Below are 232,952 nucleotides of genomic sequence, written 5' to 3'. Positions count from 1 at the left end.
TTTGAAAATGCAGAATTAATTTTTATACTTTTGCTGTGTAATTTCCTTACCAATTTGAACATTTTTCCTCTATCTAAATCTATCTGACTGCTCAGCACTGAACCAAACAAAAAATGTCCGGCTTTTCATGCACCATTTTTTGGGGTAAATGTCTTGTGTTTCACTCAGTCTGAAAAGTGAATTGAAATAGTCTGCTTAGTTTCCTTGAAAATTGTGTGATCAGTTTAACTACTGGGCTGATCGCAGGAGAGAACCAGATTTGAGGATGGAGGCACAGCCAGAGAGCTGGAAGTTCCTGGGACTTAGAGACTGCCTGTGGCTTTCTGTGACGTTCACCTCTGCTACCAGGAGGCCAGTCTCCCCTACTTTTCCCTTTTAATCTCTGATCTGGCAGGGATGTAAGAATTTTGATAGTTAATTAGTATGGAATAACTAGCACTCCAGAAGCCTAGATGGGGCTGAGTCATGCCATATTTGCTCCAAGTCAGCAAATATTGCTAAATGCCCACTATACATAAGGCACTTACTAAGTCCTATAGAGAAGGGGATCGAAAGATGAACAAGACACATTGCAGGTCTTGGAGGAGGGAAGGCAGACACTTACCTAAACAACCTGCCTCCACACCCACTCACAGCTGACCTTGGGCAGCAGAACTAACTCTCTAAAGCTCAGTTCCCCTATGTATATACAATGGAGGCGACAACTTTGTAACAATTCAGGGCCGAGGTAAATCTACTGTGGGGACCCTCCTAACTGAACACACACCAGGAAGGAGGCCTTTCTCCTCACTAAAGAAGACCACGTGAAACTGTTACAGAGCTGCCAGGAGCTGGGAGACCACGTGTGGCTCCATCAGCAGACATGTGCATTTCAGCAGGAATCTCTTGCCTGAACTCGCAGTTAAGAACCCAACAGATGACCCTGTAAAGTCTTGTTACCCAGCTGGGTGTTTAAATCTCTACAGGTCACGATCATCTGGCAACACCAGGGTGAAGCCTCCCACCAGATTTTTTAAGACCAGCTGGTTCATCTTGAAACTAAAGGCTGCTAGGGCCCCATGTGTTGCTTGGAGGTCAGTTTTTTCCAAACTGTGATATTTCTACTACTCCTCACATTTCACAAATATTATTGGTTAGGGTGAATAAAAGTTTTTTTAAAGTGATATGACTTTAAAGAAAAATATTAAGAGAAGAGCGACAGGTGGTCTATAGCATGGCAACATTTTTAATGTCAAATTTGGTAACCACTGGGGCTGGCCTTGCGCCCTAGTGGTTAAGCACACTCCGTTTCAGTGGCCTGGGTTCAGATCCTGGGCACACACCTGCACCACTCATTGGTGGCCATGCTGTGGCAGTGACCCACATACAAATAGGGGAAGACTAGCAACAGATATTAGCTCAGGGCAAATCTTCCTCGGCAAAAAAAAAAAAAAAAAAAAATTGGTAACCACTGGGTCCATTAATGAAGGGACTTACAGGGGAGGGAACATAACTGGAAACCTCCAGTTACCTCCAACCCCACTTTCAGCTCTCATTTCTCCTCTCTCAGAATCTTCCTAGATGCCTGGGATCACTTCTTCCTCTCTTTCCAAAGTCCTTTGTGCATGTGTCCACAGTGGCCCTTATTCCATTTTATCCCAGTGGTTGGCCTCCCAGTTTGCTTTCTTTCCTAGCTGTGAGCTTTCCTGGGAAATCACCTTTGTATTCCCTACAGTGCTTGGCACAAAAAGGTAAACTCAAAGAAAGAGAGACTAACTGGGAGAATGAAAGCACTGTCTCCACCTGTTTCCTGATGATTAGAAAGCTGTGAGGCAAGGGAAGGGAAGAAAACTCCAGCCCCAGCACTATTCAGAAAGCCAGTTTAATTATTCTGGCAGAAGCAATCTGAATATAAGGACAAAGATAGGTCTGTGACTTTCCAGAATACTCGATTTCTACTCACAAGAACTCTGACTGAGCATCTTTATCCACGGGAAACAGGTGCCGACAGAAGACTGAGAAGATTCCCTGTTTCTTTTGCATTTCCTGCTCAGCTGATCCTGAGTGGATGTGGAAGTCAGCATTTGTCTTTGGCATATTCCCATCCCTCTCAAATTTCTCCGCTCCTCCATTTGGATTTCCATTCTTGCTCTTAGCTAGCAAGACTCCCTACTTACCCACTGATATTTAATGGACGACTCCTCATTGAACCAAATCCATTTTTCAAAAGGACTTCCAGCTGTTAATGCAGTTAATTGAAAGGAATGAAGCTACAGTGGTGGAATTATGGACTGGAATGGAAAATCCCCTTAAGTCTCAATCATTTAGCCAACTGCCTGTTTTGCCTTCTTACAATACAATTTAAGTTCACTTTGGCAGCCAAACAGAATAATTGCAACCAAGTTCTGCTGGCCAGCCTGAGCTCGCCAGAAATTAAGTGCATAGACTCTGAGTCAGACTGCTAGGTTCAAATCCCAGGTCTTCTATTTTTTAGTTGTATGACCTTAAGCAAGTTACAAAACCCCTCCTAACCTGCTGACTTCATCTATAAAATGGGGCTATGTTCTCTACCTCATCCAGATGTTGTGTTCGATGAAATAATCCACATAAATCACTTAGCGCAAATCTGGCACGGAGCTGATGTCCAGTAAGTCTAGCCATCATCACTCCATTCTTGCATTGGAATGTCCTAATTTCCTTATAGAGGCACGGATACTTGAAGTACAACCATTTAATTTTGTAGGCAGGATGCACTACCGTGCAGCAGAGAGAGAAGTAGATAAGCTTCCGTTTGCTGAATAACCATACAGAACCCACTTACTCTCTTTGGGTCTGTTTCCCACCTGTAAAATGAGGTGGGACAGGCAGGGATTTCCCAGGGTTGCAAACTCAAATGTCTACAGAGGCCCAATAGATAAAATCACTGGTGATGTGGGCTGGGTACAAGACAGTAGAGAGCAGTGGGGATTACGGTTAACTGTAGAGCTTTGCTACTCAAAGTTGGTCCACTGAACAGCAGGACTGACAGAACATTTGCATTTGTTAGAAACAGCAGAATCTCACCACCCACCTTCGATCTGGTGAAACCGAACATACATTTTAACAAGATTCCCAGGTGATCTGTGTGCACGTGAAAGTTTGAGAAGGCTGCTATGGAGCATGAGCCATCGAAAGGCATTCAACATTTTTTTTTTTTATGTCAGCCAAATAAACTTTGGGCTGCATTAGGCCTTAGGCTGCCAGCAAGTAGAAAGTGACCATTGTAGTTGGTGAGCTCTGAGTGGTGCCAGCTCCAGGAGTCTCTCTCTGAGAGAGACCCTTTCCTTATAAGTTAGGGGTCTGGACACATGGGTATGTAGCCAAGACCAAGTCCGGGTTGCTTAGAGCAATAATTCCTGGAGCAGAAGAGGCCTAAGAAGTCATCTGCTCAGCTCCCTGGCTTCTGACAGGTAAACTGTTATTGCCCCCACTTTGCAGACAAGATAAGTGAGGCCCAGGGAGACACACTGACCCAGATCCAGACACTCGGAAGTGGTAGTGGTGGGAATTCCCCATTAGGAAACTAGACTATCCTGTACTGTTAGAATCAATGACCATTCTGGTTTCCAAGGCCTGGAAGGTCTATTAATTTCTTTATATTCTCCAGCGCTTAATAATCATTCTCCGTTTCTCTTGGCACCTCCCTGCCACTTCCTGGCAGCCCCGGGGACAGAAGGTTTCCTCCTTTTGCACAGAGAAGGCCCAGAGTGGGCTTCTGAAAGGATATCCGGCCCGCAGGATGCAGAGGAGGCAAAGGCCTCATTGTTCCTTGGGGCCAACCGGCCCCTCCCCCAGCCCAGGGGACACTCCTCGCAGACCCCGGGCGACCCGAGGGCCCATTTCCCAGGAGTAGGGCCTTCAGAAGAAGCAAGGAAACGAGGCCGAGTGCAGATCTGGAGTCTGATGTTCTGAGCATACAGTGGAAAGGCGCTAAGAGCCCCAAGATAAGTAAGCCCGGAATGTGAAAACGCATTTCCAACACCGGCTCAGCGCTGTTACTCATTAACGCTCCCCACAGCCGGCTCGCGCGATTCCGTCTGCGTTTTTACTAATTCGAATGAGTTTGGTTGTAAGGAGCCTCCTTGATTTGCGGGCCCCGCGTGCTGGGAAGCAGTTTATTTGCAGAACGAGCCGCTTCCCACGCCCGGATTCCCCGAGGCCAGGCGAGGCGGGCCCAGGCGGTCCGGGGCGCCGTCCTCATGGACTCGCCGCCGCGCCCCCACGCCGCGGCCGCCGGGGGGCGCTCGAGCTGCGTGGCCACCGACGAGGCAGCCAGCGCCGGGTTGCCGCCGACTCGCAGAGCCCTTCGCGCCTTCGGAGGAAACAAAGTACACCTTTGTCGGCGACGGGAGCGTGTGCGGGGTACGGCGCACAGGAGCCGGCCAACGCGTGCGGGGCTCGTCTTGCCTCTGGGCTGCAGCCCCCGCGTGGGCCCGGAGTGGCCGGGGAAAGCGGGGTGTGGCGCGCGCCCCGCGCGGGCTGACCTTCTTCCCACCCTGAGCACACCCCAGGGGGCCAGGACCCGCACCGCCGCCGCCGTGGCCTGTGGACTTTGCTTTCCGGGCTCTCGGCAGGGCGGGAAGCAGGCTAGCCGGAGCCTGGGGCGTGGGCGTGCGAGTCTGGGCCCGGGGACTGGGGGCTCCGGCTTGGCCGGGCTGCTTTTAATTCGCTCGTCGCTCTTCGCAGCCCCGCGCCCCTCGTCGTTCAGGAGTGCACCCGCCTTCACCCTCCGCGCGGGTCCCGGGGCGGGTCTCGGACTCCACCAGCCCCGCGACAGCGCGGCGCGCCGGGAGGACTACAAGTCCCAGCAGGCCCCGCGCCGCGAGCGCCGAGGCAGGAGGCGCGGCCTGGCCTGGCGCCTGCGCAGTGCAGCCGCCCGAGCCTGCTAGTACCACACCCCCGGGAGGGACGGAGGGGAGGCAGAAGCATCCGAGGCATTAAAGCATCCGAGGAAGCCGGAGGGGAGGAGAATGGAGTGACAGAGAAACGCGGAGGGTGGGGGGTGGGGGGGAGACTGTTGAGGGAGGGGGGGGAGGGGGGACACAGAGGGAGGAAGAAGCGGCGGCGACGGCTCCTCTTTGCAGAGGGGGAAAACTCCGAGGGATAAGAGCAGGAATAATGCGGTAGGCAAGGCGGGCTGCTCGCTCCCGGCTCCGGCAGCAGCGGCGGCAGCCCGAGCAGCGGCAGCAGCAGCGGCAGCACCCCCAGGCGCTGACAGCCCCACCGGCCGGCTTCCTCGCTGACCGCCGACTGTCAATGGAGCTGGAAAACATCGTGGCCAACACGGTCTTGCTGAAAGCCAGGGAAGGTAAGAGGCTGGGCTGGTGCGTGCCTGGCGCATTCGCCGCGGGCCGGGGTGCGGGTGTCGGGCGGCATGTGGGCTGGGGCTCTGCGTGTGCAGGATGCCCGCAGTGAGTTGGTCGCGAGCAGGACACCTCGTAGAGCTGCTCTGCAAACGCTTCAGGGTTCCTGCCCTTGGGCTCAGAGAATCTGGACTTGGGTAGAGAAGGAGAAACGTCGAGGTTGCAGAGGTTAGCATGCTAAACTATCCTCTAGTTTCCAGCTCTAACCTTACTGAGCGTGCCATCTCGGCAGTTGTTGAAAGGTCAGTTGGAAAAGCATTCATTCAGGAAGAGATGGGCAAATATGCAAATAAAATAGCTTTTCGAGTCGGCCCAGGATGGTTCTGTGACTGTGAATTGGTGTGTGTGCGTGTGGCGGGGTGGAATTAGCAAAAGCCAAGTCTTTGCTTGCGCAGGCTGAGTTCATATAGGCTATTGCTGGAAACCATCCGCTGGGACTGTTTCTTAGGGAAATCCCGTTGTGTGGAAGGAAGCCTTTTAAAGGCAAAGTAAGATGTTGAGGAATTAGCCTGTTCATAGAATAACGAGAGGCTGGCTGTACAAATCACCTAGAAAATAATTCAGGATTTCAGAGGTGGGTTTTTTCCCTTTGGGGAAGGGCGGCGGTGGGGGCGGGGGAGATAACTGAATTGTTTAATTTTGGCTCAGTTAGGCAAAGAAAGGTGCGTCTGTGCTTAGAAGCGTTTTAGGTGCGTATCATTAGATTTCCTGCATTTAGCTGGCAGGAAGTATCACCTAAGTGGAGTGGGTAAGATCTTAAGTCAGAGGTATAAACACACACGTTTTGACCCTTCCTTGAGATGAAAGGAAAAAAAAAAAAAAGTGGCCCAGAAACTTAGATGCTTCCTAAAATGATTGTGTGCATGTCAACATACACTTTTAGGAACACCTGGAATTTATGTAACATCTGTTTTGCCAAGATTTGAGCTCTGGCGTGCAGACTTTTTATAAAAAGGGAAGTGGTTTTCCCTCTCATGGGAGGAGGCTTTGACACCCAAGGTAGAAGGCAGCCTAAGTAAGGTCTTGACTTCAGAAGGAGATTCGGGGAGCAGCCCACGAAAATGCCATACCTCCTTAATATTTTCATTCACCCACTTTGATGAATGAAAGGAGAATTTCTGGCCAGCAATAAAACGATTCATGTTTATCCAGCCGGTTCCATCACCCTGTAGCTCTGTACACGCTGTGCGGGTGGGTGATGCACAGCCCAGCAACTCCCCCCAGCGTTCACGTCGTAATTTCGTCGTCTCTTGTCGCTTTAAAGCAGCCGCCTAGAGGGTTTGCTTTGAAAACCCTAGCAGAATTGAAAATATGCAGGTCTGTCCCCCCATTGCTCAGCTTTGGTGTGAACAGATTTGTAGGAGACGCTGTCACTTGGCGACTTCAGGTTCTAAGGCCTGAGTTTTTTTCTTTTTTCCTAACCTGAAGTTTTAGCGAACTGGATCATGGTGGGGGCTGGTGGGCTTTCCCGTCTACTGGGCAGTGCGTCCTGGAGGGGAAGAAGTGGAGAAAACAGCCCACCCCCCCGACCCCGCTCGCAGGCTTTGCCGCCGCCACCTAGTGGTGGGACATGGTTGTACATCTTAGGGCTGGGGGCTAGGAAAGTTTTTCACCCTCTCTCCATTCTGAACTTTTTTCCGGGGAAATCACTGGATATGATGGTGCTGGTGGCTTTGCAACTTACACTGGTTTCTCCTGCTGCCCGAGGAGTTCTGTTTTCTAGATCTACTGCTGTACACGTTCGTTTTTCTGGGGCATGCTTTCTTCTTCCCGCAGCCTTTCGTTGCTTCTTTGAAAATGTTTTGCTTGGAGTAGGCAAGGTGTTATCAATTTTACCCCACAAAGTGGTCTCCCCAGTTTTTTTCACCGAAACGAACTCACCGCCTGATATTTTTCTTCGTCAGGTTAACAAATTGGTTTTTTTCGAGAGAGCAGCCGGCTGCAGGCTTGCATGGAATGACCGAATTACAGTGATTAAAAGTGCTCAAGAATGTGCCTTTCACTTCCTTTTCCTTTTAAAGTCTTTTCAATTTCTCTTTGAGAGCTTGGTAGTCATCTCATGGTGAGAAAATAGCTCTTGACGATGCCTTTGAAATGGAGAGGGCCTTGCCTGTAAGGAAACGGAGAGACTGACACACGAATGAGAAAAATTAATCACTTACGTGGAAACTTCGTTTTTAAATTTGATTTCTCCCCCTCTTTCTCTCTTATATCTAAAGAGAATCCACGATTTTAAGTGCTTCCACTTTCTTCTTGCTGTGGCCTTTTAAAGATTTGAGGACATGTATTCTAATTAGTGTGGAAGCTTTTAGAAGTAAAAGGAATTTATTTTTCTCTTCTCAGTTCTCGTATACTTGAAGTCATTCTTTTAAATTAAGTAATTCTTAATTCAAATAAGCATATTATCCAAATATTCAGAAATGAAAGTTCCAGTTAGTGAAATATCTAACATAAAATTTACAGTATCTTAAAGAATCTGAATTGTCTAGAATGTTTAAAAACACTTCTTACTTGAAAATTCTTGTGAATGGTTACAGATGAGAAATAAAATTGGTGAATGTGAAATTTAATTTGGTTCACTTAACAAAATACATTGTAAACCATTTAAAATGTGGCTTTCAAGTAAAAGTCACATTTATCCCGAACAATAGAGAAACAGGCCTTGAAGAAAGACAAACACACTTTGCAGATGCTGTGAAGGAATTTGTAGTTGTCCGTGCTAGTGGGTAATTTGGGCCTATCTTTTGTTATTGTTATACATTCTTAAAGGCAGATGGCTTCTAAATTTACTGTAAATTCAAATTCTTACCGTAATAAAACATATATAAAATGGAAAACACGAATATAGCAATAATAATAGAAAATCTGTAAGTGGATTAGAGTAAAAATGATTCATCGTTAGTAATTAGAAAACATAGCAAGCCAATTGCACCTTTGTGACAGTTGTTTTGAAATAAGAAAAGATAGAGATCGAGGTTCAAAAATTCAAACCACCCAAATGTCTTTTGTGAGCTATTTATTTGTCCTGGTCTTATGAGAAAACATCGACTTGATCACTCTTAGGCACTTTAGATTGCTCTCCTAAAAACTGGTTAAGGAAAAAGAGAAAGAAGTTGAGACTGAATTCATGCCAATTTATGGAAATGAGCTAAGTGATTAAGCGTTTAATGAAAAGAGAGCCAGACTAACTCCATCCATCCATTTACATTTCAGAATCTCAGAAAATTGGCAAGCAAGCTAGTGTTGAAATAATAGTAGTGAGAAAGAGTGTTTGCAGAGTGCCTTTTGTGTGTTTCTTTTTGGCTTTATTGTTGCAGGAAAGGTTTTTGTGTTTTTCTCATGTTCTGGATCAGTTGCCTCACTCTTGAGTGAACAGTGGTGAGAGAAATTTTGCAAGGGCCCCTCTTTCCTTTCTTCACAGGCCAGCGGTAGCCATATCTGATCAATAAAGAGGACAGAGGGAGTACTGATCACATTTTCCCCAAGCATGATAGTAGCAGGCACTGAGTACAGGAACTGAGAGGTCAGAAACGTAATCACTTTGCTGTTGGTCTCAATCCCTGAAAACCAGAATATGTGAAAATCCTTTTCTTAGATAACTCTGTGACTTGTTGGCCTAAATCTTCCTGATGATCAAGATTAGGGACCTGGGAAAAGGTGAAGCTCTGGTGAGCAGAGGCTAGGGAGGCCAGGAGGAGGGAGGGAACCCATATCCAGCCCACCAGTGAGGGGCAGGTGCTGCCTGGACAGACTCAGCATTCCACAGCAGGGCTGAAACCTGTGCCCTGTTTCCTTTTTCCCTCGCACCCTAGTTTGTGATGATGAAACTGAAACATCAGGGTATTTTGTTAGTAGAACATTCGAGTGTCTCTGAACCTCGCAGCCCTCTTACTGCTATGGCGGGCAGACTTATTCCACCCTATGCTTCTCCCCTCAGTCTTACCAAACAGAAAGGGAACAGCTTTCATCCTGGTGCAGGCAGCTCGGTGTGTAAAAGCTGTCTGGCCCGGTGAGTACAATGCTGTTAAATGAAGCTGCCTTTTATTTTTTCCAAGTTTCTTTTCAATACTAACAACTTGGAGGTGGAGAAACCAAAAGCAATGTTTTCAGAAGGCCTTGCTCTCTTACAGAAAGATTTCAAGTGATGATTTTAATTAATCCAGCTGCCGGTTTTTAAAACCATCAGATAAATGCCCATAAGACTCTCATCTTTCAGTAGCTTAGCTGCTTCTTGTCAGATTCTGAACTCCAAAAAGCTTGATTCTTCCAGTGCCCAAAGTAATCCTTGTTTAAATTATGTCTTCAGAAGCCGTAACTCTTGCAGTGGCTTGCTAAATAATACCCTTTGTGTCTGGACTGAAGATGTCAATAATGTCCAAGTGAATTTCAGGAAAGAACCCAATATATGATCATATTCACCTTTACCAAGAACTGTTCAACCCATACCTGGGAATTTTCAGTGTTCTTAGGAAACCATCCAGGACACAGGCAATATTTAAAGTCAATGTATTGCCAATATATTTGTGGCTCAAGGTGAATCATTATAATACCTTGTTTTTTTTTTTTTTTTTTAAAGATTGGCCCTGAGCTAACATCTGCTGCCAATCTTTTTTTTTTCTTCTTCTTCTCCCCAAAGTCCCCCAGTACAAAGTTGTACATTCTAGTTGTTGGTCCTTCTAGTTCTGCTATGTGGGACGCCACCTCAGCTTGGCCTGATGAGCAGTGCTAGGTCTGTGCCCAGGATCTGAACCGGCAAGACCCCGGGCTGCCTAAGCCGAGCGAGCGTGCGAACTTAACCACTCGGCCACAGGGCTGGCCCCTTGACATTTTTGAGATAAAAAAATCTCATGGTTACAAAAAGATATCACTGAATTAGATCATGCAACTCAGAGGTGAAACTTGAGAAAACAATAGAAGGTGACTACAAAGAGGTGACACAGAGAAAAGGAAATCAGAAATTTCTTCAATCTTAGCTCTTCCCAGCCCCCACACCTCACATGAAAATAGCATAGTGAAGACGAAGGGTTTTAAGATGTGATTTCAAATGATTAAAATGGATTATGTGGGCTTAAAAGGAGTGATTTCTGCTTTCAAACACATCCTGGTATATTTCAATGAAAAATTTTGTTTAAAAATATCCCTAAATATTGAAGAGACTTTAATCAATAAATCAAACTTCTTAAATTTTTTTCTTTTTGAGGTAAAGACAATGTTGTTCCATTTAGTACCATCCAAACACTGGAGGAAGCACTCCATTTTGTATAAATCGTGCTGCTTTTTAAAGAGAAAGTATTTACCAGACCATGCCTCCTGCCTCCCCACCCCCACAGTTTCTCATTTTGAGAAAACCATTCTTAAATTGCCATCTTACAAGGGTAAAATCATTCATTCATTCATTCAACATTTGATAGTTGAAGGACCCTGCGGGAGGTGACATCCTAAATGTTAGAGAGATGCAGCTAGAGGTGGGTGAAGACTGGGATTGGGCATCATCAGTATCTTCTTAGGCTTTTAAACTGGTAAATCAGATATTAGTAGAACCAGATTTTTTCCCCCCAAAGAGCTGAACTGACTGTGGTGTGACCTGCTTGGCTGGGTCCACTGTACCAGTTCTGCTGTGCCTAGAACTTGGGCAATCGCTGGAGGAACCAAAATATGATTTAAGGATAATTCAAAGGTCCTACTTGAGGGATAGGCCCAAATCTGGAAGGCAACTGCTAATTTTATGAGACATTGTGTTTTGATGAAGGTCAGTTCCTGCAAATGAAAACCACTCGAAACAATGACAAGAGGACCCTTTGGTTGAGGAATGACAAGATCCCAGAGGAAAACTGGTGTGCAGCGGTGGTTTCCAGGTGGAACTTCCGTGGTCTTTCTAGGGCAGCGGCTTGAGTGGGGTTGATGGGCCACAGTTCTGGAGCAGAGATGGTGGAGGCCACCTTCCTTTCTGGCTTTTTGTTAGAAGTGGTTTGAACATGTCCTCTGATAGAGCCTGTGACCTAGAATGACCTGAAAGGGTCAAGGTGTCTAGTCCTCTAAAGGTCTGCTGTCCCACATGGTAGCTACTAGCTGCATGTGGCTATTTAACATTTAAATTAATTAAAATTAAAAATTCAGTTCCTTAAGCGTGCTAACCACATTTCAAGTGCTCAGCAGTCACATGTGGCTGGCTAGTGGCTACCACACTGGATTGTGCAGATATAGAACATTCCAGCATTGCTGAAAATTCATTTGGGTGGAGCCCCTGTAGAGTTCTATACATTGAATTGAATAAGAGTGTGATAACGCTATAATTCTGACATGACGATTGGGGGACAGTAAAGGAGAGGGGGAGGGGAAGAGACAGAGGAAGCCACGGGGGAACTGGAGTTGGGGGGTGAGGCTTAGGACTGAGTTACTTCAGAGAAAAATTCAGTTCAGGGAGGATCATAGATAGTGGTGGTGGTAAACCACCCATATTTCCCTTTTTTTCATATCTTATTGGGAAATTTGCTTAGATTGAGCAACTGACTTTCCTAATTCAAACTACATGCATATTATTGATACACACAGAGCCCCATGTTCCTTCTCAAAACTCTTGATGTAACGATATTTTAAAACAATCATTTTATTAAGAAAAAAATAAATTGTGTGTTACAGTAAATCCACAGAAGGAAGGAAAAAAACGCCTCTTTCTACAGACCTCAAAAAGGTGCTCTAAAATGAGAGAGAAAATAGATGTAACAAATTTGAGGGTTTCCATTTCTTCTGAGCAGGACAGATTGAAATAAGATCATGAAGAAAGCTGTCAAAAACACACTGTTCTCGTACAGCATGGTGACTATAGTTAATAATACCGTATTGTATACTTGAAATTTGTGAAGAGAGTAGATCTTAAGCGTTCTTACTGCAATAAAAGAAAAAAGGTAACTATGTGAGGTGATGGATGTGTTAATTAACCTGATTGTGGTAATCATTTCACATGGAGTACGTCTATCAGCTCATCATGTTGTACACTTTAAATATATGCAATTTTATTTGTCCATTATACCTCAATAAATCTGGGGGGAGGGGGTGCAGGGAACCAGAGTCTGCCTGTCCAGCCTCTCTGTTGACTTTTCCTGATGAAATTTTATATCATGTTCAGAGTTCTAAAAAAGAACTCCACAGAGAGTTTGAACGTAGTCATATTAAAATTATAGCATTCTTTAAAACAAAAACCAAAAAACAAAGAAACACACTGCTCCTGTCTCCACTTTACAATGATTTCTCCTTAAAGAACAGATTAGTGGTTACCATAGGAAAAGGGGCTGAGGGGAGGGTGAAAGGGGTAAAGGGACACATGTGTATGGTGACGGATAAAAACTAGCCTATTGGTAGTGAGCTTGATGCAGACTACGCAGAAACTGATATCTAATCCTGCACACCTGAAATTTACACAGTGTTAAAAGCCAATATGACTTCAATTTAAAAAAATGATTTCTCCTTAAAGACTGTTTCCTGCGAGATTTGAAACATTTTAACGATAACCCCGTTAGAACACACTTAGGAAGCAACGTAAGCGTTTGAAACAACAAAACAGTTAGTTGCTGTTCTTTTGTGTCTGAAGCAAGCAACTCTACTTGAAGTTGTGCCAAAGAGTCAATTGGTAACATCCTCCTGACAGAAGTCACTAATAAATCAGGGTAATTTCGATAGGGCCTGCCTTGTCTCTAGGACTTTGTAATCTGGGCACTATCAATATTTTTTTAAAAGGCAACGATGAAATGAACCTCAAAGGACAACTTCCGGGGCCTGTGCAGAAAGCAAAAGAAACTGAGATAACCAGATAAGAACATTCCTGGGTCGTGAGGTGGCTGGGGCAGCAGAAGCCTGAAGGGCGGCCAGCGCTGTGGCTGCCCCAAGCCTTCCCAGTGAGTCTGCCCATCTCTTCTCCACCTTCCAGAATAGAGGTTACCCCTGGTTTACAGATGGGGAAACCGAGACAAAAGAAAGGGTGTCAGTTGTTCAAGGTCACTTGAACTGTGGACTCTTCTGGAGCATCCCTCCAAAGTCCTTTAATATTCCGAAATAAAACTTTCCTCTCTCCTATAATAATGTAAGCCGAAAAACCAAACCCATTTCTCAGGGCATTATGGTTTCTAAATGTAAATGTTTGTGAGGTTGCGATTGTGGAAGAGAAAGATGGTCTCCGTCAGATTTCCTGGGGAAAGGGGCAAAGTGGGAGTATAATTGCTCTTCCAGACCCTCATTTCAGCTGAGTGCCAATTTGAGAGCTGTTGGATAAAGTAATTCCTACTAAGTTGTGAATGACTACTGATAGGTGAATCCTCACAGTAGGCATTTCCATTTTAAAAGCAGAACTGCTTATCGACTGAAATGAATCTGTGACCGTGGAGGGAAGATCCACACACACTGTGCATACTGTGCCTGCATGTGTGCGCACACACACGGCTGGGTCCTTTCTGGAGCCTAGTACCTGTATCCTTCTCCCTGCATCCCCCTCCCCCACCCCAATACTGACACATGAAAAAAGCAAGGTCAGCCTCCTGGCCCTCTTCTTCCTCCTGGCAGGGCTTGGAGAGAATCTGAAGTAGCCAAAAAGTTGCCCCCAAGGGACAGGGCGTTAAACCAGATGGGTGGTGCTGGGGACATGTCCTTGGCAGCAGTGTGACTTCCTTTCCTAGGCAGAGCCAAGACAGGGCACCGGGCAGGCCAGTTCCTGCTGGCGTTGGCTTACCACATGTGGGTCACATCCACCCATGCCCCCTTCCTTGGAGGCTTGCTAGCCCTTGGGAGATCCTTGCCCTCAGGCACCTCTGTCTGATAGTGGCACCTCAGGTGTATGTTCCTGCCTCTGCAGTTTTCTTTCTTTTTTCTTTTTAATATTTTATTTTTCCTTTTCCTTCCCAAAGCGCCCCCCCCCATACATAGTTGTGTATTTTTAGTTGTGGGTCCTTCTAGTTGTGGCATGTGGGACGTCGCCTCAGCATGGCCTGACAAGTGGTGCCATGTCCGTGCCCAGGATTCGAACCAGCCAATCCCTGGGCCGCTGAAGCGGAGCACATGAACTTAACCACTCGGCCACAGGCCGGCCCCTCTGCAGTTTTCTTAATAAAAATGTTGGGGGCGAGGATGAGAGAGGTGGGGGAAACCCCCCAGATGATTCCTCTGCCGGGTTGCGGGCCATCCATCCCCTCTCCCTCCCAAAGAGAATGTGTGAAGTGGTCTTTTTCCCCAGAAAAGCTCTCTCGGGGTTCACCCTTTCCATTTTTCTGTGGTAACATTGCCGATGTTTGCATTTGGATACCATATCAACCCATGCGCGTGTGCATGTTTTACATTAATTTAGCAATTTTACTTTTCAAGAACTTTGTGAGCTGAGAAGACTCAGCATCTGTAAACTTGAGATGCTGGAGGGGAGGCAGCATGATGTCACTGCCTGGTAACGAGGGGACAGGAAGTCAAGCCTTTGATCTGCTCCTGCCGAGAAGGTGAAGCTCTGAACTTAACCATTTCAGGAGGGGAAGGGGAGCGAAGGATAGAATTACCCAACACGGGACAGAGGGAGCCCGCCAGTGTAATTGGTCTGCATATCTGATAAAAGGGCTTGTGAAACCTCATTTGAAAATGGAATTCCGTCTCGGCATGGGTCATAGCACCACTTGTGAAATGGAAACAGGCTGGAGGAGGGTCAACGAATAGCCCAGGAAAAACGGCTTTATAGTGGTTGATGCAGAAACGAGCTCTGCTTCCTCTTCATGTTGTCTGCGAGTGCGCCCAGGAAGAGCTTGTTGGGGTGTTCAGATAACATCCTGTGAGAAGGAATGCCAAACTCTAGGAAGATTAGTGGGGGAGAGGTGGGGACAAAGAATTGGGCTGCGGATGGCAAAGGATGTCTCAAGATCCAACTTTTCTCCAGCTGAGTCCTGTTGTGGGTTGATGCCACCAGCCCTAAGTCTCAGATTAGGGAGGGTGTCTGTCAGATGAGTGTGTGCCTGGAGCATGGTAGGTGTTGAACAAATGATTCCAGAAGCTATGACTGATCCGATGTCTAAGTTACATGGAGGAGAGGGGGAGAGCAGAGAGAGTAAGATCCTCAAAAAATGGCCTTGATGTCACAGTAGACAGCAAATTAGGAAATGATTCAACACAGTTAAGAAAGATTAACTGGGGGTATAGGGCAAATTGGAAAATGTTTTCCAAATGTTTGTCTTAACTGTGAAAAATGTCTTGCAAACTCCCCCACCCCCATCCCCAATTTGGAAGTGGTTTGTTTTAGTTGTTTTGGAAGAAATAAATATTTGCATTAGACCAAACATTTGGGGCAAACAGTCCCCCCCAGTTCTGAGGCTCTGTGTGGGTTGGAGGAGATGTGCATGCTGATAACATTCATACCTTTTTTGGCGAAATCGAAGGTAGCTTAGGATACAATCTTTGTCTGCTTTTTGCGTCACTACTAGAACGAGGCTGAGCAAATGGAAGGAGAAGAGGAAGCCGGACAATGATCCTTCCAGACCCAGGAATGGCTGATGACCTGGCATTTGAAAGATGTAATCGTTATAGAAAAATTGCCAGTCTGCTCATGGGCAAAGAGACTGGATCCAATTAAGACAAGGAAAAACGTATGTTAACGCAGAGAAAAAATTTCCAAACAGTCAATTCTGTAATCCTCTCTGAAGAGGAGGAGGCCAACATGATGGGGCTTTCTAGATGAGGCCAAACCCTGTGATATATAATAATTAGTAACCACTGGTTAGTTCGCCACACACTCATTCTCCAAACCACTAACCATTGCTCGGGACGGAATGCCCCGGGCCTAGATATTTGCCCCAGATGTCTTCCCATCAGTAGTATCCAATTAGAGGGATTTTTAAAATTGAAGCTTAATTCTCTATAACATAGAGCAGAATGTAAATGAAAGAAAGACCGACCTGATCTCCTCGATGGTTCAGCGTGTTACCAGGTGAGGGCTGGTCTTTGGAGACAAGTCAAGGACACTTCTCAGTTTACATTTTGTAACTATTGGGTGGCTAATGATTTTATATCATGGTGCCTGGTATTCTCGCTGGTCCTTTTGGCAGCTTAAAACATTTTAGGAATGACTGTGAGGGGGTTGAAGATTTGAGAGGCCCATTCAGAGTCAAGTTCTTCCTGGGCAAGCACTTAGAAGCGAACCTGTGTCTGCTTATAATTTCATTTACCCAGGGTGGGCCTTTCACTCTACATATCTGCCTGAAATATGAGAGCTTGGGGGGTTCCATGGAAGCCAAATTCTGATGGGAATAGCTCTGGATTGGCTTCTGCATCTTCCCCAGTGTCATAAACCCAGTATTTAGTTAGTACCTACTGTGTACTTGGCACCATGCTGGGCTCTGATGGGAGAATAGGGTGAGGAATGGAGGCTCCCATCTTTTTTCTAAAAGAATCCTTTAAAAATTACAAAGTCCTCTGTGTCCATTGTTTTATTTGATCTTTACAATTCTGTGAGGTATAGTTATTTTTCCCCATTCTGATCGATGAAGAGTCGGAGGCTCAGAGAGGCACCCTGCTAGTTCCAGAGCCTGAACCCAGCGCCAAGCCCAGTCTCCACGTCTGATATTCCCTCTGTTCCATCACAGCTGCTGCCCTCAATAATCTTACCAGCTCTCGCGAACCTCAGTACTAACCTAGGAGACATTTGAAAAAGAATCAAGTGTGCAGCTGTGACTCCCAATTAAATAGGAGTCATCCTATCTAATTTTTAAGATTTTAAAAAATTTGCACAGGCAATGCTTGCTTGCTAAAGAATTCAAACAACAATGCCAAGCATCAAGAAGAAAGTCAAAATCTCCCTTCTCCCGTGTGCCCCTTCTGCCCGTTCCGTCCCTCAGAGATAATTACTGGCAGCGTTGAGGGGGCTGTTTTTCCAGTTCTCTCTCTCTTTGCGTGTGTGAACACACAGCTACATTTTACACAGATAGGGTCCCAGCGTACACTCTGTTCTGCAGCTGTTTTCATTCAACAATATGTTGTAGAGCCTCCCCGTATCTGTGTTTATAGTTTCCCATGGAATGGATCGGTGTTAGGAAAAATTGTGAAAGACTTTGGAAGCGGAGTGCCGTTTCCATGCAATGCTGGGTGTTTTCTAGCTGAGGCTTAGGGGCAATCCGGTTCTAAAGGGGTCTGTGTCCTTGACTGTCTTGAGATAGTTTAGTTTAGTAACATATTTAACCAAGCCCCTATAGTGGGCCCTTTAAGTTTTCCAATTTTTAAATATATTGTAAACAGTGTAGGAATGTCCTCCCCATTGTACAACATCTTTATACACTTCTTTGAAGACTCAGTTTTTATTTCCCTGTGGTGGTATCTGCCTAATAGTACTATCCCTCTCTTTTTCCCCCCTACCCCCCACTTGGGAAGAATAGTAATAATTTCTGAAATGGAGGTAAGTGACCCTAGGGATGTACAAAGCACATTTTATTATGAGAAAGGAGCATGATACACATGAAGACATGTGATGTAACATTCTTGAAACCTTTGGGATTTAACACCCCCCACCTCTGAGGGTTCTGTCATCTTTTTGATGGTATTCAAAGCTTGGATTAGGGAAATCAAATTCAGTTAGAGACTTGGCAATGACTTTCTTTGTAATTGCCCCTGGGTTTTGCATGTGTAAATCTGTCAGGGAACACAGGCTCAGATAACAAGCCCACGGCTTTGCAAGGGGGCCCCATATTTCACTCCTTTGATCATCACCACAACCCAGACCTGGCAGCTCTTATTATTATTCCAATTTGAGAAAGAAAGAAATCAAGCTCAGAGAGGTGAAGTGATTTTCCAAGCTCACACAGCAAGGACCCATTCCTCCCTCTGGCACTAACCCATTGCATCTTTTCCCATCTCTAAGGACCTTCACGTTTGGCAGTACATTGCGCAACTCTAGGGAGGCGTCGTTCACCTCACTGAGGTGGGAGATTTGTAAATGTATCTTGGGGAAGGGGGCGCCTTTACTAATTCTCTCAAAGGCGCTGCATGTGCTGGTGTTGGTTCCATGTAACGTCTTTCAGTCCTGTCTTTTATCTGGTACAACATTCTCTGGAATTCTGTGGGTTCTTCCATTGGTGACTCTTTGTCTGGAGGTTTGCATGCGATTTACCTAAGTGAGTCCCGCCGTGAGAACTGAAAGGACAAATAAAAGTGGTACAATACAAAACAAGTCCCCGGCCCCACCTCTCCCTCCAGAGAAGCTGGGTGTGAGGGCGTAGTCCAAAGTCTGGGGTCTTCAATATGTTCGTGACTGTTGGAGGAGAGAGTGGTGTTTTCTTCCTGGAAGCATTGGTAGGTGTGTAGGCTCAAAATCCGGTGGCTCATGGCTGCCTGGAAGCAGCACAGTGACCAGAAGGAGAAAGGCTGCCCGGTCACTGGATGAGGAGTCTGGACACGGCTGTGGGCGCCCTGCCATCTCAGAGGGCAGGAAGGAGCTGCGCACACCGAAGCCAGCTCCTGTCTTCCCCAGAGGAGGGGTCTGAGGACCAAAGGAAGCACATTGGGTGGCAGAAGGCAGTGCCCGAGCAGAAGCAGGCCAAGATTTTCCTGCGAGGCGGTTCAGCAGCTCCAGTGGTGCCGATCCCCAGGCTGCATTAGTTCCCTAGGTACAAAGCACCACAAAATGGGCAGCTTAGAGCCACAGAAATTTATTGTCCTACGGTTTTGGAGGCCAGAAGTCTGAAATCAGGTTGTGGGCAGGCCACGCTCCCTCCGGAGGTGCTGGGGGAGGATCTGTTCCAGGCCTCCAGCTTCTGGTGGCCTCAGGCCTTCCTGGGCTTGTGGATGGCTGTCCTCGCCCCATATTGCTTCACATGGTCTTCCCTCTGTCTCTGTGTCTAAATTTTCCCTTTTTCTAAGGATACCCATTATATTGGGTTAGGGCCCATCCTAATGACCTCATTTTAACTTAATCACCTGTGTAATGACCTATTTCCAAATAAGGTCACATCTGGGGGACACAACTCAACCCGTAACACAAAGCCTTGCCTGTGATGTTCTGAATCAGAAGCTCATGGGCGGCACCTGGGCATCTGTATTTTAAAAACTCCCCAGGATTGGCCGGGCCTGGGAAATCCTGCCCTGAAGACTTCCTGACTCTGTTCTGAGATGATCTTGGAGACTCTGCTCCAACCTGTCTCCCCACATAGGACTCTCTGCAGCTTCCCTGGCAGTTGGTTTCTGCTTTTGGCTCAAATCTTTCTGGTGCTGGAGAACATACACCTTCTCTCAAGCAGCCCATCCCATTTTAAACTGCTGGATTAAGAAAAAATTTAAAAAAATTATTAGATAGGGTTCTTACTTTACCCACTAAATAGCAAACTCCCTGAGGGCTGGGGCTAGGGTTTTTTCTTTCCTTGTCTCTCCCTGGGCCTCACCAAATGCTGATGGTAAACCTGAGTCTGCAGGTCAAACTCAGATCTGCCTGGTGTGGTAGTAACCCATTACATCTTGGTTTTGCACTTATTTTTTTGGTGAGGAAGACTGGCCCTGAGCTAACATCTATTGCCAATCTCTCTTTTTTGCTTGAGGAAGATTGTTGCTGAGCTAACATCTGTGGCAATCTTCCTCTTTTTTTTTTTCTTGTATGTGGGACGCTGCCACAGCATGGCTTGATGAGCAGTGCATAGGTCTGTGCCCAGGATCCAAACTTGTGAACCCCGGGCCATCAAAGCAGAGTACACGAACTTAACCACTACAAACCTGGGCCGGCCCCCTGGATCTGCTCTTTGGAGGCATCCAGAATGAACACGTCATCCTTTGCTGAGGGCGAACTTCTAATATTAGAAGACAACTGTGATGCCCACTGTCGAATTGAGAACACACCCTGGGCTCTAGATTCCCAGGTTGGCATTTTCATTGCACATCGTGTTTGAGTAACAGACACATTCAACCTAGGTTCAGAGTCTATTAGCAGATGGGATTGTGGTGTTGCTAACATCTGGCAAAGCTCAAGAACATAGCTGTTTAATTACTCACCAGAGGTGGGGTCAAGACACCCACTTTTTTTCTTTTTCTTTTCTTTGCAAGGTAATATGGTATATTTTCTTGCTGTTAAGTGTACCAAGCTAAGATGTTTCAGTTCCCATTGAAATCTCTATTAATGCCTCCAGTGAAAAGGTGGAGGGGAAGGGAGAATGTGCCACTAACATGCTCTGTGAGCTTAGCTACAGTGCTTGACCTCTCTGAGCTAAACTTTTCTCAGCCATGTGAATGTGCGCCTTGGCCCAGGTGATTTCTGGAGCTCTTTTCACCCTTCAGATCTTGAGAATTTGCTGGTGTATTTTCCACTGATAGTAATTGTGGGTACTTCATAATAAGATTAGATGTTAATTTGAAGAGCAGGCATTGCACATTAAAGTGAAAAGTACCCCAAGGAAAGAGTTAGAGTTGGGAGGGGTTACACGTGTGATAGAAATAAACAGGAAAAAAAACCTGCTGCTGCTAATTTAACCAATGCCTGCAATCTAAGAAAGGCAAATGCGTGATTCTAATATTTTTTTTTAGTGGATTATAGAAAGGAAAATTAAATCAAAAGTCAAAAATAAACAGCTTGATTGTTCTGTGCTGTATTATCTTAATAAACAGCCTTCCTGGAAAGTTTAAAAATACACAGTGTTCTGTCTGGCCAAAGAAAACAATAAGTAAATACTGTTGAGAAAATGTAAGAATTTTCCATGTAGGGATGAGTGATGGAAACACTGTCATGTGGACGTGGAGAAATCCCATAAGGAGTTAGAGACTGAAAAGCATTACCTACTTTTCAAGGCTTGAGGTTGGGGACACTGTTGTCACCCACCGGGTAAGAGGTTAGAGATGGGAATGGGCATTACCAGGCATTCTTGTGGGCTCCTGGCAAATCCTGACCCACTTCTTCATTGGCTTGCAACGTTTGGTCTAGACGCCCGCCTTATCTCTACTGGTGACACAGATTTCATGGTCTAGGGTGACACTGAGGATTGGTGGCTCTCTTCTGCTTAAGTTTTCTATAGCTGGAAGTGGCAAAAGGTGGAGACTGGCAATTCGGGTTCTGACCTTCCTTTGTTGCTAATTTGTCTGAGGTCACAAAGCTAGTAACTTAGCCTCTCTGTCTGTCTTTATCATCACATCAGGATAATGCCCTAATGATTACAGAGACCAAATAAAGAATATAAACAAAATAGAAAGTCCAGATACAGACCCAAGTGTTTATAAAAATTTAGTATATAATAAAGGAAGTGTTTCAAATTAGTGGGAAAAGAATGGCTTACTCAGGAAATGGTGTTGAGATAACTAAGTAATCATTGGGGAAGACAAAATGTTAGATTCCTACCTTATACTAACCAAAATCAATTATAGATGCATTGAAGATTTAGATTTTTGGTGGGGAGGGGGTGAGGAAGATTGGCTTTGAGCCATGATCTGTGCCAATCTTCCTCTATTTTTTATATGTGGGAGGCCGCCACAGCATGGCTTAATGAGTAGTGTGTAGGTCTGCACCAGGATCCAAACGTGTGAGCCTATAAACTCCGGGTTGCCAAAGCAGAGCATGTGAACTTAACCACTACACCACTGGGCTGGCTCCTGAAGATTTAGATTTAAAAAAATTGAAACTATAAACATTCTAGAATAAAATGTAAGTGAATAGTTCTCATAGTTTTGGGATGCAGTCATAAGAAAAAAGATTGACATATTTGACAGTGCAAAATAAAAAAAGTTCTCTGACAAAAGAGATCATAACAAAAGTTAAGTTAAAAGTCAAGTGACAAGCTGGGAAAATAGCCTTAATATATAAGATATTGTCATAAAAATCAATCAGAAAGAGGAAACATCCAGGAGAGAAATGAGCAAAGAAAATGACAAGGTAATTTGCAAAAGAAGGAACAGCTGGTAAAGAAGACACATTAATTAGGCAGGAGTCTTGGTTGCAAGCAACAGAAATTCAATCTGAACTAGTACAGACAAATGAGAACTCATCTGGGGAGATAATGGGGTATCTTGCATGTTAAAGGGAGGGTGGGAAGTGTGGGGAGCAGAATGGCCTCAGAACCCCTGTAACCTGGAACTGGAATATTACCAGCTCTCTTCATCTCTCTCTCATCTGCTTCTCTACCTACCAGCTTCCTTTTTTCTTACTACTTTCTCCATATGTTGGGGAAACATGTTATGGTTTTACATCTTACAACTTCCACCAGTGGAGAGAGACTGGTATTTTCCTTCCCAATTCTGATTTGAAAAATCCTAGGGGATGACTCTGCTTGGCCTGTCTTGTATCAGTGGATCACTCTGGAACAATTAATGTAGACTGCAGGCATCAATTCTTAGATCCTTAGATTGCAGGCCATAGGGGTGACATCATAAGAACATGGTGGCTCTGGTTACATACAGCCAGAGAGGATGGGGGTAGTAAGTGGAGAGGTAGTTGCTAGGGGAAAAAAGAGGGTACTGCTCAGACAGATACTATATAAGGGTCCAGTACATATGAAAAGGTGCTCAATCACACAAGCAAGCAGAATCTTATGTACATGCAGAATCTTAGATTGGCAAAAATTTGCAAGATTGATAATGCCTTATTAAGGAAGTGTGGGTAGCTAAGTTCTTTCAAACATTACACTCCCATTACTTATAGGAGCACAAATTGATAAGTCTTTCCTCAAGGACAATTTGATAATATATACGTCAAAAGGCTTAAAATTGTGTAACCTTTGGTCTTGAAGTTCCAATTCTAAGATTTTTATCTTAAGGAAAAAAATCAGTGCACAAATGATATGCAGGAGGTTGTTCAGAGAGGGTGTTTATAATAGAAATTGGCAACAATTTCAATGACCTTCACTAGGGGATTGATAAAATGAATTTTGGCATATTCAAATAAGAGACTCATATGCAGCCATGAAGAATTATGGAGATCTGTTCTTATTGACACAGAGAGATGATCATAACATAGTGAACGGGGGTGAGGAAAACCTGGGTTTTGTACAGTGAGTGTGCATTACACTTATAACTAGAAAAACAAAGATATTTCCATTTTGAGAGGGAGGATGACCATTACTGCCTTGTAAACGGAAGCCCACTAGATGGGACCATAAAGAAATAAAATGCGTAAAAAAAATTAAAATCCAGGCCCTCTGGATCTCACCGAGGGTTGTCCTCCGTAGCATTTCCCCATGAAAATCGTAAGATTATTCTAACCCTCTTGCTCAAATCATTCTTGAAATTTTTCCTTGGACCCATTTGTTGACTGACTAGCTTGATTGAATCTATGTAATAAATGGCATCATGGATCTGACGCACTTTTTTGATTCTGCTAGATGATGCCACTCTTTGTCTTTCAAGTTGTGGATTTGATTTTTGGTTAAAGCCTACCCTTCTTTATTGTCAGGTTTGGTGCATTACACAGGCAGGCCCTCTGGGTGGCAGTTTTGGAGGTGGAGTCGGGGGCAAGAACAGAGAATAGGACCCTTCCTAGAGCTCTGGAGTAGGGCTATGGGTTTGTCTAAAACCCCCAGGGCACCGGCTTTGTCAGGCTGGGTTCTTCTGGGTGTACAGGCACGTGTCTTTGCTTTAACAGTAACACAATCATTTGCTTATTTTATCCTCATGTGACAGTTGGTGGGAGGTGAGCATTTTGATTCTTGTGTGAGAAGCTGGGCAGCTGATGAAGAGAGAGACACTGTGATTGGAATCCTGTCACCAGGGATGTGCCCAGAGGGGACTGGACTCCTGTCAGCTCTATCTAGTGAACTCATGACCAACCAATGAGCAGGGATACTGTGGGATCACAAAATGAGAAATCAGAGTCAATGTCACCGACATGATTCAAGCACCTCCCGGGGGGCATGTAACACAGGGTGAGGTGCTTTAGGAACGTAAGGCTGAAAGACACGGCTCCTCCCTTTTAGGAAGTTCCAGTCTGGTGGGGGAGGAACAGGTCCATGGCCAACTGTAGTCTAAGGTGGAACAGAAGTACAAAGGCAGTCCTGATGGGGGCTTCACAGAGAGGTGGCATTGGGGCTGAGCCTTGAAGGCTGGTGGCTGATAGTGTGAAGGCACCATTAACAGAGCCCCTACAGGGCGCCAAGCTCTGTAAAGGGGGTTTTATAGAGATGTATTTTTCATTACAGTGTGATGAGCTAGGTGTCATTGTCATGTGCACATGACAAATGCGACAGAGAGGCTAAGTACTTGTCTGAGGTCACGCAGCATGTAAGCGTTGGAGTTTGGATTTGACCCTAAAGCCAGTGTTGTAGGGAGAATTCCACCTAAGGAAGCTACGGGGCTGAGATAGGTTCCCGGTAGTGGGGAGGGCAGAGCCAGATGGTGGTGACTGGGGGTGACAGAGTGTCAGGTGGTGTTTGCCTGGAGCGTGGAGTAGCTGGAGGGAAATGGGGAGGGAGCAGGAAGGCTGGAGAAGTGGCCCACCGTACCGAGAGGTCTCCAAATGCCAGGCTATGTTGGAAGTTAAATTTTTAGGCAAAATGGAGCCACTGAGAGTTTTTGAGCAGAGGAGGCTGATACTGGCTGAACTGGAAGACACTGGATCTGGTAGCAGAGGTGGTGAGGCCAGCTGGGCAGTAGTGCTGAGAAATATGTGGGGGCCGACTAGGGTTCCGCAAAAGAGGGGATGGGATGGATGGGAGGGGTTTCGGGGAGGCTGAATCTATGGAACCTGATGGGACGTGGAGGTGTTTGGAAGGACAAAACGATTGACTTTGAACCCAGGCGACGCTGCTGGGCGGCTGGGTGATGCTGCTGGCTCTGGGAAAAAATGCAGGAGTGGTTTGGGCTTTGAAGGGAGGAATGGCCAGCACAGAGCCTTGGAGGCTGTAGAGAACTTCCAGCCCAGAGGCGAGGATTCAGGAGGTGCCAGCTGGAGCAGCAGCTTTGAAGGACGTGGGAGCAGATGGCTCTGTTGTTTTTCCCGGCCCACTCCTTCTTCTTCTGGTGACAGCACCTCCATTTTCCTTGGGGCACCGCTCCTCCCCCGTGTTCAGTCCGCGAGGTTGGGTGGGGATGACTTCTCATTGGCTCCACCGGTGAGCATGTGAGCCAGCCCTGGCCAATCAGAGCTTCTCTCTTTGACCTCAGGGACAGGTTCATGGATGAGGATGTGATTCATGGTCCAGAAAAGGACTGCTCCTCTGCTGCTAGGGTTGCCAAGCTGGTGGCAGGGAAGCGTGGAGCGGCTGGTGGCCATTGCCACAGCCTGCCTCAGAAAAAAGGCACGTGAGGGAGAGAGATTGATTCCTCATCTCATTGTTTGATTGTTGGTCTCTCGCCATCCAGGGAGCCAGATGTTCCCCCTTGGGCTTCCTGTTTGGGTGGACCGATGACTTGACACTTACAGTCAAAGGGTGCTGACTCACTCTGGGTTAGATGCCATGTCTTTGGCGGATACCTGCCTTAAAGGGCCCGACAGGGCAGGCCCGGAGAGGTGGGGTGTGGAACAGGAGGAGCTGCCCTGAGTCAAGGAAGGCTGGGTGAACTTTCGTCCCAGACTTTGCCTGGGCGTAGGGGCAGGTGCATTTGATGTCTGCCACAAACAGTCCAATCCCCAACCTGGCTGCTCTTGTGGGACTCCAGTTGTAGGAAAAAAAAAAAAATCAGGAAACAAGTAAACAAACATGCTGGTCACCATGGAAATGTGAACCCAAGGTGTTAGGAATAATAGCAGTGTGTGAGTGCGGAAGTGGATGCTGTCTACACAGACATTGGTTTGATCCCAAATGTTTCCTCGTGGGAGCCTGGACATGTCCATAGAGAGGGGAATACCTCTGATAAGCCGTGGTTTCATCATCATTAAAATAGCTATAAACTTAATTCGGTGCTTATGCGTGCCAGGGCCCTACTCACAACCTGACTTTGAGGTAGATACTATTTTTATCCCAGTTCCATAGATGAGAAAATGGAGGGTCAGGGTGATTCCTTAACTTGCCCAGTGTTACAGTTATTGATGGAAAAGTCAAGATGAACCCAGGCCCCAGAATCCGTGCCCTTTCAACCATGTTCCGCTATGTCGCACTGGTGTTGAAAAAAATATTAGTAAAAGTAGCTAATACTGACTGTACGTGTCTTATCTCATTGAGTCCCTACCACAAACCTGTGAGGTACGTACCACTGGTTAATCTCATTTTATAAATGAGGAAACTGAGGCACACAGGATTTAGGAATCCTCGCCAAGTTCCACGGTCAGTACGAGGCAGAAATATATTTTGAGGTTATTTTTTTCAGATGGATTTGGAAATGCTAATGTGCCTTAAATTTAATTTGGAAGCCCAGGATGGGTGATAAGCGTAATTTCTAAATCTGGCTCGCATCGATTGTGATGTTCTTCATGTGTAGATTTCTGTTAAAGAAACAAATCAGGAGAGTGAACATTGTGGACAGAGAATAACGGCAACTCGATTTGTCTATTATCTTTGGAAAACCATATCTTGGAATCACTAACGTACATAATTGGAAAATGTTGAAGCAAAGAGTAAGGTTTAAAAACAAAATCACACCGTTAAGTCTATGTAAATTAGTTCCTCGGTGAACTACTGTTTGTGGGCTGGCTGGACGTGTTACAAATACTGTGGAGTGGGAGTATGTGACTTTTTTTTTTTCATTGAGGGCCCATTACAAGACACACTCAGGCTGCTTAAACTCCCCCAAACTTGTGAATTGGTTCCATAACAAAAGGCATGAATCATTTTAATAGGAAGGTGCAGGGACATCTGCTTGAGTAATTTCTGATGCTTCTTTTTTCTTTTTGAAAATGAGTTATATTTAGGATTTATTGTTAGAAATAAAAGTGGAGTTGGGGACTGGTGGCCTATAAGCTTCAGGAGAACAGAGTCTGTGCCTATTTATTGCTCTTTCTTGTGTGTCTGTATATAGTGGGTGCTCAGCGAATACTTTTTGAATGAATGATGAGCCCAGGAGCACCTGGATTCTGCCCCATGCCAGGCCCACTTCTCTCTAGGAGGTACCTGAGGCTGGCAGATGGCCAAAGGCTAATGGGAGCTTAACAGCAAAGCTGGTTTGGGGGCCCAAGGTGGAGCTCTGGGCAGCTAGACTGAGTGGCCCAGTCTGGGAACCCAAGAACCCCCCTCCTTCTCAGGCTCACCCCCATCCCTGCCAGAAAGGCTGAAAGTCCCTCTCCACTAGGACAGGAGGAGATGGAGCCAGGGAAATGCAGGCAGAAGATTCAGGAGGCCTCAGGGCCTAGCTTGGAGCTGGCTTATGCTGCAGCCAGACAGTGGCCCTGGGCCTGGCTGCTCCCACAGGGTATGACGTTGGGCATTGTGGTGATCTGCCTGGGGAAACCCTGCTTCCACCCTCTGGGATCTCCAGGTCACCTCTGGGGGAGGCTGTCTTAATTGAGCTTTTTTTTTTTTTTCTTTAAAGATTTTATTTTTCCTTTTTCTCCCCAAAGCCCCCCGGTACATAGCTGTATATTCTTTGTTGTGGGTCCTTCTAGTTGTGGCATGTGGGATGCTGCCTCAGCGTGGTTTGATGAGCAGTGCCATGTCCGCGCCCAGGATTCGAACCAACGAAGCACTGGGCCGCCTGCAGCGGAGCGCGGGAACTTAACCACTCTGCCACGGGGCAGCCCCCCACGAGCTAACTATTTATTAGTTACTTAAGTGTGCTGTACGCTGTACTAAGTACTAAATACATCCTCAGTGGTTTTTTCCTTTTGGACTTCTATTTCACTTTTTCCCTTTCCGTTACATGAAAAGCGATACTACCTCTACTCCCATTCTACAGCTTGGAATGCTTTGTTTCTTAGTCCTTATAGGGATCCTATTAGGATTGTGCTAGGCTTATCCCATTTCACAGGTGAGGAAATTGAGGCTTAAAGAGGATAAGTAACTTGTCCAGCATTGCGTGTCTTCTCAGCTGTTTAAACCCAGCAAGGGAATGTGACTCTTAAACTTGCTCCTCTTCTCCTCTGGGTCTAGGGCCCACACCTCTGCCATGAGTTTGGGAAAGAAGGTACAGGTCTTTGTTTTGTAGGATTATTTATTTGAGTGACAGGTTTTTGCTCAGTTACAGGGGCCTGTGAGCTAGTTAAGGGCTTTATGCTCAGTGTATATTTTTATTGGGAAAAGGCCACCACCCATCATATCTCTTATAGATCTGTTTCAGCAAAACTGTGTGTAAAATGAATTTTTGTAAAGTGAATTCGAGTAAAGTGAATCCTATTTCCAGATTGCTTCTGTCCTAAAAGATAAGATCCTTCCTCGAAAGTGTCCTAGAAGGCACGGCCTGCAGGGGAGCTGGGCTTTGAGGAGTGTAGGTCTGGGCTCTGCCTTGGCCACATGCCCATCCCCATGCCTGGCTCTCCCCCACCCCCTCGGCCGTGGGTGCTGCTGGGGCTGTGTTCTTTTGTGCAGATAGTAACAGTGCCCAGTACTGGGGTCCTGGTTGTGGCGGGGGCTATTTATCATCTTGTCGGGGGGTTGCAAACTGTTTGGCCTGCACAATATTTTAAAAATTAGAAAATTTCACATAACCTTCCTGATTTAAGACTTTTCATAGAAAATTGGAAGTTCTGGCTGTATTAGGTAAGAGTTTTTACATAGTGACATTTGTCTAAAATTGAATATTGCTTGGCTGTTTTGGGGCAAGGTTCCAGGCTCTACATTTCACCACAGACCCCCCCCCCCCCCAATTCCCTCTTGCCTCACACCAAGTTCCTTTTACTCAATTATGTCACCAGACTAACCCTTGGGTTTGGGACCCCTGGCCTTTTCCATAGAGTATTTGCCTTGCAAACTTTGTTATGTCGTGAAAACAAGTTCTCCTTTAAAAAAAAAAGTTTTGCAGAAGAGGGTTTACTTAAAAGGCAATTTCAGCAGACACTGATTTTGCTCATTGAATGCCGAGAACTAGCAAGAACCCTATATGAATGCTTAGCAGTAGGAAAATGTTGGAACGAAGGAGATGGCAGGCATCGCCTAAGTGGAAGGGCTTCCTTCAAAGGAATGAAAAGTAGCACACAAAGCTGGGTGACGGAAGCACTGTTCAAGAGGAAGACCCTTAAACTTCAGGGAGACTGAAGGAGGAGGGAGCTGGGGAGAGTAGGATGGGGGTACAGAGTGAGGGGAGAACCCCCTCCCCCTCCCCCACTCCCTATGGGAACATTCCACCGCAAAGGAAATGGAAGTAAGTGAGCTGGGAAGTACCCAAGTTTAAGCTGGAATGATGCTGTTTACAAGTTCTTACAGGAAAGACTATTATGGGTGAGCTCCTAATGAGTTGTCTGTCTGTCAAGAGTAGAGAGGCTGGGGTGGGGGAGGGGCTGGAGTTGAGTTGGAAATGGCTCTACACTTTGCTTCTTGCATTTCCTGTCCTTCCATTTACAATCTGCTTGGGGATTAAAAGGCTTGGGGGGAGGGTGCTGAATTAGGGAGAAAGGAGATCTCTGTGTGTGTGCGTGTGTGTGTGTGTGTGTGTGTGTGTGTGTGTGTGTGTTTCTGTTTCACGTTCTGAATATTTTCTGGGCCCAGAGAGGGTTTCCTGGTCTGCAGAGAAGATACCCCTTACAGTGGATGGAGACTGATGGGCGGGCCGGCTCGACCTCATTGGTTTCCTGGGTGGAGGGTGGACTGGAAGGAGGGGTGCCTGGCCCTGAAGATCTCAATTAAACTTTGGACTGGCTCACCCAGGGAGGTGGCACACGATTTCCTCTGGAGGTTTAAAATAAAGAGCAGAGAGAGATTGATTCCTCTAGAATGATGGGTGTGGCCCTGCCTGGCAGGTGGGATGGACCCACTGATCTCCCCAGCCTTCTTTGTTCTGAGACTGACGCTCCACCCCTTACCCGCCTGAGAAATTTCTGGGACGAGAAAGGTTTAGTCTCAGCACATTAGAATTACTGCTAGAAAATAAAGATCCTTAAAGCCGGATCCTTTGGCTTCTTGGGCAAGCAGAAAAACACTCACTTTCTGTTAGGCACAGGGAGTTTGCACCAGTGACATGAGCTCCGGTGTCAGAGAGTGGAGCAAGGAGAATCTTACCCTTATTTACAAGTGGACAGCTGTTGACTCTTTCAAGGCCTGACATTGATGTGCCCTAATTCAATTTACTATCTGGAAATGGTTCGACACGTTCTTCCGGGCTCCACTGGAGATATGGTGACCCCCCCCCACCCCCAACCAAGAAGGGTGATCATATGGCTGGTGTCAGGATTAATAGTGTCCCCTTTCTTAAAAGCATCCCTGTTCGGACAATAAATTACATAGTCAGTCTACCGTGAAAGAGCAGAAAACCTCAGCAGAAAACTTTGTTTTGGAGGGGGCATTCAAACCAAGGCATTTGAAAAATGTGATTTTCCGTTTAAATATGTATGTTTTTTCTTTGTTGTAATCTAAATGACGTGACAGCCTTCAGAGCCTACTTCTTGCTGGAAAGAGAGGAAGGAAGTTTTGTTATTGAGAAACTCATTAAAAAAGCCAAGTAGAATGAAATGAAGGAATCAGGAGCTTCCCAGTGGGGGGCCCTAATGGCTGGGGCTGAGGGGCTGAGGGAGGTCTCAGAGCTGACTCTGTCAGCATGGGGCAGGCCCCTAAGGAGCCTGATTTTCAAAGGAAGGAGGGTGCAGAGGTCCATGACTTGATGCTGCACATCTGGAACACCCAGGAATGCAGATGCCCAGGCCAAAGGACGCTGAGATGGGAGGGAGCAGGATGGTATCAGGGCTCTCAGTCCTTTGCTGGGGCCACTTGGTCCATCCTTAACCCCAGTTGCCTGCAAGAGTGCGGATTAAGGATTGAAAAAAATCTGGGCTCTAATCACTTCTATAATAAACTGAGGCATATTAAAAATTCTCAGTTTATTTAAGCAAAATCCGTTCAAATCGGGTGGTGATAAACCGGAAGTGGTAGGAGCGCTCCAGGTTAGGAGCCAGGGAAAAGACTTCTCCAGAGAAAGAGCGGAAGCAAAGAAAGGAAGTTATTTGATTGGCTGTGGCTTAAAGCCCAGCTGGCTGTTTGTGATTGGTTGTCCTTAGCGTTTTAATTTCCTAACCTTGAGGCATTTATGGGCTTAGATTTTGGTTTGCTTATGTAGGCGGCCACGGCATTAGAGCCACCTTGGTCTAATGGCCTCCTTGTTTAATTAATTTAACACTTCCTAGGTGGAGTGACCCATGGCAAATAGTTATCCTCTTTCAACCTCAGTTTTCTAATCTGTAAAATGGGGATGATACCATCACCTGTCTCCAGGGCTTCTGTAAAAACCAAATGGAGGAAAGCAGAGGAAGTCAGTAAGCTGGGATGGAGCCTGCCAACGTGAGGGCTTGGCTTTGTGACTCCTGTATGGTCACAGGGACTGCTGTTTCCTATGGGCAAAAGGGAGTAGTAACCCATGAGCACCTTCGTGACAGGGACACCTGACAGATGGCCTTTAGTGCTCTCTCTTCCCAGCCCTGTCAGCAACTGACAGAGTCAATGAGGCTTTGCCAGAATGTTCAAGTAGCTTTTCCTAACACAGGTCCTTCTTCAAATTCTGTCCCACAGTGCTAACCACAGACTTCTTTGGGAACATTTCTTTTGCCAAAATGAATCTGGCATAGCTGTAGAAGGAGGTAGTGTTATATATGATTGCGAAAAATGGCATAGTGGCTGGCACATAGGGTATATTCATTCATTGATTCGTTCATTCACCCACCCCACACACGAGTACTCAGGCCCTCTCTGGTCCCAGGCACTAGGGCGATTAGGGTGGCTGGGGAGACATGGTATGTGGCTTGATCTGGAACTTGCCTTGTTGAGGGAAAGCCTGCAAATAAGACAAGTAACTTACAATCTGTTAAAGAAAAAATAAAGACTAAGAGGCCAAAGATTGACCACTAAGTGGAAAAGTTTTACTGCCAAGTGGGGAGCCCGGCACACAGAGTCTTGGCTGTGAGGGATGAGGTCTAGGCGGGGGAGGAATGGTATAGGGCTTTCACAGCTAAGTGCCCACGAGCTGTGTCTCATTGACTCTGGGAAGGTAGTCTCGCTGAGCAGTGGTGCCTGGCTGGTGATACCTGGGCTTGTTGGTTAGGTGGGCACCTGGCTGGCTGGAGGTGGTCTCCTGTGTGACAAGGGCTGCCCATGGCATCATAGCACCCGCCCTGTTGTGTCTGCTGCACGAAACATTTGCCTAGTCAGGGTTATGGCACCCTGTGAGGTCTGTACTGGTGTCAGTGGGCTGGGTGGCCAGGTGGGGGTTTGACCCATCTCATGGGTTATCTACCCATTGAAGATGAAAATTAAGGTAATGTAGAAACATGAAAAATAATATATGAACTCTTACATGCAAAGAGTAGAACATGAAAAGATCACAACTGTACTACTTAGAAAGCCTTTGGTAGCAAGTGACAGAAATGCAAATCCAACCAGCTTAAACAAAAATGAGAATTTATGGCCTCATGTGCCTAGCAATCGAGGGGTATTCCTGGATTTTTGGATCTAAGGATTCCAACAGTGTCCCTGGGGTTCCTTCTGTCCCCATCTCATAGCTCTGCTGGTCTCTCCTCTACTTAATTCTTGGCTGGTCAGGGGGTCCCATAGCAGCTCTTTTAGCAACCCCAGTGCAAAGAGAGCATCTTTTCTGAAAACCAGCAGGAAAGTCCTGGAAAAGATTCTTTTTGGCAACACGATATCACTTGATGTTCTGTGGCCAGAGTTGGAGGGAGGGAAGGATGGTGGGAGTCATGTGGAATGGCTGTTAGAGAAGGGGAGGAAGGCAGGAATGCCACGTAAGTGAAAACTGCAACTGTCCACCCAACCATGTAAGAATAAGGCACCTCCTAGTAGGACCAGAGACTCATCAGTACCTTAAATGCCTGAATGGTAGGAGCTTGGATTTTAAAGCTGCTTCCAGTGACAAAAATCGCAGTATTTGAAAGAGAAGAATCTGACCTGGGATTCTCCTTCCTGTCCCATTATGTTTGGGGCCAAAACAGACATATACTTCTAAGCCTTGATCCTATATACCGGGGTTTAGCAAACTTTCTGTAACGAGCAGATAGTAAATATTTTAGGCTTGTGGGCCATGTGGTCTCTGTTGCAACTACTAATTCTATCATTGTAGCTTGAGAGCAGCCATAGCCTAGGCCTAAACAAATGGACAAGGCAGTGTGTCAATAAAACTTTATTTTTAACAGGCTTTGGGCCAGATTTGGCCCTCAGGCGTTATCTTGCTGACCCCTGATATAGATATCTGAAAATTTTATATTCTACAGGCCATAGACACTGCTCTAAAGTAGACTGTCTATTTGCAAACCACATATCTGATAAGGGATTAATATCCAAAATGTAGAAGAAACTCCTACAACTCAGTAGCAAAAATCCAAATAACCCAATTGAAAAACAGGCAAAGGACTTGAATTGACCTTTCTCCGAAGAAGACGTACAAATGGCCAACAGTATGAAAAGATGTTCAACATCACCCGTCATCAGGGAAATGGAAATCAAAACCACCACGAGGTATCACTCCACACCTGTTAGGATGGACATTATCAAAAACCAAAAAATGACAAGTGTTGGCAAGAATGTGCAGAAATTAGAACCCTTGTACACTGTTGGTAGAAATGTAAAATGATGTGGCCGCTATGGAAAACAGAATGGAGGTTCCTCAAAAAAATTAAAAATAGAACTACCATATGGTCTAGCAATCTCACTTCTAGCTATATAGCTAAAAGAATTGAAATCGGAGTTTCGAAGAGGTATCTGTACTCTCATGTTCTTTGCAGCATTATTCACAATAGACAAGAGATAGTAACAGCCTAAATCTTCTTTGTTGGATGAGTAGATTAAGAAAATGTGTTATCCATACAATAGAATATTATTCAGCCTTAAAAAAGAAGGAAATCTTGCCATATGTGACAATATGGGTGCATCTTGAAGGCATTGCGCCAGATGAAATAAGCCAGTCACAGAAGGACAAACACTGTATGATTACACTTCTATGAGGTATCTAAAGTAGTCACATTCGTAGAAACAAAGTAGAATGGTGGTTACCAGGGGTTGGGAGGAGGAGGGAAATGAGGAGTTGCTGTTCGATGGGTATAAAGTTTCAGGGATGCAAGATGAAAAAATTCTAGAGATCTGCTGTGCAACATGTGCATGTAGTTAACAGTGCTGGATCATACACTTAAAAATGTGTTGAGGGTAGATCTCATGTTATTTTTTAACCACTATGTATAAAGTAAATTATATAACAGTTTAATTTCTGTTCCTAAAGTGATGGGGAATATTTAGAAAACATAAAATTGGTCCTATTGCAAAAGTGAAGAATTAGGCTTGCCCTGTCCAAAGGGTTGTAAGTAACGTCCCATCAGAAGTTTATCAACTGAGGGTGTCAGTCATGGTCCCATGGAAGAGATGGCATCTGGAGCCACAACAAGATAGATGGCTTGGTTTGAACACTGGCTTGGACAGCTTTGTTTTGCCAGTTTGGGCAGTGGATACAATTATATCATGAATTTGGCATTAGCGTGGCATGCCTAGGTGACGTTTGAAGTCCCCTCCTGGACCCTCCAAATGAGGTGTTGCTTGGGATTGAGAACAGTCATTGTTTGGTCAACAGAAGGCCCCATGGCTCTGATCGGAATGTTACCCAAGAGGGACCCGTCTGCTCACAGATTTGAATGTCAGCACCTTCAGACTTGGCTTCAACCAGCTCCTGTTTTAATTGGCACAGAGGGACTGGCTGAGGGCCCCACTGGGGTCTGCTCCAGATCTGAGAATGAGTCTGGGGTCCTGGGGTCAGAGATGGGATTTGGGACCCTCTTATTTTTCTGCAGTTGTGATTACATGGCGCTCGGAGGCAGCCTGCAGTGCAGGGTCTGTGTGACCGTGCTGGGACATCCACTCCAAGCCTCTCTTACGCACGCCAATGAAAGGCAGAAACTCTGAGAACATTCCATTCGAATAAGATGCGTTTAATAAGAGGAATGGAAAATGGTAAACCTGGCTTGGGGAAAGGGAATGTGCTCTTTCATGTAAAACAAACAAACAAAAAATGTGACTGTGGGAAGCATCCAAAAAATAAGATGACCTGGAGGCTGGATTTAAAAATTGGCACTGAGGGAAATCTCATTTCCCCAGTCGAAGACTCCCCCTTCAGCTGTGCTCATGCCAGTGGAGCAAACCAAAATAACTTCATAAATTAAAGTTTATGCAGGCAAGAGAGCTATGCCTGGAATATCACACACCAGATGAAAACCTTGAAGGCTTTGTTTACAACTGACATCCTTGGTTTGAAGGTTAATGGTGGCTAGAGAAGGTTAGCTTATGCACTATGTGATTAAAAAAAGTCACTGTTGATAGTCAAAGAGAGACATAGCTGTGTTTACTTACTATAGTTTATGTCACCTTTGTTTGCTTGTTTGTTTTTCCCTCTGGAAAGAATGTCTTTGTCTTGCTGTAATTAATTGTAACCAGCTTTTGTTTAGATCGGGGTACATGGAAACTACTCGGAGAGCTCAAAGTATGTTGGCAAGGGATGTTTTGTAACTAGGACCTCAATTTTTTTTCCCCTTTATTACACAAGTAATACCAGGATGCATTTGGGATGTAAAAGGTTCAAACCATACAGCAGCATACATGCCCAGGAAAACTCGAGACTTCCCCTCACTGCTCCCGCCCCACTGCTCTCCCTGCCACTAAAGCTTCCTGTTCTTTCTAGATCTTTTCCTTGTGTGCACTGTTTATGCGTCCATGAACAAGTGTGTACATTCGTATATGTACACGTACATAATTAGTTTTATTTTTAATACATAAATAGGGTCATGACACATGGATTCATACACTACTTGCTTTTTCATGTAACATTCCCAGAGCTGCTTCTGGTGGGTCCACGTGTGTATGACTTTTTAATGCTGCAAAGCATCCCATACGGTGAATGCGTAATTTATTGAACCATTTCCCTACTCTTTCGTTTTGCTGTTAAATGAAATAATGATACCATGAGGTCGTGAATGTGCCTTCTGGAGCTAGACTGCCCGGCTTTGAAATGGGACTTCACTGACTGAGTGAATGACCAACGGCAGGGCTTGGCAAACTACGGCCCGTGGGCCAAATGCACCCTCCTCACATTTTTTGTATGGCGCGCAAGCCAAGAATGGTTTTCTTACTTTTACATGGTTGGGAAAAAAGTCAAAAGATAAATAATATTTCCTGATATATGGAACTTATATTAAATTCAAAATCCAGTGTCCATAAATAAAGTTTGGTTGGAACACAGCCATGTTCATTTGTTTACCTATTGTCTGGGGCTGTTTTCGTGCACCAGCAGCAGAATTGAGTAGTTGTGACAGAGACCATCTGGACTACCTAAAATATTTACCATCTGGCCTTTTACAGAAAACATTTGCTGACCCCTGACCTAGGCCAAGTTACTAATCTCTCCAACTAATCTCAACTTTCGTTTCTGTAAAATGGCGATAATTATAATACCTACTTTGTAGGATTAAGTTACGTAATACATATATGAAATAAATATCACGTATAGAATATGCCAGAGGTATCATGTATCAAACATACGTGTATAAATTACGTGTGAGACATTTAGAACTTTGAAAAGGCTCAATAAAGGTGAGGTACTATTATTGCACCATTGTTATTATTATATAACTCTTTGTGCACATGTGCAAGGAAATCACAGAAGCTCGGAAGTGGACTTGATGGTGAAGGAGATGTGATAAGTGCTACCAAATTGCCTTCTGGAAGGGCTTCACCAAGTTTTGCTGCCACCAGTGGAGTCTCTGTTTTTCCACATTTTTGACCACGTGGGATCGGTACTCATGGAGTAGATGAGAAAATCCAATCCGAGAAGAGTTGAGTCCTGATGGACCCCATATAGGCTCTTCCGAGGCAGAATTGCCCCTCAGAGCGCTGTGCCCAGACTTCTGGGTCGCCTCTCCCTGGAAAGCTTTCTCCTCGAATCAGCACATGCTCACCATTTGTTCTCTACCAAGCCCTTGACTCGTAAATTCTCATTTTCAGTTTTCACAACCAGCTCTATTTTACAAATGAGGAAGCTGATGGGCTCAGAGAAATTAAATAACTTGCTCAAGGACCCAAAGCTAATAATACAGAAGTAGAGTTTGAATCCAGTTGTGGGGGACTCCACAATGCTTTCTCTTCCATTCCTCTACTTCCAGGAAGGAATAAGGAGACATCAGACACACTCACCCTCTATCCTCGCTTTTCCCAGTCAGCATCTCCATAACTAGGTAAGAGCTACAGGAAAAATTTGAAGTGAACTTTGAAGGGAGTGGCTTAATCATGGCTGACTCTCTCTTCTCCTTCCAAGTACAGAGAATTTGTAATAGTGTCTGTTACTATATTTTTCATGCTCCAGTGTCATTGCCTGTGCTGCTCAGTCATGCTGAGAATGATGCAGTTCTAATAAATAACCCTCCTTTGGGTGAAATGGCTATTTTTAGGCCTCTCCCTCTCCTCCTGTCAAGGGCCTTTGCAATAGCATTGCTCGTGTTCCCTTAGCGCACATGCAAACGTGAAGCAAATTTACCCAGATATTCTTGACCTTGTGCATAAGAGGAAAAATGTTTCTGTTTTTGTGTGTGTTTTCAGTGACAAATATTTGCATTCTCTCCTCCCCTTACTTTTTTTTCTTACATTGACATTAAGAAACAACAACGAAACGCTACTTGCTCCAAAATTTAAAAATTAGGATCTTAACTTGCATAGACAGTAGTGAAACATTTGACAGAATTTCCTGAAGGAACCAAGAGCTGTGATCCCTTGATTAAAACTGTGTAAAAACAAAAAGAAGTCTATATCTGAAAGACGTTGTAAGAGTGCTTCTTAATTGAATTAAAAAGACAGCCCACGTCAGATGTTTATGGCATCACCAAGGCCTTTCTGTGATGCTTAAACTCTTTAAGAACATTCTGAGAACTTTGTCTTAAGCCTGTCTTTACTATGGATTATTTTCCTGAAGGTTGGCCTTCCTTTCTGCAACCCAGTTACTAATAGTCATTGTAACTGATGAAAAGCTGAAGCTTCCTTTCTGATAGGCTGTGAACATTTATTTGAAGTTGTAATTGTCATATTCCCCTGTTATTTTCTTGCTGTCTTATGGAGTCATTGTGCAAGGGGTCTAGAGGAAAGAAAATAAAAGAAAAAAACCTTTTTCTAGAAGGTGTGTACCTAAAGCAGGGTTTGTTGGCTTTGACACTATTGACGTTTGGGTCCAGATAATCCTTTGTGGTGGGGTTGTTCTCTGCATTGGAGGACGTTTAGCAGCATCCCTGGCCTCTATCCCTTAGATGCCGCTAGGACCCCTGTAGTTATGACAACCAGAAATGTTTCTTCACATTGCCAAATGTCCTCTGGGGGCAGTGTCACCCTGGTTGAGAACCACTGCCGTAGATCTTGGTGGCCTTGAACTGTCTCCCGGCTCCTTTGCCCAGTGTGCGTCTCATCCTCAGCTCTCCCATGAGTGGGAGCTTTGTTTTCTTTTTTCCATCCCACCCTCACTGCCTCGGGATGTTGCTACATCTGGACAGGTGTGCCAAGCGCCACTGGGGCCCAGATACCTGGAATAAGGCATGTTAGTTGGAGAGCAGCAAGCACTCTCCCTGGGGCGGGGCGGGGGGGGGGAGGTCCCTGTTGCTGTTGATCTGCACGACGTGCTGGTGCTGCTAGGAGCAAGTAGGCGAGTAGCAAGACTGTCCTGGAGACAGGTGTGTGGAAGAGAAACCATCGGGTCTGTGTGGGGTAGACCCTGACAGCCCCAGCCTCTGGACCTGGTGGCATGGGCAGCTGATGGATCACCGTGCTCTGACCCCTGGGCAGCCCAGGCCTGTGATACGCAGAGAGCTGCCCTGTTGTTTCCCTCTGGTCAGGTGAGGGCAAAGATGATGAAGGGAGAGGCTCTCCTGGATCCCGGGGAGCAGGAAGGAGCGCAGCCCTTTCCCAGGGCCAGGGAGTTGGTGGCTCTAGGATCATCTCTCTCTGGCACTCATGGCTCCACCAGCCCCCAGAGCACGGAGACCCAGTGCAGAGGGCTAACTGGGGAGGCCGGGGAAGGGTGCTGGACCGGCAATCTTGAGGGCCAGGTATAGTGTCAGTTCTACCCCAGGTAGCAGTGACCTTGGGCAAATGTTACCCTCCTTCTGCTCCTCGTGTTTCCCATAGAGCTGCCTTCCAATTAGAGCATTCTACATTTCTATTTTTTTCCTGACTTACAGGCAAAGGTGGTGCTGCTAAGAGATGGATTATAGCCTTCCCAAATTTACTTTTAGTTGTGAGTTCCTCATTGGGGAGTGGGGTCAGTGAGAGGCTTGGGGTCGTTCAGTAGTTTTTGCCTTATGTTTATGCGGTCTTAGAGGAGACCCTGATAAATAGCCTTCCTCTTCCTTGAACAGATTGAGAAAAGAGGCCATGGTTGAAGATTGGAACTTTGGAACTTGCCCAGACTTATTTATTTATCCAGTCATCCTCCTCCCCTGGGGCCAGTAAATCAAGTGTCCTAAAGGCCAGGAGTTCTTAGGGAAAGTGACAGACACTGGAAGGCCAGGGTCATGGTCACTGTGGATTGCAAGGCCCTGGCCCACACCAGATAGGGGCTGTTAGCCTGGCTTTCCTTGACACTTTCCCTCATTGCTTTGGGCCGGTTTCAGACCCTGGCTGTCCTAACCAGCTGGTGTGGGGGTACTGCACCATGTCCTTCGACAGCCTGGGGGTGATGCCGTGGTGTCCGCACCATCCAGTGCCCCTCTGCACTCAGCTCTGGGGGACTATTCAGATTACAGTGGCCCTTGATGGAGTTCCCAAATTCCAAAGAGAAGCATGGGGGATTGGAGAGCCATGAGCTATCTCAGGCTCAGCATTGCATCAGAAAACAAGTCACACCAGGTTGCTGATGTTTACTTCTCCCAGCTCAGTGGTCTCCACAGCCCCTGGACCCTGCCTGTGGGAGGCGTGTGGAGAAGAGGGACAAGCTTGTGTGCACTCCCCCTGCTCTTTTAACCAGAAGCTTGGAGTCCTCCATGCAGCTGCTCTATTTTATGTGCCCAGTTGACTGAGTCCAAGCCCTGCATGGGCCTGTTCCCCAGTGTGCATGGACGGCCTGGCCTCTCCAAGTCTCGACCAGCATCCTGGGCTTGGTCCCCTGCGCACACCCAGCCTCTCTGGGAGGTCATACCTCGCCATAAAAGTGGTGTGAGTGGCCAGTTCTTTCTTCACTGTGGCTCTGGGCAGCCCAACCCAGCTCTCGGGTGGATGCGAGGCCTGAGATTGAATTTCTTTGTGAATGATGACACAATTCTGGAAAAATGCAGCATCTCCCGGATGCAGCTTCTGGAACTTTGCCGGGGGAGGGGGGCCTGGAGGGTGTTTGGTGTTTGGGCTCTTGGCGGTTCTTTGCCCCAGGGGTGTGTGCATGATGTGTGCGTGCGTGCATGTATGCTTTTTTGCAAGGCACACTTATTTTTGAGTGCTCATGTGGATCGTTTTTGGGAGTCCCTGGGGGAAAAGGAGAAAGTACAGAATGCTGTGACACCTGATGGAAAATATGCTTCATTTGACAAAGCTGGTGTGTCTCCTCTAACTCTTGCCTTTAGACCAAAACAAACCCCAACTGGGGAGGATCAGCCACACACGGGGCCTGCTGGGCTGGTGACCGGCCCTCCTGAAATGGCGCTGTCTTAATTCTAAATGCCTTTCAAAAATGCTTTCAAAATCATACAGTGTTTGAGTTCCTCTAACTCAAGGCCTGAAAGGTCATCTTGGCCAAACAGCCCATTTTAAAGGAAGAGGAAACTGAAGGCCAGAGAAGACGCATGACCTGCCCAGTGTTGCGCAGCTAGAACTTGAATCCTGTCTCTTGGTGCCCAGAACAGGGTTTTGTCTATTCTTGTCCTACTTTAGTCTTCAGACAGTATGTTGTGGCAAATTTTAGACATTTTTTTTCCCCGCTCTGATCTTATTCATTCAACAACTCTGACTGTCACACACTATTCCAGGTGCTGGGGATATAGTGGTGAGCAGACCTGGTCCTTGTGCTCAGGGGGCTCACAGTCTAATGGGGAAAATCGCCGTGAATGAGAAACTCTGTGTGGGATGCAAGCAGAAGTGGCCTGGCTGCAGGCATCACTGGTTGGTCGTTACCCCCTCAACCCAACCCCCCATCCTCCATCCTCCTGGTCCTCTCTGCTCTTTGTCCTTGGGGTTCAGAGAATTTAGGAAACTTGCCCAGGGTTGGCATGGTTGGGTCGAGGCCTGCGTGGGGGAGCCTGCACTGGGCCACGGCACGCCCACCCCTCCGCACTCCTGCTCCCACCCCTTCCCGCACCGTCTGAGCTGCTTTCCTTCACCTCTGAGGTGGTGGCTGTGTCTGGGTAATGAGTGTTTTGCCTTTGAGCCCTTTCTTTTCTTTCCTTTTTTTTTTTAAAAAAAAAAGAGGTATAATTCACATACCATAAAATTCACCATTTTCAAGTGTACATTTCAGTGATTTTTAGTACAGTCATGATATTGTACAACCATCATCACTATCTAATTCCAAAACGCTTTCATCACCCCAAAAAGAAACCCTGTACTTGGGATCAGTCACTCCTCATTTGCCCCTCCTGCAGCTCCTGACCTGTGTTCTCGCTGTGGATTTGCCATGCTGGACATTTCACATAAATGGATCATACAGTCTGTGCCCTTTTGTGTCTGGCTTCTTTCATTTAACATAACATTTTCAAAGTTCATCCATGTTGTAACTTGTGTCAGTACTGCATTCCTTTTTGTGGCCAAAGAATATTCTGTTGTGTGGATGTACCACATTTTCTTTATCCATTCATCTGCTGATGCCCTTTCATTTGAACTCCAGTCACAGCCCCCTGATGTCTCCTTGGGTTCTCCAGTGAGTGTTTGGAAGTTGTTTCTAATTTCTCTAGTGGAAACTTTGGTCAGTGTTCTCCCCTGGTAGTCTGGCTATATGGGACATATTTCCAGGTGGCCTAAGGAGAAGATAAAGCAGTGATTCTGAAATCGGAAGGAGAATGTCCTCCCCCTCAGTTCCCCAAATCTGATTTAACTCCCCTGGCGGCACTGTTACAGGTGGGAGTATGTCATTTCTCAAGAGCATTGGGGCAAAGTGACTGAGCCCACTGATAAAAGGATGCTGTCAATGGGATGGGCTCCTTGAGCGGCTTGGGTGCGAGTCTGTTTACAGCCATGCTTGGGCCGTGGTGGAGATGGGCTATGGCACAGCTATCCAAGAGCATGTGTGGGGTCCTAGCTCAGAGTGTTGCCTTCATTGACTTTTCTTTTCCCCATTTATTTCACTAAGATATAATTTATATACTGTAAAATTCACCTTTTTAAAGTGCACGGTTCTGCACATTTTAGCAAATATATACAGTCATGTAACTACTCCCACCATCAACATTTTCATCACTCCTCAAAATTTCCCCAGACTCCTTTGCAGTCACCTCTTCCCCCTCCCCCCAGCCCCCGGCAACCACTGGTTTGCTTTCTGTCCCTATGTCTTGTCTTTATGAGAATGTCCTGTACATGGAATCGCACAGAATGTAGCCTTTTGTGTCTTTTTTCACTTAGCGTAGTGCATTTGGATTCATCCGTCTTGCTGTGTGCATCAGTTTCCTTTTATTTCTGAGTAGTATTCCATTGTTTGTTTATTCCCTAGTTGAAGGACATTTGGGTTGTTTCCAATTTTTGGTGATTATGAATAAAGCCACTATAAACATTCATGAGCAGCTTTTTGTGTGAACGTAAATTTTCATTTCCCCTGGTTAAATATCTAGGAGTAGGATTGCTGGGTCATATGGTAAGTGTATGTTTAACTTTATAAGAAACTTCCAAGCTGTTTCCCAAAGAGCTGTAGCATTTTGCATTCCTACCACTGATGTTTGAGCGTTCCTTATCTTTTGTTATGTTTTAGTCCCCAAAATTGATCACAGTCAACATATGCTTGGCTTTTTTAGTTGCAAGGAGCTAAGACTCACTCAGTTTACCTTACCTGTTTTAGTTCCCCCCATAAGTAGATTCCGAGACAGTGATTTGAGTATAAGTGGTTTATTTTGGGGGGTGGTCCCAGAAAACACCAGCAGGGGAGTGGAGAAGTGAGAGGAAAAGGAAGGAAGCCAAGAGAGGACATGCCGTCAAGCAAGTTACCATTTGGGGCAACTCCTCCTCTATCCCACTGGGAACTCTGAGAAACAGTGCAGAACACACGCTGAGTTCTCCCCACCTGAGGGTCCAGGGGCTGAATTCTATAAACTGTCTCCTGGCAGTCATTGGCTGAGGGCTGCTGCCGGGGTCTCGTTCATTCCCTGGCACTTCCAGCCACCCTGTGTGCGAGGGGAGCTGGTCTGGGCAGATGGTGGCGGATGAAGGCATTTGGAAGTCAGGCCGATGTGTGACAGTGAAGGTGCACTCTCCTCAGGTGGCAGCGTTTCCTTCCAGTTGCTCTCCATGTTCCCTCTTTCATCATGGCTCTATCCACTCATGGCCTCCTTGTCTGCTTCATAATTTCACCTATTGTGTCTCTACTTATGTTCCCACCACCCACTAACTGACTCTGTTGAGTTCAGACTCCCAAAAGAGAGAAATTGGTTGGTGAGTTAGTCACTGCCTTTCTATTGGGTAAATCCCTCAATTTAGGTCATTGTGTAGACACACTAGTTGTCCATTGGCTGCCCTTGGGTCAGGTGGCCTGGCCTGGGCCAATCAGGTGTGACCAAGGAGGTGAGTCAGAGAGTTTGGAGCAGCGCTGTCCACTTGAACCTTCTGCGGTGATGGAAACGTTCTCTGTCTCTCCACTGCCCAGCAGAAGCTGTGATGATGGAAACGTTCTCTGTATCTCTACTGTCCAATAGCACCTTCCACGATGATGGAAACGTTCTCTGTATCTCTACTGTCCAGTAGAAACTTCCACGATGATGGAAACGTTCTCTGTATCTCTACTGCCCAGTAGAAGCTGTGATGATGGAAACGTTCTGTGTATCTCTACTGTCCAATAGCACCTTCCACGATGATGGAAACGTTCTCTGTATCTCTACTGTCCAGTAGAAACTTCCACGATGATGGAAACGTTCTCTGTATCTCTACTGCCCAGTAGAAGCTGTGATGATGGAAACGTTCTGTGTATCTCTACTGTCCAATAGAACCTTCCACGATGATGGAAACGTTCTATATCCATACTGTCCACTTCAGCAGCTGCTAGCTGCATTTGGCTGTTGAGCACTTGAAAGGTGGCTGGTACTACTGAGGAACTGAATTTTTAATTTGGTCTAATTTTAATTAATTAAAATTTAAATTCATATAGTGGCTAGTGGCTACTGTACTGGACAGCACGGCTCTAGAACATGGGCCGAGAAGAGGTCTTGGCCTCTTCTCTCTAGCATACAATGTGATGTAACACTCTCTTGAGATCATTTCTTTAAAAAGCCAATTAATACCCGATTCAGAATCTTTGTGATCTGATTCTGAGTCTTTTAAACTCTTTTTTCCCATCTGCTTTGAAAACTGGAAATACCATCATTTTAGGCAATGAAGTTAAAATCGACCCAATGATCTGTTGGTATGGTTCTGTTATGAAGCTGCCTTTGCGGTATTTACATTTTATTCTCGGAAGCTCACTTTAATTCTGTAACTCACTCTGACATTTATGCTACGCCTATTTTGTGTTGTCAAATGTACGTGTGTGAGTTACCAATTTCCCCCCTCACACTTGGAGATACTTGGCAGCTGGTCAGGCTCACCAGGAATTAGGGCTGAAGTTGTCTCTTGGAATTCAGAAGCACAAGTGGTGTTCCTGACAGTAGCTTAAGTGTGAATTTCTGCAATCAGAGCCAAATTAGGTTCTCTATTGCCTGAAGATTATATACGAATGTCTTAAACTTTCCTTTTAATATTGCTTTGCCTTGGCTTCAGGAAATGACCAAGAGACATCTGATTAAAAATATTTTGGAGTCATTATAATGAGATGGCGCTTCAAGGAGCATTGAATGGAGACTCAAGGAACCAGGGTTCTTACTCAAGCTGTGCACTGATCCGCTTGCTCTGTGACCTTTAGCCAGTAACTGCTTTTCTGAGCATTGCTTTCTTCATCTGTAAATATAGGGTTTTGGTTAGATGTTCATTTTACAAATGTTCCAGGGAACACCACTGCAGGAAATGTTAATAGATATATCTGAGAAAAAATGTTCTGTGGTCAAGTATGTTGGGAAATATTACTTACTATGTCTCCTTCTTGGGTATTCCCAGTGCGCCTTGTTATAGTAAAGGTTCTGAGAAGTCCTGCAGAGGAATAAAATATATCTTTTTTCACTGTATTAAGCAGGTTTCCCAAAATTATTAGAGCATGGAATCCCACCTTTTTTTTTGTGGACCATCTCCTGGCATCTCGTAGAATACTGTTCTATAGACTCATCAGTTTGGGAAACAGGGATAGGTGAGTCTTAAACGTTTTTAGCTTAGAAGTCTGAGTCTTTGGCTAAGGAGGAAGTTAAGTCTCTTTTCCATTATTCTCTTAGCTTTTCCTTTCCTCTCTTTCCCCTCCCTCCCCCAAGTACTAAAACCTGGTTGATTACTAACTGTGGGTTTTTCTTTGTATATAACACACAGTCTGAGAGAGATGGCAGAAAGCAAGCTGCAGAGAGACTCACTGCCTTGCTTTTCTCAAAGGTGATGTGTCCCAAGAGGCTCTCTGTTTGTTAACGTGTTGAGCTGCTTGCGTGCTGCCTCAGGTGTGCTCCATTGGCATTTTCAACTTGTTTCTGTGTCATCTTGCAGCCTGCGTCTTCTGAATTTCAGCAAGGTGGCTGTGATTAGGTACGTCTCTTTCCATCGTGATTGACGGAAACTCAACTCGAACTGCCTTAAGCAAAACAAACAAACAACAAACCAAACCCAGGGAATTTGTTGGCACATGCACCTGGCATGTGTAGTCCTGGGTGGGGCTCAAGTTGTGTCACCTGGTGATTGTCCTTTTCTGTTTCCTGTCTCCCGGCTTCCAAAGCTCCTGGCTCTGCTTCTCTCTGAGTGGTGGCTTGTTTCTTTCCTACCACAGCTCATCTCTTTCCCCATCGTGGGAATGGATGGCCAGCTGCTAAAGTCCTTAAGATTTGCCATCCTCACAAAAGACAGACCCCAAGCCCCAGCACCCATATGTGAAATGTCATTAAAGCATGCTGATCAGCCTAGCTTGGGTTTTGTGTCACACCTGGAATTGGTCACTATGAACAGTGGTTTGGGTTCTACAGGTCATATTGCAGGTGGCAGGGTGCTGATTGGCAGCATAGTATAGTAAGTGGCCTCGTGGCCAAGGGTTCCCTGGGCAGTCATGGTGTGAAGTGCCTCTTTGATCTTCAGTTTTTACAGTTGGGCTTTGGAATTTAAAACCTGGTCAGACTTTAGGTTTGAGTCCATAACTTCAACAGAGGCCCCTGGAGTGAGAGGCCAGAGCTCGACCACCTGTATAGCTGTGAGGCCACTGGTGTGTTGGAGAACATTTAACAACCAGCTCTCTGGAAAGAAAAATGTCCTGATTTGTAGTATTTTCCAATTTTCATGGTGTAAATATTCCCTCTGTGGCCTATTTCAAGTTACCAACCTGACTTCTCTCAACAGAAAGATGGGAAAAGATGTTTGCGGTTGGCATGTGCTGGTGTAAGCCAGCTCCAGCACAACACGGTGTGAGGTCCCTGAGAAGACTGGAAGTCCAGGAGAGATAATCAGGTTGGGCCATTGAGGGGAAAGATAGAGCAGGACCAAAAGAAGCTGAAGCAGAAGAACCATGTGCATTCAGCAGATGGTGGAGTGGAAGCCAAGAGTGGAAGTTGGGGTCCTCTTTGGATTCAGATGACCTGGGTTTGAATTTCCATCCACCACTTAATAGCTCTCTAACCTTGAGTCATTCCCTTAGCCACTCTGTGCTCAGTTTGCTCGTCTGCAAAATGGGGAGAATATTGAGGCCCCCCCCCCCGCCATTGAGATGATGCATGTGTTGCATTTGGCATAGGGCCTAGCCCCTACCGAGCAATTAAATATTAGAGAGGCAAGACCTTTCTCTTTCTGCTGAGGACACAGCGAGAAGATGACGTGTGCAAGCCAGGAAGGGAACTAAATCTGTTGGCACCGTGATCTTGGACTTCCCAGCCTCCAAAACTGTGAGAAGTAAATTCCCGTCATTTAAGCCGCTCAGTCTATGGTACTTTTTATGGCAGCCGAGGCTGACTAAGAGATTTGGGGTTCTCAGCCTCCATCAGAGTGCCTGGGCTCCACTGTGACGGAAGTGGGGAGGCCTTCTCCACAAGGGCATGTGTGTGTTTCCAGGCATTCTGGATCCTCCAGGAAAACCCTGAGCTCTGCAGTTCCTAGTCTAGGGCCACTGGCTGGTGCCCTCTGAGCTGCACTCAGAGCACTGAGCTCCTGCGAGGAGGCCTCTGAGGCTGCTCAGGCCAGGTTCCTGTCTCGGGCTGAAGTCTAGGCCCCTGGATGGAGCCACCTTGGTTCCCTCTCTAGGCCCCAGAAGTGGAGAGTTCTCTGAGGACCCCACCCCCCAGCTGAGCCCAGGACCACCTGGAGACAGAGGGCATCCCTGGCTCCTCGTAGGAGGATGTCCTGAGGAGAAATAGTTGTGCCCATTGGCTCCAGAAAGTTTATTTGAGGCTGCTGTGGGCCTGAGCTGTCTGAGTTCTTAACCTACTTTTAGAGACAATGCTGGTTGTTTTTACCTAGGAGAGCCCTTCCCAAATGCTCAGCCACCATTCAATGGGATTCTCCTTTCCTTTCATAACTTGTATGCTTTCAAAGGTAGGGAAGTTTAAATAGTAAAGCCATAGGGTCAGCCAAGGGGACACATTATCTAACCCTTGTGGCTGGGATGGGAAGCAGGGAAGGATTCTACATGGAGCCAAAGAGGCCTAGCTGCTTTTTCTTATTGGTTAGCAGGTTGAGAAATCAGAGGACCTTTTCTGCTGCTTTCCATGAGGCCTGGATTTGGCCAGTTTTGGGGGTGGGGTAGGGCTGGAAAGATGTGTTTCGTTATCTGCTCCTGGTGTAGATGGCCCCTCCTGCTAGCTCACGAGTCTGGGGGCTGGGTCATGATTCCTAAGTAGGTTGGGCATCGGGCTGCAGGCTTTCTTACCTTGGCCAGACAAGGGATTCCCACCCTGGGCTGGGCAACCCTTCCCACAGGCTGGCAAGGGCCTGGAGGCTGAGCTGACTGTGCCCTGATTTAGGGATTGAAGATGGTGGTAAGTTGAGAGGTGAAGTCTTAGACACGGTCATCTAAGAGTGACCTTTGTGCCCACTCTTTGCAGTCATGGTGAAAGAGTGAGGCTGTTCAGGGGGAGTACCTGGTGGGAAAGAAGGAGGCAAGGAGGCCAGAGACTCAAGCCAGGGCCTGGGTGCCCCCATAAAGAGGTAGGGCTTTAGCACTAGGGAGCCAGAGAAGGGTTTTTGTTTTTGTTTTTGCTAAGAAGACTCACCCTGAGCTAACATCCATTGCCAATCTTCCTGTTTTTTTTCTTTTTCATGTGAGCTGCCACCACAGCATGGCTGCTAACAGACGAGTGGTGTGGGTCCACACCCAGGAACTGAACCTGGGCTACTGAAGCGGAGCACGCTGAACTTAACCGCTAGGCCACAAGGGCTGGCCCCAGAGAAGGTTTTAATGAAGGAACAACTGGTGGTTTAAGAAGCTGACCCTGTGGCCCCAGGTAGCCTTATGAGCTGCAAGGGTTGAACCCACACCTTGCAAACCATGAGACAGCCTTTTTCTTTCTTTTTGTGGCGTACTGCTCTGATTTCAGCATTTCTCAAACTTTTCATCCCCTCTCTAGTCCAGGTCTAGGGACGGCCTAAGTGCTCCAGACCCTCTTGTTGGCAGTTACCCCAGAGGCTGTGCTTGGAATGTGACTCATCTGTGAGGACTGTGCGCGTTCTTTTCAACTGGCCGCTCTGTGCTGCTCGCCTCGTTGAACTCACCCATGGGTTTTTATGCACCAATGTGGCTTAAGTGACTTCCAGTTTGACTGGTTTGGCTTCAAGGAGGGAAATCCCATGAGCGCTAACTCCCATGAAGGGGGGTTTATTGCACAGATACAACACGCATCTCAAGGTATAGCCCATGAGGACTTGAAATGGACCAGAAAATAAGGAATGAAGGTTATTCTTTCCATATTTCAGGGGCTGCTTGCTGACTTAGCACCTGACCCAACATGGCAGGCTTGTCCCCCAGACTGTGTGATCCTGTGGTTCTCATGCCCCCCAGCTGAGTGCCCCGAGCTCTCAGGGTCCCTGGGACAGAGAGCTCATTTGTCCTCTTCAGGCTCCAGGAACCAGCCAGCCAAGGGATGGGAGTCTCTTGGGTCAGGCGTCCATCCCTGTCCAAGCAAGTACATGGTTGGCACTTCTAACTGACAATCAAGATGGGCAGGAGTGAGGCCGGCCCCATGACCGAGTGGTTAAGTTCACGCACTCCGCTTCAGTGGCCCAGGGTTCACCGGTTCAGATCCTGGGTGTGGACCTATGCACTACTCATCAAGCCACACTGTGGCAGCATCCTACATAGAAGAACTAGAATGACCTACAACTAGGATATACAACTGTGTGCTGGGGCATTGGGGAGAAAAAAAAAAAGAAGATTGGCAACAGATGTTAGCTCAGAGCCAATCTTTCTCACCACAAAAAAAAAAAAAAAAAAAAAGATGGGCAGGAATGGAGGTGAGGGTAAGGGGGATGTCTTGGGCCATCCCCTGCCCAGGACAAGCTGCTCATTGTCTTTCTGCTGCTGTTTGGCAGAACCAATGCAAATTCATCTTGCTGCTCTTAGAAGGTGCCTTTGCAGCGTAGGGAAAGAAAGCACTTGACTAGTCTTGGGTTCTACAGCAAGTAGGTCCAGCAACCACCTGTGGGTGCCTGAGTTTTGTCCTCCGTGAAATGAAGAGGTCAGATTAGATGGCCTCTGGGAATGTCTTCAAAGCTGTGGTTTTGATTGAGAGCTTCGCCCTGGCTCAGCCAACAAATGGTGCCATGGGACTAGGGAGGCTGCTTGAGCAATGGGTCCTCCCTGCCCCTCTGCCCAGCCAGGTCCCAAACCCTAGATGCTGCCTCACAGGAAACGGGCTCCCTTGAGGCTATGAATAATAACCAACTGAATTTCTGCAGACACAAGGAAGAGGAGAACAAGGTGCCCTAGTTTGTGCTGATCCCCAAGTGAGTGTCCTTTCTGAAGCCTGCCCAGGTTTGGGACCCGCAGGGTCTGTCACCAGGTGGCAAAGGACAAAGTAGAGATGACTGGTGTCAACTCAGGCCCTCTTCTGCACCTTGGCTTTGCCCACACCCCCTGTGTGCTCCCAGATGGAGAAATTCTCTGTTTATTGTTTCTCTCTCACCTACTTCTGAAGCAGCAGATGGGAAAATTAAATTAGCAAAGTCAACTTTCAAACAGCCTTTGTGTTAATCAGGTAGAAATAATTAGATTATTTAGAAACAAAACCCAACGCGGTGTTTTTCTGGTTTTGGGTACAGTGTATTTCTGTGCAAAGAAGTCAGTTCACCATTGGGGAAGTCCAATTTAGCTTCCCTCCGCCTCTCAGCAGACCCCTGTGTGGGTTTCAGCAGATGGTCCTGATGTCTGAGGACCTGCCTCAATTGGTGCAGCCCCATCAGTGAGCTAGACCCCCCTGTGCTGCTGTCATTGCACAGGAGGGGGTGTGATTTTGTGGTTGGAAGGCCGAGCGGCCTGGGCTTGAATCCTAGCTCTTCTACCAATTAGACTGTGACCTCGGGCAATTTATTTAATTTCTCCGAGCCTCTGTGTTTTCCTCTGTAAAATGGGGATAATAATTGGGTTGTTGAAATTTAAACCATTAACCCACAGCGTGTGATAAATGATAAATGCTAACTAAGCGTGTGCCTTTGTCATCATTGTCATCATCATCATTGTCATCATCTCAGGACGTGGAGGAGAGACCGGGAATGGAGGGGTTGCACTGTCTCTTTAGTCCCTATGGAGTGCTGTCCTGGCCCTTCTCTAGGGCTAGACCTGAAGGTGGCACTCATCAATCGTCCGCAGAGGCCTGGGCCCAGCTGGCCCCTTCCTGGGGTGATTTAGGAGTGGATAATAAAGGCAGTGCCCTCAGCTGGCAGCCAAGTCTCTGCGGACCCTCCAGAGGGGGAGGGGGTCCTGGTCCTTCCTCAGGGTAAAACTGAGCCCTTGGTCATGGATGGATCATAACTTTACCTCATTTCACGTTCTTCCGGGCAAGTTTCTGTTTGTTCTCTAATGAAAACACAGAAATGAGCCGGCATCATTTCTCAACAAAGAGGGACTTTTCACAGGAAGTTTGTAGACCTGACACCTTCTCCTTGCTTGCTGTGGCGCGTGGCCTCTTCTCTGACAATTGGTGTGGCTTGCTTGAGAACAATAGACAATAGTCGTGGCCGGCTTCCTGTGAGCAGGAAGAATGGGCACAGGTGGGTGTCCGGAGGCCCCAGTCCCCGAGGAAGGATTTCCTGAGAGCGTCCTGTAGCCTCTGACCGTGTGCTCGGGGATTCCTCACGGTCTCCACAGCCGTGCGTTTGGCCCTGTAATGAGGGCAGTCAGGGCTCCCCTCATTGGGGGTCCCCGTGGGCAGGCTCTGTTCTGAGACTTTGCATGCTTTAAGTCGTTAGTCCTGAGGAGGTGATCAGGACTGAGTGAGCTGCCAAATTCTGCTTTCCAGACCTCTTCCTGGGAACCATCTAGAAGAGGCTCACCAGCCTCAGACCTGGGATGTTGACCTTTGGGAGGGAGGGGGCCCTGCTTGCCCTGCCCCTGCGCACTCTGCCAGCTGCACTTCGCGCCAGTTTCCCTGCCTCTCTTACCCCTGCCATTTGGCCTCCTTTTAGTTCCTTGAACGGGCCTTCCCATGTGCTGGTCCCACTGCCCGGAACCCCTCTGAGCTCTCCTCTGCCCTCACCCATTCCCTTCCTCACTGACCTTCGGGTTCAGCATAAACGTCACCTTCTCAGGGAGGCCTTCATTTGCTGTCCTAATAGCTGGGCTCCTTTACAGACCATTGCCAGCCCCATTCTTCTTCCTTTTTTTTTTTTTGAGGAAGATTAGCCCTGAGCTAACATCTGCCACCAATCCTCCGCTTTTTGCTGAGGAAAACTGGCCCTGAGCTAACATCTGTGCCCATCTTCCTCTACTTTATATGTGGGACGCCTACCACAGCATGGCTTGCCAAGCTGTGCCATGTCCGCACCCGGGATATGAACCGGCAAACCCTGGGCCGCCAAAGTGGAACGTGGGAACTTAACCCCTGTGCCACCCAGCCGGCCCCCAGCCCCATTCTTCTTAATCACAGCCCTCTATTCATTTCTTTCTTTCTTGGTGCTCACTAAAATTTGTAATTGTACATTCGTTGGTGTGCTTGTGTGTTGTCCACCTCCCAACTGGACTGTAAGCTGCCTGGTGCGGGCCCGGCCCCTGCTGCCCACTGCTGCATTCTCAGCACCAGCCCGGCTGGAAGACCTTCGGATGCTTGGTGAATGCGTGGAATAGTCAGTAGGGGCGTGTCTCTAGGAGATTTTTGGAGGTTTCTTCTGAGAGGTGTAAAGTTGAGAGTTAAGTATGATTTTTGTAAGTCAAACAAAGTCAAACAAAGGCATTTTCCAGCTCAGACTGCAGTGTGCCTGGCCCACTAGTTCAAAGAAAAAAATCACTTCCTTCTTAAGAAAGCTCTGGAAATTTCATTTGCGTTTGGACGAATTGGCATGCTGGGCCTCTGGAGCAATACAAATGTGGAATTTGAACTCTACCCTACCTTAGAGAGCAAGGCTGAAGTGATAGGACAAAATGCATTTAAATGTCATGAGTGTTATTATTAGTTGTAATCTTATCTTTGTTAATAATAATAACAGGACCCGCCTAGAAGTTGCTGGATAGCAGACAGGCGCTTTCCTAAGCTCACGGTCAGACAGGACTGTGGACCCTGGGGAGGCTCCGACTGACTTGTTGACACCCCTGTGAGGGATGGAGTGCTGGCTGGAAGCCCCACCCTGCTCACGCGTGTTCGGCCACATCCTCCATGCCCTTTGGGGCACTGGTCATTCAGAGAGGCGCCATGGAGGCCGGTGGCCTCGCAGGCACTGGCCTCACCTCTTTACAGGCTCTGTCACCCCCTCCCCCTACAGCTGCTAGCACAAGCAGAGGGTCACAGGTTTGGGAACTGCTAGGCCGTTTCTCTTTACAGAGATCTTTCTGGCCTTTCCCTCCTATTGTTTGCTGTCCCAGTGACTTGCTGAAACAATGTGTTTCCTACAGATTTTGTTTGCCTCCATTGACTTCTTTGTTTTGCTCTAGTAAACAGACATTTAGCATGTACAGATCTGTGCACTTGACAAAGAGAAATCGGATCCCTGGACCGGGCGGCTGCACTGAGTCACCAGCTCCTGGAGCCTGAAGACCTTGGATGGTCCAGAACTCGTCAGTGACTCACACCATCAGTGCTGGCCCGTGTGTGCGGAGGTTCAGGTGCCAGCCACGGAGATGGAGGGGAATGTTGGGCCTCCGACTAGTCAGGGGGAAACCCATGTTTGAGAACTAGGTTAGTGGAGATGGAATCCTGGCCCCAGCACTTCTCTGAGCTCTGTGGCTTGATACGGCTGTGTTTCCTCATCTGGGAAAACAGTACCTACCTCATAGAGTTGTTGGGAGGCTTAAAGAAGCTAGTATTTGAAAATCATCTAGTACAGAGCCTGGTGCTAATATGTGCTAGCTGCTTTTCCTATTTGTCTATTGGGCCCTGTTTTGTGACCACTCTCAGAAGTCCTATTGGGAAAGGCTTTTGGTGGACCCTCTTGACCTAGAAGTAGAATGGAGGAGTTCATCCCTGTAGGCTGATGTGATCCTCCTGGATGTAGTGCTCATGGTCTGTTCATCAGAAATGGTTCAGAGTGTTCTGAACTTCTACCTTGTATGGGATGCATGGATGCTGAATGGGACAGACCTGAGTTTGTACCCTGGCTCCTGCTCTTAACAACTGTGTGAAATTGAACATGCTACTTGTCTTCTCTGAGCATTTCTCATCTGTGAAATTGAGCATGCCAAATCCCTGTTTCGCAGGGGGGCCGTGAGCATCAAGTATGCCTATGTTTGTAAGGTGCTTAGGTGGGCCTGGCACAGAGCCCCACACAGTGGATGTGGGGTGGGGTTTGCCCTGACCGATGAGCTACACCTGAAAAGGCCAGTGTTCAGTAGCCTTAGAAAGGGCATTGGAAGTACAACAGAATCTTGAAGAAACCGGAGTGGTGGGTTGGGGAGCAGAGGAGATGATCAGTCTTTAAAACTCCTCAAGGCCTGACCCTATTAGGTATTCAGGATTGTCTGTGTCATTGTGGTCCAGCTCATAGCACTGGAGTGACAGGAGGCAAGACCATTCTGGAGAGACCTGAGCTGCCCTGGAGAGAGTGGATTTCTGTTCCAAGAGGGCTTCAAGCAGAGTCTGGATGGCCCCTGGGAAGGATAGGGATGTGGCAGTTCATCTTAATAGCCTTCAAAGTCTTTTCTAGTCTGGACATTCTAGGATTCTTGTATAGAACCAGAGATAATCCTCCCCTTCAACACCATGCATGAACCAATCCCCATGCCTTGGAATATGAATGCAACTAAACTGGGGGTCACTTTAACTAGATTTAAAGGCCCAGTCAGAGAGGAGGTTACACAGGGTCATGGGTAGGCTGAATGTGAGTTTCAGGAACGGGGCCTTGATGGCTCCACCCTAAGCTCAAAGGAGGCGATTATGAGATGCATCCACGGGTTCTTGTTCTGAGGCAGGTGGTGTTGGGTTCCATGGTGGACATCTGTGGCCTGAAAGGGACTTTGATGTGTTCTCTTCCCGATGGAGCTCCATTATGGAATTCTGCTGCCTACTTATCAGGAGTTGATGACCTCAAGAGCATGCAGACTACACATGACCATTTAAAAAGAATTTTAAGTAAATTCATCCATAAGCAATCCATGTGGCCTTTAATGGATGTTGGGGGCTGGGGGCCAGCCTCAACACTCCAGCCCCAGGCTTTCTCAATCCTGCCCAGGGTGCCCGAGGTGTTGGCACCTCAGAACACAGGTACAAGTGGACCACTACTCTGACTTGCATGGTGGGACTTCTTTCCATAGGCTTTGTCCCCATTGACTACCTAGTTTTTGACTCTGGTTTTGGGATTTGTTTGATGGTGGCAAAGTGACTGAGCCATATACTTAGGTTTTTTATTTTAAGACAATTTTTTTGGAGCAGTTTTAGGTTCATAACAAAAGTGAAAGGAAGCCACAGAGTCCTTTTGTACCCCCGTCCCCAAAAGTGCATAGCCTTCCCCACTGTCAGGATCCCCCACGAGAGTGGTACATTGGTTACAACTGAAGATTCTATCTGACATATCATAATTATTCAAAGTCCATAGGGTTCACTCTTGGTGTTGTACGTTCTATGGGTTTGAACAAATGTATAGTGACATGTATCTATCGTTATAATATCATACAGACTAGTTTCACTGCCCTAAAAATCCTCTGTGCTCTGTCTTTTCATCTATCCCTCCCTCCGTCCCCTGGCAACTACTGATTTTTTTTTTTTTTACTCTCTCCATTGTTTTGCTTTTCCAGGATGTTATATAGTTGGAATCATATAGCCTGTAGCCTTTTCAGATTGGCTTCTTTACTTAGTAATATGCATTTAAGTTTCCTCCATGTCTTTTTGTGGCTTGATAGCTCATTTTTTTCAGTGCTGACTAATACTCCATTTTCTGGATGTACCATAGTTTGTCTATCCATTGTCCATTATCCATTTATCCATTGTCTGTTATCCATCATGCATTATCCTTTATCGATTAACCTACTAAAGGACATCTTGGTTGCTTCCAAGTTTTGGCAATTATGAATAAAGCTTCTAGGAAAATCCACATTTAGATTTTTGTGTCGACATAAATTTTCAACTTCTTTGAGTAAATACCAAGAAGTGCAATTGCTGGATCATATAGTAAGAGTGTGTTTAGTTTTATAAGAAACCACTAAACTGTCTTCCAAAAGTGGCTGTACCATTTTGCATTCCCACCAGCAATGAGTGAGAGTTCCTCTTGCTCTGCACTCTCATCAGCCTTTGGTGTTGTCAGTGTTCTGGATTTTGGCCATTCTAATAGGTGTGTAGTGATATCTCACTGTTGTTTTAATTTGCATTTCCCTGTTGACATATGACGTGGAGCATCTTTCATATGCTTATTTCCTTGGTTTCTTCCTTGGTGAGGTTTCTGTTAAAAGTCTTTGGCCCATTTTCTAATTGAGTTGTTTGTTTTCTTATTGTTGAGTTTTAAGAGTTCTTCGTATATTTTGGATAGCAGTCCTTTATCCAGATGTGTCTTTTGCAAATATTTTCTCCAAGTCTGTGGCTTGTCTTTCACAGAGCAGAAGTTTTTAGTTTTAATGAGGTCCAGCTTAGCAATGATTTCTTTCATGGATCATGTCTTTTATGTTATGTCTAAAAAGTCAACGCCAAACCTGGAGTCATCTAGATTTTCTCCTATGTTATCTTCTAATACCTAGGGCTTTTCAATGGTGTCACCGTCATCTCTCGTTGAGATTTTTGGGGAGCCTTTTCTCAATCCTGTGTGTTGTGTTTCTCTCTAGCTAGTTAGAGTGGGGTGTATGTCTTAAGTGAGAGAGCCCTGAGGTGCTCTTGGTTGGAAGCGAAGCTTGGTTAGCCTTTGGCGTCTGATCAGGGACTGGCTCCAACCCAGCCATACCGCTGAGGAACAGGACCCAGGCGCTGGCCGATGCCCAGATTATAACACTGACCTGGCGACAGGGGAGGCCAGTGGTTTCCCCTGGGGCTCAGGAACACAAACACACTTATCTTTGCCCTGTCTGACCCTGACCGGGCTGGAAAATACGAGCCGGCAAGGGGTAAGCGTTCCAGGTGGGGCTGCACATCGCTACGGAAGGGGAGGCACAGGAGCAGGAGGCGAGCAGGGAGATCCCGAGCGTGCTGTTCGTGGTGTGGCTTCGTTAGGCACTGAGCCGCGGTGCTTCCTTCGGAAGGTCATTCGCCCATTGGTTCTGCGAGTCACCCTGGCATTGGAAAGGGGTGTCTGGTTTGTCGGAAACCTAGGAGACTCAGGGACAGGTCTCTTTAGGTGGCTGTTCTTGGCGGTTCTGTTTCAAAGGTGACACCATTGTGCCTCCTGAAGTGCAGGCTGGATATTTTTCTCTCTAGCCTGTTGCCTATACCTGGGGCAGAATTTTTGCCTGTTAAAAGAAGTTACCATTTTAGGTTTCTCTGTTGTCGCCTTGGCTGCTGACGAGGTCTTGCATCCACATCCTTTAACACAGCTGGCATCCTCTGGATGGGCCCTGAGGACTGGGCTGCAGCCCCAAGAACACTGGCAGGCGAATCAGCACCCAAAGGTTCCCTCCCCGGTTCCAGCTCTCGCTAGGTGGCCTTGGGCAAATCTCCTGGCTTCTGTGGGCTGCAGGTTCCTTCTATTACAAGGAGGTTGCTGTGGAATTGCAAAGACCCTTTTGATTTACAATTCTCGGAGAGAGCAATATTGCGAAGTGGTTAAGAACCTGGGATGGAATTTGCTTCAGCCACATGCTAGCTTCCTAAGGCTCTCGGTTTCCTTGCCTGTAAAGTGGGCTAATGATGGTCCCTGCCTTGCTGGGATTGGGGAAGATGAAGCAAGATAGATACTGGAGCATAGTTACTGCCACCGTGGTAAGACGCAGTAGGTGGCAGCTCTTCCCGTTATCATCGTCCCAGGTGACTATCACATGGAGTGGGGAGCAGGGTTCCTGACTGTTGCTGAGGTTACAAAACCTGCCCAGATAAGCACCCAGAGCAAAGTGACGAGGGCACACAGTTGATCAGCATCTTTGGTTTCTCTTCTCCACGCAGTGACCTGGCCAGGTGTGTGAACGTGCCCTCGTAGACACAGGTCAGGGCAACCTGGGAGAGGTTCCTTTACAATGGGCAGGATTGGATCTGTGACCGCTGATCGCGTTACCACTTCCTGGAGACAACCAGTCCTTTCAATTTTGTGTTCGTTCATTTCTTTAAACTTTCCTGTGAAGGAGACTTGATACCGAGGAAGGAAAACATGCATACGGTGAGCCCTTTATTTCCTGTGATAAACGATGAGCTTTGGAACTGGGGTCAAGTCTGAATTCTCCAAGGCAGAAATTTTTTTGCTGCCATGATTTTAAAGTCACCACATGCTGTGGTTTTGGCTGCTGCCCTTTCTCTCTGATGATCCCAATGAGATGCCAAGAAGTTTGATGGCTGCCTTTGGAAGCCATTCAGAAATTACTTATTGGAATAAAAATGCAACATTTATTGGGGGAGAGGGCTGAGCATGTGTAAAAATGGGTATTATGCGCCTAGTGTCAGCATCAGACTGGAAGAGAAGGCTGGGCGATACTAAAGATGCAGACAGGCGTGCACCTGTCCACAGCGGTCCCAGCGCCCACTGGTTTTGAGAATCCCCCTGGTTGGGGTGTGAAGTAAGGCTTGGTGTCCTTCCTTCTCCTCAGGTTAGCTCTTAAACATATGTTTAACCCCAGAGATGGGATGTGCTGAGGTTTTGCTAGAAAGGTGTGCGGCTCAGATCCTGTTGTACAAGATGAGTTTTTAAAGTGAAATCAAAGGGTTTTTGGTGTTCTTGAAGTTGCCTTTGACATTTTCTCAACACAGCCAGCAAAGCCTGATACAAGACTCCATCAGGATGTGAGATGAGTCCCAGACTGTCAAAAAATCAAAGCGGGGAGGGACTCTTGGGACGATGAAGTCCTCCTTTTACGTATCAAACAACCAAGGCCCAGAGAGGGTGAGTGGAAGGCATAAGAGCACACAGCTAGTTAGCACTAAGTTGAGACCTGAACCCAAGTCTTAACTTCTAACCTAGGACTCTTCCATGAATGGCCTATAGCTTGTTGCAGGTCACAAGCTTTAGCCAACGATCAATTATTAATGTATTCATCATTTCTGTATCAATTTATATTGGGAAAATGAAGTTTATACCATGTGATGTGTTCTTTTTCTTATTTAAGTGACAATCATATTACAGAAAATTTTCTACTAAGAGTAAAATCCACCAACCATCAGCATTTTGGCTCTTGTTTCTTTGCTGTCTTCATTTGTGCTTGAGTATGTGAGTGAGAAGAGAAAGAAAAGGAGAGCCCCACAAAGTAAATATACAAGCAGATATAATTGTAATAATGTCAGGCCTATCATTTACCCTGAACTTAGTGTTTTTTAGAAACTGAGTTGGAGTCCCCAGATGGCCATATTTCCATCCCTTATCTTTGTGACTTGGGAAAATGTATGATTCCTTGGCCAAACCTCTGGATCATGTGACCAAGTTTTAGCCTCATCTGGTGAACATTTTTAACGTAAATGTTCTCAAGTGAAGAATTAGGTGGTGATGGGCCCAGAAGGTGGCTTGGTTGGGATCCTCTTGCTGGACACTGTCCATGGGTTACTGACACCTGGGTCAGTTCATCCAGACCCGTGAGAAAGCTCACAGACCACCACACCAGGATGTAGAAACCAAACGACTGGCTGACTATGGGAACTTCTCGCTTCCCAGTGGTTCTCCAAATTAGTTCCGGAAGACGTAAAGGGGTTGCCAGATGTCAAAGTGAAAATCATGACGTTCGCACGCTTTCTTTCCCAGGAGGGATAATTGACGGTGTTGAGACATGATACCCATGTATATTCTGTAAATGGACAGAAGTGGCAAGTGGGAGGCGGTAGCCTGGGGTCTCCGTGGCTCATCCTCATCACTCTGCTCCAGGGTGTCAGGAAGACCCGCACCCACTCCTTTTCTCTCCTCTGTAACACCCCCACCCAACTGGCCTTCCCTCTCCAGCCTGGCACCCAGGAATCTGTATTCTTTTAAAACCACTTTATTGAGGTATAATTTACAGACAGTAAACTATACATATTTATAATATATGATTTCAGAAGTTTGGCACATATCCTTACACCTGTGAAACCATCACCACAAACAAGTTGGTGAACATGTCCATCACCCGTAAAAGTTTCCAGACGCCCCTTTATAATCCTCCCCTCTCACCCCTCCCTGCCCTACTCCGGACCCCAAGTAACCACTCATCTTGCTTTCTGTTACTATGGATGAGTTGAGATTTTCTAGAGGTTTCTATAAGTGGAATCATACAGTAAGTACTCTTTTTTGTCTGGCTTCTTTCACTCAGCAGAGGTATTTTGAGATTCATCCATCTTGTTGTGTGTATCAATAGTTCACTCCTTTTCATTGTCGAGTTGTATTCCACTGTATGGACATACCACAGTTAGTTTATCCAATCACCTGTTTGGACATTTGGGTTGTTTCCAGTTTTTTTTGCTATTACAAGTAAAGGTGCTGGGAACATTGTATACACGTCTTTGTATGGACATATATTTCCTTTTGGGCAAATATCTAGGATGGCATGGCTGGATCATATGGAAGGTATAGGTTTAACTTTTCCAGAAATTGGCAAACTGTCTTCTAAAGTGATTATACCACCGTACAAGGAATCTGTTGTTTTTGTGTGTGATGAAGATTGGCCTTGAGCTAACATCTGTTGCCAATCTCCCTCTTTTTGTTGAGGAAGATTGTTGCTGAGCTAGCATCTCTGCCAATCTTCCTCTATTTTATGTGGGACGCCGCCACAGCGTGTCTTGATGAGTGGTGCTAGGTCTGCACTCAGGGTCTGAATCTGCAGACCCCAGGCCACCAAAGTGGAGAGAGTGATCTTAACCAGGATACCACCTGGCCAGCCCCAAGGATTCTGTTTTTAAATAAGCTTCCCCAGGGCTTCTCCTATAACCTTTTCCTTCCTGAGACCATCTAATGTCCCTGTGGTTGGCCCTGAGTGACAGGTCTTGTGAGCCAGTCTCCTCTGCCTGTTCTCTCAGAGCTAGCTTGGCCCTGGCCCCTCCCTGCAGCTGCCCCTGTGCTGGAGAAACAGAGGGGGCAGCTCAGACTCTTGCTGTCTATGCACACCTTCAACCCACCCAAGCCCTGGCAGATGAATTGACTTTCTATCGGGTTGACAAGCCATGTGGCTGGGGACTGCCTTATCCAGTGCCACAGTGTCCCACACAGAAGTCTTAAAGACGTGGACAACTATGGCCTCCTTGTGAAGGTTTGGATGCCTTGGAGGTCATTTCTCGGCTGACTGCTGGATTCACGTGAACCTGCTGAAGGGACAGTCAGGTGTCTGACGTTCCTGAAGAGGTGGGTCGGAGCCCCTCTCCCTGCCTCCTCTCAGCGCTTCTACCCATCAACCAGCATTTTTTGGCTCCCTTAGGTGCCAAACTCTGAGCTAGGTGCTCATGGTAGAAAGATGAACAGGGTGGTTCTGTGCCTGTGGAGCTTAGCATCTGGGGGAGAAAGGGCAGGAGGAGCAGAGTTTCTGATGAGAGCAGGCCCAGAAGGGGGCAGACTCGGTGCTTCTGGGGACAGTGGGGGTGGGATGGTTAAGCCAGACTGGACTGGGTGGCAGCAGCAAAGGCTCTTCACCCCTGTCCATGCACACTCTTTTTTTGTTTTTTTTCTGTTTTATCTCCCCCAACCCCCCGGTACATAGTTGTATATCTTAGTTGCACATCCTTCTAGTTGTGGCATGTGGGACGCCGCCTCAACATGGCCTGACGAGCAGAGCCATGTGCGTGCCCAGGATCCGAACCAGTGAAACCCTGGGCCGCTGCAGCGGAGCGCGCGAACTTAACCACTGGGCCGTGGGGCTGGCCCCCATGCACACTCTTTGTGGCATGACATGGCTCTTGAGGGGTGGTGGCCTGCCCTCCCCTGGCATTCTACGGCTAAGACCAGCTCGAGCCCTGGAGGGTAAGGATTGTGTTCCAGGCCGTGTGCCAGCTCCAACACGCCCATCCATTGCTGCTTGGTTTTTTCAGCAAGTACTCTCAGTCGAGAAGCTTGCACTATTTTCTGGGGGGGGGCAGTGAAGTGGAAGGGAAGCATATGAAAGAGCAGCCTCGGGAAGGTGTGAAGTCTCTGTTGTGTTACTGGAGAAGCTGTGGGCTGGTTTGCACACACCTTGTGCTTATGGTAGTGGAAGGGGCTATGAGTCCCACCACCTGGCTGCGCTGGCTCTTTTGATCCTATGGCCTCCCTTTTCTCTTGGATTCCTGCTGTCCTGAACCCTACAAACCTGGGGCCTGAGAATTACACCAGGGCCAGAATGGGCAAAGACCTGAATGCAGGAGCTGGTGGTGTTGGGGCTTTACCTGTAGGCAGTGGGCAGTCCCTGAACTGTCCCCAGGGAGCTGGGGGCATTAGAACCTTCATCTCCTGGGGCTTGTCCCTGTCCATGCAGAGCAACTGTTCCCAAGGTGAAAAGGGACTTCATGTTGGTGTGGGGACAAGTTATGTTTGTAATGAGTTATCCCAAGCATGCTTTGTCTGAGTGTTAGCAGGCAATGATGATAGCCGGTTAGTGCCGGGACATACACACAGTCAGTTCTCGGAGCCTGTGGGCTGGCACGTTTGATGCCCCCAGCTCACAAGTGGGCTGTTTCTTGTTGGCTTTGCTACCTGCAGGGACATGAATGTCAGCTTTCCATGGCCAAGAGGTGCCCACCCATCCATCCCTCTGTCATCGTTCACAAGTGGTTCTGACAGCTCTGGTCCGCTGTCGTCTGCTCTCCAGGTCCTCTGTCTTTGTAGGTTGGTACCCGTTTTATTCTCTCCCTGTTATCTAGGGGTCAGGACGGAGTGGAAATAAATGTGTTGTTCTCAGCTCCGCCGTGCTTGCCTGGAAGTGCACCAGCTCCCTCCAGGTGTTGGACGGTGGCTCCTCTTGATGTCCTGGTCAGGGCACCTGCTATGGCGGCCCATTCACAGCCTAGTGAGGAGAGTGCTCCTGGAATGGTTTTCTTCTTTGGTCTTTTGTGTGTGTGTGTGTGTGTTAAAATATACATAACATAGAATTTACCATTTTAAACGCTTTTAGGTGTACAATTCAGTGGCATTAATTACATTCATGATGTTTTGCAACCATCACCATTATCCATTTCCAGAACTTTTTCTTCATCCCAAACAGAAACTCTGTACCCGTTAAACAATAACTCCCCATTCCCTCCTCCCCTTAGCCCCTGGTAAGCTCTGTTCTACTCTCTGCTTCTGTGAATTTGCCTATTCTGGGTACCTCACATAAATGGAATCGTACAATATTTGTCCTTTTGTGTCTGGCTTATTTCACCTAGCATAATGTTTCCCAGGTTCATCCATATTGTAACCTGTATCAGTATCTCATTCCTTTTTATAGCTGAATAATATTCCATTGTATGGTTATACTATATTCTGTTTATCCATTCATCTATCAGTGGACACTTGGGTTGTTTCCGCCTTTCAGCTGTTGTGAATAACGCTGCTATGAGCATCAATATACAAATATCTGTTCGAGTCCCTGTTTTCAATTCTTTGGGGTATATACCTAGACATGGAGTTTCTGGATGATATAGAAATTGTATGTTTAATTTTTTGAGGAACTGCTGAACTGTTTTCTTCACAGAATGCTTTGGGGGCAGTGATCTCCCACTGCCTGTGGGATGACTCCCCTGTGCCTGACCCTTGAATTCAGGGCTTTTCTCATTCTGGCTCCGCGACAAGGATCTGCTCCAACCACACTGATTGGCCACCAAGTCCTGCCTGCCTCTCTTCACCTCTCTCCCGGACCTAGTGCAAATCCTGCCTACACCAGCTCCTTTGGAAAAAATTGCCCCTCCCTGCTGTTCCCCAGGCAGTTCTTGCGGGATGGACTCAGTGATCTGCGGTCCTAATTTACCAATTAGCTTGGGTTAGTAATCTCTGCCCTGCAATACTCTTCTGCCCTCTCTTCTTGCTCCTTAGCTCCCGTTAGGTTTCAAGCACCCAGCCCGTGACTGCCAGCCTGTGTACAAGCCGCTGCTCTGCAATCGTCTTCCCCATGTGGCATCCTCTTCACAAGGAGGGATCTGGCTGGCCCCTGGCCTGAGTGCACTGAGCTGAGCCTTCCATGCTGGCAGGCAGCCCTGGGTTCCCGGGTGATGATTCGCTGCCTCCCCTCTTGGGCCCTTGCCCATTTGGAAGTGTGCCCTCCAGCGCTGCCATCCCTAAACCAGGCCATCAGGTCGTCTGATCCCCTGTGGTGGCCGAGAAGCCTGGCTGAACACTCCTCCTGTGAACTGGTGACGGAGAAGCAGGCAGCCACTTGCTGAGCTTCACGAGAGGATGCGGTAGACACCGAGCCTCTTATTTCTGAGGGTTGTCTCATTGCACAGAAAACAGCCAGAGTAGCCTGCCACCCAAGCCAGAAACCCAGCATCATCTCTCAAGTGTGTCCTACTTCTCATTAACACTGGTGATTCTCCCTCTGAAATATCTGTCCGTGTCTCTTTCTTAAATAATTGATGTGGCTTCCCACGTGGTCCCTGCACATCTGGTTTGCCCCCTCCGATCGGCCTGTTTACACAGCACAGTCTTCCTAGAGTTGACATCCAAGCTGTACACTGCGAACCGTTGACTCACTCAGAGCTCCTCCCCGTGCAGATTTTGGGCTCTGAACTCCTTCAGTTCTGAGTGTGCACCCGGCTCGCCTTCTCACTCTCTTGTTTCGCATGTGCCGTTTCCTGGGCCTGGAACATTCTCCCAGCTCTTTAGCAGGCCCATTCCCACTTATGCCTCAGGCTTCAGCTTAGATGCCACTCTCCAGAAGACGCTTCTCTGACCCCTGTTCTGTCATCCCCACAACTTGTACACCCGCTTCCCCTTGCAGCCCATACTCACCAGACTATCTTATAATGGTCTGTTCTCCTTGTCTGTCTCCATCTCCAGCCAGCCATGTCTTGTACCACTGTGTCCCCAGCTCCTAGGCCACGGCCTGGGCAGGGCAGGGCTGGAGAAATGTGTGCTGTGAGGTTGGATGGACTGATGGGCAGATGGACTTACAGACAGATAGACCAAAGGGTGGATGGACTGATGGGTGGATGGACTGATGGGTGGATGGACCGAGGCCCTCTGTAGGTCCAGGCCCTCACCTGGAGCATGAAGGGTGGCCCCAGGGGGTCTGTGACAGGCTGTGCACAGCTTACTAGGGTACAGTCAAGTGCCCTCGGAGTTGTCAGTGGGGTCCGGGATTGGCAGAAGCCCTGGAGGCTTTTAGGAGGCTTTCTAGAAGCATTTGAGCTGCTATTGCTTGGCAAATAAGATTGAGTGTCTAATCTTAAAGACAGTTCTTGAAGAAGACAGGTCTATGGGAGGGCGGGAGGAGCCAGCATTGGCGTGGTCTGGTGAGCCAGGCCGCTGACCTGGTCCAGGCCTACTGCAAAAGGGGGTGCCTCTCGGGGCCTCTTGAACGGGGCAAGAGGCCCGGCCTGTTTTCGATCTTTGGTTTTGTTCTGCGGCTCCCAGTTCATTAAAAAATTAAAAAATTTCACAAGAAGTTTACAAACTTTATGGTATTTAAAACTACTTACCCTTATTAAAATGGTGCTTTTAAAACAAAGACTGCATAGCAACTCTACTTACAGCATAATGGCAGGATTTATAAGAAATACTGATTCATATAGTGCACTCCAAACAGGGTGGAGCTCTGATGGGACGGAAGTGTCCCTTATCCCTGTGGCCGAGCTGAGTCACATTTGGAAATGCTATCAAGGATTTGACCTTGATACTTCTGTGAAAGTGAGGCCAAGTCCCCGCTTCTATCCCCATCTCCTTCTTCCCACCCCCACCTCTGGGCCCTGCAAGTTCTTGTCTCAGGCTGGGAAATGAGGACATGGGGCGGGGCTGGGGGGACAGAGCAAGTCACACACATTCCAGGGGCTGGGAGTTGCCAGGTTTCAGGAATCTCCTGGGGCCTGGGGTGCAAAAGCTAGTACCTGGAGAGGCTTGTCCTTGGGATGGAGCGAGCTCTGATGCCTGCCCTCTGGGACCGGCGCCTGCTCTGCTGTGGCCTGTCTGAGCTGATGGTTTCCATGAGCTCTCAGAGTCGTAAGCATCTGTCTGAGCTGAGCATCCCACCCCTCACTCTCAGACGGGACCATGAGCCCCCCTCCCGACAACGTGGCTTGCTCAAGGTTGCACAGTTAGTAGCAAAGCTCAGATGTGAACCTGGTTCTTCAAGGCTTGAGTCGGCGGTGCCTCCGGCAGGAGAATGTTTCTGGATCATCTTTGTTTTCCCCAGGGCTTAGCACGAAGCCTGACTTGTCATAGGGAGATCAGTAAATCATTGTTGAGTGAATAATGGCAGCCAACATTTATTGAGTGCCAGGAGCTGCGGTAACTGCAAATCTGTGTGGTTTCATTGAATCCTCCCCCAGCTCTGGGCTAGTAGATACTTTTATCTCCTGTGTGCAGATTGGGAAAGAAACCTGCACGACATCAAACAGCTAGTAGATGGAGCTGAGGTTCAGACCCAAGTAGTGGATCAAAGCCACCGCCTAACCCAGTGCTGTCCAGTAGAAAAATCATGGGAGCCCCCCGTGAAACTGAATAGTTTCTCATCCCATTAAAAAAGAAGGAAAAGAGAAACAACTGAAACTCCTTTAATAATGTATCTTATTTAGTCCATCTATGCAAAATATTATTGTTTTAACATGTCTATATAAAAATGAATAAGATATTTGACAGTCCTTTGTTCATGCTGAGTGTTCAAAATCCAGCGTGTAGGGGCTGGCCCCGTGGCTGAGTGGTTGAGTTCACGCGCTCTGCTGCAGGCGGCCAAGTGTTTCGCTGGTTCGAATCCTGGGCACGGACATGGCACTGCTCATCAAGCCACGCTGAGGCAGCGTCCCACATGCCACAACTGGAAGGACCCACAACGAAGAATATACAACTATGTACCAGGGGGCTTTGGGGAGAAAAAGGAAAAAAATAAAATCTTTAAAAAAAAAGCAAAAAAAAAAATCCAGCGTGTATTGTAACTTACAGCACATCTCAGGTTGGACTAGCTGCATTTTGGGTGCTCAGTAGCTACCTGTGTCCAGTGGCTTCTGTGTTGGGTGGTGCAGCTCTGGACCACTCTGCTAGTCAATGAATGAACATTGGGAGTTGTTGCCCTTTGGAGCTGAGGGAGCATGAGGAAGTGGTAAGAGGGAGTAACAGATAGAGATGGGAGGGCAGGCCTGAGCATGTGTGTTGGTTCCTGAGAGCACTCGCTGGGTCTCTCCCAGGTGTGGGTGCTGGCTGAAGTTGCCACCTCCGATGTCCCACCAGGGGCTGCCCCTGATGATGGAGCACCCCGCCCGCCCTCTGGGAGCGCCTGCACAGGGCTGTACAGAGAGCAGACACCCCGAGCGTCCAGCCCGTCAGCTGCGGGGAGGCCTTGCTGGTCTGCGTGGGGATCTGGCTCTGAGCCATGTTGCTTTTGGCCATAGGCGGTTGCAAAACTCCCAGAGCACAGAACAGGTACGATGTGTTCTTCGGAAAAGGTTATGAGGTTTCAGACATAACAGAGGTTCTGAGTCTACAAATAGAGGAGTCTTGGGGCCCGTGTCAGGGGTGAAGTCATCAGACCCATACATCATGGGGTCGACGCTGGCTGACGCATTTCAGGCACCTCGGGCTTGGAGGCGGCCTGTAGCTGGGGAGACTAGAAATTACAGACCCTGGGAGGATATGGAGGGGGGCAGTAAAGAAATAGTGTGTTCTCTCAAATGGGTCTCAAATGAAGAGGGGTAAGGCTGTCGCTGAAAACATTTCCTGGATGGGCCCTAAGGTGCCGTGGGGGGAGGGTGGGTGGTGAGGAGGAAGCTTCCTGGGCCTGGCTCCCCAAGGCTTGATTCCTGGCTTAATTCCTGGTTGGAGGCAGAGATTGGGGGAGTCTGTGGCCAGTCTCCTCGCAGATGAGGTTTCTGAAAAGGTGAGTCGGGACTGAAACAGTTAAGGCTGGCCAGGGGAAGCGTTCTGCTATGACTTGATTTATGGCACTGGAAACATTTCACACCGAGGACCATCCACTGGCCAAACAAGTCTTTGGGCAAAAGATCCAGCAGGATAGATGGATGCTGGGCCAAGAGGCCCTGGTGAGCAACTGAAGAGGCAGGCCAGCATGGCTTATGGGGGCCATGGCAGAGTGTGGGTGGTGGCAGGCAAAATATTTTAGCACTAAAGAGAAACCCCAACGATTTGATCAAAGCCACATCCCCCCGAGGCAGGAGCGGAGGAGCAGAGAGCTGCTTTATGCCAGGCTGGGCCAGAGCGGGGAGGATGAAGTCCACATAGTGGGCCCTGTGGCCCAGTTCAAGTCCTCACTACATAGCTTCCTGCTGGAAAGTCCTTGGGTGAGCCTGAGCCTCAGCTTCCCCATCTGCAAAATGGAGCTGATAACCCCTACTTTCCTTAAAGGTTCAGATTAGATGCTGCACATGTGGAAGCGCTTTATAGTGCAAAACAAACCACCCCACAAATCCAGAGGCTATTCTTTTATTAATCCCACTGTGCATACTTTATTTGCTCTGTAGCCTTAAGGTTTCATGGTATTGTTTTGTCCAGATTTTTAAAACTTTCCACTTTGACAGGTGTCAGCTGTCCTCAGGGATGGAGAAGATGGTGTAAGGGAGCCCCACTACCCTTCAGTCCTCTTGAGCGATTCTTAGTATTTCATCAGGGCCATTTTGAGCTCACCTAATAATAATCCCTTTAATTGAGTTCCCAAAGTGCTTTAAGTCCTCTGAAATAAACCCTCAGTGGACAAATTACTGAAAAATCTGCCCCCTTGCTTGGAAAAAAGTGTTTTTGTATGTTAGGTTGTTTGCACTAACATGCTCACTGTCATCGGCTTTTCAGCAACAACTAATTGTTCAGGGAACAATGTGGAACCACACTTGGGGCCCGGAGGACACTCCTCGACTTTCGTTAAACAGTAAGGGCAAGGTCAATTCTCCTGGGAGTTTGGGGGCCTCTGTTGACTACGCTTTTCAACTTGCTGTAATTTGAAGGGAAAGGATTGTCCTGGAGTCTAAATGATTATTTACAGGAGAAACTTGGGAGTGGCTGGCAGGAGTAATGAGGGAGCTGGGATGTCTGTTGTCTCTGTTAGCCTGTCTCCGCTCATTTCAGCCCGCCATGCAGGCGCCCCCCTGGAAGTGGCCACTTTGGGGGACAGTCACCCATTCCCTTGCCTGGGTGTAGAGGTTTTGGTGGGGAAGGTGGGGATGGTAGGGAGGTGGGGGAGGTGGGGAGGTGGGGAAAGTGGGGGAGGTGGGGAAAGTGGGGGAGGTGGGGAGGTGGGGGAGGTGGGGAGGTGGGGAGGTGGGGAGGTGGGGATGGTAGGGAGGTGGGGATGGTAGGGAGGTGGGGGAGGTGGGGAGGTGGGGAAAGTGGGGGAGGTGGGGAGGTGGGGGAGGTGGGGAGGTGGGGAAAGTGGGGGAGGTGGGGAGGTGGGGGAGGTGGGGAAGGTGGGGAGGTGGGGAAAGTGGGGGAGGTGGGGAGGTGGGGGAGGTGGGGAGGTGGGGAAAGTGGGGGAGGTGGGGAGGTGGGGAAGGTGGGGAGGTGGGGAAGGTGGGGAGGTAGGGAGGCAGGGAAACTAAAGAGGTGGGGAACGTGAGGAGGTGGGGTGAGGGCTGATTGGGCTTGTTTCCATCTGTTCTGGCTCCAGACACCTGTGTGTAATTCAGGCTTCTTGACTTACTGGGCCAAACTTACTCGGGGTGGTTGTGAGGGTCACCTGGAAGCTCCATGAGACGTCATGTCTGTGTGGTTCACTCCTCTGTCCCCTGTGCCTAGAACTGCATCTGGCACTTAGTAAGTGCTCAATAAATTTATGTTGCAGACTAGGAGGGAGGGGAGGGAAGGGAAGAAGGAGAGAAGGAAAAGCTACAGGGAAATGTCATTCGAAGGCCCCCAAGAAAAAAAGGCCTGTTTCCTCTGGGCTTGGAGTGCCTTCTCTACTTTTTCTTCTTGTAGAAATTGTATTCCTATCTTGGGCTTAGCTCAGAGGACATTTTATCTTTTAAGATGTTTTGGACTTTCTCTGGCAAAATCCGTGGCCCCACCCCTGTGCTCCACACTGCTGTTCACACCTCTGTAAATTCTAGAAGGGAGAATGGTCATTGCTGTGCTTTGTCAAGTGCCAGGGGCAAGCTGATCACCGGACATGCACCTACGAGGTAGGCATTATCATCTCCGTGTTACTCTAGGGGACACTGAGCTTCAGAGAGATGAAGCGACTCACCCAGGTAGACCCAGCTAGTGAGTGGTGGGGCTTAGATCCCAGCGGAGCCTTGTCTGACTCCAAAGCCCTGCTCAGAGCCCTACTTCTCCCTGCTGCCCCTCCTCCCCCGCCACCCGGTGCATCCAAATCTTTTGCTTTTGGTTTCTTCTCTCTGTGCTGGGTGGTCCTCTCAGGGAGGAGCATAGCCTGTGCCTGTGCCCCCTGCTCCCACGGTTAGCATAATCGAATGGGCGCACATCTCTACGGCTGGCCACACAGCACCCGTGTTATGGACAGCTTTGTGGGGTCTGTTGCCCTCCCCATCCTGACTGCCTGCAGAGTCCCCAGGATTTGTGAGCCCTGGGGAGCAGGGACAGGCCTTACTCCAGCCCTTGTGCAACAGAGAGGGGCACACAGCAGTACCCAATGTGACTGGCAGAAGATCTATCCGGGTGGGGAAGGGGGAAGGAGGGGGTGGAGGGGCTCTGAGCACCCGCATGTAAACTGCATGCGGACTGGGGCCTGTCTGTCTTGCTGCTTGTAGTCATGCGCCTGTTGCAGGGTCCCGCACATAGTGGATTTTTAATGAATATGTAAGGAATGTGTGAATGACCTCGGAGCCCAGCTTCCCACCTTCCCTAGAGCTGGCTTTGTTGCAGGTTTCTAGTTACTGCTGAGAGGCGGTGGGCCAGGCCGAGGGACCACCCTGTGTGACCCCATCCCCTGAGTGGATAGCAGCTCTACTGTCCCTCACTGCTCCTGCCTGACTGCAGCGTGTCTCCACGGCGTGGCTGGGTGGGATGAGCATCCTCGGTAGGGATGGGCTGTGGGGGCCTCGTTTGTTTCCCAGGGCAGCTGGGCTGGCTGCTCTGTTCTCCTTCCCCTCCTCACCCGCCCGGCCTGTGTCTCGTCTCCTGGACACTTGTGTCCCGAGTGGCCAGCAGGCTGGTCATCTGGAGAGGGGGACACAGTGTCCGAGCTACTAATCTTGGCCTCAGGCGTGCCCTTGAACCGACCCCCAGCAGCACTTCAGGTCACATTCCCAGAGAGCCTGCAGATCAGGGCTGAGTCTGTTTATTTTCCGAGATTTCAAAAAACATGCCTTTTTTTTTCCCCTCTGACCTTAAACAAAACTTTTTTTCCTGCAACACTTGTATTTTTAACTTCATGAGAAAATATGGTAAGGGAGCATATTTTCTTTTCAGAACTGTTGTTTTAGAAGATTTTTTTAATTAAAATAAAACGATTTGGGAGATTGGGAGAGTAAGATATTTTTTTTTGGTGCCATTGGGGGCTACTTGGAGCTGATTTTTCTGCCCAGAGCTACATGTATGTGGCCCTCGCTTGAAGATTCGAGAAGTTTCTGCAAATTGAGGCTGCAAGCTGTTTTGGTCATTGTTGAGATCAAGGATTTCTGGGCACCTTTTCCTCTCCTTCTGAGGACCCAGGACTGGACCAGCTGAGGGCTGGAAGCAAGCTTTTCCCTTCTGCGGCAGGAAATGCTTAATATCTTTGCTTTTGGGAGCTGGTATTCTGGGTAGAGTTTGGAGCAGGGTGGAAGGCAGCACCTGCTCTGCTTATGGCTGTCCTCCCAGTGTGGGGTCAAGGATGGCAGCAGCCTGTGGGCTTATTTGCAGCCCCTGAATTCTCACCAGGAGGATGTAGGATCTGAGGCCCAGAGAGGGTCAGTGACTTGACTATAGTCACACAGCCACCCAGGTAGCCATGAGCAGAGGCCTGGAGGGGAGCGGTTTCCCTACATCCTTAGTCTTTGTGCCTGATGCCCCCTGGTCCTCCTGAGTCTCCCCAGGGCCCAGCAGCAGTGGTCGACTTCCTGGAGGTGGTTTCCTTTAAGCATCAGCTGAGCTCCCTCTGGCCTGACTGGGATAGCCTGGTGTGATTCTCTTGTTTTGGATTTGTACAACTGTGTTCTTTGTTCAGCCCCTATTGGGGTCAGGGAAGTCAAACACTTACATTTCAGGGATCCTTCTAGAATTTACAACCTGTAGTTCAACAAGTACTTTTCAACTGGAAGGCTGTTCTGTGCTCAAGAAAAGTAGAAAAGCTGATTGCTGCCTGCAAGGAGCACTTGCTTATCAGGGAAGGTTGAATCATGAGAACCCCCAAGTGCTGAACAGTTTCTGGAAGGATGTCTCTGTCCTCTTCCCATCGCCTCCATCCTCTTCTCTACCTCTACTGCCACTACCTGGTTCAGAGTCTCCTTCCTTCTCTCGCCTGGACTGGTACAGTAGCCCCTGAAATGCCTCCTGGTATTGCCAACGTCATGTTGATTCTAAAACTTGCATCTGACCATGCCTCCCCTCCACACACTGGCTCCGACGTCTACCCCGGCCTCCTGCCCCTGTCCAGCAGCCCACTGCAGCCCCTCTGCCTGGAATGCCCTCCCACCCTCCTCTGCTTTGGGGACACCTACTTGTCCCTCCAGGTCAGGATGAGACATCCCTCCCCTGGGGAGCCTTCTTGATTCCTTGAGCTTGGTTTTCCAATTCTGTGCTTCCACGGCCTTCTGTTCACGCGGCTCCCGTAGCCTCTCTGTTGGGCATATCATCTGCTTCCTCGTCTGTCTTGTCTTCTGGATGGGACTCCCCTGAGGAGGAGGGTTTCATCCTGGTTTTCCCGGCAGCAAGCCCAGTGCAGTACATGTCAAAGATGGGAGTGTGTGTATTCAGTAAATGCACCCAGCGTAGAGTGTGAAGGATTATGAGAGAAAGCAAGAGGGATGGGGAACGGGGTCCCTGGTGCCATTAGTAGGAGAGGCTTTGCAGAGGGCTGAGTTTGGGTTGGCCTTTGAAGGGTGATCAGACATTAATAGGTGAGTGGATCTGGGCCAGGAGAGCGGGGGTCTCAGGGAACAGCGTGATGGAGCCCCCGGAGCCGGCTGTGGGCAGGTGAGCAACGCTGGGGAGTGGCATGATGGGGAGTTTTTCTCCATGATCTTCAAGTTTCTTGTGAATTGATCTCTTCCACTTTCTGCAGGCTGGCATCAGAGGCAAAGGAGGGTTCCTTGGGTTTTTCAAAGTGACACAGTTCAGCAGGAAGCTCAGTGAAATCCGTGCTGCCTTTTCAGCCACACGCCAGGGTTAGGGGCTCAGCCTGGCATCCTTGGAAAACAGGCTTCTGGCTGCAGGCTCCTTTCGGGTCATTTGTTCAGGTCCTGGCTAGGTAAGTGGCTGTGACCTGAATGAAGGGTGCCGCCAGCAGCGTCGGATGCAACGGTGTGACCACAGCTACCGTGGGCCCAGTGGGCACAGAGCTGCTTCCCGGAGCCAGGAAGGAACTGCCTCCGGAGACCTCCTTCTCGGCCTTCACAATTGCCTGGAGCCTTCGCTGCGTGCTCATCCGCTCATTGTTTGGGGTTGCTGCCTTGGGCCGGTAGCTATTTTGGAGGTCTTTCAGAGAGTTCTAAAAAATAAGCCCCAAACTAGGTTCTTATTCTCAGGGGTTAAGTACATTGGAAGTCGTGCAGAAACTTAAGGAGGCCGTTCGCCAGTGGGGGCAGGGTGGGGCTCTCAATTATATTGGCTTTATGGTTTACGAAGCGCTTTTACTAACTCGATTCTGGGGAACAGTGAGCACCAGCTCTGAGCCAGGCACGGCAGTATGTGCTTTGGGGGTCTCATCTCGTGTCCTCTTTTGGGCAGCCTTATGGGCAAGAACTGCCTTATTTTATAGATAAAGAAATGAAGGCCCAGAGAAGTCCTGTGTCACCTGTTGTTGGAGGTCCTGCGGCTAGGAAGGAGCTGAAGTGTGAGCCTCACTTACACTCCTCTTTGGATCTGACAGCAATTTTGTGAAACAGGTCAGGAGAGGGTGTATTTTTATCTCCCATTTAACAGATGAGAAAATCGAGGCCCACAAAGTCATACAGGGGCGCCTCCATCCTGAACCGGCTCCTGGCTTGTGATGCAGGGCGCTTTCCTCTGGCCATGCTGCCTGTCTTATCAGCACACTGATGTTCCTCTGGCATGGGGTGGTTGTAAAACCTCCAATGCAGGGTTTGCGTCCAGCGGAAGAGCAGCACTGGGTGCACAGCAGGTGCTCCCTCTGTGTAGTAAGTGATTGTTGTCCCTGACCACCCCTTGCCCTCCTGGAGCACGGCCCATGGGGCTGTCGCTCTGGTGACCCTTGACGATGGGCAGCAGCAGATTAGTATATGTCAAACTGCCCGGTGCCAGGCACGAGGCGGCAGCAAATCGGCTTCTTTCTGGTGAGAGGGGTCAGTATGCTTCCCTCTCCTCACCTCCCACGGCGGAGACCTTGTGCCAGCTCCTGGCCACCCCTGGTGGTGCCCAGAAGCCCTGGCAGCAGTCAGTGCAGGAGGGCGTGGTGCAGGTGCTGCCCTGTCCCTCACTGCAGCAGCTCTGCAGTATGGTACCCAAGGCAAGAGTGGGAACAATACTCTATTGTTATATTAAACCTGAAATAGACACCGTTGGTTGCAGGGCGTGATATGTATCTATTATGGGCTAGTAATGACAGGAGCTGTGTCTTTTCAGATGCTTGACAGCCACCTGCTAATCCCCTGGGGTCTGACAGCAGCAGCGGTTTCACCCCTCTCCCCTTTGTGCCCCGAGACCCTGGAGCAGCCGAAGGGGGGCCTGGGGCTTCATGGTTTGAGAACAGGCATTTGTACTTGCCCCTGGCCCTGCCTCGGGGAGGAAGGGGCACCTGGGTCTGGGCAAGAAGCCTGTGTGGTGGTGAGAGGACATTGCACAGACCCAAGTTCTCATCCCAGCTAACATTTATTGAGTACTTACTGCATGCACGTGCCCTGCTTAGCACCGTATGTGTGAGGTCTTGTTTGATGCTCACACTGCCGCTTCGTGAGGTCAGTACTGTTTGCTCGTTTGTCCACTCACTCATTCGTCAAGATTATTGAGCACCTCCTGTGTACCAGGCACCATTCCAGGTGCTGAATGATGAGGCAGACAAACTGCTTCCTCCGGGCGCTGTGCCCTGGCGGGAGTTCTCCAGGGCGGCAGAAAGCAGCAGTGTGGGGATTCTTCCCCAGGTCACAGTCCTGACGAGCAGACGGGCCTAGTCCAGGCCTGTGCTCCCAAACACGCTGTTCCTTGTCCCACTCTGACCACATCTCTCTCCGAATGCCTCTGTCCCCTCTGGAGGTCCCAGGTGCAACCAACTTAGTGTTTCCAATGGGCCTTGTTGTGGGTTTTGTTCTCTCCAAACGGTTCTGCACTCAGCCTCCACAAATGGCCTCTGGGCCTGTCCAGACTCCCTCTTGTCCTCAAATCCTGTTACCAAGAACGGTCAGATCAGCTTCTGCAGTGTGCCGCCAGGACCCCATCGCCCTGCCCTGGCTGTGCTTCACCCCTGCACCTTTTCAAGCTCTGGCATGTTCAGTCACTGTGCCTTTGCACATGTTGTTCCTGTTGCCAGGAACACTGTTTACGCCCAGCCACACTCCCTGCTTCTGGCAAACTCCAGTCTTTGCTCAAACAGCCCCTCCCCACCATTGGAGCCTTCCCCAACTGTCCTGGCAGACTCATGTGCACCTTTCCAGAACTTCCTGTTGTCTGCACGTTCCACCTCCTCGAGTCTGCCTCCCAGCACCCTGGGCACTCCTAGGGCCCAGAGACCAGGCTGTGTCTCCTTGTCCATCTTCAGTGCCCAGAATGGCGGGTGTTTATTGACCAGAGGGGAGAATGGATGCATATTGGAGTAGGTTTCTGACAGAGGCCGAGATGCTGATCCTTGGGTTATCTTTCATGCTGTGATTGACAGAATCCTGTTCTCCTTTAAGGAGCCTTAAGCCCATCTAATTCTGTAGTTTCCAAACTGTTTAAATATCTTAGAAACCCATTATTCAAACAAAATTGCCCCACTTTTATGGTTCCTGAGGGGGTCCCTGGGGCATCCTGCTGTGTCCTAGTGAAACAATTTGAAAACCACTGGTCCAGCCAAGCTCTTGTTTTATCAGTGAGGATTGGAGAAGGGAAGGAGTGAGCTGATGGTGCCTCCAATCTCATGGTGACATAGTGACAGAGCCCTTTTCACTGTGCCAGTGTGTCCCCCATTAAATTGGCGTTTGGTTTATTTGAAGACGAATGCGTTACCTTCCATAGGACTAACCACCCGGTCCAGCCTTCAGTGTGGGGTCAGCACTGCCAGCGGTTGCTAGCAAAGCACAGTGAACCTCAACAAGAGGCAGAAGCCAATGTGGAGCTGACGAAGGGAAGAGGTTGTCCCTGATGTCACCTGTACAGTGGTGCAGCTTGGAAACTCATCGTCCTGGAAAGAGGACAAGCTTCCCTCCACTTCCGCCAAGTCGTAGGATGGCCTCACCTGCCTTTCATTTCTAGGAGAGCCAAAGCACTTGTGTTTTAGGACACTCACTCTTATGTTCATATATTGACCAAGAGGGTCACAAAAGACTTCCAGACAATTTTGAGGAGGAGTAGTGTCTGTGTAGGAAAGCATGGAAACCATAACGTACTGCTGGATGTGTTTCCACAAAGTGTACGCTTCGTGGAACCCCCCCGCACCCCCGCAGCTCCATCTGCCCCGAGGTAGTGCTAATACCAGGGCTTAGTTTTGCTGCCCTTTGACCTGCAGGTGAGTGGAATCATCCAATGTTGGCTCTGTGGCACCCAGCTGCTTTTCTCACCACTGTGTGTTCGACGTTCAGCCATGTGGTTGCAGTCGGTTCGTTCTCGCTGCTGCGTAGGAGTCTGCCGCCTTCCACACACCTGTGATGTTCACGGCGACCCCGTGAGGTGCACGGGGTGGGGATTGGTCCTCTAGTCTTATAGAGAAGGAAGCCCAGTCTTGGGGAGGTGAAGCAGCCTGCTGGGTCACGCGGTTCAGCAGAGGTGGGCTGGGGCCCCCCAGGTAGATCTCCCCCAGATAGATCTCCCCCAGATCTCTACACCCCAGACCCTGAGACACTGTGCCGAGAGCCGCCTCCTCCTATTCAGTGAATGTGCTCTGGCACTTTCCCCTCCAGCCTCATGCAAACCTGTGCCGCAGCAGAAGTAATCTCTGCATATTCTTCTGTCTGTAGAAATGGAGACTCTCTCCTTCGCTCCTCTGGAAAATATCTCGCATTCCCTGGAAGTCACGCTTGGACGGCCGACTGAGGGATGCCGGCCTCCTTGACCTCACCCTCCTTCCAACCCTGTAATTATCTGGGTTGCTTGCCTCTAAGCCCTTCCCTATTTAGCTGTGATTCTCAAACTGTGAACCCAGCTAGAACCCTCCAGCGGGGTTGGCTGTGCTGGGAGGTTGCCTCAGGCAGTCATGTGGGGAGCCTTTGCCTCAGTGGAGGTGGAAGCATACAGGAGAGGGGCCCACTTTGTCTAGAACAATGCTGAAGGCAGGCCTGTCCCTTCTCTTGCTATAAATCCCGCTTCTGCTCTGCCCTGACTAATAGAAGCCTACCGGGAACATTCTGTGCTCCAGCTGCCCTTTTCCCTTGTTTTCAAATGGGGCGTCTGTCATCAGGGAGACCCACTCAACCCCCACCTCTCCACTGCTCTAAAGGTTGAACACCCTTCCACCTCCTGGAGAAGTCTGGAACTGTGTCTCTCTGAGGAGCTGGGAATGAATCTTGGGTTGAGTGATGGCTCAGATGCGGGGTGGCTCTGGGACCTGTCCTATCCAACAGCTGCTGACGAAGTGACGTGGTCTTTCTGGGAGTAATTTGTCCCTTTGCCCTAAAAATTGCCAGTGGCTCTCTCTTTGGTTCTCCGAAAGACCCTGGCTCTCCTTCTGAGTTACTTTGACCATGTTTCCTTACCAAGTGAATCCTGGGTTTTCTGAATTCCCACTGCTGGTTTTGCTTTTTAGCTAAGCCCTAAATGGCAAACATGTAGCATGCATGGCATATTCCCTCTGCCTGTGCCAGTGGCAGACATTGCTAATCAATTAGGGCCCTCCTGTCCACTGAGCCTGAACCGTCTCGAGTCCTGGAACTCCAGGCAGTTGCTGCCATCTGTTTGGAGCTCACAGGCCTAACGAAAGCTTTTTGCAGCTCCAAGTGGTGCAAACACAATCCTGTTTTCTAAAGCTGAGGAAACTTGATTTCCTATGAAAGGGCCCGGAAATGAAGGAAAGAGGCCTTTTTGAAGCATTTATTAGTTGCCTGGACTTTTTCCCTTTGCTGGTGGGGGTGGCAGGGATGGGGGATGGGCATATCTTGCCCAGTGGGTATTTTTTTTTTTTTAAGTCACTCTGCTTTTTATTCTCATTACGCCAGTGGGTATTTTGAATTCAGGGATCCACATTCCTTTAGGATGTCGTTGGCTACTTCCGGAATCACACTTTCAAGGAGACTTGAAGATAGTAAAATAAGTAACTGGGCTCACTCCCAGCCTCCTGAGGTCTCACCATCATGGATTGTTAGTAGAGCCCTTAGAATACATCCAACAGGGTAAAACGGGACTTGGTACAGGTCCTGTTTGGAATAGGCTTACGTCCTGCTTCCAGGGGGAGACCCCAGCTGGCAGGAGGGAGGCCCTTCCTGGGTTGAGGGCAGCCCGAGGGCTCCAGTCACTCTCCTCGCGGCCAGCTGTGGTCAGGTGTCCCTTGCTTCTCGCCCCGATTTGATTTCCAAGGCAGAACTGCGGGGCTCACGTGGAACTCCAGCGGTTGCTCCCTGCGTCCCACCTTTGCTGCCTGCCCCTCCAGTGCACTTTGTTCTTACGGCTGGACTGGCTGTGGTGCGGCGGCCTCAGGCCAGCCTACCTGGTGGTTTAAAACCAGACTTAATCAAAATGTAAATACTTCTTGGGGCCAGAAAGCAGGTCCGTCCAGGTGTTTGAGGAGAGGCTGCAGAACAGGGAGCCAGTGAGAGGGCAGGGCCTGCAGGCTCCTTCCACACAGAGGTCTGGGGTTTCCTGGGGCCTCTGCCAGGGCCTGTAAAGGAGCCACCGGGTGGGTCGCCTGGGTGACTAATGCCCTGCCTGCCCCGCGCTGCTGGGGACGCTGTCACTGGGGTAAAGGTTGTTCTGGTGGCAACAGCATCTGCTCCCTTCCTCCTTCCTTGGTCCCCCCTCCCCATCCACTCACACCCCCTCAGAGTCAGTGACAGGAGGTGACATTTCACACGGGGGAACTCAAGGCTCAGAGGGGGTCTGTGACCCTCCCAAGATGCCTCAGTGTAGGAGGATGGTCACATGCATTCACGGAGGGCTAACCGTGTGCCCTACATTGTTCTGGACTCCAAGGATGAGAAGTGACCAAGGCAGATGTCGTCCCTGCCCTTGGGTGGGGGTGGTGGACCGGCAGTAAACCAGGAAGCAAGCAAGATCTTGTCACGTAGAAAGAGTCTATAAATATGTAAGCAGTAATAATTCCTGATGGTGATGAATACTGTGGAGTCAATGAGATAAAGCAGGAGTAGATGAGAGAATGAGACAGACTCTGCAGGTGGGTGTTACTTTAGAGGGGGGCCCAGGGAGCCTCCATGGTGGGGAGCCAGCCTGGGATGATCAGGCAGGGGCACAGCTGGAGCAAAGGCCTGGAGGTGGGAAGCAGCTGGAAGTGTACATGGGAACTGGGGGAGGTCAGGAGGTCTGGAGTGGAGTGTGGACCTGGGGCGTGGCAGGGGCTGAGATGAGAGGCAGGCAGGGGCAAGTCGGGCGAGGCCTTTGGACGTTATGCTTCGTTATATTGGGAGGGCATCGGAGGACGTTAAGTGAGGGAAGTCCCGTGATTTGATTTGGGTGTGGATAACTGGCTGCTGGGTGGAGACGGTTTGAAGGGGGTGGGAACGGAGGTGGGGGAGCAAGGAGGAGGCTGGTCCAGTCAAATGGCAAGAGAAGACGTTGGCCTGATCCAGGGTGGCAGCCGAGTTGTTGGACGGATGGGACAGGTGTTTGTTTTGCTGGATACCCACAGACTTGGAGATGGGCCCGGTATGGAACGTAAGATAGGAAGGGCAAAGATCCAGGATGTCTCCTGGGTTTGGGGTTTGACGAGGTATCATGTTCCCTGGAGTCGGGGGAAATTGGAAAACTCAGAGTTTCGGGATAGGTCTGGACTGTGTTTAGTGCCTGAGAGGCAGCCCTGGCTGATGGGCCCGGGGAGCAAGGTGTGGCGAGTGGAGGAATGAACGTGGAGAGGAGAAGCACAGGGCTGGTTGGTCGCCGGTGACGGTGACAGCAACAATGGGACAATAGTGAGAGCTGCTGTTGATTGAGCGCCCTCCATGCACTAAGCTAAGAGCCGTGCATGTGTTTTCTGTTATTCCTGACAGCCCTGAGCAGCTAAGTGAATCTAATTATTCCCGTTTCACAGATGCAGAGACGGGGCTCAAAGGGCATTTGCCCCAAGGTCACGCAGCTAGTGCCTGGCTGATTTTACCAACAAGCCCCTGATTCTAGGACTTAAGTCCTTGTCCAGCACCCAACACCGTTGCCAGTGTACCACGCTGTCCCCTTGCCGGCTGCACACCGAGGGCCTGCCCTGTGCCCCATCCCTGTCTAGGGGTGGGGCCTGAGAACTGACATTCCCTCCCAAGGTGCTTGCTCTGTGCATGCAGATGAGGACCGCAGGGAATTTGCAGAAAGGGCAGTTGTGCCCCAGGCCTGCTGGGAGCTATAGGGAGAGGTGACATTTGAACTTACTCGGGCAGGGGCTTGCAGCTCCCTCGGCCACCACAGCTCCCTCTGCCCTGCCTGCCTCACCCCAGCACCTGCAGGGGCCCCCCTTAACCAGCTTCCACCTGATCTGCCGCCAGCACGTGGGGAGCAAAGCTCCTCCATCAGGTTTGGATGAACTCGGAGGACTCCCTTAGGGTCCGAGGGTGAAAATCATACCAGGAGGTCATAGTGCCAATTTTTCCTTAGCAGGGAGGGCGGTGATTGGGATTCTGAATCCCAAGAGAAGAGGGTGTGATGTGCCTACATTTTCCAAACCTCAGTCCCAGCGCCCTGGCCTTATGGGGACAGAACGTGGGACTCTGGGACTGAGCCAGTGGAGTTTGGTTTCCCTTTCTGCCGCCCTCTCCACATCCCTCCCTGCCCCTCAAAGAAGGAATTGCTTCTGCCTTGTTCAAATTGTATGCCCACCCCTAACATCCTGCCTGGCCCACTGCAAGTTCACAGGAAATACTGGCTGCTAGGTTGAGTGAACGAAGGAGTGGATTGCCCTTGGTCTTCCATGCTTCTCTGTTGCTCGAGACCTGTGCTGTCCAAGTGAGTAACCACTCACCACGAGTGGCCGTGGAGCCCATGACACGTGGCCAGTCTGAACTGAGATGTCCTTTAAGTGGACAGTCATGTGCTGCAGAATCACATTTCGGCCAGTGACAGACCGCATATATGACGGTGGTCCCCTAAGATTAGTGCTGTGTAGCCTGTGTGTGTAGTGGGCTGTGTCATCTAGGTTCCTGAAAGTGTACTCTAGGATGTTCACAGCGTGACGAAATTGCCTAACAAAGCATTTCTCAGGACGTATCCCCGTTGTTAAGCAACGCATGACTGTGTGGTGTATACTGGATTTCAAAGACTTAGTATGAAAAAAATGTAAAATGTCTCATTAATAATTTTTTATACTGATTACATATTGCAATGATGATATTTTGGATATGTTGGGTTAAATAAAATGTTATTAAAATTCATTTTCGTTGTGTCTTTTTCTTCTTTCTAATGTGGCTACCAGCCAGTCTAAAATGGCCTTTGTGGCTCACATTATGTTCCTGTGGGACAGTGCTGGCCTTGACTGAGGTGTTTGTCTTTGAAAGGCTGAGAGACCTGGGTTGGAATCCTGACTCTCCCATCCTGACCGTGTTACCAAAGGCAGGGCTCAGAGCCTCAGTTTCCTCCCTTCTGAAATGGGCGTGGAGAGTCAGATCTCACGGGCTAGTGTCAGAATTAACAGGAGGAAACAGGAAGTGCCTCGCGCGCGCGTGTGTGTGTGTGTGTGTGTGTGTGTGTGTGTGTACGCACAGGCACATGTGCGTGCCCAGGCTGTTCAGCTCCCTCCACCTCTCAAAGAGGCAGGCTCTGATCTCTGGGGGTCTTGGCCAGGCCACGACTGAGCCCTGCTCCTGGGACGCAGAATACAGGCTGTAATGATGAGCTGGAGGAGAGTGAAGCAAAAAGAAAAATCAAATCACTGTGCCCCAAGGGAGCAGATCCGTCAGAAGGACTGAGCGCATGAAGACAGACAGGCTTCCTTCCTCGAGCCCCCAGGGCGGGGAGCACAGGAAGCAGCCTGAGGCTGTGACCGAGCCCCACCCTGGGCCCCTGGGGCTTTCCCCTCCCCCAGGCAGTCACAGCCTGCGCCCTCTGTGGTGCTGGGGCTGGTGCACGAGTGCCCTCCAGCAGCTCTGCGTGAGTGTAAGTGTGTGTGTGGAGGGTGGGGTTACTGCTTTCACCCCCATCCCCAGGGCTCGGCCTCCTTGCCCTTGGAGGGGATGGGGCAGGCTCAGGGCTGGGATGGAGTTCGAGTCCCCCTACCCCCACCCCCTTGCCCTTGGCGGCAGCTTGGGAAACTCCCAGGATCCATGCAGGCTGAATGGGTTCCCATCCATTTCCTCTGTTGGTCCTCCCAATCCAGCAAATATTAGCCCATTTCACGGAGAAGAAAATGGAGACCAGGAAGGGAAGCAACTCGCCAAAGCCACACAGCTAAAAAGGGGTGGGTGGCCAGGACCTGCACCTGGGTCTGTGTTGGGTGCCTGGAGGGTCGACCTCTGACACCGCACCCGACAGTTCCTCAGCAGGAGGAGCCAGGATGGCCTGGTGGGGAGACTTGTTGCTGCTTGTCTTCTTAGAATATCATCATTGACCATGTCTTGGTCTGTCCATGTGTGTCTGTCTGTCCCTGTGTCTTCAGCCTGCTTCACTGACTGCGCCCTAAGCCTGCCTGGTTAAGGCCCCTGGGACCTTCCAAAGCAGGAAAGAATGGCTCACCATTCCTCAGTTTCCTCACCTGTCAGAGCGGGACCTTCCTCGTTGGGCTGAGGGGAGATCGGCTTATAAAGAGCATCGCTCAGTAACAGCAGCTAACAGGTGTTATTGTCATTATTGCCTTGGCTGCTCCCCAGGTTTCCGTACCCAGCGCATTCTCTTGAAGCTTTGGAAACAGAGACCCTCAGTGACTGGGAGCGAGTGAAGGCACGTTGCCCGGCCCTGCTCCTTGGCCTGACCCCAAGGCTGGGTGTGGTTAGCAGAGGGGCTGGTCCCTTCCAGCCATACAGGGATGCCAGGGGTGAGGTGCAGCCCCTGGCCCAGCTCTTGGAGTTCCTAGAGCAGCTGCTCCTCACAGCCCGGTGTGGCCGTGGGGGCTGTGCTCCCGAAGCCTGTGTGTGCAGTGGGACCAGCCGTCTGGCTGTGGGGAGCCCCGGGAAAGCCCAGAGGCAGGTCTCCTGAACGTCACCTCGTGCTCAGCACGGAGGGCCTGGCCTAGCGCCTCTGACCTTCCAGCCCCCAGGGCCCTCTGCTTCAGGGCTCAGGGCTCTCAGAAGCTGCGCGAAGCCAAGGTCCTCTCCCAAGGGAACCCTGCCCCTTCCGCCTGCAAGGAGCAGGCGGAAGATGTGCCTGTTCATCTGTCAGAGTCCTGGATGGAAAGCAGCACAGCATGGCCTGCTTTCCGGGTGACACCTCCACTCACCCATTTACAGACACTTACTGAGGTCTACTGTGTGCCAGGCAAGCGCTGTCCTGGTCACTGGCCACTAGGCAAGAGGAGCAAAAGGGACTCAGTCTCTGTCCTCTTGGATGGGAACTCAGTAAAGACACAAATAATGAAATGTGCTTTGACAGAAAGACTGGAGAGCGGGGGGAGAGAAACGTGGAGACATGACTTTTGGATTGATGAGGAGGGGCATCCAGGGAAAGATGTGATGCTGAGTGAGACCTGAAGACTTGGTGATGTGTGTCAGAGTGCTCAGGGCAGCATTATTTGTGATGGTAAAAATCTGGAAATAATAAGCTATGTGTTTCTCAACAGTTAGTGGATGAATGGCTATTTTTTTTCACAAAACCTGTGGGTATATGTGTTTTTTAAAATTTTTATTCTTTTTAAGCTTGAAATATTTCAGTAAAAAAAAAAAATCTGCAAGTGCATATCTGGCAGAGGGAATGGCATGTGCAAAGGCCCTGAGGCAGGAAATAACTTTCCCAATGAGGAAGCAAGTGAAGGCCTGGCTTTTGCCCTGGAGGTCACCCACTTTGGGCATCTCTCAGCTGCCCCTAAGACTGTGGGGAAGGCCCTTTATTGAGCCTTCCTGGGGGGGATCAGCTGGAGGACAATATGAAGGGGGAAGTTGAACCATTGGGGGCAGTGCTTGCCTAGGCCAGATTTGTGGGAAAGGAAGGCCTTTGGGGTGAGTCAGCCATCTTTGGTTGGAAGCAACAGAGCCTAGTTGAGCCTCTGCCAAGGACCGTGGTGATTCCTCTCTTCTTTTGCGGAAGAATTTGCCTGCTAAACAGGCCATCTGTGTGAGGTGAATCACTGTCTTCCCCATTTTGTTAATCACAGACACTTCTGGGCAGGTCTGTTCAGGCTGAACTGCACACACTGATGAACTTCAATGCCCAGCCCAGCAAGCTGAGCATGTGCTTCAGCATTGTGTCCATGTGCGGCTCTTCTAGAACTCTCTGAAACTTGGTCAGGGGCTCCTGGACCCTGGAAGCATGGATTTCAGATTGAGGGCCACTGATCTGGTGCAGGAGTCGCTTTTCTGATGTGGAAACAGAGGCCCAGAGGGAGAAGCGTCCACTCTGAGGTCACACAGCGAGGGAAGGATGCCAGGGGCCCGGCTGACGTTTGCAGCCCAGAGTTCTCTCTCTTGGCCCTGAACGTGGGTCTTGATGTCCCCACCAAGGTTAGTCCTCAGTCCTGCTGACCTCTCCTGGGGAAAGCCGAGTTGTGTCTCACTGGCCCTTGAGCCGGGTGGGTGGGGTGGGAACCTCGGGGGTGAGATTCTGGCTGGGGCCGCTGTACCTGCAGGTGCTTCCTGCAGACGTTCTGCTTGGGAGCACTTCCCTCCCCCGCTGTGTGACTCGCTGGCTGCAGCATCTTCCAGCATGTGCTGGGTGCAGGGCAGTGTGCAGGGCGCTGGGGGGGCCACGGCCTCCACCCTGGTGGACCTTCCTGTGGGCTGGTCTGTGTCAGGGGGTGGTTACAGGGTACCGGGGCGGGGTGCCTGAGAAAGTGCTGTGTGACCTGTGTGACTCACTTCTCCTCTCTGGGCCTCTGCCTCCCGACTCGATCAGTGAGGGGCAGGGCTGGGTGATCACCAAGGTCCCTCCCAGCTCTGACATCCATTAGTTCTGAGTCTGGTGGCGAGGAGGGAATAATGACAGCCCTCTTTCTCTGAGCTTTCTACTGTGCTAAATGCTTTACGTCCATGAGCTCATGATTCCTTTGTCTGCGAGGCTACAAAGGAGTCAGTTGAAGCACAGAGAAGTTGAATAATGCGCCCAGAGTGACACAGCTAGTAAATGACACAGCTGGGATTTGAACCTAGGCAGTCTGACTCTGGAACATGTGGTCAGGCTGAATAATGGCCCCCCAAAGATGTCAACCTCTGAATTCCTGCATCTTGTGAATATGTTACCTACATTGTAAAAGAGACTTTTCAGATATGATTAAGTTTAAGCTCTTGAGATGGGGAGGTTATCCTGGATTATGTAGGTGGGCCCACTGTAATCACAAGGGTCCTTATAAGAGGGAGGAAGAGGGAGATTTGGTTGCAGAAAAGGAGGTCAGAGAAAGCTTGAGAAATGCAGCTTGAGAAAGACTTGACCAGCGATTGCTGGTTCTGAAGATGGAAGAAGGGAGCACAAGCCAAGGAGTACAGGGAGGCCTCTAGAAGCTGGAAAAGGCAAGAAAACAGGTTCTCCCCTGGAGCCTCCAGAAGGAGCCAGCCCTGCGCAGACCTTGATTTTAGCCCAGGGAGACTGATTTCAGACTTCTGAACTCCAGAATTTTAAGAGAATAAATTCATGTTATTTTAAGCCACTAATTGTGTGGTAATTTGTTAATAGCATCAATAGAAACGAAGACACCCAGGTCCTACTCGCTCTCTCCTTGTGGCCAGCTCTCCTTTCTGTGTTCATATTTGATTCTGAATTCCTAGGGGTAGAAATCTGATCTGCCAAAAAGAGCCCTCCTTGACCATCCTACAATGAAAGAAGCATTTTAGATGAAGACTTTGTAAGGCCACGGCTGTGCCCCTGTTTACTCTGCTGTGTAATGGGAGTTAGGAGGGGGAGGTACAGAGGGAAAAGGGCCACGGGGGACCTGGGACCCCAGCATAGACCCTGCCTCTGTAAGTCCCCAGCTCTACCTCCCCAGCCACTGCCTTTGGTCTGCTGTGCGTGATCACCTACGGTGGGGTCTGCACCCTATGTCTGGCACATCTTTGTGGGCCAAGCAAGCACGGTCAGGGCCAAGGTCTGAGGCAGCAGGTGGTGCTGTGTTCCAGGTCCTTGCAGGGAACACAGGCGCCCTGGTTCATCCTCAGGTACCAGAGCTGTGCTCATGCTAGAAGTAGCCCACGGGTTTTACTGGGTCAGGAATTTAAACAGCTCTTAAAGAAAGCAGTGCTTTGCGTAGAGATGCCATCTTGAGCTGATTTTTAAGGACAAAGTGCCAGCTCTGTAGAACCCAAGGTGAGGCCCTCTGGTCCCATCCCCAGACTATGGCTTGACTGCCCTCAGGTCCATCACAAGGACCCCTGGGACCTAAGATCTCATCAGCCCAGCTCCTCATCTGGGGAAACTGAGGCCCAGAGAGGGGAAGAGACTCCCTAGGGTCACATGGGAAATTAGTTAATGGTTTCCTTGATGGGAATTCCAAGCTCTGAGATGATAAGGGATTTTTCTGGGCTCACATTAAGAAAGGGGATTCATTCATTCATCCATTTAACAACGTTTTATTGCGTACCTACTTGGTGCCAGCTTTCAGGGAGTAACCTTCTAAGGGATGAGAAGGGGTGGATGACAATCGTGGCTGACAATATCTTATCAAGTTTAAAAGATAAATGAATAAAGTAATTTCAGGTCATTATAGTTTATAAAGGGAATAAACAAGACCTGTTGCTGGGGAGTGTCCAGGAGACAGGGTAATCAGGGAAGGCCTCTCTGAGGAGGTGACTTCTCAACTGGAAACCAAAGGAAGAGTCATGGGGAGAGTGTTTCAGGCAGAAGAAACAGCCAGCACACAGGCTCAGAGTCAGAGAGAACTGGTGTATTTGAGGAACAAAAGGCAGCCCAGTGCGGCTGGTGCAGGGTGAACCAGGAGATGAGGCCAGGGAGGGAGGCAGGCAGGCTTCAGCCTGCAAGGCCTTGTAGGTCATGGCGAAGAGTTCAGGTTTTGTCCCAAGGGCCGTGGGGAGCCGTTGGAGAGGCTAGAAGTGGGTTCCTTTTATAGAATGACCCAGGCTGCAGCATGGACAGTGGGTTGGACAAGGACCAGATGGAGGCAGGGAGGCCAGCCAGGAGGCTGCTGTGGTCATCCTGTGAGAAGTGATGGTGGCCTGGACCAGGGCAGTGGCCATGGAGGGGAAGGGAGATGGTAGAGTCAATGTGTCATTTGGAAATGGAGTCCATAGGACTTGGTGGATGGTCGTAGGTGGAAGACTGTGTGAGTTAGCTGTTGCTGTGTAACAAATTGCTAAAAACTTAGCAGGTTAGGACAGTAATTAACATTTGTTATCTCATGGCTTCTGTGGATCAGGAATTGGAGAGTTGCCTAGCTGGGTGGTTCCGGCTCAGGGTCTCTCATGAGGTTGCCGTCATCTGAAGGCTTGACTGGGGCTGGAGGACTCGCTCCCAAGGTGGCTCACTCACAAGGCTGGAAAATTAATGCTGGCTGTTGGCAGGAGGTCTCAGCTCATCCCCACATGGGCCTCTCCACAGGGCTGCTTGAGCGTCCTCACACCATGACAGCTGGCTTCCCTCAGAGCGAGTGAGCCAGGAGAGCAGGGCAGGGGGCACAGCGACTTTCATGACCTAGCCTTGCAGTCATACTCCATCATTGCCACCACATCCCATTGGTTATTGGTTACCCAGGTTCAGTGTGGGAGGGGACTACACAGACATTGAATACAGGAAGCAAGAATCACTGGGGCCATTTTGAAGGCTGTTTACCAGAGGCCATGGGGACGGTGGAATTGGGGTGACACCTCGGTCCTTTGGCCTAAGTGGCTGGGTGAATGGCAGTGCCGTTTACTGAGAGTCAGAGGTACATGTTTTGGGTGAAGGCAGGTAGGAATCAAGAACTCTCTTCTGGACCCCCATTTGAGAGCCTTCACCTCTGCATTAGGTGCCTCTGTGCTGCACTGGTTTGGGACTGCTGTGGCCTCAGACTTTGGGGGAACTTTCTCAGGGCCCAGTTCTCATCCATCCCTTGAACTAACTCCATATCAGCCTCGTGGACTGGGAGTTAAAAACCAAGTGTTCTTAGGTTCAACTCCCAGCTTAGCTACTTAGGGGCTGTGTGACCCTGGACCAGATACTTGGCCTCTCTGGGCTTGTTTCCTCACCTGCAAAATAAATCCACTTTGCTATGATGTAATGAGACTCAGAGATAATGGAACTGAAGCTCTCAGGCCAGGGCCTGGCTCACCATGACCTCTGTACCTCGGACCTCCCAGCCCTTCTGTGTGCACTGTCACATCGACATCACAACGTACCCAGGTCGCTGGGTGGATTTTGATTGGGAAGGATTTCTTGAGTCTGTTCAGCTTCTTTTAAGTAGATGATGCAAAAATTCTGGGGACAGCAGAAATAGTTATTACTCACCGGGAAATGCAAATATTTTAATGAATATCCTGTGAAAAATTGGGACATTTTTTCATGAGCAAATAGTCCTGTTTATTTCTCTAACAAAACAGCCACAGTTGTGCTGCAGAGGCCAACTTACAACTGCCAGTGGCTTTGCTCAGGGGTCAGCTCGCCTCCCTCTCTGCCCGCTTTCTCTTCTTCTCCAGCCCAGAGAAAACATGGTGGAGACAAAAGTGACCGCGTTAGGGCTTTGCTGAGAGAAGGGGATTACTTCTGCAGTGAAAAGGTAATTTTTGTGGCCAAAGTCTCTCAACTATGAAAACCGGTGTGGGCAAAAGCATAGTAAACCCCAAAATAAGTTTGAAAAATGTCCTTTCCAAGGAAAATCATTTTTCAGAAGACCATTAGTGTTTGCAAGAGGACGGTGGGGGAGGGGGACCTGCCTTCTCTTGGAGGAAATGTTCTCTCAACTCCTAAAGAGACAGAGGAATAGAGGAAAAGGGAGGAAGCCACAGGAAGGGGAGGCTTGGGGAGCAAGAGGGCTTCAACTCATCTTGGTGCCCAGCTGGTGCTGACTAAGCACACACTCCATCCAACCCTTACAAAGGCCATTTGGTTATTATACCAGTTAGAAACTGTGACTCAGAGAGGTTGGGGAGGTGGCTGTTGTCACTCAGCTCGTGGACAGAGCAATCAGAAGTCCAGCCCTGCCTGTCTGATGAGAATCCCCACTCTTTCCACACTGCCCGAGGAGGAGGGGCTCTTGGTTCAAGGTCAGGATAACCGAACAGGGAGATGGGAGGAGACACACGCAAGGAGGGGGGCAGGGGAGGCTGTGCGTGCCCTGCCTCTCCCAGGGAAGGTGGTTGTGTTCCCATTTTCAGGGAGGAAAACGAAGGCTCAGAAAAGACTGTGGTGCGTGATGTGGGTTTTCTGTTTTGAAGTCCATTTGGAAACCATCTCTTCCCTCTGGTCGTGCCTCTCCATCTGTTCATCAACGATTTAGAGAGCATTTACTGTGTGCCAAGCACTGTTCTGGGTGCTTAGGAGACAGCAGGGGAGATGGAAATGTTCTGGAACTAGCTAGAGGTGGCGGTAGTATGACATTGTGAATGTTCTAAATGCCATTGAATTGTTCACTTTAAATGGTTAATTTTATGGTCTATGAATTTCACTTCAATAAATTATTCATTGGAAAGAAAAGTCGTCAGGGTCAACTGCATGGAGAAAGTGAGATCTGTGCAAAAACCTGGAGGAGGAGAAGGTGTTCACCCTGAGGATGTTTTCTCCTAGGGAGAAGGAAGGTTCCAGGCAAAGGGAACAGCAAGAGCAGATAGACTGGGGCAAACTAAGACCCCGGGGCCAAATCCAGCCTGCTGCCTGCGTTTGCAGTAAAGTTTTATTGGAATACAGCTGTGCCCATTTGTTTACGTATTGTGTGTGACCCAGAGACTCTGTCTGGCTCTTCTTAGAAAAAGTTTACCAACTCCTGAGCTAGATCAAAGGCCCTCAGGTGGGAACATGCCCGGGGTGTTTGAGGAACAGTGAGGAGGAGAGTGTGGCTGGAGTGGAGTGAGTATGGGAGTAGTAGCAGGTCAGAGAGGTAACAGGGGCCAAATCATGTAGCCTCCTGCACGACTTCCCTGTGGTACCCTCTGACAAACATCAGATGCCGACATCATGCTGATGGGGAAGGGGTGTGTGTGTGTGTGTGTGTGTGTGTGTGTGTGTGTGTGTGTGTGTGTGTTGGGAGGCAGTAGTGGTTGGATGGAAAGATGGCTGAACTTGGAGACAGAAGCCCTGGGCTTGAAACCTGCTGTCTGTCCCTTGTTAGGTCTGTGTCCTTAGTTCTCTCATCTACAAAAGTCGTGATGGTGGTGGTAGTGGCAGCAGTGATGGTGGTGATGATGGTGGCAGTGGTGATGGTGGTGGTGTGATGATGGTGATGTTGACAGTGGTACTGGTGAAGGCAGTGAGGAGGATGGTGGTGATGATGATGGAGATGATGGCGACGTGGGGGTGCGGGTGGTGATGATGATGGTAGGGGGCGTGATTGGGGAATGGTGGTGGCATCGTTGGTGGGGATGGTGATGATGGTGATGTTGATAGTGGTAGTAATGGTGGTCATGATGGTGGTAGTGGGGATGGTGATGGTGGGGATAGTGCTAGTGATGATAATGGCTACATTTAGTGAGTCCCTACTCTGTGCTAGGAACTTTGCACATTTGGCTCTAATCCTTAACCCAGCAATACAGATTGGGTAACAGCATCCTACTTTGCAAGAGAAAACACGGAGTGTCCTAAGCAAGGCCACACAGCTGGTGTGTGGCAGGGCTCAGATAACATGCAATGATACCCACTTATCATGTTGTGATGAAGAGGCCTCCAGGCGGTGGGTGTATGAGTTCCTGGTAAACAGCCCAGCTGTCACTCAAGGGCGGCAGCCTTTGGTTGAGGTGGCCCAGTCATAGCACTGCCCTTGGCAGCAAAGGTCTCCTGGGAGGGACTGTCCCTCAGACTTCACACCCCCTAAAGCCACACGAGGAGCCTCCTCTGTCTCAGGTTCAGTGTGCTGGGGAGGGCCATGTCTCCCCGTGCCCAGGGCAACCAGTTACCGTTCCTAGTATTGGTTTGGGTTTTCTTAATTTGAGGTTGTGGGATCCTTCTGGTTGTGGCTGAGGTTTTTCTGTTCTGGAATCCCAGCTGTGGTGTGGCCGTGAGGAGGGGCCCGGAGGTGCTGGGACCTGCCCGCAGGCCCCACATGCCCCGTGCCACACCCCACGCCTCACACCGCTTCAGCACTGCACTTCCTCTTGAGAACGTACTGGAGGTTTTAGGTTCTTGTAGCTGACAGCTGAGGCACCACAAAATGTTCTGGAGTCAGGACAACTATGTGTCTGCCTCCCTACATCCCGTCCCTCAGGGCAGAGCTGGCTTCGAGGCCTGGAGTGTGCTAATGTCCTGCTCCCCTCTGCCCACCCTCCTGGTAGGGTCCCCTTGAACAGCGGGAGCCCCGGCTGAGCAGCTGAGCTCAGCTCCCGGAGGCATTAACAGGGCCTGGAAAGGCCTCCAGTCCCTCTCTACCTCCCGCTCCTCCTCTTCCTGGCTTCACTGAGTTGGGCAGGTTGCTCCTGGGCCTGGCTGCGCCCGCACCAGAGGACCAGCCTTCTGGACAGAGCCTGGGGCTTGATCCTGTATTCTGGGCCCATCCCTTAGGTCTCTGACATGGTACGATGGGTCAGTGCTCACTGTGCGGTGAAGGTGGTGGTGGTGTCAGGCCGTGGAAAGCAGCCTGGGGTGGGGAGAGCTTCTGTGCCCCCTAGACCTGCCTTCTCCACTCTCCTGCCTACCCCTGGGGTCCTGTGCTCAGCAAGGATGGCGCTGGACACACTGGAGGACAGCAGGGCTACCTGATGCTTCCTGCCTAGAGGAACCGTGGCCTCGGGCTGCCTGGCATAAACGGGACAGCTCCCCTCTCAGAAGATTCTGGGCCAAGGAGCCTTTGGCAGCCTCTCGTGTTGTGTTTTCTTCTAAACATTTCGATCAGCGAGTAGTTATGGGGGCATCTCCACCTGGTGCCCCCAGATCCAGACCTCTCAGCTCAAGTACTTTGGGACAGCTTGGTGACAGAGGAGCCCAGGGCAGGAGCAGATGGAAGCAGGAGTCACCTGGATTCAGGGGGCATCCAGGAAACTTCACAGAGGTGGGTGCCCTGCAAGTGCTGGGTATTTCCAGAAAGTGAGACTCACAAAGACAGAATGAGGCCCCAGTGTTTGCAAGCTCTGCCCCCCACCCCCACCCCCCGATCAGCTTCCTTATTATCTGTCTTACCTACAAGGAACTTAAAGAAAAGCTCTTATGAAAAAAGGTTCTGATGCCCTGTCCTGGCACCCCCACCCCCCACCCCCAGGTCCCAGATGAGTAAACTGAGGCCAGGGGGTGGTGCCTTCTCCTGCACCCCTACCGGCCTGTCTGCCTTTTGCAGCGATTGCCAAGTACCTTGGGTTGGAGAAAGTCCCCTGCAGACTGAGGTCACGGCAAGTACACTTGGCTGGAGTCAAGTCCCTTTTGAAAAGGCTTGAGTCACTCGGTGACGCAGCCCCAGATTGGGTCCTATAATTGGGATCTCGCCTTGTTTGGGGCTGGATGAAAAGAGACTTTGAATCAGTGAGATGCCACACACTCACCTCATCAGCTTCAGCTGGGGGTGCCACTCTGGCGGTGGCAAAGGTAATGGAGCCCAGGTGGTTGAGACAGAAATATTGGTGGCGAGGAGGCCAGGGCGGGGAGGCAACAGACATGGGAAAACTACCTCATCAGAAAAACCGGCCTCCTCCACTGTGCCCGTGGCCTCGGACAACACCCACGGCCTCCCCATGGTGGTATTTTCTGGAAAACCAGCCCTGCTGGCAGCGCCGTAGAAACCGAGTCCTGACAGCTCACCTGGGTGGAAAGGAATTGAACAGATTCTTTAGCCCCACAGACGTCACAGGCAAAACTATAACACGCCTTCCACTTGACCAGCGGAGAGGGGATGAGTCATCGGCCGCTTGCGGCTGGGAACACAGAGAGCCTTCCGACAGACAGTCACTAGGCTGCTCAGAACCTCCCAGACCTGGACCAAAATATGTTCAGAGCAGCCCCTCCAATTTTCCTGGTCTCCCCTCTCCAAACGAGACCCACTTTGCAACGTAATTTGGATTTCTAACAAATTTGGTCCCTCGCATTAGACTGAAACTGACCTCTCCAAACCTCATGGCCCCTTGCAACCCACAGGCCGTTCCATGGGAGGAGCTGTGAGATGGCAGGAGGAAGGGGCCCTGGCTGGGAATCCTGGGGCAGTGGCAGCCTTTGCAGCTCTTCACGCCCTGTCCTTGTGCTTTTAACTAACCAGCAGTGCTCCAAACTGTTCTGGAAGTGAGGATGTTGTCTCTGTGGTCTCTCTCATACTTCCTCTGTTTATGCCTGGCGCCACTCTGGGGGCTTCCGCTCTGAGCTTGCAGCCCTGGGGAGACCCACTGCTCCCTCGGCCCCTCTGTCTTGCCCCATTGACCAGGACCAGAACTGATGGGCTGTTTCAGAATCTGGGCTGGCCCACGACATGCGGCTTGGAGACAAAAGATGTGTTGGCTAATCAGATTTGCTCCTTGGGACTTTAGGGTCAGGATTCCGGCAGACGGGCAGTGAACTGGGCTGCAGGGTCCTGAGGACTTGGGGGCTTGACACAGCTCTGATACTAGCTCCCTGGAGCAAGCGCAGACTCTACAGGTGAGAGTGAGGGCCCACAAGACTGCCCTCCCTTCAGACTCCAGCTGCAAGTTTAGGGGTCCCCAGGCCACATGCACTTCTGACCAACTGGCTACAAATTCCAGGATGCCCCCCACCCCCTCGGGTTTGACAGTTCACTAGAATGACTCACAGAACTCAGGAATGCACAATACTTAGAATTACAATTTTATTAGAGAAAAAGGACACAAATCCAAACCAGCAAAAGGGAGCAATTCTCATGGCAAAGTCTGCAAGGGACGCATCGCTGTCCCGGCACACTGACATGCAGTCACCAACCAGGAAGCTCACCCAAGCCCGGAGCCCAGAGTTTTTGTTGGGGTTTCATTACTTGGTCGTGAGCGATTGGATCATTGCCCACGTGGTTGAACTCAATCTCTAGCCTCCTTCCCCTCCCCAGATGTCAGGTTATTGTCACCTGGGTCAAAACCCCAACCTCCTAACCACATGGTTGGTCATTGTGCCATGGCCAGCCCCACCTTGAGTCATCTTGTTAGCATAAACTCAGGTATGGTTCTCGGGGCTGGCCCACTCCTATCCCTCGGTGAATTCCAAGGACTTAGAGGTTACCTCGCAGGAACCAGGGACAAAGGCAACTTCTTCCTTGTACACCCACAGTCAGTGAGGGCCTGTGCAGAGGGGATGAGCCTGGCCTGGCCTCAGAGGGGCACGTGGCAGAGCCAGGTGCAGAGACACCTCAGCCCCAGGTTTTCCGTGTCTCCGGGCCTTCCTATTCCCGCAAATCCAGCTACTCTTGGCTGCCTCTCTTTGGATTCTTAGAGGCCCCCATGATCCTGGCAATAATCCCCTTCTTTGTGGGTCAACTTGAATGAGTCTCTCTTCCTGCTGACCTTGGCTGAGACTGCATCCCCATCACGGTTTTCCGATTTGGGTAGAAAGTCTGTCCAGAGAAACATGGTCTGTGGGAAAACAGCACCCCGACCCTCCTCAGGGTCCCCAAAACTCATCAGGTCCTCTGCAGATACCAGCAAGCCCATCTCCAGAAGTGATTCTCTCCTCTCTGGGATCCACAAAACAATAAAAGTCCAAAGGCCCCCGGAAGGCAAAGGGGCACCCAGTAGATGTGCACTGATGGTAAGGGCAGGGTTTGAGCGGAGTCCTGTCCAGCTTATTAGGGAGCCAGACCAGGGCCTGGGGTGATAGACCGACGGATCTGTGAGGCTGTCTCTCCAACCTGGACCCAGAAAGGTCGTTGCTGACTGTGCTCTCCAGCATCTCCCTTGGACTTTCTGGAAACAGGAGGGTCCTCTTACAGTTTGCCCTCTTGCCCCGGCTCATGCGTGGCCCAGTAAGTGGTGTCGGGGCTGCCAAGTGTCTTTGCGAGAAGAATGCTTGACTCATGTCAGGCAGGGGACAGGGACCTGGGTTCTTGGTAGAGCCCAGGCTCACTAAATTTTGGAGCTGGGAGGAGTATGTTCAGTCAATTTATCCAAACCCTTGTGTGTTTCTTCAGACTGTTTTTGGAAGTAGACAGGGCAGAAATAACAAATCACAGAGAGAGCAATTCCCAGAAAGAGTGGTCCTGTTGTCCCATTTCCCACGTGATGTTCAAGGACTTCCTCTTGATTTAGGGCAGTGGTTCTCAAACTTGAGTGTGATCACCTGGAAGGCTCGTTAACCCCCAGATTGCTGGCCACCACTCCCAGAGTTTCCTGTTCAGGAGGTCTAGGGTGGAGCCCAAGAATTTGCATTTGTGACAAGTTCCCTGGTGACGTGGAGGCTGCTAGTCCAAGGATCACTCAGGAACCTCTGATTCAAGGGTGTGAAGGAAGGTCTTTCTAACAAATGCGAGAGGCGTCCTCAGCTTCTCCCAAGGACCCTTTCTCTCATCAGTCGCTCATTTGTCACCAGCGAGGAAAAGAACGTTAGACTAGGAGTCAAAACACCTGGGTCCTGGTTCAGGGTGTGACACAAACTGCTTGAGTGATTTGAGACTCTGTGTCCTCATCTGTCACATGGTTTCAGTAAGAGGCCCTACTTCATGGCGGTTGGTGTGAGGATTAAACGAGATGATGCCTTCAAATTGCTCTCTGACCCTGGAAGTACAAGAAATGCCACAGTTCTTTAATTTCCAGATCAAACAGGCCATACTGTAAGATTAATGAGAAGTCCAAAGTCAATGGCTTTGTCCCCCTGCTTCCAAGGTTGGAATGAGAAGTCCAGGGGCTCAAAGGACTCCAGCAAATGAGACCTCAGACTTTTGGGGTCACCACTGCTATTGATTTTGTCCCTGTCCTTCAGAGGAGGGGCCCCTGCTGGCAGCTCCACTCCACTGTGCCAGGCTGGTCCTGGGTCCCAGGGAGGCTGGAGGCTCCTCACAGCTCAGAGTCGCTCATCATGGGACCTCCCCCCATCCTCCAACCTCCTACCTGCACTGGGGTCCAGCTGCCACAGGGGCAATGCCTTCCAGAAGCTCAGGCCCCCTCACACTCTCCCCCTGGAGTACGACATGGGTCCACCTTGCTCTTCTCCCTCGTTCTCAGTGCCAGCTCATTTCAGTCCTCTGCCTACAAAGCTCAAACACCTCCCACGAAAACAGTACAAGCAACAAGAATAACAGTAAGCCGACTTCTTCCCCCACAATGACAGTTTTCTCTTGGCAGTTTTTTTGGAGTGATCTTTTTATTTCTCCCGGGGGGCATCCGCAGGAGCAAAAGAAAAGCCACTTAGGTTCTCAGTCACTCACCCTGTTATGAGTGCTTGGCCATCCTTAAGAAAGGGTAGTGACTTATTACTTTGCTTTTTTCCCCTAGTCCCTCACTCCAGCCCCTGCTAGGACTCGCCACCTGCCAGAGGAGTCCCCAGCCCTCTCTGTTGGCTGCTCTCCCTCCTCCTGCCCTGCCACCCCCTTATCACACTTCCCCTAGGCCCCCCTGGGGAGCACCTGCACGAGGCCATTGCTGGCAGCCAAGGGGGACCCTGGGGACTGGAGAAAGCAGAAGTGATTTGATGAGCAATTTCCTTCCTGGAGGCTGCCCCCTCCTAGGGGCTCAAGGCCCTGAGTCGGGGGAGCGCTGCATCCTCCTGTTGCCCACCTCTCTCCAGGTTTTGCCTTAGACTCCTTCCCACACCAGGAGAGAGACCTGCCCCCTTGGTCTTTGGTGCCTTCCCCCAGAGCTGTGAGCCGGCGGAGTTTAGCCCATGTCCCCGGGCCCAACATCTTGGCTTCTTCCCACCTCTGGCAGGAGCCCTCCCACCTGGCTCCAGGCCTGTGTTGCTGCCACCCCCTTCCTGGCTGGAGCCACCCCTCCTCCATGCAGCCCCCCACCTGCCAGGCCACATTCCCAGCCATCTTGCTTATCTCTGCTCTTTGAAGCACGGAACAAGCTGGACGTCCATGCAGGCAGGGACTGCATCCTCTCCGCTGACTCGTTTCCGGCACATGGAAGGTACACCATGAGCAGCAGGGGGTTGGCTGGTAAAGCAAATAAAGCCCAAAACTGCTCGAGACAGGAAATGACTGCGATGGGGGAAGATATGTGCTCCTGGTTGGGTGTGCGGTTCATTCACTGGCCCTGTTAATTCCTCTCCCTGAGCCTCAGGTTTCTCCTCTGTGAAATGGGGCTAGTACCACCTTAATGAGATAGAAAGGTATAGCACCTGGTTCAGTGCTAAGCCCAGGGGCTGGGAGTCAGGGTGGGCAAGTTGTCATTTATTTCTGCAAACAATCGTTTACCTAGTCGGTCAACATAACTTCATGAAGCTCGCAATTAACCGGGCACTGTGTTTGCTGCCCCACCCTCTGGAAGGACACTGAGCAGGTCTGGGCTGAGCTGGGACAGGGCTGTGGGCCAGACGAAGGGGTCTGCCTCTCAAGGGCAGCTCTGGAAGGGGCATCAGAGCTGGGGCTTGAAGGAGCAGGGCTTCAGCAGGCAGAGGGATCAGGAGCTGCTTCTGTGAGGTCACAAGGGGAGAGGAGGATGCACACAGGGGTCAGAGGTGACACTTGCATCCACTTGGCAAACACTGTTTGAGCATCGACACTGGGCCAAGGAGAGAATAACGGAGAGCAAAGCAACTCAGGTCCCTGCCCCCACAGTCTGCTGTCAGAGCAGGGAGATGGTGGATGGGCAAGTAAACCACCAAATAGGAAGATGTTAGGAAGTGAGAAGAGCTGGGGCTGGTGCCGGGAATCTGGTAGTGACCTCATGCGTAAAGGCTGGACACGTCAGTGCAAATGTGCTGAATGTTGGGAGAATGGACAAGCGAATCTGTCCACTGATGAGTGTGTGCGAGAGGGAGACAGACTGCCCGACCAGGCAGGGCCTCCCAAGCACTGTTTAATGGCAGGTGGCAAAGGCAAAGAATGGGGCCTGCTTCAGCTACTGAGGTCAGAGAAGGCCCTGCAGGATGACCACCCAGTGCACAGGACAGCCTTGAAGCTGGGTGCATTCCTAAGACTTGAAGCATGGATGAGAAACATTCAGAAAAGTAGGAAGAGATGCTCCTGACAGAGGGGACAGCAAGTGCAAAGGCCCTGGGAGCAACAGCAGGGAGGGAAATAAAGTTGGGGAGATGATGACCAGATGGCAAAGGGCTTTGAACCTGACCAAGGAGAATTGGCTGACCTGTGGGTGATGGGCAGGCCTGGAAACTGGCCATCTCAGCTTCTGGGGCCTGACTTGGCCCTGAGTAGGAGGAGGTGGTGGCCCTAGCCCTTTGTAGGCCTGACACCCCTCCCCGGCGGGGCCATAGGACCAGGACGTGAAAGGAATTTCTGCAGCAGCCTGGTGGGCCTGGCCACCTCAGGATACTGAGAAACAATCAAATCCGACTGAAATAATAAACAGTACAACACTTCAGTCATGAAATATGCAGTCCGGTAACCCAACAGCACCCTGAAGAGCCGGCTCTTTGTCTGGAACGTGACCACTTTGAGGCAGGTTTTGTCTGTTAAGACATGGAACCTCACCCGAGCCTGTCTGAGTTATGGAGGAGCTACATTTATTACACAGGAGTTTTTGAGGAACTGGAGGTCACGTGTGAGTGGGGAGGCCATTGAGGACCCCTGTGGCCGTTTACGGGACACCCTGCTGAGAGTGTCCCTGTGTTTATTTCCTGTTGCCACTGTGACAAATGACCACAAACCCGGTAGATTGAAATGACACAGATGTTTTATCTTACAGCTCAGGAGGTCAGAAGTCGGACATGGGTCTCCCTGGGTTGAAACTAGGGTGTTCGGAGGGCTCCGTTCTTTTTGGGCTCTTGGGGAGAATCTGTTTTCTTGCCTTGTCCAGTTTCTAGAAGCTCCCTGCATTCCTCTGCTTGTGGCCCCCTTCCATCTTCAAAGCCAGCAACGGCCGGTCTAGCCTTTCTCACACTGCATCACTCTGAACTGACTCTCCTGCCCCATTCTTCCACATTCAAGGACTCTTACAGTTACACTGAGCCCACCGAGATCATCCAGGATGATGTCCCTGTCATTATCCTAATTGTCTGCAATCGTAATTCCCCTTTACCATGTAACCTAACGTACTCACAGGTGCCAGGGACTAGGACATGGACACTTTTGGGGAGCATTATTCTGCCTACCGTAGTCACTGTCCTGTTCTGTGGGCTGAGGGGGTAAGGAGTAGGAGGAGAGAAGCCCCAGGTGGGCCAGGAAGTCTGCGTCCTTGGCCTGGGGGCAGCCCCCATGTGACTGTGTGGCACCCACCCTCCCTTGGTAACTCCAGCCTCCGCCTCACACCCTCCAGGTGACCTTGGCTTACCTTTCCCACCTCCCCCACGACCACCACTGTTGTCCCGTTACTAACAAGTCACCCCCAAACCCTGCACTTCTCCTGAGTGTGGGTCAAAACGGTCATTAAATAAAGCAGCGTTTCTCCACCTCGGCACTGTCGACATTTTGGATCATTCTCTGCTGTGGGGAGCTGTCCTTTGCATTGTATGATGTTTAAGCACGTTCCTGGCCTCTGCCTACTAGATGCCAGTAACACCCCACCCAATGTGACAACTAAAAATATCTCTAGACGTTGCCAAATGTCCTCTGGAGGACAAATCACCAGGGGTCAAGAACCACTGAAAAAAAGCCTTTGCTGTCTGTCTGCCTTACTAAATCGGGCACCTCAAGACAGTGACACCCTGTCTCTTGCCCATCCCCAGGTCCCCAGCACCTGCATAGTGAAAGAATGAATGAATTGAATAATTAATGAATCTGTGTTAATTTCCTTAATAGATAAATCTATAAAAAGTATGCAAACTTTTGTGTATGTGTGTAAAATCAACTCCTGCTTTCTGTAGACTGGCTATCTGAGAGTCACCTGGAGAGTCTTCTAAGTCATATCCCAACGGAGAGTTGGGGTGCAGCCTGGGAGTCTTTATTGTCAAGAACGCTTCATCAGTTCCTCAAAAAGCTGGAATTACCATATGATCCAGCAATTCCGCCCCCAGGTATATACCCAAAAGGATTGAAAGCAGGGACTCAGATGTCCACCGTGGCATTAGTCACAATAGCTAAAAGGTGGAAACAACCCAAATGTCCACCAAGTGTAGTCTATACACGAAAGGGAATATTATTCAGCTTTAAAAATGGAATGAAATCTGATGCACACTACAACATGAATGAACCCTTGGGGACATTATGCTGAGTGAAATAAGCGAGTCCCCAAAGGACACATATAGTATGATTTCACTTATATGAGGTACCCAGAGTAGTCAAATTCATTTCTTTCTAGAGACAGGAAGTAGAATGGGGGTTCCCAGGGTCTGGAGGGAGTGGGGAGTTATTTAAGGGGTACTGAGTTTCAGTTTGGATGATGAAAAGTTCTAGAGATGGATAGTGGTGATGGTTGCACAGCATTGTACCACTAGAATGAATGCCTAAAAATGTTAGAATGGAAAGTTTTATGTTGTGTATATTTTATGACACACACACACAAGTACTTCGTCCTAGCCAGATCTGGGAATGACTTTTCAGTAGTGGGAATCGGGGGGTAGAAAGGGATACGGACTAGATGACTTCTAATGGCCCTTTGAGGCCTCGCAGCCTGAGAATGGCTGAGGTGGGAGCACCTGACTTGGCCACCTCAAGTTCTAGGCTGATGGCAGCCCTTCTCCGGGGGTGCACGTAGTAACCCCTCTGGAGGCCAGGCAGGCCGCCTGAATGCAGGCCACATGGCCTGTCCACGAGGGCAGCTGCTGCCCAGCTCCTACTGATTCTTGCCATGTGGGATGTCTGGTTATGGGAGAGAAGTCCTGAATCTGGATTCGTATGTGAAATCTCCTAATGTTTAAATCTTGACAGCTGGTTCAGTGAAGGGGCAAACAAGCGAGCAACTCTGCAGCCTCGGGTCTGGGTTGGCGTCTTTTCTTGGGGCTCGCAGGCTTGGGCCCCACCTAGAAAGATCCCCATTCTGGCTCCTCTTAGTGTTGCTGTCTCACCCCTGAGGTCTGATGCCAGCTTTCTCTTTGATCCCTGAGAACTTCCCTTGCTTTCAGTGCCGAAAGGCAGGTTTACAGACAGAAGGGCGAGGGTGAGGGCCTTGGTCTGGATTCCGCTCCGTCTGGGTCTTGGCTCTGCTATTTATGAGCTGTGGGGCTGTAGGTGACTTGCTTTTTTTCTTCCCTATGCCTCGGTTTCCTTATTTGTCAAGTGGGAACAGTAAGAGTTCTGCCTTGTAGAGTTAGAATGGGGGCTCCAGGAGAGGGCACGTGCCGGGCTTGGCCAGTGGAAGGGATCTGCAGTGTGTGCATGCGTGTGCACGTGTGTTGGCCCCGGGCTGGAGGAAAGAGGAGTGTGGAGTCGGACAGGCCATCAGCTGGTGAGTTACACAACCCCGGATGTCTGTTTCTTCATCTGGGACGGGGGCCCAGTGATTTCTTCCTCAAAGAGTCATTCTGAGGATTAAACAAGATAATGTTCAAATGGTGCCTGACCACTGTACGTGCCTGATACACATTCATTCTGCTCCTCGGAGTCTGAGGCCTTTGCCCTCTGCGGAGACTTGAGAGGAGGTAGCTGGGGCTGGTTGGCCAGGTTGAAAACAGGAGGGACAGAGAGCAGAAAAATGGTCCTGGTGTCCTGCCCCTCCTCCATCGGCTCCCTCTCCTACTTCCCAGCCCACAGGGTGAGGGTGCTGCTCCCGCCCTCAGAATCCCATCCAATCACTGATCAGGAACATGGCCTTGGCTTCCAGAGCAGCTTAGATAAGTCAGGCTGTCCCATTCACTGAGACCACTCTGTGCCTGCCCTCAAACATGCTGGGCTGGGGGTGGGTGCAGAGCCGAGCTCCTCCGGGGTCCCTGAGTTTACTGGTTGGAGAGAGGGGCCTTGCTCTGCCCAGACCCTTTCTGAGGGTTCAAGACTGGAGGGGCTGCATGCCCACCCAGAGCAGGGTGCCAGCCCAGAGTGCAAAGGCCCTGCCCAATACCCTACGTCTCTTTAACTGAGCTCCAGTCTTCACAGGTGCTTGGGGTGTGGATTGCATGAAGAAGGGTGAAAGGCCCTTAAAATCCTGAGACAATGAGGGGCCTAAAGGGCTATGTGACCTTTGGTGAGTCACTGACAGATGGTATCTAAGGGCCACCCTGGGGTGAGGTGGGTGACAGTATCTCAGTCCTTGGGGTTCCTGGCCACATGACACAGAGGTGCATCCTGGTCCAAGGTCTAAGGCCCACACGTTGCTGGGCTCAGGGACACCTAGGCCAGAGTCAGCGGGCCTTGCTGTTCGCACACCTGCACGTTCTGACGTCTGTCCACTGTCACACAGATAAGGAGTGGTGGTGTTGATGGGAACGCCCTGTGTGTGCACCTTACTCAGCTCTGTGTGTTCATTGCATATTTGTCTTCATTACATGTGCATATTCATTATGTGTTCATATTCATTGTGTGTGTTCATTAAATGTGTGTCCATTGTGTGTCTGTTGTGTGTGTGTCCACTGTGTGCGACCCTAGTGTGAGTGTGTCCATCATGTGTGCACCCTGCAGAGGATGTGAGGTGCGACAGGGCCCTTCAGGAGTCCTTCCAGCCTTGAGAAATGCGTCCTCTGACCCCTGGGGTTTGTGAGGAGGGAGAAGAAGGGAGTACCCAAGACAAGTGGAAACTGAAGTCCTCGTCCCCAACATCTGGCCTCCAGTTGGGGAAGGGGACTCTCCACAGGGGACAAGAGGACAAACTGAGGCAGTGAGGGAGCCACAGTGCCCTCACTGTGGGTCTATTCCACAAGGATTTCCAAAGTCTGAAGGGATTATTAAGTCCAACAGGCCTGGCCCCTGCCGTTGGAAGGTTATGGTCTAGTCTGGGGCCGGATACTGGGGCCCTGTGGGGCTGAACAGCGGTGGGAGATACCAAGGAAGAACAGGGCTTCTGGTGTGGGCGCAGGCATGGATGACTGGAGGGGCTAGCCGCTGCTGCTGGTGGGGAGCCCAGGCCCAAGCATGTAAGAGGAGCACGCAGGCCTGATGCTGGCCAGGGGGAGTGTGTGTGCCTGGTGGGGTTTGGAGTGTGTCACGGGCTTGACCTTGAGCCCCCCAGCTCTAGCTGTCTCCCAGCCCCTGAAACTGGTAGACAGGCTCACTGGGATGGGATGCAGCTCTGGAGCCTTGGACAAGACCAGCATCAGCCCAACATGTTTTTCCCCCATCTCTGCAGGGGGCGGAGGAAAACGCAAAGGGAAGAGCAAGAAGTGGAAGGAAATCCTGAAGTTCCCTCACATTAGCCAGTGTGAAGACCTCCGAAGGACCATAGGTAAGCCGTCCAGCCTCCAGGGGGCGTGGGGACGGGCTGCGGGGGGAGCGAGGAGCCTGTTAATTGCCAAAAGGTGAGTCAAATACAAATAGGTTGGAGCTCCAGGCTGACATTTTTGCTAATTGACATAATGATGCAACCAACATTTATTGAGTATTTGGTGTGTAGTGGGCAGAATTACCTCTCGATTACCCTTTGAGGCAGGTGTTATTATTTTATTCCACCTTTTAGGTGGGAACCCGAGGCACAGAGTGATTCTGTAACTGGCCCAAAGTCACACAGCTTGTGGGAGGGTGATGGAAATGGGCCAGGCCTTCTACTGAGCCCCCCCTCGTAGCTTCCCACCCTTCCTTCCTGCAGCCGGTGGGTCCTGTCGGGAGCAGCCCCAGCTTTGGGAGCCGAGGGTGGGGTGAGCATCCAGGCTCCCTTTCCTCTTGCCAGGGATGTTGATGCTCACTGAGGAGCCACCCTGCTCAGTGGCACAGCCCAGTCCTCCTTATCCAGCACTCACAAGGTCAGGTGCCTCCAACAGCTGAGGGGGCTTGTCTCCAGAGGGGCCGGCACAGCCAAACAGGCCGAGTGAGGTCCATCCCTGGCCCCACTCAGGATGTGCTGTGGTGAGGAGACCCGGGTGCCTGGCAAGGGCCCCCAGGGGGTGGGGGTGATGAGATGGTCATACTGATGGGGGCCCTGGCCCTTCTCCCCCGTGTGCTCTGGGGTAGGGCACCCCCCTACCCTTGCCCCCCACTGCATGAAGGCTCCTTACCTGCTCCTGACTGTTGGAGGACACAGGGAGTGCTGGATGTAGGATGGCTCTGGTACCCAGAGTTCTGCAGGCCCAGCTGCTCTTGCGACTCCTGCATGGAGCTTTGGATGAACTGCCCTGTGCCCGCCATGGAAGGTGAGGCCACTCATGGATATTTAGCTTTTCTGAATGGCTTCTCCATGTGGCCTGGCCTCCACCAGTTTGCCTGGCCAACTGGGACTTACATGGCATCCAAGGCCTGCTCAGTTCTGGCCCTGGGGCCCACCCTTCAGATTTTTTGGCTCCACTGTGACAGCAGGTAACAACTGTTTGTTCTGTGCACCCCACATGCCCAGCGTGGAGTTGGAGCTTGCTTAATTTGCATTTATGAAATGAAAGGAAGCTACCTGCACCCACAAAGGCAGATGTGAGCAGGTGAAGAAGGTAGGGTGCTAAAGGATGGAGAAATATCCTCCAGACCCACCTTCCATCCTTAAAACCTCAGGTCAGAATCCCCATGGTGTTCTCGGGGCTGAGAGTGGAGTTGACCTAAGGGATCAGGGCCTCTGAGTCCAGACAGACTTGGGGTCAAACCCCACCCTCTCTACCAGCCACCTGACAAGTTACGTAGTCGTGCTGAGCCTGTTTTCTCAGCTGGACACAGTGATCGTGAACCCAATCAAATGAAACCATGTGTGAAAAGGGCATCGCTGGAGCTCTCCTCAGGAGTCCAGGACCCACTCCGCTCAGCACTCCAGCTTTCTTCCTAGAATGCCCCACAGCGCCCACCCTACTGGGCCCCTCCTGTGTTGGGGTCTTGGGTACCCATGGCAGGATGGGAGAGAAGATAGCCTCTTCTCCTGGGGCTGGGAGAGTGTAGGGGAGGGTTTTGCCACTGATAACTTACAGGTGGCCTTCAGAGAGGGGAGGGGAGGGAGAGCCCCCCCTGGAGTCTGGCCATTACCTCCCCGGGAGCATTTTGTTCTTCATGCTAATTTAGGCTTGAATAGGGCCTAAGGGTGTGGATGGGGTGGGGACCTTGGTTGCCACAGTCTTTGCACACCCTGGGGAGCCAAGCCCTGTTCTGTGTCCTCTTCGACCAGAGTGATCAAGTTTGCTGACTACCAGAATGCCTTTCGGTGGATGCTGAGCCTCGCCTTTCCTCAGCAGACCCCAGGGAATGGCTCCCACTCATCCTCAGAGCCAAAGGCTGATCCAGGAGAGATTTCTGAGGTGTGGATTTGGAGGAGAGAGCTTGAAATCGGAGGAAAGGACCCTCCGAAGGGGGGATCTGTGCAGAGAGGCAGGGTAACTGCATGAGGCCAGGCCCCCCTGGGAGGGCTCTTGGGAAGCCATTGCTTCTCTGCCTTTGGGTAAACTGCCCGCAGGTGGTGGTGCCAGGAATGCCCTGTGTGGCCCAGCCAGGGCCGAAGGCCACTGACTCACAGAAGCCTCCTATGATCCCTGAATTTAAATTAGCTCCTAGCTGAGGTCTTCCAGAGCATCCTGTCCCCTTCTGTTGGAGCCCCCTCCTCGGCTATTGTTTGACATCTGTTTACCCCTCAAGTCTGAAAGGCTCTTTGGGGAGGATCTTTTAAATCCACCACTGTGTACCTGGAGATTCACAGCGGACATTGGTTGCATGAATGAGCGAAAGAGAGAATGAAGATGTGTGTGTAAGTGAACCCTAAGCTTATACAGTGTTTCAAATAAATGGATGAGTGTTGCAAGGGATATGAAGAGCATTCACATATCTGCCATCCAGATAAAGGAAATCTTAGTATTTTGCTATATTTGATTCATGTGTTTCTTAAAAATATAAAACATAAAAATATGAAATGTAGGACTTGTGGTTCCAGACAGGATGGAGTAGATGCATTGTTCTCTATCCTTCCCACGAAGGACAGTCAAAAGCTCTGAACAGTATACTATAAGGCAAACCTAGGAGGATTCTGAAAGGTGGCGAGAAGGCAGACTGGTTGGGGCCCTCGGGATGTGAGGAATGACATACCAGGATGCTCCTGGGTTTTCTTTTCTGCCTCCCTTAAGCCCAGGGACTAGATGCTGGAGAAACTCAACCTGGAAATGCCAATGGGTGCAGACAAAAAAGGATTCCCGTTCCCCCAAAAAAGCCTGTTCTCTCTTGCCAAAGGCTGGGGAAAGGGGCAGCTGGCCGAGCTGGGAAGTGGTTGGTACAGCTGGACACTCCAGAACTGTCACAGTGCTATTGCCCTTCACACCAGCTACGTGGGTGCTTCCTGGATGCCTTCTTACTTGACCTGGTTCTAGGTTCAAAGACACTGTGCATCCTTCCTCTCCAGGCCTTGCCTCTCTGATACACAGAAGCTGATCCTTTGAGGTGAACAAGCCCTGCTGAGGCGTGATGCCCCCAGACTCCCAGTACCCCTCACTCTAGCCCTGCGCCCTATGAGGCTTCCAGGCGTTGCCCCAGAAGTACCACAGATGCCCCTCACCTTCTAGTTGGCCTGGCCTCACCCTCTTCACTTCCGGTTTGGGAGACTCAGGAGCATAGGATTCGCCTCCGAGCTTTTCTCTGTCCAAGGACCCCACCCCAAGGGCCCCATCCCCATCTGTCCCTCTGTGTCTGTAAACAGATCTCTTGGCAGGGCCCACCCCCCTGGGAGGGTGTGAGAAACGTGCGTGCTGGCGTGTGAAAATGAATTCTTCTGTTCTCCTGGAGGGCATTGAAAAGACTCTGTGTGTGCGAGGGCAGTGTGAAGAGAGGCCCGGGGAAAACAGGAAGGCCGCCATAAACCAGGGGGCTGCCGCTCGGGCGACAGCCCAGGGCTCGGGCCCTCCCGCCTGTTTACAGTCCGTCGCCCGGTGTTTGCCCGGCCGCTGCTGGGGTCCTGCTGGAAGGCTTTCTAAAATAAAAACCTCATTTCTTTTCTAGACCAATACACAAACCAAACAGTGGCGAATGCTGCATTTATTTTTCTTGTGGACACATGAGCTCACTTTCTGAAGCTCTTGGGGAAGATGTCCCGGGGCAGGCTTCAGGCCAAGGTGACAGGGTCCCTTTGGGCCCAGAGGGCAGCGTGGTGGGTGCAGTGGGAAGGATGGAGCCCACCAGGCCCCGGGGCGCTGCCCCCTCTGGATTGCCCAGAACAGTAGTCAGTTGAAGCCTCGCCCTCTGTTGCCCTCAGCACTGCCCTGTACAACCACAGGCCATTTCCTCCCAGCAGCCAGGGGACTTTGAAAAATGAAAACTGTGCCCTGTGAATCCCCTGCGAAACCACTGCAATGGTTCTCCATCCTGCCTGGAATAAAACCCAAACTCCTTACCATGGCTCACGAACACTTGGGCCATTAGGTGAAGCCCAGGGACGCCCTCTCAGAATAATGCTTTACACATATAAAATAAAATACCTAGGGTTACAAAGGAAACCAATTCTTTTCAGATACAGTTATTACATACTTAAAAAATGTATGAGATAGGGCCGGCCCCGTGGCTGAGTGGTTAAGTTCACGCGCTCCGCTGCAGGCGGCCCAGTTTTTCATCGGTTTGAATCCTGGGCGCGGACATGGCACTGCTCATCCAGCCACGCTGAGGCGGCGTCCCACATGCCACAACTAGAAGGACCCACAACTAATAATATACAACTATGTACTGGGGGGCTTTAGGGGAAAAAAAAAGGAAAAAATAAAATCTTTAAAAAAAATGTATGAGATACGACATATATGTGCTTCTTTGTTAATACTTTAAATAATAAGGTCTGGCAGCTAGTCTAATAGTTACTGTAATTTTGAATTTGCAATGAGCATACATGATATTTCCAGATATCTGCCACAGCGGTGATATGAATGGCTCTGTGATCTCTGTCATTGATGAGTCCCAGCCTCTGCTAACATTTCTGTGGGTTGTTCTCCGCATTTGTGGCTTCAGGAAGTGCTCATTTTCAGTTAGAGGTTGGTGAAAAGCGAGACTACACTTTTCTCCATCCGAGTCCATGGACCCCCACATCCTATCCAGGGCAATGCCCTTCCTACTCTGCCCTACGTGAGTCGACCCTCACCTTTGTCTCAGATCAGCTCCCTCCTCCTCCATTCACAAGCTGCACTGGTCACTTTTTTGTCCTTCGAATACCCCAAGCTTGTCTCCAGCCCTGGAGCCTTTGCACCTGCTGTTCCCTCTACCTGGAACGCTCTTCCCCACATTTTTTCCAGGGGGCCTTTAAGTCTCAGCTCAGATACTTCCTCCATAGAGAAGCCTTCCCAGCCAGTCTCAGGAAAGAAACCATGCTCTCCCTCTAATTGCGTCTTTCACATAGTGCTGTTTATTAACCTTCTTTGGCCGTAACTCCATCTGAAGTCATCCTTTGTTTAGTTGTTGGCGTGTGTATTTTCTGTCTTCCCCACTGGACTGGATGTCCTGTGATAATAGTGACTGTGTCTTGTCTGGTTCACCACTAGAACAGTACACAGTAGAGGCTCATTAAATACTGCGTGAATAAAGGAGGTGAAATTGGAAATTAGAGCTCTTTCAAAAAATTTGACATGTGCTTGCCATACCCAAATGTAATCTTAGCCAGTGGTTTAAACTTAAAGTCGTAAAAGTTTAGACTTAGGAGGCACCTTTGAAAGCATCTGCTTTAACACCCTTTCCCCACTTCTTGCTAGATACATGAGGAAGCTTAGCACAATTACAGGACTAGGGCTACAGTCTCGCATCTACTAAGTGGGGAAGGCAACTTGGTGGCTCCTGGCCGAGGCCGGTTTCCCCCAAGGCTGCAGTTTGACTAATTCTCACAGTGATGTCGGGTTTCCACGAATCCACAATTCAAGGAACTGGAGAGCATCTTGTCCAACCACCCATTTCAGACCTGAGTAAACAGGCTCCAAGAGAAGTGACTTGCCCAGGACAGTCTAGCTCCCTGGTCATGAGCTACAGCTTTCTACTCCCCAGCATCATATTGACTCACAAACATTTTGGGCATCAGCCCCCAGCCACGACTCAAAGCAGAGAGACTCATTAGGTACTCAAAAGGATAGATGTTCCTGTCTGTCTCTCTCTATTTTATTTCATATGCATGGGTCGCACGTTCATTGAGCACTGGTTATGTACCACCCACTGGGGAGATGGACCTGATTCATGCTCCCCCAGAGCTTACTCATAGCTTTGTTCAGGAGACTGCTGAAAATAAAGAGGTGATAACAAATTGAGAAAGTTCCATGATAGAGAAACAGTTTGCATCAGGGACTTCCCTGGAGGAAGTGGCATCACTCTAAACCTCTGGGGCATCTCTTTGCGTGAGCTCCCTGAGGGCCTAGACCATGCCCTTTCCATCTTGGAGTCTCCATTGCTGGCACAGTGAGTGGATGGATGAATGGATGGATGGCTGGATGGAAGGATGAATGGATGGAGGGGTGGATTGGTGGATGGATGGATGGATGGATGGATGGGTAGATGGATGGATGGGTGGATGGGTGGATGAATAGAATGGCTGAATGGATGTTGCCCTCCCTCCTCCCTAGCCTGGAAACCATAGCTGTGATTGGCAGTGATGAATATTAAGACAGAGATTCCTTGCCACACATATCTACTTCCAGTGTGAGCGCCAGACATGAGTAACTTATTTTAGACAGTCTTGGCTGAGAGCAGACAGACCGCAAGAGGGGGAAGGGGTTCTCTAAGTCTGCTTGACGAAACATCAAATAATGACATTATTAGTTAATAAGCTAATTGTTCATGTAAGATAATTAGAGGGCCCAAGTCAAAGAAGTTCTCAGAATGCCCAAAACTTGGAAGGCAGAAACGTCATTGTGAAGATAAAAGATTGTTGAGGTCTGCAAATATTTCTCAGTGACGCAGAAAGTTCTGTTGGGCAAAAGTGTGGCATTTTTATTTATTTAGCTCAGGCTCATTGCGTACTTTATTCTTTCATTAAAAAAAATAGTATGAGGGGGCTTGAGTGAAAGACTTGATTATTCCACTGTTTGGCAATATTTCTGTAGGAACTGTCCAAAAGCTATATAATAAATCAAGGCCCCCCCCCCCCCCCATCCCTGGCGGGACTGACGTTTATGAGGAGGCTGTTCACAGAGTGGCTGCTGCGCTGCCCCATGCCCTCGCGGACAGACGGGCCAGGGGAGATCTCGTATGCCTTATGGGAGAGCCTCTTGCCAAAGCCTTAACTCTTTCCAGGAGCAGAAGCTCTAAGCTGTGGCAGATTCCTAGAAGAAAATGTAGTATCTTAACATTAAAGAACAAACCCCAAACTGTAATAATGTGAAGACTGCCTCGAATTAGCCAACTACTTGATTCTTCATTCAGCATTGCTCATGATCTTTAAACAAGAAATCAGCCTACCAATATTAGTTGAGTCCCTACTATGTGCTAGGCATTGTTGCAGGCACAAGAGCTGTACCACTGGCCCAGTAGCAGTGCAGTCTTATGGAAGGACCTCAGTCATTGGCACTAATGTCAAAGGGTAGCTCTGCTTACTCCCGGCTGTGTGACGTTAGGCAAGTTTCTTAATTTCTCTGGGCTGCAGTTTCCTTGTCTATAAAAGGAAGACACTAATCTCAACCTGGTAGAACTGTTGGGAGGGCCAGCAGAGTGCCAAGCACACTCCATCGTTGTCATCATCATCATGGTGCTGGTGGTATGAGGGCAAAGGTTGAGGATGCTTTGGGAGGGCTTCAGTTTCCCATAGAAGCTGAATTGGCTGCAAAGGATGAATGAGGCTAGCTGTGTTGGTGTTCACATCACGTGGGTCCAATGTACCAGGGACCCCTGACTTGAGGTCATCTGAATCCTACCTTTCCTTGAGCCTTCAGCCTCCCCTTCCTAGAGGCCCACCCTGATTCCTGCAGCCCTCAGCCCTCCTTCCTCCCCTTGTCCCCACAGCACACCTCAGGAAGCCCATGATGTCGCATTCTACCCAGACCCCTGGCCTGATGGGTTTCTTTGCAAGGACATATGGATGTTCTGGAAGGTTTCACCCCAGAGTCCTAACAATTGTTACCCCTGGGGAAGGTATGCAGGTCAGAGGGGACATTAGCTTTGTCTGCAAGCTGGTTTTTTAAAAAGAGAATGAATTGGCGTGTTATTTGTATAATTAAAAGTTGAATGAATACAGTCGGATCCGCTACCTGCTTCCACAGTGGGGCAGTAGGGATAACGACACCATTTTCCTCTTTCTTGTTGACTTTGTGTCCCCTGATGAGCCTGTGGGCTCCAACAGGATGGATGGCAGGGGTTTGGAGGGAAGCCCAGGCCTGAGTCAGCTCAGTGTGACCCTGGACCCTGTCCCTGGTGTCTTCAGCCTCTTCCTAGGCTGCTCAGCTCTGCTCTCTGACCAGCAGTGGCTCCGTAATCCATCCCCCAGTGGTCTCCTGCCTGCACACCGTCAGTGCTCAGTGAGTGGAATGGGGTGCCTTGGGTCCTCCCCGGAAATGTGGTAGGTTTGTGATGCAAACAGCCTCCCTGTCTGCTCACCCCTCCTCAAGGACCACTGGTCCCCTGACATTGCCAGGCACAGATCAGGATCTGGAAAGGAATTTGGGCTCCTGGGCTAAGTCCCACCCCACCTGAGGTCCTGCATGACCCAGGCTGGCATGCAAGCTCTTGATTTCATTGTCAGAGAAACCAAGTCTTTCTTCAGACGTCATTCCCGTCCTTGGGGTGATAAGGGCGCGTCACGTCTGTCGTTCTGCCACTTGCCATGATCCGATAAGGCACAGCATCTGCTTGTCCTTGGAGGGTGAGATAAATTTAGACGTGTCGGATTTAGAGCATCAGGTGACCTGTTTGCAGCTGTAGCTCTCAGGAGGGAGAGGGCGGCCTGGCTTGTCTGTCCACTATTTTCTGGGCATTAGTCTCACCTCTCCACCATCAGGAGCCACTTGAAGGCAAGGGGCCGGTCCCTGGTGCCTGGCATAAGCTTGAGTGCGTGCGAGCTGCTCAGTGATGCTAGGCAGTGGGTTTCGAGTCTGGAGCTTCTTAGGATGGGGCACTGATGGGGACTTTATAAGACAATCTAGAATTGTGGTTTTCAAAGGCAGCTCTGCAGGGAGCACGAGAGAGCCAGAGCAGGCTACCTGGTCAGGGTTTCTTTAACATTTTGTATTTGAGCTTCTGTGTGAGATTTTATTCCAGGGTTAAAACGAGGTTTGAAACCCTCTGCTCTAGTCCAGGTCTCCCCTTTTCTAGGTAAGTAAATTGAGTCCCAGAGAACAAGTGGCTTGCCAAGGTCTCCCTGTGACCTGACTTCCAGGCAGCCTTTCCCCCACTGTCGTAGTCTCCTCGGGCTACCTTAACGAAGGGCCACAGGCTGGGTGGCCTGAACAACAGAAATTTGTCATCTCAGAGTTCTGGAGGCTGGAAGTCCAAGATCAAGGTGTCGGCAGGGTTGGTTCCTTCTGAGGGCTGTGACGGAGCATCCATTCCATGCCTCTCTCCTGGCTTCCGGTGGATTGCTTCCACTCTTTAGCATTTCTTGGCTTGTAGAAGCATTCCCTTCGGTCTCTCTCTTCATCTTCACGTGGGCTTCTCCCAGCGTGTGTGTGTCTGTGTCCAAATGCCCCGTTTTCATAAGGACACCCATCATATTGGATCAGGGTCCACCCCAATGACCTCATTTTACCTCAGTTACCTCTGTACAAACCCTATTTCCAAATAAGATCACATTCTGAGCTACTAGGGGTTAGGACTTCATCAGATCTGTTTTGGGGGACACAGTTCAACCCCCAATACCCACCTTCTCACATGGTCTGTGGAGGTCAAGTTCGAGGGCCAGAGGTTGCTGGTTCCCACCAGGTCTGGGGGTGGCCCTTTCCCTCCCTCCTGAACCTGACTCAGGGTTCACCCTGCAGGCCCCGGCTGCCTGCTCCCCACAGGCCATGGGAATGTCTACGGGAGGATTGACTGCTTTCCAAACCATGTTGCATGGTGCTTCTTCATCCCCTCTTTTCGTTGTTGTTGTTATTGTTCAAGTCATCATCATCATAATTGGTAAATTATTTTGCTAGAAAACATAGAGAAAATTTTAACGAAAAGCCATCCATAGTTTTACCCCTCAGCTGTAGCCACAGTTCAAAGCTTTCATGTGATTCCTTCTAAGCTTTTCCCCTGTGCACATGCCTAGGGTTTTGTTTCTTAACTTTTTACTTAATATAATTTCAAAAATATTTTCCCACGTCATTGAAATTCTCCGTAAACATGATTTATGTGTTTCCATTTGATGCGTATGTACGAGCGTCAGGCACTAGGGAGACACCAGCGGACAAAACACGGAAATTCCTGCTCTCATGGGCTACCCTTCTCTGGGTGAGTGAGAAGACGTATGGATGATGGGGAACTAGCCTGTTGCCCTCCACCCAGCATTGGTCTAGGCCCCCAAGCTATCCCCACCTATGGCTTATTTGCTTCCTTTAGGCAGATTCTTCCTTTAAACTATCTTGAAATTAAACCCTTACCCATGAGCCCAGCATGAACCTGATTTTTTTTTTCTTTTTTCTTTTGGTGAGGAGGATTTACCCCTGACCTAACATCTGTTGCCAATCTTCTTCTTCTTCTCTTTTTCTCTTGAGGAAGATTAGCCTTGAGCTAGGATCTGTGCCATTCTTCCTCTATTTTGTATATGGTATGTCTCCACAGCATGGCTGATGAGTAGAGTAGGTCCATGCCTGAGATTCAAACCCACGAACCCAGGCCGCCAAAGCAGAGCATGTGGAACTTTAACCACATGGCCACAGGGTCAGCCCCTGAGCCTGATTTTTAAAGGCTTCATCTCTATCATGTGTATATATTGTACTGGTTTTTTTTCCCTAGTTTTTGTCATTACATTTAGCCGACAAACATCTTTGTATTTCATTGTGGCATTGTGATCTCTGGCTCAGAGGTGAAAAGCCCACAGTCTTTTTGAAGGCCACACTCATTTAGCTAAACCTGACAGCGTGTGCAGTGGCTTCCTCTGGAATGTTCTGTTTCCAGCTCGCGTTTGCGTCTGCAGACGCCATTAACCTGAAATGTGCGGCTGATGGACAAAGCAAGCGAGGTTTGGTGAGCGCCTCTGCCCTGCTTGCCAGCCCTGATTCACTGCCGTCGCAGGCATGAGAAGGGCTTTTCTGTCTGTTTCAAGGCCTGTCGCCGAAAACAGGGGAAAAACAAGCTGGTTTATGCAGCAACGGGGACCTCAAACCAGCACAAGAGGCCAGCCGACCCGCAGCAGCCTGAGCATGACAGAGTTCTGCCCCATAAAGAGACGCTAGGACAACACTTTTAATGGTCTCTGCCCAGACTCTACGGAATTTATTTCCCGGGCTTCGTCTGCTCAGCAACACCTTGGCGGCATCTCTCCCAGTGTCTGCCTCAGTACATTAAACACCCCTTGTTCTGAGTACCTGGAGCAAGCACCCAAGAGAGAGTAAGAAGAAAAAATGTGAGTGGAGGATATTTGGGGCCAATGTAAACTTTTCAAATTAAAACAACAAAAAAACCAACCAAAGAACAACAAAAAATTTATCCCCTAAAGAGCTCCTGTTGACTTCTAGCCGTGGCACTTTCCAGTGTTAGAAAGGAAAATGCAAAATCAGGAAACATTTTGAATGCTGTTCTTTGTTTGTTTTTTCTGTTTCACGGTTGTGCTGTCCTTGCATCGTCTTTAAAAATTACTTTTTCTTGGTCAGGGAGCCACTCACCGAGCACAGCTGTGTGGTGCCAGCTCAGCGTCTGATCCCGAGCTCACGGCCCCTCAGCCACTTGCCCGAGAGGATGCCAGCAGTGGTCTTGCTCTCACTCCTTTTGGTTGAACAAGCAGCGGCCCTGGGAGAGCATCAGCTCTGCTGTATCCTGGATGCTATCCTGTTTTTGTGTGGTTTTGTCCTCATCCTGCTCTACTGTCGACTGAAGAGCCAGGTGCTGAAGGCAGCCATAGCCCCCGATGAGAAATCAGATGACATTTACACGGGCTTGAGTACCCTGAACCAGGAGACTTATGGGACCCTGCAGCATGAGAAACCGCCACAGTATCTTTAGAACAGACGCCCTTGGTCACATCCTCCTTCTGCTCCTCGTTCTCCTCCCAGCCCTCATGGTTGACATCACATATGTCTCTGAGCCGTTAATGGCAGCTGACTCTCTCCCTGTAATGACACTTGCCCCCCATTAATGGACATCAGTGTTCCTCCTCCCCGTCAAAGACTTATGCTCAGATGCTACTCATTAATGTTTATATTCCAGTCAGCCCCGCACCCCGCCTTCTCCTCTTCCCCATCCCTGACTCGCAGTAAACAGTGGAAAGGGAGGACCCCCAATAAAGCCACCACAGACTGGGGGGAAAAGTTACTTTTTAAATTATATTTTAGTTCTTTCTTTCTTTATAAAAATAATATACATTCATTGATGAAATTTTCAAAGTATAATCTAAAAAGAGGAAAATAAAAATGGCCAATGAGTTAACCACCGTTAACATTTCGGTCTGTGGCCCTTTCATCGTTTGTTCTGCTTCTAGAGAGCGGATTGCACCACCTGTCGTTTGCCACCCTGCCCAGAAGTCAGATGTCATTTTAAATGGAAATACGTGCTTGCAGAATCCGCACCGGACTGGGAGGCGGAAGACTTCAGTTCTCGTGCCCCCCCTTGATTTTGTGGCCTTTGGAAAGTCACTTAACCTCGATTTGCTCATCTTTAAAATGGGGATCCAGTCATCCCTACCTTAGTGGATGACCCAGTGGCCAAAGGAGTCACTGGCGGAAAGTGCTTTGTGAAGTACTCTGCAAGTAGTTGCTGGCCATTTTCCATGTGGTCATGTGACTCTTCTTTTGGACAAATGGCTGAAGCCATTTTCCTGTCTTCCTGGTGAGCTCTGACCCTTCCTTCTAAAGCCAGCCCTGTGTCTGGTCTTAGTGAAAATCACCATCCTCCCTCTGGCTGTGAGAGGCCTGGGAGCCCCCTTGCCCTCTGCCCCGCCACCCCACCCCCTGCTCTTTCCCTCTGCCCAGCGCTCAGAGCCAATCCCTCTCCAAGTCCAGGCAACTTGGCCTCCATAATATGTCTTGAGGGGACCCCTCTGTCCCCATCCCCACCGTTCCCCTCATCCGGCTACCACCCTCTGCTGCCTGAACTCCTGTGTCGCTCTAGACTCCCTCCGAGCTCATCTGTTTCCAGCCAAGCTCCATGCAGCAGCAGGAGGCCCTTTGTAAAATGTCCATCTGATCATGCCACCCCCGGCTTCAGGAGCTTTCCATTGCAGTCAAGATGGAGCCAGAGGTCTTAGCAAAGCTAACCAGGCCCTGCCTGACCTGTCATTGTTTACTGCTCCAGCTTCACCTCCTCCTGCCCGTCCCGACTCAGCCCTTCCTTCATATTTCCTCACTTCTCCAGGCTTTGCTGGGCCCACTTCCCTAACTCTGCCTGGTAATCGACTCAACCTCGGGCCCCTGCCTTGCAGGTCGCTTCCTCCAGGAAGCCTCTCCTGGTGACCTCACCTGGTCGGGTTTGGTCCTCACCCTGTGGCAGTCTGAGGAATGGCGTCCGTCCTCTGCTTGACAACAGGTAGAGCCTGGGTCTGCCGGGCACTGCTTCCCCAGCACCCAACACAGGTGTCTACGCTGCACCAGCCCTTTCTGAATCTTGATTTTCTTTCCTTGCTCAGATATTTTTGTCTTAATCTTCCCAGATCCTGGAATGATTGCTGATGTGTCTTATTTTTCTCTGTGAGTTCTTTTAAAAGGCCCTGAAAGTGTGTATGGAGAACAGTCTTTGCTTTGTCAATTCTGAAGTAGCTGCTTTTATCAGAAATGGTTCAGGGCAGAGATATCCAGTTATACCCCCTCAGGACAGTGACCTCCTTTTCTGTCCCCTTCTGGGTCCCCAATTGACTCAAGGGGCGGCGAGGGAAGGGTGCATGCTGCCAACACAACAGTCACACTGGCCCTTCTGGCTATTAGAGCTTGACTGGTGGGCAGAGATGGGCACAGAGGTGATGCTGCTCCAAGCCTTTGGCTGAGCCCAGCTTGGGGCAGAGCAAGGTGTGAGAATAGCTTTGCCAAAAGACTCCATCATCAGGCTTAGATGTCAGCAACCCTGGGAGTGCCCGGCAACTGTAGGCACTGTGCTTATGCCTCAGGCAGGTCCCCTGGGACAAAGCTCTTGAGGTGCTAACCCAGCTCAGCCAGTCTGGGATGGAGACCACAGTGATGAGCATGAATTCTGGTATTAGATGGACCTGGGTTTGAGCTAGGCTCTGTTCCTTCCTGACGATGACTTTGGGCAACTCATTTAACCTGTCTAATCCTCAGTCTCAGTCTCTGCAAAATGAGAACAGGAGGGTCACAAGGATGAAATGAAGGAATGAGTGGGGGAGGGTCTGTGCAGGGCCTGGCCCACAGTGAATGCTCACGGGCAGCTGCCTCATTGTCACTTTCCTCTGCACCGTCACTTTGTCAACAGTCCCCGTCGGCTCAGAGCTTTGTTTCTTGATTCCCCCAGGTGGTTGCCAGGTCCTGCTGGTTTTAAGTTTATCTGTTCATTCATTCATTCATTCATCTGTTAAGCCCTTACTCTGTGCCAGGGCTCCGGGGAGCTGCCAGGTGGTGGGGAGCTGCTTTCAGGAGTGGCTCTTGGCAACATAGGCTGGGCCACATTTATTTCCTTTATGTAACGTGAATATAAGCCTTTTCTCTTAGCCCCACTCCCATCCCTCACATCTCTGTTTACTAACTGCCAGCAGATTTCGAGTTCTGGATGGTACCCCCTTGCCCCCTTAAAGGGCATCTCATCCATCCCTCTGCCTCCAGGCAGGAGGGGCCTCCACCATGTCAGACACACAGAGCCAGTCCCATCCACGAAGCCCTGTTCAGCTTTCACTCTGGGCAAGGCCCTGCAGAGGGTCCCAAGGGGGTATGGGAGACCAGCTCCATCCCTTAGGGAGCTGTTCCTAGTTGGGAGAGAGGGCAGAAAACACACACGTGACACTGGGTAACAGCCATGTGAAAGTGGGCAGCTGTCAAATGTCCATCCTCAGTCCTAAGTGCCCAGAGGTGGGGTGGGAAGAGGGCAGAGACATCCATGTGGGATGGGAAGGTTCCAGTTGAGTAGGTGGGAGAAAGAAAGGATTTTTGGGGTCAGCAGCAGGTTCAGCATCATCAGCATCCTCCAACCAGCAAGCATTTCCTGGGCACTTCTGTCGCCAGGCATTGGGCTACTTGCTTTACAAACACATGCTCGTTGGATTGTTACAGAACCCTATGAGCCAGATGCCATTTCTCTAACCCCTGTTTTATGGAGGGAGATGCAAAGGTTCAGAGAAATTAGTAAATTGCTCCAGGTTACAGATCTCTGGAAGAAGCAGAGCCTGGATTCAAACCTGGGCCTGAGTCAAGGCCGTGCTGGCTGTGGATTTCCACTGTGTTGGCCATGACACCATCCATGCCATCAGCCTGAAAGGTTAGGTCTTTATCCTGCAGGTAGTAGGGAGCCACTGCATGTTCATCTCTGATAGCCCCTCTAGCTGTCCTCAGGGTGACAAGAGAGCGAAGAGAGGCCGTGGACAGAGCAGGCTTGGCCTCCCAGGCGATATGAGATTCCTTCACTTTTTCTCCAGATATTTATCATTTACCTACTGTGTGCCAGGGAGAAATGACACAGTGTTTCTCAGGTACCCAGCTCAGGACCTGGAATGTACCATAAATGGCCTCTACTTCTGAGGATGCTACACCGTGGCTCAGGCAGGAGGCAGGGGCGGCTGGAGCTTCTCTCACCTGCAGCACCAGGCTGCGGGCAGGTTTCTCTCTGTGATGCTGGTCACAGGATGCCTTTCACATCACCTGTGAGGTCTCCAAGCTGGCAGCTTTTCCCACTGCCTGCCTGTCTCTTCCCGCCTCTTTTTGGGGGTAGTTTCTTGCTCCCCTGCTGCCTGTCCTCTCTCCCTCCTGGCTGCAGGGCATTTTGGGAGGTGGCAGATGGGCATTAATGTCACACTGGCCATCTCTTTGCCTATGCTGTGCCCGGAGCCCGGCCGAGAGATAATCTGAGGCATGTGGCAGGTGGGGCTTGCAGACTCGAGCTGACTCGGGGGTCAGAATGTGGGTATGATGTGCAGAAGGAGCTCCCTACCCCTAATGGTCCCTTGGCTGCCTCCTCTGGCCAGCCAGCCCTGAGACTCATTCTCTTGGGGCTTTTGCCACCCTGTCCCCATTTGGCTTTAACCCCAAAGGAATCATTCTCAGCTGAGCTTGCCTGCTGCTGTGTTGACTTTCCACCCACCCCCAGCTTGCACGCTCCCAGAATCCCATTTCCTGCAGTGGCTTTATCAGCCTCACCAGGTAGAAACCTCCTGTCCGCAATTAGTGGATCTGCTCCCTCTTCTCCATCCTACTGCCTTGACACTTATCACCCTGCTTGGACTGGTGCAGTAGCCTCTTTATTGATCCTGTTTCTGGCTGGTTTCTTTTTCCTTCCTGCCCATCCAATCTGGCCTTTCTGTTTGCTGTTTGTAGCACTCAGAAGCTTCTTAACTTTTCTGAAGACATCAAAGTTAAAAGTCCTAGCAGGTGTGACTGGCCCATCCACTGCCCATGGGACAGAGTCCAAACCACCTAACCCACGGGCAGGGCCTCTGACCCGGCCTGATCTCTGCCCGACTAAACTTGGTCTCTGACTTGCTATATGAAGCTACCCAGAGAGGGCCTCTCCCCATAACTCACCACCCTGGACGCCTTCAGGCTTCTCATGCCCTGGGGTAAACCTCTACCAGCTTGGCGGTTAACAGCGTGGCCCTTCAAGTCACAGCGTCAATTCCTTGCCCTGCTACTAGGAACTGTGTGACTCTGGGCATTTAGCTTAACTTCTCTGAGTTGTAGATACAGAACAAAAATGATAATGATACTGGTATGTTTGATCAGGTTTTTACTAGGTGCCAGACACCGCAGCCAGCACTTTGCATTACCTCTTTACATCCACCCCATAGCCCTAAGAGGGAGGTGCTCTTTTTAGGCTCATTTGGCAAATAAGGCAATCGGGGTTTGTAGCAGTGAGGCCCCTTGCCCAAGGTCACACACTCTAAGAAGCAGAGTTAGCCTCAGGGCCTGTCCGAGCGCCAGTCCTCTGCCTGTAGCTATGGGGATCACATCACCCGCTTTCAGACTGGGAGGTTTAAATGTTTGGAAGCCGCTGCCCAGTGCTGAGCATCCAGGCAAGCTCAGTAAGTAGGTTCTTCCTGCTTCTAGTCCTTTGGTCACACTGAAGCTGCTGTCCTCCTCTCCACCTGGCCAGGTCCTGCCTCCAGTGTCAATGGACCCCTGCCCAAAATAACACCCTCACCCCCACCCCACGGGGAACAGAACTAGCCTCCAGATGTCTGTTGTCCTAGAAGGTGTGTGATGCCCTCACCACCTTTGTACGCCTGGCCCCTCCTCCAGTGCCTGCGCCTCTGTGGGAGCTGAGAAGGTATCCACAAAACCAATGAGCCAGCCAGGGAATCAGTGACGGAGGGAAGCAGGGGAGTGAATGACGAGAGGGCATCACCTGGAGGGACCTGAAGAGAGGTCTTCTGGAGCACACCTGCACAGCCGTGGGCAGCTCTTCCCTGGATCCCATGTAGCTCACCCCCAGCCTGGCAGCCCCATCATCACACCTCCACATTTGCTCAGTTGTTTCCTGACCGTGACCTCCTGGGTCACATTTATCATTTCCTGGGACAGAAAGGAAAAAGCCCGATGGAGCTGGGTCTATGGGAGGCGAACACTCCTGTTGGAGCTGGCTTCCCACATGTGGGCGTTGTAATCAAGCCTTGGGCCTGTCCGTGGAGCCTGACAGCTCTGGCTGCTCTGCTCCGGGAGTGGCCTGAGGTTTCTGAGACACGTGGGCTGGGCTGTAAGGCTGGGGCACCTCCACCAGCTGACATGCCACCTGGCTGACCGTCAGAATGCCATCAGAGGGCTGGCTGGCTCCTGGGCCCTGCTGGGAAGACCTCACAGGGAGTAGGGGTCCTCCCTGCTCACCTGACCCCCAGGCCCTGGCAGAGGCCACTGGAGAAACCAGTTCACCAGAAAGCCGGATAGAATGAGCTGTTCTCTCTTGTTTTCTCCCAACAACAGTGCCTTGGAGGACGGAGCTGGCCAGCCTCCTCTCAGGCTTGAATAGGGGTGTTGGCTAGAATCTTCCTCCCAGGACTGGAAGGAGGGCAGTCTTGCAGAGACTGGACTGATTTGCTGTGCTGTCTGTTGGATTCATTCGCCCCACCTCAGAATCAAGACGTGGTTAAGATTTCTGGGAACTGTTTCATTTTGGTTGACTGCTCAGTCCTGAGGGCTGAGGTACAGCCGGCCTCTGGCTCATCTGAGGGAGACCAGGTTTGTCTGCCTTGTCTCCCTCCGGCCTTCCGGAACAGTCCGCAGGGATTCCCTGTTGTTGATGGGACACAGATTGTCCTCCTCAGCCTAGCATTTGTGACCCATTGTTGTATTATGTGCGTGCGTGTGTGTGTGTGTGTGTGTGTGTGTGTGTGTGTGTGTGCTTCCCCATTATCACACGAAGAACCCTGAAGGCAGGCTGCTGGCTGTCTTCTCTCTCTCCCACCTCAGTAGATCTCAGGGGAAGCGACTCTGACCTGGAGACAAAACTCCAGGGGAAGGCAGTGGAGGGTGGTGGAGAGTGTCCCAGGCCAGGGGCTGGATGTTCCTGTTCCACACGGCCCCTCGTTCCCAGCCACATGCCTTAAGCCACTCAACTCTACCTCTCTAAGCCTCAGTTTTGGTTTTCTTTTGTTTTCAATGAAAAGACTTTATTTTTAGAGCAGTTCTAGGCTTGTGGGGAAAATGAGCAGGAAGAAATGAGAGTTCCCATATATCCCCTCCCAAAGCGTCAGTTTACTCACCTGTGCAGTGGGGACAGAGGCCCTCCTTGTTCTTACTGCACTGGCGAGTTGTACAGAAACCCTCACCTCCATTTTGTGATGACACAGCTGAGGCTCAGAGAGAAGGGACTGGCTTGGGGCCGAAGTACGAAAGCCCAACCCCGAGGGTCCAGCGGGCAGCAAGTGGGCAGGGGGATGGACAAGCTGCTGCCACTCCTGCCTCCTGCTGAGTGGGCAGTGTGGGTCATCAGGCCTTGTAGGGAGTGGAGAGTCTGCTCAGGGGCAGCTCTGATCTCCGCCACCTTGGTTTGCAGCAGAGAGTAACGCTCAGCCCCTCCCGGCAGCCACCAAACTTAACATCTGTCCTGGTGGCTCCTTCATTCCTTTATTTGGTGAGTCTTTGAGTGCTGACCAAGTGGCAGTGCCAGGAGCTGGAGATCTGAGTTCTAGTCCAGTTTTCCTACTAACAAGTTGAGATTCTTCCTGGACTGTCGGAGCTGGAAGACCTCAGTATTGTGCTAGCCTCGCTCGCTCACTTTGCGGGTAGGGAAACTGAGGCTCCACAGAGGAGTGGACAGGGAAGACTGAAGGCTGAGGATGGCAGGAAGCAGGGAGGGACCCGATCCTGCTGGCTTAGTGGCCAAACACTGTGGGCCCAGGAGCTGCCTTAGCTGAGGAGCCTGGAAGGCCCCAGCGGTGGCATCTCATGCGTGGGGTGTGGGGTAGGAGCAGTTCTGGGCCTGTGGCATGAAGGGACCCGTTCTTGGTTCCTGGCCTCCTCACATCTTGCCTTGGAGCTAAGTCATTACTTGCCAGGCAAATAGGGTGGCTGCCCTGCTCAACAGCAGCCTCGGAATTAGGGAATGGCTCTCTCCTAGGATCCTGAACCTTCCCTAGGAGATGAGGACAGCTTGGCAAGCAGAGAGGGCAGCCTCAGCTGTACCCACGGGGACGGCCAGGCAATGCCAGGTGGCACTGTCCCTTGTCCCGTTCTGTTCCAGTGTCCACCCTCCCCTTCTCCACACCTCAGAGTGACACCCCAGGAGTGAGCTCCTCTCTCACCCACCTGACGCTGTGTCTGCCCCTCAAGGTCAGGGGCTGATCTCAGTTCCCTGTGTCCCAGCACATGTCTCAGTGCCTGGACTCCAGGGGTGCTTGTTGTGTGTGTGTTTGACGAGCAGTCCTGAGCCCCGCCACTAACCACCCACCCACATCGCTCTTTGTTCAGACCGCTGGGAAGCCCACAGCCAAGTTTTATGCCAAAAGTTTAGCTCTCCTTCGTCAGACGTCCTGGAGGGAGCTTGTTTTATTCTCCCCTCCCTCTTTGCTGCTTATTTCCTATTCTTTGTCTTTCATTGAACAATTGAGTACATGCTTTTATTGGAAAATGCTGTGGATCCTTTTGGGAAGTAAGCAAGCAATAGATAAGTCAGTACATTAGAAATGAAAAGGAGTAAAAGCCCTCCACCACCCCCCGCCCCGGGAAGCAGGTGTGCCTGAACTCTGTCCCTCGTCCCTGAAGACCGGGCGGATCAGCACCTGCCCTGCTGACTTCGAGGAACATGTAAGCAGAATGCATTCTGACAGGCCAACGTGCTGGGCAGCACCAGGCCAGTGCCTGCCCCGGGCTGTAGAAGATGGGGTTACTCAGGCAGGAAGATGCCATGCGCCTCTCTGGAATTGGCTGTGGAACAACGGCTGGGCACAGCTGGCCAGCTTCCCATTTCAGCAAAACTGGCTGAGAGCTTGGCTAGACAGGCCATCGGAAAGTGCCCTGGAGGGGAATTAGACATCACAAGTTATAGCACCGGGCGGCAGGCCAACCACGTGTGTTGCTTTGCTTCTCCGCCCTGGTAAAGAGATACAATGACTGAGCATCCGCAGCCAGCCGAGACAGTGACAGTGTCCAAAAAAGGAGATAGCTCGCTTGAGAGGTATGAATAGGAGGCTGGGGGGGGGGGGGGGAGGTGACCAGATGACTCGGCTGCTCTGCACACTCCCTCAGCCACTACAGGAGAGCTGCTCTTGAGGTCCCAGCCACCAGCAGGAGACCGATTTTTTGAGATGTTGGCAAGAGATGAGAGTTGAGCAATCTCCCAGCATCCTCCGCTCCCTCCCTCCCCGACCCCTGCCCTCGGAAGAGAGAATTTGAGAGAAAGAGCTCTAGGCGGAGAAGTTAAACATGGTCCATTTGCTGTGTTCAGAGAACAGCTTGTGGCTAGGAAGCAGAGAGAGAGGAAGGAGGGTGGTGGTGGTCCGTGTGGAAAGGAGGCAGGGAGGGAGCTGGTGGGCTGGATTAGCAGTGGGCCAAGCCTGGTCTTCCATGTTACAAAGATGCAGACAAAAGGGAAGATGGCAGCTGAAGGCAGCGGTGTGGCTTTGGGAGATGGGCCAAGGTGATGCGACATTAGAGTATGTTTCCAATGGTTCTGGAAGGAAACCAGTGTCTTTAAAGCCAGACTGGGTTAAGTTCTTTGCTCTTCCACTAACTTGCTGGATGGCCTCAGGCAAGTCTCACCTTCAGGGACCAGCGGGTAAATAAATAATACCTCTGGGGTCTCTATGAGCATCACCCAAGACATGTATGGGAGGGCCTTGTCCTCGGGGCTGGCACCTGCAGGTGTAGAGCATGTCTCCCTGGGGCTCACGATGGCCGTCAGAAGTGGGTGTTGGCTCTGTCTGTCTGCAGTCCCAGCGACAGCCTTTCTGGGGTTATCAGCCAGCAACCAAGTTTTTTCCCAGTTAGGCCTGAATGGTGAAAGCCAGCTCTCCTGCCCGGGACTGATGCAGCTGCCATCACCTCCTTTTCCTCTGAGTTCCAGGGATTCCTATGCTCCTTAAAACCACCACCTGCCTGTGGGGTTGTTCCGGCCACAGGCTGTTGGCTGTCACTGAGTGTGCCTGTCTTCACTCCCCGTTGAGGCTGTGGGCTGCCATGCAGCTTGCAAAGCTCTTTGCACACTCCCTGAGCTCATGTAATCCCCCAACAATCCTGCGGGTAAGTGGTATTTTCATTCTCGTTTTATAGACCAGGCTCCCAAAAGTTGCCTAAGTCGTGCATTTACAGGCAAGGCCCGGCCTGCGACTGCCCACTGCTGCTTCTCCCGGCTTAGTCACAGTTATGACCACCACATGCTCATCCCAGACTGGGGTGAGGACACGCTGCAGATGGGGCTGGACGGTCAAGCCCGTTCCTGCTAGATGAGCTGCCCGTGAGCCGCAGCGCCTCTTTCATGGGGATCCCCAGCTCCAGCACCTTCTGTATGCGGGTGTTTAGCTCTCTGGTCCCAAGGAGCCTGCTGCCGACACCTGTCTCATTTTTTCACCGCACCATTTGGCTGTGGAACGGTGAGCTGGTGGGAGAAGTGAGTTACCTCCCAGTCTGGGTTGGCATGAATTTGCCAAACGAAACATTTTATATTTGCCAAAAACCATTTCACTTGGTTACTTCTTAACAGGCCAAGTGCACCATTTTCCATCAAAACATTTCCATCGTTCAAAAAGTGTCACCAACACAGAAGCTGGGTCCTGCTGCATCCCTGTCACAGCTCACATTTCATTTGGGATCGGGTGTTTTCAGAATGTCACCACCTCTTGGTTTGCGTAAGGACTGCGCTCCCTGATGGAAAGATTTTGCAAGAGTGTTTTCAGCTGTCGAGGTGGTGCAAAACTCCTTCAGAAGGTTTTCTTTGTCCGGCTTAGAGAAGAGCCCCTTTTCTGTGAAGTTCCTGCCACGTTTCCCGGGCCAGCACAGGTCTTGCCAGGGCGCCATGAAATGGATCAAATCCCGTTACAGCAAAAGCCATTTAAGGTTCATGGAAATGTTTGTGGAAACAATTGCAGCCTCCTCTGCTGACAGCCCACTTTTTGTGTGTAATTTTTTGATAGAACATGCACCCAGCGCAGTAGAAGAATTTGGACGGCCCTCGGAATGTGCTGGAATGGAATTTGGCTGTGCTCTCTGTCCAGGTCTCTGATATGGCTGTGAGAGAATGTTCGTCCACTCATTAGGCAGATATTCAACTGGCTCCTCGTATGTCCCAGATGCTGGGCTAACTAGAGATAAGGGCAACCCGGGCCCCGTCCTCAAGGAGCCTAGTTGATAGGGAAGAGGAGATACATGTGCATTTCATTCCTAAGTACATCGGCACTACATCAAGAAGGCTGGCGGCACACCTCGGAGTGTGTGAGATGATTCTTGGCGGTACACAGATGAGCTGCGGTTATGCTTTTATTTTAATGTATGTCATTAAAAAACCCAGTAACAGCAGCAGTAATTTCCCAAGTAGTATTGCTTAGAAATGCTAAGTTGAAAAAAGGTGGGAGGGAGGGTCAATGAAAACCCAAGTTAAAGGAAAATGTCAGGTCAGTACTGTGAGACTGCTGACTGTTACCGGTGGTAGATTATGGTAAAGGTGACGGTAAAAAAAATCATGACAGTGGCTCACGATTGGCCAAAGTCTGGAAAAGTTAAGTTCAGGTTCATGGCGTGCAGATGGGACACCAGGGGCTTTACCTAGGTTATCATCCAAGCCTCAGCAACCTCTGGGAGATGGTCATGTTACCATGACAACTGACAGCTGATGAAACTGAGGATCAAAGAGGGGAAATGATTTGCCTAAGGTCGCATGTCCAGTAAGTAGAAGAACTTGGATTTGAACCCTGGTCTGTCTGATTCCTGATAATGAACTCTTAACCATGACCTTAGAAGACAAATTACTGCAGTTGGTCAAATAAAGGAGTGATTATTACCTCCCTAGGGTATAATCCAGGAAAGCTTCCTAGAGGGGGTGGCCTTGACTGAGGGGTAGAATTTAGCAAGGGAAGTTTGTGTGGTAAGGCAGAGTATCCTACAGATCTTAACCCGTGATCATTGGCTGGATGGTTTGGGCAACATGTTTTTTCCTCACATAAATGAAGTCTCGAGGTAGGCTGTGGGTTGGCTCTTTGTCATCAGGGACCCAGCCTCCTTCTATCTCTGCTCTACCAGATATCTCATGGTCCAAGATGGCTGATGCAGCTCCAGCCATCACGTTCTTGTTCTAGGCAGTGGAAAAAAGAGAAGAAGGAAAGGATAAATGTGTTTTCCTTTCAATGAGTCAACCACCTTTAAGAAGCTTTTCTGGAAGCTGAAGCTAACAGCTTATCCTTATCTCATGGGCCAGCCTTGGTTATAAGGGAGGCTGCCCACTGTGTGCCAGGCATATGTGAGTGGAGGACAAAAGTCCTTCCTCAGGTTGCTTCCAGTGGAGTGAGCTGCTTCTGGTTGAGGCTGTAGAGGGGACAGCAGTTGAGTGGGAGGACAGAGCCTCCTCTGAACTGGGACTTGCTTCTGGAGTGGCCCCACTAAGCTTGGTCTATTGGATTGTTGAGCACCTTTATTTGTTGTTTAATTGGAGTGTAGGCTTGCAGCAATTAGGCAGCCACTGCCCGCCGTCCCATCAGCCCCTCTGAAAAGAGTTCTTGAGTACAAACCAAGCCAGCTCCCCATCCTTCCACCCTCCCATGCAATTAGAACAGGAGCCACGCAGCAAGCTTTTCACTGCAGCCCAGCAGTGAGTCCTGGGCTGTGATTGAGAGCCCTGCGTGGGGCTCACAGCCCCCAGGTGAGTGTGGGGTTCTGTGCAGCTCTCCGGTAAGTGTGAGACCTGGGACAAACGCTGCCTGGGCGCCATCCTCCCTCTTTCATCGCCTGCCTCCGGGCCCTTGGGGGCCTGGGTTTGCTTCTCACTTCCCAATTCTTAGTGCCAGAAATATCAAGTTTGGAGAGTTTTTTAGAAATCAGTGATGCTTCTCCGAGTTGCCAAAGTTGTTTTGGGGGTTCGTTCACGGAAGGTCTGTGTGAAGCCCCCTCTGCTGGGATTTGGGTTCTTTTGGGGTCTGGAATGCTCCCCTTTCACTTTTGGGGAATTTTTCACTTTTTGTCAAACTGTGGAAAGAATGTTAGGGCTAAAATGGGCGCTCGGGGTGGGCTCAGTCCCCATGTCTCCATTTTCTGGATCAGGACACTTTGCTGCAGCTGGTTAGAGGCAGGACAGGGGAAAGCGAGCTTCCGAGCTTCGCACTCCAGGGCTCTGTCTTTGTCCTGTAATTACCTCGAGGCAAATAGAATTGTAAAGAGGCTGGAGAGATGCTTTCATATGGCGATAGAAATCAAACCGCTATTAATATGCTAATTACAACAGGTTCCTATTTACCATTTAAGCAGGTCCTGGAGAGCAGCTCCTTGGCAACACTCTTAGACATTCTGTTCTTGAAATAGACAGTCCCTATTACTTTTTAATGAAAGCTCTAAATCCTGGCTTTCGCAGTCTTCAGCCAGCCTTTTTCCTTGGATTTAGCAGGCCCAGCACGCCCAAAATGAAGGCTGGGTTGGGTGGGGTGAGGAGGAACTGACGCAGGCAGCTCCATAAGATGTCAGTGGATACTGGGGCCCTGCAGGTCCCAGGCCAGTTACCTGCTAATGTCATTATACATCCAAGCATTATTTTTAGCAGTGGCATCACTCACTCCTAAAACCAGTTCTCCTGGCTTTGTTTTTAGATTGTAGGATGCAGGTGCCGATTGGAAATGTCTTTTTCTCCCCACATCACTTTTGTCCTCGAAATACCCGGTTTATGAAGAAAACAAAATGGCAGCCAGACAGCCGAGGGCAATATGACTATTTGTTTGACGAGTGCCTTATTTGCTTTGAGGGTGGATCCCAGGGAAGCCACACCCCTTAGCTTTCTGAGGAACTGGGTAGGGCAGGAGGCCTCTCCGAACTGTGGGCTTTCATTCACTGGCAAACAGGAGAGTGAGCGTTTTTCTAATCTGGGATCAAAGACATCCAATGAGGGACATGAGACTTTTCTGAAGAGCAGGCTGTAGATTCTAGAAAAATAATATGTTGGCTAATGTTTTATAAACCTAACAAATATTTAAGCACCCACTTATGTACCAGACCTAAATTAGGCACTAGAAATACATTGGAGAATGTTCCAGTCACCACAGCTGACAGACATAGTGACATAAAACAACCATTTATTCTGCTCACAGATTCTGTGGGTCCGGAATTCAAAGAGGGTAAGGCAGGGACGGCTTATTTCTGCTCCACGTTGTTTGAGGCCTCAGTTGCAAGTCTTGAAGGCTGGGAGCTGGAAGACTAACCCACTCAGATGTCTGGCAGTTGATGCTGGTTGTTGATGGGTCCCCAGTTCTTCTCCATGTGGCTTTACCATGTGGCTTGGGCATCCTTACAACATGGTGGCTAGTTCCAAGGGTGAGCATCCCAGAGATCGAGAGCTAAGCAGAAGCTACATCCTTCTTGTGACCCAGCCTCAGAAGTCACAAAGCATCACTTTCACCATGTTCTAATGGTTGGAGTAGTGACAAGCCCCTACCCAGATTCAAAGGGTGGGAACATAGACGCCTCCTCTCACTGGGAGGGGTGTCAGTCACATTGTCTGAAGAGCATATGGGATGTATGTATATTTCACAATAAGAGAGACTAGGGAATATGAGCAAGGAAGAAGAGGCTATAAAAAATGGCAGAGCAGATCTGAAAAGAAAGGAGAATTTTTAAAAATGAAAATTTAATAAATGAAAGTAAAAACAGTGGACACATTAAACAGCAGATTAGACTTGGTGGGTGAAAATTAGAAAACTGGAAGATGTAATGAATAATTGAATAAATGAACTAGAATGCAGCCCAGAGACATACAGAGATGGAAGTTCTAGAAGACAAGGTAAGAGACATGGAGGATACAGCGAGGAGGTCTAATACACACTGACTTGGTTTTCAGAAGGAGATGACAAAATAGGAAAGAGGTGCTATTTTAAGAGATAATGACTAAGAATTTTGCAGTCTTTGATAGGTATGAAACCTCAGATCTAGAAAATTCAATGAATACCAAGCATGATAAATAAAAATGTCATAAAATAAATATAAATTAAAATAAAATAAATAAAAATAAGACACATCAGTGTAAACCTGCAGTGCACCTAAGACAAAGAGATCATTTGAAAAGCAGCCAGAGAGAAGAGCAAGCTTTCCTATCTGGGGACAGTGATGAGTCTGGCAGATGGCTTCTCAACAACGATTCTGGAAGCCAGGAAATGGTAAAATATCTTCGATGTGCTAAGAGAAAGTGACTGTTAGCCTACACTTCTATTCCCCGTTAAAGCACCTTTCAAGAACAAGAAGAAAATTACAGGTAGAAGAACAAAGCTTGGATAATTTTCCACAAATTTACTTCACAATAGGACGTTCTAAAAGATGTACTTTAGGCAAAAGAAAGTACCAGACGGAAGATCTGAGGCACAAGATGGAATGATGTGCAAAAATTTAGGTAAATGTTTGGCTCTATTTAAACAAATACTGGTTGTATAAAATAATGTCTCAATTGAGAGATTTAAAAAAAACAAGTTAGAACTAAAATGTTGAACAACCGGAACACGTAAGCCGGGAGGGATGATCAGAATTAAAACATTTTTCGGAAGGAAAGTAAAGATGTTGATTGACTTCAGATTTGTTATGAACAGACAGTATAACTTCAAAGCTGGTAGAGCAGCAGTTTCTGAATGTGGACTGTGACCCTCGGGGGTCCCTGAGACCCTTTCTGCAAGGTCAAAACTCTTGTCATAATGATACAGAATAACTGATAATAATAATTTTTGCCCTTTCACTCTTATTCTCTCATGAGTGTACAGTAGAGTTTTCTAGAGCCTACTTGACATGTGGTGACATCATCACTCTGACAGTTCACAGAATGTATGCTTGGGTATTCTTGTGTTTTAAATTTTTCTCAGTTTTATTTTCTAATGTGGAAAATATTAATAGATATAACCCACATAAACAAAAGCTGTTTGGAGTCCTTCATCATTTCTAGAGCTATAAAGATGTCCTGAGTCCATAAAGAGGGGGAAAGAAGAGAAACAGTGAGACTTGAAAGACAATCCTTGTGAAATAGCAGTTCCTGAGCTCTGAGAAACAATTGGTGCTCTATAGTTATCCTACATTCTAAGATAACCCAAGATAGAAACTTAAATACAGAGAACTGACAAAGTAAAGTACTAATATATTCTGCAGGCCTGAGAACCTTGATCTGGAAGAATTTCAAAACTGAGGATCATGCTCCTCCTGTGTTATAGCAATGCCTAGTGAACAGCAGGGATATTACAACCCAGCTCTATGGGGTAAAGGACTGGCGAGAGTCAATGCTGTGTTCAGATTAAAAAGGATGTAGAAAAGAGCAAATTATGCCAGGCAGCCTATGACATTATAATGGGTTAGACAAAACAGAAATTCTCAGGGTGCAGAGGGCAACTCAAAAAAGACATAATCACAATTCCATTGCCTGTATACCCTCTTCCTCAGGTAGATGGAAAATTGTGGTCCATCAGAGAGCCTAGAGCCGAGACTAACATCAGGATCACCTTGGAACTTTTAAGAAATGAAGAGTTCCAAGGCTTTACAGAATCAGAGTCTCTTGGCCCAGAATTTTATGTTTTGAAAAAGTTCTCCAGGGAATGTAGTCATATTTGACAATTTCTGGTCCAGAATGGCTCTGCTAAGGATGATTTCTGCCCCATGGAAACCATGTTGGGCCTGGAAAGCTGAGCGTCGTGTCTCGTCCGCGCCAGCGCCAGCGCCAGCCTGAGCTCTCCCAGTGGGTGCTGCTCTATTCCTTCCACTGCTGTCAATGCCTAGGTTTGGGGCTCCGAGCCCTGGACTTTAGACCATGTTCACAGCTCATGCCTACTTGGTTTCTGGCATTCTGTCTGATTTCTGCGCCTGGACTAGGTAGAGCCCTGTTTGCCTACTTTCCTGATGCCCAGTCAGATCAGCCCTTAAGCATGCCTGGATGTCTATTCTCAGGATTGCCTAAATTCAACTTCCAACAGCCTTTGCGTTTGTCCAGCTCCTCCTCTCTCCTTTGACGCCAGGCTTGTTTCCATTTGTGCCCCAGGACCATCGACAGGGAAGAGCTTGGAATAGAGAGAACTATTGAAGATAAAAAACAACAAAATGGGACCACAGCCCTTCTGTGTGCCAGCAGGCTCAGCCCAAGCCACCACTGATCCCTGTTTCCGCAGTTTTCAACACAGTCTGTGGGCGATTTGTCTTCTCATGTGGGAACCCTTCTCAAAACTGACAAAAGGAGAAAGGCTTTGCTTTACCAAAATTTGGTCTGCCAGCCCCCGCTCAGTGCTGGGCTGTCTCATGTACCGCTATGGCATTGTCAAAGAAGACCGAGCCCCGGGACAGTGAGCTTCCACACCCACAGAAAACAGCACGTGGGGGAGGCGAGGCTAGAGAAGGAAACCTTCTTAACAACCAGTGAGGTGTGAAAGGGGCTGGGGGCCAACCAGAGCCTGGAGTCCAGGCGGAGTGAAGTGATGCCAAATGCCTCGCCCTATCCAAGGTAATGAAAGTGATCTGTAAGTGATGTTTTTTTTCCTCCTAGTTAAATGACAGAGCAGGGCTGGCTAAGGAATAGGATCTGACCAACTTGACCATAAATGCAGGTAAAGCTTGTTTATGTTCCAAAGATAAAGCAACAAATAGGAGACCCAGGTGGGTCGTGGCCTTCCACTGCATCTGAAGCTGTTCCCTCCCTCTGGGTAAATTCCCTGGAGTCTGAGACCATCTTAGCACAACGAGGAAGTGCTTTCAGAGGGAGCTCTGTTGTATCTGCTGATCGGTCCCCTGGAAGATGGAGGCTGAGGGACCACATGGGAGGATCCTAGTGTATGAGTTGGTCTTTGGGGTCAGGGAGATGTTGGAAAGGCCATGGCCGCTAACAGGGTCCCTCCAGCGCTGGTGGGGAATGTCCCATTCTGGTGTACACCTTACTTCTGCCTCCTGAATTCCTGCTCCTCTGGGGAAAGCATTAGAGTCTGGACTGTCATCGGCTTGGCTGCCCTCCAGAGACCTGCGTTCAGGTGCCAGGGAAATTCTGACTAAATCCGTTCAGCGATAGCAATAACAGCTCAGACTCAGTGCCCCCTGCGGCTCCCCTCCCTGTTTGCAGCTCTGCATGCGTTTCTTTCCATGTAAGTGAGGGTCCCGCATTGCTTCCCCGTCTCTCGTGCCCCTGCCTGCCCTTGCGGCTGTGTGGTGACCTTGTGTCCCCTTTGTGTATCAGAACTTCTCCATCTTTAGTGCCACAACCATCAACAGGGTGATGGGCTGGTGGGGGGGCATGCTTCTTGACTAGGCCCCCTTGGCCCCTTGGGGACTGGATTTTGGACAAGGTGTCGAGGCAGCCTTCCGAGCCGGGCCGGGCAGTGTCTGCTGAGCAGATTCCGGTCCTCTTGGGGTAGCTGCATCAGTCACGGCCCAGTGGGAGAGGCCTCAGTGTGGAAAGTATGTGAGCCTTGGATGATGCCACTGATGGCCTGGAATGGCTCAGCCCCTTCTTTCCAAGGCCCCAGCTGATTTCCCCCATTGTGTAGTGGAGAGGGAGCAAAGGACCAGCTTGCCCCAGTTCCTGGAGCACCAGTGAGTGTCCCTGGGCCAGGGGTGGCGAGGGCTGGGAGGCAGCGTTCCGGGATGGCTGCCCAGCAGGCATGGCTGGTCCTGGCTCGGATGCTGTGCCCACGTTAGCATCTGGCTGTCACTCCCATGAGCAGCAGGATCCTCATCCCCATTGCTCAGCTGAGGCAACAGATTGCGCTGCCACGTAACAGACGCTCTGCCCACAGCAGCTGCTCTGATCATGTGATTTGTCAGGGGTTACCCAGGGGGTGAGTGGTGGGGCCTGGATTGAACTCATGTCCATCTCATGCCCCAGCCTGGGCCCTCCTACCCAGCACCTGGCTGCCTTCTCATGGCCTCCACAGGCATCTCAGGGAGGCAGGCAGGGCAGAGAGAGTTAGTAGCCCCATTTTACAGATCAGGAAACTGAGGCCGAGTGATTTGTCAGCGATCACTGAGCTTGCGAATGGCAGAGTGGAGCCTCGAACCTTGCTCTTTTGCTCATACACCTTGTATCAGTCTGTTCAGGCTGGGTGGCTTAAACAACAGAGATTTATTTTCTCACGGTTCTGGAAGCCGGAAGTCCCAGGTCAGGGTACCGACAGTGTGGGTTTCTGGTGAGGCCTCCCTTCCTCGGTTATAGATGGCTGCCTTCTCCCTGTGTCCTCTCATGGCCTTTCTTTCCTCTGTGTGCACAGAGAGAGCGAACCATCTCTGGTGTCTCTTCATCTTCTTATGAGGACACCAGCCCTCAGGTTTCCCACCCTTATGGCCGCATTTAACCTTAGTTACCTTCCTAAAGGTCCTGTCTCCAAATGTAGTCACACTGAGAGTTAAGGCTGCAACATACAAATTTGGGGGGTAGGCACAATTCAGTCCATAACATTCCCTGAGCCCCTTCTACTGATTTGGGCCCCCCAGATCACACTAGGAGACTGACTGCTGTTGTACGTATAAAAGGAGTCATTTGGAGCCCTGCAATAGGGCTGGAGCAATCTGAGAAGGCTTCCTGGAGGAGGTGTGTGTGTGTCTCTTGGTATGTGTATGTGTACATATACTCTGGGCTTGGGTAGCTGGCCCATTTGGGAATCTGGCCTATTTCAGGGCAACCCCACCTGTAGTCCACCCTGGTGATTCAGATGAGTCGTGGCTGTCTTCTAGCAGTCACTTTCTCTCCATGGATGTGGCCAGAGGGGACTGTTTGGTCCCTGCTTGGCACAGTAAGGCAGCTGTAGCTTGATGCAGCCATCAAATAGCATTTCCAGGTCTTCAGTGTGGAAGGGAATGGAATTCCCGGTGGGCAAGGATGAGCAAAGGAGGGCAGAAGTCGAGCTGAGAACCTGCGGCACCCTTCTTCAGCAGAGAGAGACATGCGTGTGGCTGCCGCCCTGGCCGCTGTGCCCTGGCTGCTGAGGGAGGTGAGCTTTCTGTGAAGATGAGCTGTGTTGGGACAGTAGGGTGTGAAAGAGCCCTGGCTGTACGTTCTCTCGCCTTCCTCACCCAGTGTCTGTCCCCCTTCCCTTCTCAGACTCACATGCTGGATGTGGCTGTGAAGGGCATCCTCGCTGTCAAGTGTGGAATTTAAATTTCTGCTGTGCCTGTGTTTCTAGAATGAGGGTGATATTCTCAAGGCAGAGATTTGGGCTCATGTACCAAGTCCTATGGGGTCCAGAGCAGATATGGGTTCTGGGTAGGGTTGTAGTAGGTACCCAGCCAGAAGGCTGGAAGGAGTGCTGAGGGAGGCTGGGGAGGCTGGGGAGGCTGAGGGAGCTTGAGAGGCTGTTCTTTTGGTGGAACTTCCTGTTTTTCATGTTTCCTCTGTGGAGGCTACCAGGCCAGGCCCTGCCCCAGACAATGTGTGAGCCCATTTTTGGGTGCAGAGCCTATCTTTAGCTTCTCTTGTGTCTTTCCCTTGGGCTTAGCACACCTGGGCCCCTGGTGGGCTCCAAAGGGGTTCAGTAAGTTGCTTTTCGCAGTTTAAGCCACAGGCTGGGGGGGAGGGAAAACACCCCCTTCTCGGCTCCATACCGAATACCTGAAGCGCGTGCAACCCCCTAGTTAGGAGATGGACTGTCCATCCTCCCCCATCTCCCATCCCCCATCTTCTCCCTCGGCACCTGGTCCGGTGCCCTCTGCTCTGGGTCATGCTCTGTTCCCAGCCCCTCGGCTCCCTGCCTCCCCGAGGGAGGCCCCTGGGGGTTTCTGAGCCTGCGGCCCCACCACTTCTCTGGTGGGAGATGGTGGCTTCCTCCTGAGGGAGGAGCAAGTTGCTGCCCTCCCTCCCTCTGATTCCAAGGACAAGTCCCTCTGGGGCGGCAGAGAGGCCTCCCAGGAGGGTCTCCTGGCCAGGCAGGTCCCGGCCTCCACAGTGCCTGCCGGCAGCACCAGGCCTTTGCAGCCAAAAAGACCTGGACTCAGACCCTGGTTCTACTGCCACTGTGTGACCTCAGGCAAGTCCCTTAGACCAGCTGTGCCCTGGTTTTCTGTTCAGTGGACAGGGGCGGGACTTTCCATCCCACGGGGTGGCATTAAGTGAGAGAATGGAGTCTTCAAGCCTGGGGCTCTCAGGGGGTGCTGAAGACATGTGTGCCCCCGACAGCGTGAGTGTCCTGGCACCCGGGGTGAATGTTAGCAGACAGCCACAACATTTCTCAGTGTACGGCCTCTGCTGCTCTCTAACTGCCTCGATGCGGAGGCCTCATCTTCTTCATGATTAAAACCTACCCCTTTTCCAGCAAGTCCCAGCCACCATTCATTCATTCATTCATTCATTCTGCCGTGTCTGAGAACCTGCCCTGTCTAGGCTGTGCTCTGGGGAGCACAGCCGTGAATCAGAGCGGGATTGTGCTCTGTTTCCAGGCTGAAGGTGGGGAGGGAGGTTAACCAATAGTCACTCAGGCAGATTCCAGAGGCCACCTGTCTTGAGTGCTCGGCAGAGAGGTGCTAAGAGCCTGGACGAGGGGTCCGTGCTGGGTGCCCAGCACTGGGTCAGGCTCAGAGGGGATTCCGAATTGAAAGGCAGCTCTTGCCCTGAGGAAGGGCGGGCACCAGCTGCAGGCTGTCCCCACTCTGTGCTCTTTCACCAGCAGAGGCAATGACACTGCAAGAAGGAAGTCAATATTTAAAAAAAGAAACGTCAGTTCTTTGGAAGCCCTTAGCAGCCCTGTACACAATTTTGTGTTTAGCCACTTAAATAAAGCTGTAGCTCGAGGTCAGAGACCGCCTACAGGTCTGCCCCTTGAGCGCACACACACCACCCACCTTCCCAGCCCTTGTAAGTGAAGGCGGTGTCATCCCAGGTGTTGGCACTGCCAGTTCAGGGCTGCCCTTTGCCTGTGCCCTTGGGGAACCCCAGAGACACTTGAGTGTGGTGTGGCCAGGTCAAGGGCAGTTTGCACGACTCCTGCATCTTGGGGAAAACAAATGTGGTTCCCAGTGTGCTGCCTTGAGTTCCTGGAACCAGAGTGTTTATTTTATGTAATATACAGCAAAAACAGTTCTGTTGACTTTAGAACCTTCCAGCATCCAAACTATAACTCTTGCTAAAATACTCTTTCAGTGTGGATTACCCGGGATATCACAGGGAAGGAAGACTAAATTGTGTTTGACAGGGAGGAACAATGTTTCGCATTTCAGGTCACCATCTGTAGAACTGAACACAGGCTTTTTGAGACTTGCGTACCTTAATTCCACCAAGGAAACAGACCTCTGCTCAAGTTCGGGGGCTGCTGGAGGAGCATGGGACCCTTGGTGCCTTATTACAGCACCGTGGGTCGTACCAAGGGAGTTCGGGTGGGTGTGATGTATTTGAAGCAGCACTGAGGCCTCCCACGTCGTGTGTGGTGGAGGGATGTCTGAAACACCACCTGATTTAGTAGATGAGGCTCAGGTGGGTGAACATCGGTTCCAGTTAACGCTTCTTGGCTGCATGTGCTCACACTCTCCTGGTGGGGCAGTGAAAGGGGTGGGTTTTGGGGATTTGGGCAGGAAGAGTGGCTGCTCCTTATAATAATGGTGGATAGACAGTATTTACTGAGGGCCTACCATGTGCCAGGCATGTGCTAAGCACCTTGATTGAGCCGTACCTATGAGGTAGGTCATATTGTTATCTCCATTTTAGGACCAAGAAAGTGAGTCTCAGAAAAAGTGATACAGCTAGTTCATGGGCGGATTGAGCAAGCATAGGTTCAGCTGCTGTAACAAAGACTGAGGCTAACAATGGTCTAAACAAGGTAGAAGTTTATTTCTCTCTCATGGAACAGTGCTTGGGAAGGGGTCTGGGGCTGCTATGGAAGTTCTGTCTACGTGGCCATTCAGTTCCCAGTCTCTTCTGTCTTTAGGGTGTTGCCCTCCTCTACATGGTCCAAAATGACGCCCCACTGTGTGTGCATTCTAGTCTGTGGGAAGAGGGGACAGTGAAGGAAGCGGCACACACCTTTTCCCTTCAAGGGCATAACCCAGAACTAACTTGGACGCATTATTTCTGCTCACATTCCATTGGCCAAAACTTGGTCACATAGCCACACCTAGCTGCAAAGGTCGTTGGGAAATGCAGTCTTTCTTTTGGGTGGCCATGCACCCAGCTAAAAGTGGGAGTTCTATTACAACAAAAAATGTGATGAACAGACATTGGGTGACTGGGATATGAGTCCAAGTGGTCTACAGAGTTTGTGCCTCTCACATCTCCACCACCTCTCATCCCGGAGGAGTTCTAGGTGAGCTCCAGGGAAAAGAGCACAGAGCTGGAGCATAAGCTCCTTGGGTGCTTGGGGGAGTAGGTGTTTCTGGTGATCACTTGATCCTCTGGCCCAGCACAGCGCAGGTAGGTGCTCAGGGAATCAATCCTAAAGGGAGGTCGAGAGAGAGGGAGCTGGCCTACCAGGTCCAACCTCAGCTACATTAGTTGAGCAAACCTGGGTTCAAATATAAAGGGGCTGGAAACTGCGGTGACCAAGCGCTCAAAGACAGCTAGGTCTAGAATTCCCTTCCAGGGTGGATCTCCCGGCTGCTTTGCTTTGGACCAGAGGTTCGGGGCATCCTGTTGGCTCCCCTGGCTTAATCCCCACCATGGGCAACATCTGTGACCTGTGCTTCCAGAATGGAAATTCAATTCCAAGCCCCCTTTGGGAGGAACTGGATTCTCTCCGTGCGGTGGTCGCTTGGGCTGTGCTGTGTGCATTCCCGATTCGGTTCCAGCTACACACAGGTCCGGTTTGTCAGCTCCGGCCCCATGCAGACTCTGTCTGCGAGGGAAGGTCTCTGCCTGCCTCCCACTGTGCTCCAGCCGCCTACTTTAACTGGGCTGACTCATCCAGAACAAAACGCAGTTACGGCCTGACCTTTCAGAACCCAGGGCCCCCGTTAAGAAGTCCTTGGAGGGCTTTCCGAGGCAGCATACTGACTGTGAGGAGCTGAGAGCTCCTCTTTCCCTGTTGCTCGCTACATTTTCTGAGCAAAGCTTCTCTCCATGCAGGTGCTCAGAAGGAAAAATAAGTAAGCATCGGAGGTTCCAGTGTGGAATTTTTCAATCATCTGAACATTGTTCTTGGCAAGGAATAATTTAAAGCAAACAGCTATTATGGGTTACATTTTTAGACCAGTTAGAAATAGGGGTTTCACCACAATGGTATTCTTTGATCATCCCAGTCATCTTTTTGGTCTTTTTCCCAGTTATGTATCTTGTGCTAAGTAACGGAGGAGGATACCTATTAACCTTGAGCATCAGTTAAATATCTGTCAAAATGTCTGTTTCGCACCCAACAGAGGGAAGAAAACAAGCGTTACCAGCGAGCCATGCTCTAGGCTGAGCCCGAGCTTACGAGATCTAGACAGTTAGGAGATATGTGAGCCTCTTAAAAAAGAAAGAAGGGACGAGAGAAAAGCATGTGTTTTGGGCACTGCATGCTTCTATTCTGTATTTGTATAGCTGAAAAAGCTTTAGTTTAAAATAAGTGTTATTTGGCAAGAAGTGGTACTTCATGCTGGCAAATTGTGTTCTTTTCCTTAGATAAAAATGAAAATGCATGAGGCATTTTGCTTTTTTCCCTCCTGATAATTAAAAGCATCTACTTGGCTCCATGCGGAGATGGCCCTTGAAGATTTATATGAGACACCTGTGTGGCATCGATCACAGGCCTGCAGGCTGACAGAAGCAGCTACACTTCACCGTGTTCAAAATGCCAGGTCCTGGAAGGGAGTTTTGAAAGGCTTCACTGGGGGTCTCTGTGCAAGACCTGGAGTGGGACCCCTGCATGGGAGTCTTTGAATTTTCATAAAGGACTTCCCCTCCCTGTTCACATTGATCCAGGGCCTTAGAGCAGCTGAGGAGACTAAGCAAGCCCTGGGGTGATGAATAAGGCAAGGCCCCACGCACACACCTGGGCCTCAGTTTCCCCATCTGGGTGATGAGGGCATTAGACTAGGTTTCCTTCGGGTTTTCTGCAAGGTCCACGACCATGCTCCCTTCAACACGCGCTTCCTCTGACTCTGATGTGATTGCTTGTGAAGGACGAGCATGTCAGTGTTGTGAAGGGGCTCCATTTCCTGTGTGGCAGATCTTTTCATTAACTTGACCCAACACAGGGAGAGATTTGGAAACCAATATGTTAGGATATAGCCAACAGCTAGCAAATTGATGAGTTAGATCGTTAATCTATACATTCGTTCACTCGTCAAATGTTACTGTGTGCTGGCTTTGGCCAGGCTCTGTGCTAGGTGCTGGGGTGAGGGAACAAGGCAGCCTGGGCCCTGCCTACTCCAAGTTGGGCCCAGCGCTGTTTGGGTTCCTGTCCTGTTGGCTTAAGGACTTGCCTCCATGTAGGTCCGAGCACAGGAATGTGCTGTGAAATGCAATTCCAACACCCTATTAAAAGCGAAGCATTTGCTTCTGGACACCGAGGACTTTAAGATTTCTACCTTCAAGAAGCAAGGGATTTGTTTTGACAAAAGAAGTGTAAACAGGATCCTGGTGAATAACGTTTCTCATGACTGCTCCTGCTTTAATCAATTGTATATTTATTGGTGACCTCATTAATGTCCAGACTGTCCTGGGCTCTGCTGGGCATGCAGAGGGGGTGGCAGTGGAGAGAGGGAATATACAGCTCAGCCGAGGAGGCTCGGCCAGCTCTGAGGACAACAGCCAAGGGAATGAGACAGCATGTATGTTATGCAATCACAGGTGTGGTGCAGGCCGTGGAGCTGAGGAGCTCAGAAGCGGTGAGGGGGCGGCAAACTCGGGTCAGGCGTCCTGGAGGAGGAGAGGAGAGAAGGGCGTTCCAAATAATTCTTCTGTGCTGGCCCAGCCTGTGGAGTGTAGATGTCCAGTTCATAGCCAGCCGTGAGCTGCCATGGCTTTCCCACGCCTGCCCCTGGAGGCTGGAGCTCCTGGACTTGGAGTGCAGAGCAGCCCCATCCCATGGAAATGGAATGACCAAGAGGCCATGGGTACATCCAGGTTATCGGGGTGCCTCTCTCCCCTGTGGGCCCCTGGCCTTGCCAAATCGTGCCATTGGTGGACATCATCCACCTCTCAGTGTCCCAGGTGCTTGCCTGCTGCTGCCATGGATCCCTAAAAGCTAAAAGATGCAGAAGAGTTGTTCTACTGTCAGGAAGATCTGAGTTCAAATCCCATCTCTGCCTCTTGCTAGCTCTGGGACCTTGTGCCAATCCCTTCTCAGGACCTCATTTTTTGGCGTCTAGACAATAACTAATAAGCTCACCGGTTTCACAGGCCTGTTGTGAGGATTGCACGAGACAAGCATGTAAAGTGCCCAGCATGGTGCCTGGGATATAGCAAGCACCCCATCCCTATTAGCTGCTCTTGTTTCAGCTATTGTTATGCTACAACAGGTGGCCAAGTGGGAAGGCCACTGTCTGACCCAAAGGCCATCTCTTTCTGAAAGCCAGCTCTGCCAGACCCTATAAAAATGCAGGTCTAAAATCCCGACGGCCCTGAGCTATAATTCAGGTGGCACAGTCTGAATCGAGACTCCAGCTTTCTCTATGCTGGTTTCTGCCAAACAACATGCCTCTCCCCTGTTCCTCATCTGAACATGGGCATTGGGTGAACTCCGTGTGCCTGTGAGTATATCCATCTCTTCCTTCTCCACATCCATCTCTTCCCACCTCCAGCCCCTCTTGGGTCTGGGGCTGAGCTAAGCAAAGATGGCCTGAAGGAAGGAGTTGACATGGTTTCACCTTTAATTACCCAAGACCTGGATCGGGTTCCAGTGGGCCAAGCCCTTGATGCTCTGTTCCTTGGACAAAGAGTTTGGGTGTGTCATGTAGCCAGTCGTCTGGGAGCCATGATGAGGCAGCAGGGGGAAGTGGAGGTTTATCTGAGAGAAAATTCCAGAAGCAGAGAATAACTGCCACCAAACGTTTGTCCTCTATCCCAAGAATGAGGACCAAGGTGCAGGTAATACAGAAAGACAGGTTTGGTCTCAAAGTAAGAATGGACTTTTAACATGGTTGACAAAGAGCATTGGACACTTTGTAGGCAAAGGGCTTCCTGTCCCCAGAAGTGCGCAGACCGAGGTCGGCTGAGCATCTGGCGGGGATCATTGAGAGGATGGGCGTGGCTGGGGGGTCTTCGGACCCTGAGACCTCAGGACTTTCGGGAGACGGCAGCTGCCTCCACCTTCCCAGGCATTCACTTCTCACAGGCTGGCGGCACAGCTGTGAGCCTCACTAGGCCCTGGCTGGTGGCCCAGGAAGAAGCAGGGCCGCCTCTCTGCGCGGAGGCTGCTGTTTGCCTTGGCCCCCACTTGCCCAGCCACTTCCTGATCCCGCCCTCTTGTGGCTTTTGCTTCATTAGCTCATAGCTCCCGCTGAAGCCAGTCCCCAGGGCCCTGGACAGCAAGGTGGGCCCAGCCTCCAAAGCTTCAGAGCCCCCACGCATCCCTGCTCATTTCCCCAGCCGGCCAGGGCGGCTCGCAGTAATGATGGGCCAGGCATTGCTGTCCAAGGGTAAACCGGAAGCACTAGAGAGAGACTGAGGCACAGAGAGAGGGAGTAACGACCCTAGCCCCCACAGCAAACTGGCAGGGCTACCATGGAAGCTGAGCCCCAGACCCCTGGAACAGTGTGCTTCCCACGCCTTCCAGAAATGCTGTCTTTAAGCTCATGCTCGCTCTGTTCCCGCTCTGGCCACAGTGCAAGTGCAAGAGGGAAGGCAGCAGGAAGGGCTTAGAGACCCCAGTAGTCTGAACTCTACTTGGGGCTCTGATGCTGGAGAAAGGCCCCATGCCCTCTGATGTCTCCACCCCCACCAGGCTTCTCCCTGTGGAACTGCCAAACTGGGAGGCAGGGGCATTTAAGCTCCTCTCGTTCGTTCATCAGCCTCATTTTGTAAAAGGGGAAACCGAGGTCCAAAGAAGAGAATGACGGGCCTGAGGTCATACAGGGGTCAGAGGCGGAGCTGGAGGCAAAGTCCTGTCCCCTGGCCCCAGCCCCGTGGCCCTGGCTGAGCTTTCCAAAAAGCAAGGGAGTCAGGCAGGGCCCCGCGCTCAGGCTGCCTCGCTTCTGGGGACTCTGGGCCCATCACGGCTGCAGCGCGCTGCCTGGCCCAGCCTCGCCGCGGTCAGGCACCTGGAGACTTCTATTTCCCTTGGACAGAAGCCCTGCTAGGAGCAACTCTTTATCGTCTAGTTGCTTCGGGGTGACCTTCATTTCTGGGAGATTAACACTGGGGCGTGTCAAGGGAGTGTAGGCCTGACATCGCTACCCCCTGGTTTGGGAGCATGTGGCCTCGGCGTCACATCCATCTGTCGTTTGTTCAGTCGTTTGCTCATTTTACACACACACCTGCGCTCCTGCTCCGGCCAGCACTGTTCCAGGTGCGGGGGGTTGAATGAACTAGGCTTACAGTTAATGCGCTACTGGGATCACCCGGGAGCTTCGGGAACTGCTGACACCATCTGCAGAGATCTGATGCCATCGGCTGGGTACGGCCTTGGTATCTCAATTTCTAAAACTGCCTGTGTCCGCATGGGAATTTCTTTTCAAGGAGAAAAAAGCTTTGTAGAAAGAACGTGGCCATAGGAGGATAGCGTCCCCAGGATGGCTGTGAGCAGAGTGGCAGTGGTTCTGGGAAGGCCCTGGGCCTCCGGGAAGGCAGCAGCATTCACCATCAACTGAGGCTTTCCCAGGGCCTGGCACCACAGCGGCCCGAGTCCCAGCTCGCTAGAAGGTTCTGCTGCAGGCCAGGCAGGGTGAAGTTCCCCAGCCCTGCCCCTGAAGGGGGACCTGTCGCGGTCACAGCTCCTTGGCTTTGCAGGACCTTCCTAATCTCAGTGATTCTGCAGCTGTGTTTTTAGAAGAGTTGTTTTCCCCTCATTGTAAAAATATTGAAAATCTAGAGAAATAGAAACAACCGCAGGTCACACATCGGTATGTTTCCTTTTTGCCCGGCATTTTCAAGAGCCGCCGCCGCGGGTGTGAAAGGTGCCTTTTCTGCTGGTGTCTCTGGGTTCTCCGGCTGTCTGTGTGCTAGCAGGGAAGGAAGCTGTACCATCGCAGAGCAGCGGGCTCAGACCTGGGTGGTTCCAACCTCTCATTTAGAGATGGCAGGTGAGAGAGCCAGGCTTGGAACCCAGGTCTCAGTTCTGTTCCTGCTCTTTCCAACATGCCAGCCTCCGTCCAGCCAATGCCTGCACAGTGTGCATGTCTACCTGGCCATTCCCCGGGTCCACCTATACCACCCCACTCCTCCATTTACCCACCTAATTCTTTGTCTCATTCCCACTGCAGGGGAATATCTGAATTCTTTGCTTCTCTTGCCCTTGAGGATAAAACAGATCACACTGCCTGACTCCGGGGCTCTGTGGTGACGGCATATGGCCCATGTCCTGTCCAGCTCAGCCCTCAGCACTTTCCCAGACTCCCAGGATTCCTGGGCTTTGACTGCACCCAAAGGGTTCAAGCTAGAGACGCGGACCCGCATCAAAGTGGTGGGGCTGGAAGGGGCTTCTGCACTGGAGCCTCCACGAGCACACTTCACTCTGCCTCTCCTCTTCCTTTCACAAATCCACAGACAAGAACCCCCACTCCTAATTCCCTCCCTTCCCCACCTGACAGCCAGCCCCAAACACCCTGTAACTCAGTGGTTTTCACATGTGGCTTGTCCAGGTGCCACCAACCTTTGTAAGAGCCAGGCTTAATAGTTTTGATCCTACAGACAGGTGACTAGTACCAGACATTGAGTAAAACTACAGACCAGAATGAGGGGGACAAAAGGCACAGGAAGATGAGGCTTGGTTTGGGTGTGTTTGTGTAATGTGCCATATGTCATTTTTTATTCACACAAAAACATCTTTCTTCAAGTAATAGGAACCCACTCAGCTGTTGCTAACCAAATACCAAATGTTTCCCTTTTCCTCTCTTGCTCTTTCCAAGAGGCGGGCTGTGAAGAATTGCCGTTATCCGTGATGCTATCTTGCCTTTCAAACGTCAGAGAGCTTTTTCCTCAGAGCAAACGCCCAATTGTTTTCTCCAGCTTTGGCAGGAATTTTGAAGAGAAAGCTGTTTTCAGATCACTTCTGTTTATTGTTTTAGACCTGGACTGTGGCAAAGTGAAGGGCTCGTGGCCTCTGTCTAGTCCAGTCTCCTCTCATCTCTTTTCCTAAATTGCCTTTGGACCTATCAGGACCCCCCTCAAAAAAAAAAAAAAAAAAAAAGGCCAAAAAACCCCTGGTATTTCAGTAAAACAATGTTAAGGAAAATAAAATGAAACAAAACAAAATAAAATCAGCCTCCAGTTGGTAGAGAGATGGCTCCAGGAATTGCTTTTGGACACCCCCATCCCCCCATGGACAATAAACATGTGGTTTCATTTCCAAGGGCTCCGGTGTTAGCGTTTCCATTTCCTCAGGAAGCTGCATTTCTTGCTCTTACTTCTGAAATGGAACGTGCATTTTCATTGGCCCGAGTTCAAGGAGTGCCTGCAGCAACAACGAAAACAGCCCCAAGCAGGTTTCGGTCATCTACACCCCGCACCCGCCCAGCCGTGACTCTTCCTAGCTCCCCATCCGCTATGGATTGATGCCAACTCTCCAAGCCGGGGAGGAAGGGGTGGTGGCCTCCTTCACTTGGGGTTTGTGGCCATCGGAAGGGAGCCATGCTGTCCTCACTGCCTGTGTTCTGGCCCTCAGTTGGGAAAGTCTGGTTGCTCTCCAAGCGTCCACATACCACAGGCTCCTAATTAAGAAAGTATGTTCCCATTTCATGTCACTCGAAAAGAATGAAAACAGTGACAGCATTTATTTATCTTCGCTATCAATATCATTCCTGTTTCTGCGTCCGCTGGGGGTTATGAGCCTTGAAGGAATTGACTGTGGGTTGTGAGATTTTAACCTCGGCCATGTGCTGTGGGAACACGTGGGGCTTCTCTCTGAGAGGCAGGCTCCAAGGGAGGGAGACAAGGGCCAGCAGAGCCCTGGCCCCTGCCCTCCTGGAGCTTGGGGTCCCATGGCAGCCACGGGAGGAGTGACTTTTGCCTTCTTTGGTGCTGATGTGGAGTCAAGCCCCCTTTCACCAGCTGCCTCCCATTTTCTTGGTGAATCTTCCGAGAGGTAAAAGCCACTACATCTCCAGTCTTTTAGAGGAGATACGGTCTGTCCGAATGGCTAGGGTTTATGGAAGACCTGCCACATGCTCCGACGGGGCTGGGGGCTCACATATGTTATTAATCCTTGGCGGCAACGGAGTAACTGATTGCTGGACCTCAAGTTAAGGGACTTGCCCAAGACCAGAAAGCAACTCAGCCCACTTGGGCTGCTACAACAGCATACCACGCACTGGGTGGATTATAAACAGCAGACATTTATTTGTCTCAGTTCTGGAGGCTGGGAAGTCCAAGATCAAGGTGCTGGCAATTCTGTGTCTGATGAGGATCGACTTTCTGGGTCATAAACGACTGTCTTTTCGCAGCGTCCTCACCCGGCAGAAAGGGCGAGGGAGCTGCTTTCAGGGGCCTCTTTTATAAGGGCACTAATCCCATTCCTGAGGGCTCCACTCTTATGACCTAGTCACCTCCCAAAGGCCCCACCTCCAAATACATTGCGGGTTAGGTTTCTACATATGAATTTTGGGGACACAAACTTTCAGTCTGTAGCAGGTGTCCTTAACAATGGGCCTGCGATGGTGATACTGTCAGTGTCTTATTATGAGAACAGGCTAGGAGACGAGGGGAAGCTCTCCATGAAGCACCCGAACATCACAGGTGGTGGTGGTGAGGACGGAGCCCCTTGTCTTGTTGCACCCTTTGTGGCTGACAACTTGGTAAGTGTCGTGCCTGACCTGGGTAAGGCAGACTTGGAAGGGACTAGCTGTGCCTAGACCTTCAGGACATGTGTGTTGCTTCTCTGTAGGCATGTGCCTGCATGCTTGCCCGGGTATTCTCAGTTACATTCATTACCAAGTACATTGACCTGCTGACCCCCTTACTTAACATCACGTGCTGATTCCTGTCCCTTTGTGCCTCACCTTCCACCCCCAAGGAACTTATCACTTTCTGTGCATTTTCTTTAAGCCGTTTTCTTTTTTAAAAAGTATTGTGGTGGGGCCAGCCTGGTGGCATAGTGCTTAAGTTTGCGTGCTCTGGTTTGGTGGCCCGGGGTTCGCAGGTTTGGATCCCAGTTGCAGACCTGGTACCTCTTGTCAAGCCATGCTGTGGTGGCATCCCACGTAAAGTAGTGGAAGATTGGCACAGATGTTAGCTCAGGGCCAATCTTCCTCATAAAGAAAAAAAAGGTATTGTGGTAAGAACATTTAACATGAGATCTACCCTCCTAGTAAATTTTCAGGTGCACAATACAATATGGTTAACTAAAGCACAGTGTTGTATGGCAGATCTCTAGAACCTAAGCATCTTGCAAAACTGAAACTTTAAACCCATTGAACAACAGCTCCCCATTTCCCCCTCCTCCAGTCCCTGGCAACCTTACTCTCTGCTTCTAGGAGTTTGACTCTTTTAGATTCCTCATATAAGTGGAGCCATGCTGTATTTGTCCTTCTGTGATGGGCTTATTTCACTTACCTTAGCTTCCTCCGTGTTGTCACATATGGCAGAATTTCCTCCTTTTTTAAGGCTGAATAACATTCCATTGTATGCATACACCACATTTTGTTTAATCCAGTCTTCGGTCTGTGGACATTTAGGTTGTTTCCACATCTTGACTATGTCACAATAAACATGGGAATGCAAATATGTCTTTGAAATCCTGATTTCAATTCTTTTGGATAAATACCTAGATGTGGGGTTGCTGGATCATATGGTAGTTCTATTTTTAATTTTTTGAGGAATTGCCATATAGTTTAAGCCACTCTTGAAGGTCTGTCACTGGCTCCCTGCAGTGGTCACAGACCTGGCCCTGAATTCTTGCTCAAACGCACCTTGCCCCATGCTTTGCCATGCCCTCTTGGTCCTCCAGGCTTCTCACCTGGGGACTTCCCTCCCTGCTGTGGCTTCTTGCCCTTCGCCCAACCTCTGGCCCTGTTTCTCTGGCTTTGACCTTCTTCCCCAGTGCTCGGCCTCTCCCCTGTGGCCTTGCCATTGGTGGCCCCGTCACTCCCATTCCCATCTACAGTGTGCTCTCCCATGGGTGCCATCCCTGAAACCTACCCAACGTCATGAGGGCAGTCTGTGCCTCCTCTGCCGACACACCTTCGGGGACATTCCTGGCAGTCCTGCTTTACGCGGTTTTGTCTATGGCTGCTCTTCCCAGCCCTGTCTGTGAATGTGCCTCCCTCCTGCCTCGGCTAGTGAGCAGACTGCTCAGGACAAAGGTGAAGCCTGTGGTGCCTCTCTCATCTGCTTTCAGGGCTGCCCACGACAGGGCCCAGGACACAGTGCACAGTCGGGGCCCCGCCAGTGTCTGTCAACCTACTAATGGGACTGTCCATTGGGAAGAAGTGGTTCTGCCTGAGGCATGGCTGGAGGTCAGTGTGTTGCAGGAAGGTGTGGCAGTCCTGGCTTCCCGGGCCAGCTGTAGGCATGCTTGGGAGTGTCAAAACCTTGAAGGAACAAATGACACGTGGTTTCTTAAAGCCAGTTGCATCCAGCTCCCCACCAAAGCAGGATCCCAGCCACACAGGCTGCACCCTCCCTGCACACGCAGCAGTGGCTCCCAAAGTGGTGACCTCCCCTGTAGATGCCTCCCCACTCCCCACCTCATCTTCACCCACCTTTCTGTGCACTGCAGTTCAATCATTTGTGCTCTAAAATCATCGATCCGTGGTAGGGCAGTGAGTCCATTCCAGTCTCCTTGGCCTTGGAGTCCAGACCTTTCCTGGCTTAGCCCAGCCTGCCTTTCAAACATGTCTCCCACCACCCTCCTGGGTGCAGGGCAGGCCCCAGCCCCTTCCTGGGGGCATTCTGCCCCTTGATCAAGGGCACAACTCAGTGTCCTAGGCTTAGAGTGGGCTTTCTAGACCCTTCCCCTTTCCGGTCACCTTCCTGTAGTCATGGGACTCTCTGTTACTGTGACCAAGGCCAAACACAGTCACATATCACAAAGACCACGCCCCCATTCTTGGTCTCAGCTGACCACCAGCTGTTAAGTCCAAGTCTGTTACTGGATCATTAATCTGCCAATGGGTATGACGTATGTCTCCTCCCACTCGCTCATCCACGCATACCCAGGTGTTGAATTCAATAACAGTCTTAAAATTGAAGGAACCTTCTAATATCAAAAGGCAGGAAACCGTGGAAGAGAGTTTGCTGAATGAATGAAAGACCCAAAAGAATAAAGCTAGAATGATTAGGTGATTAGTGGATACTCTGAGGCAGGGGGGCCTGGTGCCCCTCATATCTTACATCAACAGCCTCTTTCTGGCTTGGAGGGAAAGACCAATGAGGCACATGGCCCCATGCAGGATTTTCATGTTCCAGAAGAGCCAGTGTGTATGTACATTTGTGGACAGTGTATGTGTGCCTGTGGGCACAGCATCCCAGGAGACGGAGAGATTCAGGGACAGAGAGGAAAGGCTGTGCCCTGTGTCCTGGACACTGCTCCTCACCAATCCTAACAGACCACGCTTGGAGAAGAGTTGTGGGCAGGGCCCTTCCAAGCTGGATTTCAACAACACGGCCGGCCTCTGTAGAAACCGATCAGAAAGGGTCTCCTCCGGAGCTGTATTGTAGAGCTCCTCGTGCTTCCAGCTTCAGCATTGTCGGACTTTCCAGAAGTGACACGCACCTCTAGTTTGCTTTGATGCATCAAGAACTTTGATTTGCGCCTCCTCCTGTCACCTTGATCAATCCCCAAATTCATGTTCTTCCTTCTGTGTCCTCATTCTCCATTTCCAAAGGAACTGCAAACGTTGCATTTTGATTTTATTGTTGGGGGTGGTGCTTCCTCAGAAGACAGGCCCATTTATCTGTATTTAAGGCTGAGAAAAGAATTCGAATAGATAATTACTGATCCTTTTATTTCTTCCTGGGCTTCTGATGAGTGGCTTTCTTGCCTGGAATCCTCTGTACAGCTGGGAGAGACATGGAATTGAGGTGCTGACAGCTTGTGTTGGAATCACGTGGTGTTTACTGTGCTGAGAGTGTGTGGCGGCCTTGTTTCCATACTGACAGCAAATGCCATATGGGGAGGAAAATTCCTGTCAGATGAACCCTTAAGGAATCACAATATGGTACACGAAATCTCATAATTGCTTTTGGAAGTGGGGAGGGGCACCTTGCTCAAATCATGTAAGCAGTGCGGTACTCTCTGCCATAATTGAAGAAAATTGGAGTTTGACACAAGGTAATTTACTTTCCTTCTGTGTTTGTGCTGGGGAAGTTCAGTGGATTGGGAAAGGATGGAGAAGTTGGTTTTCCTCACCTCGGGGGATCAGGTTGAGTGGGAGGTAGCAAGAAGAGAATGCAGTCTGTGTCTGCAGGGCATCATGCTAACAGGTGCGGGCTCCAGACCTGTCACCCTCTCGGCTCCCTCCTTCCCAGATTCCCTACTGTGGCTGACGATAACACTCATCTCACTTGACATTTTATTACTGTCACTTGGGATCTTGTCTGCTCACGCACACCCCACGCCCGCTTTCCAACAGAATCCAAGCTCCCTGAGGGATGGGACCGCATCCCAGTCTCCCCACCCCCATCGATGCTGGCACACATTGAGATGGGTTAAATGTTTTTTGGAGTGGCTATTCGTGAAGCATCCATGCATGGAAAGGTAGACTGAGTTAAGGCAATAGTCCAAGGCTAGTTTCGGTCCCCAAACGACGTGGGGAGGGGGCCAAGAGGCAGACTTGGAAGGTGGCTCATCCATGTTGATGAAGTATCCACTGAGGGGAGAATGAGAGATTTTCGAGTGCCTTCTTATACACACTATACTTAGAACTGGTGAATTCCTACAAAAATAGTCCCCGGCCCTTAGGCAGTTTACACATGATATCGGAGTGGGCTGTAAAACTACGCAGCCTGTATGCCTGGTCACTGCTCTTTCAGTTGCAAGAGACAGAAACCCAACACCAACTGGCTTAAGCAAAGAGTCTGTCAGGTAAATAAACGTGCAGCCCCCGGGCTGGCCTCGGTCGGCTGGCTTAAGGTGCTCCTATGACTCGAGCACTGGGTTCTCTCTTCTCCATCAGCTCCGCCTTCCCCTGCTTCATTCTCTGTGGCTCTCGCTGCCTAGTGGAAAAGCCAGTTGTGGCAGCTCTTGGTTGACTGGCCCTAAGCCCTCGTCATCCCAGAGAGGGGCAAATGTCTTTCTCAGAAGTTCTAGCAAAAGCCATGGAAGGACTCCAAGGCCCAGTCAAGTCACACACCCTGAACCTATCATTTGGGCCAGAAGACAGGAGGGCTCTGATTGGCTAGAACTGAGTCATGTCTTTCTCTGAGCTTATCACTGTGGCAGAAACAGAGACCTTATTGTCTGGGACTAAGTCGTGTGCCCATCCTTGAACCTATTGTGTGGTTGGGAGACAGGGTGCTCTTATCGTCTAGGATGGAGTCATGTACACATCCCTGAGGCTTGGGAGCAGTTGGCTTCCTTACAACCTTGGGCTGGAGTTTTACAGACCTGGGGAGAGGAGATTCCCTGAAGGAAGGGGGATGGAACAGACCGAAAAACCCATATCCATGATGATACAGATGGTGTTTATTAAACATTTCCTGTGGGCCAGGCTCTGGCCTGAGTCCTTTCTGTGCATTATCTTATTTAATCCTCATGACAGTCCTAGCAGATAGGTGCAATTACTGTCTCAGGTTCACAGATGAGGAGACTGAGGGATAAGAGTGTCAAGTCAGCTGCCCCATGTCACACAGGCAGTGAGTGGTGAGGCTGGGATTTGAGCCCAGGTGGTTTAGCTCCAGAACGCATGCTAACAGCCTCCACCCTCCTACAGGTAACAGCTCTGCTCCTGTGGGTGAACTCTTTGGGTATGAAAGTGAGTTGACATGATGGTTGTGTTTTAATTCCTTTTTGTATTTTGTATCTCCAGAGAGACCCCCTCTAGGGGAACGATTGTCCTGGCTCCTCCACATTTGGCAAGAGTATAGTCATTCCTTCCATCTAGGTAGCTCTCCTAACCAAGGACTAACTCACTCTCTTCCTAGTTTCCCCACAAAGTCACTTGACCATTTCCGGTGCAGCCGTAGGATCAAAGGGCCAATGTGCAGTGCTTAAGAGGGTTCGAGGCAATGAGTCTCAGTCCTTTTAGCGTCTTTTTGGCCAGAGAAAGCCTCTTGCAGAGGCTTCAGCATCATTGCAGGAAGAGCCAGAAGGGACCCTTCCATCTTACCTCCAACATATGCCTACATTTTTCAGAGGAAGACTGAGGCCTAGAGAGGTCAGTGAGTTGCTTGAAGTCACATAGAAAATCATTGGCTAGAACCCTAGTCACTGGGCCTCCAGGCTTGGAGTCTTGCCTTGCATTTCTTTTCAGAACTCTCTTGGCTACTGAGTGGCTGAGGGTTGGTCACTTTCTGTCTCCATGCCTATAGCTCCTTAGCTTGGAAATGCAGGGTTTTAATAATTTGAAGCATCCTAAGACTGGGCTTTCCTCCAACTGGGCAACAATGAAATTATTATTATTTTTGCTGTATCCATTAGCATGCTTTGAATTACAAGGAACTTTAAAATCTTTTCATACTGCCCTAAGCAAAGCTCATAAATAAGCTTTTCAGATGTGATTTGGGCTGCAGGCATGGTTTGATCCAGAGATTCATCACATCACCAACTCTATTTACTTCTTGTAATTTTCCCAGCTCTGACTCCTCCATGTATCAGCCTCATCCTCACAGCGGCTTCTCTTGCAGTGTCAAGAACACTGCAGCAGACCCTGACCTCACTCAGGCACCACAGCATCCAGAAGAAGAGAGAGCACCTCTGCTCAGCGTGCCCAGCGTGGTTCACTCTGATTTTACCGGCTTGGGTTACATGCCTGCCACCCTTATCCAGTCACCATAATCAGGGAATGTGACATGCTGATTGGCCAGCCAAGGGGTGGAGTCATAGTCTCTGGAACTGCTGGCCTCTCCATATAGAAATCAGGGCATTGGAAAGGGAGGGGGAGTGGGCTGGGGAGTAGAGGCTGGGCCATAACTGACACTTTGTTCTCCACTGACCTGGTCCCCCCTCTGAGTCTGCAGAGCCTGGAAATAAATAAGGGGTCCTGAGAGTTTGCCAGTCACCTTGTTTCATCCATCTGGGGCTCTGGATCCAGGTGTGGGTTGATGGACCGCCCCGACTGGCCCTCTCCTGGGTCTGACCACATTCTTCTCTTCTTCTCTCCAGAAAGAGATTACTGCAGTTTATGTGACAAGCAGCCAATTGGGAGGCTGCTTTTCCGGCAGTTCTGTGAAACCAGACCTGGGCTGGAGTGTTACATTCAGTTCCTGGACTCAGTGGTAAGTCCCTGCTTCTGGGAGGAGGCCCTTTGGTCCTCTGTGATCAGCAATTGTTTTCGTCTGGAGGAAAAGACAGACCATGTGGTTTAGAAGGGTGAAGAATAAACTGGTTGCTTAAGAAACTTCCACTGCAGACTTGGAGAATGCAGACTTGTCTCCATGTCTACACCTGCTGGGTGACCATGGTTAGGCCACCTTCCTCTCTGGGCCTCGGTTGCTGCTGCTTTAAAGTGAGGCTGTGTCAGTTCTCTGATTCCCGGAGCCTGGGTTGTTATGCAGGGGAGCGCCTGAGGAAGTCGGGCAGGTTTCCCAGCACCCCAAGGTAGTTCTCGGGTTCCACGACCCCTTCCTGAGCAGAGAACCCATTTTCTAAAGTTCTAAAGCTTGTGTGTGTATGTGTCTTTGTTTACTGTCTGCTTCTCTGCCAGAATGCAAGCTCCCTGAGGCCAGGACCCTGGGCTCACCCCTGCTGTATGGGGCGCATACAGGCATTCAGTAGATGTTTGTGGAATGACCATGTGTTGGCTGTTTCAAGCCAATCTGACAGCTGCTGGCATCACTGGCTGCTGGCATACGTGCTCTTCCTTACCCCATGGGGACTTCCTTCAGACGTACTGGTCGTTCATTTGTTTAACAAATGCTGATTGATCTGCAGGGGCTTTTAGGATAGGATGTAGGAAGATGCAGGAGTCCCTCGGCACTTGCCCAAGAAGGCAGGGCCCCTCAGCCTGGTTCACTGCTCTTGGGGTTTCTATCAAAGGAAGGTGGACAAGGGGTGGGGCGGTGAGGAATGGAGACCAGTCATGAAAGGAATGGGGTCATCCAGGCTCCCCCTCCCAGGGCAGGGAGCCAAGATGCTGTGGTTTCCTAGAGGCCCTAATGCCATCTTTGGCTGCAGCCATTCCGACCTCTGTCTTGGTTTGTGGGACAGCCCTTTGGGGCCCAAGTTTCTGTGTCTGCTTCAGGGTCTCCATGTGGATCTCTAGACCAAGACAAACTGCCCACTGAAGGTCTCCATAGGAAGTTGCATGGGACCCCTCAAAGTCAACGTGTGCAAAACAAACCCAGCACCTTCCCCCAGGTCCCCACAGCTACCAGCTCTGATGTATTCTCTGTTCCAGGGACGAGCACCTCACAGCCACCCAAACCTTGAAATCCTTCCATTGTCTCTGTCCTCTCCCACTCCCCTCCTGATCAAGGACCCTGTGCTTGGCTCCTTGGTCTCTCCCAGAGCAGTTCCCTCACCTCCTCAGCCTCTGCCTTGGTCTTAGAGCAGGTTCTTGCGCATCTCATATGTGGTACGACAATTCTCAACCTTGGCTGAACAGTCGAAACACCAGGGGAGCCTTAAAAAAATACCAGTGCCCGAGCTGAAGCCCAGACTCATTAGTTTGAATCTCTGGAGGTGGGGCCTACTGTTTTCATAACTTTTTATTATGGAAAATTTCGAACTATAAAAAGTAGAAATTGACAGAATACTATAATGAACTCCCAGGCACACTTCACCCCACTTCAACAATTGCGAACTCACGGCCAATCTTGTTCCACCACATCCCCCCTCTTGTAGCATTTTGTAGCAGATCTCACATTTATTATTTCATCTCTGAACATTTCAGTATGCATCTCTAAACAATAAGGGCTCTTTAAGAAAAAATACAATACCGTTATCACAGCTAAAAAAAATTCTTTACTATCTTCAAATATTAGTCAATATTCAAGTTTCTGATTTTCTCATGCTTTTTATAGATGCGTATTTTAACAGTTTATAACCATCTCCCCTTGTTTATGCAGGAGAGCGTCCCATAGTCTGATTTACGCTCTCACTCCCATGTGTCATCTGACAGATTCCTCTGTGTTTCTTGTAAATTGCTCATTGGATCTAGAAACTTGGTCAGATTCAGTTTCAATTTTGGTGGGTGGTGGGGACTGACTTCATAAGTAGTTTCATATTCTTCTGTCAGGGGCTATATGGTATCTGGTTGTCTTTCTTTTTGAGATGGTAGTAGCCATTGACATTCAATACCTAAATCTGTTGATTAATTAGGGGTTGCAACATGGTGACATTCTAAGTCTATCATTCTTTCTTCATTTGCTAACTTTCCCGCGTCCTTTCGATTACTATTTGGTTTCCCAGTGGTAAAGTTCATATGGGAAATGCTTGACTCTTTTCCTGTATTTATGTTTTCAAAGTACCCAGTTGGTTCACTAGCATCCTCCAATAGTAATAACCAGTTAGAGTTTCAAACATGTGGATTTAAAAAAGAATGTGTTTTGATGCATGATAGTCATTATCCTTATTGGTGCTCCATGGTCTCATCATTGGCCACTGGAGCCCTTCAGATTGGCTTCTGAGCTCATGAGAGGACCCTTAATCACTGGCAGCCACCTTGCTGTCTGGTGTGATATGATGTTCTGAGCTCATCTTGTATGTTTCCTGCCCTAAACCTGGAGTCCGTCATTTCTCCAAGGAGCCCTGGTTCCTTTTACTGAGAAATGCTACTTGGAGACCACAGTTTGGCACTAGGGGTACCCATTACTAGATTGGCCATTGTTTGTAGCAGACATTGGCATGTTTCAAATCTCCCAGGACTGTACTGTGTATCCAGGGTTGGGAATCATTGACACCAGGATAAAATTGAAGTTCTGTGGCTGACTTACCAGACCTTCCACTGATGGGCCCCTGCCCTCCCTTTCATCCTTGGAGGTTCCTCTGGGTCTTTCTTGAGCCCTGCATTCTGGCCCCATCACTGCTTGTGATGGCTCTGACTTGCCAGGCTGATTGAAGCCTCTTGGCCCCGGCTCCCTCACTCTTGCTGCCTGAACTGCCTCCCCATGTCCTCTCTGCTTGGTGAATACCTGCTCATTCTCCTGCTTTCTGCTCCCAGAAGGCTTCCCTGACCACCCTCTCTCCCTGCTGTGCCCTCTGCTCCAGGTGCTTGCTCCGACATGCACCTGAGTCTCATTACTGTGCCATTCTGACAGAATGGCATCTTGCCTGAGAGCACAGGCTCCAGAGACAGACCAGCTGGCAGTGAGACCTTGGGCAGGTGCTTAACCTCTCTGTGCCTCACGTCTTCATCTGTAAGTGGAGACACACTTGTATCTGATGGTGGTAGAGGCATTGATGAGTTCACACTGCTCAGAGCAGTGTCCGGCATGTCACAGATGCCCAGTGAATGTAATCATTAGGGTTTACTTGGGTGCCTGTCTCCTCTGCTAACCAGAAGTCTCTTTGTAGCACAATGTAATGTAGCTCATCATCTCTGAATCCTCAGCCTACAACGCCTCACCTGACAGATGGTCAGTGCTCAGGATGTGGGCCCAGTGGAGGCGGTGACTTGCCCAGGGTCACACCAGAAGTGAGTGGCAGAGCTATGCCTGAACCCAGGTCTCCTGGCCCCCAACCCACTGCTCTTTCCTCTACATCATGCTGCCTCTGAGGTGACGTGGATTCTGGCAAATTGGATCAGGCTTTCTAGGGTCTTCGGTGGGATGGGCTCTTTGTTGAAAGTAGACCTACCATGAATCCTTTTGCAAAGCAATCCCTCAGCGCCCCCACAAGCCTGTTTAGTGATGTACTACTTCTCCTAGATTGCATTTTCTTAAATCAAGACCCAGAAATCTGAAAAGCCAAGACTCCTTGATTCTGTTCTCAATCCTACTCCCATAGCCAGGCTGGGAGAACATTGGGTTTTCTGTTTCGTTTGTGAACTGGCAGACCCACTACATGTCACAAGGATTCCCCTCGTCAGGGTCTTTGTCGCCATCAGACTTGGGGGCTACTGGCCAAGATGTATCCACAGCCCCCAGCCCAGCCCACCTCAAAGTGCCCGGAGTGTTCACAACCCTATGTGGCCTGTGAGCCCTTAGCAGGACCTGGGTCTTGTTTTCTTTTCTCCTGGGTTCACAGAACACCTTGACCCTGGCAAGGCCTTCACTTGGAGCAGGAAGAGAAGCCCCGGGATCATGCTCCTGGCCATTCTTTTAGTCTTTCATTCGTTTAAGAAAAATCCTCTCTGCCAGGCACAGTAGCAGGCCCCTGAGATAAACCACTGAATGAAATGGGCCAAGATCTCTGCCCTCATGATGTTTACATTCTCTCCAGGGAGAGAGAGGCCATAATCAAGAAGCATAATAACTGAGTATCGATACAGAAGGTTAGAAGGTGATAAAGGGGATTGAAAAAGAAAACTGGAGCATGGAAGGGAGGTTGGGAGTGTGGAAATGGGGACACTGTTGTAGGATTAAGTAGGGCGCTCAGCAGAGATGTCTCTGAGAAGGTGATGTTTGACTGAGGCTTGGAAGGAGTTGAGGGAGTTAGCTGGGTGAGTATGTGGTGGAAGACATCTCAGGCAGTGGAACAGCCAGTGCAAAGGCCTGCAGGCAACGGTGTGGTGGCTGGAGTGGAGGGAGCAGGGGCAGAGGGATCTAGGACAGGTGTCAATCATGCAAGACCTTGTGCCATTAAAGAACCTTGACTTTGGCTTTGCGTGAAATGGGGGAGCCAGTGGAGGGTTTTGAGCAGAACAGCGGCATGGTCTGACTTAGGTCCTTTTAAACGACCCTCTGGCTCCTGTGTTGGGAACAGACTATGGGGGACTATGGTGGGAGCGGGGAGCTCTGATAGGAGGCTCCCTCAGCCGTCCAGGTGAGGGCTGATGGTGGCTCGAGCCAGCGCGGGAGCAGTCGGCAGTGGTGAGAAGTGGTTGGATTTGGGGCATGTCTTGAAGGCAGAGTTAACAATATTTTCTGATGCCCTGGGGCTGAGAGAGAAGCATTATGGATGACTTGAAAAGGTTGACATGGGCAACTGGAAGGATGGAGTAAGGGTAGGGCTGTGGGGGGCTTGAGGGGGGAAGATCAGGAGCTCCATTTTAGGCACCCTCAGCTTGAGATGACTATCAGACATCCAAGTGGAGACGTTCGAGGGGAGGTGGGTGTTCAAGTCTGGAGTTTGTGAGAAAGATCTGGGCTGGAAGTAGAAAATTCGGAGTTGTCAATGTATAGCTGGTATTTACAGCCATGGGCTGGATGAGCTCACCAAGGAGATGAGTGTGGATGGAGGAGAGATGGGGACAAAAGACTGAATCCTGGACCAAGGCTGCTCCCCATTTGGAAAAGGTGAAGCATCAGCAGCTTTGGGACCTGTTTAGAGAGTTGATGAGGCAGAGCGGGGCAAGGCTAAACCCAGGAGCCAGTGGAATTTTCCAGCCACATGTCTTGTTAGACACTTATAGTCAGTTTGAGAAGAAGAAAAAAAAAAATCCAATGGATGCCCATTTTCATTCTGGTCGTGCAGACGTTCCCTTGTGCTGGGCCTGTACCAAGAGCTTTTTTTTGGAAAGGAAATGTAAGTCTGGCTCTGGTGCTGACGCAACAAACGCTCTTTACATATGCCTTAACGAAGCCGCCACTCGCAAGAGGCTGACTCCGTCCTCTCGTGTTTTTGTCTGCATCCCTGGGAATTAGCGAGGCCTTTTCATCACCCACCTTGACGTCAAATGACCAGCCTTTGGAACACCTCTTTTACGCATGGAGACTTTATTGAGTTTTCCAGGGCTGGCGCAATTCTCGTCTGAAATACATTTTTTCTTCCATCCTGACTGGAACTCCGAGGAGGGAGGAGGTAGCGGTGTCCTGGTGTTGCATACCGCCCCAGTGCTCTCTGGCTCAGCCAGCACCGTCCACATGGTTCCCACCTCTATGCTGAATTTCTGTCAAGTGGAGTTTATTAAAAATACCCTGTCCTCACTGGGCTCTGATGTAGCCCCCAGGAAAGGCTGCTTTCCTGCTCAGTCCTAATGTCTGAGTTTCTCAAGACCAGTAGAAGACTGTGGCTGTTTTAAAGTGGGGCCTGGATGATCCTGGGGGCAGCAGAATGGTTTGTGCATCATTCATCACAATGCTTCTGGGAGCCAGAGAAAGACTCCTGTGCAGCCCTCCCACAGAGAAATGGAGTCAAGGCTGTGACTAGATTTGGCTTCTGGAGGGTGAAGAGAGTTTGCCCAGCTGGTCAGGGGATCGGAAGGGGTTCCAGGCTAGTGTCAACCTCCCCGGGGCCAAGAGGGTCTCGTCATGGACTCCTTAAAGATTCATGCACTGCTTCTCTAACCTGTTTTCTGGAACTTTGATGGCACACCAGATCATTTGAAACCCTCCTGTCCCCACATTTGGGTGCAACTTAAAATTTTCAGGTCTCTTCTCTTTGGGGTTGGGGTTTGGCAGATACTCAGCCAGATTCACTCAGCACATATTTATTGGATGTCTCCAACGCGTCACACTCTGTTCTAGCAGTTGGAGACTACAGGGTGAGCAGAAGTAAGTTCCTGCCCTCATGGAGCTTGCTTCCTTGTTAAATGATAAATCGAAAAATAAATAAATAAATAAGGAAGAATTTTTAATGAAATGATACTTGGATACCTGTTAAGTATTCATTATCCATTGCTGTGTCAGAAATTACCTCAAAACTGAGCAGCTTGAAACAACAATAAACATTTATTATTTCGTAGTTTTTGTGGATCAAGAATTTGGGAATGGTTTACCTAGGTGCTACTGGTTCAATTTCTCTCAAAAGGTTATGTCAAGATGTTGGCTGAGGCTGCAGTCATCTGAAGGCTTGACTGTGGCTGGAGGGTCTGTTTCCAAACTTACATATGTGGCTGGCAGGTTGGTGCTGGCTGTTGGCCAGAGGCCTCGATTGTTTTCCATGTGAACCTCTCCATAGGACTACTTACGTGTCCTCATAACATGGGTGGCTTTCCCCAGAGTGAGTGATCCAAAAGAGTATATAGAAGCTTCAATGTCTTTTATAACCTAGTCTCGGAGGTCCCATAATGTCGTTCCCCTAATATCCTCCTGGTTACATAGGTTAATGCTCTTCACTATGGACAGAGACTTCTCAAGGGCGTGACCATCAGGAGACTAGGATTATTGAAGGCATCTTGGAGACTGATGACTACAAATATGAGGTTACAACAAATGAAATCTCACGTCAGGAAATGCTAAAAGGCACTCTAAGCCATTCATTAGCCCAGAACTATAGAAAATCACTTGAAATTAGAGGGCTATGACCCGGCTTTAGATATGCCTGGTTATCCTGAAATTTTGTTGTGAAATGATGCCTCACCAGGGAAACTAAGTATTCTGCTTCTCTTATCTATGAGTCATGCCCAGTATTTCTCTTTGTCTTTCTATCACTGCTGTGATCTTCCCAAAGAGGGAAGGTGGAGCGTGGTACTCATTCTTCAGATGGACATAGAGACCCCCAGAGCAGTTGGTGATGCCAGACCCTGGGAGCAGGGTCATCTTGAAAAAGTACTACTTACAAAATATGTTCATATAGTGGATGTCTATGGGATTGTCCAGTCTCCTGGGGACCCCACCCATACTCCAAAACAACGTGGCTCTCCTAGAAGCTACCATGTTCTTAATGATGTCACCCTCAAATCATAGTTGATTGGAGTAAGGGTGAGCCTGTGAGCCAATGGAGGCCAATGAATCCTTTCTCCGGGATTTCTAGACTTTAGGGGAAGTCCTTCTCTGGTAGAGAAGGCTTAAAATAAAAAACCTGGGAGCCATTGACTGCCATGTTTCCTACTTCTGAAGCAAGCCAGTCGGCACTGAAGATGAGGCGCGCACACACACTCACGGATAAGAGTGTGTTCCAGAAGTGCTCACATCCCTGGTTCCTGGTGCTTTGGGCCTGGCTATTCCATTCTTCCCACAGTTTGGTTGTTCAATGCATTCTTGGATTTCAGGAGCCAAGAGGTTACAGTTTTGCTTGAGCTAGGTTAGGTTGGGATTCTTTTCACTTAGAGCAAAAGAGTAATGGAGAGTCGAAGACCTTTGCCTGGTGGCCTTATGAGCCTTGGTGGGGAGAGAGGACAGAGAGAGAATTCTGGGAGTGGGGAAGGAGGAGAAGCAACGAGGCAGTGCAGGGGTGGCGGTGGGGGTGGGGGATATCCACTCAGGGCTGAGACTCTCAGGAGAAGAGTGATGGGCAGACAGGAGGTGACGGCATGGCTATGGGACTCTGAACAGCTGCTGGTAAGCTGATCACCTCCACTGGAGAGAGGGGGCAGCACCCCTTTCCCCCTTCCTTCTTTTCAGTGTTTGCCCCAGCCAGGACACGTTTCACAAGCTGGTGGCTGTGGTGCTGTCAGTAAGGGCTGGGGTCACTCCTACCACTCTCATCTATATCCCGACTCGGCCAGGGATCTGCCCTTCCTTCCCTTCTTTCTCTGGTCCTGTCCCATCTGTTGTCCCACAGGAAGCCAGTGAATCCCCTCCTGACCCAGGCCCAAGAGGGCTCCTCAGATGGCAGGCAGAGATCAGAGAACAGTCCGTCTGCCCAGGTGGGCACAGGCTTTGGGGCTGACCAGGCCCATCTGATCTTGGGGCCCCTGGAGGACACTGCCTTCTGCAGGGCTTCTTCATTCTAGCTGGGGAGCAGGGAGGGTGCAAGGTGAGTGTCCACCCATCCGAAGCATTGTTCAGCATCTCAGTCAGGGTCCTGGCAGGGATTGGGTGGCCCGCCCACATGGGAATGAAGGAGAGTTTAATGGAGGGCTATTGACATAGTGCTACCTGCTGATGCCATAGGTCTGAGCCTTCGCCACCTCTAGACCTGAGGGGACAAGGGAGAGGACTGATAGCTGGATCTTCAGAAGAGGGTGCAGGCACCTGTGGTGCCCAGACAGAGAGGGAGCCAGCAGACAGCTACCCCCCCCATCACTCTCGCCTGCCCTGCAGCAGGGGGCAGGATGGCTCCGGAGGGGTAGGTGCGGGCCCCCCAGCCTGCAGAGTCAGCACAGGCAAAATGCCGAAGCCAGTGTGGGTGGAGCTGGGTGTTTCTCCAGAAAGGGCTGTGGTGAGCATCACTGCCAGCCAGGCACGTCACTTGTCCCTGCCGCGAGGACTCTGGAAAAGCTGACCACATCGGTAATTACAGAATCCAGAGGTGGCAAGACCTCATAGCATCTCTGACTTCATCTTCTTGTCGGGGCAGGAGAAGGTCTCCCGGGAGAAGGAGGTGACATCTAAAGTTAGTCAGAGGCTGAGAGGAAGTCAGCTCAGACTCCCTGCTCTTCAAACCGGTGCCGGCTGCTTTGAAAACGTGGTGGGTCCCCTTGACCGGCTTGCACTCTTCGTGTTTGTAAAAATCATCAGAGGGAAATGTGTTTGAAGAGAGAGGATGTATTTTCTGAGACTGATGATGCAATTAGAGCAGGCCAAGAGATGAAATATTAGGTTTATAAACTAAAATGTACACAGATGTTTATGCCTTTTGGCAGACACAGGTACATAAATAATTATTTTTGCCTTAGACTCAGTGTAGTATTCTGCTCTTTGTGTTGGCGCAGCGTCTCCTCCCGCGGCCGTTCCTGTGTTTGGCATAAATCACAGTGCAGAGAAGAGACTCCTTAAGTGGGGGCTCCCTCGGCTGGCACCTTGGGTGTATCTGGGGAGGAGAAAGGCACTCCGAGGGGATTGGCCTCGGTGCCCTTCGGCTCTCTGGCTGTTAGGGTTGAGCTCTGGGCGGGAGAAGGTTTCAAGCGGTCATTGCAGTGGAGAGGATGCTGTGTGTCCCCTCTGCTGGGGGAGGGGATAAGGCCCCCCACCCTCTCTGCTGGGAGGGGACTCTCTTACAGAGGGAGGTCACAGGGGCATCCTTGCATGTGGTTGACTTCTCTCTTCATTGAAGTCATTGTCTGGCTGCCATTTCCCGAGCGAACTCCAATTGCAAAACTCTAGGCTGCTGGCCCAACCTCTTATTTGCTGCTTAAGTTTTCTGATTCAAGCTGATTTCAGCAGCTTTTGCCCACTACCTGGGCAAGGGTTTTCTCGTAGCAGTGGGCTCCCGGGTGGTCCCCCGCCTCGGGCAGTGTGATTGGCCTGAGCTCTGCCTGCCCCACTGGGCTGCCATGGTGCCTTCTCTCTGTAGGTGGCCTCTCAGGATGTGTCCCCCAGGAGACCCTCTTGGGGGTCCCTGCGGAGACATGGCCTGTCACTCGAGGTGACCTAATCAGTGTGGAAAGCCCAACTGGAAGCCTTCTGTTGGTTTTCTGCCTCCCAACACAAATGCGCTTCAAGTGGTGGTGACCTGACATGGACTCTCAAAGAAAGGCCTTTTGATCCAGCCCGGGGATGCCTGTCCCCGTGTGCTCCTGGCTGCCTCCCTGTGGAACCGTGGCGCCCAGCCGCCCAGCCGGGCCTCTGCTGGGAGGCAGCTGACCTGAAAGTGATGTTATTTTTTTAACGTGGGTTTTAGTACCCAAAGCAATAATATTTTCAGCTGGTTATTGAGGCTGATTAGTGAGCCTTAGGCCTCCATTTGGTTAAAAGAGCCTCCTTCACGGATATATTTTGGGACAGTGCAAATCCAGGGTTCTGCATGGATTGAGTTACCCCAAAGTTGGTCGGCCATTTGCCCAGGGCCTGGGCCTTGCAAAGCATTCTGGGTAAATTCCCATGGTGCCAGACCACTGGGCGGGGTTTCCAGGGGAGCAGGGCACCCGGCACCTCTCTCCCCAACCTAGAACAAGGGTGGTCAGTTGTGCCTTAAGGCTCTCAGCCCCTTTAGAGACACAGCTCCTGGCCTGTCACTTGCTAGCTCTGTTGTATTTGAACTGGTTACTTGGCCTCTCTGAGCCTCAGTTTCGTCCTCTGTAAATTGGGAAGAATAATAGCTACCTTATAGGATGAGCCTATAGTCTACTCCATTCTGTGTGTGGGTGTGCGTGCATGCCTGTGTGTGAGGTTGGGGGGATTACTGGAGAGCACAGAGGGAGGAAATAAGAGGAGAAACTCAAGAAGAAGAAGCCACCTTCTCTCTTTAAAGGGTCTCAAGAAAGCATCAATCAAATCAAATCATCAAGAAATGATCAGTGCCACCAGGCCACTTGAGGGTGAGGAGTCATTGGCCTCTGGGGAGAAAGGCTGTCAGGCAGGTGGCCCAGTGGAAGTCAGGAGGCCTGTGCGCCTGTCCTGGCTCTGCTTCAAGCAGCTGTGTGACCTTGTGCCAGTACTTTGCTTCTCTGAGCCTCAGTATCCAGCTCTGTAAAGTGAGGGTGTTGGAATCCTTCCAGAACCACTATCCCATAGCCTTGTGATCCAAACAATCATAGTGTTAATGTTTCTTCCTTGGAGAAAATCACTGAATCTTGATTCTCCATCAGAAGAGAAATAGTAATACAAGGAAACTCACTCACTTTGGAGGCACACGTGCCTGGCCACCTCTGTGGGCGTTCCAAGCACAGCCCACGCTTCTCCTTTTTCCAGGAGGGTCTTCTGGGCTGGCCTGGGGTTAATTGTACCCTAGACACTGGGTTTGAGAGGTTGCCTTGAACTGGGCCGGGAGGGCTGGGGCGTCTGACTCTGCAGTGAGATGGCTGGAGAGGGATCTTCAGTCTGTCTGTGCTGATGTCATTTCCTCTGTCTCTTTAGAAATAGCTGTACTTTTGGACTGAGGCTGACAAATCCTTGGGTGGTGGATTTTGAAACGGTCATAAACAATTGGCAATTAGTTCCCTTGTCTAAATGAGAAAGGCAGGCTTACCCAGGCTTCTCATTTGCTGGAGGCCTTTTCATCCACTTGGCAAATGCATCAGATGTGAGTGAAGGAGCCCCTCTGGGTCAAGGAAAATGAAAAGGTCCGTCTTTGGGAGGCCTCGCTGCTCCAGAGCTGGGTCCCTAGCTTGGCCGGCCATCTGGAGTCCTCAATTCCTTGGTGTTGAGAAAGAGCTCTGCACTTGGAGGTCCAAGTCGCAGCCCTGCCACCTCCCCTGAGTGACCCTGGGCCGCTCTGCTGGACCATCTGCAGATGAAGGCCTACAGTGGTAGCCCCTCCCTCCCCTGTCACTCCCTGGGCTCTTTTGAGGTTCAGACAAGAGCATCTGAGATCTCTGTATGTTCACTTTGTAAAGCAAAAAGCTGCAAAAGGTAAGGTGTCCATATTATTGTTTTCTCTTGTGAGGTGTAATAATGACAGTGGTGACAATTATGGCAACTGTTAATTGACTGTTTTATGTGCCTGGCTCTGGGCTCAGAGCTTTATCACGTTCTAGCTGCACAATTGTGCTTCTTCCATCTGCATTTTATAGAGGTTAAGGAAGTTGTCCAAGGGCATGCAGCTTGTGACCTAAGGCAGCCTCTGGGGCGAGTGGGGACTTCCAGTTTGGTGGCTCATTATTTTCCACTGGCTTCCTTTGATTTGTCTAAGTCAGTGGTTCTCGACCCCAACTGTCCAAGCGCCTGGCCCCTGTGGCCAGCAGATCTGCCTCAGTTGGTGTGGGGTGGGGCCCAAGCACCAGTGTGTGCTCCCCATGATTCTAATGTGCGGTCCGGGAGGAAGCCACTGTTCTAAGCACATGTCCACGGATGGTGCAGAGGAGGGTGGACGGGACGTTCGGGCTCCTTAGCCAGGTCTTCTCCCCTCTCTGGGCCTTAGCTTCTTGCCCTGTGGGAGGAGGGGACTGGTCAGGTGACCTCTGAGGTGTCTTCTCCAGGGGCCTCTAAGGCTCTGGAACTATGAGAAGCTCATGAGCAAATCTATTGTTCTTTTCCTTCTTCTGTTTTAGGCAGAATATGAAGTTACTCCAGATGAAAAACTGGGAGAAAAAGGGAAGGAAATTATGACTAAGTACCTCACCCCAAAGGTAAGAGGCTGTCCAACCCCACAGCAGGAGGAATGGGAGGCCGAATCCAGGAATATGGGCCCCAAGTCTGTGCCAGGCCACGTGGGTGCCCAGCTGGTGGCTGCCATTGGTCTCTAGAGATCCAGAATTCTCATCTTCCACCAGAGGGTGCATAAGCCTGGCAGGGCCAAGGTGGGTGGTCCAGGCCTGGGGTGAGGAGACCTACTTCTTGGGGGCCCAGGCCCCTCTGGGGGCCTTCATGCTGCCCATTGCCTACACCCAAGCATTTATGGCGGAGGCAGGGGTCGAGGGTGCCCAGAAGAAAGGGGCACAGCTGGGGTGGTTCTGAGAGGTTGGTGTGGAGGGGAAGGATCTGGGGGTGATCAGGATGGAAAGGGGTTGGCTGAAGCTGTGTGGTAGAAGCAACGTCAACTGAATTCGTAACAGAGTGCAGAGTACTCTGAATTATGTTCTGGAGTATCTGAAGGGTGAGGGGCTACGCTGACCTCACCTCAGGAGCACCCCCTATGGCTGAAGGAATAGGGGCAGCGCCACCCCGGGGTTCTGGAGGTATTGCTTCCCTGGAACCTGTGTCTTCTTACGCCCCACATAACAGATAAATGTGTTCTCCATCCAGTTCAAAGAGCCTGGCCTGAGAGACTGGGGTTCTTCTCCCAGCTGTTCTACCATGCGATCAAGTCATGTTCCCTCAGTGGGCTTCAGTTTCCCTTTCTTAAAAGTGGCCATCCCTGCCAGACCCACCTCCTGGAGGCCTCAAGAGCCTCAGATGAGACCCACATGCAAACAGCTTTGGGCGTGTCCTACATCCCTGTGGGCCAGCCGTGTCTTCGTCCTCACCCAGGACCTAGACACTGTGCGTACTAGCCCCCCAGGAAGCTTGCTCCACATGTCCCAGGCTGCTGGTGGACTGAGGTCACCACAGCCTGTGTGGTGGGGTCCTAGCCATCCACGCACAATGTGGCAGGAGGAGGCAACACACAGGCAGGCAGGTCAGGAACCGGCCCCACCCCTAGCTTACCATGTGACCTTGGTCTTCCTCTCTCCGGGCCTCAGTGTTCTTTGCTATAAAATGGGTGAGGCTTGACCAGATAATCTCAGAGTGTCCCTGCAAACTGGACAGTCACAGAGTCCGTCCTCTCCAAGCCCACACTGAGGGAATGACAAGTGATTCACAAGACAAGAACCAAACAATGAGAAACAGAAGGTGAGAGATGCTTCCAGTCAGGGAGAGAGGTATTGCCAATGAGATGTAGAGACTCCCAGGATGTGACCTTCAGCCCCTGAAGAAAGGCAGCCCCTGACCCACCTAAGATTATTAATCAATCAGTTGATTCTCATTTAGCTTAATTCAAAAGACCCCCACCGCCTGCCACCTCGGGGACGCTAATCCCCATGGCCCGTGTCCGTTCATGATTGACTAAAGCTGAATGCAATTAGACATGGACGCTGCAGCCGCACAGGCCGACTTCCACTCAGGCAACAGAGGTAGGATTATGGACAGAAGGAATCCAGGTCCCACGCAGCAGCTCCTCCAGCGTCAGGTGGGCTGCTGAAAGCCTGCAGCCCCCTAGTGAAGGCGTCCAGGGTGACACGAGAGGCTTAAAGCCACTGTGGCTCCTTTGTTTAAAATCAGGCCCTCTCCTGTCCGCGGCACAGAGAGAGTCTCTGTATTTTCATAAGTTTTGTCTACCTGACATAGAAGTCCCTTGAGGTGAGTAAGCCTCACCTTGATGTTCTTCTCAGCAAAGGTCGCAGGGGGTGCTCGGCAGCTCTGGTCCTGCCTCACCCGCTCAGATGTTATGGAGGTCCCACGGGCCTTGAGTGTGTGGGGCTCCACCACCCCCCGGATGAGCCCTTGTTCAGGAGTAGGTGTGCTTCTCTCCAGCAGGCGGCCACTGGGCATCTCTGTGGGGGCCAGCCCAGCCTCACACCCAGAGGTGTCTCCTGTGTCATTACTCCTGCTGAGCCACCACCCCGGTTGTCATCCTCTCCCTGCTTCCCTTTGCGTTTCTCTACCTCCACTTCCATCGTAATCATATGCTTCTCTTTATGCGAAGGGCAAACACTCCCGGTGCTTTTGCACATTTCAGAAATGAAAGGGTCGATGCTAATAATATACCTCCAGCTGCTGAACAGGGCTGGCTCGCTCTGTACAAGGTGTTGCCCGCTCTATCTGTGGGGCCAGTGGGCAGCGCTGCCAGGCTTTATTCCAGATAACAGACCTCACTGGCATCTGTGAAGGTTCTGAGGTTGAAAGTGGTCAAGGAGGAGACGTCTGAGCAGGGTCCCAGTTCACCCACAGTTGCAGCTGATGACATGTTGTTGAGCCTGTGGGCGGATCATTTTCAATCTGGCCACCACTTGAAACAGAGTGAACACCGGGGGCATGGACAGGCACCCTGAGCTCAGAGGAGGGACCATGCTGGGGGATTGGTTCCCTGGAGGCAATAAGAACAGGGGTGTGCCAGGCACCTCCTTGGCGTTATCAGTGACGGTTCCAGCCTCCATGACATGAGAGGTAGATGGCCTTGTTTACAGACGGCTGCCAGGGCCCAGAGAGGAGAGTAACTTGGTAAGACAGCACAGCTAATAGAATCCTCAGCTGCCCTCAGTAAAGGCCGTTTCACTGTGGCTCAGCTTTGCCCATCGAGCTCTCCATTTGCACCCCCTTGGAGCTGCCTACCCACTTGGGTTCCCCCCAAATAATGAAAACTAATATGCATTGAGGACCCACTGTGTGCAGGCGCCACTCCACTTAGTCCTTACTCTCCCCACGTGATGTGGTTTTATTGGCTTCATCCTCCGGATGAAGAAGGGGAGACTCAGGAGGGGCTGTCACTGTCCCAGGTCCCACTGCTGGGATCAAGCCCTGGTTGGGATGATCCTGGAGCCCTTGGTCTTTCCCCTGTGGGGCACTATCGTCTTCCCCCTTCCCTGTCCCCTTGCTGCCCTCCCGCTGCCCCCACCCTGGTGCATCTACCAGCCTGGCTGTGATGTGCAGTGAGGATGAAGTGGTTCCTGTGCCTGGCCTTGCTGGCTCTTTTGGCCTATCCAAGGGCTGCTGCGTGGGGCTGCTTCCCTCTCTCCCCCCAGCCGACCTTGTCCAGAAGCCTCTGCTAGCAGACCCCAGGCTGGGCCCTGCAGACGTCCCCAGCCCTGCTCAGCACTGCCTCCAGCTCCCGGAGGGATGGGGCCCACACTCCCCATCAGCTCATACGGTTTTACAAGTGCCTCAGAGCCTGCCAACATTTTTTCCTTAAGTACTCCTCAATTTTTAAAATTTAAACCACACCGTATGTTATGGCCCAGGGGCCTGGGGGAGGTGGTCAAAGCGTCCCGTGGGCCAACTGTTTTCCTACAATAAATTTTGCACTGCCTTCCCAGGCCTTCCTGTAGTCACTCTCAGAAACCTGTTTTCCTTGTCAGTGCTGCAGATGCCCCAGGTGCTGGGGAACGAGAGGCCAGGACAGCAGCCGAGCTAGTGGCTGAGGCCCCAGCATTGGCCCTGAGAACTTAGAACAACTCCCAGACATTGTCCCCAAACCCAGATCGCCCTTACCTTGAGGCCCGTCCTCGAGATGCAGCTCACGTGTCTCAGCTCCTAGCAGCATTTTCCAGCGGGTAGACTGTAGATGTGGATCATTTGAGAAGCTCTGTGAAAAAAACACCTCTGTGGTCAACTTCGTGGGGGCAGTGCTGCATGCCACGTCTCCCCCTTGTAAAGATTCACCCGGCGTGTGAGCATATTAAAGGCTCACAAGTCTTGCAATAAAGAAACCTGTTTAACTGCTAAGAAAGCATCTCCCAAACTTATTTGACTATAAAAACTTTTTTTTTTTTTAATTTCACCTCCTGCTGAATACATCTTGGGCTGCAGAACACATCCAAGAGTCTTCACGACCTGGCCTCCTCCTGCTCCAGCATCCTTTCTCCCATTTCCTCTTGCACAGCCCCCACACTGGGCTCCAGCCCCGCCATTTCCCAGTTTCATCTTGACGTCCACACCTCATTGCCTTTGTTCAGGCTATTCCCAGCAAGTCCCTTCACCTGGCAGGTGCTGCCCCCTACTCCTCTTGCTCCCTTCTGTGTCCCTGCTCAGCCCAATGCCACTGGCTACACAGACCACTCCTACCTCTGGTCAGGGGCCATCGCTCCTACCTGGACGGTTTCTGAGCTCACTGGCCTGTTGTGCTTCTTGGGTCTGTGTGGTGAGTGCTTCTGTGCCCCGGTGAGGGGTTCTGAGGAGCCCGCCTCTCAGAGGGGATGACAGCACATCAACAGATCAGTCGAATGCAGGGTGATGGGAGCAGTGGTGGGACTGTGCACAGGGAAGTGGTGGGGGGGGCAGGGATGGTCCTAAGAAGCTGCCCCTAGACCAGTCTGGGTGAGCCAGGGAGGCTGCTGGGAGGTGATGCGGCTGAATCCAATTTTAATGTGGTGAGGAGGAGGAAGCCAGGTACAAATGAAAGGAAAGGAGAAGGGCCTCTCATGGGCTAAGGTATAGAGCAGTGGTTCTCACCCAGGGATGTTTTGCTCCCTGGGAGACATTTGACAGTGCCTGGAGAGGTTTTTGATTGACACAACTGGGAGGATATGCTACTGGCATCTCATGGTAGGGACCAGGGATGCCACTGGACATCGTGTGATGCACGGAACGGCCCCCACAACGAGAACTGTCTGGCCCAAAATATCAGTGGTTCCGAGGTTGAGAAGTGTTGGTCCAGAGGTGGGGAAGGGTGTGGGGTGGTCAGTTTTGTGGGAGTGGAAAGGGCGGGCAACTGGGACCTTGTGGGCAGCAGGGCCTGGAAACCACGCTGGGGAGTTCGACGTCATCCTCACGGCAGTGGGGAGCCGTTAGGGCTCTGAATGCCATTTGCGGTTTAGGATGATCCCTCTGACCACACGGAGGAGAATGGGGAGGGGGAAGGCCTGGAAGCAAGAGCATCCAGGGAGCTGCCACAAGGGCCATGGTAGCCATGGGGACGCACAGGGGGGCAGCCGCGGCCATGGGGATGAGAGGTACAGGGGCCCTGGGAAATGTTAGGAGGAAGCTCTCAGGGGACAGCCAGGTGTGCGAAGTGAAGGAGAGCGGGCAGGAGGAGTCCCAAGTGACTTCCTCGTTTTCATCTTGAGTCACAGAGTGGGTAGAGGGCCCCCGCGAAAGACAGAGCCTTTAGGATGAGGGTCATTGCTGTAGGTGGCAGGGTTGTTAGCTCATTGGGCAGAGACGATGGCATCTGCTCTCTGTGTTCCCTGCCCCAGCACAGTGCTGGACACATGGCTCCCAATCGTCATGAGTTGGTTTGAATGAGACAATGAGGAAGCCCTGGGAAGCTTCCTTTCGTGGGCCCCTCATCTCTCCTGCCTCGTGTCTCTTTCTGGGGAGCCGACGCTTGGCTGGCTTGTGTCCCGTGGTGTCTGACATGGTATGTTTGCTGGGAGTCTGGCTGGAAAGTCCCTGCTTAAAGTTAAAGCTTGTGCCCGGAGCCTATTTCAAACCCCGGCCTGAAGGCTTCCACCCCCAGAGGCCAAGTCCACTCCTGGGACGCTGCCGAGAATCCCGCATCAGTGGCCCATACATGGCCAGCTCTGCTCTGGGGGCCCATCAGAGGACACCGGCCCGGGGTGGGCTTTGGAATGGGCTGAAAGCTGTTGGAGATCTAACAGACAGGCAGCAGAGTGCCGTGAGAAGGCGAGTTGTAGAACCCAGGTAGACCTGGGTTCCAAGCCACACTTGGCCCCTTTCAGCTGCGTGGCCTTGGAAAAGTTTCTTCTCCTCTTGGTGCCCCAGCTTGCTCACCTGTCACGTGGGTGGGTAGTGGTAAGGGTCAGAAATACCAGCAGAAACTGGTACATTAGACTCTCACTCAGCAGTGGCTGTCGTCTGGCTTTCCCCTCCCTTGTCTGTGCTTTTGAAATCAGGCTGTTGAATGAGGAAATCATTCAGACACGAACTCCAGCTGTGGAGTTGTGAGAGGCCGAGGAGGGGTCCAGAGGGCCCCCAGCCGCAGAGAGCCTGCCAGAGAGACTGGACTCATTAAAAGGCAATGCATTAGTCAGGATGATTAATACGAGCTGCCACAACAAACAACCCCAAAATCTCAGGGGCTTCACACAACAGAGGTTTCTTTCTTATGCACAATCCAACCGGGGCTTCAATTCTCCCGGTGAAGACCAGGGGTGTTGGCTGCTTGTGTGGCAACACTGGCTTGAAGATGTTGTCTCATGGCCACTGCCAAAAGAAAAGTGGGGGGTGAGGGAGGCACACGAGCTTTTACTGCCTTGTTAAAGCTCCAGAGGCCAACGAGGGAGTCTGGGGGGGGGGTTCAGGGCGGCAGATGGAATGTTGCCTCCTCCCTACATCACAGTCCCTGACCCCCAAACTGAAAACATTGTATGGCAAGCTCGTCTCTGAGACAGCCATGTATGTGGCTTGTCCTATGGATATTCTCCTGCTTGTCAGCTCAGAGAAGCTGCCCAGAGGCCCCCCGGTCCAGTTAGACATGTGTGCCGGGCTCTGTAGCGATCTGGGCAGCTCACCTTCCAGGTACCTGCAGATCAGAAGTGATACAGGTGGGGCTGGCCCAGTGGCACAGCGGTTAAGTCCGCACGTTCTGCTTCTCAGCGGCCCGGGGGTCGCCAGTTCAGATCCCGGGTGCGGACATGGCACCGCCTGGAATGCCATGCTGTAGTGGGCGTCCCACATATAAAGTAGACGAGGATGGGCACAGATGTTAGCTCAGGGCCAGTCTTCCTCAGCAAAAAAGAGGACTGGCAGTAGTTAGCTCAGGGCTAATCTTCCTCCAAAAAAAAAAAAAAAGAAGTGATACAGGTGACAGGTGTTCTGGGAGCAGGATTGCTTTCAGCTGGAGTGGACCAGGAATTATTGTTAATTATAATAATGATAATAATGATAGGTCATCCTGAAAACAGTATTATGTGTTGTCTGTCGCTACAGATTTCATTTTTTAAATGCTGGCTTTATAAAGATATAATTCATATGTCCTAAAATTCTCCTTTTTAAATTGTACAGTTCACTGGTTTTTAAAATATTCACAGAGTTGTATAGTCATCAACACCATCTGATTCCAGGGCGTTTTATCACCCCCAATAGAAACTCCATACCCATGAGCAGTCGCTCCCTATTTTCCTTTCCACCAGCCCCTTAACCACTAATCTACTTTCTGTTTCTATGGATTTGCCTATTCTGGACATTGCAAATAATGAGGATCATACAATATGTGGACTTTTGTGAGTGGTTTCTTTCACTTAGCATGTGTTTTCAAGATTCATCCATGTTGCAGCTGTATCAGTATTTTGTTCCTTTTCATTGCTGAATAATATTCCATCGTATGGATAAACCATGTTTTATGTATCTTCTCAACAATTTGTGGACGCTTGGGTTGTTTCCACGTTTTGGCTATTATGAATAACGCTGCTATGAATGTTCATGTACAAGTTTTTGTGTGGACGTATGTTTTTCATTTCGCTTGGGTATATACCTAGGAGTGAAATTACTGGGTCATACAGTAACTCGACATTTAATCATTTGAGGACTAGCCAGACCATTTTTGAAGCGGCTGCACCATTTTACATTCCCCCCAGCAGCATGTGAAGGTTCTAATCTCTCTAGATCCCCACCAACACTTGGCCTTTTCCGTCTTTTTAATTTTATTTTTCTAGTGGGCATGAAGTGGTATATCTCATTGTGGTTTTGGTTATATTTCCCTAATGACTAATGATGTCGAGCATCTTTTCATGTGCTTATTGGTCATTTGGATATCTTCTTTGGAAAGATATCTATTCAGATCTTTTGCCCATTTTTAAATTGGGTTGTTTATCTTCTTAACGCTGGATCCTAAAGAGTTCTGTGTAGATTCTAGATACAAGTCCCTTATCAGATATACTATTTGCAAATATTTTCTCCAATTCTGTGGCTTGTGTTTTTACTTTCTAAATAGTGTCCTTTGAAGCCTGAAGGTTTTTCATTTTGGTGAAATTCAAATTCATTTTTGTTACTTGTCTTTTTTTTTTTTAAGATTTTATTTTTTTCCCTTTTTCTCCCCAAAGCCCCCCGGTACATAGTTGTATATTCTTCGTTGTGGGTCCTTCTAGTTGTGGCATGTGGGACGCTGCCTCAGCGTGGTTTGATGAGCAGTGCCATGTCTGCGCCCAGGATCCGAACCAATGAAGCCCTCGGCCGCCCGCAGCGGAGCGCGCGAACTTAACCACTCGGCCACAGGGCCAGCCCCTGTTACTGGTTTTTAAATGACTTGTTTTCACTTTGTCTTATCTCTCCTTATAAGAAACACTCTGGGTTTTTGGGAAAAAGGCGTATATGGGGACAAAGTAAACAAATCGTAGTGCACATTAGGTCCATGAATCTGTCTTCCTCTAGAGAACCAAAGCCCCATTGCCTGTTGCAAAGAGCAGGGCCAGGCCTGGTCCTTCGCAAATGTTCCAGCCCTTCTGTGGGCCCTCTGTGTCCAGCACTGCTATGGCATCTTACAGACCTGCTCTTGAATCTTCCCAGCAACTCCCCAAGATGCGTATTAGTGTCCCCATGTTACAGGTCAGGCAACCGAGGTTTGGAAAGGGAAGAGGCTGGTTTAGAAGAGTGGAGGCAGGGCTTAGGGGGAGCCTCTGAGTGTTCTGCTTGGTGGTGTGGTTTGTAGAACATCTTGCCGTGGTTCATTTTAATTGGGCTCATGAGCATCTGTGCCAGGTCTCCATCTTTGAACTGCTCCACCCCAGTCACTAGGCCTGGCACGTGGTACCCAGGTTCAATGTGGTTTTACTAGGGAGTATCAGTGGAGCCCAGGGGAAGCTTAAACCAGCGGAAAGGGCGTGCGTGGGTTTCCTCTGACAATGAAGTAGACAAGTGGGTGGGAGCAGACCTCTGCCATGAATGGGCTTGGCATCCTCTGTGGGATGCTGGGAATGCCCCAGGGCAGGCCGCTCTTGGAGAGCGTTTCTTGCTGGAGGCCCGTGGCAGGATATTTTTCTCTGGGCCCTCCACAGACGCATGCCTCTTTGTTCGTATGAACAATGATAGGGTAAAGAAGGCAGGGAAGTTTGTTCTTGTTAAGGGGAAATTACCCATCAACCTGAGTTCCTGCACAAAAGAAATCTATTCCTAGTACTTGTTTGGCTCTCCGGAAAACATCCACCTGTTAAAAAGTAAAGAGCTTGAATGAAAGGAAATAATAATTACTCCAAGTTCCTCTTTCTCTGGCCCCCTGCTCGCTTCAGTGGCGCCTCCTGTTCCCCACCCAGGCAGCAGCAAAGGGTTCTGAGCTAGCCCAGGCAGGCTGGCTTCTCAGCAGGGGACAATTCCTCTGCCTCTGAGGCAATCAGCAGCTTCAATCTTTGTCCTTAGGATCACATGGGACCCCAGTTCTGCCACTTTCCTGCTGGGCATCCTTGGAGCCTCAATTCCCCCATCCGAGTATGGGGATGATAACAATGGCACATAACGGGCTCCTGACCGTTGGTCATTCTCAAAGCACCTTCGCCGTTTTGCTCTATCTGCATACCACACTTGCAGTGATTTATATAACATTTTTCTTTAAATCAACTCATCTTTTAACTGAAAATAAAATGAATTTTAAAAGTAGACTTCGTATCGGGAACATGCCTGGAAAACCAGTATTGATTTGTCGTACAAAAAAGTAACTGGGAAAACTGACATCAAATCGCAGCTAGACATTCTTTTGCCTCCCTAAGGCCCTGAGCCTCCTTTCTGTTTGTTTTGAAGGGAGATTAGCGAGTATTCGAGATGTGTTAGCAAGGTGATAGCGCCACACCGAGACTCTCTTTTTGGTGATGGGAAGCTTGAAGGAGAATTGAAAAGGGAATACCTTTTTCATCGAGTGATTCGATCTTATTTAAGTGTGGCCCTGCACTTCCTAACACTGTCTTATCATCTTTGGAAAATGCTGGGCTGACTACCTTACTTCCCAGCTGTGAGGCATTTTATAAGTACTGGCCGTTGTTGGGAGAGACAGCGTGACCTGCAGCAGAGACAGTGGACTGGGAGTCAAGTCCCTTCCCAGGTCTCTCTTCTTGGGGTCTGTGGCCTTGAGGGAGCTGGCGTGGAGTCCACCTAACCATCTAGCGAGCCCTTGGTCTCCAGGGCGGCCCAGGCTCTGGGTGGCCTGGGCAGATCCCTCCCTTCCATGTGCCTGCCCATCCAGCCACTCGCTCAGGACCCAGCCTTTCATCTCTGCTGAGATTGCTTGGGCCTCAGCTGTCTCCCAGCGCCTGGAACAGCATCTCTGTCCTGTCATCCATGAATCTGGTGAGCTTGGAGTCCATCTTTGCTTGAGCTCCTCCTGAGCAGGGCCTGGCTGGGCTGGCTGGGCAGCGGGGCCATGCATCCTGGCTCTTCCCAGTTCCTGCCACAGCACTGCGAAAGGACTCAAGGCAGGAGAGGATTGAAAAGAAAACTTGAGAAAGGAACTTCCTGGAGTTTTCTCAAGAAGCAGAGGTGAGGGCAGGGGCTGGGCTTCTTTTCTCTTCCATTTTTGGGAGCAGCAGAGACAGGAATTCAAAACAAATAAACCCACATCTGTGCTTACTCGCTATCCTGGGGCAAGACAGAAGGGAGCTAGCATTTATTGAGCAACTACTGTGTGCCTGGAGCTTCACGCTCCATGTTTTACTCCATCCTCAGAATAGCTAACTCAGAGGAGAAGAAATGGGGCCTCAGAGAGGTTAAGTAATTGCCCAAGAACACCTAGCTAGGGCCAGAGCAGGGAACTGAACCCAGGCCTGCCCTCTTCTTGATACGGGCTTGGCGAGCTGAGGAGTCGGAAGAAAGGTTTCTTGGATTCTCAAGGTCTGGTAGTAGTGCTCCTTTATTCAGAGAGTAGCGTAGGGACAGGACCCATGGGCAGGGAAGGGCTGCAATGGGTTGAGGGCAGGGCTAAATTTATAAGGAATAGGTATGTGAGTTATTTCTTTATAAGACAAAGGAAAGATCATGTAAAAAGTCGTTAAAATGGTATCAGTGCAGGTGGGGTCTGGTTATCTGGTGATCCTATAACTTTGGGTATGAATCAGATCGGATCAGGTCAGGACGTCCTGTGCTTCCCGGTGGATGATATAGATCAGTGTGTAGGGCAGGACGCCTTGGGCTCCTCTCCCTGGGGCAGCCTTGATCCTCATCATTCTCACTCCCTGCACAGACAGATGCCTCCTCCTCGGGCCTCGGCTTCCCATGGCTAGAGTGAGGCGGTTGGCTTGGAGGCTGTCTGGGAGGCCCCCTCCACTCTCACCGCCTATAATAATGATACAATCTGTAGTCCCAGCTCTTACTGTGTGCCAACACTGTTCCGAGGGCTTTAAATAACTCACTTAATCTGCACATCTACCCAATGGATTATTTTCTCCATTTTAAAGATGAGGAGATGAAGACACAGAGAGGTTAAGTAACTTGCTCAAGGTCACACAGCTGGGGTCACACAGCTGGGGTGGGGGAAGCCGAGACTTCACTCTCTGCCCTTGACCCTACCCCAACCTGCTCTCCTAAAATAACCCAACCTGGCTCGCTACTTCTCATGTCTCCTCTTAACTGAGGGATTATTAATGACTCAGGAGCACTCACCAGGGAGCTGTGGTGCTGTTTGGACAGGAGTGAGGGCTCCTGGGCCATTTCACATGCGCCCCGGTGTCTAGCAGCTGCATCGCTCCCCATGGAGGGCCCCTGCTGCCCCAGCCGCCTCTGAGTCAAGGCCCGGGACTCTAGAATTCCAGGTACATTAGGAAAGGATCCAAGAGCACATCTCAGGGACCGTTCCTCCAGTTCACCCCAAGGGAAGGAGGACACCACCTAGAGGGGGCCGTGGCGCCCCAGGGAATCTCAGGGGCCATCCCGTGCAGGGCCTTGCAGACAGCGTTAGCTGCAGTTTCCAGTATGCAGAGACACAAAGATCTGCTGTGGTTAAGCAGCCTGGGAGCCAGACACCCCCCCCTCCCAGGCCCTGGCTCCGAGAAGAACGCTTATGACTCCATGGAACCCAGTTTTAAAACCACCGAGCTAAGCCGAACTCCTCATTTCCTAGATGAGGGAACTGTGGCCCAAAGAGGGGCTGGACCCTCCAGGGTCACATGGTTTGGAAGAGGAGACTGGAACGTTCCTCACTGGGCTCCATAGCCCTGTGCTAGAAGCATGGCGAGAGGGCACCGAAAGCAGTGCTTCCTGACCTTGTTTTCCAGTCCCTGCTGTGGCTGGTCTGCACCGGGACCTGCATCCCTCCGAGGCTCTCATTCCTTGGACCAGTACACGTCTAAATGCTGAGCCGTTGGTTGTGTCCGAGCAAAGCAGAGAAGGCCACTGAGGCTGTGGTTCCACCATTTGAGCATCTGTGCTCTTTAGGTGGAGATGCCCCTGAAGAGGTGGCACTGAGTCATTAACGCTCTCGCTCTTTTACTAAGGCTGGGTTTTAATGGGGGAGGTGGGCAAAGTAATGTTAATTTAGCACCTACTGTATGCTATACGCTTTACACCTCTATTTCATGCCATCTTCATGGCAGCCCTGTGTAGTAGACACAGTTGTCCCCTTTTTACTTTGGGCAGGGGTCTTTAGCTACTGAGAGTGAAAGCTGGGAGAATTGAAAACAGGGACTCAGACACTGGGACGCAAACGTCCACGCCAACTTTGATTTACAATAGCCAAAAAGTAGAAACAACCCAAGTGTCCATCCACAGGTGAATGGATAAACAGAATGTGGTATATCCACACAATGGAATATTGCTATTTATAGCCATAAATAGGCATGGAGTTCTCACACATGCTACAGCAATGGATGAACCTTGAAAACATTGTGCTAAGTGAAAGAAGCCAAACAGAAAAGGCCACATGTCGTATGATTATTCCACTTGTATCGACTATCTAGAATAGGCCAACCCATCAAGACAGAAAGTAGATTAGAGTTTACTGGGGCTGTGGGAGGAGGGAATGTGGAGTTACTGGGTACAGAATTTCTGTTTGGGGTGATGAAAAAATTTTGGAAAAAGATGGTGGTGATGGTTTGACATTATGGATGTAATTAATGCTACTCAATTGTCCACCTAAAAATGGTTTAAATGGCAATTTTTAGGTTACATATATTTTACCACAATGAAAGAAAAAGAACAACCGAGAAAGCTTGGAGCTGAGACAGAACCCAGTCTATCTGATTCCAGAGCCTGTGATCTTTCTCCTCCACCGTGTCGTCTTTTCAAAAGTTAACCAAAGACAAAAATCCCCCCAGATCAGCTTCCCAGCGGCTGCACGAAAGAGCAAGTCTGGGAGGGCAGGTAGGCTGACGTCTGAAGGACCTGCTCGCTGGCCGCTCCCTCCTGGCTTCTGTCCAGCTACTGGCCCCGAACCTAGGCATCTACTTCCACTTTGCGCTGTGTCGTTAGCAAGTTCTCATGTCGCGGTCTCCCCGTGCAGCGTTTTTAACAACTGGGTAGTTGTCCTTCAAATAGACATACTTCTGTTCCTCCCCCAACCTTTCCTGGAAAACAAATTCTCTTTGCCCGAAGGCTGATTTCTTTTCGGTTCCTCCTGACATCCTTGAGGCTGATGTGCCAGCTGGGGCTCCTCAGAGCAGGCTCATCTGGGTCGCTTTTCCTTTTTCATGACCTTCCAGGTCAGAAAATTGCACGTTCCTTTGATGCTGGTGGAGCCGGCTCTGCCTCCGACCCCCGATCCTGTGTGTGTATAGTATTTCCTGTCCAGAACCCCTGTCTTTAAAGTGGCTGGAGACAGAGAAAGGTGCAGGCTTCCTGAGGACACCCCCACCCTGTCCCTACCCAAGTTCCGCTCCGGGTGGGCAGCAACATTGGTCTCTGGGGTGCCTGTGCTCCGCCAACCCATCGTGTGGCCTGACAGGCCCTCCCCGTTCGTGGGCCCTGGGCAGAGAAATGACATCATGGGGGGGTTGGCTGAACTCCCTGGATCTTAGGAGATTTCTGCCCCTCCTGCACTCCCAAGCCCTGTGGAATGAAATCTTCACTGGAGAAAAATCTTCCAAGGCCAGGATATTCCCAACACGATTTTAGAGTGCAGCCGATTTGGAAGCTGTGGAATGGGAGGGTGTTCTGGAAGATGGAAACTTGGCTTGGCGTGCCCTTGCCTCTCACACGCAAAGAATGAAGAACACTCCCACTGTGAGCGTTCCGCACCCCAGCCCCTTCGCACCAGAGCTCGTTGCGAGAATTACCTGCACGTGGCTGACCCAGAGCAGAGTTGGCTGGATTCAAACCCCTCGCCAGGAAAATCCTGCTTCTCTGGGTTCCAACAGCCAGTTCGCAGCCTGTGTAAACAGTGTCATCTCCCATCACACACTTGGGGCCATAGGTCATGACCAGGGATTATTGAATTGACAGAGCCCAACTGGCCCCGTCCAGGCACATTTTGTTTCGTTAATTATCCTTTTCTGCTTTTGACGTAAAGAGTCAAGGTCTGGGTCAGGGTTGTTTGTGTATTTTCCTTTCTTTCTCATTAAAGTTGCCCAGCTCTCAGGGCCCCTAGCTAAATTCTGCCAGTGTTTAAAAATGTCCTCTCTCGCTTCCTGACCCCTAAAAATCCTTCATCCTGATTTCTCCGAAGCCTTGAACAGCAACGGAAATATGGGTTAAGATCCTTTAAGCCCCATCTGCTTTTCCCTTCTTGAAGAGTTGTGGCTATTTCTCAAGGGCTGTGTTTCTTCACTTTGCTGACCCAGGGAACGTGACACAGTGTGACCTAGGGTGGCCAGGGCAGCAGGGGCACCACTGGAAAGGGCTGGAACCCCGTGAAGAGGCAGGGTTTGCTCAGAGTGCTTCTTGGCCTCATGGCCCCTCACACGGTTGGTGATCTCTATAAGCCTGCTGTCTGTTTAGGGTCCTCAAAGGCAATCCTGCCATCTTAAATTTGTCCAGAAGTGTCAATTTTGCCATAGGAAAACACTGATTCTTTCAGAGCCCTGATCTTCTCAAAATACTTCCCAGTGTGCAAATGCCAGAAGTCAAAGGAAGGAAGCAAGAGTCTTCCTCATTGTCCAGCCAAACCCCCTTCATCCTGTGCGCCTTGGTCAAACCTCACCTGAGTCATGTAGCGACCTGTGTCTGATGAGGCCACCTCTCTGAGTTCTCCCTCCTGGGGGCTGAAAGGCTGCAACACACTGGGCTGCCCACAGTCCCCACCAGCCTTGAACTCCTGCCATTGGCCAAGTGAGTTGGTCTATGAGGTCCTTAGGGTGGAGCTCATGACCTGGGCACAGAATGGATGCTCAGGGAACCAGTGTGGCTGATGGACTGAATCAGCTGGGACCCCAGCTGGAGAAGCAGCAGGCTCCTTCCTTTCCTTCTGGACACAGCAGTAGCCCCACCTCTTCCTCTGCTTGCAAAGACAACTCCCATCCCTTGCAGTGTCTTCCTGGCCTGGCAGAGTAACCGGCCGTCCCCAGGGTCACCCCCAGGTTGGTGTGAGAGATCACTGCCCAAAGAGTTAAGGAGATGGCAGTGTGGTTGCGTGTGTCTGTCGTAACGGGATTGTGGGCCTTACAGACGACGCTGGGCTGTTTCCCAACACAGTGTCACTGCTTCCTCATCTCCTCCAGCCGTGAGAAGCCCCAGAGAGCCCCATGAGCCCCTCGGAGTCTGGGTCTTGGCGTTCATCACAGAAAGATAAAGGTGCAGATCAGGCTCCATCTTCCTAAAGGCTTGGTGGCAGTCGGGCAGGAGGAGGACTCTTGGGTGTCCCTGTGGAGAAGGCCCCTTTGAGAAATGAGTGCTGTCTGTTGGAGAAAAGAGAAGATCAGTGTTTTGTGGAGGCTGAAGCTTAAATAACTTGAGGAGTGTCCTCTTTAAGAAAAAGAATAGAACGTAAGGTACAAAAGTGAGCATTTCCTGAGACTGGAAAAAGAAATCACAACAAATGACTGGAGCCTTGGAGGTGCAGGTCCTTTTCATCGGAGATCTCAATTTATTGGAAGTGCTTATGTAGAAATGTCTCCCCACTGAAACCTGGCTTCCTCTCCCACCTAGAAAGTTCTGTCGCTCCCAAGACTGCAAGAAAAGGGCCCCAAATCCTAAGCAGAGGAAGCTTAAGAGTGAATCACCGCTGACTGGAGACGGAGCCCACCCTGATGGGAAGCAGCGAGCATCACCTCCCCTTAGAACTTAAAAGAAGCACAATGGAACTTACCATTTTTCCAGCTTTTACCCCAAGGACCTCCAGCCACCTGCTGCCTGAACAGCCATGTGTCTGCCCAATGGGGCTGTGTCTGGCACGGTGCTCAGGCCACGCCGTCCACCAACCGGGCTAACCACATGCATGCTCAGGAGGAGTTGGGGCTGTTTCGGCTGCAGGAGTGAGACATCAGGCCCAGAGTGGAGGAAGCCACGGCCCTATGACACTTCACGCACGGGCGTTGGGCCATTTATTTTCCCGCAATGATCAAGGAAACAACACCCTGCCTTTTTCCTTTGGTTCTCTTCTTGTTTGGGGCCCGTGGATTGTGTCTGCTGCCTGGCTGTGAATGGAGAGAAGAACTGCTCCAGACGGACACTGGGCACACCGTAGTGGCTTTTCCACATGGCACTGAAGGTTTTGATTAAAGAGGTGGAAAAATGGAGCTTTTTCTTCTTGTCAGCCAGGCTGTAAATCAACCTTGGAGTAAGGAAATGCTGCCCAAGGCTGCTGTTCGGGGACCTCTCTCCTTTGTCTTCTGGTTGGGATTGTATAAGCAGGTTTAATTTCAAGCCAGGATTTGGGGTTGGAACAAGCCCCCATTTGCCCACCTCCTGCCAATCCTGCTTTCTTCCCCCAGTTCCCATCCCTGGAGTCGAGCAAGCTGGGCTGAGTTAGTTCACGGAACTCAGAACCAGCCAACTGGAGGGTGTGGGGAGAGAAGCGAGGACAGAGGAAGCCCCAGTGACTTGGGCAGCATTTGCAGGGTCCTCTGAGCGTCTGGCCTTGACTCTGGTTTCACAGATGGTGACTAGTCTGGATTCTTGGCGGCAGGTGGTAGATACTTAACTCCCGGCTGCTCAAACAGAGGGGGAATCTATTGAAAGAGTGGAGGATAGGATCCAATGAAACCAGGCACCTGAGCTGAGGAATGCCCCCTCCAGGCCTTCTCCCAGGGCAGCTCCAGCTCCTCCCCCAGCCGGCCGCCCCCAGGCCTCCAGCCCGCGGTTTCTGCCTGAGACAAGCACTGACCCTCCAACCGGCGGGAATGAGAAAACCCCAAAGGAGAACTCTGACTCGTCCAGGTGTCATGAAGGCAGGGAGGAGACCAGATGGCCTCATGAAGGCTCTTCTGCTGGGCAGACTCCCTTGCTCTCAGCCTCCCTGTCCCCTGCTCTGGGAGTGCACGTGCGCACACACATATTTCGCAAATATATTGAGCGCCTAATCCATGCCAGGAGCATCATCAGTGCATTTCAGCAAAGTGGACTGGAGAGACGATAGGCTTGGGAGCCAGGCAGGCCTGGGTTTGAACCTCAGCTCCACTGTTGTGGATTCTCTCTCCGAGCTCGGATCGGGTACTCGCTGCTCACAAGCATGGTGCTCCACTCTGCTGAGACAGGAACAACAACATTCCCGCCCCTCAAGCTCTCTAAGGCTCAGTTTCCACATCTGGGACTCTGGAACAACCAGTCCCACGTTGCGGCATTGCTTTGGGGAGCAACAGAAGTATACATTTGTGGGGAAACTCACGTCGAGGGGCCAGGGACTGTCAGGTCAGCCCCTCTCCTGGGGGCCCACCACTGCCTCCAGGCCTGGCTCCTGCTGGAGGCTGACTGCCTCCGCTGCCCCCACCCACGGCTGGCCCTGGCACTCTGTGCACAGAGCTTCCCGCAGCTGATGCAGATCCCCTCATGAAGGATCGAAGGGTGGCTTGGGTATGGCTGTGGGCGTGCGTCTCCCCTGTTCCTGTCCTGGAGGAGAAATAGGGGTAGCCCCCTAAGAACGGTTGCCTCCATCCTGGTGTGTGCAGGGCAGGCAAACCCCCAGGCAGCCCCTCGTTTAGGAGGAAGGGGACCCCCTTGAACCCCTTTCTTCCAGAGTGTCTTGCCTCTCTCCTGCTCAGTTTTTCCTGAAAGCCAAGTCTGTCCATGTAGGGAAATTGCAAATAGTTTACATGGGGAATGTCAGCTATCCACGTATGAAAATATACACATCATTAAGCCCTAAGTACTTGCGTCTGGAGATAGAACGGACCGTCTCCTGGGCTGACCTTTTGTCCACTGACGGAACCGCTGCTAATGAGTGGGAGCTCCTTGGTGGGATGTTTTCATATGTTGAAGTGAGGCGTATGTTGGCCATTAGCCTGTGTGTGTGTGTGTGCACATGTGCGGGGGGTATGTAGGACAGTGCAATATAAATAGCATTTGCCAAAACATGCAGAGCCCACTGCACGGCATTATCCAGCCCCCATGGGCATCCAAGGAGGGCTTGCTCTTCAAGGCCACAGTCGTATCCTCCTCACACTATCCGAGAAGGACTGTGGCGTCCTTGGAGGACGTGACGGTGCTTGGGCATAAGGCTCTCTGACCAGCTTGCCTGGGTTTGAATCCTGTCTTTGCTTCCATGCTCTGTGTGACCTTGGGCAAGTTACTTAACTTCTCTGAGCCTATTTCTGCATCTGTAAAATGGAGATAATAATAATAAAACCTACCTTGAGAGGATTAAAAAAGATAACCCCACGTAAAGCTCCCAGGACTTAGCATATGGTAAGTGCTTAAGAAGTGGCAGTGATGATGGTGATGACAATTGTCACTGGGAGGTGGGATTGGGTGGAAGGTCCTGCCTGCTCAGAGAATCATCTTGGATGAGGTTGCGTTGGAAGCGGGTTCTGAAGACTAGCTGGGATTTGGATGTGCCATGATGGAGTGGGAAGGGCTCCTTCCAAGGGAACGAGCAAAAGCCCAGTGGTGGCTGGAAAGCCAGAGCTTGCCCAGGAAACAGCGAGTGTCAGGTGAGAGCACTGGCAAGCAGAGGGCAGGAAGGGGAAGCAGGTCGGGGAGGACATTGGGGCCAGGTCTAAGAAGACGTTGGACTTAGTCCTCTGGCAGTGGGGACCAACGATGCCGTGTGGTGCAGAAAAACTCCCTTAGGGGCCGTTGTGTCAAATGCCAGAGCAAGTGGTATCAGAGACCTGTGAGGGGCCTACTGAGTGCTCCAGGCCAGAGAAGAGACTTCCTGAAACCAGGGCAGTGAGGTGGGGATGGAGAGGAGGCGTGGGTGGGAGGGATACCAGGGCTAAGATTGCTGTGCGTGCATGCTGCCGTCTGTGAAATGGGGACTAGTTGGTTTTGAGTGGGGCCAGTGAGACCAGAGCTCTATCCTTCCCCCAGAGCCGGCTCAGGACCCCTGATTTAGAGTCTGTGCAGCTCAGATCCACTCCCCAACTCTGAGGCCCACCATGAAGCCGCTCCAGATATCGATCCCGGCTCTACCATGGGCCAGCAGTGTGATGTTGGAGGGGTCCCTTCTCTCAGTTTCCCCATCTCTGCCATGAGTGGTTGAATCAGTTAAGCCTTCTGTGATCTCTGCTCCATCTCGGGTCCTGGATCTCTGAACAAGTATAGGGCATGTGTTTCCAGAAGGCCCTGAGGGTGGCACCAGGGGCGCCCACTTCAGGATTATTGATGACTACTGAGGAGGTGTTGGGGGTGGTTCTGAAGAACCTTTCACGGCCCTTCAGTCATGCTCCATCCCTACACGCCTCCAGGGGCTGTTTCCATTTCCACTCTGACATCCTGAAACAGGAGGCCTTGAAGTCGGGAGAATCTTTGGAAACAAGGTCCTCAGACATGTGGAGATTCTCACTGATGCAGGAAATGGTGTGCCTTCCTCCTGCCAGTCATCGCGGTGCAGAGGGAGACAGCAGTGCCCAGGGAGAGCAGGTGCAGCCGATGGCAGCTGCACTTGGAATGCCACCCCTGGGGCTGATTCAGCAATCAGTGGCTGCCCGGGGAGAGAACCAGCCCCCAAGAGATGGCAGCACACCCCGTCAGCTGTTCCGGCTTATTAACATTCTCTAGATGAGTCCTCCCCCCTCTGAGCTGCACCCCCTACTGCCCCCTGCTCACTCCAGCCTCCAGGCCTTGTCCCCAGCAGTCCCCCTCCACCTGGAAATCCAGCCTCCCCCTCAAGATCCAGCTGTCTTCCCTCTCCAGGTCTCCCTCCCAAACTGATCTCGCATTTTTTCTCTCAACTGCTATTGCAAAGGCCACACTCCTCAGGTCTGAGATGAATCACTTGGTAATTATTTCAGGTGTGCCATCTGGCCTCCCTACTCTTGGAGGACACGGAGGCCGGTCTACCTGTGGGGTGTCTGTGCCAGGAAGCACAGGGGCCTGGGGGTTCAATAGCGCCACCTTGTGGATGACTGCTGGGCTGGCCTCGGCAGAGCTGGGGTTGGGCGGTCAGCCTGCCCTGGGGCTTCAGTCCCTCTCGCTGCATAGCCACTGAGGGTGGGCGTTGGAACATCCGAGGGAGGCAGAACCTTGGGTGTGGTGGGTGATCAGCACATGCTTCCTGGACTGAGGACTGAGTAAAGCTCCCCTGGGGTGGCTTCCTACCCAGGCCAGGCCCGTGTCTTCCCCACCACCATCCCTCCCTCCCCAGCCTGCCTCAGTGTCTGAAATGCTCCCGACTGTCCTGCTTGGGTTAAGCACAGAAGGCCCTTGTGAAGCTGCAGTTATGACCCGAGAGGGGCGAAGCCTTGAGCAATTGCAGCACCAGGAGGTTCTGGGGTGGTGTCAGCCTTCCCATAGGTAATCACCATTAGCCTGCAGGTCACCCCAAACCAAGCACATGCTCGCTCCAAAGCCATCGCTATGCAAACACAGCTTCACGACAATCCTTAGCTCTTCTATCCAACCAGTCTGCCCCCCAACTAAAATCCTGAGGCCTCTTTAAAATCCCACGGCCACCAGTGCATTGAATCATATACTGGTCGTCAATACCGTGCCTGAATATGGCGGAGGTTTTGATGGAGCAGAGGATGAGAGAGGTCTGGCTTAGGCCACGTGTCGAAGTTTAGGGTCACAGGCAGTGGAGGCTGCATGAGGGCTCTGAGAACTTAACAGGAGGTTGGGGACCAAAGGAAGGAGAGGGGCTTGGAGAGGAGTGAAGATGCAAAGCCCACTGGACCGCTCATCCATTTCTAGGGGCTGCCTGCTCCTGTTCACAGTGGCCTGAAGGGCTCTGCTCAGTGCACTGTGGTGCCCAGGAAAACACCTCCGCAGCCTCCATCTCTTGTTGCCCTACAAGGTGCATTCTGGTTAACACAGAGCGCAGGAGCTCCCTGGATCCCCAGAACCTGTGGCGTAAGTATCAGGAACAGCAGAGAGGGAGTCTGGGCCATAGCGGGAAGGAGGTAAGAAGGAGCGAGCGCTCTGAGAGATTCCTAGGAGGGACTACAGCCCACCAGGCACATGCTGCGTCTGTCCTACCACTGGAACTGCTGGCAGCCTGGCCCCGTCCGAGCGCGGCCCCTAGTTCCTCTGGTGTAGGAGATGGACTCAAGGTCAGCTTCTCATTCCACACGGGCCAGTGGAGCAGGCTCTTTCCCCTCCGGGGGAAGGAGGCTCTTATCCGGAGGTACAGACTTACAGAGAATAGAGAAAGCACAGCCAAGCTTTAATGCCACCGCTGTCCCACCCTCCAGCCTCAGGGTGGAAGAAATGAGGAGAAGCCTGAGCCGCAGAGAGAAGCCAGGTGCAGATTCTTTTGCTCCAAGCGTGAGTTCAGGGGTAGGACAGGTGGCCCTGCAGCCCACACTTCCTCAAGGAAGCCAAGTCCTTTCTCGTCAGGCCACAGGGGGAGAGCTCTCTGGTCAGTGGTCCCGGGCAGATGTAGCCATGTCCCCGAGGCATGTTTTACTATCTTACACTGTCCCAGGTGTTGGCTATGGAGCTCTCCTTAAGGAAAGCTGGGGGTCATCCTGACTGTCCTTCTGGCAGGGCTGGGCAGACTGGGCACAATGAGGTTAGCCAGCTGGTTAGCTTCAGCTTCCCAAGACCGTCAGGAGGCCAAGCACTCGTGGCGGAGCCTCCGGCAGAGAAACCCTGTGTCCAGTCCTTCCTCCAGGCCCCGGAAGCCATGCCACCAAGAGCTAATTCCACACGTTTGAAAGGAAACTTGGTACCTAAATTCACACTGGTACTTGTTAAAGTCAAGGCCTGCCATCTGGAGGCTATTGAGTGACCAAAGAAATAAAGTGTCACTTCAAAGTACCGCTGGCCTGAGGGGGCCTAGGCCCCAGGGGGAGTTTTACCAGAGACCTCCACCAAGACGCCTTCTCCCGGTTGCTTTCAGCTCTGCAAATCTCTAAGGGCCTTGGGGCCTTTGGTTTGGTTAGAAATTAGAGGAACATCTTTAACAGGGAGGAGGATGGTATCCATCCTTCCTCCCCACCCTGACCCTAAGCTTCATCCCAGAGGGACAGTCCCTGCTAGAGAGAGCCACAGTGTGCCCAACCCTAGCCCTCCTGGCACACCTGAGTCCTCAGTGCAGTGAGAATGGCAATCCTGTCCAGAGCCCGCCTGGCCTCCCTTCCCCAGCCCACCTCACAGGCCCCCTGGGACCACAAGGGGTTCGCTTCCTGGAAAGAGATCTGAAATGGCATAGGATTGTCCTGGCTCAAGTCGCAGGGGCTAGATTGCAGGGGGCTGTGGTTGCTGGGGCTCCACAGCCCTCTGAGCATCCTTTTTCTTATGTGATGTGGCAGACCTTGCATGCAGGCTTCGGAGAACCTTGCACTGGGTCTCCCTTTGAAACGAGCTCCCCTGCATGGAGGGGCAAGAGCAACACCCTCTGCTTCCATTGATGCAAATAACAAACGTCCGCTGAAATGCCCCTTTGAGTAGGTGCTGGTCTCACCCTCCTGGCAGGTTTGGGTTTCCGTTCCCAACTTAAGCTGGCCAACAGCTTCTTATTGCCTTTTTATTGGCAAAGGTGTCACTCCCTGGAGTCACTTGAAAGGGGTTTTGGTTGGAATCGCTTAATCTCTTCATGTTGAGCCAAAGGCTGAGTTTAAACCTGTGGTCGTTAAACCAAACGCATTATTACCCGCTCATTAACTCCCGTCAGGGCTTGGACTGTGGGCAGCATCCCCAGAGCCCTCCCGCCAGCCAACCCCAAAGAAGGAGAGTGGTGTGACTTCATGCGCACAGCTGGGTCCCTCCTAGATCCTGGACAGCCCCTCCCATCTGCTTAGGAGGAAGCCGAGTGGCTGAGAAGGGAGCCCAGTTGGCTGTCCTCTGTGCAGGTGGGAGGGCCCGTGAGGAGGGGGAGGTCTGAGGCCAAATGCTGCTTTGCCTCTGACCTCATCCTCTGTGAAACCTTTCCCAGATGACCCCACCCCGCAATGATCTCCCCCTTCTCCGAACCCAGCGGCTCATTGCCCTGAGCTGCGTCATCTTCCGTGTAAGTTCTGCCTGCTTCTGCTGCTGGAGGGCCTCACAGTGCCCTGGTCAGCCCCAGGGCTAAGCTCACACCTCAGGGGCCTCCTAGGAGATGGTGTGGGTGAGGGAAGCACAGGTGGCCCAGACGCCCCACCACCTCCAACCAGATTCGCTCTAGACCCACCCAACCTGGGTTCAAATCCCCTCTGTCACTTACTGGCTGGGTGACCTTGGGCAATTGACTTAACCTTTCTGAACCTCAGTTTCCTCATCTGCGAAGTGAGCATCATAATAGTATCTGCCTCACGGAGCCTTAATGAAGATTAAATGAAATAATGCATGGAAGGTATTTCATTCAGAGCCTGAGCAGAGTGGACTGCAATATTGGTAAAACCATTGCTACCCATTATATTATTTCTATTGGTTTTAAATATTGGGTCTACCAATAAATTTCATTTGGAAGAGGAGAAAAGAAGTTCGCTACTGAAAGAGTTTGAGAGCCGTTGAGTTCCAACCAGTTCATTTTATACACCGCCACAGATAGCCAAGAGAGGCAAAAGAACTCTTCTGTTAGGATATTACTTTATTTCACTTAGGTCTTACTGGAGAAAAAGTGCTTTGAGGTCGAGGACCACACTGACTTCACCTTTTAACAGCCCCCCACCCCGCCCCCATGTGCCCCACACTGGGCTGGGCCTACTGTGGGCAAGGGCGCCCTCCCTGGGTGAAGTCTGATGACAAAGTGGTGGTACATCTGAGTGCATGCAGGTGTGCAACTCGTCTGCCTCTCCTGAGGTCCAGGAAATGCTTCTGTTTCTCCCATGGCCCACCCACTCAACATCTCTCGTCTTTGCTGACCCACCTCAGGTTCAAGGGCATTTCCTGGCACAACACATTGTGCCGTCTTGCTCAGTAACAAATATTACCGCGGGCACCAGTTCTGAGCCGGGCACTGGATCCTGCAAACCATGGTTGTATCAGCTCTCCTTCTGAGGCAAGTTTGCCCATGGCCTTGGGGTTTGTTCTAGTATTTGATTGCTCTGAAGTAGCCTGCAGTTATTCATCCCCAAGAGACTCAGCTGCCAGAATTCCCGAGAAAGTTCCCCAAGTCTTAGAAGCAAAAATCCTACAATTATCAATTCCCAAATCTCAAAGGACCCGTAGGGCGTCTCTGGAGCATCTCCTTCCTGTTACAGAGGAGGAGATGGAAGCACAAAATGGCCAAGGGCTGAGTCAGACCAGAGCTTGGGGCTCCTTCTGCCATGTGAGCATCTTTTCTGCAAAAGGAGCAGCAGTTGCCCCAGAAGCCAGTCCTCTGGGGGTTGCCCTTCTGCAGTCTCATTCAGCAGATTTTTAGTGTGAGGAGGGCAGAGAAGGGCAGAAGCTGGGGGGAGCCACCACTGCCCAGAATTGGTGACAGCAAACAAGCCTGCTATTCTGTGTAACTGGCTTGCAGCATTTACCATGACAGCAGCTCCCCCACACCGGAGGCCTCCCCCACCCAGGGGCTGGGTGCCTCTCAGGCCTTGCTGGGGAGGGAGGCGCCCCGTGGGCAGGGGAAGGCCTGCAGAGAGGGCAGGGCCTGGGAGAGAAAGAAAGAAGGGAGGAAGGAAGGAATGTGGGCATTCTGAACCGTGGGGAATAGAAAATGAGCCGCTGATTTCCTTCTCCAGGGCTGTGCCAGGCTGCCGCTGCAGGCTTCCCTCCACCCCCGGGATCAGCCCCCCAGACACCACCCAATGGGCTTAGCAGAGTAACCAGCCCCAGGGTTGCATTTCTTTCTTTCTTTCTTTCTTTTTTTTGAGGAAGATTAGCCCTGAGCTAACTGCTGCCAGTCCTCCTCTTTTTGCTGAGGAAGGCTGGCCCTGAGCTAACATCTGTGCCCATCTTCCTCTGCTTTATATATGGGATGCCTACCACAGCATGGCGTGCCAAGTGGTGCCATGTCTGCACCCGGGATCCGAACCGATGAACCCCAGGCTACCGAGAAGTGGAACGTGCACACTTGACCGCTGTGCCACCAGGCTGGTCCCCAAAGGGTCGCATTTCAATAGCTGGGAAGAGAAAGCAAGCCTTTCAGATTTTAGTGTTTTGGGAAAAAAGATGTGTTTACACCCTGTCTTTCTGAACCCACTTCCAGCAATTTTCTGAATTATCCCTGTGATTTATTAAAAACCCACCTCGTGGCCCAGCTGGTTAGCGAACAGCTGGCGGAGGGTGTGTGGCGGGAGGAAGGGATGTGGGCGTGGGCGGGCTGCCTTCTGGCTGTCCCAGCACCTTCCCAGAGGTGGCTGCTGCTCCTGGGTAGGACGTGGAAACTCTCAGAACTGTCCTTTCGAACTTGAAATATTTAGGCCAGGCAGCTTAACCTAGAAGGAGAACAAAATGACAGTGGTCACGTTGATTGCACACTTTCTACTACTGGGCCAAAGGCCTGGCCTGGAGCTGTCTTTGATTCCTGGAGAAACTATTATTCCTGATCATCTTCCTGATGACTGAGGCTGAGCAGTCAAGACCAAAGTTCTCCAGCTACAAGCAGCAGATCTGGGGTTTGAACTTGGGTCTGCCCACGCTGAAGCTGTACCCATTATCAGTGTTCTGCGGATGAGGGCAGTGAGGCTCAGAGGAGTCATGTGACCTTCCCGAGGTCACACAGACTGAAAGTGGCAGAGCCAGAAATCTGACCCTCAGTCCGGGCTTGTTCACCCCCTTCCAGCCCAGCCACCTGCCGGTGCCACCAGACCCAGGAGTGGGCGGGAGGGGGAGACGGCTGCCCACCGTGTGCTGGGGCAGGGCGGCTGTGTGCCCCACGCTTGTGGGCAGCCCTGGCCACCCTGCCCTCCCCCTCACTGACGCCTCCTCTTCTCTCGTTCCCTCCAGTCCTCAGTTTTCATTGCGCAAGTCAGCCAGGACCTGGTCTCCCAGGCAGAGGAGAAGCTCCTTCAGAGGCCCTGCAAAGAACTCTTTTCTGCTTGTGCGCAGTAAGTGCTCCCACCCGCCTGGGCTCCCTCCCTTCCCGGCTGGGCATCAGGCCCCTCGGCCACCTGGAGGGGCTGCCGCTAGCCTCCACCTGGAACGCTGGGTACCGGGGGCAGGTCTTCAGTGGCCCAGAGCCCCAGCCAAGCCACCCAGCCGTTTGTATACTTCTTATGAAGGGGAACAGATACCAGGCTGCCAAGTCCAAAGAAAACATCTGCTTCCAAGAGTGTTGAAAGCAAGTGGCTCTGCAGGCTGTTGAGACAGAGGAATGTGCAAAAATGTGACCCGCTCTGGGTGGTTTGGAACTTCTTCCCAGGCCCCCCAGTTCCCACCACTGCCACCAACCAGAGCGGGTGGCGCTGCTGCTGCAGGAGAGGGGCTGCGGGCTGCCTTCTCAGCCTCAGCTGGTCACCTGTCTGCAGCCTGCACAGGGACCCTAATGGAATGTGAGACAAGTTGGTGGGTGTGGTGCCAGCCGTGCATCAATTAAGCCCCTACCTGTCCTGCACACACATGTGCTATGAAAGCGAAACACACACATGTCTGTGTGCCTACACACATACCACTCCCCATGAGCTGACACACGCACACACACAAACATACATGCACGCCAAGAGCCGTCCAGAGCCAGATCACCCCACACAACTGGATGAGTCTAGGAGCTCTTTGTGTGCCCTTGTTCGGCTTTTGCACCACAGACATTAATTGGGTGCCTGCTGTATGCTTGGCACTATGCTAGGTATTGGGAGGATACCATGGTGAACAAGAACCCAGTGCCACCTTTAATGGAGCTTACTGCCAGGCAGGGAAGACAAGACAGCCAGCGCCCCTAGGCACTGGGAGCATGATGATAAGAACAGAGAGCCAGCTTGGGGCTCAGCTCTGTGTTAGGGGCCAAGAAGAGGCCACTGTGAGCAGAAACAAACCTGGTTGCTGTCCTCTTGGAGCTGGTCGAGGGTCAGATATGACAGTGGGCGAGGTCCCTGAACTGTCACCCTGACCCTCCAGGAGTGCCCATCACGGCCTCCCATGCCAACCCCTGTTTCCAAGTTTGGCAGGACACAGCCTCCAACATGCCCCTACTCTGCATGTCCGCTCCCTCTCCTGGGTCCCAAGGGCCTGGGCCGGATTGCTCAGCAGTGCCACTTTTCAAAGGGAAGAAGCCTGCCCTGCCTGCAGCCAGGTGCTGAACCCTCCAGGGGGACCACAGCAAGTGACCAGTAAATTCTGCTGCAGGGACGAAAATCTCCCAGGCACTTCGCTGGTTCCAGACCAAGTCCAGAGCCTGGGCCCTCAGGAGTCTCCTCCCGGCTCTGCTCCCCTCCACCCACCGCCTCCGAGTCCCAGCCCCTCCCCTGCATGTGGTTAAGTCTGACTGTTCTCATCGCAGCTCATGTCCCTTCTTCAGAGAGATCTGTCTGACCCCCCAGGGACCTCACTTGACTCTAATTCATGAAACAGGTCCCTGGGGTCATTTATTTAATGTTTGTGGTTTGTGACCCCATCACAATGCCAACTGGATGCTCCCTGCTGTACCCCAGAGCCCAGAGCAACACCATGGCTGGTGCTCGATAAATATTGACTGGTGGGATCAGGCAGTCCATCTCCACCAACCTTTGCAGAATGACGGGCCTCTGGCCCCTCGGGCCGCATCTGCCCCGTGTGTTTGTGTTTCCAAAGTCAGGAAATGAATGAGGTCGGGTGTGACTCTGCTGGATATGGCTCTGCCCATCTGCTTCGAGATGGAGATGATAAAATGGTCCTCTGTTTGTTCCCTCTGAGCCAGGTCCGTCCACGACTATCTGAGGGGAGAGCCTTTCCACGAGTACCTGGACAGCATGTATTTTGATCGCTTTCTCCAGTGGAAGTGGTTGGAACGGTGAGCGCTCCTTTGGCACACCCCATGCATGAGTGTGTGCCAATGTGTGTATGTCGGGGGGCGGGGGGTGTACAGGTTTTTCACCTGAGAAGTCATATAAAAATCAGTTACCTCCATGGGCCCAAGGTTCAAATAAAATTAACCATCCTCCTCCTGTTAATTAAGTTCTTTTGTATTCTTCTAGAAATGCTGTCTGCTTATTAAAGTGCACACACACAGGCACCCACTCATGTACACATACGCACAACATCTTGTTCCTGCTTTTTTGGTTCACTGTCCGGGAATTCTTCCTCTGCCAACAAATAGAGAGCTGGAATGCATTGTACCTGCCTTATTTAAGCCAATCCCCTATTGATGGGCATGGAGGTTGCTCTCAATTTTGTGTGCATCCTTTCCTAAGTAATGAATAGCTATGTACATATATCTTTATGTACTTTTGCAAGTAACATCCGTAGAAATTCTTACTAGAAGAATTTTGGAGTCAAAGAGCCCTGTTTTAAAGCTGTGAGGGGCTGCCAAATTGCCCTCCCCAACAGCTGCCCTCACTGCAGTCCTTCCAGCGCCCCACTGCCCACTTCCTATCAGCTTCTTCAACACCGTTCTTGTGTTTTCCTGTCTGGCACATGGGCAATGGGATTTCCATCTTGTTTATCTTTCATCTCCACTAATGGGTGAGACTGAGTGTCTTTTCACGTTCTGTTTGCTGCCTTATTCGCTGCAAAGTGCTCTCACACGCACGGTGGTGACAGCCAGGCCAATGTGGCCTCCACGTGACTGATGAGGCAGGAGAGCCACAGAGGGGATGTGGCTTGCCTCGTCCCCCAGCAAGCTAGTAGTGTAGCTGAGGGGGGACCCTGGCCCGGGACCCCCAGAGCGATGCTCTGCCTGCCACACCATTGCAGGATTTGCAGGACAGAGCGACGCCTGTGTTAGGTCCCTGCTGGGCTAAGCTGGCAGACGAGATGGGAGCGTCCCCTTCCAGAGCCTGAGCTGCCCTGTGCCCCTGAGGCCTGGCACCCACGGCCATCTGGGCACCTGTGGTGGGACAGCAAGGGGCCATCCTGCTCCTGCATGGATATCCACACCTTCGCTGGCCGAGTCCCCTGCCGACGCTTTGAAGCTGCAGAACAGGGACCCCCTAAAAGCCCCATTCATGGCCCTTCCCTGCCCACTTTGGGGAGCCCAGAGGAAAACCCTGCTCTGCAGCCAATGGGGGGACACTTCTCCCACCCTCACTGGCCGGGACGACAGCAGTGGACGGCATTCTCTATTGGAGCACTGACTGCCACCGGCCACCTCGCACACGCAGCTATGGCTCAGCCTGAACGTCCTGCTGAGGGTCCTGGCGCCTCAGCCTGGTCTGAGTGCCAGCCCTGCCTTCTCCAGGGGGGCCTGGGGAAGGGCTGCTCAGCTCTCCATGCCTCAGTTTCCTCATCTGTGAAATGGGGATAATAATAGTGCCTCCTTTGTGGGCTTGGGGTGAGGATGAGAAGAGATAAGCATGGCACATGCCTAGACAAGGCCGGTGCTCAAAAAAGCTCAGCTGTTCGGCCCCAGGAAGTCCGCTGCCGAATGGAGGTGCTGTGGTTGTCGGCGCGATCACCAGCATCATCGTGGTCCTCATCCTCATACGTGGGATCCTGGGAGGAGCAGCTGACCCGGGTCAAGGGTCGATCCTGGTTCTGATGATCCCAGGACAGTCTGGTGGGGATGTCTTCATCGGGACTCACCCCCCGTCCTGGGGCTCTGGGCTGTGTAACATGTGGCCCCAGTCTGTGCCTACCTCCCTTGGGTGGCACTGTGGGGTCAGGACGTAGAACGTGTGCTCTGCCTCAGACTGCCTGGACTCCATTTCCAGCCCCACCACTTACCCTCCGTGACCTTGGGCAACTCGCTTCTCCTCTCGAAGCCTGAGCATGTCATCCGCAGAGTAGGGACTGTAATAGTCTCACTTCCCGAGGCTGGCATGAGGATTCCATTAGTCCCTGTGCAAGGTGCTTTGAGTGTTGGGGAGTGTCACCATAAAGACTCCTGTGTCCTTTATTCCTAGAGTTCTAATAACGACACCCGACTCTCACACAGAAGCTTACAAAGCAGTCTTTGGATGCAAATACCTTTTCAGTATCTCCATTTTACTGAAGATGCAAGGCTCAGAGAGGTTGATAGGTTGGCCCTGGATCACACAGCAAGGACCTGGCAAGGCTGCAGCCTGAACCCCAGGCCCCTCCCTCAAGTCTTTCACCCTTAGTCCACCTGGCACTCCTGTTCCAATAGAACCCTTTAGCTGTGGCCGCTGGCTTTCATTTTACTTGTCTGTACCAAATACATGAAATGAAGAAATGGACTTTTAAATCCATGTGCAACTGTAAAGAAGAGATGCCTTTTTGAGGCCATGAAGTTGTTGAAGCCGGTGGGGCAGGACCGTGGCCTAGACGTGCGCAAATGACTGACAGCACAACCTCCTTCCCCATCTCTCTTTTTTTTTTTTTTTGCTAACAAGATCATGGCCTGTTCATGCTGTACTGTTGAAATATTAAAGGGATTTTTTTTCCCTCCCAAGGTTAACCAAGAAATTCCTCGGAAATTGTATTACCCTCGTTTCCCCTAGCAGAGGAGTTCTGCGGTAATGTCGACCGACTGTTTGTTCTCCATGTATCGTAAACTGTTAGGCGCAATGCCTTCATGTGGTTTCGAGGGCAGCTGGAGGAAACGCTTCCCCGGGCCGCATGGCGGGTGCTGGCGCATGGCAGGTTTCTCTACGGCCGGCTGCTCGTGTGCAGAAGAAAGAGACATGGCAGTGGAGAGTCCTGCAGAGGGCCAGCTCTGTGCTCCCCACGGGGACAGGGCCCCGCTTTCTAAAGAAACACCAGGAGAGAGAGAGCGGGACACAGCACAGGACTCCAGACAGGCATGCCAGGGAGAGCCCTGGGGTTCTCAGGGCTGTCCTAAGACATCAGTGTGGTGCCAGAAATGCAATTGCCAGTGAAACCCAAATCCTCCTCAGGACCCAGCAGCGAGAAGAGTTTCCATGAGAGAGTCACTCAAGAGCTCCTGGGTGACTAGAGGCTCACTGGTCTTTCTTGAGCTGACCCAGTTCTTTGGGTCGATTCAGTCTCACTTCAATCCCTGCCCTGGTCGTTGGGGTGTGGTTTGGAGCCATTCAAAAGAGTCCTGGAGATCTAAGAGCCATTTTAACATTGCAAAAGTTGGTTGTTCTTTATCCATTAATCAACTGACAGACATTTAGGTTGTTTTCATATCTTGACTCTTGTGAATAATGCTGCAATGAACATGGGAGTGAAAATGTGGTATGTATACACAATGGAATATTACTCAGCCTTAAAAAAGAAGGAAATCCTGGGGCTGGCCCAGTGGCATAGTGGTTAAGTTCATGTGCTCTGCTTCGGTGGCCCAGAGTTTGCAGGACCCCAGCCACAGATCTACACACTGCTCAACAAGCCATGCTGTGGTGGTGTCCCACATACAAAATAGAGGAAGAACAGACAGATGTTAGCTCAGTGATAATCTTCCTCAAGAAAAAGAGGAAGGTTGGCAACAGATGTTAGCTCAGTGCCAATCTTCCTCACCAAAAAAAAAAAAAGAGGATGATGAAGGAAATCCTGCCATTTATGACAACATGGATGAACCTGGAGGACATTATGCAAAGTGAAATAAGCCAAACGCAGAAAGACAAATAGTGCATGACCTCACTTGTATGTGGAATCTAAAAAAGTCAGACATAGAATCAGAGAGGAGAGTGGTGGTTGCCATGGGTGGGGAGGGGATGGGAAATGGGAGATGTCGGTCAGGGGTACCAGGTTTCAGCTATGCAAGATGAACAAGTCCTGGGGATTTGACGTACAGCATGGTGACGATAGTGAACAGTATTGTATTATATACCTGAGATTTGCTACGAGGGCTGATCTTCAGTGTTCTCACCAGAGAATGAAAGAAAGGAAGGGAGGGGTAACTCTGTGAGGTGAGAGAATGTTAATTCGCTTGATTGGTGATCATTTCCTGGTGTATACATATAGCAAAACATCAAGTGTACACCGTTTGTCAATTACTCCTCACTAAAGCTGAAAAAAGGAAGAAAAGCTGATTATTCTTAGCCACACAGGCCAGCGATGAAAAAGCCCAAGCTGTCTGCAACATGGAGCCCCTCACTCCACCTCAGTGACCACTCATGTACTTACTCCAAGAAGCCCCACCCCGGCCTCTGGTCAGAGGTTCTGCAAATGGCTTTGGCCAACTAAAGTGGGGAGTCAGGACACAACTCGGTGATTGCTGCATAAATGCTACTTTGGGCAGACAGCATCTTTTGGTGTGCTGGAGGTATGGGGGAAATACAACACAGGGGCCCTCGCTGGTGGAAAGGCTGGGAACCGACCGTGGAAGATTGCCAAGACTCGACTTAGAGACGAGCAGCCTGTGACCCTTGAGGAGGCGGGTCTTCTCGGGCTCTGCCAGGCACTGTGTCCCGCAGAAGGGAATAGCCCCAGGCTCCCGGTCACAGGGAGGTGGGGACAGGGTGCAGGCCGAGATGCGCAGGTGTGGGGAGCGCTGCAGTCACCTTCCCGGCCTCCCATGGCTTCTGGCTCCTTCCCCTCTGCCTGCGGAGACGCAGCTTCCTTCTGACTTCAGCCGCATGACTCGCCTTTGGGAAAGAGGGGAAGCACACGGAAACTGGGAAAGAAACTGCGAAAGTGCGGTGAAGCAGCTTGGGCGCATGTTTTTCAAATCATCTGCTCTTCCCTCCAAGTAGTTGCTTGCGCGTCTCTCAGGCTGCGGGGCGCCACGGGCCAAGGCCCGGGATTTGAAACCAGCCCCAGAGCAAGTCCCGGAGGGTCCGGTAGGCAGCCACGGTTCCCGGGGGCCCCAGGGCCTGGTTTGGAGGGCGTGGCGTTGCGCCTGCGCCGGCTGCTTTCAGTGCTGCCCTGGTCTGTTTCTTACGGATTCTGCGTCTTAACGCCATGAGACCAATGTTGGATTCTTGCTTTTTTCCAGGCAACCGGTAACCAAAAACACTTTCAGGCAGTACCGAGTACTGGGAAAAGGGGGCTTTGGGGAGGTGAGTGAACATCCACATTTTCAATGGGAAGTTCTGGCCTCTGGCCCCCTTCTCTGTCCCTTCCAGGTTGGCCTAAGGGGTTCTAAGCAGGGATCCCGAGTGAAGGGCTCAGTCGTGCGCCCCCTGGTGGAGAGGGAGGGTGAGGTGCAGGGCCCTGGGGAAGGTCAGGCGTGTCTAAGGTGGGAAGGGAGGGTGTGGAGCCCTGCTGTCTGCGGCAGGGCGGGTGAGATAGCGGTGCCCTTGGAGCCAGCCTCAGGCAGGGCTCAAGCCTCGAGGGGAGAAATGGGCACTCTCGATTGTGTTTGGAGGGAGAAATGAGGGCCCTAAGCGACTTGGCCAGATGATACTGTTAATATGCACTGTTATCCTTTATCTGATCTCCCCAATACGTGAGGCAAGCCTTGTTATTCCATTTTAGAGATGAGGAAAGCTGAGGTTCAGAATGGTTAGGTGACCCAGCCAGGGCCAGACAGCCAATGAGGGGCTGAACTAAGACCAGACCCAAATGCCCTGGTTCCCATTCCTCTGAATTATAAAGTCAGGGATCTTGGGGTCTCCCATCACTACCCCCAAAATAAGCCTCTCCTACCAGCACCTAGGGCTTGAAAGTGCCCAGTAGTCAATGGCTGCATTGGGTTGGAAGCTTGCGACAGAGAAAATCTAGTTGCCTCTGAGAGAGAGCCGGTACTTTAGGCCTCGGCCAGTCTAAATGTTGGCATAGACGGCTGATCCTGCGCCTGCCAGGGCTACGATTCACCTAAGGGAGGAGGAGGCAGGGCAAGGTGGCGCTGCAGCCAAATCTTGAGGGCAGGGTCCAGGGCAGCGTGTGTCGAAGGCCAGGCGTCATCAGCTCCTGTGGCTGGGAGCACCTATGAGGCCCGGCTCTGGCCCCGTCTGTTCCCAGCCCTGGAGACCCAGCATCCTGGCCTTGCAGGAGCTTCGGGCAGACTTTCCTTCACGTGCTGGGCTTCTTTCTTGCATCTCAGGTCTGCGCCTGCCAGGTTCGGGCCACGGGCAAAATGTACGCGTGCAAGCGCTTGGAGAAGAAGAGGATCAAAAAGAGGAAGGGGGAGTCCATGGCCCTCAATGAGAAGCAGATCCTAGAGAAGGTCAACAGTCAGTTTGTGGTGAGTGTCCCGGCCCAGGCACAGGCCACCCTTCTGGTGACCAGGGCCTCTGTCCCTTGGGAAGGGGGTGGTCCTCCAATGTGACAGGTCCTCAGAAAGGCAGCCAGATGCTCCCTCCATCACAAGGCACCTCGTGGTCATTTGTGGCTGACTTTATCCTGTTGTTGGAGCTGGCCTGGCTGCCCTCGGCCAAGTGAGGCCAAGCCTTCTGTTAACTCCTCAGTGGACAAAACAAGCCCACCCTGGGCCCAGCCAAGGAGCTTTGTTTCCACAGCCCCCCGGTGGGCTGCTTTCATCACAGTGAGACCTTGGTGTCAGTGGCTTAGAGAGCTCCCTTGTGTTTATATCTGTTTGTTACTCCATCTGGGCTGGGCTCTGCCACAGTGACAAATTATTCCCCAGCTCCCAGTAGGTGCAAACAACAAAGGCTGTTCTGCCACTCACATAGAGCGCAGAACGATTGGCCAACCTTCTTCGGCTTACAGCTACACCATCCGCAGTCTGGAAAGTGAGTGCTGGGGGTCTGCACAGGGACCTCCACTGCCTCGGCTGCAGTGACATCCTCACTTCCGCCCACAGTCCATTGGCCAGAACCATTCACTGCAAGGGATGAGCCAGCCACAGGGAGGCAGGGAAATGTGGGTGTTTGGTCAGCTCTAAGTGTCTCTGCCACTGGTTATTATAAAAATTAGTATATGCACAGGTGAAAATCCAACCAGCGCAGACAGGTACAAAATAAAAACAAAAGCCTGCCTGTTTGAGTAACCATTCCAACGTGTTTGATTCATGTACACGCTTTATTACTTTTAGCCAGTGGGATCTTACTACCAAGTGTATGTTGCCATATTTTTCGCCTTAAATTATAGATCTTTTTCTCTATCCAGGCCTAGAGCTGTACCTCTCTTTTAAGCTGTGCTCCATTCCCCTGAAATACAGGGAAGAGATAAACCGTAACCTGTGCAACCAGCCCCCCCAGATAGATTGTCCCTGGTTCTTAAGCCGCTGCAAACAAGGCGGCTGTGTCGCTCCTTGGACGTCTTTGGCACAGTTGTGAGCGTGTCTGTAGGGTGTGCTCCTGCTGGGGGAATTGCTGTGTCAGAGGGTGTGTGCATTCCCATTTGGCAGCTGTCCCTAAATGGCTTTCCATGAAGGTCACTCCAATTAAACTTCCACCAGCTGCGTGTGAGGGCAAGAGATGCCGTCAACCTAGTGCTTCCGTCATTCTCCAGGGAGGAGGGGGTTTTATAAGGTGATGCTCAGAGGGAACAGAAGTGTGTGTCTCTGAGTCTCGTCCCAGGCTGCCCCCACTGCCAGCCGCGTGCAGGGTGAAGGTGTGGGCAGTGCAGTGGTGTTGTGTGGAAGGTGGCGGACAGGCTAACACCAGCCATCATTTGGGCCCTAGGCTTCTTTGAGTCCAGAACCTTCCTCTGTGCTGCCAGCCTCCTTTAGGAGGGACCACTGGTCACTACCTCAATGCTGCCCATGGAGCCCTTGTCACTAAAGGAAGGGGCAGTGCTGGTTCTGGTCAGGGTTGGTGATGGTGGGACCTGCTTGGGGAAAAGGGCCATATGCTTGACAAACCAGGGATGGCACACGTTCAAGGGCCTGGACCTTGCTCGACTGTGCCCCGCCCAGTGCCCCCCTGGCAGGGAGTTCCCACAGTGCCCTTCCTCAGCCATCACCTGGGCAGGTGTGGGAGGGAGGGGCAGCAGCAGCAGTTGGCACCGGAGCACGGTCCTCAGAGCTCTCCTACCCGCGGCCGCCGTTCTGTCTCCTGTCCTTGGAAATAGCTCCTGTGGTTCCTGACATTTGCATGCAAGTTTTATGGCCCACCCTGTCCCCAGCCTAGCCCATGGTGGCCAGATTTCATTGGTACCAGCTCCCTAAGTGGAGAAGGACGAGTACCGCCCAGTGGGACCTGCTGAGACCCTGCCCTGCCCCTCTCCCACCGCCGCATGGCCTCCGTCCTTGGCCACTCGGGTGGCTGGTCTCCGCCAGCAGGGACTAGATCCTCTCTGTTGATGGTCCCTTTGACCAGGCACATCCTGCATGCAAGAGGACGCAGTCTTTGCCAAGCTATGTTCCACTTCACGAAACCCCACTGTTGCTGCAGTAGTGAGCCCTGAGCCCCGAGGGCATCTGGACCTTGCTTTTCTTGACTGGCCAACAAGGCCACACGTCGTTTTCACCATCTGATGCACACACACATGCTTTTGTGGTGTGAACACACGGACACCGTCCTGTTGGGACCCCTGAGAGGGCAGGGTCCTGGCGTGTCCTCCCCCCTTGCCTCTTCCCCTGGAACCACTGAACTGGAAGGAGTGAGTCCTTCAGCATCCGAGAGGGGCAGTGGGCAGGGGCCCCTGAGGCCATCTGGGTGCAGGGGTGGCATGAAGGTGCTGCAGCTCCCCCACCCAACCCTCCCGCAGCTTCGAGGACCCTGGGGAGGAAGAGCCAAAGCAGGGGCAGCCGCAGAACCTCACCATGATGCTGTCTCTGCTCCCAGGTCAACCTGGCCTATGCCTACGAGACCAAGGACGCCCTGTGCTTGGTTCTGACCATCATGAACGGGGGCGACCTGAAGTTCCACATCTACAACATGGGTAACCCCGGCTTCGATGAGGAGCGGGCCTTGTTCTACGCGGCGGAGATCCTGTGCGGCTTGGAGGACCTGCACCGCGAGAACACCATCTACAGGTGCGTGGACGGCTGCCCCCTTCCCTGTTGAGGTCTGAGTGTGAGGGGGCCGACCCTGCTACACCCTGGATCTGCGGTCATCCCGCCCCGGGACTCAGGCCTGGTCATCACCCTTGTGGGTGACGGTGCTTGAGTCGGGCAGACTCCCACTCTGGAACCGAGTAAATGAGGTGGGCTGCTTAGGGGGGGCCAGGTGTGTGAAGTGATGCTCCCTCAAATTTGATGAGGATGGGCCATGGCCCCTGGTCCCCTCCAACCCAGCACCTTGGGAAGCTCCGTGGAGCCTGGTGGCCGTGATCTGGCCAGGCCTGGGAAGACTTTGGTAGGCCCACCATCACAGCAGACGTCAGAATGGACTCTGTCCGTCCCACAGCGTCCACCTTTCTAGGGCCAGGTGTCCAGGTTCTGGGGGCAGTGGCCTTCAAACTTGCCTCACAACCCTCCTCAAAGAATTTTGAAAGTCTCTGTGCCCTCATACATTCTAAGTGGGCATCTGAAATAGTCCATCACATGTTTAAATAGTGGCTAAGATTGCTATTTTGAAACTGGAACGGTGACATCACATTTTTAAAGGTAACCAGTGGAATCTAATTGCCGTAGCAAATTGATTTCCACCGTCATCCGTCTAAAAAAATGCGTGAAAACTCTTTAATGGTGAGGAATTTCCTATCATTTTCTTCTCTACTCCCCTCCTCCCCACAGAATGTTATTGTAAGGTAATATAGTTTTTGCCTAAAAGTCTTTCATTGATCAGCATTCGGTGTTAAAATAGTTTCTTCTGTTGAGTTGCCATTATAATTATTATTGGTAGACCCAGTTCTGGGCAGGCCCCTGGGGTGCTGACACCCTGGAGCGGGGCACCATACTAATATTCAGGAGGGAGGAGGAGCCTGATTTACTCCTTGAGTTGGGGAAGAGAGCTATTGAGAAAGGGCGGGTGGGAGGGGAGAGCTGAAAGGATGCCAGGACAGGGCACTGTGATGTTAAGGGTCCAGAAATGGGTCCACTGGAACCCGGCAGCCAGCACACCCCCTTGCCCCCTTTGGAGAACTTTGGCCTGGAGCTTCTGGCAGAGAGCATCTTGGGACCCCAAAAAGGTTTTGAAAACAAGAAGGAATGGTCTTGAGGACATGCCCTGCCCTCCACACTATCTCCCCATTTGCACTTTTGTTTTCCTTCAAGGGAGAAGATAGAAACATTTCCCTAAGGGTTGAAAAGAGAATTCAGCACTCGATTGCCTTTCATTTAAAAAAAAAAACCGAACAGGTGGCCCTCCAAGTCCAGCTCCTCTTCTAGGGAGGAGGAGAAACACAGGCCTCTCTGGCCCCAGCTGCTTGCCCTGGCCTCTCGGTGGAGTTGGGTTCTGGCCCACGCCCACTAGCTCTCACCAACCTGGTGGCCCCTGCTTTATTGAGATGAGGGCTCCTGCCCTCATTTGGAGTTGTTAACACATCAAAAGAGTGCAAATGAAACAGCAACAAAAGTATTTTGTAATAGGTAACTACGTATAAATACCAATTATCACTTTGTGCGTTGCCCCACAGGATTTGGGTACATTAACCACTCCCCATGAGGACAGCTGCCATCAGTTAAATAAACAAAGCCAGTTGTGGAGAGTCAGAGCTTCAGTCCAGATGCTGTGTATTGTTTGCCCGACGGCTTAACTGAGTTGCACACACTATTGTATTGGCTTCTCTTTTACACGTGGAGAAGACCTTTTACTAGTAAAACCACACGCTTCTGCCGCCTCTCTCCCCTGCTGAGAGTGGAGAAGTTCCCTTTCTTGTGAGCATGCTTATGTCATCAAAGAGAGGAGAGACAGGGACAGGAGGAGGTGGCTGCACCTACAGCTGTGCCTTCTGGCTGTGCTTTCTCCCAGGCTGTAGCTCAGCTGGAGTTGGGGAATGTGCCAGGCTTCTGGGGGCCCCATCCCAAAGGCGTCCTTCTCCTGGGATTGCCATCCTCTCCCCTACCATTCTCTGCCCAAATCTGCAGCTGCTGCTTTGTTCTTAGTAACTTCCCTTTCTTCTTTCCCAGGCCCTGCTCTGCCCTCAGGGCATCCCAGAGCATCCTGAGACCTCAGGGTCTTCCCAGCCCTGGAGGGTTCTGTTACCACATCCTCCAGAAGTATTCTCAGCCCCAGGGGCTGTCAGCATGTGGACAAGTGCCAGGACTAGCCTGGGCCTAACCTCCTTCCCAGTCACCCTCCAGAGTCGGGAAGATGCCTATGGCAAACAGTAGCATTTGTTTTAAATTACTAGGAGAGAAGTTAACCCAAGATTGTCTTGACCCAGAGAGAGACCAGACAGCCTGAGCCAAGAGACGGGAAGGAAGCACTCAGGCCTGGTTGGCCCAAAGGGGTCATCCCAGATGTCCTTAGGCCCTCGCTGCCCGGAATGCCCACACTCACATGCTCGTAATCTTTCCCTTTCAGAGATTTGAAACCTGAAAACATCCTGCTGGACGATTATGGTAAGTCAGGGAGCAGCCCGGGAGATCCTTTTCCAGCTTTGTAGCCGAGGTGAGCATCGCAACCCACAGGGAGCAGGGGGCCTCCCAGCGGAGACTCTCAGAAGCACTGACCCTGGGCCCGCGGGAGGGCAGTGGGCAGGTAGGGGAGGACCCGCTCCCACTCCTCAGTCCTGGGTACCTGGGAAGGCAGTGGGCATGGATACCGCTCCTGCTTGGTGGAGAAGCAGTGTGGCTCGGTCAAGAGAGAGAGAGAGCACTGAGTGAGGAGTCCAGAATTTCAGATACTGGGCAAATACTTAACTCTCACACAACTTCTCTGCACCTCGTCTTCCTTGTGTGGGAAATGGAAACAGTGGGTCCTGCCCTGCCTGCCTCAGAGGGTAGAGGGTGGTGGCGAGGTTCTGGCAAGGGAGACCGAGGGGAAATTGCTTTGTCAACTACGGCCAGCTGTGGCTGTGTTAGGGGTTGTCATTGGTGCATCACCATTGTTACTTTCCTGTGTGTGTGTGTGCATGTGGGTGTACACACCTGGATGAACAGCTACAGTAACCTTTCACAACTGTGTAGCCTGTCACGCCTGGGAAATGGCTTTCACATCTTTTGCACATCTTTCGTCTGACTAGATCTTCCCTCTTCACTGAGGGGCAGGGCCCACATCCCTGCACCCATTTTACAGATGACAAGATTGAGGCTCAGAGGAGCCAACCCACCAGAGTCACCCAGCAATATCAGTGGGGAGCCGAGGCCAGAAGACAGGTGTCCCCCGCAGCATGCCCCAGACCCCAGGCAGCCGCGGGCAGAGGGCAGGAAGAAGGGGAGGCGGGTCGTTGGTGACCTGGAGAGAGGTTTGAGTGAGATGCTACCAAGTGGAGGGACAGGCAGAGGGCCCAGGGCCCCCCGCCCCTCTCGGACAAGCCCAATGCCCTTGGGGTACCCTGCTGGTCTCAGAATCATGCCCACCGCTGACCTGTGGCCCAACAGCTGGATCTGCGTGCTTTTTTCCCTGGGTCCTGCCTTTGTCGGGTGCTGCTAAGCAGGGGAGTCCATACAGCTTGGCCTGGCGGGGGCCCTGGCATTGGGCCTGGCTGAGGTCCGTACTGTGGGGCCCTGGCGTCCGTAGATGGGGAAGAGGGCAGTGTTCCTTCCTGTGGGGTCAGATGTGGCCGTGTTCCCCAGGGTGGGCTGCCAGGCAGACAACGGTGGGGCACAGCTCTCAGCGTGGTATCTCTTTGGCCTTCATGGGTCAGTCCTGAATGGGCATCCACTTCCATCTTCCAGTCTCTGCAGGGCCCAGATGTCTTCCCTTCTTGTTTCTCCAAAGGGAGAAAATTAACAACCTCCAAAGACCAACAAGGCAGGACAGGGAGCTGCTTCCCAAATTGCTTTGTAATTTTCCCCCATAGGCAAATGGTTGGAAAATGTCAGGAGAATCTCACATTTTTCCCATGAAGCAATCCCAGAATCAGGCCAAGGCGTTTTGAACTTTGTGACTTGGGCTTTCCGAGAAGTTCATTAGGGCATTTTATGAGCAGGTCGGCCATTTTCCAGCCAAATCTGGGCGTCCTTTTGCATCTTTGTGTTTTTCTCCTGCAAAGTAGTGATTTACCCACATCCTCTGACACCTGGACCCTCTCAAGGGTCCACACTCGCCCTGAGATGGCTGGTGGGGATCCCAGTCTTCATGGGACAGAAGAAAATGCAAGGGCCTGCGTGTCTTGCCCAGGGGCATGCAGCAAGTCTCGGCCCTACCCAGGGTGGGCCAAATGTCCAGGCCACCGAACCAGGAACCCGCTGACTCTGCTCTCTCCCCTCAGGCCACATTAGGATCTCAGACCTGGGTCTGGCCGTGAAGATCCCCGAGGGAGACCTGATTCGAGGCCGCGTGGGCACCGTCGGCTACATGGGTGAGTGAGGGTACGGCCCCTCCCCAAGCCCACCCCTCAGAGCCCCTGGGCTCTTTGTGCAACATGCATCAGAAGTGGAGTCACGGCGGGAGGTGGGCGTTCTTAGCCAGGGTGGGGAGCATCGGGGCCCCAGGGAGCGACTTGACTGAAACGAGCTCTCTGCAGCCCCCATCCCCAGTGCCACCTGCGTCTCAAAGCCAAGCCACTCTGGGGGTCAGTGGCCAGAACTGGCAGGCAGTGCTGCTTGTGAGGAGGTGAAATAGGGGTCTGGTGAGTTGGCAGACAGCCTTCAGGGAGACCCCTGAGAGGAGACATGCCATTAGGAAGGGCTCTAAAAGGAGAGGAGCACACCTATGACACAGCATCTGTGTGTCACCAAGCACAATCCTAAGGAGACACCACCTCCCCTGAGGCTCCTCAGAGACCCTGGTCCTTGGGGCTGTGGGGAAGAGAACTGGAGCCACACCCAGTCCCCTGGAACCCTCCTTCTGATCAGGGACATCCCCTGGGCTTCCTCCTGCACACCTCGCACACATGTGCCCACTCACCCCAGGATGCAGGGGCCTCTGGAAAGCTCTAGGGGCCAGGGGTCTTGCTGCCCTCTGCCAGGTGTGTGCCAACAGCACATGCATAGGATTCCTTCCTTTGTCCTTTTCAGAGGGTCCTTTTCAGATTGCACAACATTTGGGAACCCTGGGGTGTGTGTCTGTGTGTATGTCCATGTGAACCCTAATAGACGGATGGATGGATGATAGACAGATTATGGATATAGATAAATGGTTGGTGGATAGATGATTGGTGATAGATGGATGGGTGGATGGGTTGATAGATGGGCAGATGGATAGATAGATCAATGGATGATAGATAGATTGGTCTATCTGTGCGCCTTTGTGTGCATCTGCGTCCGTCCTCTCTTGTGCGGAGTTTTGCACACGTCTGTTTGCATGGCCTGTATTGTGTGCAGACTGGTACATGTGTGGATTCTTTGCCTCTGAATGTTTGTGGCCTGCCTGATGACATGGAACTCTCTGTTGCATTTCTGTGGTGAATCCATAATTCATTTTATCAAAGTAGTAGGCGTGTCATAGTGAGTGGCTTTGTGAATTCCAGATAAATTTAAAATCATCTTTAATTTGGGTGGACACACCTTCATTCGTTGATAGGAATACGTGTGTAGCACCTACCCTGTGCCAGGTGTCGTACCTGTCATTAGGGACACAGCAGTGAGTAAGGCAACTCACATTCTAGTGGGGGAAACAGCAAGGGAACAGGCCACTTCCATCCACTGTGGTCAAGGTTCTGAAGCTATTGTCAAAGTTCTTCAGGAACACTGAGGGGAGCGATCAGGGCAGGCTCCCTGGAGGAGGTGGCATTTACAACAGCTGAGGGAAAGAGTGTCCCAGCCATGAAGCTCCAGGCCTTCTGTGAGCAATGCCGTCGCTCCTTGGAGCAGGACTCCTGAGGCCCGGGTGGCATGAGTCACAGCCCTGACTCCATGCGCCCAGGCTCTGTCCTGCCACCAGCTGTCTCTCAGCTCCCCTCGCTCCCCTCTTCCACCCCCAGCTCCGGAGGTCCTGAACAACCAGAGGTACGGCCTGAGCCCCGACTACTGGGGTCTGGGCTGCCTCATCTACGAGATGATCGAGGGCCAGTCGCCATTCCGCGGCCGCAAGGAGAAGGTGAAGAGGGAAGAGGTGGACCGCCGCGTCCTGGAGACCGAGGAGGTGTACTCCCGCAAGTTCTCCGACGAGGCCAAGTCCATCTGCAAAATGGTGAGCTCCAGGGGAGCCAGGCCTGCCCAGGCGACTCCCCTGCAGGACAGCAACTGACTCAAGGGAACTGGGTCAGGGCACACAAGGGTGTGCGCGGGGAAGCCACCAAGCCAGAGGAGCAGACGCTCCCGGCTGCTGTGGACCACGGTGGTCTGCAAAGACTTCTGGGAGAAATCCTGGGGTGGCAGGGCAGCCCCCTGACAAGGAACAAGGACTGAGGTGAGCAGTGTGGCACCCTCACATCCGGCACGGGAGGGAAGGAGATGATCCCAGTTGGTGCCCCAGATATGAAGGGATCGTGGGGCAGCCCCTGCCCCTGGCCTTTGGCCTCCTGCTCCCTCCAGCTCCGGACCCGGGGCGCTGGCTTGAGGCCAGGGGTGAGGCGGTGGGTGGTGAGACTTCAGTCTTTAAACATCTCATAGCAGAGTTTTCCATCCGCTAGATGAATGCTGGTCCCACCAGCTCGCGTCCTGCCTGACAGCATCTGCGAATAGTGAGATTTGACCCATCCATGGGCAGGGCGCATGTGGGAGTGACCTTCAGACAGGCTGGGTGTGCGGGGCCAGATTGGGGCCTGGAAGCCAGAGGAAGGAGTGACAGGAGCCACCAAGAGTGGAGCTGGGAGAGAGTCCAACCTGGACCCCTCCCTTCCCCTCGGCCCAGATGGGCTCACTCCTGGCCAGGGGCTTTGTGGGGAGATGGCCACTGCCCGCTCCTGTCCACTCTCAGGCTCCTAGATCCCACCCGTGGCTCCTTGGGGCCTCCTCCCCCTGATGCCAGACACAGCTTTGCTCACCCCACCGCAGGCAGCTGCCGCCTGCTGCCAGCCACAGGGCAGCTCCATGCACCTGTGAGCCCACGACTTCCTTCCTCTCCCTGGAGCGCTGCTGCACCTGGAGCAGCAGACGGGCGGCTGGACGTGGGTGGGGGCTGCCCTCCCACCCCGCTCTGAGTCGTGTGCATGAGCAACCAGGCTAGAGTGTAAAGAAAAACAGGCCCAGGGAGCTGAGTAAGAGAGCGAAGCTTCTGTTTCCAGAAAACCCGTGTCTGCACTGCTAGGGTCCGGGAACCGTCTGGTGTAGCTCCCCACCCGGGAGGCCCCTCTCCTGGAGCCGTTCAGCAGCTGCTTGACCACTTCCTCTCACCAGCTTCAGTCTGACGTCACAGAGCCATGGGGGGGCCATATCTGCCATCTGACCACTTCCAAAAGAGGAGAACCACAGATCTGTCATTTACATGTGTGAGAGACACCGCGGGAGGGACAGTGTGCACACTGGCAAACACACCCCCAGCCACATGGCCTGGGGGCCAGCCCACAGCTGAGCACTCGCCCATGTGCCTGCAGCCTCCGTGAAACCCAAGTAGTCACGGCAGCCAGAGTTGGGGTTGGGGGCCAGGAGGAGCAAGGCAGCAAAAGGCAGGTAATGTGGGGTCCTAGGGATGTTTGATAATGAGGGGTGGGGGATCCTTGGTTGTGTCGCAGTGAGGTGTCTATCCAGTGGTGTCAAAGTGGACAAGGGATGGAAGAGGGAGGCGCAAGCATCATCACGTGACCCCGATCAGGGCCAGGGATTCAGAGAAGTAGGTTGTGAGAGACCCCAATAGGGACATGGGACGTGCTGAGAGGACAGAGAGGCAGAAAGGGCCCCCTCCCTGCCCGCAGAGACCCGATTTGTCATCCGACTCTGGGGTGCCAGGACTGGGGCACTACTGTCTCTCTGCTGCCCCCTGGTGGCCACCAAGGGAAAGTCGGTGGCCCAGCCTAGGACTCCAGGTGGACCTGGGCCCCTTGGCGCTAAGTGTCAAACCAACGTCCCCTAATCTTTATTCGCTGGAAGAATCCCCGGGATCCTCTAGCCTTGCTCCATCTTCTTACAAATGATCCTGGGGTCTTGGGATTCTGGTCTTGGGCTTCCTTTGTGCCCTTAACCACAGCCCGTCTGGTTTGGCAGCCAGGCTTCCCCTTTCCCCTCCAGTGGACGCCAGCTCAGGACCCTGTAGGGCTTGACCGTAAGGAGACCATGGAGGCCCAGGCCCCACCGGGTAGTTTCTCTGCTCCGGCAGCCCCAGCTCTGCCTGCCAGAGAAGGAGGTCCACAAACAGCAAGGAAGCCAGTCCCTGGACTTCAGATGCCGTCCCCCATTCCATCTTGGCAGCCATGAGACCCTCCTCACTGCCCCTGGGGTCCAGAAATTTGTTCATCTCACTGCCTTGTTCCCTGTGTCCAGTCCCTAGGCCCAGAGCTCAGCCCCACCTTCCGTAGGCCCCTGCTGAGTCCTAGAACTGGTCTTTCCCCACGCCCTGCAGCTTCCTCCCTCTGGCCCTGCAGCCATCTCAGCCTTGCTCGTTCTTGCAGCCCATCTCTAGTCTTCCTCCTCCAGGAAGCCTGCTCTGCCTGCCTCCCTTGCCCACCTCACACCGTCTCTCCCTCTCGCTTCTCCTGATGTACACTGACATCATGGTTCAAACTTTTTACCTGATACGCAGGTGGCGAACAGGCCACGTTGTAGGTGGGTGTTTAGTTTTGCCTGCACAGTGTTTTACAAACAGATGGATGGTGGGCTAATTGCCAAGATTTAAAATTGGGGAGATTTCACATAAACACCTGGATTTTATGTCTTCTCTTGAAAAGAGCAGAAGCCCTGGGCACTGACTGACATTCCTGCCTGTCAGGAGCTGATGGGCAGCCAGGCATGGCCCGCCCAACCCTCCCCTTGCCTTTACCGCCCTCATTTGTGTCATCTGTCTGGCCAGCCCTGCAGGCTCTGGGGTCTGCAGCCGGGAGGTCCAGCCCCTGAATGAGGAGTCCTGCTTCTTTGGGATTTCTCAGAACAGGCAGGAGCCCAGGCCCAGCAGAGCCTGGTTCCTGAAGCCTTTGTAGAAAGGCAAAGTCCCTGGAGAAGAGAAGTGGAGGCCCTGAGCCACCAGCCCATGGGCAGAACACCTGGGTGGTCGGTGGACCAGGAGATGACACCATAAGGGACCCTCTCGTGGCTTAGTCCTCTCCAGGCTGACCTGGTGCTTGCCCTGCTGCCACCTGTGATTCCTTTGTTTGAGGGGGCTTGGGGCTCAGTCCCTGTGAGCCTCTCCCTCCAGACCATGAGCCCCAGGAGGCCCACCTGCCTGCCGGCTCTCCATTGCACCCCCCGCCCACTCGGGCCAGCCAGAAATGCATATAAAGGAACGTGAGCAGAGGGCACCAGGGTATTGGGGAAAGAAGGGGTGGACTCCCTTGGAGGTGCAGGCCACCCATCCTGATTTCAATCTCAAAGCAAACAGTAAATTCCAACTGTGTACATGGTGCAGTGCTCCGTGGGCAGGGAGAAGAGAGAAGCACAAGGCAGGGACGCTGGGACTGCGGGGAGGGGTCGAGGCTGAGGTTGGTGGGTCATCTGGTGGCCCTCCCCCGTGGTCTCCCCCTCCTGCCCTCCTGACCTTTGTTCACACCTTCCTCCCCTCTGGCCTGGCTGTCTGCTCCCATTCCGGTGAGGACACTCCTACCCCGACCATCCCTGGCTCCCCACTACCCTGTCCCCCTACTGGACATGGCCATCAGGACCCTCCATCACCTCTCCCTGACCAGTCCCCTTCACCCTGACTGGCCCCTACACGCTCATCCTTCACTGAAACTCAGACAGGTGTTGCCCAAGCCACTCTGCAGGTTCCGACCACCCTGCTCTTGCTGGCACAGGTCCCTCCACCTGGTGCCGAACCCACGAACCCGGGCCCCCAAAGTGGAGCCCGCAGAACGTTAACTACTGGGCTACTGGGCCGACCCCTCCACCTCCCCGATCTTTCAGAAGCCTGTCTCAAATGCCCCTTCCCCAGGAAGTTCCCCGACCCCCCAGCTGGCAGCCGGTTCCTATCCCTTTGCCACCATGGTGTCGTGTCTGTAACTGCCTTGACGAGTGCTCTGAACGTGATTCCTCTTGGCACTATGGTTGCACCTAGTAGGTCCTAGTGTGCTTGTGAGTTGAGTAACTGATGGAGAGGCCTCCAGGCGTGCGCCCTCCCCTCTGCAGCTCTCCTGGAGCACAAGAGGTAACTCTGATTCGGCAAACGTTGCTGGTGCCCAGGATGCCCCAGGGAGAAACAGACAGGATCCCTGCCCTCCCGAGGCTGCAGGTGTCTGGGCACACGGTGACTGCGGGACCACAGAGCTCGCAGCGGCTCGGGCGGCAACCCTGAAACCAGGCCTGAGCAGGGTCAGGCAGTGTCCGCTGGGTACCTGGGGGGTGGCACAGGCACTGCAGAGGCTGGAAGAGGGACGTCTGGGGCGGCTCAGGGACACACGTGTGACAGGGAGGTGATTGCAGGTTCTCCGAGGCCCCTCTGCCCCTCGGGCCTTTGGGCAGAAGGAGAGGCCCACCAGGCATGGCCTCATGGGGCTCTCTCTTGTCACAGCTGCTCACCAAAGATGCAAAACAGAGGCTGGGCTGCCAGGAGGAGGGGGCCGCGGAGGTTAAGAGGCACCCCTTCTTCAGGAACATGAATTTCAAGCGCTTAGAAGCCGGGATGTTGGATCCTCCCTTTGTTCCAGACGTGAGTAGCCTCGCCCAGCGCGGATTGAGCCTGTGGTCTCATTCTCAGCCTTTGACTTAGTCCAGGGTCCGTCCTGGGCCCTGGGGCATGCGCTGACGAGACTGTGGGCAGGAGGCAGCCCCTCCCCTCCGGGAACAGACACATTGCCAGGTCTGGGGGTCCCTCTGCTCTCATCCTGGAGTCACCTCCTCTCTGAAGCCCTCATCTCCAGAGCTCCAGGCACCCGGAGCCCAGAGGAGGCCTCCCCCACTGACCTTGAACTCCTGGAGGGCGGGGCCGGGCCAGGTTCATCTCTGAGTCCTGGCACAGAGCAGCCCCCAGTGCGCATTTGATGGACGAGTGAGATAAAAGTTATCCCCACCTTAACAACAGCAGCTTGTGGTTATGGCGCCGAGCGCTTGTGACAGCCCCGGGCCAGGCGCCTCTGTTATCCCCGCTTTCTAGGTGAGGAAACTGAGGCCTACAGGGGATATGTGACTTTCCCAAAGTTCCTAAGCCCCACCGCTGGGACCACAGCCCAGGCCTCTCCAGCTGCACCCGCCCCCCACCACTGCCCTGTCACGTGACAGGGCCCCGCTGAGCGCCTCCTGGGACACCCCCGAGGCACTGTCCTTGGCATGCCCTTGCTCTGGCCATGGTACCCAGCATTTGTTCTGTGGAGAAGTGGACCAGAGGCCACAGAGCGTGGCCCCAAAACAGCCCTCGTTCTGACAGAGACGAGTTTGGAAACATTTCCACCATCCTGATCCTGTGGGCTTTAGGGAAACAAAGAATATCTGACTGTGGAGGGAGCTTAGGGACAAGTCTTCTGTCCCCCTGCCTCAGCACGGCCTGAAGGAGATGCGGGGTGACCTGCGGGATGTGTGAGGGAGTGACGGCAGGAAGAAGCCCTGGACTCCCAAGCTCTCGTTCCGCCCCGCCGGGGTCCCCTGGCACCTCTGAGAGAGGGCAGCACAGCTTCCCAGGGGAGGGGGGTGGCCTCGGGAAGACGGCCCGTCTGCTCCGCCATCAAAACCCCAAGGCCTGACTGGGGGACACGCGAGTGGGCAGGGCCCCGTGCGACCGAGCGCTCTGCCTCCCTCAGCCCCGAGCCGTGTACTGCAAGGACGTGCTGGACATCGAGCAGTTCTCCACCGTGAAGGGCGTCAACCTGGACCACACGGATGACGACTTCTACTCCAAGTTCTCCACGGGCTCCGTGTCCATCCCGTGGCAGAGCGAGGTGAGCGGGGCGGGGTCGTCGGCTTCACCCTGAAGAGGGGAGTGACGAGGACAGAGGAGGCACTGCTGGGTCAGGCGCCCCTGGGGCCTGGCCTGGGGCCTGGCATGATGTGGGCTGAGAAGGAGTAAGAGGCGAGACAGACACCACCCGTCTAGATGACTGTGAGAAGTTTGGCTGGGGAAGGAGAGGAAAACAGGGCGGTGGCTGGAGGCACAGTGGAGATGAGTTGCGCAAGGTGGAGCTGGTTCAAATGAGATGGAAATGATCGGGGTGGGGCTGAAGCCCTGAAAAGAGGGAGGGTCTGAGCATGTGGGGTGACCTGGGCTTCAATGAGGTGAAGGAGGAGATGGCGTATTGGTTTGGTGGCTGGAAGATGAGCACAGCCCCAGGACAGTTTCTGTTTTCTCAATGAGGGCGGCATGCAGGGCCACCAGGAGAGGCAGCGGGCAAGCGGGGAGCTGGCTGGATCACAGCCCCAGTAAGACGGCACCCTCCTACCAGGGTGGAGGACCTGGTAGGACCAGGTTCAGGGGACGGCGTCTGTCCAAGGCTCCGCCGCTGGGATTCCTCTCCACCCAAGATGACGGATGTAACCCCTCATGCCGCATGTCATTTTGCACCACTTTTGCAGATGATAGAAACAGAATGCTTTAAGGAGCTGAACGTGTTTGGACCTAATGGTACCCTCTCACCGGACCTGAACAGAAGTCACCCTCCAGAACCGCCAAAGAAAGGGCTGCTCCAGAGAATCTTCAAGCGTCAGGTGAGAGACCCCCCTCCCGACGCCCAGCTGTCCTGGCTCAGCTCTGGACCCCTGGGCCCAGGCACTTCCACGCGATGGAGACCAGAGCTGCGGAGTTCTATCTCCTTGTGGGGCTCTGGAGACTGGGGTCAGCAGTGGCCTGGAAGGGACAAGCAGCCTGTGAGAAGGCCCCTGAAGCCTACTGGCTGATGGGATCCCTAGGGCAGAAGGGCAGGACCAGCCCAAAGTCCACCCTTCATCAGAGTTTCTCAGCTTCGGCACTGGTGAGGTTTGGGTTAACGCTTTGTCGCGAGGGCTGTCCTGTGCGTTGGGCCGTATTTAGCGGCCTCCCTGGCCTCCACCCACTAGATGCCAGTGGCACCCCATTCCCTACCCCGCTCCCATGGTGCCAACCAAAAATGTCTCCAGACATTGCCCAGTGTCCTCTGGGGGTAAAATGCCCCTGGCTGAGAACCACTGCCCTGCGTGGCCATTATAAAGACTAAAGTTATGTAGGTAAAGATTTAACATAATGCAGAACAGGGGACTGTTGGAGAGGTGATCCCCACAGAACCTCATGGCTCCTGGGCTGGGTTGCTGCCGTGCCCTCCAGCTGGCAGCCAGAGGAGACTGTACCCCTTGGGAAAAGATGCTCTTCCCTGGATCAAGGATTGGCATGGACCAAATGGAAGAAATGTCCTGGGACGGGCCTGGCAGGCCTGGGAGAGTGAGGCCACCAGGGCCCCCACCTCAAACCACAACTATGAAGGTGACCACAAAGTGCCCCCTCTTGGCCTGGCCCTTCAAGAAGCCATGGCCCCACTGCCCCCATCCTGGAGCCTGGGAGGCCGCTATTCCTCATGTTCCCCCGCCCCAGGGAGCAGCCCCTCTCAGGACGATGAAGAGGACACCGCAGGTGCAGCTCAGGGCCCCAGACCCCAGGAACCCCAGCTCCCTCCCCCTTTGGTGACAGGGGTGAGGTGGCTGTTCATGGTGCTCCGCTGTGGACCAGGCCCTGTGCTGGGCACTTTTTGAAGGCGTCTCTTACTTAATCTCCACAAAACCCTGGGCCTTCACTCAACAATTCATTCATTCAACCAATATGTATTGGGTGCCTACTGTGTGCTAGGCTGTTATCTAAGGACTTGAGATGCATCAGCAGGCAAGACTGAGATCCTTCCTGGGCGTCCTAGTGAGGTGTGAGCCCAGGGTGGGCTACCATTACCCCATTTCACAGATGAGGAAACTGAGGCTGGGCAGGATCGGAGATAGCAGGGCAGGGAGCACAGATCAGGCACATGGAGAGAAAATGCAGACTGAGGCTTTGTTGTTGTTTTTTTGCCATTTTTCTAAACGTTTGCCGTTTTATCTAAAAACTTCATGTGAGTTTCACATCCTCGTCCGTAATCTACTCATGTTTGTATACTATAGAAATATCATTTTCAAATGCTTCCATCAAGTAAAATTGAAGTTCCAGAAAGAAATGACCTCCCCCTCCCCATATGTGGCCCAGCCCCAGGACGGCCCCAGGTCCTGGGATGAGCACTTGCTGTGGAGGCTCACGGACCCGGGTTCAGATCCGGCCCTGACCCCTGTTTGGGTGGCAGTTTACTGAACCTCTCCCAGCCTCCATTTGCCCCTCCGAAGGATCGGGTGCCTGGAGCTGGGAAGAGGACTGAGGGAGGTATAGGACGGTGGCCTTCAGCACAGCGCCCGGTGCCACCGCCACCGAGGGAGCAGATGCTCCAGGTGTCTCTCCTTCTCCTCCCTGCAAGGTGAAGGGCCTATGCCCACGGGGATATCAGGGAGTGTCAGGAGTACTGAGAACAAGCCCCTGGTAGAGCCCTTTGCACACAGAGCCTCGTTTCATTCTCCCCAGTGCCTGTGCAGAAGCGGCTCCTATCCCACGTTACAGGTGAGGCAACCAGGGGCTTCCGTAGCTTGCCCAAGGTCACTCAGCTAGGAAGTGCAGACTTAGGATTCGAACCCAGGCAGTCTAACTCCGAGCCTGCAGACTTAACCAATATAGGTATTGTAGGAGGGGCCACTTCTTCCTTGCCTTGGGGTTCTTTTAATTTCATAGCTCTTCCCAGGCACCAGGTAAAGCTCTCGGCCCCAGGAGGTGCCTCTGGACCTGGGTCTGCAGGGGCAGAAGGCCAAGGTCAGCAGAAAGGAAGAGGAGGCGCTGGGAAGCAGCCCCTGACCAATGGCTTTCAGACTTTCAGACTCAGGGGCCCCTGTGATGTGTGGGCCCCCGGGCTTGCCTCCGCGAGGACTGACTTGCTTTCTCTCTCGATCTCTCTCTCCTCTCTGCTCATTCCCTCTCAGCATCAGAACAATTCCAAGACTTCGCCCAATTCCAAGACGAGTTTTAACCACCACATAAATTCAAACCATGTCAGTTCAAACTCCACCGGAAGCAGCTAGTTGCGGCTCTGGCCTTGACATCCATGGTGGGACCAGCCCAGACCCTTCTCATTAGAAGCGGAACTTGGGAGCGGTGGGGTTTCGCTCCAGCTGGAAGCACAGGAGCCTCCAGGAGCCGGGGAAGGAGGCCATTGACCCCCTCGACGCAGAGCCTCTGGTTTCCCCAGAGCTTTCCACTCAGGTCTGTTTCCAGAGGCGGCCCTCAAGCCAGGGTGGATCGGATTGGTCTCTGCCGAACATTGCAATAGGAATCCAATCGGATGCCACAACTTGCACGTATTTTAATAGCGTCATAACTAGAACTGAATTTTGTCTTTATTATTTTTAAAGAAAAGTTTTGTAAATTTCTCTATTGTCTCAGTTTACATTTTGTATATTTGTATTTAAATGAGAGTCAGACTTCCAGGGTGTATATTTTCTGTGCAGCCACCGTTAAGCCATGTGTTGTAGACATTTTAGAGGGGGAGGGGGGATTTACAAAAAAAAAATGTGACTCAAGACTTCCAGAGCCTCAAATGAGAAAATGTTTTTATTAAATGTAGAAAATGATTCACGTTTCACCTGGAAAGGATTGGTCGTATCCATCTTTATAACCTTTCCCCCTCACTGGTATCACCATGCTATTGGCTTGTAACAACCTGAATTAGATGCTGAAAGACACGTCTGGGACTTCCCCCCCAGCCACAACGTCCTCTGTTGGGGTCCAGGGAGTCGGCTGGGCTGGCTCTGTTGAGATGTGCACTTTTCCTTTAGGGCACACAATGCCATTGAGCCTTTGGCCTCAGCCTCCTCTTCTTTCTGGAAGGTGGCCCATATGTGGAGCTGGCCGTCTTCAGCTCAGTGGTCTCTGGGCCTCTTTCTTTCTGAACACGTTCTGACTGCTAAAGCCAGTATATTTCCAAGAGGCTCATGCTTGGGGATTTTCTTTTATTCTATTTTTAAGAGCAGCATAGTGATGATAAGGACTAGTCATGGAACCTCAATTGTCCTTATGGCCCATGGAAGCTTCAGTGAGTGGGGGTCAGTGGACCCCATCCTGAACGAGTCTGGAGCGGGGGAGCCATGGCATGCCTGGGGACTCCCAGCACATTCCTTAAGTGTTTCCAGGGTCACAGGCTCTTGAGAGCTTCACGGGACCCCGAAGATTCGCTGGCCCGGGTGGCACGGGTGGGGTTGGCTCTCTAAGCAAATGGGATGCTTGAGGAGAGCCACGCCACCAAAGAAGCTCAGGACAAGCGCACTGTCACTTCCTAGGAGAGGTGGGGCAAAGATGAGCTCTAATTTGGCATCTCAAAATTTTAGGCACAAGTAGCCCCAGGAAGACTTGGTGGCTTTGCCAGACCAGCGGCCTCCGAAGTCAGTACCTGGGCCTTTGGAGCATGGCCATCCAGTCCCAGGGCCAACTGGCTTCCTGCTGCCGCCTCCATGAGGTGACAAGGAGCAAATCGGCCCTTGCGTCCCCTTCAGGACGGGGTGAGCAGTTGACCTCTGCTCCCCCTCTTGCCTGAGTCCCTGGCGACTGAGTTGGCCTCAGTCAGACCTGGTCTCAGCCACCTGGCAACTGTCGGGGTGTCTCCAGTGTGGGCCCTGCACCACCTGCATCCTGTTAAAATGCAGATTTCTGGGCTCCACCCCCAAGCCCCTGGAATGGCATTCTCTGGGCGGGGGCCCAGAAAACTGCCTCTTTAGAAAGCCCCCCATATCATTCTGATGCACCTATAGTGTGAGAGCACTGCCTTAGGCATCGGGGGGCTTCCAATGGGGCCATCTGGAGGTGACCCAGGCAGCTCTGGGGACAAGCCCTTAGGGAGGAGAGAGTAGTGAGCATGTCAACCTCATGTCCTGATTTCCATACCCTTTCCCCAAACTTCGCCAGCGGGTCCCGGGGCCTGCTGCCAGAAAAGGGCCCTGACCTTCGGGGCTGATCATTTGAGGTCATTTTGCAAACAAACGGGGGAGAAGAAACATCGGGCTTCCCTCAGATCCTTCAGCGCGCAGTAGGATCTTCTTCAAGACCAGCTCTTGTCTCACAAGGCTGCTTCCGTTACCTTTCTTGGGCCAAATACAAAAAAATACAAACAGCCATATTCAGTTCTTGCCAAGGAAGTGGAAAGCTCTTTGGCCAGTATTTTAAGGTCCCCAAGCTCTTGCTGACTCTCCTCTCTTAATAAAAAGGACAGTCATCTTCCTGGGACAGTCACCAACCCAAGCCACCACCCTCCTGTCCAGAAGTTTCCTCCATTTGACCCAATTCACAGCAACTCAGCCTTCACCAAGGGAACTCATATGGAGAAGTAACCTCTTTATGCCTCAAAGCCATGCACTGTCCATTTGCAGTGGAGCGTCCTCAAGGAGCGAGAAAGAAAACAGACATCAGCTCAGTGTGTGTCTGCATCGTGAGAGCGCAAATGATGCTAAAGCACAGGTCTTGGGTGTGACTCTTAAAATAACTGACGTCTTCCTTCACATTCGCCGCCTGTCGCCTGTGAGTGCCCATGGGCTGTGGGGTCAGTCACTGGCCCTTTCAGTCCTGCACTTCCTTTTGGCCCATTGATTTGTACAAGAGAAGGGAAGCCTTTCTTTAGAACAGTGCCTGAAAATCAGCGCCCCCTACTGAGTTCCTGAGTCATGGTGGGTCCTGTCCCCACCCCTCACCCCCAGCAGCTGCTTCTACTCCCATTTGTTTTCGATAGCTGCATTTTTTTTTCAGAGATTGGCCCTGAGCTAACATCTGTTGACAATCTTTCTTTTCTTCTTCTTTTCCCCAAATCCCCCCAGTACATAGCTGTACATTCTAGTTGTAGGTCCTTCCAGTTGTGCTGTGTGGGATGCCGCCTCAGCATGGCCTGATGAGCGGTGCCATGTCCGTGCCCAGGATCCAAACCGGCGAAACCCTAGGCCTTTGAAGCTGAATGTGAGAACTCAACCACTCAGCCACGGGCCGGCCCCTATAGCTGCATTTTTTAAAACATATTTTTAAATTTAAAAAAAACCTTCCCACCCATCCACCTGTCCAGGATGAGGCATATTTGGACAATGAGTAGATTTGTCTCTTTTTACTGCATTTGAGCTCTTCACACAAGAGCCTTTCTTTCTCCAAGCGTGGCATTTTTCTCACCAGACGGTTGCTGACTTTGTGCCTTTGAGATGAGACGCAGGGTCTTGCAGAAGCGTCTCTGCTTCCACTTTTCAGGAGACAGGCTGCTGTTCCCACTGGGACGGGGGTGGTCTGTGCCGTGATCACCATGACAAGTGTTTATCAAGCCCCCTCGGGGGCTCCCGTAACATCACCCATGCTGTCACGAAGATCCGATCCCCACCTTCACAGAGGATGGCACCACATCTCTCATCAGCTCGTTCCCTACTCTTGCTAGGCCAGTAATATCCCTTTTTAAACCACGAGGCTTCAAGAGCTGCTCGCTGGCACGGTCGCTAAGGATTGCTATGTCTTGAGCAGCTCCAGGAGGGTTTTTTTGTTTCCTGAAATGCACTGCTCTTAGCCAGGGGGACACTCAGTCCTCGCGGGGCTGGCAGAGGGAGGTCATACTGCACAGAAGAAAGCAGCGTGGCCTTGGTTATACACACACCTGACAGCCCGCTGGGACACATGTCGGTGGGTGAGTTCTGGGGACACGCATGTGGCCACTGCCTTGGCATTGAAGGCACAAGTAGGATGCGGCCACCTGCCCTTGAGCCTAGCAAGCCCTGATGATGCTGGAGACCTGCCCTCTGAGAAGCAGGGGAGCTCTGTGCCTCTCCCGGGAGCCCCACGCACCGTGGAAGCCATGTTTATTCTTCCACACCCTGTCCTTTCCCGAAAGGCTTGGGTCATTGGCTCGTTTCCCACCAACTTTCTCAAATGAGCCGCTGCCCGGACCTCAGTCCGGAGGGAGCGCCGTGGCCTCCTTGAGCCTGGCATCCCAGGCCTTGCTGAAGGGCACAGTTGCCTCGTGGACCACTTGAATTCTCCCAAGATGAAGAGGAAACGCCGTGGGGGTGACATCCAGCTCTCCTCTTGGGCTGTGGGGTGCTCACCTACCCGTGGGAGCACCTGTGCCCTTCCGAGGGCCACCTCCTCCTGCTGTCACCTGCTCTCATAACCTCCCTCTCTGAGATGAGACCTCCTAGCCTTTGTTGTGGAAAGAGAATGAATGTGAGATCTTTGTGCGTTTTGAAGCGACAAAGCTGTGAGTCATGAACAGCAGAAAGCTCCCTTCTTTCTCCCCACAACAGACCACGATGGCGAGGCCTCGTCCCCGAGGCCTCTTCCCCTCCTGCTTTCACGGCCGCCCAGCCCGGCTCTGGAAGCCCAGACGTGTGCAGGTCAGGCACAGGTGGCTCATCTGGTCTGACTTTTAAGGCTTGTGCTGGGGACAGTGGTTTAAAACATCTGAAAAGCTAGCTCTCCCTAGGAGGGAAAGACGCTTCCCAAAAGAAGAATCTAGATGTCTTTCCCCGGTCCCTCAATAAGTCATTTTTGTAATAGATCAAAAGCAAATGTTCTCGATTATAAGAGCTTAGTGGCTGTTGGTAGTGTTAAAATAGTCATCCTTCTAGTATCCAAAGGTTTATATTTTTTTTCAGGGAAATTTTAACATTGATGAATGAAAATAGTTCCATTTGAGGGTCATTCCTGAAGACACCGGCTTTCGTACTCCTGCTGCTCTGAATCTTTGTATGTTCTGTCTAATATGTCACAGTGCTGCTGTATCTTGATCAAACCACTGTTGTTGTTTTTTTAAGAGAAATAAATTCCTTAATGAAAATAACGTTGCGTCTTTCCTCCTGCTGAGCTCTTGTTCTGTTCCTTCCACATGTGACAGTTGCCCCTAAGATGCCATCACCTGCTGCTGCAGCCTTGAGTTCACCCTTCCGTCAAGTGGATGGCTCAGCCCCTCCACTGACCGCCCCCCGACCTGCCCACACATGGCCCAGCTCCAGTGGGCAGGGCCTAAGGATACCACCTGAACCCCCTCCAGGTCGATTTGCTTCTGACCCCAAACCCAGCAGACAGCTCCAGAAGTGTCCCAGCCATGTGGCACCAACCGGACTGGGGTGAGAAGGGCCCTAGTCAATGCTGGCAGCCAGACCCAGACATCAGACAAGACGTTCACACCTCCCCCTGACGTGTGGTATGTGAAAGAGGTCATAACTCAGGCGTGGGCTTTGTAGAGAGGGGCTCCTCTGGCTGTTCAGCCTTCACCGAGCCAGCAACACGCTGGACCTGGGTGACCAGCAGGGCAGGACACAAGTGCCTCAGAACCCAGAGTCCCAGTCTAGGACCTGAGACCCCTTCAGACCCCTTCCCCTGCTTGGCTTGGTGGTAAAAGAATGAGGGGGGCTCTGGGCTCAGACAACCTCTACTGACTGTATGACCTTGAGAGGCCTTAACTCCGAGCCTTGGTATCTTCATCTGTAGAATGGGCTGACACCTGCACAGCGGGGCTACTAGAGGATTCAGGGAGAACACGAGTGACCCGCAGCACAGAGGCCCTTGCCCAGGAGGACACAGTCAGCCCAGTTGTCTCTGGACACCTTTTGATCCTTGACCTCAGGAGGGGGCAGCGTCCCAGACCCACACTCATCTCACACTCAGCTCCTGGTCCCAGCCTGGGAACTGGGCACACATCTCCGTCCAGGCCCCAGCTGTGGGACAGGGCCTGAGGCTTGTTTCTGCCTGACTCCTGGCGCAAGGTCTGGAGCCTGTCTCACACGGGAGGTAGGAATTGCATAATTCCATCCCCTGGGCTCCCAGAAACAGATGTCTTTCCTAATTAAAGGAAAGGATTGAGGAGGATCCGGCTCACTGGGGGACTCAAACTGGAGAGAGAGAAAGAGGCTGGTTGGCATTGAGGGTGTGGTGGGAGTGGCTGTGGCTGGGAAAGGCTTTCTCCCGGGATGGGGGAAACCTGGTCAGCTGAAGAGCTGAGGAACCTATGGCGAAGGGCTTGCTGACTACCAGAGAGCCTTCACTGGGAGAATATGGAGGGGGTGGGAGAGACGAAGTGCTCTGAGCCTCTGAACAGGGCTTCCCATCACAGAGATGGGAAGGACCCTTCCTCACAGGGACCATTCTCTCTGAGCCTTCTCCCACCCTTCCAGAAACCTCCACTGCCTGAGCCAGCCGCCCAGGCCGAGAAGCTACTGTCATCCCGGGACATAGGGTCTGAGGGGGAAGCTCCAGCCCCGCAGCGCCGACCCACCCCAACATTGACATCCCTCTGCCCAGCAGCTTCAGCCCCTTCCCCGGCAGACAGGGCAGGCTCGGGGCAGGCAGCGCCCATCCCTGGCCGCCTCCACTCAGCCAGGCCCCTTCCCCTCCTCTCACTCAGACAGCCATGCATTTGGTCAGCGAGGGCACCGGAATTCTCTCCAACTCATTCGTTTCCAGGAAAGGCTCAATGAGGGCATCCCAGGGCGCCAAGGAGCTTCAAGTCGCTCTCCCTCTGGGAGGGGGTCCACAGGGGTGTCGGGATCTACCTGCCATCCCTGGGGACCGTGATGAGCAGGGAAAGTGGGGAACAGGCTGCCAAGCTGCAGCAGGTCAGGGTTCCCAGCACCACTCTGCCCAGTACTTCCTCAGGCCAAACGCTGCCCACTGGTCAGAGGGTGGGGGGCCCCGGCTTTGCTGCCTCATCGGGGGAGCAGCGGGAAAGCGGCCTTTGCGTTGGCTCGAGGGCAAGTTTTCCTCCCTGGTCAGCCATCCAGCAAGCGTTAATCGGGCACCATATGCCCACAGCCCCTGCCCTCTCAGAGATTCATTCCAGGGGGCATCGGCCACTGGTACATAAGCCAGAGGCTGGGGGACGGAGCAGTGCCGCTCACACTTCCAGAGCACATACTCACTCGGCACTTTGATAAACTACAGATTCTGATCTGGGAGGTCTGGGTCCGGGTCTGCATTCTGCCAAACTCCCAGGAGAAGCTGCTGGTCTGCGGACGACCCTTTGAGGAGAGAGGCCTTAGAGAACCCCACACCAGAATGTCAGGCTGAGGGCTGAGGTCAAGCCGGGGCCTCCATTCCCAGGACGCCCCCTCAGGCCCTGCATTCAGAGGTGACGTCTTACAAATACTGCATTGGCCCTGCCCTTGAGGCGAGTTCATACGACTGATTCTCAAAGTCTGGCTCCCCCATCAGCAGCAGCTAAGATACGTAAATTCTCAACCCCCACCCCAGGCCTAATCAGAAACTCTGGGGTGGGACCTGGTAAGAGGCCCTTGAGTATGGACTGCCAGTTTACAAAGTGCCCTGTCTCCTTGGAATCTCACTGAAACCCGCGACCTCCCGACCTCCTGTGGACAGCTCTTCAAGCTGAGACGGCCTAGGGGCGGGGTTGAGGCTCTTAGCTATAAATGGGAAAAAGCATGTCCAGCTGGCCACCTTTGCTCTTCCACAATGGGAGCGAGGCTACAACAACATATAATGATATTGACTTATATTTTAAAAAATGAAAAGAGAAACCAAAACTAAAAAGGAAAAAAATGTTACTTCTGGGAGAGGGAGCCAACAGGGGAACAGGGTGAGGGGACAGATGTAGGAGCCAGACTTCCCTGAAGGTGGTTTGTCCTGTAGATTTGACTTTGGAAGCAAGGATCAAATAAAAGACAAATCTGGACTTAGCGAGGAGAGACTTTTATTCCAAAGGGTTATTGCAAAGAGGCTGTTACCACAGGCAGGAGATGTTGCCGAAGGGGGCACACTTTGACCAAAATCTGCAAGGCCTCAAGGGTTGGGCAAAAAGGGGTTTTCTCTATGGAGCGGCATAAACACGGCTCTTCTCCTCCCACTTCCCACACTGGATCCTTGTAGAAGAGAAGGCTTTACCCTGAGGGCAGCCTGTTCTCAGGAGGGGCTGTGTGCTGGCTCAGGCTGAGGGTGGGCCAAAGTTCAGGGTCCTGGAGGAAAGAGAGAAACGTGACCAAAGTCTGGTTCACAAGCTTCTGCTCTGATGGATCAGTGGGGACCGACCGTCCAGCTAATCATCTATGAGGCAAAGGATGGGAATTTGGAGGGTCTGTTTCTGGCCTGATCAGAGGTAAATGGGGGAGGGGGGCACCCGTGGGTCTTATCTAAGTCCTGTGGGGAAGGGAGGTTTTTGCAGTAAGCTGTTTTTCCACAACACGAAAGGGTGAGAGGGATTCCTTTAAGCATCACTGTTTTCCAGGGACACAGGGTTCAGGCAAAATCCAACACTGTCACCTGTGAATGTTTTCGATAATCACAAAACAAAACTAAAAGGTTTAAAACAACCCCTAAAGATCAAGACAGTAAAACACAAATCTATGTGGATATGCAGTTGGTGGCATAATCACAAAGAGAACGTTTCCATGACTTTTAAAGCACAGAAATGTGATGGCGCATTCCTATGGGGGGACATATCCTAAGGACAAAAATAAGTGCCCCAAATTTTTTTAACTATTTTCACTAAACATATTACTAGTAATAACATGGTATTATTATTCTGCAACTATTATATATTATAGCGTAAAACAAGTAATTATGTCAATGTCATTAAGAGCAAAGATTTTCAATGTAAGGAAAAATAAATAAAAATATAAAATCAAAGAAGTTAAGTAAAAGCCTTTTAATCCAACACAAAATAAACCTTCACTTTAAAAAAGGTGTATCCATGAGAAGTAACGACCAATCTGGTGGCAAGGAGTAGTGTGGGGACCAGACTGTGGCCTCAAATACCATTTCCCACTAAAAGCAGTGAGGGCTTCTGGAGAAACAGTGGATTCCAAGTCTGGAGGAGGAAATGCCCAAGAGGAGCCCAGAGCATCATGTCATCCCAGAAAACAAGGAAGTTGTCAAAGACTACTCAGGTCGTGTCCAAAATACTCAAGATCAACTTGAAGGAGTTCCCAGTGCCCAAAAAGGGGACAGTTGGAGGATTATTAAGGATAATAAGTACCATAGATTAAAACACATCAAATGTGCTTAAATTGAGGAGTTCATAACACTCAAAACAATAGTTTCTTAAAAAACAAAAACCCCATCAGTCACCTTTGGAGGATTCTAGAGAACTGGCACATTATTTTGAAAACTAGTAAATAATGGGAAAAAATCAAGTCCCATTTGTTATCCAAATAGTTGATGGAGTTTATGCCAGGAATGTAAGGTTAGTTTAACATTCCAAAACCAATCAGTGTAATTCACCACATTAACAGAACAAAAAATAACCAGATGATCATCTCAATAGATGAAGAAAATGCATTTGAGAAAAAAGACCCAGCAGTCATTCACGATAAAGACTCTCAGAAAATTAAGGATAGAAAGGAATTTCCTTAACCAATTGATAAAAGCATCTACAAAAAACCCTACAGCTGACATCATATTTAGTAGTGAAATTCTGAACACATTCTCCCAAAAAGTAGGAAAAAAGTAAATTGGAGGGTCTAACCAATGTAATAAGGTGAAACAACAACAGCAAAATGTTTTAAAGACATAGAGATTAGGAGAAAAGAAGTTAAACTGTCTTTATTTAGAAATAACACGGTTGTATATGAAAGAAATCCAAAGAGATCTACCAAAAAAAAAGAATCATTAAATCTGATCAATTCAGCAAGGTCTCAGAATACAAAGTCAATATTTAGAAATCAATTATATACTTATATATTAGCAACAAACAGTTGGAAAATAAAACTTAAAAATTAATAGCATTTGTAAGAGCATCAAAAAACATAAAATACCTAGCGATAAACTTAACAAAAAAATGTAAAATACCTCTAAACTAAAACAAAAAAATTATTGCTGAGAGATATTAAAGAAGATATAAATACGCCATGCTCGTGAAGTAGGAGACTCATATTGTAAAGATGTTAATTTTCCCCAAGTGTAACTATAGACTCAATGTAATTCTAATCAAAATCCCTGCAGGATTTTTTTGTAAAAATCGATAATCTGATACTAAAATGTATATAAAAATCTACCACCAAACTCAAAACAATCTTGAGAAAGAATAAATTGGAGGACTTACAGTACCCAGTTTAAGACTTGCTAGAAAGCAATAGTAGTGATCAAGACGGTGTGATATTGGCATTGGCTAGACAAAGATCACTGGGACAGAACAGACAGTCAATAGACCCACACTTATGTGACCAATTGATTTTGACAAAAGCGTCAAAGCAATTCAACCAGGAAAGGAAAATCTTTTCAACAAATGATGCTGGATCAACTGAACATCTGTATAGAAAGAACTGAAAAATTGATTAAGGGTTTTTTTTTTTTTCAGTTATCTTTTAGAGGTACACACTGAATTAGTTATGGATGAAATGATATTGTCTTGCTTTTGCTTCAAAATAATTGGGGAGTGAAAAGAATGCACTGGGGACAGCAGTGTGGGGTATAAATAAAACAAGATGGTCATGAGTTGTCAAAGGTAGGAGATAGGCTCGTGGGGGTTCATTATACTGTTCTCTCCACTTTTTTGTATGTTCGAAATTTTCCACAATAAGGAGTTACTTTAAAAGAGAGGTTATTCTGGATGCTTTACGTGGGCCCCATGTAATCGCAGAGTCCTTAAGAGCGGAAGAAGGAGACAGAACAGTCGGTGTCAGAGTAATGTGATGTGAGAAAGACTTGACCAGCCATTGCTGGCTTTGAAGTTGGAGGAAGGGACCACAAGCCAAGGAATGCAGGCTTTAGAAGCTAGAAAAGGCGTGGGGCTGGCCCCGTGGCCAAGTGGTTAAGTTCACTCTCTCCTGCGGCAGAGCAGGGTTTTGCTGGTTTGGATCCTGGGTGCGGACATGGCACGGCTCGTCAGGCCACGTTGAGGCAGTGTCCCACATACCACAACTAGAAGGATCTGCAGCTAAGATATACAACTATGTACCAGGGGGGATTTGGGGAGATAAAGCAGAAAAAAAAAATTTAAATAGAAGGTAGAAAAGGCTAGAACACGAATTCTTCTCTAGAGCCCCTAGAAGGAACACAGCCCTGCCCACACCTTGCTTTTAGCCCGGTGAAACCCTTGTCAGACTTCTAACCTCCAGAACTAAACGGGTATTGTTTTAAGCTGCTAAGTTTGTGTTAATTTGCTACAGCAGCTGTAGGAAACTGGTACAGGGCCGCCTTGTTCACAGTATCCCCAGAGTGTAGCACTGGGATCAAAGAATGAATATAGGGGGATGGCAGTAGCAACTGTTCCATATGCCATCTTTGGCCTCTGTGGCACCAGCATCAGCCCTTGTCCCTGACTTTCCCTGGTGGAGCAGTCTTAGGGCACAGTGGCATGGGCCATCAGCATGTCTGAGTCACCAGGCTCTGTGTGAGGTCAGACTCCTGATGGCTGATGCTCTCCAGGCCCCAGTCCACTCCTCTGACCAGCTGTCATGGCGCTACCACAGCTGCACCAACATCTCAAGGCTGTCCTGGGATGCCTGGCCGAGGTGGCTCCTTGGGTCCATTTGGAGCCCCTGGGCTGGGTCTCTTGGCCTCAAGGCTCCTGAGGGCTGCCAGCTGTGTGCCGACATAGCCCTTCAGGGTCTATCTGAAAGTCTCTATTCATCTTTGCACAACTCCTTGTGGAGTAGGGCCAGGGGAGCTTCTGGGGCTTTGGGCTAATGTTGGGTCTGTGCTTTTTTCTAAATGCCTGGGGATTTGGGCCCATGCCCAGAGCTCTAGAAGTCCTCCATGCGGCATCCTAGGAGGCGGGAGGAGGACAAGAGGAGAGCTGCCTACACAACCCACTGGCTATGTCCCAAACCTTGGACATAAGTGCAAGAGAGCACAGCAAGTGCTTCGAGGGCAGGCGGGTTAACAAGCCCGCCCAAGAATTATTTTTGTTGGCTTTATTGTCACATACAATAAAATTCAACAATGTTAAGTATACAATTCAATGAGTTTTAACAAATGTCTACAGTCACGAATACACCACAGTTGAGATAGAGAACATTTCCATCATCATGATCCCTTTGTAGTCAACTGCCTCCCCGCCCCTCACCTCCCAGCCCCTAGGAACCACTCATTTCATTTCTGGCATGTACTTTAGTCTTTTCTAGAACTTTGTATGAAGGAAATCAAGCAATATTCAGTCTTTTGTGTCTGGCTTCTTCCACTCAGCACAGGGCTTTTGAGCTCCCTCCACGCTGTTGTGTGTATCAGTAGTCTGTTCCTTCTTCTTGTGAGTGGTATGGCATTGGATGGATACACCACAATTTGTTTCTCCATTCCTCAGCTGGTGGTCGTTTGGGTTGTTACCAGCTGTTCCCTATAATGAATAAAGCAGCCATGAATATTCATGTGAAAGCCTTTGTTTGGACACAAGTTTTCATTTCTGTCAAGTAAATACCTGGGAGTAGAATTGCTGGGTCATACGGTAAGTGTATTTCTAACTTTGTCAGAAGCTGCTAAACTTTCTTCCCAAGTAGCTTGGTCACTGTGCATTTCCACCAGCAATGCGTGGCGTTCCAGCTGCTCTGCATCCTTGCCGAAACTTGGTGTGGTGAGTCTTTACACTACCCAAGAGAACGTAGCTTTATCTGACTTTGCCATTTGCCTTTAATTAAAGACTCGACCCTATGAAGCTATACGATGACTTGTATATCTTGTGTGGCAAAGATGCAAATAAATTCTATCCAGGACAATATATAACTCTAAAGGCCATGGGTTTTAATGCCCTGTAGGACATTAACTAGGTTGATCTAATATAGCACTTTTATTCTGATATTCCCCCTTTTTTATTAATAGAAAATTTTTATAATAGATTTTGTTTTTGAGAGCAGTTTTAGGTTTATGGAAAAATTGGGCAGAAAGTACACAGAGTTACATATCCACTTCCGCCTCCCCACCCCCACCCCCAGGACACACAGTTTCCACTATTATTAACGTCTTGCATTAGTGTGGTATATTTGTTGTAATTGCTGAACCAATATTGGTACATTATTATTAACTAAAATCCATGGTTTACCTTCGGGTTCTCTCATTGTGTTGTAGTGTTCTATGGGTTCTTTGACAAATACATGATGCCTTGTATCCACCATCACGGGATCACACAGAACAGTTTCTCTGCCCCCAAAACCCACGTGCTCCACTATTCGTCCCCTATCCTCCCCCAGGCCCTGTGACATTCCTTCCTAAATGACTTTTTAGGGGGGGGAAGATTAGCCCTGAGCTAACTACTGCCAATCTTCCTCTTTTTGCTGAGGAAGACTGGCCCTGAGCTAACATCCATGCCCATCTTCCTCTACTTTATATGTGGGATGCCTACCACAGCATGGCTTTTTGCCAAGTGGTACCATGTCCGCACCCAGGATCCGAACCAGCGAACCCTGGGCAGCCGAGAAGCAGAACATGTGCACTTAACTGCTGCACCACCAGGCCGGCCCCCTAAATGACTTTTAATACCCAGTTTTACCCTTTGAACTAGTTTACTTTCCTTCTGATTCCCTCATTAAGGAGTTTGCACTTCTTTAATGCATGTTTATTCTGTATTTGCATGAAGTCATTTATTTAACGTTTTGAAGATTATACTTTACAATGGAAGAACACAGGGAAAATGACGAGAGATGGTGTGTACTTCCCAAATACAACTCTTTGTACATGTTACTCTCTTCTTCCCACTCAACTGTAAGAACTGGGAAGGCAAGGCCCCCTGATCTGTAGCCTCAGAATATAGCACAGAGCTTGGCGTAGTGAGGGCGTAATAAATACTTGTTGAGTGGTTGACATGTTTTTTCAGTGTTCCCAAAGCTGTGGTTTGGGACTTACATAACAGACTCAAGAAATGTCGGAGATTGGGTCCAGCTGCCTTATAAAGCTATTTCCAGATTTGAAGACTCTTAGAATAACTCACAAAACCCCCCAGTTCTCCCTCTCTTTCCCGCATGTGACATAGCAAAGGCATCTCAGGTAGAGATGCACTAAACATTCATGTGTACCACTCTGTGCTATATGATGCTAGGCATTGAGATAGAGTTGGGAATAGCATCAG

General features: G+C 50.9%; 2 protein-coding genes and 1 long non-coding RNA gene across 11 annotated transcripts; 2 read left to right on the top strand and 1 right to left on the bottom strand.

The window, feature by feature from the left end:
- The first annotated feature begins 4,317 nt into the window (after window positions 1-4,317).
- GRK5 (G protein-coupled receptor kinase 5) lies at window positions 4,318-223,787 on the top strand. 9 transcript variants are annotated; one of them, XM_070482308.1, is made up of 18 exons: window positions 5,139-5,326; window positions 9,319-9,390; window positions 104,149-104,244; window positions 154,018-154,130; window positions 166,709-166,786; window positions 187,947-188,105; window positions 193,065-193,165; window positions 194,950-195,042; window positions 200,050-200,113; window positions 201,100-201,240; window positions 203,747-203,937; window positions 206,372-206,409; window positions 208,224-208,313; window positions 209,877-210,085; window positions 214,490-214,627; window positions 215,712-215,849; window positions 216,481-216,612; window positions 218,920-223,787. In XM_070482308.1, the coding sequence occupies exons 1-18, from the start codon at window positions 5,275-5,277 to the stop codon at window positions 219,016-219,018; spliced, it is 2,004 nt and encodes a 667-aa protein (XP_070338409.1). In that variant the 5' UTR covers window positions 5,139-5,274; the 3' UTR covers window positions 219,019-223,787. The 9 variants fall into 9 exon arrangements, with proteins under 9 accessions (XP_014704723.1, XP_044605870.1, XP_070338425.1 ...); XM_044749935.2 differs by lacking the exon at window positions 9,319-9,390 and having other exon boundaries at window positions 4,985-5,326; XM_070482314.1 differs by lacking the exon at window positions 187,947-188,105.
- Window positions 115,263-116,120, top strand: LOC106836365 (high affinity immunoglobulin epsilon receptor subunit gamma-like). Its single transcript, XM_070482338.1, has 2 exons — window positions 115,263-115,395; window positions 115,643-116,120. Coding segments are annotated over exons 1-2 (351 nt in total). The 5' UTR covers window positions 115,263-115,393; the 3' UTR covers window positions 115,992-116,120.
- On the bottom strand, window positions 148,308-149,734 carry LOC139040010 (uncharacterized). Its single transcript, XR_011493569.1, has 3 exons — window positions 149,456-149,734; window positions 149,158-149,284; window positions 148,308-148,447 (listed from the first exon to the last, which is right to left on the bottom strand). It is a non-coding gene; the product is annotated as an uncharacterized lncRNA (long non-coding RNA).
- Window positions 223,788-232,952: the final 9,165 nt, after the last annotated feature.

Source organism: Equus asinus, chromosome 2 (genome assembly GCF_041296235.1).
Source record: "Equus asinus isolate D_3611 breed Donkey chromosome 2, EquAss-T2T_v2, whole genome shotgun sequence".
Classification (NCBI taxonomy): domain Eukaryota; kingdom Metazoa; phylum Chordata; class Mammalia; order Perissodactyla; family Equidae; genus Equus; species Equus asinus.
The sequence above is the reverse complement of the archived record's forward strand: the minus strand, read 5'-3'. Positions and strand labels throughout refer to the sequence as shown.

Coding starts and splice junctions, on each gene's coding strand:
- GRK5 (XM_070482308.1), top strand. CDS start 5,275: ATGGAGCTGGAAAACATCGTGGCCAACACGGTCTTGCTGAAAGCCAGG. Junction 166,787..187,946: donor CTAAGTACCTCACCCCAAAG/GTAAGAGGCTGT, acceptor ATCCATTTCTAG/GGGCTGCCTGCTCCTGTTCA. Junction 188,106..193,064: donor GGATCCCCAGAACCTGTGGC/GTAAGTATCAGG, acceptor CGTTCCCTCCAG/TCCTCAGTTTTCATTGCGCA.